This window comes from Semicossyphus pulcher, unplaced genomic scaffold (assembly GCF_022749685.1).
Source record: "Semicossyphus pulcher isolate SPU_LCO1_2020_fin unplaced genomic scaffold, fSemPul1.0.p SCAF_6, whole genome shotgun sequence".
Taxonomy (NCBI): domain Eukaryota; kingdom Metazoa; phylum Chordata; class Actinopteri; order Labriformes; family Labridae; genus Semicossyphus; species Semicossyphus pulcher.
This window is the reverse complement of record NW_027211737.1, coordinates 20342021-20630378: the sequence shown is the minus strand read 5'-3', so window position 1 is coordinate 20630378 and position 288358 is coordinate 20342021. Positions and strand designations below refer to the sequence as shown.

General features: G+C 42.3%; 10 protein-coding genes and 1 pseudogene across 13 annotated transcripts; 8 read left to right on the top strand and 3 right to left on the bottom strand.

Annotated features, from left to right (window-relative positions):
* The first annotated feature begins 61407 nt into the window (after positions 1 to 61407).
* LOC138610625 (arrestin domain-containing protein 3-like) lies at positions 61408 to 67696 on the top strand. Its single transcript, XM_069683416.1, has 6 exons — positions 61408 to 61732; positions 62414 to 62471; positions 62608 to 62755; positions 63477 to 63573; positions 64188 to 64444; positions 65972 to 67696. The coding sequence occupies exons 1-6, from the start codon at positions 61477 to 61479 to the stop codon at positions 66677 to 66679; spliced, it is 1524 nt and encodes a 507-aa protein (XP_069539517.1). The 5' UTR covers positions 61408 to 61476; the 3' UTR covers positions 66680 to 67696.
* A 497-nt stretch (positions 67697 to 68193) lies between these two features.
* Positions 68194 to 87693, top strand: LOC138609811 (uncharacterized; annotated as a pseudogene).
* Positions 87694 to 90229: 2536 nt separating this feature from the next.
* Positions 90230 to 93838, top strand: LOC138610627 (arrestin domain-containing protein 3-like). The gene is made up of 6 exons (XM_069683419.1): positions 90230 to 90535; positions 91286 to 91343; positions 91416 to 91557; positions 92167 to 92242; positions 92363 to 92619; positions 92915 to 93838. The coding sequence occupies exons 1-6, from the start codon at positions 90280 to 90282 to the stop codon at positions 93461 to 93463; spliced, it is 1338 nt and encodes a 445-aa protein (XP_069539520.1). The 5' UTR covers positions 90230 to 90279; the 3' UTR covers positions 93464 to 93838.
* Positions 93839 to 94435: 597 nt separating this feature from the next.
* Positions 94436 to 100576, top strand: LOC138609807 (uncharacterized). The gene is made up of 6 exons (XM_069682450.1): positions 94436 to 94538; positions 95790 to 96193; positions 96352 to 96505; positions 97709 to 97828; positions 98134 to 98224; positions 98519 to 100576. Exons 1-6 carry the CDS (start codon positions 94436 to 94438, stop codon positions 98715 to 98717), a joined length of 1071 nt encoding a protein of 356 aa, XP_069538551.1. The 3' UTR covers positions 98718 to 100576.
* Positions 100577 to 106507: 5931 nt separating this feature from the next.
* On the bottom strand, positions 106508 to 112118 carry LOC138609894 (aquaporin-3-like). Its single transcript, XM_069682569.1, has 6 exons — positions 111953 to 112118; positions 108790 to 108916; positions 108393 to 108530; positions 108168 to 108283; positions 107827 to 108044; positions 106508 to 107666 (listed from the first exon to the last, which is right to left on the bottom strand). The coding sequence occupies exons 1-6, from the start codon at positions 112058 to 112060 to the stop codon at positions 107465 to 107467; spliced, it is 909 nt and encodes a 302-aa protein (XP_069538670.1). The 5' UTR covers positions 112061 to 112118; the 3' UTR covers positions 106508 to 107464.
* Positions 112119 to 118320: 6202 nt separating this feature from the next.
* nol6 (nucleolar protein 6 (RNA-associated)) lies at positions 118321 to 132256 on the bottom strand. Its single transcript, XM_069683653.1, has 26 exons — positions 132139 to 132256; positions 131535 to 131744; positions 131298 to 131414; positions 131002 to 131181; positions 130684 to 130852; positions 130401 to 130535; positions 130144 to 130307; positions 129929 to 130049; positions 129720 to 129778; positions 129524 to 129625; positions 129315 to 129430; positions 129043 to 129220; positions 128670 to 128792; positions 127948 to 128096; positions 124969 to 125044; positions 123879 to 124019; positions 123521 to 123638; positions 123056 to 123210; positions 122799 to 122962; positions 122454 to 122606; positions 122254 to 122351; positions 121933 to 122057; positions 119733 to 119822; positions 119408 to 119608; positions 118847 to 118948; positions 118321 to 118682 (listed from the first exon to the last, which is right to left on the bottom strand). The coding sequence occupies exons 1-26, from the start codon at positions 132175 to 132177 to the stop codon at positions 118533 to 118535; spliced, it is 3435 nt and encodes a 1144-aa protein (XP_069539754.1). The 5' UTR covers positions 132178 to 132256; the 3' UTR covers positions 118321 to 118532.
* On the top strand, positions 125022 to 127948 carry LOC138610817 (E3 SUMO-protein ligase ZBED1-like). The gene is made up of 2 exons (XM_069683654.1): positions 125022 to 126755; positions 126896 to 127948. Exons 1-2 carry the CDS (start codon positions 125262 to 125264, stop codon positions 127442 to 127444), a joined length of 2043 nt encoding a protein of 680 aa, XP_069539755.1. The 5' UTR covers positions 125022 to 125261; the 3' UTR covers positions 127445 to 127948.
* A 1509-nt stretch (positions 132257 to 133765) lies between the features above and the next one.
* On the bottom strand, positions 133766 to 135252 carry LOC138609806 (uncharacterized protein C2orf81 homolog). The gene is made up of 3 exons (XM_069682449.1): positions 135013 to 135252; positions 134714 to 134923; positions 133766 to 134605 (listed from the first exon to the last, which is right to left on the bottom strand). The coding sequence occupies exons 1-3, from the start codon at positions 135250 to 135252 to the stop codon at positions 133766 to 133768; spliced, it is 1290 nt and encodes a 429-aa protein (XP_069538550.1).
* Positions 135253 to 136232: 980 nt separating this feature from the next.
* On the top strand, positions 136233 to 139966 carry wdr54 (WD repeat domain 54). Its single transcript, XM_069683494.1, has 9 exons — positions 136233 to 136602; positions 137505 to 137567; positions 137786 to 137852; positions 138311 to 138367; positions 138450 to 138577; positions 138774 to 138874; positions 139144 to 139306; positions 139394 to 139468; positions 139571 to 139966. Exons 1-9 carry the CDS (start codon positions 136378 to 136380, stop codon positions 139700 to 139702), a joined length of 1011 nt encoding a protein of 336 aa, XP_069539595.1. The 5' UTR covers positions 136233 to 136377; the 3' UTR covers positions 139703 to 139966.
* A 12650-nt stretch (positions 139967 to 152616) lies between these two features.
* On the top strand, positions 152617 to 193027 carry rhobtb4 (Rho related BTB domain containing 4). Of its 4 annotated transcripts, none has more exons than XM_069682522.1 (12): positions 152617 to 152740; positions 153427 to 153593; positions 176226 to 176427; positions 176722 to 176825; positions 180477 to 180662; positions 181050 to 181869; positions 181960 to 182179; positions 183108 to 183226; positions 186888 to 187038; positions 187164 to 187252; positions 187467 to 187572; positions 187702 to 193027. In XM_069682522.1, exons 3-12 carry the CDS (start codon positions 176236 to 176238, stop codon positions 187878 to 187880), a joined length of 2166 nt encoding a protein of 721 aa, XP_069538623.1. In that variant the 5' UTR covers positions 152617 to 152740; positions 153427 to 153593; positions 176226 to 176235; the 3' UTR covers positions 187881 to 193027. The 4 variants fall into 4 exon arrangements, with proteins under 4 accessions (XP_069538623.1, XP_069538622.1, XP_069538624.1 ...); XM_069682521.1 differs by having other exon boundaries at positions 153427 to 153610; XM_069682523.1 differs by lacking the exon at positions 152617 to 152740 and adding an exon at positions 152753 to 153351 and having other exon boundaries at positions 153427 to 153610.
* A 6730-nt stretch (positions 193028 to 199757) lies between these two features.
* On the top strand, positions 199758 to 231256 carry LOC138610926 (drebrin). Its single transcript, XM_069683805.1, has 16 exons — positions 199758 to 200087; positions 217462 to 217517; positions 217676 to 217788; positions 219965 to 220039; positions 224633 to 224776; positions 224964 to 225041; positions 225208 to 225359; positions 225720 to 225774; positions 226593 to 226667; positions 226810 to 226918; positions 227002 to 227517; positions 227955 to 228392; positions 228521 to 228616; positions 228735 to 228868; positions 229987 to 230038; positions 230153 to 231256. Exons 1-16 carry the CDS (start codon positions 199996 to 199998, stop codon positions 230287 to 230289), a joined length of 2322 nt encoding a protein of 773 aa, XP_069539906.1. The 5' UTR covers positions 199758 to 199995; the 3' UTR covers positions 230290 to 231256.
* Positions 231257 to 288358: the final 57102 nt, after the last annotated feature.

Below are 288358 nucleotides of genomic sequence, written 5' to 3'. Positions count from 1 at the left end.
TAGTGGTGAAAATGGCTGAGAAGGTTAGATTATTTCCATATTCTCACAAAAGCCAATATTAGAAGTGTGTGTGCGTGCGTGCGTGTGTGTGTGTGTCTTCTTATTTGTATCATATTTTATGAATACATCTAATTTTAACTTTAAGTGGAGAAAAAAAAAGTATGCAGCTCACATACTGAAAAATGTCAGTTGAGCGTTACACATTGAGACAGTCGTTGATTCGCTCACGTGCAGCACGCGGGCATCATCATTGTATCATATCAAGACGGGAGTATGAGGGAGGAAAATGTTTAAATTTGACAAAGGGAGAGGTTTTCAAGTCCAAGTGGGTGTAATTTTGGGATTAGGATTCGCTGTACGCTGGTTAGGGAACATGTATACCATGTGAAGGTTAATCACAGGCTACAGTTTTGTAATGCTAGTCGTCACTGCACTGCAGTGCAATCAGCACTGTGAGAAAATAAGTGGGTCACAATGCGAGACCTTGATTAAAATCGTGGTGATTATAGTGCGGCTTCAGCTCTGATTTTGTGGGTTTCCCAACATCTGTCCTTGCGAGGAGGAACCCATATGAATGAAAATAGACGCACAACATAGTAGTGTACGCACGCCTGCAGAGATGCTTCATGGGTGCACGCACGTGCATGCTTCCACTCCATAATGCACACGTGCATTTCCATAAAAAAACAACCATGGAGCTATCTACATACTGTACATTCTGTGGGTTCTTTGTCTATTTTGACACAGCACACATGCAGAAATGTTATAGTATGCATTGTTTCTTACGTGACTAATTGTTTCTCTCCATCATTGGGTGTATTTATTGAAACACAGCCTAATATGGGGAATAATCCTGGTAACGTTGACACTAAAGACTTCTGTTTATCTTCTATGCTAATTAAAATCAGCTTCATTTAAAAAGGCATGCTTGAGAGACAAACTACAGTTCATATTTCAAGGCCCAAAAAGCACCTACAGGCACATAGCTGTATATTACTGGAGGGAAACAAAGTATACAAAGATCTGACCCTTATTCTGGCCATCAAACACACATATGTAATATCTGCTCTGATACGGGACAAAAAATTCAATCTGATGAGTTGTTTTGTGTTTTAAGTGAATGACTGCAAAAGACGAATGATCGATGCAGTTTTTCCCTTTTATCTCCTCTTCCTGCCAAGTTCATTGGGAGTCTATGTGAAAAACACAGTGCTGGGTGAGGGAAACAATGCTCCTGCCATTTAACAGCAATGTGAAATCAATATATATTCTGAAATGGCAGGAAAAAACATCATTGTAAACTAGTTATTGACGTGTTAAAGTAATTTACACTTGCTAGTACAAGACAGATCGTGGCAATATTTATTTAGCTGGCAAGCTGGCAGTGGGAAAACGATACGGCAGCTGCAGCGATCACCAGATGCTGGTGTTACAATGTCCGTCCATCAAATCGGCCCCCCTCTTCCCCCCCTCTTCCTCCTCCATACCCTCCTCCTTCACTTTCCCAAATGGCTGGCTCCCTTTTCGCTGCAACCTGACAGCATTAAAACAACTGTATAATTAGAGCTGCATCTGTCACACAGGTTTATTCTGGCTTTCAGTTTGGGAGTCGCAGGCTGTGGGAGATACTTAAGGACACAACAACAGAGCAAAGGAAGGAAAGGAAAACAGCACTTTGGCCCAGAAATACTGTTTGTTCACTTGTATAAATGTTGCAAATGAGGGTTTTAAATTAACAACTAAAAAGTTAAAGTTTCAGTTAAATGTATGGCTTTCACGTATAATGAAGTGCTGCTGTAGATAGAGTTGTTACGCAGGGAGAAACGCCTAATGGCATATCATCAGACAACATGTGAACAATGCCATTAGTCTAAAGCAGTACATTGCGCCATGCTAGTCAGCTCCAAAGAAAAAAAAAAGAAAAGAAAAAAGTCAAAGGGTGGAAAAAAAGAGGAAATACGCAGCTGTATGGTGAGCTATCCCGCTATCAGCTGCTGCAATTAGGGAGCACAATGTAAAATGTCACAGTGGATCTGTATCATCGGCAGGCCTGTCACAGGAAAAGGCCAGGAGGAGAGGAGGAGAGGAGAAGCGCAGAGTACGGCGAATCCCATCGGCCTAGCCTTGTTTTAGTAACGTGAGAGGGGAGGATCGTGTAACGTTTTGGCAGGACAACGTTGGAAGTCTAGTTCAGATGCTGTCATGTCGCCGCGCTCCTATTAGGGAGGGGCGGAGACAGAAAAATATGATTAACTGGCAATATGCATTAGTCCTCTGCAGGTTGATGAAATGAAAGAGGGCAGAAGTGCACATGAGGTACAGATACATTTGAATGTGTGTGTAAGGTGTGCGGGTGGAAAAAAGTTAGGACAAAGTAGGTGAGTGAGGATAAATGTGTGAATTTACTTAGATGATAAGACAGGATATAAATTAAGTTAAACAATGACTATGTTTAAGCCTATTTAAAATATTAAATCACTGGAATACATAAAGAGATATAAAATATAAATAAGCTCTATATTGAACCAGTTACCTCTGCTCTCCTGAGTTAATCCCACTTTCCATCTCTAATGGTGACGAAGGATGCCGTTTAATTCTCAGCTCAGCATCACTCTGACGTGAGTAACTGATGAATCTCCGCAGGATATAATAAATCATTTGCAGATTTCCTCCCGTTTTTTGATCAAGTTGAGATGACCACACTTCTGCCCGGACTCATTACGTTCGGGGAGCAGATTGAAAACAAGCCGAGGCACGCTCTCTGTTAATGTCATTACACACCACATGCAAGCTTCTGAGTAAAATTATCACCTCCGCAACTGCACAGAGACTCACACATGCAGATGGCAATTATTGTATTTGAAGCAATGCACACCCCTAATACAAAGTCATGTCTTTGTCTTTTGTGTAGGTCAGAGGCGATGATGTCCAAATAGTCAAAAACATCACACCGCAGGACAGCTGATGGTGTTTCACTACAGAATAGGGAACATATGAAAGATTGTGTTTCTTTGCTGGAGAGCTATAAAACTGAATGTTCTCATCTGGCCCACAGTATAATATAAGCTCCCTCTAGTGGCTGTAGAGTAGATTGCGAGCAGTGCATGTTAAGGGTCTGTCCCTTTCTGCTAAGGCTGCAAATAAAATCCCATACAGCTGGAAATCTCAGCTTCAACAAACAAGAGACTTTTATTTTGTAAATCCATTTTGCATTTTGACCTGGCCACATATGTAAGTGTGCATGAAAAGTAGAACAGGATGCGATGTGAAAATATTTTTAGTAAGTCAAAGTTAGCAAGGGGGGAGGCATGAGTACGTGCAGTACGCGAGTGTTTGTGTGTTGTGCGGGGACAGCTGCCTGCCGAAGGAGACTGCGAAGGTTCACTCACAGTACCACAGAAACCCCCCAGCTGGGCTTGCCACTAAGGAACGGAGATGCCCAGGGAGAAAGATAAAGAGAGGGAGATGTGGAGAGAGTTTGAAAGAGGGAGTGAAAGAAAGACAGAGAGAGGAGAAGAGGAAGTGTATTAGAAAGAGGGAAAGTGGAGAGGGTGCGTGTAGTCATATTTTGCCTATTTTGCCACCAGCTCTTCAAAGGCTACGTCTTGCCTACAACACATCTGGGAATGAGAGTGAAAGTTGAAGAGTTCCTTCTGCTCGTCTCCCCCCCCCCCCCCAACCCATTTTGCTGATTCCTCTTTTTTTTCTCCCCTCTCTTTCAGCCCTCATCTCTCTCTTTCCATCTCTCACTATCTTGCGCTCTCTGCTTTCTTGCTTTCAAAACTTGGCAGCTGTTGTCCTGCTGACCTGCAAGACATCGATTCGCTAGCATCATGTTTTGTTTAGTTTAAAAAATGCATGCTTACATCCCTTTTGATCACGCACATTTCCATCATTACATAAAAATATGTAAAAAAAAAGCAACACCATCGCCGATTAGACCGAACAAGAAACAACAAAACTTAACTTGGACAGTGTCTAACAGTGTTTAGAGTCATTTAGAAATCAGCTGTCTAAATGTGAGACTGTCTGGAGCAGGAGACATCAGCGGATCTAGTCTTTCTCTATAAACACAGCACAATGTTCAGAAAGCGAATACTGATATGCAGCGCTGTGATTCCTCTGAAGAGGCGTCAGCAGGTTAAGAGGATACCTTTTCTCTATATATTTCTACTGTTTTAGTCACGGCTGTGTCTTCTTTCCAATTCCACTTTTTTCCCTCTATCTTCCTTTCTTGCCAAGGTTTATCCCTGAGGTGTCCTCTGGGGCTACCTACTGGATAAGCCATTTGAAATGCATTTTCTAAAGAACCTTCCGTTCCATTTTTGAACTGCTGCTATCTCTCAAAATGTCCTTAAGAAAAAGTGTGGAGGGAACGAACGGCAGCAAATATTTTAAAGTACGCTCGCTGTACTTTCTGTGTGTAGTTTACTCATCAGAAAGAAGCCTTCGTTTTTTTTTTCCCTCAGCAGCAGACTTCTGGGACTGTGATCAGTGCTGGTGGGTGCTGCAGAATGTGACCTGCTCTGAGAGGAACCTCCTCTGTGCCAGTATTGTGCAGCTCAACAGGGGCAGAGAGAAAGGCCAAGTGCATAGGGCAGAGAAGGAATGTGAGTGAGATCATCCACTGGTAAAACTGGCTGAGAACTCTCTTTCACCATGTACACAGGATGCTGTCAAATGATGTTGTTTACCTCAGTCACTATGTGGTGAAACAAGTTTAAAATAAGGATTACTGTAAATTAATTAATAAATTATTACATTCAACTAGATTATCTAGCTAGAAACTAAAGGAAGACTACAAAATAAGAATGACCCAATTCATTTTAAGACACCTGAGTTAATATTTTCCCAAGCACACTGAACATACCAGAGGACTCTGCTGTTTGCATATTAATTACCGCACTTCTCGCCCAGTCTTTAAATATCTGTAAGGGCAATCTACGGACCTAAAGCCATGATCATAAAGTGCATCACTGCACCACATCATGGTCTGCAACATGCTCCGTCGACCAATTATGCCAATTATAGCCAGAAACCCCTGTGGTGAATTGATAAGACCTTCCACAATTTCTTCCAATGAAGCAATTTGTTCCAGTATTTGTTTACAGAGAGGGGCTGTGACTCGCAGCAAAAATAATATTTCTTATCTCCCTTTGCCATCAGAGCAGAGTGAATCCACCACTGGCTAATCTTAACCTGGCTTTCTCATTGAGGTTTAATCTGGTCATGGCAACTTAGCATCCGGTACGGAGCTTGTGTGTATGCGACGGGGAGTGTGTGATTATGTGTGTGCCCTCCGAGTGTGCGCGTATGTGTGTTTGCATTTAAGGAGGGTGCGGAGGAGCGAGATAGACAAGCCAGTCATTCTCCTTCTGCCCCCTCCCTCTTTCCCCATCCATGTCAAGAACCAATCACGTGTGAAAACTTGCCTTAACTTCCCTTGCCTGTGTGACTACAGCGTCAGAGAGAGTTTGACAGATCTGTGCGCCACGGAGGCGTCTCCCCGCCATTTGGCATGCCATGCGCGTCTGGTGCGCTGGAGACTGCCTGTCAAACGCCTGTGAGTCGGTGGCGCAGCCAGGGACCCTACGGAGCGCCAGATGGGCCATTAAGGTAGTATTAATGTAGATGCCATCGCTTTTCTCCTCTGACTGGGACATGCTCTCTCGAACTGCGAGCAGCTGCTGCCATTTACTAGGACAGCTTCCTGCTAACTTTGGCCAACTGGCATCAGCACTGACTGGCTCTCAATGTAATGATACACTTTTTCTTCTGACTATACCTGTGACTTTTGTCTTTCTTCTCCCCCTGCCCTCCCTATCCAGAGGTTTTAACAGGATAGAGCTGAGAATTCCCAGCTTACCCTGCCACCACAGTGTTGCACAGACACATGCAGGCAGTGCTTCTCTCTCCCTTTTCTCTCACAGACACACATAAAAACACCAGCACACTAATAGGAGTATAGAAACTGGATCCATCTGTACACCCACTCTTAAGCTCATAATCAAGGCATGATATTCAGTAGTGTACGGTTATTTCTGTTTATGCCCTACTGAGTGCTAATATCATGCTTTAATTGAGAGAAAATTGGCTGTTGGCAAGAAACAGAAAAGAAGGTTACCAAAACCCCAACCATGGATAAGTGTTGCAATCAGTAATATTCTATTTAGTTAAGTAGCCTAAAATGGGATGTTTTGAGATCATTATTCAAATCACATTGACAAAATCCTATTATGAGAATTAGTTTTCCAGAAGGAAATGTACAGAATTATTGATGTGTAATAAATGTGCTTTCAGCATTACATACACTAGGGGCATATTAGGAAACAGTGGGGCATATGATTCAAACTGAAACAAGGTCACAAACACCATATTCTCTCATTCACACACTGGGAAAATAATGCATATTTCAAGTGCAAACTTTGCATAACATCTAATGGTGAAAAGAATAGCAGAAACACGAAGAATGCCTATAGTGAGTTTCAGAGCGCAGCAGAAGTCATCGCGCTGAACTCTTTCAACAGTGTGGCCCTACACAAGTCAGAGGAGGGGGTGAGCAGCCAGAGAGATGGGTACTTTTGAAAAGACGCAGGATCTCCAGAGGCGCAGGTTAGCCTTCCTACACAGCTGAGACTACCTCCCTCTGTTCCCTCTCTTCCCCGTCTCTCACTTGCCTTGCCTCTCATTTTTCAGCAGAGCCCGAGCAGCCTTTGAGGTGCCCCTAGGGGGGATTGGTATAGTAGTTTAGGTCGCTGTACACCCACACTGAGTTCCCACATACTGCATCGCTTGTAACTGCAGTGTAACAATAGACAAGTGATAGAAGTGTATGCTATACAGCGACTTTATTGTCTGCCAGGCTCTCACTTACTTTCTCCCCTTCTCCCTCAGTCTCTCTCTCTCTCTGCAGCATCAGTCTGAAGTGAGATATGGGGGGGGAGGGAGGGCCGTCTATGTTTGCGTCTCGGGAGGCAGCTCAGATGAGGACTACAGGGTTGGCATCACCGGTGGTCAGTGTTGAAATCAAACGCACTGTCACCGAAGCGCAGCGAACACTTATGCTCCCGCACAGCCGTTAGTGTACGTGCGGTATCAAACTGACACTTTCTCCCTTGGCTGCTCCTGACAAGGAATTTCCTCGTCGAAAAATTAGCCGTACCTCGCCGAGAACACAGCGGCAATTTGTACAGTTGTGAATAGATTTGATTCTTAGAATATGATAGGATACAAATGCATGGTACTCATACGACTCATACGACTACATAAACAAATACATTCTCCTTTATTGCTGACCTTAGACTGTGAAATAAATATTGCGCAGCCGTCTGTCAACTCAACTGAAAGTAATTTCAAGAGCCTCTTGAAAAAGTCTCTAATCAACCTCTTCCAACAATGCAAAACAATTTCGTCATAGTTGATTGAGAACAGCAATTTCTATTTTGGTACTTGGACTCGATGAATAGCCAGCTTTCTATCTGGATATCTACATATTGAAAAAGAGGCAAACTGGCACTAATCAGCGTCTCTGCCAAGTAACCAACACAGCAGAGAGAACCACATTCGTTTATGTGCGTCTGCCTGACAGCCTGACAGAAGAGATAAAGAAGCAGACAGTTATTGCAAAGTAAACTTGAGGATGAGGAAACACAGTCTGTATATCGATGTGAGACGGCGCAGGGATCCGTTTCCCACAGCTTTATCCTGGAAATCCAACCTGCGATGAACAGGATCAATTCCTTTATTTACAAGGTGCATGTTATTGCTTTGCCATGCAAATGCTTTCAAAAGCACAGTAATGCCATCCCGCTATTGTGGGGGAATGATCGCTGCACCAGGACAAGCAAGCCAGGCTTTGATGGGTGCAGAATAACGGTGTTACAGAGCTAAGCAATGAGTGTGTGGGTGTGCTGGAAATAGGTTATTTTGGATGGGGTTTTTTTAGAAGAAAGGAGGCATTACCGAGGCCTATTGGTGCACCGAGGTATACTTCCAACCAAGGCGATTAACATGAAAAGAAATATCTAATGTTATTTTCCACCGCTGTGAAGAGAGAAGCAGAGAAAAGCCTGTAATCACATTATTATTTGTGTCGGAGATCAAGATCAATCAGGGTTAAAGCGTGTCACAATGTTTAACAATGACAATGGATGGCTGCTTGTGTAGGAGATGCACACAGCACAACTGGATATGTGCAAGGCTGGGGTTTTGGGGGGGGCTTATGAAGACTTAAACGCCATCTTTTCTGTTTGTCTTTGACTAGAGTTGTGTTTTACCTGAGTCCATCAACTTCACACACACCCACGCAAACACAGATGTGTTGATGGTGAACAACCGTAAATGTGACAGTTGTGTGTTTCTTAATAACATGCAGAAAAGAGAAAAAGGAGGCACCATTGGAAAAAAAAAACAAGAGCAGAAAAGGCATCAATCCCCTCAGAGGCCTGTACTGGAAACAAGGCAGCATCTTAGTGTACAGGGAGAAACTCAAACTACATCAGCGCACAGACGAGAGAAAACATCCAGTCGCACAAAGAGCGGCACTTATTTAACAGGATGTACACACTGCCTTAAAAATGATTGAACGGCAGAGGAGGACCAGGGATGGAATCACAAACACCATTCAAACAAGCTCGCACAAAAACATTAAGGCTTTTATGATCCCTCTAGCAAACAGGTGCAACATGCCATCGTGTTCCTGGGAAAAAAAAAAGAGGGGTGACTGCTAGGATTCATTCATGTGTCGAGCCGGTGAGCGAGCGAACGGTGAGAGGGAGATTCAAACTTAATGAGTGCTTTGGCAGCTTGTGTGGAAAAGGCAGGGAGGCAGGCAGTGATTAACGGAACACTTCAGAGTACAAGGCACAGCGGTGCTCAAAGAAAACAGTGATGATCTCCACTTAATCGCGGAGAAGCCCGGAGCATCTGCCGCCAGAGCAGGGCAGCGGCACCGGCGAGCTCCCGCTCCGCTAGGCTGTCATCTCCAGAGAGCTGTGGCCATATGCTCGGCTCTGCCGCAAACTCACAGGAAGTTAATTTTCTGACAAAACACAGGGATAAATATGACATTCAAACAAGTTGTGCTCAGCCAGGCTGAACACGGATGCCGTGCCAAGCTCAAGCTGCACACGTGTCACACGTAGGAACAGAGTTTATTTTCATGCTCCCACGGTCGCTTTTTGCAGAGTTTTGTAGAAATACAGACAATGGGTGGTACATTTTTAGCTAGGAGGTGTTAACCTACTTACAGACTGAGCCATGCTATGTATACAGCGAGAGAAATTCATGCTCACAAAAACAAGCAGCCCTATGGTATATGATACTGCCTTGATACGGCAATAACACAGCAAGTTACTACTAATTCTTATCAAAATGTGTATATAAGGCAGCACATGGGGAAGTAGAGAGGGAGTGTCCTAACTGCAGACAGACACACCGCTCCAAACACTGAAAATGACAATGTCATTGTCCTAAAGAGGGGAGAGAGAACGAGGGCAGAGACATGAGAGGAGGGGGGAAAATAAGATTAACTTTCATTTCCGTTCACAGACACACAGCTCCCCACGGTGTGCCATTAAAATAATGTCAATCAAACCATTAAACAGGAGCTCAGTCTAACCTTGTCTGTTGCAGGTGAAATGCCATAGCGGGCCTGAACAATGGCCTCGCAGGTGTGAGCGGAATCCCAACACCTTATCACTGGGCCAATAAAGAGCAGAATATAGTGTTTCTCAGATCTCAGCCGTCTGCTACCACTCCATTTCAGACAGTAAAGAGACACAGAGCCTTAGGGGCGAAGCAGGCAGCTCCAACCTACAGATTCTTTACAACAATAGGTGGTATCATATAGTGCGGAGTCTGGGGGATAGCTGAAGGTGGAGCAGCTTTTCTGGTCGGACTAAAAAAAAACACACTCAGGGAGGCAATGGGGATGAAAGAAGATGGAGGTTTGTATACAAGAGAGAGGGCCAGGTTTGGGCCTCCACTTAGAGCAATCAAAGGCCAAGGGTACGGCTTGAATGAAAGGTAAGGGTGACTCTGGGACAAACATACCACCAGTTCACATTCCCTGCCACCGCTGCTGCTGCCATCCCCCCCTTTAGTATCCTTTTGCTTAAGCTGAAAGAGCAGAGGGCCGGGTGCAGTCATGCAGATCCCTGTGGCCTTTATCGGGGAGGAGAGGTGAGAGCTTTGGCCTCTGGGCCTCCATACTGCTGCCAGGTGGCTGGCTACTTTCTGAACACACATCTCCCTCCAGCCACCGCTCAGTGTGAGGCCTGTCTCATGTGAGCTGTAAGGACATTTCTTTGGGGACTTTCTCTTAGGTTACAGCTGGAAAGAGGCAAGAGGAAGAACAGATAACAGAGTGAGAAAAAACGCATCCTGAATGTAAAATAAACAGCAACAGAAGACAAAAAAAAGTTAATAATACTGCTGCTGAAGTAAACCTCCTGCTCATAATGCCTCTTATTTGAAAGATACAGAGACAAATCAGATATTATTGACTCACTAAGCAGGTAAGCAGCAATTTTAAAAGACTTTGATAGTAAGCTGCTGCATACTGGCTCAGGAGAAACAGAATCGAGCGAGAGGACTAAAATACAGTCACATAGCCTCTTCCTCTTTTTTTAATCCATCCATTACAACACGTGGACGTAAAAAACTGAAACACTTAATGAATTCAATGCGCTAATCTAACTGCGAGAGACTGGAAAATTCCAAGGGAACTAAAATGTATCCAGTGCACATGCGCAGAGAAGCGCATGCCCATATATCAAGTGTTGAGTGGCAATCACTCTCCCAGACACTGTCACATTGCGGTAAATGGGCTTATTTTGCATGAGAAGGAAGAGGGAGAGCGATGGGCTGCAGCGAGCAAAAGAGGGACTGAGGGACTGAATCAAATGATATGAGTAGGCAAAATTAAGCTCCAATGCAAGTGGAACACTTCACAAGAGAGGCAATTTCAATTCCACAGCACTTAATTTAGGGATTTGTATGGTTCAGCAGCATGCTACTGTATGGTAAGCCATGTAAGGACAGAGATAGAGAGAGACAACTAGCAAAGAGCTACCCAGGCCCTCGAGGTATCCATCGCACAGGCCTGGGTTTCTCTCTCTCTCTCTGTCTCTCTCACAATAATGAATTAAAAACTAATGATATCGTACTGTAGAGATTATGTAGATGTTTTAAGGGAACATTAAAAAATCACACTGGTGTTAATATGATGAGTGAATACATTTTGTGCATTTTCGGTTGTTTGTGTGTTTCATGCTTACCCCAAACTCAAAGATATTTAGGAGGTACCCGCTTAAAGAGTCAATGTCAAAGATTTCAGTAGTGTTCTCTATGGCTGCACCTTTGGCAATAAACAGTAATTGCGAGAGTAAACTTTCCAATTGACCCAGACGTCAAAAGTTGGCTTCCTTTGTTACGTTTCTAACTCTTGATTTTCCTCGCTGACGGTCGCTTTCCTTTTTAGACTGTTTGCCTTCATCTGAGCGTCCAATTTGTTTGTTTTTCTTTGGATTTTCACTTATTTTTGAAGTTGTATCTGTAGTCATCGATCTTTTCTTTCTTTGTTCAGCCATAGTAGATTACTGTTTACTCGCAACACTTGCAGAGACCGGAAAATCAGCCGCTTAGCTCCGCCTACCCTCTCTGGCAGACCAACCACTGCTGGGTGATGGAAAACGCGTCACTAACTGGGCGCCGCTTGGGATTTTTTCCACGAAAGTCACCACAGACACCCAGTCCATAATAATACTATATACTGCAAATGCAAAGGCTTTCATCAGCGGGCCATAGGCTCAATCACCATTGTCTTACCTCATTCGGCATAGTGACTTAACTTATTTGAGATTATCCCTTTAAATCAAGTATTTAGTTTTGATTGCTTCACTACTGTAAACACATCATCATCCTCATACCTGGTGCTCTTTAAAGTCAGCCCTCTGGAAGTCATAGCCAAGCTGGGCGTAGAAGTTGTTCCCAAAGCTGTAGGCCCGCCCAGTTTCAGTCCATATGAAGGAGTGTCTGCTTCCACAGGCGACACCGACTACGTTGACGACATCGGAGTCTTCGTCTCTTCCTGTAGCGTACAGTTCCCGTGGCAACTTGATCTCAACCGGCTGGTCTTTTATTGCCCTCTCTCCATCACCCAACCTCACAAAAATAAAAAGAGGTAAATGTCAAACTGGGCTTTTTGACTATCATGTAAAGGATGCGAGGTTAAAGGGAAAGTTTAAGAGAGGAAGAAAAAGATGGAAAATACGGAAAAAATTAATCAAAAACATAGAAAACATTTGAAAAATCAATTTAATACTTGATGTGATTTAAAAAGAACGAGTAATTTCTATTCAATAATAATGTGAGATCTGCATTCATTAGTATACACCCCGGCAGCAACACTGCAGCGTTTTCCCTATACAGACAAGAGTCGCGTATAGAGTGTGTCTAACAGGCATATTTGAGTGAGGTCAGTTTTACGTTCCCAGGGAAGAAATAATAACTGAACCTAACTCAATTTGTAGCTCTGCAAATGACTTTACATAGGCCTTGGCTGAGGGTACTGCTTCTGTCTCCATGTCCCCAGTGTGAGTGAACAAAGAACATCCAAGACCCCTTTTCAAGATGAGCTGGTCAAACGCAGCCCCAGCACCCCTGTGACCTGTGGGCTCCCAGCAGCTTCAAACGCAGCTCTGCTGTTTGCTTCTTGATAAAATGCTCCTCTTTGTATTTGTTTCCCTGAGCCAGCGTCATAACCTGCAGTGCCCTGGCCATATCTGCTAGTTTGCGGCATGTCTGGGAAAAATAACAAACAGTCTTCTCCATTATTTCCACAAACGGGGAACGAAAGGTCCTCGCCCGCCATCCCCACGAGAGCCGGTATTGATTACAACAATGCTTCAACTCAAGACAAGACCACTCTGGGGTCACTGCTATTTCCATCAGAAAGTTTGCCAGTTTAAATTTACACAGCTCCCTCGTACTCTTCCTCTCTCTCTCGCCTCCAGTGAGAGACGCAGGAGAGCTGAGGAGTTTTCAGATATCAGAGTGCCAGTTGTGTAACGGAGACGCTCACCCTTTGCTCTGCAAGTGGGTGTTGTGGAGCTCCAACTATAGGCTCCTCCAACTATAAGCTCCCCACTAGAGAGCCCCGACCTGCTTAGAGAGGTCAGAGCATCATGAGAAGAGAGAGAGAGAACGAGACGGACGGAGGGATGGAGAGCGAGAGGAGGAGAATAAGGGACAATGGGAGATGATGTGAGAAGTGAGAAGTGATGCCTTTGTTTCTTTTATGTATTTCTCTGAGGTCTGCTGTGCTGCTGTTTGAGTACTTGAGGGCCACTGAATCACTGCAGCCCCCAGGCCCTTAGATGTCATTACAGCCAGACTGGCTCCTGGCTGGAGAAGTTTTAACAAGGAAGCTCATCAGGAGGAAAACAACTTGTGGTTGTGTATAACTATGTCCGCCTGTTTGTCCGTCAGTGTCTCTCTGCAATTTAATATACAGCCGTACAGTATATCGTGAGAAGACTATATGGCATTAGGATGACAATGGGCAGAACTTAAGGACAGCTGAACTTTTATGGACACCTTAAGTATCAGTAAACTTTTTTATGCTTCATACACAAGTGTAATGAAAGTCTGAACAATGCTATAATGGCAGAAACTGACAGGATATGCACTCTAAAATACACTTACTGTCCACTGGTGCCGTTTCCCCATGCAAAGATCTTGTTGTCCTCTGTTGAGAAAAGGAAAGGAGGACAATGTTAGCATAAGAGACATCGCCTGAAATTGATGGGCATTTACCCAAAATACTTTGCAAGCATGCTCCGTCTTAGAGACGATCTTTAAAAAGGTGTTGTCTCATTGTTGTGAAATTAAATTAAAGTAGCAATCTCTGTAAGCTGTAGATGTTTCACAGTCACAGCTTAGGTTGCATGTTTTTTCCTTTTGTCCTCATGTGTAGAGTGAGCGGTGCCGTGTCAGTGGGTGGACCCTTCCCCGCTGTGTGAAGTTTGATTAATACAGCCTCGACAGAGAGTTCAGAGACTGGGGCCACCTCTCACACACCCTGCTGTAAAATAATGAGCCTTCAGCGGGAAGGAATAATATACATGGGAGGAGAGAGACACTTGCTTAGTCCGAGTTGAATATATTCAAATGAAATGAGTAGAGGAGGCCATCCTAACTGATTAGACGTGTCGCAACGAGAGGGAGAAGCCTATATATTTCTCCTTCTATGTACATGTATTTAAGTGTCACCGCTCTGCTCTAACAATCCGACATGGCACCGATCCATTTGCATATGGTTTCTATAAATACCTGGACCTCTACCTGTTCCTGCAGTGATTCCAGTCATGCTGGAACACAGACGAGCCTTATTGGTCTTATGGGAACTCAAACACCACAGGGGTAACAGCCAATAGCAACGGACTTTACTCATCAAGCCAGCCGAGCCCTCATACATTATAGAGTAGGCTTCATGATTTACCTAAGCTTGTCAAAAGAGAAAAATTATCAGGCAAATGTGGGGTAATAAATTGTAATCCGTGCTGCATATGTTTGACTCGTGACCCTTGGCATTTTAAGGGTTGGGTTGTAAGAAAGAGTTGTAGAAAAATGTGTGAAAGGAAGTAACATGAAAGGTGGAGTAGCGCTTGGAAACTTCAGGGAAAATGTGCAAAACAGGTCACTGATTTTTATGACAAGTACTGTATGGTGTGAAGGATTTATAGGGGATATTGCACTTAGAAAACGTGGATGTTTACTTTATATAATCAAACAATAAATTATACACCGACTGCTAATGTTGGAAGCACACTTTTTTGGCGATATGAATACATTGATGTTCCCAAGGGTCAATTAAAATGCAACTTTGAAATGCATGTGGAAACTTCAAAGAAAGCAGTTAAAAAATGCTTTCATGCCGTCACATCTCTGTCCACTTTCTTCTGCCAACTCCTCCACAAATGTTACATGTGGTCATTTAAGCAAACTCGGATCCCATCGGCTATAGTCTGACGACGATATAGCCTCTGGGGACAACGGTGAACATGTCGGGTGTCCGGTTTAGCCTGAGGTTAAAGATAAACAATTTCCTTTTCCGCGTGCTGCATTGTTTACAGAAAAAGAAACATTTTTAACATCTTGATGCAGATTTGTAAAAAGTAAAAATGAAGCTTTGTCCGGTCTGTCCTCAAGAGGAGAAGAAAACCACTTTTAAAATGCTCGTTTGTTGATCGCTGGTCAGATCGATAATTTCTGATGCATTCGAGGAAGTCGGGAAATCTAAACGTTGAACGGCTTTCGTGACACAGCGTCAAGAGACTTTGTCTCATGTTGAATTTTAGATCTAGAACGGACTGCTAGCTGTTAGCATGCAGATGTCTGTTTATAGAGATTAATAGGACGGTAAATCATTGTCAGATGACGCTGATGGGAGCCGTGATGTCATTACGACGGATTACGTTCCGCCTGCTTTTGCTCTCCACACGGACTGTTCTTCCTGCATACGCCGCAGCCTTTCTTTCAATATTACTCGGACGACAAGCATACAACAAACAGAAACCAGAACACTTGCCGTCCCTAAAATCATCATTTAAAGTACACATGCTTGTGTATATTAATTGAAATGTATTCCTTTTTTTGTCAGGTTGTATCCACTTGTCTAGCGCCAACAACCTATATTGTATATGTCTTTAGTATATGTGTGTATATAGATGTGGTACTCTAGCTTTTAATTGTTTTCAAAAGCATGCAAAATAAATTCTGACTCTTCCTTGCAGCAATGCATGCATGAACGACTGTGTGTGCAAACGGTTCAGTCAGCTTTGATTTTCTTTACTGCAGAACAAGACCAAGCAATAAACACAGGAGACTGTAACTTCAGCCCCAGCTTGGGAATCAGGAAAAAAAAGCACCACCTCTAATATGCGGGTATGTTATAAGCTTTTAAGTGCTCCTGGAGAAATGCATATGGTAATAATTCACATGAAATTATATCCTTGAGCTCAGCTCTGAAAATACAGCTCAGTGGACCGACTACGCTCATTATGAACTGCTGCTAATTACCGGTCCACATACTGTGCTGTGTCTTTGTTCAAAGGAATAATAGTAAGAAAAAATAATATAATAAAAGTATATCTATTAAAGGACCATGCTTTTAAACACAGAAATCCTTAACTACATCAGCCGTGCTGCACAAATCCTCGTAGCTCTGTGACTGACTGGGGGGGGGGCTACGGTTACTGCAGAGCTGTGACTGTCGTGCAGAAAGAAAACACAAACAGTGCAGGAGTCCAGGATTTAAGTTTACTTTCACAAGCATAAAAATCCTCACTGGAATAATGAAATAAAGATGAGAATGAAAATGCAATGGGAATAAAGACGGTGACTGTTGCAGAGTTTGATTTTCTTGTTTTCTTTTGTTCTTGTACTTTTTGTTTTCTTGTTGTTGTTTTCTTTCGCTCCTTTAGCTCTTGAGGATTGTTATGTGGGAGTATGATAAATAGCGATGCTTCGAGTGTGTAGAAACCAAAAACAAAAATATTGGCAGCCATAGGTCTGTTGCGATACTCTGCACAACGGCAACATTATTAACGATAGCCGCGTTAGCACCAGGCTGGGGTCAAGCTGCAAAATAATGAACAGCATGCTTTAAGTTTTGGTTTACAGAAGTGCAACATGGGCGGTAGATAAGACTCCAGTTAACTTCTGCAAACTTGTTATGTCTGATAAGTTTCTAACAAAAGCTAAGAATAACTTCAGGTCTGTTTAACTTATACATGTAGCCCAAGACAGATCCATCACTTCACTGTGGTACCCCCCCTCACTTTGTATCTTTGACTCCTCTGTTATCCTCGGAGTGGCAGATGTTTCTACCCCCCTCCACCCACACACCCAGTTCTCTCTCTCTCTCCGCGGCAAGGGCAGCGGCTGGCGCGGGGGCACAGAGGCCGACAGCGGTGCATCAGTCTGACGCACAGAACTGATGGGTAGGGCTGAGAGCTGGCAGTGTGGCAGGTTGAGTGTTCACCCTCCTTTGCCCCCCACTAGCCCCCTGCTAGCCCCTGCTGCTCTGCACCCTGCCCAGGCACCAGCATCCCAGCGGCTGGTGGCCCATTGCTTTGCTCCCCCATAAAAATAGCCCATCCCATTATTCTTCTGCCTCCCCGGGGGCCGCAAGGTCTCCAGCATCATTACCAGGACTAAGGATCTGACTCTGCCGCCACCACTTGGCACTCCCCCTCCTCTCCCCTCACTCCTCTAATTATAGGTCAAGCACTCTTTTTGTAAATTATCAAACCTTTGTTCTTATCAAGAAAACGGAACGGAGAGGAAAGATAGCATGGAAGGAAGATGAGTGCGGAAGAAGGGAAAAAGTAGATGAAGAAAAAAGGGGAGAAATGGTGTAAAAATTAGAAAGGGGGGGAAAATTTTCAATTATAAAACCAAGCTAATTTGGTATGACCAGCGACTGTCATGCATGGTGACGGAGCTCCATTATGCAGTCATTTGAGCTCTTTCAAATTAGTTATGTTAATGTCCTGCGTGTGAATGTAACACTTGGATGGGACAAGATTTCAGCAATTAATTTCTACAGTCAGCGGAGAGACAAGCAAATTTATTTTCCCCCTCTCAGGGAATTGGTGGTGGAGGGAGCGAGGAGGGGAGAGAGCATTCTGGAGCAGGGAACAAGCTAAACACAAGACCTAAATAAAGCCTGAACAATGGGAGCCAATGCCTCCTCATTCATTCAATTGACAATGTTTTGCAGCTTAAACCTGTTTTATTAATTATGTTTGACATTTCCTTAATTAGTTTCATTTACACCAAATCAATCCCTGCTGCTGTACAGCGTCATTTATCATTTTAAAAAATTTGCATAGCCAGTGCTGACTTTTTCTACTTAATTATACATTAAAAGTGTCAGCCGCGCTTGCTGCCTGGCATTATCTGAGGCAGAAAGGTTTGTGGCTGGACGGGGGTGGCATTAATCATCAGGGCGGGCGCGGGCAAGGGGTGCTCCTGGTCGCCAGCGGGAGAGCAGCGCGGGGCTTCTCATTTTCGAAGCTTGATGCTTCCGGGGGCCATGGTGACCTTAATGACCTACGGGGAGAGGCAGACAAATCAACGACCTCCAGCCCCAAAAACAGCTACAGCTTGTTTATAAACCGTGGGTGCAGGAAGGAGGGGGCATGCACAGGAAAATAAAAAACTGGAGGATGTTTAGCCAAATGGAAAACATAAGGTGAGGAGACAACGGTGTAAAATTATATAGTTAAAGATTTTTAGCCTTTACATCAATGTTTTCAAGCTTCACCCAGATGTGAAACTGTTTTATGAAATAATACCAGCTTTAGTCCCAAATAAACTGTATCTATACTATTCCTCCAACTGAATCTCAGTTGGCTGAGTCAACTGGTCGAGTATAGCTATTACTTTCCCTTCAGCAAGTTTGTGAACACGGAGCGAACTGACAGCTCAAACACCTGGCAAGCTCGCTCCTGAGTAAATCTTCTGAGTGTTGAGGTGAACATGGCTTTACAAATCACCCATTCAGGAACCGAGACAGAAATTGGCAGGTAGGCAGAGCCGTGGTGTCAGGAGTGAAAATTACTCTGAAATGCGGAGCACAGTGAGAGGCTGAGTGAGTGAGCCTCTGAATGGTGAAAGCTATGGGTGTCACTGTGTACTATGTTCACATGGGAAATCAAACAAGTGTATTTTGGAGGTGAGTCAACACTATTTTGCTTCGGAAAATGAAAATATTTCAGGTCAATTTAAATTCATAATGGCCTCAGGTGATGCCGTATACAAAGGAAAGTGTAGTGCATATCAGGGTACGGTACCTGCTCATGCACAAGTGAACCGATGACTTTCAGAGTATCAGTGTTTACCTTAAAGTAGTTCTCATACTAGAATTAATCTCCTTCTTAATTAAATAGATACCAGAAAATGTGTAAGGATACAATCGCTCATTATTAACATGAGCTGGACTCAATAGGAGGGAAACACATCCTGAATCCGGAGCTTGTGGCGGGGGGAAGAGCCCGTCCCAAGCCAGTGATTTCTCAAAAAAGTCCCTTGAATAAGCTGTATCAAGATGTAAAGACGAGGCTGCAGCCAAGGCTTTGCTTGCAACGTCCTTCAAGGGCAACACAAAAGAGAGGCGGGCAACAAAGAGCCTGATGAAGTGGCTAATGCCCTGGCATGCCCCAACAGGAGCGGCAGGGGGGCGGCCAGAGGCGGCTACATGTGCACGCCTCACCGCCCCGTCTGGCCCCAGCTGAAGTACTAACTATCCTCACAGGGTCATTAGATGAAGAGATGCAAAAACCAGGAGCAAGTCCTGTCACTGCATAGGCCAGATCAATATTAGAAAAAGAAAGAGAAGAGAAAAGTTATCCTTGCTAACAGTCGGGGGACGGCTTAAGAATTTATTCCTAAATGTGGGAGACGGAGTCTGAGTATCAAACATTATTATTCGAGAAAGTCCCTAATCAGCATATTAATGGGCGCACATTGACTGCAGAAGTTTCTATTATTTCAAAGAAATGTAGTTGAAATAAGCCACTGAGTCTTTTCACTCATAAAAATATTATAATTTATATAAGTGATCACTCTTAAAACTAGAACTTTCCTTTTTCTGCAGCACCCCCTCCCCAAACATCGCCATCAATTCCCCCGAACCAAAAGTACCCCTTTAAATGCAAAACATTTGCGCTATCAAGGATTATGCTTCCTTTCAGGATATATGAAAAACCTTTTGTGAAAATATGATGATGAATTCATGGGGCCTAAAACTCTGGGGTAGTTTTTTTTTACATCGGCGAAAAAACGGAGGGAGGGGAGGAGAAAAATCACCTATTTGGATGGCATACATTACCATTACTCTTGTATTGTGTCTCCACTTTTCATAATGACGGGGATAAGTGTCCTGCTCCGAATGCGTATCCGCTGACAATGGAGGCAGACATTACTTGGTTAAAAGCTCAGGGTCCTGTGGGTAAAGAGGCCCAGAGAATAAAGAGTATCCGTCATGGCTAACGAGCTATAAGGATAGCACATTGCCTTTATAAATCACTAGATCTTGCTGTTTATTTAAATTCATTGGTGCCTCATTATAACTGAGCTATGCACCTTTAGGTCCGAGTTGATTAGGAGTGCCATAGCTCAAAATGGCTTTTAATTCAGTGAAACGTAGCTCTGACCTTGGTGCCGTAACCCTGACTAAAACACGCAGCGACTCCCACATTAATAATGATGCTACCTTTACTGGGCCGCGGAGCTGCGCCGCTGCTACTTAAAATATGTATTATTAGTTACCAGCGACGGCACATTTATCACACCAAATTACCCTTCGGTGTAAAACTGCTTAATTCTGGGTCCCTGTACCCCTCTGCACTATTACCTGCTCTTTAGAAAGGCCTGGAATTAAATGTGGGGATGAAATGTCAGGGTAATGGGGAAGAGGATGCGGGTCGATGGGATGCACACTTGATCATTCCCTAGTGGCCTTCTTCCACATCAAGACGATATACTGAATGTGTCTTCCTCATAAAGGAAGTTCCATTGCGCCTTGCTTTGTAGACCTTTAAAGATGTAAATGAAGGGTATTTCTTTGGAATATACTTTACGCCGTTCATTAAAATTACATGCAAAACATTACCCACTGTATGTGAGCCTGAATGAGAACTTTATACTCGAGGTATTCATCAAAAATGTATCTCATAAACAAAACTTTGGATGAGCCGTGAAAACTGACTTAATATAAACTTTTAATTCACTAAGGCTTTGTGTTAGACCGACGCTCCGGGGAGTTTGATGCACATACTGAACATTAACATCTATACGCGCAGAGGCACCGACCTCTCTAAGAGCTATTGTAGTTAGAGAACAGAAACCGGCCTGCAGCCGCAAAACACTTGTCATCGTTCATCCCACGTGTGCCCGCCAGAGACTGATTACTTTGACCAATCGGCTAAATCATTAGATCAATTAGGTACTTTGGAGTGGGCATCAACAGCGGCCTGCTGCAGCTTCAAGACCTGTGGGCCCATCAGAACTGCCTCATTAGGTCTCTGGACCCGACCCAAAACCACACCACGAAGACAAAGACGGAGGACCAGAGGAGAGGAAGACATCGGGGAGAGGAGAGACGGAGAGGAGGAGGAGAGACCAAGCTTCAATCTGTGAATTAGATGTATTCCAACAGTAAAGCACCTCGGGGATCAATTGTGTTTATGTGGTGCAACATCTCAAAAACATGTAAAAACAATACAAAGCGATCTAACAGATACATAAGTGGGAGTATTTTGAGTGTTAGCCATATAATCCATTGTTATGAGACCAATGGGAATGCACTGTTGTACAAAATGACTTTTCTCCCAGGACGACATCAAACAGTCCAGTAATAATTTAGATTACCAGGGACAACATTTCGTGGGGTTTACAGAGGAACACAGACAGTGCTGGCATAAACACATTTCTCATATCAAACACCGGCGTACAGTACATAAATATATGCACAATACGTTAATGGTTCCAGCTCGTCTGAGCAAGAGGCAAGGCTGGAGCAGCGGGGGGAAAAGAGACGTTACACACGTTCCATCAGATGTCGAATCAATTAGTCACGACCATCTTCCAGAGTCAGAAATAACCACTCGTCCTCCAGTCTCCGGGGAGCCGGGATAGGCCCGGGCAACAGAGGAAAGATGGGAACAGATCCAGAGACCCAAAGGGGGGTAAAAAGGAGGAAAATGAGAGAAAAGGAGGAATGGGGATAAATAATGCTGTCTGTTCTATACTGCACAGACTAGCGTCTCTATTTTCACTGGATTTCCATACATACACAGACAATTCTACACTCTCAGCAGAAGTGCTTTGCATATCAGAGGGCACTCATTTTGCACACTGCAAACACTCGGGTCATTAACATGTGATGACATTATCTTCCTAATCGCACTACAGAGGGTCTCCTCCATAATGTATACAACACATCTGTAGCACTGACTCTAACCCTTTTTGGCAGTATCGTGGTTTTCTTTGGGCTGCTGTTTGTGTCTTTTTCCTCACCACAAAGCCTTTAATCTTTTAATCTGAAGCATAAAGGAAGTGTATACAGCCTGGTGATCATGTGACCACTTTGCTAAAAAGGTAAAGAGACATGATTATTCTGTGTAAAGAGACGCACAATGGAGATCCTTTCCCCGCAGGCTAAAAATAATTTAATCTGTCATGTAGGTGCAAATAACAGCCTTACACCTGAATAGCACCCATTATTACCGGGCTTCGGAAGTTGGTAGCAGATAAATCTGTTTCTCTTCATCTGTGCTGTGGTATAGAAAGGAGAGGCCATTGTATCTGCTCAGATTTCCTTCTTCCATTGGTAATCTCTCTGAACCACCAGATTAGAGCAATTCATGTCGGCTGGAAGAGAGAGGAGTACAGACTGAATCAAATGTTCTAAATCACTTTTATTAAACTAATGTCCCAAATAAACCTAGAAAAAATGATAATCTGACATTTTAAAGCAGAAATATATTGTTAAAGTTCAGTTTGAGGATTGTTTGTCAGTCCAGCAGCAGAAAAACAAGCGATCCACAAACATAGGACATAGTGGCGTAGATGCTCTGGTGACTGAGAGTGCTGCAAGTTCCGATGGTGAAATCTGTCTAATAAGGCCAAGGCAGGTGGCCCCCACTGCACGCAGCACCAAACAACCCTCTGGGTGTAAGTGTTGTTGTTTGTACACGGCCTTAACCCCTAGAGGCAGCGAGGAAAGAGAGAAAGACAGAGACGGAGAGGGGCATCCCTCAAGCCCCTCTGATTCTGCCTGTTATTTTCCCAGGTTGCGGCGAACGCTCCTCGTTGGTAGGGGTTGGCAGCAGAGCACCGGCGAGAAGCGTCAGAAAGCTCCGGTCCCCGCTCTGATTCCGCCACATTAGATGGCGTGTGTTTGTGCCCTAGGGATCGCAGCGCCTCAGCCTGTGTTTGGGGTACTTTGTCAGATGACTCAGTGTGTGTGATTTATGAGCTCTGGAAAGGTTGCATTTCCAGCACGCGTGGACGTCCGCATGGTAAATGGAGAAATTCTGAATTTATTAACATACAATGAATGATGATTAATGTTTTGGTATAGATCACGCTCTCTTTTCAGATGTCTCAGTATGGGGGTGATATATGCGGCAATAAAATGATATGTATGTACTCAAAAGCACATTGTACGAGTGTTGAGTCCGTGACTCTTTTCGACACAGTCACTGTGTGCCTGCGTTTTGACAGTATTGGAAGGTGTAGTCACGTTGTCTGAACTATCTCCATTGGACATTTATATATCCATAAAAGGCTCAATAGTGCTCCTACTGAATGCATTATCTTCCACGCAAAGTTCTCTCCTATGGCACAAGCACCTTGCATAGTCAATGAGAGAACATATAAATTAAAAACACAAAAAACTGTGAGCAAAAGAATGCAATTTAGGCCGATATCAGGATACATTTAGAGATCCATTCGTCAAAATCCCCACCATTATTAACTTTTGTATTCTACAACACATCTTGTGTCTCCCTCATCAGCTTTTTCAATATCTTCTCAAATACATTACTGCCAGTGTCGAGCGGGTATGTTCACCCTAGGCCAATTACAGCAGTGAACCATAAAAGGTACGCCGTGCCGAAGAAGGTTTTGTCATATATTTGCCTTTGCGTCGCAGCCAGACCCCCACAGAGGTAGGTGGGAAAAAACAGGGAATGTCAGACAGCTTTCTAATCGCATGGACAACAGAGGAATCAACATGCAGAGGCATGTTTCTGACAGGTTTTTGGGAGTGCGTACATATGTGTGAATGTGAGCCTAGCCGCATGTTTGCATCTTGAAATGGTGAATCAAGGCTGACTTCTATTTATGCAGTGACCTTACCATTTCACCCCTGGAATGAGGTTCAATATTGCTCTGTACTTGCATGTGAGATATAAAGAAGAGGTAGCATGGTGGAAAGATCATTCCATTGTGTAGCTAAGAAAATCCAATGTGTGTGTGCGCATATCTTGATGTGGCTGTAAATATGTGCACTTAGAAGTGACGTGTGTGTGAGGTAGTGCGTGTGCAAGTTCTGTGTTTACTGCATATGTATGAAAGCGAGTATAAATACAGTATATATGTGTCTGAGTGTATGTGCACATGCTTGTGGGCTAACATCATATGTATGGGGTGGCTGTCAGAAGACGCTGACTGGTGATGAGGGATGGATAGAATCAGAAACACATTGGGCTGGGAATGGGGTGTGAGCCGCAGGGTCGCCCTGGCACAAAACACAACTGCCTCGCACATCATTACCCTCATCACCCTAATGCGCACAACACTTAGAGCTACAAACAGGCTTGACTCTGGAACACACACGTAGGCACATAAACAAAGATCCACGCACTCCAGAGGATACTTCACACAGGCACATAAACTCATATGTACCTACAGACACACCAGCAGAGTGCAGTTTGTAAGGAACTAAAACTTTTGTGTGATAGTGTTTATACTATCAAACATATGTAACTCATAAAGCAACCTATATTATATTTATTTCATAAATATCAATACTTTTAGGATATGTTTATATGTGTAGGCCTGTAGTTTAACATCAAGCTTGTTTGAAGCATTGTACATTGAGGGTAATGTAAAATTGTAATTCTTTGTATGTGCACACAAACATATAATTAACTCTGGTAATAACTTCAACTTAAAGTAATAATCTTGAAGATTTTCATTTAAATAAATGTCTGTTAAGTCACTATCTATCGCCGAATGAGGTAACACAATGGCGATTGAGCCTATGGCCCACTGATGGAAGCCTTTGCGGCGCCCAGTTAGTGACGCGTTTTCCATCACCCAGCAGTGGTTGGTCTGCCAGAGAGGGTAGGCGGAGCTAAGCGGCTGCTTTTCCAGTCTCTGTAAGTGTTGCGAGTAAACAGTAATCTACTATGGCTGAACAAACAAAGAAAAGATCGATGACTACAGATACAACTTCAAAAATAAGTGAAAATCCAAAGAAGACTGGATATCTGGGAAGTGTGCTCCCGCAATTACCGTTTAGCGTGCCGATAGGTGCCGCCAAAGAGAACCAAATTGAGATATTTAAAGTCGAGGTGAAATGAAAAATGTCATTTTAATCCTTTTAGATCACATCCCCGGTAATTTTGTGCATCTATTTGACAATATAGGCCAAAAAAAATACAGAAAATCAATTTCTTCGTATTCTTATATCAAAATCCGATCATTTTTTCTTCCTGTAGAAAAAAAATCCTGTGTGCTTACTTAGGCTAGCACCAAACAATGTCAACCAATCAATCTACAACATTTAGCCGCAGAGCACCAAGAACGCTCGGTCAGTTAGCTAGCTACTGCGCTGTAGAGAACGTCTGTCTACGCCCACTTCTCAACGATCAAATCAGATCCCTCCAATGATATGTCCCGCCTGCACGTCCTGTTTCACTCGGAAATACGTCACGATACGGAAGCTAGATACTCTCGAAATGCCGTTTCAGCTCGACTTTAAGATTACCACTTGACCTGTAGTTTAACGTCAAGCTTTTTGTCCTTGTTTGTAGCATAAGTCATTTCTGTGTATGAACATTGAGGGTAATGTAAAACTGTAGTCAAATTTCTTGTACGTGCAAACATAGTTAGCAAATCAAATTAATTCTGATTCTGGCATTACTTGAACTTAATGTCTGAATGTACCAATTCATTGTCAAAAAAAAAACTGTCCCATAGCATAACATGAGCCATTATTTTGACACAACACTACACCACAGGCTGTTGGTAAAACTGTGCTGTTTCGTAACCCTCCTAAAACTGTTCTTAACAAAGTAAGCAAAAAAAAAAAGCACTTCTCCAGACACTCAGACGCTTCCCCATTCTGAAAACACGTTCAAAGCGTTTTGAGACAAAAAAGGATGAGAGCCAATTCAAACAGAATTGAGCTCCACTGGGAAAAGTATACCTATTCAACTGCAGGACCTCCATAAAATCACAGTAGTTTCACACTGTAACGGATGCCTTCCTCCCTTCTTGCTGCATGAGAGGTTTTAAGGATGGTGGGATTCGGGGGAGTGGTGGGGTGAAGGAAAAAAAAGAGGGAGGAAGAGAAGAGAGCAGGAGATACGATGCAGAAGAGTGGAAGAGAGAGTTAAGCCAAGCATAAAATAACTTCAATCTAACATCCTCTCAGTGGGGCGGTAGGAGGCAAATAGCAATCCCACCAATGCCGCGTACTCAAGGGGGTTCCCCCCACCTCTCACTGACCCATAGAGAAGAGGATCATGGGAGAGCAGGGATGAGACAAACCCACTTCAATTAAGGCATGGCGACGTCTCGTCAGCACGGCAGATGAGGTGTCAGAGAGTTCAGCCGTGGATAGATCACAGGGAAAAAAACAGTTCCTGGCTCAGCACAGTCAGGGTCTTGCATGCCTAAGACCTTTTCGTTCCCTTCCTCTTTTGTTCCGTTCCTCTTCTCTGCACTCTTCTTCCAACGGTCGGCAGGCATTTATAATATTAAGATTGTTTTGGCTTTCTTGCGGGGACGGTTTAGTGGCGATGTCAGCACCACCAGTGTCCCTACCCAGAGGCCACTTGGATTCTGGGATAGATAAACTTCTTATCAAATTTGTGCATTAGCAGCGAGCCGCCTCAACACACCTGCAAATGACATTTAAAGGTCAAAATGACATGTACGGGTGGGGAGTCTCATGCTACGTATTATGGCGCATCGGGGTTGCTGGGGAAAGCAGGGAGGCAAATCAGAGGAGTGTTTGCGAAGGGGAAAAAAAAGACAGAGAAACAGAGATGACTAAAATGAGCTGTTTCAAGGGGGTAGTCATAAAGAACTACACAGAGAACAGTGCCAAGTTGCCAGGTTGCTTTAACCACCGAGGGAAATCAACTCATTGTGCTAATAAAAAAAACATGCTATTTTCGCAATGCATCACACCATTCCAGATCCACTGCTGCAACGGGGAGAAATGTGCCATCCTCTACAGGGAAAGAGATTGTCGTTAAAGGGAGAGAGGCCGGGGGGGGGCCACAGGAGGGGGCCACGCACTGGGAGACCCTGAGATATTTGCGAGGCCACTCCACTGCCAAGGATTTCCAGGAGATATCTCTCTCTGTGATTAGACTGACATTACCATAATATCGGCTTTGTCACCTCGCAGGCCAATTGTTAAGGAAAAGTGCCATCCTTTCCTCCTTTCCCATGGAGGCATCAAGCAGGCAGGCGGGCGGGCAGGCAGGCAGGCATCCCAAGGTATAGAAGCCGCTTTCTCCTCTCTCCTCACCCAGCAGCCCCCCTCCTGTGAAGCTCCACTTGGGAGATACAAGCTGGATTTGGCTCGCATCCTTGCCTCTTCCACAACCCTCTGCGTGACTGCCTGGTGTCAGAGCGCCAACTCTCCCGGCCCAGCTGCACTGATTAGCACAGGCAGATTATTAGCCAGGCATCTCCTGGAAGCACGGCGTACTTCTTCTGTTTTTACCCTTTGTTGTTTCAACTTTCAAATCGTGCGTCCCGCGCCCGTTAACGGTATGTGCTTCATCACCATTCAAAGACGGACATAACTAAAGAAATAAATAATTGGCATCATCCGTCTAGAAGCGGACCGGGCAGAGTCAGGTGACGCAAATTTGTTAGTACTGCTTGTGGATACATCAGCAAAAAGTGATTCATCAGCATTGCGAAAAGAGCTCTCTCATCTTTCATGCCTTGTCTCTCTTTATCCCCTCCCCCCCCTTCTTCCACCTCCTCTACTGTCTAGCACCTGTCCTGCTGCCAAGATTTCACCTCACAAACCCCGGGACGTGGGCATCCCGCTCTCAAACTTGTGCAATGCCTTATCTGTACCTCACACACTAACATCCAGCATCTGAGGCATCCTTCTCGCCCCGTGCCAGAAATATGCCGGCATCTCTTCCGCGCTCTCTCGGCCCATTCTCCATCATTTTCTTTTCTCTCTTTCTTTCTCACTGTCCTTCTCTCTCCCTCTCTCTCTCTCTCTCTCTCTCTCTAGAGCTTTGCATTTGAAATTGAACAGACACACAGCCAATTTATCATAGGCTGACACGTGTCATGTCCAAGGCCTAACCACAGGGACTTACAGTAGGCATTGCATTTATCCCCTTTGTTGTCAGCAAGGACCAAGACAATACCAGGAGCTATTAAAAAAGGGGTAGAGAAGGGGAGAGGAAAAAGAGGTGGGGAGCGAAAGAGGTGAGAATAAACCACTAAACATCAGCCGGGACTGCATACCTCTGATGTTTACCCCTCTGAAAGGTTACGGACCCCTGCAAGGTTGAAGCCAGCACATTTTCCTAACCAACAATCAAATATGTGGCCATGCGAGGCATCTGCGTATAACCCCCGATACAAAGCCAAGACAGGCATGAGATGGATCGGGTGGAGAGTTAGCACAATATGGGATCAGACCTTTGTGCTGGGGTTCACACTGTAATTTAAATTTTAATACCACTGTGCAATACTCGACTATTAGTCCCCGCAAAAAAAGTGAGGATGAAAAGAAGCCCACCTCCCCAGATGCAGAACAAAACGGCTGACTGAAAACACCTTAGGGAAAACATTTAAGAATAATCTGAGATGCATAAAGAAGCCTAGAAAGTTCAACCCCAGTTGCTGAGCTGCCATTTAGGTGCTTTCATAAGCTGCAATAAAGAGCAGGAGAGATACTTAATGGTAATCATTCCTGAGACATGAAAGGGGACAAAACTGTTAATGTGCATCATATAAAGCCCTTTCTGTTTAATCACTTTATCGCTGTATTATCGCTCCTCTCTTTGAACAGGTTCTTTAAAATAACACAAGTGCTTATCGTTACACTGTGTGGAAGAGGCAAGGAAGATGACCCTGCCTGATACTACTGTCACACAAAGAATGTATATATTCTCCTTATGCAGACTAGGTGGAAAAGATAAAGAGAATGGGGACAGAGGCTAATGAGGTGAGGGAGGGGTGCGTGCGTAATAAAGTTATGAACCACAAGGTTATTAATTGGCATCTCCCCCCTCCATAGGCTTACGTTCTCTCCACTTCACCGCGATTGTATTTGGCATGAATGTTGAATTGGCGGTCTGCGGGGAATTTATATTCACGCCAATGACTGACTTTAACTGGCAGACAATCCTCGCACCGTTCAAAGAAACTTGAAAGACAGAGTACCCTCCTCCACCGCGCCTCGCTCAAAGGCAGCGTCTACATTAGAACATCATACGTCTTTAGCTCGCGACGCTCCGCTACACCGGCAGACCGGGCAAACTTGAGAGCCGCCGAGACTGTTCATTACCCGGTGGTAAGTGACCTTTTACAAACTAGCTTTGGAAGCCATTTTGGCTCTTCCAGTAATTAACAAGTGGTTATGCATGGGAGACAATTAATGGAAGGTCAAGTGTTCGCCTGCTACCCTTTTCTAGATGCCATTGGGCCTCTGACACCGAAATTTGAAGTTCAGAGCCCATCAGCTCCTGTCTGGTTTTCAGAGTGGCGCTTCACACATGGGAATAAGTCACCTCTGTGGTCGGTAGCGTGAGGTAGACACAGCCTTTGGTTTCTCTCTAGACATGGCGAGAAGAGCACATAATGTGGCTAAATATCAGATATGAATCCAACAGAAGAAAGGAGAGCACCCTGGAGTCTACCTGTTTAATGACGACCGCCCTTACAGAGTGCACACCGCGGCTTTCATATTTAGACACAGGCTGAATGATAACTGAAATAAAGGCTCGGGAGTAGCCAGGTCCTGAGAGCGAGAGATACACTTACACATCCTGAGCTGTGCCGGTACATTGTTGAATTATTCTGCTCTCACCGCCTTGTATATTTACCCTATTTTTTACTTTCATAGCGTAAAGGCTGATGTTGACTGCTATTAAATTTCCCTTGAGGGCACACTCCTTCACTCACATGCTCCTATCAAATGAGCCAACAAAGCATATCAGGGTGTCGTGTCTGTGAAACACTGCATAACCTTTGTTCACCCTTCATCAACTCTCCGCCCCCATGCTATTACCTCAGGACTATTCCCCATTCGCTGCTTAACCCTTGTCTACAGGACTGGTGTCACACAGAGCACCACTCTGCTGCTCTCCATATTCCACAGTCCCTCACCCCGACTGACACCTGGGGCTCGCTTGTCGCCTCCGACTACAACACACTAACTTCAAAAGTACACAAACATGCCGCTGTAAGACACACATGCTGTATATTAGCAACACAAATGAATGATCAGCCTGTCGAGGGCATAATGTCTCCAGATCTTTGCCCTTCATGATCGTAGCAGCATTTGTTATTCGCACTGAACTCTGCCCCTCCGAACACGTCCCAACACACACACACACGCGCACGTTCGCAAAAGCGCTGGCACACTGGTGAGCGAGCGAACGTTGGAGCAAAAGGTGGCAGGAGAGAGTGGCATTGGGAACGTCTGTGCCAGTTGCCTGCCGACGGCACCTTTGGGATTGCTAAAGTTTGATTTGATGGCTCTCCCTGTTAATTAGGGTTTGGAGGTGACTCCTGAAAATGGAAATGGGCAAAATGTTCAAAAAAAGATGTGCCAATTCCCACACCCCCTCCATCTCCACCTTCCAAAACATGTGACCCATATACTGCAGTACCTAGTGAAGAAAGTAGAACAATCAAGTCATTTGAAGTTATAGGCCACTCTGTATTTGTGTGTTTTCTGCCAGCGTAGGCAGGGCAGTTCAGTCAAACTAATAATGTGAAATAGGCTAAAACTTGCATGTGAACAAAGTCAACAACAAATAAGGGAGACTGTTTGTTCTTTCATTAATTGTGCATACATATTTGTTCGAGCATCTCAATTTACATGTCAAGTAACACTGTCCCCTGCTGGTGTGGAGAAGTGCTGCATGTGCAAAAAAGCTTTACAGTCATTTATAAGTTCTACCTTTTCTTGCCTTGATGCGTTCCTGTGTGAAGTCGAGTGTGATATAGCAGGAAAAGAAAGTCGGAAAATATAGGAATAAACAGGAAGAGGAAAAGAGATAATAAAGCTCGGAGAACCTCATTTGTAACTTGTCGACTCTGATATTTGATCGCAGAGAGGGAGAGGGTCAGGAAAAGCCCCGTATCTCTCGCCGAAGACCGCTCGCCCTTTCTCGCCCCTCTGTTGCAAGGCCCTTTTACTGCAGTGAGGGACTCTTAAACACATACAGTTGCACAGTTGCCCAGCTATTTCTGATTTACTGTGTGCGTGCCGTCCTCCATTTTATTTTACAGCTGGCTGGGATGCCGCTGCAGGAGGATACTGCAAAAAAGCCCAAGGTCAGGCCACACAGGCGCCGAGATGAGACACACGCCGATAATAACGCGTACACATCATGTTCTCTCCTTACACTGCCGATGCAACATTACTGGTAATTTTAGTCTGTGCTGGAAAAGGCAGAAGACAGGGAGGCGACCAGCAGTCTGAAAGTTTCTTTTCACTTTTGCCTCTTTTTTTTTTCCATTTCTGTATCATTCTCTAAAGATTACTTTTACTTATAACTTTAAGTAAAAGCTTTCAATCCAGACGAGAGGCAATATGTTTAGTATGAAACCATAAAGAAAACTAAACACAACAGGAATATTAATACGCATGGTGTTTACCTAACTTCATAAGATTATCTGTACCCCCAAAATTACAGCATGACAGTGGGAAAGGGTGAGAGGTGAAGAAAGAGGAAAGCGTACAAGGGGGAGAGAAACTAGGAGATGACATACATGGGGTGAGTGGGAGAGAGGAGGGGTTGTTGGGGGTGGGGGAACACTAACAGTGTGCTGACAGCATGTAGAGCAGTCACCAGATATCTTTAATCAGTGAAATGTATTTCCCTCCTGCTCCGCCCGGGAATTGTTCAGCGGTCAGACCTGCTGGGGCGACACAAATGAATCTTGGCGGAGGTGTGGACAAAGGCGGCCGTAAGGTTATGGCATGTAGATGATTGGAACTCTGCCGGTTTCTAAGGGAGCTGCCACGTCCCACAGAGCGGGTGTCACAACCAGATGATGGGGACAGGGTGCCCCGCTCCACATCCAACAATGGCATGGGCAGGGCTGCCGCATTGTGGATGCGAAAGTGTGTTTGTATGCAAGTAAGCACACACACGCAAACAATTTAATATGCAAACACAACCAAGAGGGTACACGAATATAGACACATTCAAACAATAGCCACATCGAATCTTCCTGGATATGCGTCCTTGATCTGTAATTTATAATTATTCATATGAAACAATAAAAAAGTCTGTTTGGAGGCACTGTGGGGAAAATTAAATAAAATTACTTCAAAATTAAAAAAGCAACAATTCACGTCCTCCAACTTTCAAAAACCTGATATTTAAATAAATGCAAAACAATGATGAACAACATTGCTCCCAGAGCAACTTCTGTACCGTTTTATTCTTTCTGGACAACTCAGAATAGCCTTACTCTACAGTAACAACACTAAAGGGATTAAATTCTCCATTTCACAGGATATATTTGCATTTCTTCACCCCACAAAATGCCCTACATTTTTTCTCTTATGAATTCCACACATCACAATCTGTTTCATAATGTCCTTTAGCAAAACCTTATTATTTCACATAATATAAAACATTGTCCACTTGGCCAAATAAACCCTGATCATCATAATTCACACCGAAGGGCACCAAGAACGACTGCCTCAATACTGATTTCATAATTATGTTACTTTCATAACTTATTTTGTCTGCCTATTTGGCCTATTATTCAAAGTCCTCTGTTCAAGGGATAGTAAGGGAAAGCCAATTTAGGCCTGGCCTCCCTGTTAACCAATCAGAATCCAGTGGGTGTGGGTAGAGGCGATCAAGGGTGTGGCTTATGATGCCCCATGACCCGAGCCCCTGAGGGAACCTCACTCATGCAGATGTCTTGTCTGTGCTACACTTTCCTTCTCATAAATATACCACCATTTATCGTCAATGAGGAAAGTTGTACGAAAGATGTAGAAAGATGCCAAACAGCAGTGGCCAAAGTCTTAGCAAGAGCAGGTAAAAAAAAAAACACACACACACGGAGGGTAAAGCGCAGCTCCAAAGTATCAGGTGGATAAAAGGGAATATGCCAGGTTTGGAAATGTTGTGTAACATATAGGAAAAGAAAAGGAGGATATAGTTAGTGTGTAAGAGTGTGTGTGTGTGCAGTGTGAGCGTGTGTGTCCGTAAAAGAAGGTGAGAGAGATTTGGTACGTGTGTTTTTGTGTGATTGTGTGCTGAGGTGAGAATGTTCCTAATGGGATACAGGTGACAACATGCTGACCAGAGCCACTGAACAATGATTACTCAGGGAGCTGGAGGTGTGCGCATTAACGCGTTTGTGTGTGTGTGTGTGCACCACAGAGAGAAAAAAAGACATGAAGCTTTAAATCTAAAAAGATACGGGGTATTTTCTAAATTATTCTTCATAAATAAAAGTGTTTTAAATAAAAAAGAAAACTGGTGAAATGGCACCTTTAGATGTGAAATGTATAAAAAAAGAAGCCGAAGAACACCGTCTGGAGTTCAGCAGAGTTTAAACAACGCTCTGGTTTTTGTTTTATATCAATTAATTTAAAAGTTTTGATTTAATAAGTTTGTAAGTTAAAATAAAAAACAAATAAGAGCCCTTTAGGATTTAAATCTGAGACCAAGTGTTAGTATATTATTCTGTTTTTCTAACATAGCACAAAAACTTGGGGAAAATGAAGTTGAAATTAATAAATCGGGGTTTGTGCAAAAAGTAATTAAAGTTTAAGCTGTTCATCCGTTTTTAATATAAAAAGTAAATAATAAATTATAAATTAATTAATTAATGTCTTACTTCTTTCACTTAACACATTTGTGACGATTAAAAACAGTCGCTCTTTGTTGTATTTATTTAGTACAAAGGCAGAAACTGAAAAACAAGATTAAATTTCAAATCAATTGCAGAACTTAAATTTATGAAAAGTTTGAACTATTAATTAGTTGTTTCGTAAGACGTTCAAAAAACACCTTTAATTTTAAGGTTAATAATTTCACAATAATGCCAATGAATGAAAACACTTCTTTTGACTATAATCTCAAGAACTGTCGTCATGTCGGCCAGAAATGTAATTCTGCATTATTTTGAAAGTTGAACAAAGTAAAGCAGAATAAAGATGTTTAAAAATCTAAATTAACTGAACACTTGTGATAAACAAATAAAACACTGCAACAAAACAAAATTATTTTCATATTGCTTTTGTGTCCTGAAATTACATTAGCAAGCAAAAACTTATTATTCTTCTAGCTGACTTCTGAATTAACATGAAATGAAAGAACTCCATATTCAAAGCAGAGTTAAATTTGATTGGCTAATTGTTCACTTTGATTTCTCTGTAGTTGATGAAAAAAAGAAGTGTATTACCTGCTGATGGCAGGTGATTGTTTTCATTAGTGTTTCTTTGTGTCTACCTTGACCCCATCTTCTCCACCAGTCACTCTTACTGAAAAGAAAATTATGAAGTTGCTGTACTGCCAAAGTACATTTGTGTCGCGCGTCAGAGTGATTCTGAATTATTCTAAAAGGCTCGTCAAAATTAATTGAAATATTTGTAAGGTAACTTTGTAATTCTCCTTACCTGTGAACATGCATTGTGGTGCCAAAAGAACATCATTTATCAGAGCATAATTTCCTTTCCAGTGGTGTCGCCACAATGGAAATACAACATTGTGTGGAACACTGGTGCCCCCTAGTGTTAATTATATGACCTTTTGATTGGATCAACAATGATTAAAATAAAGTCCAATCAATACTGGCTGGCAGGAAATAAAGCCTTTCACCTTATGTTTCACATTTTGATTGTACTCACATGCTGCTTGTCAACAAGAAGCATTTATTTTATTCTATATTTATTTTATTCTAAACTTTTCTTAATTTCAAAGATTCAGACTTCAATATTAAATGTAGAATAATAATCCAATGTTTTACAAATCTTGAATTAAGACAGAATTATAAACTTTTCAAATACATAATTATTTGTGTAAACAAAAATAAGTATTTCAAAAGATTCAAAACACCCTCACCTTTAGACCCACACACACTGTTACCAGCACCGACAGTCACTCACATATTAACATAAATATACAATATTTTTTCTTATTTAAAATGCCTAAATTGTACTTTTGATAACAGGTAACGTTTTAATGACAATTATTGTAAATCTCCAACTTGTGAGTGTGTTTTTCTTCCTGTGTACTGCCTGAGGGAGTCGAGTTTCCCCAGTATCTCAGTAGGTGAGAACTTTAGCCAGTGCCGACAACGACATACAATGTAGTTTCACATGAACAAAACTCTATGGCTCTATAAGTTAAAAACAACAGGCTTCATCTGGTAAGAGCAAAAACACACAGAACACATATTTTTACATCAATTCTTAATGTTTCTGCATGTGGTCTTGAAATCATCAATAAACAAAAATAAGTTTTCTACACAAAAATGACTTTTTTGTGCGTGTTTTTAATTGTTTACCATTTGGCAAACGTCTAATATCCTTTCTGTTTGTGACTCATACGTACGGACACCGGAGATTTGTATTTCCTTCCCTTTTGCCTGAGCGTCAAAACTGCAACTTGAACTTCTCCCCTCAACTCTCCTCTCTCATCTTGGAGCTTTGGAAATTAAGTTATTCTCATCTGGCAACCCTCCCTCCCCTCAATCCGCTTGATCACAAAGAAGCCGTCAAGCTAAAGATATGAAAGCACCCCACAACAACCCCAAAGCCCCTCCAATAAGCATGCCATGTTTCTTATGCAAATGCCACAGAGAAGCACTTACAAGAGGACTTTTAAAAGTACGGAGACCCCGTCAATGCAGCTGGGTATTATAACACTTACTTGCTAATTTCTATGGGTCAGCTGTGGAGGAATAGACCTGCCAATCATTTTCACATGTAGCAGAATTTGTCTGTCTACAAACAGGGATACTTTGCCGTTGCCATGGAGACTAATCCGAGTCCGCAACTCCCCCCGCACCCCCTGTCCACATTCTGCGTGTTGACACCGTCAGGCGGTTTTTGAAACTACCTGATCACACATTTAGCTGGAGGCTGGTGGAGCCACCGGGAAGCTCTCAAATGGAGTTCACTGTACTCGAGGTCGGTAAGAGGGCTCTGTCACTCTCTCTGACTTACAATCACACACACACACACACACAAGCGCGCACATACACAAACTTGAAATACAGATTTTCTCTTTTACATCAAACCTGACTGGGTATTTGTCATGAATTAGAAAACAATGTTGCGTTTTTGTTCCCTTTGTGGCAGGCTTAACAAAAACAAAGAACCCTGCTTTGTTCTGGACTGAATCATATTTTGCTTCATTTTTAAGCATTAAACTTTATATCTCATAACACGGTAACAAGCTAAACTTAAAAACTGCTGTTTGAAACTGCTTAACAAAATCCCTTTTGCATAAACAATATGGTCTCTACAAAATAAACAGGAATATTTAGTTATTATGTTTGCAAAATATTCACCGTGCAGGGGACAGGCAATTAAAAAACACATATTTTCATTATGCTAAACCTGAGTGTATAGATTTCCGAGAGGAATATCCGAGGTAGTCTGTTTAAAATGCTGTGCATAGATCCTATACCTTCTCCCTGCAAATCAAATATTCATGCACTACCTTGTTGTCTCTAGTCCTGAGGGTAGATCTGGAATTACATATGCCTCACACGCATCTTCATGAATCATATATCACTGTATACCTACACACACTCATAGTGGCCATTATGGAGTCCATACACACACACACACACTCATAACAAGACAAAGATATGTATGAATGCATATCTACACCTGAAAACAACTGTCCGGCTCTTAACATTTCTTTAGAGCGTATGGACAAGGATTATGGTTCTCTGCTGAGCAGGCCTGCAAGATGAAACCTCAATGCCACTGTAGCACTAGAGTATGAATGAGAGGCTGGTGAGGGAAGGAGGAGAACGAGTGGAAAAAGAGGAAGAGAAGTAACCTGAAGCTGGGGTGTAGAAGTGCGGAGGGGTGTTTTCACATTCTCGGGGCAGTGGCCTTTCTTGGTGCCAGGATAGGCTCTGCAGCCCCCTTCAATTAAGCAGGAAAATTGATGTGTATCATTAATTATGTCAGTAATATCATAAATCATCACTGGGTGCAGTAATTAATTATTTTCAACTCGTGTGAAGAACATGACAGAGTAGAGATAAATAAGGGGAGAGAAAGCTAGAGTGAAACTGGTGGGAGGCGGGAGGGGGGGCCCGAAGAAAGGGAGGACGGAGAGGAGGGAAGGGGAGGGTTGGGGGGGGCTATTCGTCCGTCAGTAACTGGGGGGGGTACACTCACACGCTCTATTTACCGGACCATTGGGATGTGACGGGAACGTGACAGCCCCCCTCCTGCTCTCACTTACCAGCCTTCTCATAGAGGAACGACAATTAGGCCTGAACGAGACGGGCACTTCCTGGAACAGATGCTGGCATTCCCCGTGAAAAGCGACCCTGTCCTGCCTCCGAGGTTAAGGTGTGTGCAGCAGAGTTACCATCGCCTCTAAATGAACTAACAGCCCTGTGATGGACCATTTATAATCAAAGGGCAGCCTTAGAGAAAGTCCGCCTGTAAGGCCAGTGGAGCTTGTCTGAGGGGCTGAATGCATTTTATTGTTTAAGTCCGGCCCACCATTATGGGAAATGTTTTTGTGACTTGTGCGATAGATCTGAGGCTCTCTACTTGATACCCTTAACTCAGTTTATGTGAGACGAGCAAGTGTACGTACAAATACATTTGATTAGTTTGATTAGTTTGTAATTTGTCTAGCTTAAACAATGCCTTTCTACCCACATTATTGTATGGTAAAATAAAAAACACTTAAACAGGTCCATGTGTTCTCGTGAGCTCAATTCTTTTTTGGTTAAATTACAGAATTAAAAATATTGTTATGACAACAGCGAACTTATTCTAATTTCTGAATTACCTTTTGTTTGACATGTTACAGGAAGCTCGCAGCGTGAGTACGGTCTGATATTTTAGTCTCTTTTATCTTATTTGATTAAATGGCCACTTGAATGAAAAGCATTTCAGTTGATTAAAGAATAAAAGAGCAAATGAAGAGCGCTCTCTAAAAGGTTATCAAAGCAGAACTCGTTGTTCTCTGCACTCTGTACTTATTTTAAGGGCTTTAATGTTTTGTGTCATTATTCAGTTTAATTTAATGTCACCCCTGTTCTTCGCCTAATATCCGGTGAATGTATAACCATTAAAAATACATATTAAGAGTATGCTACACCATTTTTATAGCTACAACAGATAGTGTCATTTTTAGATATTCTCTGTGAAGCCACTCAAGTATTCTTCACAGGAAGCAGTCGTACACCTACAGTATGTGCTCTCTATACATCCTGAGCTACAGAAAGTCTGAAAAGTGGGAGAGAGGGTGATAGAAAGCCGACTGCAGCCTGGGAGAATTCAAACTCCGATGCCTTTAGCTCGGTAAGTGTTGACTGACTCACAAGCTTGCATGCCTTCTTCCAGACCTTTGTGGATGCAGAGTATCGATCCGGAAGATGGGGAGGAGATGAAGGGAGGAGAACCTGTGCTGAGAAAAAGTAAACACCGCTCCAGATGACAAAACACTGATCACCCCGGAGACCTCGACCTTCCCTGCTCTCGCTTTCTCCATCACTCTGCGTGACCTATGGCACCCCGGCCTAAAGCCATGATCAGCCCCGCAGTTTTTACCCACTGTGTCTATATAGGGTTGAGTGTGTTTGCAGAGTCGTCCATTCGGGCATGTGAGCATCATGGCGGACATGATGACCGGCGTGTATTTATGCGCGTACAAGTGAAGTAAGGCAGTAGCAGCGTTGAGCAAGAGGGGTTTAGGGAACACAGGCGTCTAAGCCAGTGTTTAATATCAAGTGCGCGCGGCGGAGTTTAATCAATACCAGGCCTCTTTTGTTCCCAGCCTGCTGAGGAGAGCGGCGGCCATTCACTCCAAAAAGGTTAATGCTGGGGGTCAAGTGATTTCACACCCACACCAGGATCCTCCATGTCACCACAGCTACCACGCCTCCAGCCGCCATGACACCAGCATCCTGATTTATGGGTTGTGAGAGGGTGATGGGATGGAGGTGGGGGGGGGGCAGTGTTATTTTATGATAATGCTGTCCCTCTGTACTCACACAAATGAAGGGAGTGAGAGACGAGAAGCAAAAGAGAGAGAGAGAGAGAGAGAGAGAGCAGACTGAACCTCCCCAGCACCCACGTGGGTGTTTTTTTGTTTTTTTTTCTTTGCGCTGTCTTCTCTTTGACATCGTCCTTTTGTTTCAGCCAACTGGCTCTACATGCAGACAGAATGGTAATCTTTAGTGTAATAATTGCGCTAAATTTGCGTGTCCACTTGTGAAAGGGCAGTGACGCTCCGCACAAGAGGAACGAGTCATGATGGATTGCAATATCAATAATACCACTGGCGGGAGATTACACATGTGCGAGAACAGTTTATAAAGCCCAACAGCAAATTTTTACCTTTAAACTACGAAGTGAAACTGGAAATATCCCACGTGTAATCTCACTGTTGGTGCAGATAAATCTATATAATGGGGGTGGCGTGGTGAAGAAGGTGCCAGAAAAAGGAGAGGCGCAAGAGGAATTAACATGAGGACTTATCTCGCACGGGCCATTATTTAAACCCTCACTATTCTAAACACACCAACCCCTCCAATAAGAAGGACAATAAATAATCCTTCCAAATAAAATCTATTCCCTGCAAATTCTCCAGGATACAGCCCATCATTATCAGTAGGAGGGGACAGACAGCAATTAATAACACAGCCACACGTCTCTCAGAGAGCATCCATCTTATTTTCATTAGGTCTATTGCTGCGTGTGGAAGTGTGCCGGCTTGTGTGTGAGTGCATACATGTGTATGGAAGAGAGACCGTGTAACCGCATGCATATTTATGTGTTGTTGAGTGATTCCACTCAGCCACATTCCCTTAAAGTCCGGGCTTTGCTCTGGTGGTCTGGATGTATGCTGTTTGAGGTAATTTTTTGTGATCCTGCCTTTAATTTTTCTAATGCCTTATTAATGCCCTACCAGAACCACCTTTGATTCCGCTTCTCTGGATTTCCTGCGTTCTTTATCTCATGTTTGGAGGCAGTATTCTCTCTCCAAAAGGGCAATCGCACTAGCATTAGCATCCTCCAGGTCTCTGGGGTTGACAATAGCAATTAGCTTCAATGACGGAGCGATATGAGAGGCTGCTGATTGACAGTTGCCCCCAGAGAAGGGGCTGACTGAGGTGACAGCTGGGCTCTCCACTCTCCCTGGCTGCCCCAGGCTCTGGCCCTGTGTCATCCCATGCGCCAGCCAAACCCTTCCCCAGCACACAGTCACATGTCTAGTTACATCCTGTGCGGTGGCCAAACCCTTCCCCATCACTCAAGCTCATGCCTTGTTATATCCTGTGTGTCAGTTAAACCCTTCCCCCTTACTCCATGCCTGTTTCTTGTTATTCTAACTCAGCAGCACGATATGACACACAACACTGACCTTTCATTTTCCTTTTCCCTCGTCATATCGCATGTGTGCGTGCACATCCAAAGTGTGTGTCTCAGTGTGTATGACAATGTGTGTATGTTCCAGCTCTGCTCATACGGTGCAGCCTGATGGTTCGGTATCTCCTCTATGTCAAAGCAACAACTCCAGCAGCCCTGACACATCAGTGAGTGTTTCTTCAGTAGAAGCCTGAGGAAATGAAGCGCTCCACGTCTATTGATCCCCCTACACTCCACTGTGCATCAGGGAGACTTTGTTTTCACTGCCTAACAGAAACACAGCTCCATCAATACTGTACAGTACTCCTCGGCACCAGCTCCTCTCCTCACACAGTAGCGTCCCAGGAGGCCTGTGATAGACTCCACTAACTGTACACAAACTGTACAGAGAGAGAATACAATATGTTTGTGTGTGTTGTGATGTGTTTGTCAAAGCGCAGAGGGGGCCCTGGGATGGCAACGGCAATTTAAGGAGTATAAAAGACATATTGGCAACAATGCTTTGTGAATGATGTATTATGTAATCTGCCCCAGGAGTATATCTCTTCTACTCCATCTCCCTCACTTTTTCTCCCCTTCCATCTTTCCAGCTCTGTTTTTCCCATCTTTATCTTCCTCTCTCTCTTTCCCCTTTTCCCTCTGTCAGTGTTTGTGTGTGTGTGTGTATGTGTGTGTGTGTGTGTGTGTGTTGGTGTGGTAGGGCTTTTAAGACTCACTTCCACATGCATCAAAATAAGTGCCAATAAACAAATCACTGCACTAAACGGCATCAAGGTCACATCAATCTGAGAACAACAATGCTGACTGGTTTCACCAGAGTCTATTAGTTGAAGGGGGAAACAAGCAGGCACCGGGCCAGGCTCTGTGTGTGTGTGTGTGTGTGTGTGTGTGTGTGTGTGTGTGTGTGTATGTAGGGGGAAGGAGACCTCTGTCAGCACTGATAGAGCCCAACCACTCTTATTTATGGCCTACTGTACTCCATGTTCAGCATTCAGCCTTCAGCCTGTAAATAGGACAATGGAGCAGAGGTCTGACCGTGTGTGTGCGCTTGTGTGCGTGTGTGTGTGTCTGTGTGTGTGTACACGCAGCATAAAATACTACATACTGTATGCTCGTCTGGTTCCCAACTCCTTGCTTATTCTTTTCTGCCGTCTTGAAAAAAATATCTCTTTCAGGATAAGATTAAAAACCCATGATGGCACAGGTAAGTGTTTCTGCCTCGTTATTGATTGGCAAATGTTTTTACTAACACGCATAAAAGCACTATCTTACTAAAAAAAATGTGTTGTGATAATTTGTCTAAATCTGTTGAAATACAAATATTCTAAAAGTATAATTTTTTTTTTATTAAAAAGGTTAAACACACACTGTATACGAAGACAGAGCTGGACACACAAATATACAGGAACACATATAAAAGCCTTTTATACACAAACTATATATATTTCTTAAGCATTGAATATCAAACTATTCTTATGGATTATGTCATAATACAGCTACAAGTCCCCATATTCTAATTTTATATGATCTTTATTATTTTAAAGTTGAATTGTGGAAGCTTGCAGATATTGATCCTTAAAAAAAATCAACATTTAAATTGGAACATGTTAGTCTTAATCTCTTCTATATTTGCAATTTTACCAGTGCTTTATTGTGCAGTTGTGGCTCTCTCAGGGGCTGTAAATCCATGCATACAATTGAAATAAATATTTAACATTTAAAAGAATGGGAGGAAATTTTGAAGAGAAACATTAAGACAAACTAGCTCCTTTTAATGACAGCAAACAGTTAACTTAAAAAGGGAGGAAAACTCTACAGATAAAACAGCAGCGATTAAAACATATGCCTCTTTTTTCCCTTTGCCAATAAAAAAGTACACATGCACAGCCTCTCTCTCACACACATACACAGACACATCATAGTAGTTAGTATAATCACTGAGAAGCTAAAGTTCAAGGCCATATATATCGAGAACTGTATTCTATATAAATAAGCCATGTACTAGAACTTAATGGCGTTTTGTTTAATCAATAGGCCATTTAAATATCCTCAGGAAGTCATTACATGTTGTTTTTCATAAAAAGAATTTCACTTTAATAAGTGAAAATACTGCAATGAAGTTTAGATATTGTAGTGTGATTAACCTTCCACTTGCTGCCAACCTTCATAGTGAAAGACACAGCCATGAAGTGCTATATAAATGTTTGTAGTACAAACTCTGTTTATAAGGGACACTGAGGAGATGAGATTAAAAGAAGCTGCTGCTCCAATAAAACTGTGTGCTCTGCTCAGCTCTAATCAACTGTAACCTATGTAAAAGGGTGATATTATGTAAAGAGTATGTGTAATCGTTTGGCTGAGGTTGCAAGCTACTTGATTCTGAAACACATTGTGTAGAATGTTTTACCTTTTAAAGCAAAGCCAATTAAACAGCACTTACATGCACACAAATCAACAATGCATGGTTGTATTTAAAGACATACACAAGCACACAAAGCTCGCTCTCCTAAACACACTCACACCTAAAGAGGTCCTGAGTTTCAGTCTGCCTATCCACCCCTGCAAAAGCTGTCTTCCAATAACAGTTATTGATTGAATAAAATAACCAGGAAGTGGCACATCACTAATCTCTTCAGCCAACCCAGAGGGAGCTCTCAACCTCTGACGCCACAGACGATATCCAACCCACAGCTTTCATTTTGCCAGACATACATTAAATGGTATTAATAGTACACCGCTTAATGGATCAATTCCCTCTGTTTATGTAAAGTGGAGTGGAAGAGACGAGGGAGCCGAAGACCGAGACAGAGAGAGACAAAAGAGGGAGGGAGGGATTAAGGGAGGAGATATGGTAAGATAGGGAGAGATATTTCTATGTGTGGGAGAGGTGTGAGTGGAAAAAAGCACCTTATTAAATGACAAGCTTTTCCTGGTTTGCGCTAATTAATTGCGCGACTGCCACTGACTGCTAATTTGCTGGGAAAAATGCATCCCAAAAGCAAAGGGAGCTCCTTCTTGAACTTTGCCTCAGAAGCACCTAATTCACCTGTGACTGCAGCTGTGTCTCTCTCCTGGACTGCAACACTATTAAATTAGAGCGCCTGGGCCATCAATTTAATAAGCGCTGGAGCAGATCATTTGAATAAGGACAGTATTAGTATTCTAGCTGTGCACAACTAAGAGCAGCTGACCTTTTTCACCGCCGAGAAGATCCTTGAACACATCCAGCTGAATCAGAGAACACGGTAATAAGCCCGTCAATGTTTAACAGTGTCAAAAGGAAGGATTTTTTTTTTGCTCTCCCTTCTTCAGCCCATCACCCCCACTCCCTGTGGTAGCGCCAGCTATTGTGGTCTATCAAGTCAGCTAGGATCTCAGCAATTTAAAACAAAGGGATAGACGAGGGGGAAAAAAGGTAAGAAGGAAAGAGAGGGGGTAAAAACATGCTCACATAGTGCTGAAAGAAATGTATGATTAATTGCATTATAGTCCGCACAAGTGCATGTGTGTGCATGTTCACACATGCGCTCATACACCACGTGCACCCGTGTATACGTTCTGTCCAGATGTAGAATTGATTTATGTGCACGTTGGGGTGTGGAATTGATCAGTGCACATCAAAATTCCCTGTGAACTCCCACATAACAAATCAGATCCTGACCTCTGGCTCCAACATCTTTAGCGGCTGATGCACACCTGGGGTACAGCCTATTAAGCACTGTTTTGACACCTACTGTAGCTGTTTTGAACAGTACCAGGGTGAATTGGCAGGATAGTGAAGCATTAGTGGTAGTAATGCATTGGGCTGTGAAATAGATCATCTGCAGTGACAGTTATGGTGCCTGTCAGACCGTAGAGAAGGAGATTTAACTAGCCTTTTGTCTGCATGAAATAAACATTGCAGGGGAGGTTAAATGCTCCAACATATGACTGCTTGGCAAGGAATCAAGCACTTTCTAAGTACCTGCTGCAGTAATGTGTATTTGGGAAATACGACTGAAAAAAAACTAGCAAAAAAAAAGGAAATAGAGTAGAATGTGTTGATTTGAAGCTAATTATTTCTAACACTATGAAAGTGTCAGAAATATACTGATAAAGCACATTTGTGCAGCTCCATTCTTTCCATTATAAGTAAGCGGGGTTGCATTTACAGAAACGCTCAAAGGTAATTCTCTTATGACAGGCTACACAATAATCAATACAGGGCAGTCAGCACAACAAACCAGGCTCTGCGGGTAACATGGAAAACAAGCTCTGTGACTGGTCATACAACTGCCACTACTGGGGCTTCATCCAGGGAATTAATAAATAAACAAGATGGCGTCTCATTCACTCACCATGCAGCACTTAAATGCTGAGGACAAGACAGATCCATAAATAATGGGGGAGTTAGATGGTAGATATACATTTGGCCTGGGAAACGGCCAGCACTGTGTTTTATGGGGCTAGTTGCAATGTTGATGAATATTTGCCGGTTCGGAATCATAGCTTAATGTCAGCCCACAATTTGTTGCAATTAGTCGGGTGATTTATAGGAACGCCTGGGCCGAATGCATGGTAACAATTAACACGGCTTTCTGTAGGCTTTTTTATTAATGGGGTGTCGCAGCAGAAGAAGGTTTTCAACCAAAGCTAGTACATCTGCAGGCCTCTCGGTGTGTGGCACCGTCCGGCTGCAAAGATGGAAGACAGAAAAAGCCCAGTTCGGCAAAAGCCACGGGGGCTGGGCAAAGAGACACACTCTCTCCTTTAAAGTGTGCGTGAGTGTGTGTGTGTGTGCTAAGCTTTCTTTTCATATACAGTATGGTGTATACAGAGAGGCTGTCTGACCTTTCACATTGAAGAAAATTAATATCGCACTATTATATGTCTAGAATTTATGTATTTATACAGATTCAGACAAATTAATGTTGTTATAGTATACTTATTTAATCTAGTGAAAACAAAATAAATCTATTAAATATAATATTTGTTTTGTTTTTCTGTTGCTTAATTAAATTAAATTAGTTTCCTCATTAAATTACCATTATAGAAAAGTGCATTAAAACAATGCATGATTATATATACATGCATACAACCACACACACACACACACACACACACACACACACACGCTTTTTGAAATATAATTTCTACTTCTCATCAGCAGCATTTGGCATTTAAGCATGTACTTTTTCAAAACTATGCAATGAAACAAACAGTTAAAAAGGAACCAAACAGCTGTTCTGTCTGGCAATAACAGGGTTCAAGTGGAGCGATGTGCCCCTAAACGGCTAATAAACGGCACAAAATGAGCCTGCAATTAAATTTATACACTTGATTGCACTGCTGTCATGTCCACTACAGGCTTATCGAACACCTGGGATCTATTTCCTAATAGAACCTTGGGGAGAGTGGGAAAGAGAGAAAGAGGAGGGGGGAGAAATGAACAAAGCAATCTTTTTTCTCTTGTATATTTGGCTCAGACGTTTTGAGGAGGATCCTCATCACTCACGCGGAGGGTTTGAGGTTTTTAAGAGCAAAGACAAAAGCGTGGGTTTTCATTGAACCATATTGTATAGCTATAGTAAACGAGTTTTTTATACATTGAATTTTCTGTACTCATTTGTAGTCATTAGTAAGCGTCGTTCTGGCACATCCTAACGAAAGGTTTGTGTTTATGGTTTCAATCAAGGTGAGTGTTAAAAAGAGTCTCACTACATCTTGTAATCTTACATGTCATACCTTTTTAATTTTCCGGGAGTTTGAACAATTGTGCACGGAAAGCACTGAGTAGCACAAATGTCTCTATGTGTTATTTGTGACCTGTCTCACCAAGTTACATGCGTCAATACATGATAATGAATAATGCGTTGCAAATTTAATGAAATGACAGATTCTCCTCTGAGTCTATAAGCGCTGACACCGCACTGCAATACCTCTCAGCCCAGCCTCAACACTCCATTTCATCATGAAAAAAGGTGTCAGCACGGCAAATTATAATCGTTAATAAACCTTTATTTGACGGTGGGTTGACAAAACTGTGACGTTACTGTGAAAATGCTCATCTTTATCTGATGTCTGGTTACATGTTCTCTTCTCACTTTCACCTGTAACTCACTTTGAATACCGATAATTTGCTCTGCTCAGACATGCAAAGACTTTCTGTCTGAAAGCGATGGCTATAATGAAGTATTTTTATTTCACCTAAAAAAGCTGCAAACATATTTTGAACTGGCAACAAGTCTTGTTTAACCTGCTACAAATAATAATCTAAAACATAATACTCCTCCTCAATATCAGTGAAAAACTGCAAAAAGTTAAATTAGTGAACAAGGCAGTTCACTGTGTTCCATTATTATACACTTCTGTGTTCAGTTTCCTTCCCTCTTACTAGGTTTCCGTCAATTTGCTAATTATAGCGGGCAATTTTCAGTGAGCCGGGTTGATAGAAAAGTCACGTTTTGGGGACTCTGGGCCCACAATCTGTCTCTGACCACCGCTAAGTCACACAAAGTATGTGGCAGGAGGCCAAAAATAATTTTGCTAACCCTTTTTTAATTGTGGGAGGGTCATTCACAATGCCCAGTAGAAAGCATTAGCCACTGAACTGCAACTGACAAGGGCAAGTTTCCCAGCAGAAAGAGGCACCTTGCAGGCAGGCCGAGAAATTACTAAAGGAAAACAGAGAAATGAGCCACGTTTAAGCGCACGCTGCCACGAGTTGTATAATCCTTACACAATGAGTATCTAATGTGGTGTTATTTTTCATTAGTTTTGTCCTAAATATAAAATGTAAACTTTAAAATTATATACAACATTTCTGTGCTGGGAGCCATAAATAATTCAGTCAGCTACTTATTTGATTATGTTTGCTAATTTTGTGACCATGTCAGGCAATTATTTAGCAATCTCTGCCTTTCTCTCTACTTACCTGGTTCACTGGTTCACTGAGTGTCTAATGGTATTTTAACTCGGCCAAATTATGAGAGCTTTTCTGAAGTAGCCGCTGCAAAATTGGTTCAATATGTCTCACGGTTACAAATTTAACAAAGCAACTTTCCCACGATTTCACAGTTTTTTCTAAAGGATTCATCACTCAGAACGTGGAGATGAAGAAATATACATACTCTTCTCTCTCTTACGCTTGCCTTAAATGATCATTTTTTGACAGCTGACTAACAATCATCATTACGGCTCAAACAGTAACCTGTGAGAATGGCCATAAATCTTGTTAAAATAACCAAAACCGTCTCTCATGCTTTTTTTCCCCCACAAGAAGCAACCTGTCTGTAAGCACACACCATCTGTACATAGTTAGAGCCGTATGCACGCAGATGGCAGCCAAACACTCCCAAAGTTGCTCCGTCCGCACGTCTAACCTTACAAAGCAAACTAATTAACAGTAAAACGCAGAGAGAAGGAAGGAGCAGTATGAAAGAGTTTGCAATGACTCTAATGAGGGGAGAGAGAGAAGGGTCATCTATATAGTAATGCCAGAGGGATGGGGGGGACTTCTACTGAGGCTGGGGTTTACTGCCCTCTTTAAGATCCATATTAAATGAGGGCTACTTATCGCCAAGCCTCTGTCCCAGCACACAAGCCTTTAACAGCACGGTGCGGGGCATAGGGCAAGCATCTGAAAGGAGGGAGATGAGTGGTGGTGGAGCTGGGAGGGGAGGGAGGAACCTTGATTTGCCAAATAAGATATTGCTGGAAGCGCTTCCTGTTTCATACTTTATTTTAAGAAGAAATACTGTAATATGTTATCATGGGGTTCAGTGGTCATTGATGTGAATGTTAGGTGCAAATTGTTTTGCCGCTACAGGCACAAGATATGGTTAAATATGTGAGTTAAGAGTGCGCACTACTGTGCCGATGCTTTATTTAAATCCACCTGTTGTGACTAAATAACAATGCGCCAGCTGTGAGCAACAGAAAGAAAAAACTGGGAGAAAATGTTTTTTTTTCTTTAAATGACAGCATCCATTGAAGGACTTGTGTATTGTTCTGGTTGTTGCTTTTGCATGAGACTGTGCAGCCACACTTCCAGTGCCATACCACACTGATGAAATTCATTTTGTGAAAAGGAGGACAACTCCTTGGAAAGTTAATTAGTAGGAAACAAGCGGTGGAAAAAGCAGGAAACGAGAAATGACCCAGCTGCCAAAAGTAATAACGTTTTCATTATTTATTTCATTATTCATTTGTGGATGTGTTCAGACAGAATTAATAATAGAAATCCCTGAGAGAAAATGTTTGCGCTGGAACCCTATTACGAGCAGGCCAAGTCCAGTGGCACAGTTAGTTAACATGCACAAATGTACTGCCCCCGACAAATAACACATCAAGTGGAGCCCTGCATTATTTTGTGCTCTCGAACCTCTCGCTTTCAATTCGCTGCTTTTCATTTAATTGTTTCAGTCAGGGTTAAGGTTGTTTTCAAACCGCTGCCGCCATAGAAAAATAATACAATTTAGGAATAAGGTACAGCTATAAAGCAATCATTTGCTGCCAAATGCTGTGAGAACTTTATCGCAATAATCACCGTGGCATCCACTTAAATGTCTATTGCTCCGTTTTCATAATAAAGTGAGATGTCCATTGCTCCCTGAGAAAGTCGGTAATGAAGCACAGAATCAATTAGAAGTCCCTTTGGAGAGGGGAATTTGTGCTGTTCCATTACACAATTCTTCTTTTTAGTCCAAAAATTACTCCGCATGATATTCCCTGATCTGGCCTGTGTTTGCATTTTCTCACTGTTTACTGCAACACTTCCAGGCCAGCTCACATTTGATTTTCCCCGCTGAGATTCCAAACACACTCCCGATACACACTCTGGAGAAAATGAGGCCGGAACAGAGTAGTGGCGAATCATTCAAGGCTGTCCAAAGATCTCTATTACAAAAGCAGATTTATATTTTCACTTCCAACACAGACAGCTCTGATAAAAAGCATGTCAAAGGCAAATGGGATGACTGGTTTTTCTCTTGGCATATTATTTTTCACTTATCAAATGTGTTTCCCTTACCAGCCTCCTGACCACAATCTACCCACCCAATTCCTGGCTTCACTATATTAAAGAAAATTGGGAACGGATGGCGAGGGACAAAGTGCCTCATTGGATCTATCTATCTATAGAAGATTTGGTTTAGTCGGTATGTGTGTGAAAAATTATATCTAAAAAAAAAAAAAAAAAAGAATCGAGCCTTGGCCGTGTGTCAGTTTCTACATTAGCCATACGTAAGGCATTTCTTTCTTCTTCTCCTCGCCGCTCAAAGCACGAGGGCCACGGCCATGTGTGAATAATCACACAGAGGGCCTCAGAGGTGCCCTCACCGCCTTACAAGAGGCTGGGTGCAAGGGCAGATGGGGGAGGCGCAGGTTGATGGAGTCCAGGGGGGGCGGTGGGGGGCGTCGTAAACGTTAACACGTTGAGGATTTGGATATCCTCACAAGCTTGTCTCATTAGCTGCTAATTGGCAAGACTCTCCCCCATCTTTTGTTCTGCGTAACGTTTGTCTTTTTTTTTTTTTTGGGATGGAGGCAGAGGATGAAGATGATGGTGAACTACATACTTCAAGTCTTTCCATGCTTCGCTGAGAGAGTTAAGCCCACATTACAGCAACATAAACACTTCTGTCCCACGATTAACCTTAAAAAGCAACTCAGTGACAAACCAAACTGTTCAACCGAATTAGCACAGAGATGAAGGGGGAGAGCGAGGTAGAAAGATGTAGAGAGAACAGTGAGTGAGAGAGAGGGCAAGAAGCAAGGACAGAGGTTATATTTCCCCTTTCCACCCCCTTTTCCTTCTCATTCACCTTTCCCACCTGGGAAATCGTAGAAAAACATCAACACAGCTAAACGGCAAATTATTACCAAAGCTCCCCTCTGTGCTGGGTCCAAAGCAGACATATTGGAGTTGTCATGCGGGGGGATGGCCAATACTTTCCTAGAATTATTCTGAGTATTGCACTCTTTGACAAACATTAAATAAGACAATAAAATACATAGGTAAAGGTGCAGTTGCCTACGGGCACAGATGGCTTGAAAGAAAGACGGGAAGAAAGAGAAAATGAGAAAATAGCTCTCCATATTAACAGTTTTCCTGACAGTCCCAGAGAGAATTTTACATTTTCAGAAGTAGCCACTCGAGTCTGCATGAACCCTTTCCTCAAGGCAAAGCCTGACCATGACTGGTGGTTTGAAAGGGAGAGTCATGCGTGCACCTTGAGGACTTTTCTGCCATTGTGACTGTCCGTCTGTCTCCGTTTCCATCTGTCTCCTTCTGCCTTCATCTCTCTCCCCCACTTTTTCTTTCCCTTTGATTCTACAGAGATGTAACTGTGCCCTGAATGCCAATAAAAAGCAGGTGGATGGCAGGTCAATTGTTCATTCCTGTTACTTCAGAGGATTTTATTTTTTTCTAAAAAATGGTATTGGATTTCCGAACCGAGTCATTCGGAGCAAACTATGTCTGCTGTGATCTATTTTAATGGACGTCATTAAACTGAACCGACGGAGCTATGTGTGCCTCGATATTTGAAGGAAGATCTTTATGATTTGAAGAATAGAGGATGTATGAATACTTGCTTTTACTGACAAGTGGTATGATATTATGCACTTTAGAAATTCCAGGCTGCGTTCTTAAGATACATCGCTTCAGCACAGTCCTACAATGTATTTGTTGAGATGTATTAGGTTAAGGAGGGAACTATGTGTTCACAGCCGAGGAATAACTGAAGCACCTGAGCTTAACTCATAAGTGGTGCTTACAAAAAGCTTTCACAGGGAAACACTGGAAAACAGCGCAAAAGTAACATGATGGTTACAATTACGGCGAGAGTGCGGGCTCTGTTTTGTGTTAACAGAGATGTCAGAGAGGAGGAGAGGGTTAGGAGGCTGGGTCACAGCCCTCATATGCTGTTTAACACCTGACACCAAGGCCTAACCAAGGTTCACAAATCATACGGAAAGAGAGGTGAAGGGAAAATATGGAGGGGGGATAAAAAAAAAAGGAAAAATCTAACACCCCAGCTCTGTCCTCTCTCACTTTTTATTTTGGGATGGCTTACTGCTAAACATCTCCTGTCACAACTCTTTACACAATCTAAGAAAAATGTCTTATAAAGTAACTTAAAGACTTATGTTCAACAATTAAAAACCTGAATCCCATCACCATTTCTGACATCTGACTTCCAACACGGCTCACACTCGCAAAGGGAAGGCCTCCTGTAGAAAATTAGGGCAGGTCACAAACGGCCAGCACATGAGTCCTTGGCTTCATCCAACATCCAGCAGATCAAGGCCCTCGAACTAAAGCAGTACTGACACTGACCTCACTGAGACCCAGCAACTGAAACAGCCTTAACAAGGTATTAGCAGGCACCTCTGTGTACCCTCCAACTCTCAGGCCAGGTCTAAAGAAACACAGCTGCACGGGGTGTTTTTCAGGGCGGAGGGCAAACTTGCAAGCAACATGGTGCCCCTGGCTAAGCTCAAGGGTGCAGCTGGATGTTCAAGAATTCAAAGCAATGTGGGCCAAGTTTACTGAGATTATTGGCATTTTTCTCTCTCCGCTGTAGCCCCTATTCCGCTTAATTTTTGAAGATCAATTTTAAGAGGAAATCATGCTTGTTTTTTCTTTACATTTACTCTTATAACGTATATACTATAAATTAATGCATTCCCTATCATACAAGGCATGAGTTTAGTTTGCCCTCTAAGAATGTGGTATAGCTGTGTGTGTTTTTTGTGTGTGTATGCATGCACAAGCACGTATGGCGGTCGTCTCTGTGTGACTGTGGGCGTCTGGAGGAGAGAGAAGCCTCATCTGTTACCAGCCCAGCCCGGCCGGCCCGCCGCGTGAAGTAGAACGACAGGGTGTCACCACCGACGACAGTGATGGATGCCCTAAATTCTGTAGGCAACTTGGGCAATTGGACACATTAACAACAGGCACCTGCTTTCCCCCATACAAATCTATTAAAAGATAACAGCAATGGCGGCTCCCACACTATTAGTAAATTATAGCTCTGTCTGAGTGTGAGGTAAGTGCGGGCCTCCCTTCTCCCATCTACCCCCATCCCCTCTCCTCTGCTACACTTTCTTATTGGCAGTCTCATAGTGCCACCCAGTGGCAGCAACTTATAATGCAGTTCTAAAATGTGGAGCAATATTTGAACAGGGATAAAAAAAGTCAACAGAGGAGACTCCACTGAAGGTAATCGTTCTACTCCTTAAGATCCATGTACTACAAAATTAGAGACAGTTTACGGGACAACTAACAAGTTATCTTCTTATATTTCTGAATGTAAGTTCCATAATGGCCAAATTATCATAATTTCAAAATGTGTCAAACATCACACCAGCAATTATTCATTGTCAGACTTGCAATCTGAAAACCAAACATATACTATTCGTACTATTTGCCATGACAACAAGCCCTAAAGCAAGACTCGTTTACGGATGATTGCTGAATTTATTAGGTGATAATCACTAGCGTGTCCTCCTTCAATTGTTTAGTGATTTACCTCGATGTGATCTGGATGTGTTGGTGGATTAATCAATTAATGTCCTTCCCCCCTCTTGTGCACATTATGCTAAAATAAAATACAAGCTATTATTCTATAAACCAACCTTTCTTTGGGTTGGCTGGGCCAAATGACCACAGATCTGACACAATGTGGCTGAAATAAAACCATTACGGCCAACTTAAGACCTCCTCTATTAAAACATTAACAGGAGACCACTACTTTAAACGTGACACCGTTAAGACATACCGTGGGCTGGAGCTCAGGTACGCCACATAAACGTGTGTCACATAAATTTGCGGGGGGTAAATATTTCTGTGCGTTTGAGGGATGTATGTGTTTGTGAGCTGGTCAAGAGTAAAGGGAGGACAAGACCAGTAAATACTTTTACAACAGGCAATTTGTCAGGATGTGTAAATGTCTCCGATTCCCAACAGCACTGGAGTAAAATTTACAGTCAGTCTGGAAGTGACAATGCACAAAAAAGGACCACTTTTTACTCCCTCTCATCTCCCTCAGACCACTAAAACCTTCCCATAAATCTCCTCCGGTCCCCCCAGATGTCTGCTGTTGTCAGATATCATGCCTTGACAATGCCTTCCACCATCATTGTCTTGACAGAAATATGATATGTGAAACTGCAATGTCACATCACTTAACATGATTTAGCCTAAGCTAGCCTGCACCATTTTAATCAATCAAAAATGTCACCTTTTTCCCTGTAATGATAGCAGAGGTATAAGATCCCTGTGTTGGGGTGATCTATAAGACTTATCTGGGCTACTGATTTATGACTACTGCCAGCTAATGTACTAAAGGAGCCTTCTCCCTTCCTGTCATCGGGGTTTCTATCAAATTGGCAAATAAGTAGGCCAGTATTACCTCATGGGTAGGGAGGAAGACAATTCACGTCATGACGTGTGTAAAGCCTACACATACCAAATAATGTGGCTTTGAAATCTACTACTGCAAGATCCAGCAGGATGTGCATTCAACAAAACACAACACAGTAAGCAAGACAGTGAAGAATTACTGAATAACAAAATTCAATGTAAGCTGCAAAAAATGTGGCTGAATTAATCTACTAAAAGATATTTTCTATATTCTGGAAAAATGCCAAAAAAATGAATTTAAAAGGAGCAGTTCACCCCTGGAAAGAGTCGCTGTCAGTCAAAGCTGGTGTTCTCTATAATCGATAGACGCAACAATATTAGAAATTGGTGCCATAGCTGTGGAGAAAGTTGTACAAACAGCTCGTGGTTTCGCCCATTCTACATTCCTACAACACCCAGCGTGCATTGCGCCCCTCCCTCTGAAAGGAACAGCTCAACAAGAGACGCTGGAGTAAAACCGTTTTCCAGTCAAGGACATTGATCGCTGCAGGAAATGGCTCAGAGTGGTACAGAATCCGAATTATGACGAGAATATACCGGCGGATCGTCTAAAAAATCTTCAGCTCTGCATTTCAAACCTGACGATATTGAACGAGACATGACATCGGAGGTGGGCATCCCTCATTGAGGAAGTGTAGTTTAGCAAGCTCCCTGGCCTCCGCCAGATGACGCATTTTACGTAGTCTGGTGAAGGTTTTCCAGGGACCATTGGAGAAGCAGATACCTCCAAAGGCACAGAGCAAAACTGCTTTTTTTCTACCATAATGGCATTAGCTCCCCATAATAGCAAGATAGGACTGAGGTTGAAAATCAGCAAACTGGCCCTTTAACTCATAAAACTTGCAACAGACCAAAACCTAGCACACCTAAAAAATTATCAATCTGATCCATTAACTCGGCGGATAAGACCAGAAAGTCCTTTTACAACAAGCAATTTCCCACATTCAGAGACAACAAACAGTGGAACTGCTACCGGTACCTGTAATCACAATGGAGTGACTGGATCCACATGCCAGCAACTTCACGCTGCCCAGCCAATCCACTGTGAACTCTCTCAGGTGGGCCTCTGCTGGAACAATGTCCTTTAGCCTGCCATGTCCCGTCTGGCCAAGCTCCCCACTCCCCCAGCAAAGCAGATTCATATCCAACTCACACTGCATGTCCTGGGAACAAAGACAAAGACAAAGCTTGGTCCTTTTTTCAACTTTTACATTGTATTTTCTATCTATATCTATTTATCAATAAGATATGCAAGTTTTCGGTAAGGTTTGAATACATAAATATTAACAACCCACATACAAATAAAATATATTAATATCGTTAGATGTTCATGTGATGCTGGAGTCATAATCAGTCTCATAAGTACGTGATACCTTGTATAGTATAATGAAAGTGTTTTATATAAAATAGCTGTGTACATATACTTGTCTTCCAGTCGGCATTAAGTTGCATAAAACCAATCTGAAGTTCCCACCCGTATTTGTAATGAACTGTGGATCCGATGCAGATCACCAATACTCTCCTCAACATGTTTATTTACAATCTGCCCTCTGTGCTAATTAGAATGTGACCCTGCACACGCATGCAAACACACATGCAAAGCCGTGTGTACGTGCATGCATACACACACAGACATACACACACCCCACAGCAATATTACCAACACAATTCCATCCGACTGATATTGGAATTTTCCGAAAGAGCAAACCAATAGATAACCTATTACAAAACTATAAGAGATCAATAGCTAATTTCTTTGCATTGATCACCACTTGGACATTTAACATGCGCCCTGTGGCCACAATGTGTGTTCCGCAAGCTTAGATCCCCATTGGCCCTCATGAGTATTAAAATTATCGATTCAGACAGAGGACTAAAAATGTCAAGCTGTTCATTAATCTTAATAAAGACTGGACTTGACCAAGGCACCCTTTTTCCCAATGCAGGGATACAACCTATCCAACTAGGAGCACATACACGGCATAGATTAATGAGCTTCTACTGAAGGATGTGATTTAAGTCTTTGCCATTAATAGATCAATTACAAAAGAACAGGCCTTTTATAATAGCTCTTACTTTTACCTTGTGTGCAGCTCAACACAACATCTTCAAATTTAAATGACTGTCCTATGGTAGTTATTTGTTGATACATTTCAAAGAAACTTCACAAAAGAAGCAGCACTGCACTAATGAGGTCTTTGTGTGATATGACGGTACATCTGCTGTTATGCTACAGATGGCCCTCTGCAGTCTATAATGGACAAATGTTATCAGGCACTGCCTAACAGCCAGTTTCATCTCGGTTTTATGTAGATGAGTTTCAAAGCATGCAGGGCTGTCCTTAGCTTAATGAGGGCCTTAAGCAGGATTTGATTTGCTCACTTTTCTTACTTTTAATTACTTTCATATTTCTGCCATGTTTCCTGCTTGCACCTGATTGGCGGTTCAACTGTTGCCAAGATTTGCTACTTGTATAATCACCTATCAGGGAGAGGGGTACCAGATCGTTTTGATAATAATAATTATTACATAAATAAATAATAAACACAATAACAACAGGTCTCTTTCACATGAATACATATTAAAAAACCCCCACTAAAAGTGAAGCCAAAACATCTCTATTGCCCCCTGCTGACTGGCTGCAGTATAGGTCATAAAGCCCGCCTCCTCCATGTTAACAGATGGGGCATGAGTCAAACTATAAAATCAAAATAGATGCCAGATAAATGTTTCTCAAACATGGATTCTGTCATTATAGTTATTTCTTATCATGCTGGTTAACGTCCATTTTTCTGACAAGTATATCTTTAAGCAGTTATTTGATGCTGTAAAAAGGATGATTGACAGCTCTGTTGGCTCCTGCAGCCGATCTGTTCCGGATTAGCAGAGTGGAGGACGATCCGCGAGAGGAGACGTGACTAAAACAATCACTACAGTCATTGAAGTGTCCCTATCTGTGAACCTTAACCTCAGACCAACACCAAGAAGCTGTTCTGCTGTTTAATACGCCAGTGTGAGGGATCCTTGCTGTTTTTTTTCGTTAAGTTAAGTGAGTGTTTTGGTTAGCGGCCGATCTCAACTGCGCAGTCTCTGGCTCCAAATGACGTCATCAGTGCAAGATGGCAGTGCCTGTCATGGGGGCTATTTTGGCATCACTTTCATACAATGGGAGCAGATGGTGACGTGTGTTTTTTACAAAGTATGCAATTGCTGTCAGAGTTAAAGAGTTTGGTCTTTCGATAAGGGCTGTATTTTAAGTATACTTATACTTTTAGTATATGAATTTAGAATTCAAAAAGCAAGAACTCAAAAGCTACACAGCAAATCTAGTAATGCCACAAGGGGATACTTTTTCTCACTGTCCTAGACATATCCCTCTGCTGAAGAAATTGTCTGACTCATTTTATAAAAGGCAGAACTTAGTTAGCTCAAGGATTGTTTTTTCCACTTTTAATTCCAAATAGAGATCTGCCTCTGAGTTAAGATCATCTTATTATAATCGAAATTTTAAATCATTTGGAAAATAAACTGTGTGCTGGAATTCATGACGTATATTGTCCTTTCAATTTTGCTTTACCAACAGAAATATAAAATATATAACAATAAAACAAAATGAAAGCTGGTCAGAACATCTGTGTTGAAAGTGTTCAGACAACTAGGCAAATTCCACTGACAGCTTATGTTGTTGTCACATAAAAGGAGGTGATGCCTTGGAATCTTAGTTGCTATATATACAAATTAATTTCCATAAGAAAAAGCCTTAAAGTAGATTGTAAACAGAAGTGGTCTTTGGTTAGCAATTCTGTATGCAACGAATACACAATATTTAAGACCAAAAAAAAGACATTTAGCAGCACACAGCAACAAGAAACTAACCTGTGGTGATGTTTAAGGACAACAATTTTAATTTCACTGTCTTCATAGATCACGTCTTTCCTCCCTTTGTTTTCCCACAAAGGTTGCAACTGCTTGTCTTGTGGCCCTGACTTTATTTCCCCCCTCTTTGCACTGCATACATTGGCAGGGTAACTGTCTCCATAGCACCTTCTGTTAACAGCACAACAAAAGATTGAGATAGCTTATTATCAACTAAACTTAGGTGAACTTTGAAAGCAACTAAAGGTAGTTTAGTGCCTTACTTAGTTTGTGGAGTTTTTAGTTTCCTATATGCCTTAAAAATTGTAACCAAAAATCATACAATAAACAGTATTAACAACATACTTATCATCATAGTGCACTGTTTTAGCTGCAAGAAAAAAAAAATTGAAGTCATGTAAGTTGATGTGGATGCTATCAATTAATAATTAATTATAATTATTATAAATAAAATAATAATAAATAATATTAAATAAAAAATAATTAAAGGATTTCCCTGTAAACTCTGAACTTGTAACTAATTAACAAAGAAGCGGCTGAAAAATTAACATATAGATGTCTCAATTCAACCACAGACCATTGTTCTTATGTAGTTAAACCCAGATTTATGCATATGGTTTTACACTGTCAAAGAACAATACAGTAGTCCTCATGTGACCAACTCTAAACCCAAAAAACTCTTTTTGAAAGCTCACAAGTTGTTAACATAGTCATTTTAGCCATCTCTACTGTCATTCCCATATGATATAAACAAAGGGTACAAATGTTTTCACCCCTGTTCAGCTGCTATCCCCAGCTGACTCCAGATGATACATATCAGGGTTCACTTTCCCATCCATGTTACTTAAACTTTACAAACACCTGGAAAACATCCATGCACAAATGTAAATAAAAATGCTTTATTTATTCTTATTTTGCCAGATATTTTTGCAGTAGTTTCATAATATCTGCATTCCCCTTGAGCACTAAATTGTGGTACAAAAGTATCCATTAAGAGTACGCTCAAAAATCAGTCCTAAGCTTTGCTTTCTTTATGGTATAATACTTCATTTTGTCCCTTCTTAAGTGTGAAAACAGTATAAAATCCTCAAACTAAGCTGCATTCAAGACAACATAAAGCTCAAAACTTTTCGACAATTGGAGTCAATTTGCAATCGTTATATCTGCCAAAACAGCATAATGATTTTCCGTATCGCTCTGCTCTTAATATTTACTATAATATAGTAAAAACCTGTAACATTTTATTAAAGTGTACTAATACAAATTGTTCGGTCTCGTCTGTTATCTAATGCATGGTCCATCGTCACATACGTTTGGCGTGGTGCAATGCCTGAACGTCGTTAATTGGTAATTTTACTGTGATACTAGGCCATAAACTTTTTTCGTTTAATCTAAACTAGTTGTTACTTTTGCCAGTTTTACCCTGAACTCGTGACTGCTCTTTGAAATTGAGAGGGTTTTCAGATGAACCTACTATGGGGAAGTTATGAGACCCATTAAATGTTGCCATAGACTTTAAAAACACTCCAACAAGCTACCTATACTGGCCATTTGTTAACATAGCTTTATGTTAATTCAATTTATTCGAAGTCAAAACATAAACTCGTGACGTGCAACATTATCAACACTCGAATTGTTTTTGTAAACAGTTAAGGCTAACATACATTTTTCACTTTAGCTAGCTAATGTTTGATTGACGACCAAGCAGAAAAACGAGAGTCTAAAATGTACAACTGCGATCAAGTAAATTAAAACAAACTACTGTTGCAATATAACAAGTTATTAAAACTTACGGAAGTCCAAAGGTACGATAAACTGACGTGTTGGCTCAGAACGCCTACAGCGCGCGGCGAAAAGTCCACCATCTTGAACATGGCCTGACATGCGCATTAGGTGATCTCCGGCAACCTTTTTGCGCTTAACACACCTAGCGAAATTAAATCACGCGATAACATACTGTATATTTGTAATATGTCTGCTAATAATTTTTTTTAATCACTAAAGTCAACATAATCCTCCAGGACCGTATAGTATAAGTGGTACAGCTACGCAGGTTTTGGTGTTTTTTTTGTCATCATATTTGTTTATTTGTTTTGATTGATCAGCTGATTCATGATGTCACAGTCGGTGTCAGGTTTCACTTCAGGTTAATCAGTTTGGGGGGAGTGTTCAACATTCCATTTCATAACATGTAGCAGTTGGATAGCATCAAAAACTACTGACAATTATTTTGGGGTTGCCAATACGCAGGTAAGTGAACACCTTATCAACGTAATCATTGTTTTGAAGAGGCTAGTCAAAAGTGAAAGCTGTAATTTGCCTGTGGTTAATAAAATAACTTGCATTCTGTTTAAATTCTAAGATAGTAATATTTCATTTAAGTTTTGAATGTAGCTTACGTTAATTGACATAGATAGAAAACACTTCAATATCTATGATGATAACATGTTTTATTTTTGTTTGTTTGTTCGTTTCACGCAAGACTTCCGGTAGCCTTCAGAGTAAAAACGGAAAGCTCTAAATATGTTTTTACATTTTTTTTCTTTTTTGTTTTGAATACTATTTTTCAGTAATATTTTCTCCACTATTATTTTGTCATATAAAGCCTGAGTTAATATATAACCTGACTTTTTATATAACGCAGAGTTAGAATATAACCCAGGCTTTCCCCTCACATTTTATCTAACCTATATCAATAAAATAACCCTTGCATGATATCTAATTATACCAATGAGGTTTTTACTCTGGCTGATTTTTTGTATTTTTGTAATATCCAGAATAAATATTTGCGCAGTGTAAAAGCACTTAATTAGTCTCTGCTCAATTCAGTCATCTGCCCGCACTAATGTTACATTTACGTGACACTCAGATGTTTCCGTTTCCCCAGTCGTTCTCACGAACTCGGTGTGTGCACTCGCTTTAAGTCGTAATATGGAAACGCTATGGACGCTACAAATAAACTGCGTTGTATCGTATTGATCAGAAGTAATTTAGGACAAATATTATAATACACTGCATTAATTTACATAAAGTTGTCGTTGTTTTTATTAAATCAAGCCAACGATTACCTTGGTACGCCATACTTCTGCGTTATACTACGTCAAAATGTGAACTCGACATTTAGGGTAGGTTTCGAGTTGTTCCGCCTTCAGGGCTACTTTGTAAATATCCCATTTGGGAAACTAATTTTTCCGATTTCTCAGAGAACACCTGAATGCAGGGTTACCTCCTCGTCACAATTCCTTCCTATGATTGACCTCTAGGTGGCTCTGTTAAATTATTTTTGAATGATTGCACTGAGCAGTTGAACAGAGTGGTCTGTACTTGCTTACTACGAGCCCCCTAGTTTCTCCTTTGTGCATTGGATGGCAGTAGAGGTCTTTAGAGCAGACTTTCGTAGGGCGTGTCCTGTTCAACAGTACAGAGCAGACGCCATGAGTGCTCCTTCCTATCAAAGTAGCACACAGCGGAAACGTTTGGTAATAAACAGCAGGATCGATCACATTTTTTATTTGTGAATTTAACCGGCGAAGTTGTTCATTCACGTTGCTTTACCACAATGCCTTCAATTGCAAGCTTGAAGCTTACTATCGATGCGCTAAACGATAACGGGACGTTTTCGGATAGAGACACTATAACAGGAAAAGTAACACTGGTCTTAGTCAAGGAGACAGCCATTGAGAGCTTGTTCATTAAAGCGAAAGGAGACGCTGATGTGCATTGGACGCGAAAACACAACGATCGCACGCAGTCATACACAGCAAACAAGAGATATTTCAAACTGAAGGACTATTTAATTCCAGAGCAACCAAAGGGTAGGCGGTACACGTCTTGTTAGTTTTGCATGTCTTAACACAGTGAGAAAAACCTGACAACGTGTAAGTCCTTTACATTTCTCCCGCATTGCTTGATCGATTGTGTGTTGTTTATTTCTTTTTGTCCAGTTATGTCATAACACGAACTGTCCATGGTCTTAGAGTATTTATAACCATTAAGTAATGGTTATACCACAATAATAACAATTAAAAAAAAGTTAAATCCCACACTCAAAGGCAAAGCTAAAGTTCATAGTATTATCGGGAATATCAACTAAAACTGAAATTAGCCATTGTGCGAATTTGCCTTCCTTTTTAAAAATAGTATAATGCATTTAGACAGTTGTGATTATAGTGGGGCATCAATGTGAGAATAAATACTCCTGTAGCTGGTTGAGTTGGAGTTAATTTAGGCAATGTTATGTTGCATCTTATTCTTTTGTAGTGCAAAGTGACTAACAACTAAAAAAGTTGTATTTAGTAGAATGATTAATATGAATATAAATTGTAAGTATCCAAAATTTGTACTCAAGTCCAGTACTTGAATGAATGTACTTCCTTACTTTTGACCATAGACTGTCATCGATTCTCACCATTACATTCATTACTGTTATCGTTGTCAAGTAGTTGAATTGAAAGGTTGAAAAGGTCATTATTAACACCAAACCCTGTCACTTTCAGACACCCTACTTCCCCAAGGAATCCATCACTACAGATTCAGCTTTCACATACCCCCAGGGTAAGTACACGAAGACAGTTTAAATGACTTTTTTTAACAATCAGGACTAGCCCACTTCCACACACTCTACAAACATTTAAATTATTCAATTCAGATTTTTTATGTTTATTTTTTATCTCCTGGCGCTCCACTGCAGAAACTATCCTTCATCCTTTAAGGGCCAAAATGGAAAGATTGTCTACAAGCTGGAAGTCAGGCTGGCCAGGAGTTGGAGGATGGATCGTACAGTTGAACAGGAGATCAATTTTGTCTCCAAGGCCTTTCCAAACTTTCCTTCTCTGATGGTGAGTACAATATAGAAATATACAGAAATATCTGATATGTCACTTGATAGAAAATATATCCCTCTTTTTCTCAATTTAGTTATAAGAGATTCTGTTTTGTAAAGGGATGTTACAGTGGGTGACAGCAGTCTTGTAGTCCTGTAGCTTTCATTTACTGAGGTTTTGAGATATCCAGTTCTAAAACCTATGACAGTAGGGCATGACAGTGATTCCTACAGCAGCATAGATTTTCTTATTTTATGTTAGGAACAGGACGGTCTGAATTTATAACGATGATGGCTGCATTCCATTTAGGGTTGTCAGTTTCAAGTTACAGCTATTGTACACATGCTTTCATCGGTTTGGCTTACTGGAATGCTTTGCAGAACAGAGGCGTCATTAATGGCATTAGAGCCTTGTTGACTTTTCCGGCTGTGACCAGTCAAAAAGCCTGCCATGCAAACTGCCTATTAGATCTTGTTTGAATGCATGCTACTCAAACGTTATTGAATATTCCATAAAAAATTAATCAAAAGTATTAGTATTAGTAGTAGTTTTCAGTGTCTTTGCAGAAACAAGCTACTTTTGAGACCTTACTGTGGACAGTTTTCAGAGTATTAAAAAGTAGTTGCAGTGAAAATGGTTCACAGTGACAAACCGTATAGTCGGCAATAAGATTCAAAGCGTGGTGTTGTAATATTCGCTGTTGATCAAGAGTAATTTGTTTCCTGTTGCATTGTAGTCGCCTCAAGTCCGTTCAACAAGCAAAGAGATGGGCCTTTTCTCTAAAGGACATGCACACATGGAAGTCACTGTAGACAGGAGGGCTTATGCACCAGGTAGGAAGATTCTTCTATTAACATTGTAGGTTCAAGTTATAGAAGGAGATATTTTAGTGCAAGCAGGTACTAAAAACATTTTTTGTCACAGCCAAAATAGCATGAAATAATACTGTTCATCATACGTATGTTAATGAATTATTTTGCACAGCTTATTACTTTTGTAGGCAATAAAGAAATTGAATGCACTGTACAGTGTTTTTACACAACAGACAGACAGACAGACGTCATTTCAGGAGCACATGTGTGACTACCGTAACAACATTGACAGCAGCTGCAATCTTATAGATGCATACATTATAGTACACTGTAACTGTGCCTGCTGGCTTACACATGTACTCTTTAAAAGTTTGAATGCCTGCCATGAAGACGCCTGTTTTCAGTGATGGTTTTAGTAAAGCATGAGAAAAATGCAATTGAAATGTGGATAAAAAATGTTGGTTAAATGTGAAACCTGTCATGCCTGATGATCAAAGTAATTGAAAGAAAAGGCCTTACTGGGCGTAGTCATTGTATTTCAGATTAAGCTTTTCAGCATTATTTATGTATGAACAGTAAAGTGATAAGCGTATGAAAATAGGAAATGAGTCAAAAATATGATGTTTTCCTTACAGGTGAAACAATGATGGTTGTTGCAAAAATCAACAACTCCTCATCAAGTGAGATGACTCCCAAATTCAGTGTAATCCAGGATGTGGTGTACCGTGCCAGCGGAAGCACCAAACATGAAAGCAACACTATCCTGAAAGTGGTGGACAACTGCATAAAAGCCAGGACACAGAAGGAGGTTAAATGTGCGATAAAGCTTTCTATGGGTCTGACGCACACAATCCAGAATTGTGAAATTATTTCAGTGGAGTACCAGTTAAAGGTATGCAACGTTCAATAGTGTATCTTTATAGTAAGGCGTAAGTGCGAAGTCCCCAGACAGGGCTGTTTTGTACAACTATTGAACCATAAATATGAATAAATATTAACATTTTTTGTTAGATTTTCTTCCTCTATTCCTTTTTTTAAATTAAAGGTGCTATATGTAACTTTCAGAAAATCCTCATTCCTAGCGACTCGGTCGGCCATTGAGGGAACTGCAGTCAACCTTCTTGTACGCGCGGACAATTGCACGCATGAACAACCATCCGGGGTTTTTGCCGAAAACACAAACTGAGCATGCTCAATCTCGGAACTCATCGGCTCTGTTTACTTTTCACTGATGAGATGTGTTTATTGACTGGTATCATGTTGTCCAAAATCAACACTGTTTGTCATAATACCTAAGTTAGTATCATGTTAGGTGGCAAAGTGATTTGTCAAGCCAGACTGAAAACACTGACATACACACACGGATAGTATTTTGGTTGTCATAGCGTTAGCGAGCATGCTAAGGTTAGCTAACTAGCTCTCACATAACTACACTGCATGGATCTTGCATTGTGCTTCGTGACCAAATGGCGAATTACTGAATTACCAGATCAGCTCGCGAGTCCGTGTGAGTTAGCTGATGTTGTTTACTCGTCGGAGTTTTGCTTCGTTGCCTAACTGGCAAATCGTCTGCGATAGCAGACAAGCTAACGGTAGCTTGTTGCCAGATAACAGCTGGCTGGCACATTTGCTTTGTTCTGCTACATAATTTGCTAAATCAACAACGTTTGTCATGTTAGCTGTCAAAGTTATGTATCAAGCTAGATAACTGACATACACACTCAGATAGTATTTTTGGTAGTCATAACGTTATCGAGCATGCTAAGGTTAGCCAACTAGCTCAAACATAAATACACTGCATGACTCCGGCAATGTGAGAGAGCTGGGATGAAGCACTTGGGCTGTAAGAAAAACGCTGCACCCGGTGAGAAAACGCTGCACGCAGGTTTTGTTTCTATGAAAACAATAAGTTGTGGGTCTGTTTCGATCTCCAAAAACAATCGAAGGTCCCCCTGACGTTGATCAAATTCCTGTTTGGTCAGACGGGCTTCACTAGATAAAACTTATTTTTGTTATTTATTCTTGTGTGTAGTTTGTGTTGGTGTTGTTGTGGGTGCTGTCGTTTGTTGGCATTGACATCCATCTCCATTGCACAGCTTGCGTTGTCTCATGTTGTAAACTGTTGACTGTACTAGTGGCGTAGAATGAGCTCTCAGCAGAGGTACTCGCGAATGCGCAGATACGTCACATCCTCTTGTTTCGCGGAAAAAAACGTCCCGAATGCTTTACATAAAAATCAGCCCACAGGCTGTTAGAGGCAGTGGAGGAAGTCAGGGAAAGTTTTCAATTTATCAGTTCCTCTACTATCCCTTCAAACATTGGCAATAAAAAATGATATTTGATTTATGAATACATGTAAGATCTTACATATAGCCCCTTTAAAGCACCATGTTAATGAGGCAGTATTATCTTTTCTCAGGTGTACCTGGACATCAGCTTTGCTTTCGATCCAGAGATCGTGTTCCCGCTGGTCATCTGTCCTCCTGACTTAGTTTCTGGCTTTCAGCGCGGTGCTGCTGCACATACCTCTCCATCTCGGGCTTATGGGGGCCCAAGCAACAGCGCCTTCCCTCCCCCTACAGCACCTATGGGTCCCTATCCAGCTGGGGCTTATGGGGGCCCAAGCAACAGCGACTACGCCCCTGCAGTGTCAATGGGTCCTTATCCAGTATCTCCAAATTCAGGTGGTTATGGATACCCCGGAGCGCAAAGGTATTCACCAGCACCTGTGTCCCCAAATTACCCACCAGTGAACGCTAGTCCACCAAGTGTGTACCCTGCTCAACCGGCACACATGAGTGGGGTCTACAATAACCCGTGGTCAAAGCAAGGTTCTCCATATGCATCTCCATATGGATCTCCATATTCATCTTCATCTATGCTTCATCCTCCACCTGCTGCTCCCACATTTCCCCCTTCTCCAAGTGCCCCAGAGATCCAACCCCCACCCCCAAGTGCCCCATCTCCTACTCCACAATATGACGTGTCCCCAACTTTGCCTACATACAACCTGCTGCCTTCTGCACCAATGATGAACACAGACTTCCTGTCTCAGTCTGAAGAAGCTCCTCCTGCATATTCACTCCTTTTCCCTTCGTCAGCTACTGAACAATCTAATGCAAAATAATAATCGAACGTATGCTTAGAAAGAGAATCAGATTATATATTAAGTAGAATACTAACATTTTGCGGGGCTGATCTCTAGATTTTAAAAGGACATCAGCAGAAAATATTGTTGGAATTTACTCAGCGTGTGGTGTCAGTAGTTAAGATATTATGCAGTTGTATCTCAGCTTTATTATGAAGATGTGACTTAAGATAATGTTTAGAGCTTTATGACAGTTACCAAACAAAATTAATGGAAGCTTGTGTCTTATCAAATACTTTATAGAATCAGTTGATGTTTCCACCCTCAGTTGCTGGTACACAAAACACCAGTAGTGGCTGTTATCATGTTTTTACAGATGCCTCATTTTACATTAAGTCATCTTCACTAACCACTAATGCAACCCTACAATTTTTGCTGCTTGTTGTTCCATTTTTTTATATGTTTAAAGTGGCCAAGACGTGGTTGCCAATTTTCTCTAAATGGTCACCAACAGTTACTGTTGAGCCCTATCAGTTAAAAATGTGAAATAGTGTTTTTAACCCTGCACTAGTGTTTTAAAATCTAAAGTGTGACTTTACCATGAAAAATCCATAGTGTGCAATATTTACTGTAGGCATGTTAACAACTAGCATTGGCATTTTGCTTGTTTTTCCGGTCACTTCAGGTAGCTTTAAGCTTAATCCAGCTAATACAATTGCTCAAACATTTGTAACTAGGATGCAAGTATTAATATTTATGTGCCTTGTTCAACTCAAGTGTCCTAGACAAATATTTTTTACAGTGTTACCGTTTATTCCTATCTCTCTCTACCTCACTCTTCTGTCTAAGGCTGATGTAGCCTACTCTATCTGGAAAAAAGGTGTTATGAATGTTGTATATTGTTTTTATTATTATATTATATAATATACAGTATTTTCCCTGTATTTTCAAGTTTGTTGAGTTTATGAGACAGCTTCTTCTGTCTATTTCATTACACAATATTTGGCAGACCTGTTTGTCAAACTCAAAAATTGCCAGTGTTTTCTCTGACTTGTTGATTGAAATAAAGACCTGTCAGCTAAAGTCTCACTGTGAGCACGATCACTTTGTTGTAACCTAACTTAACTGCAATAACTTAATTCTGCTTTATGTTTAACTTACAAGGCCACAAGGTCGCGCAGGCTTCGTAAGTAGTCTCATTCATGTGATCCCTCAGCTGCAACAAGTTGGATCTCGGTTAATCTTATCAAAGACACACCTATATTTGTCCAGAGTTGTAATCACTCTTACCAGTCTAATAGCTAATAGTTAACAATGCTGAGACAAACTTATTAAGGATCCCTTTAACTCAATGTTATATTCTAAATAATCACTCTCTGTTTAAACCTTGATAAGTTAACTGCTTCACATGAGGAAATATCTGAGGTATGTCTGTGACCTCAATCTTTTTGTGGTGCATTATGTTGTCTGAAATCATGTGATAGCCTGCAGACACCTTAATACTGCGTAGCGGTGGTGGGAACTACAGAGCGCATTTGGTCGACACTTTAGAAATGTCTCCGATGAAAGATTTAATTGTTACGTATGAAGCTCTTGACAAAGAGGACACTTTTTCCATCAGGGGCTCACTGACTTTCACTTTGTCAAAAGAAACCAAAGTGAAGAAGCTGAGCGTCAGAGCCAAGGGGCGCGTGCACGTGATCTGGATGGAGCCTGAAAACAGCATGAGTACATACTATTCGCGCAGGGACTACTTTAAAGCATACCTATGCATCATTGAAGACAGTTCCAACAGTAAGACAAACAAATGCGTCTCTTTAAGGTTTTCAAAAATGATGTCTTGATTTAGAATTGTGGGGGTTAGCAGGGCCTTAGATGGATATATGTATAATATCTTTGTGAAATAGTTTGTACTAGGCTATACTGCACCCATGTTGCTTTAAATATTGGTATTTGAGTATCTTTACACTGACCGCTTGTAAGGTGGCTCACCTTAATGCCAAGTCTGCATCCATTTTTTAGACAGGCCTTTGTTTCTGTTTTCATTACTTGTTGACAACCATTGCCTAAAGTAGGCTTTGCAAAAACACTAAAATGCATCTTGAATGAATGTTACTTGTTTGTATATTGTAAATTATAATCCATTTTATGTATAGTATATATCAGTACTGCACATAGGCTACACACATTTGATTGCATGAACCATTAAGTAATGGTTATACAACAATTAAAAAATGAAAAAAGTTAAATCCCAAACTCATAACTTAAATTAAAGTCGCTGTATTGCATTATCAGGAATAGTGACTAAAATTGAAATTAGCCACTGTGCAAATTTGCCTTCCTTTATAAAAAATAGTCAAATATATTTAGACAGTTGTGATTATAGTGGGGCATCAATGTGAGATTAAATACTCCTGTAGCTGGTTGAGTAGGAGCAAATTTTTACAATATCAAGTGGCCTTTTATTCTCAAATAGTGCAAAGTGAATAATAACTAAAAAGCTATATTTACAGTCGAAGAATTAATATGAAGATAAGGTGTAAGTATCCAACATTTGTACTTAAGTCCAGTACTTGAGTAAAGGTACTTTTGACCATAGACTCATCGCTTTCCTCCATTACATGCATTACTGTAAGCGTAGTCAACTAGTCGAGTTGATAGTAATGGCAGTGATAAAATTTCTATAGATAATTTGCCCTATGGTGTGACAATAAATAAATCAAGAAAAATAAAACTTAAATACATAAACAGCATATGACAAAATCACCTTCATTGTTAGACATTAAATTTCACATTGTATGTTTTTTGGGTTTTTTTAAGTAATAAAAGTTCATATTTAACAACCAAACCTTGTCACTTTCAGACACCCTACTTCCTAAAGGAACCCATCACTACAGATTCAGCTTTTCCATACCCCCAGGGTAAGTACACTAAGACAGTTTCTGACACGTTTTTAACAATCAGGACTAGCCCATTTCCACACACTCTATAAAGTCATATTAATTCAGTTCAGAGTTTTTATGTTTATTTTTTATCTCCTGGCGCTCCACTGCAGAAACTATCCTTCATCCTTCAGTGGCCAAAATGGAAAGATTGTCTACAAGCTGAAAGTCAGGCTGGCCAGGAGTTGGAGGATGGATTGTACAGATGAACGGGAGATCAATTTTGTCTCCAAGGCCTTTCCAAACTTTCCTTCTCTGATGGTGAGTACAATATAGAAATATCTGATATGTCACTTGATAGAAAATATATCCCTCTTTTTCTCAGTTTAGTTATAAGAGATTCCGTTTTGTAAAGGGATGTTACAGTGGGTGCCAGCAGTCTTGTAGTCCTGTAGCTTTCATTTACTGAGGTTTTGAGATATCAAGTTCTAAAACCTATGACAGTAGGGCATGACAGTGATTCCTACAGCAGCATAGATTTTCTTATTTTATGTTAGGAACAGGACTGTTTGAATTTATAACAATGATGGCCGCATTCCATTTAGAGTTGTCAGTTACAGGTCACAGCTATTGTGCACATGTTTTCACTGGTTTGGCTTACTGGAATGCTTTGCAGAACAGAGGCGTCATTAATGGCATTAGAGCCTTGTTGACTTTTCCGGTTGTGACCAGTCAAAAAGCCTGCCATGCAAACTGCCATTTAGATCTTGTTTGAATGCATGCTACTTGAACGTTATTGAATATTCCATAAAAAAATAAATCAAAAGTAATGTGTCTTTGCAGAAACAAGCTACTTTTGAGACCTTGCTGTAGACAGTTTTCAGAGCTGATATTTCTTGTATTAAAAGGTAATTGCAGTGGAAATGGTTCACAATGACATACCGTACAGTAAGCAATAAGATTCAAAGCGTAGTGTAGTGTGTAGCGTTGGAGGAGAAAACAGACTGTTATACAGAGTTTGATAAACAAAAAAGTCCAATGTTTATGACAGATGTTTATTAATCCCAGGGAAAAAGGGCATGAGAGCAAACAAACTTAGGTTCTTCCCGAATCGGGGTAGTCACTTTACTTTCTTGGTTTGGCTGTGGTCCTCCTGGAGAGACATGGGCAGGAGAACAGAAAGATCAATTGGATTCAGTGTAGGTATGTCTGATTAATAACTCTGCCCAGCTGGTGTTGGCTCCGCCCTGCTCTCTGGGCCCCGGTACTGGTGCAGGCCGTCTGGTGTGGAGAAAGCCATCTTCCTGCGGGCCTGGCTTCTCAGCGGTATCTGCCAGTACCCCTTCTTCAAATCCAGAGTGCTGGTTCTAGTAACTCATCGAGCTCATCCACTCGGGACATGGGGTTAGCATCAAAGCAGGAGATCTCATTGAGCTTCCGGAAGTCGTTACATAACCAGGGTGTCCCACTGGGCTTGGGTACCATAACTAGGGGATCGACCAGGCACTGTGGGATTCCTTAATCAGGCCCATCCATTGCGTCTTCTGAATCTCCTCATGGACAGCCATACGACGGGCTTCAGGGATTCAGTAGGGATGCTGTCATACAATTTTACCAAGTTCCCTGACAATATCATGGGCTATGACGGTAGGCTGGCTGGTCTAAAAACACATCCTGGAACTGAGCCACCAACTCCCAGAGGTCCTGCTGCTGCTGGGGATCGGCGCCAGTTCCTGTGGAGACACATTAGTGACCAAGGCAACCTGAGGGGCCACTTCCAGATCCCTTCACTGTGTCAAGAGGTTTACATGGTATATCTGATGGCCTTTCCGCCGGCCTGGCTGCCTTACCAGTAGTCCACAGGACCAGTTTTCTCCACAACCTCGTACAGGTTGTGCCATCTCACCAAGAACTTGCAGTCGCTTGACCCTGGTCCCCCTGTTGTAGACGCGGGCTTGTGCTGTCTGGGCTTCCTTCAATGTGCTCCTGGACGAGGGGCCATATCCAAGCCATCCGCTGTTGCATGCTGTCCATGTGCGCCATCACCGAAAGGTGGGGGGATGGTCGCTGCTCCCAGGTTTCCTTAGCCAAGTCGAGCTGGCAGTGTAGGTATGTCTGATTAATAACTCTGCCCAGCTGGCTCCGCCCTGCTCTCTGGTGGCCTCTGCTGACAGTAAAGCAACGGTGGTGGGCAGAGACACCACAAGTGATATTCGGTGCTGATCAAGAGTAATTAGTTTTTCCTGTTTTCCTTGTTTATTGCATTATAGTCCCCTCAAGTCCGTTCAACAAGCAAAGAGATGGGCTTTTTCTCTAAAGGAAATGGACACATGGAAGTCACTTTGGACAGGAGGGCTTATGCGCCAGGTAGGAAGATTCCTCTATTATCATTGTAGGTTCAAGTTATAGAAGGAGATATTTCAGTGCAAGGAGGTACTAAAAATGTTTTGCCATGTTGTTACTATTTTAATAAACCGTGCATTAATACTGTTCATCGTAAGTTCATGAATTGTTTTATGCAGCTACTTACTTTTGTAGGCAATAATGAACTTGAATGCACTGTACAGTATTTTAACAGACAGACAAATGTTATTTCAGGAGCACATGTGTGACTACAGTAACAACATTGATAGCAGCTGCATTCCTTTTAGATGCATCCATTGTAATACAGTGTAACTGTGCCAGCTGGATTACACGTGTGCTCATCAAAGTTTGAATGCCTTCCATAAAGACTTGGTGTCGGCTATGGCTTTAGTAAAGCATGAGAAAAATGTAATTGAAATTCAGCTAAAAATGTTACAGTTATGTTATGTTATGTTAATGTCATGTTAATGTGTTACCTATTGTGTTATGTTATGTTTGTTAATGTGTTACCTGTTTTGTTATGTTATCTTATGTTATGTTATGTTATGTTATGTTAATGTGTTACCTGTCATGCCTGATGATAAAATTCATTGAAAGAAAAAGGCCTTATGTTACCACAGTCATTGTATCATTTTCAGACTAAGCAATACATTTAAATAATCATAACAAATAATAATAAGTTTGGGAGGTTAAGCTTTTCAGCATTACTCATATATGAACAGTAAAGTGACAACCGTATGAAAATAGGAAATTAATCAAAAATATGATGTTTTCCTTACAGGTGAAACAATGATGGTTGTTGCAAAAATCAACAACTCCTCATCAAGTGAGATGACTCCCAAATTCAGTGTAATCCAGGATGAGGTGTACCGTGCCAGCGGACGCACCAAACTTGAAAGAAAAATGATCCTGGAAGTGGTGGACAACTGCATAAAAGCCAGGACACAGAAGGAAGTTAAATGTGCGATAAAGCTTCCCATGGGTCTGACGCACACAATCCAGAATTGTGAAATGATTTCAGTGGAGTACCATTTAAAGGTATGCAACGTTTAATAGTGTAACGTTATAGTAAAGGAAAAGTGCGAAGTCCACCGACAGAGCTGTTTTGTACAACTATTGAACAATAAATATTAATACATATTTAATTTTTTTGGTGACAGATTTTCTTCTTCTATTTCTTTTTTAAATTAAAGCACCATGTTAATGAGGCAGTATTATCTTTTCTCAGGTGTACCTGGACATCAGCTTTGCTTTCGATCCAGAGATCGTGTTCCCGCTGGTCATCTGTCCTCCTGACTTAGTTTCTGGCTTTCAGCGCGGTGCTGCTGCACATACCTCTCCATCTCGGGCTTATGGGGGCCCAAGCAACAGCGCCTTCCCTCCCCCCACAGCACCTATGGGTCCCTATCCAGCTGGGGCTTATGGGGGCCCAAGCAACAGTGACTGCGCCCCTGCAGTGTCAATGGGTCCTAATCCAGTATCTCCAAATTCAGGTGGTTACGAATACCCCGGTCCTTAAGCTTGTGTGCCTTACTAAATAACAAGAACATATATGAGATTTCTGCTTAGCTTAGATAAGAGGAAGTGGTTAGATGTACAGGCAGGTAACTAACCACAGTGTTTATTTGAGACTTTTGTACAACTAAGCATTGAGGCAACTCAACTGCACTCTATGTGACCACAGATTTGTCTGTCCAAATGGGTATATGAGTCCCCTACCCCCCACCTTTGTGCTTTGCTAAATATAAGCAAGTAACTTTCAGTATTCTATGCTCTTCTTCCCTCAGACTGCATTGCACTCTGTATGATGATTGAACCTTCTCTGCGCAGAGAATAAATACTCTAAAGGCAACTTTATTTCTCAAGATTCTTCATTTCAGTATCATAGAACTCACTCGGTATTTATGGAATAAGGTTTTTCCACCACAAACTTTGGCGTTGACGGCAGGATCCCTTGAGAGATCGTCAGGAATCCATGAAGGACGGTGACTGGCCCTCTAGGAATACTCTTCCTGCCTCTACCTCCACAAAATCCAGAGAGACGAGAGGACCGATCCATGAAGATTCCTGATCTTCTTCACTGGGATCCTAAAAGACCTGACTGAGTCCAAAAAAAGCTTCTCACTTCTACTGAAATTTTGAAGATTGATCCTGAAAGAAAGGAAATAGAATATTTTTGGTGACATTCACAATATCATTCTGTATAACATTGACAGGACTCCTATTGATATTACTTGACCTCATTTCATAAAGTACTGTCACTCATGAATGTCTTGTAGGTCCAAAGTATCGTAATATAGAACAATTTATTATTCAAGAAATATTACTGGAATAAGGAGGAACGGGAAAACAAGGGTGAATGTTCGATAGCCATATTTAATCCCTGACTTCAGACCATTTTGACGTTATTCTAAAATAGGGACAAAGAGTTAACGGGGACATCAACCATTGAAGTCCTTTGACCTAAGAAACGATTTCATCTAAAGTAACGGCTTTAACTTTGATTGTGCCAAAACCGAATCCAAGACTCACAGTGACGTCTGTGTTTAAAGAGTAAGTGTATACACCACCTTTAGACCATTTTGAAGGTATTCCGAAATGGGGACAAAAGGAAGTAAGTATCAGGTTCCATGCCTGACAGACCTATAGTAGACGTCATGATGGGCAAATATGGTAAAATGAGCTGTCAACATCTAAAAGAATAGTCTGAAGAACATGGTTTTTCCCGAGGGTGGTTCATTCAGTCTGAATCAAATAGAAAAGTTGCAGAAAGAATTGGAGAAAGAGTAAAGTGAACTTAGAAAAAAAAAAAAAAAAAGACAAAGGTTGAATTACTAGATATCATAGAAAGTGACAGAAAGTGTTTGTGGAAGAACATGCAACAACTGACAAAGAACAAACAAATCTTCTCAGAAACCTTCTCTCTATTCCTTGTTGCACAGGGTGGATCCTGATCTGGACGGGTGTCCCCCACTTCCACCCCCCTACGCACCTCCACCGCCACAACCTGATCCGGATCCACAGCCCAACCTACCTGCGGCAACTATGGTAGACCCAATGACGCCAAGACGAGGTGACTTCAATCCACCTCCAACAAACATCAGGCACCAAGTTTGGCAATGAACTGATCATTTTCTGCCAGGAATTCAGCCCCACCGCATGAGAAGTAAGACGCCTCCTAATGAAAAAATTGGGCCCAACTAACTATGCTAAGGTACGGGAGGCCTTTCAAGGAGACGCCAGACAAACTCAAATTGATTGGGGCCACAACGATAACGCTGCATACAGAGACATGATCACTGGATTAATTGCTGCCCTAGCAGTAGCCTTCCCACCAAGAATCAACATGACTAAGATAACATAATGAAAAAAACTGGAAATTGACTCCTGCCACACATCTCTGTAGCAGTAAAATGGAGCTGCGTTGGTTAGGAAGGAAAGACAATTACACATGGTGCAGCTCATGTGGGGCATGCGGAGAGAGAGGGAGACATCCTGCGACACCAGAAAAGGGAAGTGAGACACACACACACACAGCACATGCACAGAAACTACAGATGAAAAGAAGACACACACACATGCAATGAAGAAATGCTTGGCTCACTAACCACACCACTTAGCACAAAGAGACCTCCCACACCCAAAACTCAGTGGTAATTATGTATATTCTTTGGGAGCTCCAGGCCTGACCATCATAGAAAGATTTAGTGTTCCAGTTACATGTGTTGATGAAGACGAGACAGCTCCACCAGTCTGAACCAAGCATGCATTTTTGTCCTCACGTTGTTGTCCAGTTAATCTCTTGGGGAGAGACCTCATGTTAGCCTTAGGTATTAGTCTGACATCTACCCCAGAGGGTCTCAAAGTGGTTCAGAGCCCACCACACACTATGTCAATGGTGAAATGCAGTTTTGGTATGCGTATCAATGGAAAATTCCTATTCTTGTGTGCACACCCATGATGAACACATGTCATGATCTTGTAAATGCGACTTTTATGTCTCCAGAAGCCTTATACTGTACTGCACACGGTCCCGATTCCAAGTTTGAGCAGATGTTTTACCATGACTTGAGTGATTCGCTCCAGTGCTTTACCCTATTTTGGTCCATAAGTAGGAGTGCGGTCTCTGTGACATTAAGTGTTACAAGGGAGCTTGTGTTTTGTGTTGATAATTCACACCCACACATCTCCTTATCCAAATCACCGAATGACCAGTGGAAAGACTTGGGCCCTTTTGTGCGAAAGTGTAATTCAATTTCCGATTGGCAGCTGACAGATGACCCTCAAATAATGAATTCATCATCTGCGGGTGTTTACAAACGATCATTTCACATCAAAACACATGCGATTATGCGACATTACGATCTGTTTATCTGTTTGATGAATATGACAAGTCCGCTCCGCTCACTAAAACATTTCCGACTGACACCTCTCATCTTTCACCTGCCCTACAGGAAGTACCATCCTCCCTGAAAGTATGACGTGGGATTAATCAAAAATGCTCAGCCTGTGGTCAGCACTCCAAAGTCGTCCTACAGGCCATGTAAACAACAATATCCGCTAAGACAAGAATCTATTGACGGTATAACACCTGTTTTTAATTCTCATTTACAGGCCGGCATAATTGTCCCCTGTAATGACTCACCAGTCAGTACCACTACACGACGGCGCTCCTACAGAATGGAGATTTGTTCAAGACTTGAAAGCAGTAAATGCGGTAGTCCAACCCAGGGCACCCAATGTACCCAACCCTTATACTATTCTGTCGCAATTACCGCCTGATTCAATGTGGTTTTTGGTTGTCGACCTTTCAAACGACTTTTTCAGCGTCCCGGTCCATCCGGATAGCCAGTTGTGGTTCACCTTTAATTTCAACGGTAAACCTTACCCCTCGATCCCACAAGATCCGTCTCCGGCGCATTCCGTGTGCGCCGCGTTTCTGGTCCATGAACGGCGCAAGCCCTCGCCGACAGGAAGCGTGTGTTGTCTGCAGCACAGTGGAGCGCTGGCCCAAGCAGCTGGATTCGCGAGTTCACAAAATTGCGGGAGAACTACATCATCACGTGACAATTGAAAAAACACGCGATAACATCAATCTTAGCAGAGCAACACACAAACTACAGTTCAGTTTGCACATCCGAGGTTGATTATCTGCTCATTTGGAAATCATTCCATGAGTTTTGTGCTTCTACCATGGAGGAGTACACTACTTAATTAGAAGAGTTCTTTTTTCAAGATTTCAGTGTGTTGATCTTAAAATTAACAGGAAAAAACGGGAGTCTGTACTGGTCTGAACATAGTGTTTAATTTTGAAATGACCGGATGCTGTATACTGCTTTCGTGTGTGACTTCCTGTTTGGAACGATCTGCTCTGTTGAGCTTGACGCGTGCTTGAAGTGGCCTCTGTCAAAAATGGACCCGGCGCGTATCTTTAGCGGAGCAGAGGGGAGACACGTTTCTGGGATGCGCCGGAGACGGACCGCGTGCTGTGAAATCACGATCATTGACTTGAAATGGCGTGATCGACTCCGGAGCTCACGGCGCAGACGGAATGCGCCGAGACGGATCCTGGGGGAACGAGGGGTTACACTTTCCCCAGATTGGGTCATGGGTTCTGTGACTCCCCGACTGCACATAATGAGGTCCTGAGGGACAGCCTAGCGCCCCTAGTGCTCTCCCTGGTACAGCCCTCCTGCAGTATGTTGATGACCTATTAATTACCTCACCCACTAAAAATCAATGTGAAAAGGACACTGAGAGCCTCCTCAAACATTTGGCAACAGAAGGCTTCAGTTTGTACTGCAAAAGGTAAACTTTTTGGGACGAGACATTTCCGGTCAACGTAAGTCTCTCTCTCCAAAACGCTTCTCAAATCTCTGCTATTGTAAATCTGCCTAAACCTACCACAAAGAAATAACTCATGTCATTTTTAGGCATGCCTTCTGATTGGAGATTAGAGGCTCCTCTGGGAGCGCTGATTCATGGTAAGGGTCTCTCATCACATGACAAGATCACATGGACTTCTGAGGAGTTAGAGTTAGACCTTAAACTGACCTTGCAGTCTGTATCAACATTGGGTCTGTCTGATCCCACAGGACCATTTACACAGGCTGTTGATGAACAAAAATTAGATAGCCTAAGCGACTAGGTCTACCCTAGACCTAGTTGCTGCGGGACACCCGTGCTGTCTTCGCTCGATTGCCGCGGCTGAAAAAGCTTTATTGGCATCCAGAGTTATTGTCGGCTACGTGCACATGACACTGCTTGTTCCTCACGCTGTGTCTGTCATTGTTCTCGAACAAAAAAACTTCACACTTGTCTGCGGCAAGATGGCTCCGATATCACACCCTCTTATTGGATATGCCAAACCTCACAATAAAACGATGCAATGTTTTGAATCTGACGTCTCTCCTCCCGGGTCCCAACGATGGCGAAGAGCATAACTTTTTGGCAGAGCTTCAGGTTCTGTGCACTCCTCGCCCTGACCTTTAGACACCCCATTGACTAATCCTGACTTAGTTCTTTATGATGACGGTTCCGTGTCACGGGATTTGACTACAGGAACTAACCGTGTTGGTTTTGCTGTTGTTTCGGATTCTGTCACTCTGGTGTGTGGACCTCTTCCTCATCACCTCTCAGCACAAGCAGCAGAGTTACTTGCGCTCGCTGAAGCCTGTAGATTTGGTGTGGTGCATGACTTTGGCGCTATTTGGAAACACAAAATAAAATTCTGAAATCAGATGGCAACCTGTCCTACATCTTGCTAAAATCATTGACCTCCTTGAAGTTATTTTGCTTCCAAAATCTATCACAGTCTGTAAATGTGAAGCTCACACAAAAGACCCAGATTCTGTGTCTTGGGAAAATGCCAGAGCAGATAGAGCAGATGAAGCCGCTAAAGCTGCGGCTCAGATACCTCTCCCTCACTCACCACATCCTGACAGACACACACACACACACACGCACACACACACACACACATACCATGCTTTCACTTCCATCCTCTCTAACGGCTCTCCAATCTATGTCAACACTTGCTGAGCGCGATTTTTGGTCCTCCTGTGGTGCAAAATATACAGACTCAATCTGTTGGGGGTTGACATATAGGTCAGACCATGTGTCAAAATGGGGGATGCTAACCATAATTTTAGTTTGCAGCCCTGTCCCACATTGGTGTGGAACATCTGAAGGAGCCACCTCCTTCTACAATTGTTGGTGGAGATGCAATGTTAACCTACTGTATTAACCTCTCTCATGCCTTATCTGATATAAGGAAACAGGTTGCAGCAGCCCTTCCTCCCCCTGCCTCGACACCTCTCCATTCCCTATCCCGGAGACTTCGCCTTGACACCTCTCCATTCCCTCCAACCTGGAGACTTCGCCTCGACACCTCTCCATTCCCTCTAACCCGGAGACTTCGCCCCGACGCCTCTCCATTCCCGCCAACCTGGAGACTTCGTGGTAGTAAAGGACTTCAGGAGGAAACATTGGTAAAACAGGCGCTGGCAGGGTCCATTCCAGATCCTCCTCACCACACATGCAGCGGTGAAAGTGGCTGAGAGGGCCACTGGGATCCACACTAGTCACTGCACAAAGGTTCCTGCCCCCACGGACTAAACTCAGGAGAAGTGGGTCACTACATTAAATTAGAACAAGAAGACCCTGACTTGTTTCCCACATCAGACTGGATCCCTCCCTTCTCCAACTGTTCTGACCCTTACACAGACTCTTCCTACTCTGAGACTACAGATGACGAAGTTGAGGATACTTATGTGTAAATAATGAATCCATTCCCTCCACAGCTTGCTCTTATATTAGTAATGCTTTCATTACACAAAAACAGCTGAATGCCTTTCGTAGCACTAGGCTTTATGACGTATTAACATGAATCCCTGTGAATTGTTAATATTGATGTTCCTATAGCTAGTGTTCTGTAAATGCTTTAGCTGATCAATGGAATGATCAAAAGGGGGAGACTGTGATGGTAATTTTCCACTGTGTTACTATTTTTTACTGGGACCTTAAGCTTGTGTGCCTTACTAAATAACAAGAACATATATGATATTTCTACTTAGCTTAAAAAACAGCAAGTGGTTAGATGTACAGACAGGTACCTTACCACAGAGCGTTGACTTCCTCAGACTGCATTGCATTCTGTATGAGGATTGAACCTTCTCTGTGCAGAGAATAAATACTCCAAAGACAACTGTTTCTCAAGTTTCTTCACTTCAGTATCATAGAACTCAATCTGTATTGACGGAATAAGGTTTTTCCACCACAGTAACCTGCTCAGCTGGCACATACCTCTCCATTTCGGGCTTATGGGGGCCCAAGCAACAGCGCCTTCCCTCCCCCCACAGCACCTGTGGGTCCCTATTGAGCTGTGGCTTATGGGGGCCCAAGCAACAGTGACTACGCCCCTGCAGTGTCAATGGGTCCTTATCCAGTATCTCCAAATTCAGGTGGTTATGGATACCCCGGAGCCCAAAGGTATTCACCAGCACCTATGTCCCCAAATTACCCACCAATGAACGCTGGTCCACCAAGTGTGTACTGTGTTGCTAATTTTCCACTGTGTTACTATATTTTTCTGTGACCCTAAGCTTGTGTGCCTTACTAAATAAGAACATATATGAGATTTCTGCTTGGCTTAGATAAGAGGAAGTGGCTAGATGTACAGGCAGGTAACTAACCACAGAGTGTTCATTTGAGACTTTTGTACAACTAAGCATTGAGGCAACTCAACTGCCCTCTATGTGACCACAGTTTTGTCTGTACAAACAGGTATACGAGTCCCTTACCCCCCACCTTTGTGCTTTACTAAATATAAGCAAGTAACTTTCAGTATTCTATGTTCTTCATCATTCAGACTGCATTGCACTCTGTATGATGATTGAACCTTCTCTGCGCAGAGAATAAATACTCCAAAGGCACCTTTATTTCTCAAGATTCTTCATTTCAGTATCATAGAACTCACTCTGTATTTACGGAATAAGGTTTTTCCACCACAAACTTTGGCGTTGACGGCAGGATCCCTTGAGAGATCGTCAGGAATCCATGAAGGACGGTGACTGGCCCTCCAGGAATACTCTTCCTGCCTCTACCTCCACAAAATCCAGAGAGACGAGAGGACCGATCCATGAAGATTCCTGATCTTCTTCACTGGGATCCTGAAATACCTGACTGAGTCCAAATAAAGCTTCTCAACAACTGGTGAGATACTGAAATTTTGAAGATTATGTAGCGGTAACTACCTTTTTGGATTAGAAATTTACTCTTGTTGAAAGGGGCACCACCTCCGATTAGGAGGAAATTAAACAAATAGGATTACAGGAAAATCTATCAGTCTCGTTATGTTTTTAGTAAGATCTGAACACATTGACCATAGTTCTGTAAATATAGACAGACAACGACTTTGATCAGTAAATGAAGACCTTTTATTTATAATAAAATGATGATTAATACGTGAATAAGTGAGCATACAATGAATATAAAACACTTAAAGAAAATTGTTACCTGGTTATGAACTAAAGTTCTAGCTTGGCGATAGTGATAAAGAATATGATTTGATTTAGTTTATGGCGGATAAACGGACGGGTCGGATATCACTAAGATCTCTAAATTTGGAATGGTGAAATTTCAAAATATTATGCGCAACATCAACTTTTGATCACAGCAGTGTCGGGTGTTTTATACCTTCTTGTTGCAGCGTTGTTAGAGGGCTTCTCCGGTGGGGTCCAGCTGTAGTTCGCTCCAGTCGGCGGCGTCAAGGGCTCCGCAACGGGTCTCCACCATAGACTGTATAAATAATGGACGTAGTCTCAGTGACGTCACCCATTGGTTTCTGAGGAAGCGTTTGGAAGCCCGAATTGCGCCGCCGCTGGGGGTCGCCATATTGGAAATGCCAGAGACGCCGAATCCAGAGGCAGGCAAAGAGGTGGAGCGCAACCGTGCTACAGCCTTTGGCTGAGCTCTATGGGCGGGCCGCATGAATCACCCAGCTACGGCTATGAAGCTAGGCTATATGCTCCTCAGCGTAGCTAACGGTTATTATCCATAGACTGTATAAATCATGAATGAGCTGGTTTGACTTTCCCAGGAGGAGAGTCTGTCGGTGACTGACTGCAGGTGTTTAGTTATCAGACTAAAGAAGTAGTGGACTCGCTGCTCGCTCCCCCGGTGAGAGAGCGGTGAGCCGACACGTAACGGGAAACGTAAAAGAACCGGTCTCTTCATCACTACGGTCCGCTGTAATCTCTCCGGGGAAACGCCAACAACTCCTGACTCCTATTTACTGACCGACAATTAAATAAATAAACACTGCACAGGCTAACAAGCAGCTAAAGGGAGCACAGTATACCTGCTACTTAGTGCTACAAATATTTCAATACAATAACACTAGCATTTAACTCACCGAAAAGCTGGAGCTCAGACTTCTTGCACGGTCAGAAAGTTCCATAAATCCCACAGAGAGATTATTTGTCCAAACTTTGAATGAAAAAATCCACAAAAGTCTCCAACAACACAAACAGGTGAAGTTAAGCTCAGTGTCTGTGTCTGTGTTGACGTCTAGCAGACAGCCAGCAGGATCCACCTGTCAATCAAGTGATCCGGCCCCTATGATTTAAGGCTTAATATAATTAAAACGAGTGTGTTATAAAAAAATCCCCCCCCCCCCCCCCCAGAGTTATCTTGAACAATAAAATGAGCTATTTATAACAAAATCGTTTTTTGTACCAGGCTGTAAACATGTTTATTTCTGCTGTGAAAATTGGCATTTTCCCACCTGCTATAATGTTATTTCTTGTTTTCTGGAGCCAGCCTCAAGTGGCCACTCGAGGAACTGCAGTTTTTTGCACTTCCGCATTGGCTTCATTTTCCAACACCGGAGGTTGCCGCTTGGTCTCCACCCGGTGAAAGGCCGTCACTGCCGGTCGACGAATGCAAGGATCGATGTGGATCGTTATGTATTAATCCATTTGATTGTGAACAAAGACAATTCTACCCAGGCTCGACCAAAGAGGTCTGAGGGTCGTTGTTGATTCACCCCTTTATCTCCTAAAGGGTGGTTTCTTGAAGTGTCCGAGGACTTGATAGTCCACTGGGAAATGTTACTTTTGTCACCTTTATGACTTTGAGTGTAAAACCACTGAGAAGGTTCCAGGATGTCTGGTAAACATCCTCCAGGGTGTTAATCCAAAGGTCCATTAGTTGGAAAGGAATGCATTTAGAGTTAACACTCACCGATAAATGGCTATCAGTATTGCCACACTGGTGAGGTCCACCTCTGTCCTCGCTACAATTATTAGAATATTTTTGGTGACATTCACAATATCATTCTGTATAATATTGACAGGACTCCTATTGATATTACTTGACCTCATTTCATAAAGTATTGTCACTCATGAATGTCTTGTAGGTCCAAAGTATCGTAATATAGAATAATTTATTATTCAAGAAATATTACTGGAATAAGTAGGAACGGGAAAACAAGGGTGAATGTTCGATAGCCATATTTAATCCCTGACTTCAGACCATTTTGACGGTATTCTAAAATACTGACAAAGAGTTAACGGGGACATCAACCATTGAAGTCCTTTGACCTAAGAGACGATTTTATCTAAAGAAGTAACAGCTTTAACTTTGATTATGCCAAAAACGAATCCAAGACTCACAGTGACGTCTGTGTTTAAAGAGTAAGTGTATACACCACCTTTAGACCATTTTGAAGGTATTCCGAAATGGGGACAAAAGGAAGTAAGGGTCAGGTTTCTTCACCTGACAGACCTTTAGTAGACGTCATGATGGGAAAATATGGTGAAATGAGCTGTCAACATCTAAAACAATAGTCTGCTTCACATGAGGAAATATCTGAGGTTTGTCTGTGACCTCAATCTTTGGGCGGTGCATTATGTTGTCAGTTGATTGCCTGCAGACACCTTAATACTGCGTAGTGGTGGTGGGAACTACAAAACGCGTTGGTCGACACTTTAAAAATGTCTCCGATAAAAGATTTAATTCTTAAGCATGAAGCTCTTGACAAAGAGGACACTTTTTCCATCAGGGGCTCACTGACTTTCACTTTGACGAAAGACACCAAAGTGAAGAAGCTGAGCGTCAGAGCCAAGGGGCACGCGAAAGTGAGGTTTACAAAGGGGTCTGGAGACACCACGACTGTATACTATTCGCGCAGGGACTACTTTAAAGTAGACCTATGCATCATTGAAGACAGTTCCAACAGTAAGACAAACAAATGCGTCTCTTTAAGGTTTTCAAAAATGATGTGTTGATTTAGAATTGTGGGGGTTAGCAGGGCCTAAGATGGATATATGTATAATATCTTTGTGAAATAATTTGTACTAGGCTATACTGCACCCATGTTGCTTTAAATATTGGTATTTGAGTGTCTTTACACTGACCGCTTGTAAGGTGTCTGATCTTAACGCCAAGTCTGCATCCATTTTTTAGACAGGCCTTTATTGAAAATAGTATGATATATTTAGACAGTTGTGATTATAGTGGGGCATCAATGTGAGAATAAATACTCCTGTAGCTGGTTGAGTAGGAGCTCATTTTTACAATATCAGGTTGCATTTTATTCTTAAATAGTGCAAAGTGACTAATAACTAAAACAGTTATATTTACAGTAGAAAAATTATTAAAAATTTGTACTTAAGTCCAGTACTTGAGTAAAGGTACTTTTGACCATAGACTCATCGCTTTCCACCATTACATTCATTACTGTTAGCGTAGTCAACTTGTCGAGTTGATAGTAATGGCAGTAATAAAAGTTCTATAGATAATTTGTCCTATGGTGTGACAAAAAATAAATCAAGAAAAATAAAACTTAAATACATAAACAGCATATGACAAAATGACCTTCATTGTTAGACATTCAATTTCACATATGCTTTTTTTTAATCTGAAATTTCATACCTAATTAGGATGAGTGGTTAATAAAGTTCCTGGCCTTTCCGCCGGCCTGGCTGCCTTACTAGTAGTCCACAGGACCAGTTTTCTCCACAACCTCGTACGGGTTGTGCCATCTCGCCAAGAACTAGCAGTCGCTAGTAGGTAGCAGGACCAAGACCTTTTTCCCTGGACGGAACTCCCTGACCCTGGTCCCCCTGTTGTAGACGCGGGCTTGTGCTGTCTGGGCTTCCTTCAATGTGCTCCCGGACAAGGGGCTGTATCCAAGCCATGCGCTGTTGCATGCTGTCCATGTGCTCCATCACCGAAAGATGGGGAGATGGTCGCTACTTCCAGGTTTCCTTAGCCAAGTCGAGCTGGCAGTATAGGTATGTCTGACTAATAACTCTGCCCAGCTGGCTCCGCCCTGCTCTCTGGTGGCCTCTGCTGGCAGTAAAGCAACGGTGGTGGGCAGAGACACCACAAGTGATATTTGGTGCTGATCAAGAGTAATTTGTTTTTCCTGTTTTCCTTGTTCATTGCATTATAGTCCCCTCAAGTCCGTTCAACAAGCAAAGAGATGGGCTTTTTCTCTAAAGGAAATGCACACATGGAAGTCACTTTGGACAGGAGGGCTTATGCGCCAGGTAGGAAGATTCCTCTATTATCATTGTAGGTTCAAGTTTAGAAGGAGATATTTCAGTGCAAGGAGGTACTAAAAATGTTTTGCCATGTTGTTACTATTTTAATAAACCGTGCATTAATACTGTTCATCGTAAGTTCATGAATTGTTTTATGCAGCTACTTACTTTTGTAGGCAATAATGAAATACAGTGTTTTTTCACAACAGACAGACAAATGTCATTTCAGGAGCACATGTGTGACTACAGTAATAACATTGATAGCAGCTGCATTCCTTTTCACCATTGAAAGAAAAAGGCCTTATGTTACCACAGTCATTGTATCATTTTCAGACTAAGCAATACATTTCAATAATCATAATAAATAATAATAAGTTTGGGAGGTTAAGCATTTCAGCATTACTCATATATGAACTATAAAGTGATAAGCGTATGAAAATAGGACATGAATCAAATATATGATGTTTTCCTTACAGGTGAAACAATGATGGTTGTTGCAAAAATCAACAACTCCTCATCAAGTGAGATGACTCCCAAATTCAGTGTAATCCAGGATGAGGTGTACCGTGCCAGCGGACGCACCAAACTTGAAAGAAACATTATCCTGAAAGTGGTGGACAACTGCATAAAAGCCAGGACACAGAAGGAAGTTAAATGTGCGATAAAGCTTCCCATGGATCTGACGCACACAATCCAGAATTGTGAAACTATTTCAGTGGAGTACCATTTAAAGGTATGCAACGTTTAATAGTGTATCGTTATAGTAAAGGAAAAGTGCGATGTCCCCCGACAGAGCTGTTTTGAACTATTGAACAATAAATATTAATAAACATTTGAATTTTTTGTGACAGTTAGATTTTCTTCTTGTGTTGCATTTATAAATTTAAGCATTGTGTTTATGAGGCAGTATTATCTTTTCTCAGGTGTACCTGGACATCAGCTTTGCTTTCGATCCAGAGATCGTGTTCCCGCTGGTCATCTGTCCTCCTGACTTAGTTTCTGGCTTTCAGCATGGTGCTGCTGCACATACCTCTCCATCTCGGGCTTATGGGGGCCCAAGCAACAGTGCCTTCCCTCCCCCCACAGCACCTATGGGTCCCTATTGAGCTGGGGCTTATGGGGGCCCAAGCAACAGCGACTACGCTCCTGCACTGTCAATGGGTGCTTATCCAGTATCTCCAAATTCAGGTGGTTATGGATACCCAGGAGCCCAAAGGATCCCTCCCTTCTCCAACTGTTCTGACCCTTACACAGACTCTTCCTGCTCTGAGACTAGAGATGACGAAGTTGAGGAACCTTATGTGTAAATAATGAATCCATTCCCTCCACAGCTTGCTCTTATATTAGTAATGCTTTCATTACACAAAAACAGCTGAATGCCTTTCGTAGCACTAGGCTTTATGACGTATTAACATGAATCCCTGTGAATTGTTAATATTGATGTTCCTATAGCTAGTGTTCTGTAAATGCTTTAGCTGATCAATGGAATGATCAAAAGGGGGAGACTGTGATGGTAATTTTCCACTGTGTTACTTTTTTTTTACTGGGACCTTAAGCTTGTGTGCCTTACTAAATAACAAGAACATATATGACATTTCTGCTTAGCTTAGAAAAGAGCAAGTGGTTAGATGTACAGGCAGGTAACTAACCACGGAGTACTTTTGTACAACTAAGCATAGAGGCAACTCGACTGCCCTCTATGTGACCACAGTTTTGTCTGTACAAACGGGTATATGAGTCCCCTATCCCCCACTTTTGTGCTTTGCTAAATATAAGCAAGTAACTTTCAGTATTCTATGCTCTTCTTCCCTCAGACTGCATTGCACTCTGTATGATGATTGAACCTTCTCTGCACAGAGAATAAATACTCCAAAGGCACCTTTATTTCTCAAGATTCTTCACTTCAGTATCATAGAACTTACTCACTGTACACACTGTATTTACGGATTAAGGTTTTTCCACCACAGTACCCTGCTCAGCCGGCACACATGGGGTTTAAAATAACCCGCGGCAAGGTTCTCCATATTCATCTTCATCTATGCTTCATCATCCACATGCAGGCCCAACATTTCCCCCTTCTCCAAGTGCCCCAACCCCTACTCCACAATATGACGTGTCCCCAACTGTGCCCACATACAACCTGCTGCCTTCTGCACCAATGATGAACACAGACTTCCTGTCTCAGTCTGAAGAAGCTCCTCTTGCATATTTGCTCCTTTTCCCTTCGTCAGCTACTGAACAATCTGATGCAAAATAATAATCGAACGTATGCTTAGAAAGAGAATCAGATTATATATTAAGTAGAATACTAACATTTTGCAGGGCTGAACTCTAGATTTTAAAAGGACATCAGCAGAAAATATTGTTGGCATTTACTCAGCGTGTGGTGTCAGTAGTTAGGATATTATGCAGTTGTATCTCAGCTTTATAATGAAGATGTTGTTGTGGCAAAAAAGTTCCACAAACTCTCTTATCTGCAACATAATTTCAATCTCCAATAGATAATAAAACATGGTTGAAAAACTCGTTATAAACTGTGTTGAAAATCTCTTAAAAATAGGTTATAAACCTTGGTTAAAAAACTCTTAAAAATATAATCAAAGTCTTCAAAAACTCAGACAAGCAAACACTAGAGACTGGCAGAATCTGATGCAAAAAGAGTTTATTCCCGTATAAATACAAAGAAACAAACCCGAGTCCATCCGGATGAGACTGCCCACAGGTCAGCCGCTCGGGTCTTATATACTCTAAGCCCCTCCCTCGTTGGGCTTCAGCTTGCCCCAACACCTGTTGGAGCCCCCCCCCCCCCCCCTCGCTCTGGCTCTCTTCCCTCAGTTGGTTTCCTCTCAGTTTTGCCTGACCCATTTCCGACTTTTCTGCAGGACCCTTCTTCACTCCGGCCAATTAGGCGCGTTCATGCACTGTACGACAGAAAAGGGAGGGGCTGGGGAGGGACACCTGTTTTTCTTGGCCAGCTGCCAACCCTGCACCTGGCTTTTATACTGAGCCCAGCGAGTTTCTCAGCTTAGGATGCTATTTTAGAGTTTTTTAGATTATAAAAATTTATTATAAAACATTAGAATATAAAACCTTAACTATAAAACATTTGACTGTTAAACCTCAACTATAAAAAACTTGACTGTAAAACTTTAACTTTAAGACATTTGACTGTACAACTTTGACTTTAAGGCTTTAGACTATAGAAAAGTTACCTTTAAGACATTTTAACTATAAAACCTTTAACTTTAATGCCTTAGACTACAGGAAAGTTAACTTTAAGACATTTTAACTATAAAACCTTTAACTTTAAGGCCTTAGAACATTTAATTTATAAATCTTATGGTTATATAACTTCAACTCTAAAACATTTGATTATAAAGCTTAAATTTTTTTTCCAACAATGTGACTTAAGATAATGTTTAGAGCTTTATGACAGTTACCAAACAAAATTAATGGAAGCTTGTGTCTTATCAAATACTTTATAGAATCAGTTGATGTTTCCACCCTCAGTTGCTGGTACACAAAACACCAGTAGTGGCTGTTATCATGTTTTTACAGATGCCTCAAAGATCATCCACGTTTACATTAAGTCATCTTCACTAACCACTAATGCAACCCTACAATTTTTGCTGCTTGTTGTTCCATTTTTTTATATGTTTAAAGTGGCCAAGACGTGGTTGCCAATTTTCTCTAAATGGTCACCAACAGTTACTGTTGAGCCCTGTTAGTTAAAAATGTGAAATAGTGTTTTTAACCCTGCACTAGTGTTTTAAAATCTAAAGTGTGACTTTACCATGAAAAATCCATAGTGTGCAATATTTACTGTAGGCATGTTAACAACTAGCATTGGCATTTTGCTTGTTTTTCCGGTCACTTCAGGTAGCTTTAAGCTTAATCCAGCTAATACAATTGCTCAAACATTTGTAGCTAGGATGCAAGTATTAATATTTATGTGCCTTGTTCAACTCAAGTGTCCTAGACAAATATTTTTTACAGTGTTACCGTTTATTCCTATCTCTCTCTACCTCACTCTTCTGTCTAAGGCTGATGTAGCCTACTCTATCTGGAAAAAAGGTGTTATGAATGTTGTATATTGTTTTTATTATTATATTATATAATATACAGTATTTTCCCTGTATTTTCAAGTTTGTTGAGTTTATGAGACAGCTTCTTCTGTCTATTTCATTACACAATATTTGGCAGACCTGTTTGTCAAACTCAAAAATTGCCAGTGTTTTCTCTGACTTGTTGATTGAAATAAAGACCTGTCAGCTAAAGTCTCACTGTGAGCACGATCACTTTGTTGTAACCTAACTTAACTGCAATAACTTAATTCTGCTTTATGTTTAACTTACAAGGCCACAAGGTCGCACAGGCTTCGTAAGTAGTCTCATTCATGTGATCCCTCAGCTGCAACAAGTTGGATCTCGGTTAATCTTATCAAAGACACACCTATATTTGTCCAGAGTTGTAATCACTCTTACCAGTCTAATAGCTAACAGCTAATAGTTAACTCACAGGTCAATGCTTAGACACTCCCTTTAATCCCTTTAACTCAATGTTATATTCTAAATAATCACTCTGTTATTTAAACCTTGAAAGCCTATTGTAAGTTTTGCTGTTACGCAGCGTGGATTTCTTAAAACGATGTTGTAATGTATGGTTTAACTGCTGCATATGAGGAAATATCGGAGGTTTGTGTGTGACCTCCCTCTTCGGGCGGGGCGTTATGTTGTCGGAAACCAGGTAGGTGGCTACGGTCGGCCAACACCTTAGTACTGCGTGCACAGTAGTGCAGCCTGAAAGTGGGAACTACAGAGCGCGTTTGGTGGATACTTTAAAAATGTCTCCGATAAAAGATTTAATTCTTACGTATGAAGCTCTTAACAAAGAGGACACTTTTTCCGCTGGCGATACCATCACGGGCACACTGACTTTCACTTTGACCAAAGACACGAAAGTGAAGAAGCTGAGCGTTAAAGCCAAGGGGCGCGCGCACGTGCACTGGACAGAGGGGACCGGAGACCGCAAGAAATCATACACTGCGCAAAGGGACTACTTTAAAGCCAAAAAATGCTTTGTTGAAAAAAGTTCCAACAGTAAGACAAACAAATGCGTGTCTTTAACGTTTGCAAAAATGCTGTATTTATTTAGAAATGTTGGGGTTAGCAGTGCCTAAGATGGATATATGTACAAAAATAGTTCGTACTAGGCAATACACTGCACCCGTATTGCTTTATATATTGCTATTTAAGTATTTTTACACTATCTGGTGATTGATTTTAACGCCACGTATGCATCAATTTTTTTTAGACACGCCATTGCAAGTAGGCTATGCAAAAAGCAACTAAAATGCATGTAGGGTGAATGTTGTTCATTGTTGTGGTACATTATGCTCCATTTTATATATCTCAGTACTGCACATAGGCTACACAAATACCCTTATTGTATTAATATTTGAATTATGTTGATTTATAAATGCAAATTCCCCAGGACTACATGAATTGGGCAGCACAGTGACTCAGTGGTTAACAACAAGGTCCTGAGTTTGAAGGCTTGCACGGGTAGGCTTTTCTTTGAGGAGTTTGTTTGCTCAGTTTCACCAGCATTGGGTGTAGGTTAGTGTGTATTGTCAAGGCCCTTGACTAAGGCACAAGCTTACAACTGGAGTTAGTTCCTGGGTGCTGCACAGAAGCAGCCTACTGCCCCTTCATCATAGGCTGGGTTAAATGCAGAGAATGGGCAATAGAAAGGAATATCACATTTACTATGAGCACCTTATACAAGCTATATTAATCCACCCTAATACTGCTCTGATGTTTGTTTTCTTACTCTCCCTTCTTTTGCAGGCACTGTTCTTTCACAAGGAGACCATTGCCATAAATTCAGTTTTAAAATCCCACAGGGGTAAGTTGGATTTTGAGGTAAATCCTAGCACCCAGCTTTAGCACTGTGTCATTGTTTGGTTCTGTTTTACAGGGACATGCCGCCCTCCTTTAAGGGCTTTCATGGGACGATTGTTTATAAGCTTGAAGCAAAGATGTCCAGGAGCTGGAAGCTGCCTTCTATTGTACAAAAAGAGCTCAAATTTGTGTCCAAGTCCTCCTCATACCCTGGCCAGGTAATTTCCACTTTCCAAATCGACTCAAATATTTAGATGTCTGCAGCGCTTAAACTGGTTTGTAGCAGCTAGAAAAGAAAAATGTTGGAGGTAAGACACACGTGACTAAAGAGGCAGTTGGCTGAAAGTGAAAGAATGGTACGTAGGGAAGAGGGAATGGTAAAAGAAAAAAGGAGTCAAACAGATTTTTATCAAGAATGTTTCTGAACAAGAAGTCCCCAACAGTTCTAACATAATAGTGCATTAAGCCTGAATATAATAGGGAGGACACAGGCAGTTGGAGCTACAGTAATCTGAGTGTTTGTACATCTGACAGTAATGGAAGAAACCACTAACTGATTGTTGAAAACAGGAAATGGAGTGCCTTCTTCTGAAAGGAGTGGAGCTGGCACTGAGCAGAGTGCTGTAAATACACTGATATGATTGACAATGTTAGTAAAGGTGATCAGGTAGGATTAATAAAAAAAATAGAGTGTGGACTTTGTAGGGTGTTAACCTGAACAAGGATGGATTAATCCAAAGGTCAATAACAAGGTTCTTTTTCCCCTCTTGCCTGTATGATGATTTGAGTTGATATGAATAATACTGTGTCTGTTTGGTTTGTTCTAGTGTCCCCTTTCTGGTTCAGTGGAAAAAGGACAAGTCCAAATGTCAGCCACCATTGACAAAAAGGTTTGCTGTCCAGGTAATGTTTCAAGCTTTCTTGGATTACATTGTAGAATGTATGTCTGTTAATACTAATTATTTTGCTGTTACGTGTGGTGACATAAATTCAGATTCAGATGTTATGATTTGTTTTTTATAGGTGACACCATATCAATTGTCGCCAAAATCTGCAACAACTCTTCCAAGAAAATGAAGCCCAAGTTCAGCTTAGAGCAGAAAATTGTATACCGTGCCCATAGCTCCACTAAAGTCAGTCTCCTAACGTTTGGAAAAGTTGTTGAGGAAACCATTGAAAAAAACTCAGAGGAAACTGTCACCAGCAAACTGACGGTTCCTGTTGATGCCATTTACACCATCAGCAATTGCGAGATCATCTCAGTGAACTATCACGTCAAGGTAAGTATTTGTGTAATAGTGATATTACAGCAACCCAGAAATGAACTATAAGTGCTTTTGTTGGCAAGTGTTGGCTATTATATAGTAGCACAGATAATTGTCGTAACACCTAACATACATTATTCAATACATTATGCAATTAGATTCTAAATTGCTATACAAACATTTACAGAAAACTAATAATACAAGAATTATTTTATCTCCATACAGCAAAAACAACCTAATAGATATAGTTTCTATCAGAGTCTGATGTAAACAGATTTAACTCATTCATTCCTATGTTTCTGTTTCCCAGGCGTATTTGGACATCAGTTTTGCCTTTGACCCCGAGGTGGTGTTTCCAGTGGTCATCGTTCCTGCTGGATCTGCCTACCTTAATCATGATGAGTCTATGGGGCCTTACCCAGCTGGGCCTGCTGGTGCACCAGGTTACAGCGACTTCCCTCCCCCTGCCTTCCCTACTGGGCCTTATCCTGAACCTACTGGACCCTATTCTGCACTCACAGGTCCAGGTGTTCCCTTCCAGTCTGGTCAGGCTCCGGGGCCTTACCCAGCTGGGCCTTTTGGGGCATCAGGTTACAGCAACTTCCCTCCTCCTGCTTTCCCTACTGGACATTATCCTGCACCCTCAGGTCCAGGTACATATAGACACCCACCACCAGATCCATCTCAACAAGCAAGTGGCTATAATAATCCATGGCCACAACAGGCTCCTCCTTATGGTTATCCAACCCCTGCTTTCCCACCTTCTTCAGTGCCACAACAAGCTCCTACAGCTCCCCCTATGTTTCAGCAGGGAGAAGATCCTCCAATGTACAAGTCCCTTTACCCTACTCCTCCTTAACAGTTTCAGTAGCAAAGGTCATGGGGATAGTGAAATAAAAAAAAAGAATGCAAGTAATGTTGCAGTGCTAGCAGATGATTATGACATTTGAGCTAATTATTATGAGGTGAATATTTGCTGTTTATACTGTTAAACTGTTAAGTAATTTAAGGTGGTATGTAGGAAATATTTATAGAGTGTATGTGTTCTATTGTAGTGCCATAATAATCTGTCTGTACCCGTCATTCTTTTTACTTTAGCTTATTGTTCAGATTTAAATTAAACTTGGTTATATAAATTTAATACAGATGTTTATTCACTTACATAATAATAAGAAGAAGAAGTTACCAAGTTAGAAAAAGGTAACTTGTGTTATTTTTTGGCTGTGTCCAACCTGTGGATGTGAAATATATCTTATTGAAATCAAAACAGTTGTTATTCTAATTATTTGCTGAATCTATATACTTTGATCCTTTCACATACTTGTGGTGCATCATGACAGAGAAAAACATCATGTGACCATGCCGGCCCCAAAAGCTGTCCCATTCCTCACAGTAACGACTGGGAAATCCTATTCAGCTTGGACCACTGTTTTCTCCTAATAACAGATTTATGCTCTTTAGATCTAATTGGTAGTCCATGCAGTTGTAGCACACTGGTTGTAAACACATTTTCTTGCCTGCTTTAGTGGAAAACAAGGAGTGTCTATGAGGGAATTGGACTGGATACAAAATAAACAAATGACCTTAGCATAAATAGTGGCTCACTCCTGACAACCTAAGTCATCCTTATTTTTTTTCATTGCTTTGATTCCTTGACAATAACAACATTTTAATGGAAATCCACACTATGTGAACCATGCATGTCCCCCCTGAAGAGTTATTGGGAGGAATGCATGGATCCTCCCTCCATATATCCAAGTGATGGGTGCACAGAGGGACGTAGCATGAAGTTTAGCCCCGCCCACCTGCACTTGCTCCTGTTGCTGATTACATGCCTGCTGAATTGTCACGGGAGAACTCAAACTGTGTCATCGCCATCGCCATGGGACGAGGGCTGCTGTTTGTCTGTTGGCTTTTATTCTTAGTTTTCAAAGGTAAGGCAAATGTAATGTTAAAAGTTGTGCAATTTTTTCAAAGTCAACAGGCACCCATAATCGGACTTTGCAATGCAGTTAGTCGGCAACAAAACTTGCGAACAAAGTAGCATTAGCTGCAGAAATTGCGTCGTTTCTGAAGTATTCAAGAGCCTTTATTCTAAACTGACGGTAAACGTGGATTGAGTTTTTTGGGTTGGGCTGCTAAAGCCTTAGTTAATAACAGACGTCACATGTTTAGCCTTCTGCTAACTACTTACACACACTAAAAAAGTTTCAGTTGTTGATAGGAAGATAGTTTGCTGGTTCAGTTTGTGTGCCGATTAAAGCCAAGTAGCATAAGACACAAGATGTGGAAACTCTTGTAAAATATTGTGTGTCTTATTTTTGCTAAGAAGGAAAAATGAGATTAAAATATCATTTGTTTAATGGTGTTTGGCTTGGCACTCTCTTCTGTTGTGATGGTTGTTTCCATGTCCTCTGGACTCATCCAGTAGTAATAACAATTGATTCATTGATCATAGTTTATGTCAAACAAAGTCTGACATTTTTACATTTGCATTTGTATTACTACAGGTTAAATAAAGCTGTAAAATCCTGTCTTTTTTAGTTGCTCAAACCTTGAGTAAGAACTTTAATAGTTTTACAACTTTATATAACTTATTAACAATTGTTATATAATATTAGATAGATAAATACTTGGTCAGGCCAAGTCTGAATTTTTTTCTTGCATCACAGCAGCTCCATTTGCAACATAAAAGTTAAGGACATGATACAAAAAAACATACACACAAAACAATTCATAACACAGAAGTCAGTATTCAGGGCCCTTCAATGTACATTTGATCTGGGATTTAGTTTGATAATTAATTTCAGGATAGACTGATGAACAAAAGAGTGCTTCAGTCTACCCTAATTTAAACCTGGGACCCTGTATCTACAGTTAGATGGTAATAGTTCATATTGACTATTCAGAGCGTGGTTTGGGTCAGACACGGTGTTATTTACCAGTCTTGACATGTTTTTCTTATAGGCTGATTCATAAAGTTTCTTAAGTGATTGTCCTACAATCTTTGAGAAGATTTTCAAGTGGTGGAGCAGTTTAGATTTCAACACAGCGGACAGATACTTGTACCCTGTGGTGTTACAGTATTGTAGAACACTCAGAATCACAGAAGTAAAAAACATTGTGATTGGAATATGAGTTAAGATTTAAGCTTGTAAAATGCCTCTATTACGCCCCCTCCACAGAGGCATCTGGCTTTAAGGTCCAGAACAAGCTGCTGGGGAAATGTCTGCAGGTGCAAGAAGGAACCTTTGGAGGTCGAGTGTCTCTGGCTGATTGCAGCCCATATTCAGCCTCACAGGAGTGGCGATGGCTCCCAAAGAGCCAGGCCCTCAGCAGTCAGCACACTGGGGAGTGTTTGACTGCACCACGAGAGCAGTACGAAGGTGTCCACCTGCAGTCCTGCATCTCTCAGGCTGGAAGTGACAGGACTGGTGGTGAAGTGGCAGTGCTGGATGTGGACAGAGAGGCAAGCAGCCAGGCATGGTCCTGTTCCAAGAAAGGACACATCACTCTGATAGGGAGGGGGCTGCACCTCAGTGCCACACAAGAATCAACTTTGGTGTTCCTTTCGAGGGAACATAAGCAGGTACGAATATTTTAGAGCAGGATGTGCCATAGTACCTTTACCAGATTACATTAAAAGTAAACTAGAAAAGAATTGTAAATTGTACAATATTTTTTCCTTAATAACAGTAAGTCAGTGCTGAATGCTGAATGCTGAATGCTCACCTTCTTTCCAAACAGGGCAGCAGGTGGCGCACACTTGACAACCAGACATTGTGCAATGGGAGAGATGGCAAACTTAACCAACACCAGCCTCTACACCGTTCTGATAAATCGCTGGAACCAGGGATTTTCCCAAGTGCCGTCTCTGATGTACACACACAGACGGAACCATGTAAGGACCTAATAGTATCTCAATAGCTGTAGATAGTTGAATGTTTTCTGTGAAGCAGGTGTTGCTGTAGGTGAGCATGTGACCTCAGCCGACATACACTGTACAAATAAAGGACAGTGAGAGGCTGATTAAGGGGAGCTCTCCTTCCAACCATAATACTATTTTATACTTGACCTTGTTTGAAAGTGTTACTTCAATTGAATATAAATGTGTAAATAAATTATTTATTACATTACACTGCCTGTTGGCACCAGTGTCCGATCGCACTTGAAGCTGTTTTTTGGCACTTACTGACTTCGTTCCCTCCTGTCTTGGTCGTTGCTTGTGTTGTATTAACTCTCAGATGTACGTCGCTTTGGACAAAAGCGTCTGCTAAATGAAATTGTAACATTGTAACATTATTAAATAGATTTCCTACTTCCTACCATATGAGATATCAGCTCATGCCAGTGTAGTATAAAGTAACTATTTTCAGAGCGTTTGGAATGGCTTTCCTTTGCAAATAAGAATGCATGCAATCATATTATTTCTTTATAATTTATTTTAGTTTTTTGTGTTAATGATGCAGCAGAAAAACTAACAGCAGATTCAGAATTATGTATTAAGAAAATGTGTAACACAACACAAACGGTTAAATAAATAGTCCTTTTTTGCCCTGATAATATTTCTATTCAGCTGCTGATCCTCAAAGTTTGATTGTTTTAGCGGTTTTAAATCTTTCAGCCCAATTAACCAATTTTAATGTCAATAATTGTCCTTAAAGGCTCTTTAATGGTGCATTCAAAGAAGCACATTTAATACTTCAAACATATTTTGTGCTTCAAAGGTTTGTGTGCCACATCCCATATCAGCTACAAGATGTTTTTATGCTGTGGTCTGGCTGATTAGATTACCACATCCCTGCTTCAGCTGGAGGATCTCATTTAGCTGAGTGCTTCTGCAGATCAATATTTCAGCCAGCCACTACATGAAACATCACTGTGACATGTCAAGCCAGGGCAATGCTGATTCATTTTGCTGCAATGCTGGTCCTGGATAACCAGATTTTCTTCTCACCACAGAGCTACCGCTTCTTCCATCCAAAATTAGCTCAAGCTAAATTAGCTTTTCCCTGATTCCCAGTCAGGGAAAATAAATCAAACCTATGTTTTTAGGTTTTAATCATCACTTTTAGTTGACTGTCTTTTTTCCCTCCACTTCCAGTTGAAGGTTTACTGGGTGATGAGGTCACAGGAACATATCCTGCAAAAGAGGACCCTCTTTCCTCCCTAAGCACCAAATCCCCTGCAGATCCCACTATGGTTTTCTTTAGTATGGACTATGGTAAGTTCTAAACTGTAATCAATACAACATTGAACATATCTCTTGTATTCCTTCATACTGTATGTAGGCTGAATAGAGGCCCAAATGATCTTGTTCTGTATTAACCTGGTCAATTATCCACCACTAGGTGGAGATAAATGACTGAGAAACTGAGAGCATAGTTTTGAGTGGGTGTGTTGAAATATTTGTACTAAGAGTTTCAATGGGCTTTTATTTGCACACAGAGTCTTTATAGGCATAAAACAAAGCCCAAAAAGAGTTAAATGAATGATTTGTTTTGTTTGTATTGTACAAATTTGTTTAAGGGATGGGCTGGAAGATAACCATGCTGGTGCTCAGCTCTTTGGCTTTGGTCCTGGGGACTGTGATTCTTATCCTCAATGTTTACGCCAATAGGTGGGTGCTTTAACACAAACAACAGAGATCAAGACCAAACATGACCTAACATTTTTATTACTTTTGAAAAGGCAAAAGTTTGCTTATCAGTGTATAATAATACCTTAAAATAGACAAAGTTTAACAAGTAACAGCGTCTGGAAGGCACAAAATAAATAAAGAAACATCATCATGTAAACCTATTTTGGAAAAAAATTAAGAAAATTCAAGTAGTATCAAGCAAAATATTTCATAGAGCTCCAGTACAAAGTGAAATGTCTGCACTTCCTGACTTTTTCTGTCTTGCTGTGCCAGAAGGAAGAAGGTGGTGTGTGTTTTAAAGTCATACACTCCGAGGCCTGAGATGAGTGTTCCTGGATCCCCGGTGCCCAGTGAAAGAGCTCCGCTGACAGAGCACGCCATGCGTCTCCCACACTCCACACCCACTTTACAACGCGGAGAAATCCTGATCCAGTGGAAGGACGGTACTGTTACACCTCTGTACGAGGCCTGAAGGTTTTTTGGGGTTTAAATGTGTTTGTTAGTTGGTGCAAGCATACATTGTTTTTTCGTGTATGTTAGTATGCGTGTTGCATTAAAGCTCCTGAATGTGTTTAAAGGGGAGTCTGTAGTGAAGAGGAAAAATGTGAAGAACAAAAGGCAAAAAAGTTTTAGACTGTTTTCATCCAAGTGTTACCAAGCTGTGTCATAAACTGGAAATTTCATGGTTCATTATCAGACCGTGTCAGTGAGGCTTCGCTGCCACAGGAACACAAAAGCTGTGCTGAGAGGCCAGAGTAGAACAAGTTCAGTAAGAGCAGGACTTCAGTTTTCAATAATACTGAGTCCTGACTTCTGCTGTTGGAGATTTGAGGGATTGCTTGTTGTATGAAAGGGTTGTAAAACTAATGTTTAAGCACTTACACACAGTTTGTAGACTTACTGTAAGTACCATTTTAGGGCTCAACAAAGCAACCAATATATAAGGCCTTTACTTGGATAAATACTTAGAAACTAATCTTTGTTTGCCAACGCCTCAGCTGAAACATTTTCACCTTGATGTGATGGCGGCCGAGGTGTCCCTTCACATATTTGCTTGACTTTAAAGAACTTAAAAGACCTAAAAGCAATTTTGAAACAGTTTTGATCTGTCATGTAACATTATGCGTAACAAACGGCACATACTGTATCAAGACACACCTAGGCGCAGGACAGTCACACCTTAAATAGTAGGATTAATAGGCTCTTTACAAAAGTATAATGACAGTTGTTTTGCAACTTTGTGAACTTGATGAAAGTTGTTTACATACCATAATTCAGTATTATTTAGCTTACATGCAGTATCATGACTAAGAAGAGTAGTTCGAAAGAAAGTCTTTACCTAGTTTACATAATGTTTGTTAATAATAAAACTGTATCATTCTGTATTGTTGATTTTTTTAAAATCCACTTTGCTTTGGCGCTGAAATTACTTTACGTTATAAATACATCACATGCTAGTACACTGAAATAAGGAATTGTGAGCTTATTACATAAAATGTATTTTCCACCTTGGAACAGCAGTCTCCACTTACAGAAATAATCTCGAAGATCTCAGTTTCGTTCTCTTTGGCGGCACCTATGGCGATAAATGGTAATTGCGGGAGCACACTTCCCAGATATCCAGACAGTGTTGCGTGTGTGACGTCCACGGTTGGCTCCGGTTGTAACTCTTGATTTTCCTTGCAGACGGTCGCTTTCCTTTTTAGGCTGTTTGCCTTCATCTGAGTGTCGAGTTTGTTTCTTTTTCTTTGGATTTTTACTTATTGTTGAAGTTGTATCTGTAGTCATCGATCTTTTCTTTGTTTGTTCAGCCATAGTAGATCACTGTTTACTCGCAAAACACTTGCAGAGACTGGAAAAGCAACCGCTTAGCTCCGTCTACCCTCTCTGAGAGACCAACAGCTTCTGGGTGATGGAAAACACGTCACTAACTGGGCGCCGCTTGTGATTCTTTTCCACGAATGTCGCCACAGACACCCAGTATGTAATTTTGCAAATGCAAAGGCTTTCATCAGTGGGCCATAGGCTCAATCACCATTGTGTTACCTCATTCGGAGATAGATGGTGACTCAACGGACATTTATTACATGAAAATCTTCGAGAGTTATTCTGAACACTTGTCTGACTTCTTATCCTTAAAACTTCACAGTGTAGATTGTATGATACAGTTGAAAGCTGTGGACATTGTTATATCAATAATTGACTATATTAAAATAGCATATTTTTGCATTTGTATGTCGTAACCTGGCCAAAATAAGGTTAATGTGTTAGTTTTTTAACAAAAAACGTTTTTTAAACTGTTAATTAGCTAATAAAATGTGATTTATACAATTGACTTGCTCTGTTATTTAAATGACTACATGATGTATTATGTAATATCTTAAGTTGTTGTGAATAGGAAGGAGAATGATTGCTGACAAAAGCACCTTTTATGTAATTACCTCAGACAGTCTGTAGGTACGCAGTACTCACAGATGTGTTAAGTTGATGATGATGATGGTGATGAGGGATCCAGAGAACATTGCATTTCCCTTTTGGCACGGAAACTTCCCAGCAGGAAGGGTCTGTTTACAACAGACAACCAAAGCCACAGTTGTTTTGGGAGAGGCCCGGTGTTGTTGAGCAGGTAAATTTGATCCCAGCCTTCTTTCAACAATAAGCTCATCTGCGATGGGACAAAACACGCTGTCAAAAGGAAGGAACGTGAAAGTGTCAAAGGTCCATTTGCAACCAGCACCTCTGCCTATATTACATGTTTACGTTAAATGGACATTTTCTTCCTCCCCTTCTGGTAGTGTTTAGACTAATGAAAGGCAACAAAGTTTAATGAGCAGCACACAGCACCCTGAAAATGACATGGCGTCCCACACCCTTCAAACCACATCCTCATTCCTGATGTGAAAAAAAAAACAGGTTATTTTCTTTCGTTTATTTATCTTTTGAAATAATAATTTTCTCTTCACAAAAATGGCCTCAGACCTGTTTTAACTATAAAGTTTGCATACTAGTTTTATAACACTTCTACTATTTTTACTTACTGCCACACATAAAACCGTGCAGACCATATTTTGGCTCTGTGCTCCCAGACATTGGATGTGAAATAAAACAATGAGGGTAAAATGTAAACCGAATATTATAATTTTACCTACATTTTGTGGGTGTTAACCCTACCATGGTCCTTCTGCACTGCATTGGAGTTAACTGCTCATCCAATGTGGATCATGTGAACACCCACACACACCCTGGAAGATGAAAGCTGACCCTTTCACTGCATTGTCATTGTTTCATTTAATTCCAGTAAGTTGGAGTATGATGCAAAAATAAAACAACAGTAAATGTGTCACTGTTCAAGCACAGGCTTCACTGTATGTGCACGGACGTGTCTCCTTGCAGGTGAGGCAGAGAGGAGGGTGGGAGTGACACCTGTATGAATAAGAGGTGTGTGTGTGAGATGACTGACTCAGCAGTCTCAATACACTGTCTGGCAGATCATGTATCTGATTGCAGTCCCACTATGGATCATCCGTTCAGTCCATGTGCACACCAGTCTGATAAAGTTTTTCTGTTCTCTGCCGTCGTCTTTGTTTTCAGGTTTTCAGGCATGTTCAGTGTTTGGTTTTATTGGGAGTCTGAACAATGTAGAAGTCACCACAGTCACATCCTGCTCATCGTGGAACTTCACAGTTCTACCACATGAGACTTCACCACATGAGGAAGCCGCTTTGACCTTCACGTGACATTGCTGAAAAGTACATAGTGTTTTTTCTATATAAATACCAACCAGCCAGCAAGAAACAGTAGAAGAAAAACTTTGCATGGCGAAGTGGTTGAGGCAAAAATTTTAGACAAGAGGAAGAATAAACAGATGTGTTCAAAAGACACTGGATTTATTTGCTTCCTCCGATTTCCTCTCCAGCAAAACATAGTGGCTGCTCTTCAATTAAATCCATAATTTCAGAAAGAAACGTGCAGACATCTTGTGAGCATGTGTTGCATGTCTTCTTCACAGTCATTGCTAGATACAGACATGATAAGGAAATTATGTATGTGTCAAAAACACAGCTGACTTTGTTGCGACGTATAAATATGTCAAAACGCTCACAGTTGCAACATGAAAACAAGCATTTCTGTAGACAAGTAATTAGTGGAAAAACTAAATATAGCTTCTTTTTGTGGGGTCAGGAAAGCTCAGAGTTTCAGCTGTTATCTCGTGCAAACTTTAGCACAATTTACACCACAGCCATTGTGGTAGTACTTGCTGAGAACTGGTTATAGATGAACAAGCTTTTTTGCAAGTTTGGAATGCAATCTATAAACATTTTTAGAAACCCAATTATATCTAAAAGTAGTTGGAGAATGCATACCTCCTCTCCACACATGGACGAATGAAATGCAGTCAAATTGTGCAGGAATGCTTGGGGTTGCCTGTCCTGTCTAACTTTGGCGCCAACTGCACATGCATTTAATGATGGCAGTGTGTCAGTCAAACACTGGGTTTGTGTTACCAAATTTGGTAAATTGGTTTAGATGAAATTTGTTGGAAGGAAATGTGTCAAATAGTTTTGGACAGATGATTGTTGGTCCAAAATAATCCGTGAGAATGTTTCTGATTCTGCACGCCTCAGGAGTCATGAGCTAAAATGTCATGTGCTTTATGATGGATGGTCGACGGTATCCATGCCAAAAACCTTTCACTAAACTCTATTACATTTTGTTGCATGCTGCTAAGAGAAAAAGAAGCAGACAAACTAGACCAAAAAAAACGTCAATGGGAAGTTTAATATTGCTAACTACTGGTCGACCGGTAAGGGTTTTTCAATGGTCGATGCTGATATCTAGAGGGCCGATATATGAGGCCGATATCATGTTCTTGCTTTTTTTGGATTTGATAAAATACAACAATTTAATAATAATAACAAATGAGACACACAATTGCTAAACTTGAATGAACATTTATTTAAAGCTGTAGTAGAGATTTATTTTAGATTAAAAAAAAAATCTTAATCAATGTCTACTGGTAATTAAAAAGCTAAACTTAAAATTTTTTTTTTAAATAATATGTGAATGAAAAATAAAGTTTTAGTGCACTTGAGAGAGAATTAAAATTCATAAACTTACATAAGAAATAAAGAAACAACATTATTGTTGTTATTGTTATTGAGAACGGTGGCCTTTTGTGTGATGTATGCATGTGACGTCTGGCAGGTTTATTATGGGAAGTGAGTGCAGACTGTGGAAAGAAAGTGCCTGCAGCAGACTCCATGAAGCGCATGCTTCAAGCCAGCAACACAGACGAGGCTGCCTGTGTATGCAGACATACTTTGTTTAATCGGCCTTGTGAGCGCAGATATCGGTCGATGCCGATTATGTCAAAATGTCATTAATCGCCCCGATTAATCGGCTCAGGAACTTCCGTAGAGAATTGATACACAGAGAATTTTATTAGTTAAATTGAATGTGCATTATTGGCAAACGTAAAATAATTTTGAGATCATTTAAAGCTTCGTTGAGCTTCAAGCACTGGTCAACTGTTGGTGATGTTTTGGAGAGTTCAGTCCTTGCCCCAAAGGTCGTGGCCTGGATCATGTAAATTTGTCTGTTTGTGCTGCCCTGTTGAATTTTCCAAGAACTATTGCCGATGGAAGTTACTCAGAGTTGATGTAGGGAATTTGTTGATGTAGCTGTTGCTGATTTGGATTCACTGCAGCCTCACAGTAAATACTGCTGCTATCACACATGGCCTGCACATGGTGCTAACTCTTCCCTCAGGTGTTTCATACAGTGGATAACAAAACAGGCCATTAGTGTCCCAGTCTGAGCCAGACACCCCATATCACTGTAAGATACATTTAATTACTCTATAAAACCTAGGGTGAAAGTTTGTTTGAACACTCCAGGGAATGCACCTCATGCAGAATATTTCTTTCTTTCTTTCCAGGTACTGTACATAGATATGTTTTTGAAGATCGTCGTGGTTCCCCCACACATCTACCAGCCTTTTCCACGGAAAGCGTGTGTTATACAATGTTGAAATCTAGCCAGGCGCACAGGCTTTGATGAGACTCTGGTATGAGCAACCAGGCTTAGTGGATATAATGGAGACTTTACAGGTTTACTTGGTACCAGATCCTGTGAAAGGGAATAAACTTGGTATGTGAGGTGATATATTGAGGGTATGATACAGTTTTAGCATGAAAGCACTCAGTAAGGAGGAAAAAGACTATCTTACAGCAAACCATGGGATCTAGATTTGCTCCCCTGCCTTGCCCTGTGATTAATTCGAATTTCTTTATCTTTGTTTTCCATGTTAAGCTGTGGACCTGCTAAAACATGCAGCTTTTCTTTGGGGTTTTACAGGCTAGTTACAACCGGTTGGCTTACATTTGGCAGCTTTTGGACAACATTGGGTATGAAATTTAAGGACATTAATCCACTAGTAAGGTCTATGTAGTATGCTATGTGCACATGCTCACCAAGCTCACCGTTTCTGCAGTTAAATAAGGTTCAATAAAGTCTACCTGCCGCATTTGGAGCCGAGTGAACCCTACAGACTTCAGAATAATGATTCAAGAACATAAAGGGCAAGCATTTGCTGCAGCAATATCTTACAGAGCCGTAATACATCAAACCTGATCTACTGTAAGAATTCCATTGGAGCCTGAGGCAACATGCTGCACCTAGATAGGAAACACATGACCACGGACATAAGGTTGGTGGGAGCTGCTTGGATCCATTCTTTAAAGGACCATACTGATGTTTTTTTATATTTTAGTCCAATACCTGCAGATTGTGTACACCATACATTACTCCCTCTGGCTGTCCACCAACTCCTTTTGGAATTTTTCAGATCTTTAGCTGATAAAAGCTCCAATATGTTAAATGCTTTATTCGCCACCTGGTGCAGGGCAGAGAGTGTAGTTGGTTTATAGCATTTCTTTAACTGAAAACAGCTGCATGCTTTGGCTGAATATGACAATGATGAAAGCAGTGAGAGTAAATCAAAACAGTGAATAAAATACTGAAACGGTTGGCTGACAGTTGCTATAAAGCTCCCTGGAGCTGAAGAGAACTACACCCTGAAGTAAACAGCATTAGGAGTACTTTTATATTTTGTTTTAATTTGATTAAAATAAAAGTTATTGCCTCTGTTTAAGGCCTAGTTATTTGTCTGCACACAGTTTCTACAGTAATCACATTTACATATGCATTCTTTGAAACAGAAGCTCATGAGGGAAACATACAATTTGTTGTGACTCAGTCTAAATTACTTTAAAGTCTTTACTTGTCGTCACATTGACAAAAGTATTATATAATCCTGTCTGTTATGACAACAAGGTCGTGTGAGCGTTCTGCGACGTCTTCAGTCGGTAATCCTCTCCACACATGCGAGATGACCTGCTAAGACCTGTTGGAGTAATTGTTTGGACCTTCTTAGTCATATGGGCCTGCCCGGATCCACACTGTGCAAGAACAGGTTTGCCCTTTGAACAATACTCCTGAAACTTGCTTTTCGGAAATGTAACATTGAATGGGTGTATTAAACTGGATAAAGATCAAGACTGTTTATTGTCTTTATAATTTTTTTTTTAAATGGCATGAACCTCTGGCATGCAGGACCAGATTTGAATGGGTTTATGCACTTAACGACGGTGGCCCAGTTCTGGTCTGTGGTTCTGCTTGGAAATAAAATGTAGTCTTGAAATAGATCTGGAAAATACTGCTGTGCACTGCATAATGATGGAGCGGGTCTCCATTTGGAAACATGAAATCATTATTAAAGAGAACAGCTGAGTAAATGGAGAGATCCCCGTGTGTAGTCATGTTTTCTGCTTAGCATGTAATTGGACACTTTTAACTGTCTAGAACCATAAAAACATGCTCGATTTTTCATTCTTTTTAAGCTCATTTTATAGCTTCTTCACCTCTTTTCTGTTTTTGATCTCAACTGGTATTTTATATGAATGTAGTGCTATTTGATGTTATATAATTTCCCATATCTCTGTAGCCAATAAATCCTCTCTTAATGCACTTTACTTTAGAATAACAGTGTTGTAACCCAAGTTTCTTATTAAAAGGTCCTGCCCTGCCTGTCGCATCACACCAGCGTGAACCCAACCAGTGCAAACACTCATTTCTCAGAGAGGTGTAGTCTAGTTGATTTGTGTTCTGCTGTAATCTGATTATATTACTCCCACCCCCAGGAATGAGAACCATCGATACAAACAAGAATGAACAGGAAAAAAAAGAGTAACGTGATCCACATTCATGCAACAATAAAAAACAGAACTTTATTGTATTGGTACAAAAGCATTTCCTCCTAACCTACATACAAGGTGCTCACAGTCCAGTTTAGCACCTTACCATGGAGTCATACACAAGATACAAACACATGTACAGGTATAATGAACGTCATTTCAGGACTGTTTAATAGGTTAACATGGTGCTGTACAAAGAAGATGAATTTAATTTGTTTCCAGACATGTTGTCTTTGAGCTTCTGATGACATCAGTTCATACAAAGGGGAACGATCAAGTTGCAAGTTGAGGACATACCACAATAACGGCAGCTTGTTTAAGGATTCCTGGGTTTTTAAAGGGCAAAGAGAGACTACATAAAGATGGCTGCTTTAATATAGCTGCTCTGAAATGGCAGTGGTGAAGTGAAGAATGTTGTGGGAAGGATGTTGCTTCACGAACATCCATCAAGCTCAAAACAACAGAGTCTACCTATATAGCATTTCTTTCACTTAAAGTACTTAAAATTTACAAAAATTCTCTGAGATTTTTGAACTCTTAGGTTAAAGTTTGAATTAACATTAAATGAAATATAAACAGTGAAAGGTGCTGGACAGAAAAATGCTTAGAACTTGTTTGGGGAAAGATATACATCTATCTAAATACATCTATATAATATAAAAGGCTATATAAACTATAAAAGCATACAATACTGCTCAGACTGGAGTGTTACAGACACTAAGATCCAAATGTTCATCTCTTAATAAAGAATTAATGTAATTCTGTGTTTCTAAAGTTGTGTTTCTCCCCTCTACACGTATACACAATCGTCGCTCTACAATATAATACAAATACGTGATAATGATGAGTGGCGGTTTCACAAAAACACACGAAGAAGCCAGTCGTGGCTGCAAGGAAATCGTGGTTTGTGTCGCTATTTACAAAAGGTGCATGTGTCAGTGAATGTTTTGTGTCTTTAACACACTCAGTGCATTTCTTTGGTAGGTTCTTTGGGGATGTCGTTGGTGGTGATGTTGGTGAGTCGGACGTTCTCCTCCTCTGACTCCTTTATGTCTCGTACTTCTCCCTCCACGTGGAAGCCGACCATCAACTGGTAGATCATCACGCCGATGATGGTGCCGAGGAACGGGGCGAATACAGGAACCAAGAACCAGCCCTTTCTGACCCTGTGGAGGGAAAAAAAAGAGTTAATAATCCAAATTGTTCTTACTTTCTTCCAACTGAGCAGCGTTCAATGGATAATTAGCACTATGAGGGCTCTCCAAATTAGAGTTTACATAATGATGGACAATTAATTAGAAAAATGTGGGAAATGTATGCACTTACGTAAAAACTTCGCTTCCCCAACCAGCCATTGCAGTGAAAATACGCGGTCCGAGGTCTCTGGCAGGATTGACGGCATAGCCAGAGTTGAAGCCCATCGACAGCCCAATGACCAGAACCACAAATCCCACAGTAAAGGCCTCCAGGCCCTGGGGAATGGAGTTGTTGTGTGGATCCACAATGGCCAGAATGCAAACTATGAGTGCGGCTGTGCCAATTATCTATGTTGGAGAGAGAGATATGGATAAACTGTGAGTTGGACAGAGATGGACAGAGAGTTGTATCTATATTTTAAACATTTAAATTGAGTGTATGATAGTTGTGTGCACATTTGAGAAGTGTACCTGATCAAAGAAGCCATTGACAAGAGTGAGATGTTTTCCAGGGTAGGTAGCGAAGATGCCAGCTGTAGCCTTAGGTCCAGTTACATTGAAACATCCAGGATGGTCCCACAGGGCATCTAAAGAGGTATAGCATAAACATGTTTTGTTTAGCTCAATTTGTGTGACTCTGTGATACATACATCTGTACATGGAAGGTGTTTTTTTTTCTAAAATGTGGTCCCTTACCGTAGTACATGCCAAAAATGATCGCCGCACCAAAGAAAGCACCGATTGTCTGAAAGAGGAAGTACATGGGAAACTTTCTCCAGCGCTCTCTTCCGAGCAGACACAGGGCAAAGGTCACTGCAGGGTTCAGATGGCCACCTGCGGAGGAACATGATGACAGTATATCAGTACATATTAAAGACAATGAACATGTTGTGCAACAGAAGTATCTAGATAAAATGGTCCAAAATGACCCAGACTTAAGACTTATCAATATAAGATACAAAGCAGGTGTAAAAGTGGTCTGTAAATTGAATCTGTCTGAGAAATGTAATGTTTAAAAAGTATTTCCAGGCACCCATTCAAAAACCAAACGAGTTACTGAATAATCAAATTAATTAAAAGTAATTCTATTTACCTGATACCTGGCCACAGACCAGAATGCCTAAGGTGGCAGCGAAGCCGAAGGCAAAGTTGACAGTGAGGAACATGCCATGGGAACCACTGCTCAACACCAACTGTGCGACAGCACCGCAGCCAAACATCTGCAGACAGAGAGAAGAAAATCAGGTTCACTCCGGGTCCAAATAGTCTCCTGTGCATATAACAGTTATTCATTTGTTTGTGTTGTTGTTTTTCAGGGCTTTAGAAAGGTCCAGAACAAAGATTTGCACACCACACCAACCATACTCAGTCTCAATGTTGAATAAATACTGTACATGTAGAGCTCAGTCTGCCAATCAAGGTCAAGCCAAGAGGTAAGGTAGGGCAGTGTGATCGTTATCAGTGAAACCCATGAAACAAAGACCCTTTAAACGAGCTCTGCTCAGTATTAAATAAGCTCTATTGTGTTCATAACAGCACACAGTCATTGAGTACAGGATACTGTACAGAAAGGTCACTGTGTTGACCTTGATCGGAGAACTGCTGCTACTGTCCAGCTGATTTATCTGGGAAAGGGAAAAACTAAAGTCCAGTTTCCACTTGGACGAAGGAAAAGAGGAAAATATAAAGTTTGTGGGCAGATGTGACTCATCCTGTCAGAAGAAGATGGATTTACAAAATGGGTTGATTTTAGATGTAGGAGTTGTACTGCCAAGCAGGTGCCATGCTGTTAATCATTGTGTGTATATCTCTGTGCCCTCTTTGTAGGCTTTTGGTAAAAGAAATCTGTGTGGTCTATGCTTCGCCCCCTGCTCTTTAAGCCCCCTGATGAGGATACTTTTCAGTTAGACCACAGGATTTGAGGTTAGCTTGAGGCAACCACACTCAGTGGGACTGGCGCCTGGGGGAAGCTCATCATCACTGGCCTCAGTCTAAACTCTTTTCCACCCCTGATGAGGCCAGCCACGACTGGGAAAAAACTAGAAAAAATTGTATAATTGTGCTCAACATTTTTGCGATGATGGGCCTTCGCTATGTGATAATCAAACATTAAAAACTCTCACTTTTAACTACCTGAATGTCACAGGCATCTGATTGCAAGTGACAGACCATTAGCTTGCAAGTGCCAACTTACTTACTTGGATCACATTTCACGAGAAAGGTCTTTAAATCCGACACTAATTCTGGGAGTTGTAAGTGGCATTTGTAGCTCTAAAGTGCTCAAATTCAGTGACCATGAGTTGGCTTTAAAGAAGAATTGAGGCACCTTGCTTTGTTGCTGTCATAATGTTGTAGTTAGTTAACAGCACCCCACCACTTCCTCAGCCAACAATCAACTGGCTGATTCAGCTGGTCGTGCAACCATGCAGCTACTTCAGCCTTTTAACACAGTCGGGTAGCTTATAAAAAACAGCCAGTAGAAGTTTGCCTACTGAGACACACATTTGGATATTGTTTAGGAGCTGCTGGCCTGGAACCCGTCTTTAAATCCCTACCGGGGGAATTTTTTGCAATTCAAAAGCGTCCTATGGCTTCTCTCAGGGTTAGACCCTCTCCCTGAGAGTGGTTTGAAGTGGGGAATGCAGTGCACAATTGGAGAGTGCAATGAGGAGTTAACAAAAAGTTTCAGTCGGATGACCAAAGACATTATCTTCTTATATGTAGCCTTTAAGGGCATCTTTCCAAAGCCCTTTGAGACCTCAGGGCTGAACTGATAATAAAATGTAACCGTATGAGTGTGAACAAACACGCTGTAGGCCAAAAAGTTCATTAAAACATGAATATTTTTCGATTGAATTCTGAAATATCTTGTTAAATAATCCTAAAGCATCGCTAGTAGCTGGTGACAAAGTGTAAACACTGCCAAATCAATACACACAAATAGGCATCCACACCCACACACACCCTCACACATTACATATCTCTCCTTGCCATGCTCCTACACTTGTAACTGATGAATTGTTAGCTTAATTTAATCATTTATTTGTTGGAAAAATTGATTGACAGTGTGGTGTCTTGAAGAGAAAAGATGGCAAACAAAGATAAGGACAAAGCCAGAGAGATAGTTTTGCATTGTCTGAGTGAGGAAGTTAAATTATGTAAGTCATGTAAGTGATGCCATGCCCATTGTTCTGCCACTGACCCTCCCAGCGCTGCCATGGACATGTGTCACCTTTTAAATGACTGCGCCACACCTTTCTCTCCCATCTCTATTCACAGCACATGCGTGTGTGTATGACTAACAACAACTCCTACATAGTTTCAGGCTTAACTCGTGTGCATAAGTTACATACCACTTTATATGTGATAGGTAAGCAGCTCGAAATTCTGAATACTGTTGCGTAATTTGCTCAGTTGGAAGGAAACATGAATGAAAATTGTTAACAGAAAAGTTAACTTAAGGTAACATGCATTTTCACCTTCAAAACCAGCTCTGTAAATCACTCAGGGATTAAGAGAATGGGTCTCTTAAACCGCACTGTTAAACCATTATGGGACATTTAGATTGCCCACAAAGCTGGATGTTAAACCAGTATTTACCTCAATAAGCTTTTACAACGGGCAAAGTTACATATAAAGCCACTATTGTTAAATATCTGTCATCATGATCTTATGCACACAGACACCTCACCCTCTGTAAAGTTATGATAGGATGTCATGAGGTCCTGGCTCTAGGATCCTGGATCCCAGTTCAAGGGAAATAACATTATGTGATTGTAAATGTGGTTTGGTCCATGGTGCATGCCATCCTGAACAACCTGTTACTCTCTTGTTTATTCAGAACTCAGTTTGCCAATGTAAGTAACCCCACACGTACACACCTCAGGAGTAATCGCTGGGGCGTTGGGCGTTTAAGTTAAATGTAGTTTAAGCTGCAATCTTTCATTGCTCTTTAAACATTGCTGTAGAAAAATGATTACAGTTAAATAGAAAAGCTGTCATATCAAAGAGTAATTGGTCACACTGAAACATCAAAGGAAAAGTTGAATAGTGGGGGTACTTGAAGAAAAGAAAACACAGAGGGGTCAGAGGTCAACTGGTTTCAACACTTAACATTTCAAAGCACGTTTAACCTTTTCAATTAAAACATGGCAGCTTTTTTGAAACCTAAAACAATCAACTTTTTCAGGATGAGAAGATGTGATGTAGGTTTAAAAAACACGCACACTTGTGCACACACACACACACACACTTACCACAAGGATGAGGGTGCCAAGACACTCTGCCAGGGCCTGTCGCAGCAGCAGGTTACGGATCTGGAAGAACCGGGACAGTTTGTCCAAATACACCTTCTGTCTGCCCATGTTTTCTTGCTGGAGGCTGATGAGACTGTTAGAAGACGGGCACAAGTAGGTAGGTAGGTTTTCCTGAGTGGCTGAGGAGCTGGGAGGACCGGGCTCCTCTTATAGGGCTGAGATGGGCTTGGACTGGGCCTGTAGCCAAAATTGAGCTGGGTTCCACCCTCTGCGCCACGCCTCCCTGCTGTGAATCACACTCCGGTCTGGTTTTTTCACTGGTCCTTTCTCTCACTCTCTCTCTAACACGCACGCACACACACACACACACACATACACGCATACGTACTTTACATCGCTGTACCTGTTCGCTCTTCACTGAGCTCATTCATCCCACACCTGCAATCAGATACTTCTGCCTCCAACACGCAACACGTACCTAACCCTGACTTTAGTTTACTGGAATATGAGGAATATAATCCAACATAATACTTTGCTAATACCTGGTTAACATTGTGACATATCAGTGTAAGTAGTGTCTATTGACCTGACTTTTAACCAAATCAACGTTTACTGGCTTGCTTCAAACTCAGTGCCTCAAATAAAATGACTCCTTCATTTCCCGTCTTTATGCTGTCTCTCATTTCATACATTTTAATTCAATGTACCAGTGTCAGACCGGCAATGCCCTGTACTCATATAATTTAGCCTATACCCACCTAAATCTATCAAACTTAAAAAACGGAAATAGCCCTTTTAAAAGATGCCAAATGTACCCAGTTTGGATTCTGCACATCTTGGTGAAAACACTTAAGAGTAGAAGTCAAACACAAACACACATAACTGTATCTGTTCGCGCCCGTACAGGTTCATTCCCACAGCTTCACACACATCTTTCTCTTTCCTCTCTCTCGCCCTCACCCCATTTTCTCTGACCTGTTCTTTTGTCCCCTGTCTGTAACTTCATCACCACATATTATACCGTCTTTGTCTGCTGTCAGTGGAGGTGTGAGAACATTTCCAGTTTTGAAAGCCCTCAGACGTGCCTCTATCAGTAGGAATCAGTGTACCATTTCTTTACTCTGTTTGGAGGGTTCTTTTGTTGTGACAGTGGAGTACATTTTCAACTTGGATCACCTGAACACCCTTATACATTTCTTTCTCCACAGAACTTAAATAAACTTTGTGCATTTAAACTTTTCCATTTGAAGTTTATCACTGCTACCAATAAAACAAATTGCTGACTAAGGTTAAATGTATGCCTTTAGTGAAAATATTCCATTTCATTTGCATGTAGAATGTATGTCAGTGAGAACAGGGACACAGTTCAGGATTTGATAGGTTTTATCACCCGTAGAGCCCCGAGGCAATTTGAGTCATGTCAGTCACAGCACCGGCGTCAATCCAACATGCGTCATAAATGTTTCGCAACTGTTGACAACAAACTGTTTCAACGCTGCTTCCATGGGAGGGGCATAAGGAGAGGCGTCTGTTAAACAAGGATGGTAATGGGAATTTTGGGAAAAAGGGTGTTTGTAGTCCAAGGTAACTCTTTAAAGGTGGTATTAAACATTTAACAGAAGAGGAACACTGAAACTCAGTGTAACAGGTGAGGTGTCTGAGCCTTTTCCAAACTTTCCCTCCACAGTTCTGTAACCTGCATGTCAGCCGGTACAAGGACTGTGAATTTCCCACAGCTCCAGATTTGAGTCCCCTTAGTGTTAGCCTTCTCCAACGCCCTTTCCAGGTTGTTTCTCTATATGGACAGCGATATGTAGAAAATATTCTTGGCATTAATTTAAAACCTTGTGTGACACAAAGATACTAGCATATTCTTGTAAACATTTCAACCTGACCAGAACTCTTCAGGTCCTCTTATTCAAAGATTTAGTAGTGTGTTTACGTAGTTTTGGTCTCTGTCATTCAGTTAACCTCTTCAGGAAGCCCATCTTTAAGACCAGAGGAGCCACATTTTTGGTCCACATGGTTTTATACAACTTTTCCTGGAACAGTTTGGCTCAGACACCAGACAGTAAACGTGAGAGGGAAAAAAATTATGGTACCCACAAACACTAAGGAACGTGCATTTCTGACGATTTTCTTCAATAAAGAAATCGTATCTATTAAGATAAGTTCGAAGTGCTGTTTTTTTCTTTCATAAGCCTGCGGTCCTTAAGGAAATGGCACTGATAACCGTTTTTAATGTTGGTGATTGATGGCCATGTGTACCATATGTCTTCCAGATGTGTTTGTCTCACACATGTGCCAGGCTAACAGTTGTTTTCCATCAGGTGTTGGAGGACAGGACAGGCGCAGACAGGTGAAGAAAGATTGATATATGTCAGACAGACATCACGGTTTAGAGCATTGCCTCGTGCCAAACAGAGACGCTGTTGCACTGACTACACACTGAAAACAAAGAATTAATACACTTCACAGCAGGTTTAGAGTCCTACAAGTATCACACAAAACTCCACTTCATCTTTTTGAATCTCCCTTATATTGATCTCTGAAGACAACTGACTAAAGAGTAATGTTTCTGTTTTTTAAAACCACTTTCAACCATGAAAGACAATCCTCTTCAATCCAAGCAAAGTTTTTGAATGGCTTGCATTCGAAAAATAGGACACTTATCAAAACTGCACAAGCAGCCTGGTGTGAAAGAGAAATCTGCTGTCATGTCAGGTCTCGATATGACTGACTAATGCTCAAAGATATTAGGTATTTGGTGATGGTGTTATTTCGTCAGATTTTCGGATTCCCGGCAAAGTCTGTGTCAGCTCTTTATTGAATCACTCCAGGAAGATGCACACTATTGTTTAAAACAGACAGCGACTTGTGACGCACGTTTATATTTTATGTGTGACAGGAATATTATTGTTCATCGCTTTGTCACTTTGGGATAACATGATTTATATCACTCTTTACACTCTCTGTCTGTGTGTGGTGCCTAACACCTGTCTCTAGTACATTTCCACGTTCTCCACTTTCTCTATAATTACGCTGGGATGCAATCAAAAAAACATGCTTTCACCGTCAACAGCTGCAGACGAACAAACACATAAACATCTTATGACACAGCTGGATGTGTCAGCTCGGCAATTAAGGATGTTTATGTGCTGTATTGTTCACAGGGTTGAGCAATTCATCATCAGTCAGCACGGCTCATTATTGTAGCTTTGTGTCTGTTACAGTAATGATGTAAGAAACATACAGCAAACCTGTGCTGTGCAGTAGACTAATGAATGTAGCATCTTAACCTTTTTTAATTTAAAACCTCAGACTTAATACACTCCTACATAAAATTTCCACTAGCTTACATTAAGGACTTTTGTGTGCACAACATTTTATTTACATTGACAAGTATTCCATCACTCATCAACTACATTTTATAACGGCACTAATCACAACCCTCACCTGCAGCTCAGATTTTATTTTCCTTTCAGTAACCGGAGGAAGGTGTTCAACTGAAATCTTAGCTGAACCGTACAGAGAGCAAGGAAGAGATTGTCACGCAACAAGCAAGCCCTTGCACTTTGAATCGTCTTGTTGCTGAAATGTGCTATATAAAAAAACCTGCCTTGCCTTGCCTTGCCTTGCCTAATATTGTAGGCTTACGCTATCACCTGAAAAGTTTTCCAGGTTATGCTGTCAAAGGACTAATGAATCAATGCAGTTTTACAGTATATTAATGTCACTTCATATTTTCAGTCTATACAACTCTTACATTTACACATTGCATCAATCAAGTAAAGCCCAAGTGTTGCATTGTCTTCCTGAGGTTGTAAACATGTACAGCCATGTACCTTATTTTTTACCTAAGAAACAACAAGTACTTACAAAAACTGAAGATTGTGAAGTCAAATTTCCAGTGAAGGAAATCAAAAGTGTGTTAGTTCTTTGGAAATCAGGGGATTCCCAGAACTGTGTGAAACGCCATCTTTTTTTGGCTACAGTTCATCCCAAAGAGTTAACAAGTTTATACCTAGACCCTCTTCCTTCCAGATTTAAAACAGGCAACTTCGAAGTACAAGAGTAATATTAATGCTTATATGGCACAACTGTGTACTTGTCTAACTGCATTCAGTGAAAGGGGGACATTTATAGAGATGATTATTTTCTTATAGTTTCAATGCTTAAAGACCATAACTCTATTAGCTCCATACATGTTTGAACACCTTACACTGAACATCATTATTAATGTCTGAGGTATGCACTGCATAGCTTGAATAATGACTAAGAGCTACACTGACTAGCTTGAATAATGACGCAAAGCTACACTGGCTAGCTTGATTGATGTCTGAGAGCTACACTGGATAGCTTGATTGGCGACTGAGATTTACACTGGATAGCTTGATTAATGTCTGAGAGCTACACTGGATAGCTTGATTAATGTCTGAGAGCTACACTGGCTAGCTTGATTGATGTCTGAGAGCTATACTGGCTAGCTTGAGTAATAATTGAGAGCTACACTGACTAGCTTCATTAAGCTACACTGTATAGTTTGATTGATAACTGACAGCAACACTGCATAGCTTGAATAATGACGGAAAGCTATATTGGATAGTATGAATAATGGCTGTGTAATAATGATGCAAAACTTTGAGTTACGGATTATTGTTACATAATTTGATATTAATTAGTTATTAATTATTAGTCCTTTGAGCCGCTACAGCTGTGAGTTGCACTGCATAGCTTGAATAATGGCTGAGGGTTACAATGCACAGGTTGAGTAATGGTTAAGAACTAGACTATTGATAAATAGCTGGCTGCCTGCTAAATATCTTATTATCAATTAAGAGCTCCAAGTTTTAATACAAAGTTTGATGGCTTGGTGTAGGGTACTACGTTGATTTACAGCTCTTAGTTACAATGTAAAGCTTGGTTAAAAGCTGGAAGCTTCGCTGTGTATTGTGATCAATGTCAGGAAGCTACAAAGCAGCGCTTGAATATTGATAGGGAGCTACACTGAATTTCCTATATGTCTGGGAGCTTTACGTAATAGCTGGAGTGATAGCTGGAAGTAACGTTGGCTGGGAGTTAAACTACAAAGCATGAGTAATGGCTGAGAGCTTCACTGCCTACGTTGAGATACGGCTTTGGGCATAGCAAGCTGCTACACTAAATATCTTGATCAAAAGCTCCAAGTTACAATGCAAAGCTTGATTATAAAAGCTGGTGGGTAACACAACAGTTTGGTTACTGGTGGGAAACTACACTGATCATCATGATTATCAGGTCATTGTTACAATGCATGGCTTGATTAAACACTGGGAGCTTCACTGTGTAGTTTGATCAATGACTGGAAGCTACAAAGCAAAGGACAAGTTATGATACAGAACAACACCGCAATGCTTAAAGGTGGGAGATACATTTAGCAACACTGCATAGCCACCCTAGTTAACAGATCGGAAGGCAATTGGGGTAAATGATCACAAAAATTTGACAAAAGATTAAAAAAATGTTACAATGTCTCGTGAATCTTGATTTCTCAAATTTAGTCGTAAGGGTGAGACATCAGCATAAATAAACATGAAGGCAGTGATCCTTCCTGCCTTGTATCGGCATGTCAGGCTGGGGGTGTGGCGGCTTCATGGTGAGTGGGACATTTTCCTGGCACACTTTTGGCCCCTCCGTATCAATTGAGCATTGTTTAAAGGCCACAGCCACTGTTAGTATTATTACTGACCTTGTGCATCCTTTTATGATCACAGTGTACCCATCTTTTAATGGACAAAACAACAAAAATGTCTGAAATTATATCAAACTAGATTCTTATACATGAAAAGGAGTTCATTGCCTCCACAGTTACCAGATCTCAATCCAGTAGAGCACCTTTGGGATGTGGTGGAACAGCAAATTCATATAATGGATGTGCAGCAGGCAAACCTGTAGCAACAGTGTAATACTCTAATGTTAACATGGACCAAATCTAACATTTAGTTTCTTTACCTAGTAATATTATATATTAGTCCAGTGCATGCTGTTTACATATACTAAAATTGCTTAATACAAATCACATTACACCCCTGTCACTTTTGAATTGTTATTGCAGTTGTAGTATAGTCCCCGTTTTTACTTCTATTCTAATGTTATTTCTAATACTTCTTAATTATTATTAACATTTTTTGCTTTTCTTATATATCTGTACTTGTATTTCTGTCTTTGTGCTGCTGCAAAAACTGCAATGTGTCCTCTGGTGATTAAAAAGGCGTATCTTAATTTCATCAAATGAAATCCTAAAAAGCAGTGAGGCAAAAACAAATAAAAAAAATGAAAGAATGTAAATCAAAAGAGTAGATATGCATTTATTATGCAGCAAACATACAAAACAAACACTCGCTGGTGTTTAACAGCAACATAATTAACACATTATTTTGTGAACAAGACGTCCAATTAATTCACGTTTCATGTGATCTGTCTTAACAAGTCAGGCACAAATGAGACAAAGGGTATCGCTGAACCTTCTGTGGTGAAAATGCCACTTTGCTAAAATGTATAATACATAGTAAAAGTGGTGTGTGTGTATATTTGTACACATCTAAAATGACCATTTTTCAGTCCTGGCTTCCACTGATTTGACCAAACCCTTTCCAATGACCCGGAAGTCCTCCAAAATTGCTTCAACATTGGGAGTGGTATTTGCATCGTCCCCGGTCACCTCTACTCTCCGAGCAGACACCTGTGACGTCTGTGAAATGCGATCAAGGAGAAAGTAGAGCATAAGGTCAGTGATGGATGTTGACACGTGAGTGAAATGAGAAGGATAGGTGGATATGGAGACACATGATGCAACAAAGCAAGCGGTAGGCAGTCATATGCTTTTAGAGAGGACATGACTGACTTAGGCCTTACCTTAAAGGACATCGGGATGAAAGCCTTTGGCTTCCATACAACTGCGATCACTGTTCCACCATAAGGATCACAGAAGAAGAGAGCTAGGTCCCCGAAAGCCTCCTGTAAATAAATAAGCTAGATAATTAGGTTTCACTTCAGAAATGTTCTATGGATTAGCTGCACAATGAAGCCGAAGTCCTTTCATGCCATTAGTGGGAGACAGAGAGAAATGTGCAGTCGAGTGTATGGAGGAGATGAAGAGATGCACAGTATAAAATGAGCCGCTGAAGGAGAAAAGTTCAGAGAGATGTCAAAAGTGTTTCTGGGAAATCTACAGTAAGATTGGGCCTGGGTGTGGGTGCGTGGACAATATAAGTGTAGCTTAATTTCACTGGTGGGGTTCTCTACTCTGTAATTAATTTTTATTGTCAGGAAGCTGCTGGACGTCATATAGAAGGCTCCTGGCCTCAACAGCCATGCTGCAATTAGCAAGCGTAAATCCTGCTACTCAGCGTCTCTCACATCTTCTGTCAACACAGTGCTATTAAAACCACACCTTCCTTTTTAAAAAAGACTCACTCTAAGCTCTGCTAGGTAGAGGGACACAGGGTTGTAGTCAGTGACGGGCATGGCTCCTCCAGTTGCGAACACACTGCCAGTCATGACGCCCCTGCTGAAGGTGACAGAGGGGGGGTCCACAGCCTGGCTGAGCAGGGGAACCTGCTTGGGATTCAGGTGGATCAACACATCGTAGGCATCCAGAGGGGGGCGCATGACCACCTACACAAATACAGAGAAGTGCATCACAAAGCTGAATTGTTAAAATCATAATTTATAATACAAAGGATGTATGAAGACAATGGAGTGGTGAGTAAAGGGGAGCTTTCAAACGCTCTTTACCAACCCTGACATCTTGCATCTGCCCGCCGTCCATCAGCTGATGTTCCAGAACCTTCAGACTCTCTGCAGCCACCATCACCACACGCTGCAGCATCTGAGGACACACATACAAAATATACATCATTTAATGGTTAAGAAAAGTTTAGGTTATTTAAAAGTGTTTTAAATGAAAATATTTTCACATTGCATGACACATTTGATACATAGACCTCATAGTTGTGGTTGTAAACTATTAATAAGAACTGGGATATAAATGATTTTCCATAACACATAAAATATGACTAACGACTGCAGAAACAAAAGGAATTACCAAGATGAAAAACATTATATAGAGAAATTACCAGTAATTGTTGAAAGAGCATTACAAGGAGCTGCCTACTGTATTTGTTTAAACCCGGGTCATAAAAGCAGCCTTCTGTTTTTTGCATTAGAGCAAAGGTCACATGTGGTGTGAGGAAGTGTCAGTAATCATGATTTAGGAGGTCAATGAACACTTTTTGAGGGTTAAACGAGTACTTTTGAAAACTTTGTCTAATTTGAGATGATCTCATCTATTGCATTTAATTATACAACCACAGTATATACCTATATAGCATGATAATGATGTGTTTTGAAAATGCAAAATCACTGCTTGAAGTTGTCCCATAAATGCACTTGTACCACATTATCATCCCTGTTGTTTTTCCATAATGTGCTTATCTTTTAAGGTCTTTTAAGGTGCTTAAATAGTTAATGTGACCTTTCCCCAACTAAAAGATTCTCCCAAAACTCGTTTGTTTGAATATTTTGACCTAATGATGGATAATTTTTCCTTGTAAAACGCAAGTTATTCAGGGAGATGTACAAATTAAATCAAACTACTGAAATTGCTTTCTGGTTAAGTTATAAATCACGATTATGTGCACAGCTAATTAACATTCCTGAGGTTGCGGGCATGTAGGTATTTTGTTGATAGAAAGCATCTTGTGTTCAGAAAGAAACTCTCTCCATCACAATCTGCTCCCTTGTGGCCATTCAGAGGTACTGATTAAACTACAAACAGACTGAGCCAGGGTCACTACTTACCTCAGCAGTTTGTTTTGAAACATCTTCACATTTCTGGAAGTCATTAATCAAGGCATGTGAATTCAACAAGAAATTGATATATGCAAACTGAGCACCCACATAAAGTAGAATGAAAATAATCCTGACCATTAAAATCAAAATGCTACTTAACATTGTGAATAAGCATGCTGAATTAAGCCCACAATGACGTCTCTGTCAGGACGTCACAGAGCACAAAGTTCCTGCTTATAAAGCAGGATGCTGGGAGAGGCTCAGTGTTAATGTTGGGCTTGTTGGGGGAGTAAGGTGGGCCAGCACAGGAAGCTTATTTGGGTCAACTACGCACCATGAGAAGCTGGTTTGTGTATGTTTGCTGTGCACTGATGTGTGCCTCTGGACTCCACAGCTACGGTCACATCCAAACAGAGGAATACAAACCAAAGAATTTACCTTTTTTCATGACAGAGGACAGCAACGAAAAACAACTGGTGAGCTACACCTGACGGTCTCCCAAAAACCTTTTTTCAGATTGTTTTAAAAGCTGTTAGTGTAGTTATTGATGTAAAAATCTTGCTTGCTCGAACTCTTCAAAATGTTAATTATACTAATGCATAAAATGTCTGCATTTCCAGATAAATGATTTACATGAAGTGTTGGAACGACTTCAGAACAATCAGTTTCCAGCTCTGAGAAAAAAGCATGGCTTTCTGCCTGTGGTATGTAAAGCAACACATCAGTCTATCTGGAAATATCCAAGTCTGAAAAATCAATCTAGTCAATTTGTTTATTGTTTTTTTCCAGAGACTTTTGTGTTTTCTTATGAACATAAAATCAATAGTAATATGTTGTATTTTCAGTGTGATCCAGGGGACCAGTGCGCACTGAGGAAAGGCTCCAGGATTGGCAAACTATGTGACTGCTCCTTACCGAGAACATGCAACTCTTTTCTACACCGTTGTTTGTGATTCTCTATGTATGTATTATGTCTAAGAAAAAAACAGGAAAAAAATAACTTATTAACTTGATTGTATATTACTAAAGTAATGGATTTTGTCATCTTTTCCTATTAATTCACTAATTGTAATATTTAATCATGTTTAAAGTGTGAATACATTAAATGTGTTGTTGTTTGAGTTGTGTGTATTTTTGCATCTACTGACCTGTACACTAGGTGCTCTCTTGGTCCACAAAGATAGTTTTTTATCTTTAGGCGTAGCTATAAACATGACAGGCAGAGACTCCCGGGAGGCCATGAAATCATTCTTGATCTCTGTGTAGTCGGGGGCTACACGTGACAGAGAAGGGAACAACAATCAAACCTTGGTGTTGGAACAGCAATGGATACGAGCAGGATGTCAAAGTATGTCGGTTGTGTGGCTAGAAGGAGGTCAGGGGGGATTTCTCTCTGACACAGAGGGAAAAGGGATGTGTGTGTGTGTGTGTGTGAGAGAGGGAGAGTAAGAGAGCGAGAGAGTGCTTGCCTGTGAGCTGGTTGTTTAGGTTGACAACCAGCGGGTTGTTCCTCCAGTCAAAGGAGGAGAGCAGATGAAGGAAGCGAAGGAAGCCGACCTGAGGAGAACTGTAGAGGACAGAGAAATTCATTCACATGACCTACTGAACGAACAAAGAGAAGTAAAAATAATGACGCATATTATTATTAAAAAGTAGATGTGAAAGTTACCCAGGAGGCGTAAAGGGTGCAGGCTGCAGGAAAAGCGACGCCACCAGCAGGTCTGCTGTGTCCTCTGTCAGGTCTTCACTGAAGAGCTGAGCCCCCAGCCAGCGTTTAGCGAGGCGACACGCTGCCCCAAAACACGGGTGCTGCTGCTGGAGCCTAGCAACAAGATGAAATGCATAAGAGGATGCAAAAATAGAAATGAAAGACAAACAAAACAAAAGGGCAAAAAAGGAAAGATATAATTTAAAAAAATGTTTTAACAACAACAACTATGGGGTTAAAAAGACTGAGGGAAACAGCTGGAACCAAGCAATCCTGCTATATTTTGTGCCCATGCTTCATTTTTACCCATGCAATGTGCTGGTAAGTAGAGGCTTGTGAATTGTGGCCATCTCCAGAGCCTGAGCCTCCTCGTTGTCCCTCACAACCAGCAGCCCCTCTGCATTCACACTCTCCCTCAGCACCTGAGGCTCACGATGGTACGCCACCTGGATGCGGAACACCAAGCCATCCTGGAAACACAAACACAGGGAAATAAAACATCATAAATAAAGAGAATCACAGTGAACTGTGATTTAAAAGCAATTGTGCCACAACTCGCATACCTTCCAGACATCCAGGTGTGTGGGGCAGGGCTTGCATGTATAATTATGGTGCTTCTTGAGTAACTCTCCCAGGTGGACATGAAAGGCAGCTCGGATGTGGCGGATGGCAAGACGGTCATGTGGCCACTTTCCACTCCCCTCCATGTGACAGATCACTTCAAAAACAGGACAACAAAACATTTGTGTAAGCATTTGTATAGTTAAATGTCAGTGGTTACATGCCTGCAATACATGTGTTGTAATTCAGTTCCTTAGCAATTTTGCTAGTCATTGCAAATTGAAAAGTAAAATATAGTGGATATGTAGCCAGCAAGTGAAGTTATGTTTCAATAAGGATTAGAAATTCATCAAACATTGCATTTCTTTTGCAGACAGTGAAGATATTACTTAAGTGTATATGTTGTTTTCCATGGATTAAACAAGAGTTAACAACTTCTTAATTCGTTCAGACAGATGAAACTCTACCTGTGACAGGGGTGATATAAGCAGGACAGGGTTTTCCTTCCTTTGGCACCAATGACCTACAAGTCTTTTCTCTGTCAAAGAAGGAATAGTCCAACTTCAGTGGCACGGGGGGAAAGACCTGCAAAGCACAATTTAAATGTTAGAACTGTTAAAACTGACTATTTTAATATCTAACCCAAAACAATCAATAACTTTACAAGTTAACTGAACTGGAATTGCTTTGCAGTGGTGGTTAAAAACACTCTAAATGACTTACATTTTACAACTAGTGTCTGCTAAATGATATTGTAATATTGTAAGATTGCACTACTAAACGTATTAATGAGAGCAGTTCCCTGGTAAGAACAAAAGGCTTTACCTGTGTGTATCTGAGTGCAGGGTGGGCTCCTTGCACTGCTGTTATGGAGAGAGGCAAACCCTCCAGCCTCCACAGTTTTCTACTTAAGTCATCATATGACTTAACAACCAGTAAACTCTCCTCTTCTCCAGTACTGGGCACCTGAAGAGCACAACAAATATCACACACATGTACATACACATTATTAGAGAGTATGTGTATGTATTTAGCAGTGGTGGACAAAGTACACAACTTCATTACTTGAGTCCAAGTATAGATACTCCTGGTCAAATATTACTCAAATAAAAGTGTAAGTTGCTAAGTCAAATTAATACTTGAGTTAAGTACAAAAGTACTTGCTTTTAAAAATACTGAAGTATTCAAACTACTATTAAAAAAAATCTCAAAAAGTTGTTGTATTTTCACAATGCACGGGTGCAGTAAAGATTATATGGGTGTACATTCTGCTACGTTATGTTAATTTATAAAAACGATTTACATTTTAAACTTACATGCTGCAGGTTTGTACATTTGCAGCTCCAAAATAATAGGAACAACCCAAAATACCTGATGACCAGGGAATATTTCAGCTGTAGCCAGCATTAGGTATAGTTACGGCAACACCACTTAGACAAACCACACGCAGAACTACACAAACAGTTTATTGTCTTTCGGATTTTAGAAAAGAAAAGAAAATTCATCAGCTGACTTCTGAGCAAAAGTAACGAGTAACGAGAACATTCATAGAAATGTAGTGGAATAAAAGTAATACGTTTCCCCTCCAAAAATAATACTCAAGTAAAGTACAGATACTCAAAAAATTTACTTAAGTACAGTACTCAAGTAAATGTACTTTGTTACTGTCCACCCCTGGTATTTAGTAATGACACAGCAAAACTGACTCTTGTGGTCTGCACAATTTTCTCATTAGATAAGCAGAATAAACATTGCAAAATAAAAAAATGCAGCAAAGAAACTGCTCGTCTTAACATACAAAAATACACACCATATAACACATACACACACTATTGCATTAACAAAAATACATCTCGTTGAAATCATGTAGTTTGATGAAATAATCACCAAATTAAATCTTAGAGATTTGGCTTACCTCACTTCCCGTTTTGATGGCGTCATCCACAATCGCCCCAACATAACGTACAAAGGACGCGGGGATATCTGCATGTCTAATGGAGAAGGGATGTATTATTTCCGTGTCACAAACTAAGCTTTAACAAACTCACTTTAATATCACTTTACGTTAAGGCACATGTCGAAGTGAAACAGGTTGCAAATTGGACTTTATGAGCCCCATTTTCGCTACGACAGCCGGTGCTAGCATAAGGTAGCATGCTAATGTAAAAACACTCGGTTCAGACGTTCGTTGGATAAAACGTGGAGCGAATGGGCAGGAGACGGAGCTCTGTGTGGGACTGCTTTAAACAAGAAGGGAAATTTGTCCGCTGCATGAAATGTGACGTGACCCTGAAGTACTGCGGCGGAGCCACCAGCTCCATGATAAACCACATGAACAGGTACCATCGCTTGCCAACGGCACCTGACGAAGACGACAAACCCTTGATTTGCAGTTTTCAGTGCAAAGAAGAGGAGAGTTCCGCTAATTCAGACATCATGCAGGTGTCTATAATGTCACCCATCATAAACACGACAAGCAGCCCTCCTGAGCGTGACTATGGAGAGAGGAAGCGCCTGAAGCGGAGCTCTGTTTGGGACGTTTTCATCAAAGTAGACGACGAGGTTCACTGCACGATATGCGACACGAAGCTGAAATACAATAGCAGCACCACTACCATGATGTACCACATCAAAAACAAACACCAGGACACTATGCCCAATGATGGTGCGTCACTGGCAACACATGCTGAGGTGACTGAGCTTATCACCAGAATGATAGAGAAGGACTTGCTTCCCATCAGCATGGTTAATGGGGATGGTTTTCGTGAGCTAGTTGCATACACTGTCCATAATTATAAAATGCCATCTGCTGGAGATATCGCACGCCTTGTTGAGAGCCATTTTAAGGAGAAGTCGGAGGAGCTTATAGTGCAGCTGGGTCAGGTGGAGAAAGTGGCTCTCACTGCTGACTTTTGGACAGCACTCCCATTTCAGAGGTACATTACAGTTTCCTGTTCATTCATAACAACAGACTGGCAGGGGAGGTCGGCTGTGCTGCAGACACACAAGTTATCAACAGACAGTCATAATACTACAGAAAGTATCACAGAGAGGCTTCTTAACGTTGTGCAGAACTGGGGTCTTGATGGAAAAGTGACCGCATGTGTTCACAACAACAACACGGAGAATGTCTTGTCGGCCCATGCGTGCAACCAAGTGGACTGGGACTACGCCACTTGCTTTGCCACCACATTGCAGCTTGCAGTCATAGATGGGCTAAGTGAGGATCTAGTACGCATCGTTGTTGCTGCAGGTAAACTAGTCAAGCACTTTAATCACAACCTGCTGGCAAGTGAGGCCTTGGAGCAGAAGCAAGTTCAGATGTGTCTGCCAAAGCACAAGCTCATTCGGTCGAGCAAAGCAAGATGGGACACAATCTGCGACATGTTTGAGCGGTTACTTGAGCAAAGGTGGGCAATCAAAGCTGTGCTCTCTGATCGCACAATCACCAACAGACAGGAAGCCCAGACCCTTGAGATTGGAGATGATTGCTGGCAAGTTATTGAGAATTTCACACCGGTGCTGGCAACGCTGAAATGGGCAACAACAGTCATATCTGCTGAAACGGAAGTTTCCATTTCAAACATCTACCCAATAACGTTCAGCCTCATTCAGACCCATCTTGTGCCAAAAGAGAGTGATGTTGAACAAGTCTCCGAATTCAAGCTGAAAGTTCAGAAGTCACTGAGAAATCACATGGAGGTAAGCTGACTATCAATTTGTTATTTGAAATATATTTGGCAATGAAAGGAAATAAAGGCTGACAAATAATAAAATTGATTGTAATAATGATAAACGACGTGCATTCCCTTTACTGCAATATTTCATATTTTTGTTCACAGGTCAACTCTAATGACCTGGCCTCCAAACCAGCTCTTATCGCCTCCATGCTGGACCCTCGTCACAAACACCTCAGCTTCCTGACGCCGACAGGGAGGCTGGCTGCAAAGGTTAAACTGCATGAACTGGTTTCAAAACAAGATGTGATAAATACTACTGTGAGCACAAAGGATGAACTGCAGGAGATCCTGGTCACACCTGGCATTAGTCAGGTCACTATGCCCTCACAAATGAGAAGTCACACCAAAAACACAATGGTGTTGCTCCTGGGAGACAACTACAGTTCCTCTTACGCCACAGACTCTGAGGCACAGGTAGATTACTACTTGAGAGACATTGCTCCCTCATTGGACATAAACCCTCTTGAGTGGTGGAGGGTAAATGGACCGAGATTTCCCAAACTGGCCACTCTGGCAAGACACTATTTGTGCATACCTGGGGTGTCACTGCCATCTTTGTTGTCCGACGCAGGACAAACATTTGCCACAATGCGCACAAGACTGAACCCAGAGAATGTTGACATGATGATCTTTGTAAACAAAAATCCATAACTTGCATGACCCCAATGTGATGGTGGAAGGATGGTAGATATTATTTGTTCAGCAGGAACTCTTCCACTGTTTATATGTTGTATAAGATGTTGTATGCTGGTACTTTATATATGGCAGTCAAATACATAATCAAACCAAAATGTAGTTCAAAATATTGAAACCCAGTGATTTTGTTTATGTCACCCCACTTTACTTGATGGCTGATTTCTGGGTTACAACATTGGGCAGTAAGCTAGTGCTTAAATGCCAGTAAATGCTTTACGAGTACTAACATCTTTTAATAGATTCCTTACCAAAAAAAGATGAAAAACATGATTAGAAAAAAACTGTTAAGAAAAATTACTCAAGTTTTCTTTGTTAACATGATCGCATACTCAATATCTGTATTGTTAAAACATGCATGCATGAACTCACTGATCAGTCTAACCAATGTATTGTTTTACCAGTATTAATGTTCTGTCTGTAGTGTCTCTCAGTATGCTATGTCAAAATAAAATACTTACAGCTGTAGCAGGTGTGTGATGATCTGTTTTGGGACCAGCTGTTTCTGGCACATGCTCTCTCCCTCCCACAGCACGGCCTCAGTAATGGCACCGTCCTGGAAGCGACGCAGCTCAGAGCGAGAACCCCACAGCTGACGAAACTCAGCCGCCTAGAGAGAACAGTCATTGTTAATAATGAATGACTGCACAAGCTGCATGGTAATACATACATACATAATAAAACAACTAGCAAAAAAAAAAGGGTCTAAATTTGCACTAGGTTAGATTATTAAAAAAAAAAAAAACAGTTTACAACCAAATGTGTTGTAAATTCCAAATACATCAAAGTCAAATGACCTTGCATATTCAACCCAATGGAAAAACAAGACTAGGTCAAAACCTAGTATGTGGCTGACCACATCAGGTCATTGTGTGCTTTTGTAGGCAATGTGTTACAAGGACTGTCCTTATGAGGCCGATGACAACGTGTTTGAAAGCAGGCGCGCGCTGCGGACGTAGGTGAGGGCAGCGGAGGAGCAGCCCCGCCTACTCCCTGAACAAAATATCCAGAGCCAAATGGACAGAGAGTCGCATCAGTGGAGGTCCAATATGCACCATGTTCCGCAATTGCGATGTCGCAACTCTCTCTCTGTCGCTCACTCAGTCAGTCACATACAGACCCGTGTGTAGGTCAGCCATACAAAAAACAACAACAACAACAACAACAAAAAAAATGAGGTTACCTTTGGGCTCTCTGCAGGTGGGCCTCTTTCCAGAACAGAGGTTGCCAGCTCCGGCTTTAAGAGCAAACCGAAGGAGAGAGGAGGTTGGGCCTTGTGTTTTGGGGCTTCACTCTCCACTGACCACTGTGATGAAACACAAGTTCAACAACTTTTGAGATTTAAAGTCGTCAAATAAAATAGAAAAGAGGGTTTTTTTTACTTCTTTATATGACTCTTTATAGTAGTAGTATTAGTACTGATTCCATACGCACTTATTGTTAACAGTAGCTTGGACAAATTATGAAATTTAGCTCTGAAACATCAGTGTGCACGTTCTGCCAGTTCAGTCTGACAGACATGTATAACTGGAAACGTAAATGTTGAACATTCCTACCTCAGGGTCAGGAGAAAGGGAGTGGGTGAGGAGGTGGATCCTATCGCCCAGTCCTCGCTGAAGCAGTGACAGAATAAAAGGGAGCGCAGTGTGGACATAATTTCCACTGTGGTCCATCAGCTCGCTGAGGAGATTCAGCTTCTTACAGCTGGACTGAAGCTTCACCAGCTCACACAGTCTAAGAGGGAGAAAAAAAGCCCACATCAGAAGAGCTGACAGGATGAGGAAGGGAAAGTAAAACAGAGTGTGAAAGCTGATGAACAGAGGCATACTGGAAGACATGATCGCTTGTCCTTATCATGGGTTTGGGGGTCATGAGGAGGCTGTGGAACCCATCCACGGTAGGGTTGTCCCAGAACTGCATCGACACAGATGCTTCATGCTGCAGCTGAGAAGTAATATGAAAATAGTCAAAATCTGTGTAATCTCACAATTGCAACATGATTATGTTCGGCCACACATTTGTTTTTAGATTATTTACCTGTTTGTAGGTACAGGCAGTCATGTCAGCACACATGTTGAGATGTCCAGAAGGGTCGACAAACACAACCTGGAAACTATCGTGGAACTCTGGCAGAGATGGCTGCAGGGAAGAGAAACACAGAGGAGGCTATGATGATTTATTATGGAGGTAAAAGCACAGGCAAGATGTATTAAATGTGAGCTAGACCACTCACAGCTGTGGAGTCAGGATCTCTTGCAAGGCTAATTCCATTCACTGTCAGGTCTTCAGATGCTGAGGGTTGGAATAAGAGGTGCGTAAGTTACTTGACACAAACAGTTTTAAGCATATAAATTACAAGTACATGCACCTTATACTACATTACCCCTGATTTTAAAAATGTGAAAAAAAACCTTCACTTGAGTAGATTTTAAACTTTCTTACCCAGGAAGTTCAAGCTGTTACGAAGCAGCTGATAGGCTGTCATGGTGTTACTGATTCTGTGAGTGGTCAGCAGGTAACTCAACAGCATTGAAGCCAGGAAGCCATTAAAACCACCAGTGCCCTAAAAGACATTAAGCAAGACAGAGGTGAGGTGAAATCAACCGTGTGTGATGAATAAATTAAATCTTTAGAGCCATTGCAAGCCTTCCATCTACCTGGTCGAGCTCTCTTTGACGAAGCCAGACTTTGAGCAAAGCCACCCCATCAGCAAAAGCTGAGCACTGGGAGCTGACAGCTGAGAGAAATTGGAGGTGAGCTCTGGGCAGTAAATCCCCCAGAAGAGAGCTGTTGTAATGGGGCGTGGGAGGTTCGCACCTCTCTGTAAAAAAACAAACCAGACAAGAAATTGGTCTTGCTGATTTTAATATTGTAATTGAACTGTTGCTGGAAAAGCCGTAAAAACCTAAAATACCAGCCATGGAGGTCTGCAATCCGGTGTACCACTCTGTTCGTATATTATTCCTCTGTGGGTGGAACCGGCTGGGCTTGAAGAATCCAGGAGGCGGACAGGCATGAACACGGACAGTAAAGCTTGTGGTGTCTTTACCTGAAAAATGTCAATGCATATAACACCAAAAAGTGAGCTTAACACGCATACACAAAGACAATGATTTTTGGCGAAATCCTTACAAAGAAAATCCAATACAGAGTTGTAAGTATTTAGTAAAAAATGTTCGAAATTAAATGTAAATTACCTGGAGGGGTCAGAAGCAGAACAGGTCGCAATCGATTCCCATGGAGACAGGAATAACGCATGGTCCCAATGTCAGGGGAGGACGCAAGGTGCTGGGCCAGTCCTGTCAGATAGAGAGCCCTTTTCCTGGGATACCTCTGGTTCAAGAGGTCCTTTGGGTGGAGGACATCCTAACAACCAGGAGCAGAAAGAAGACACCGATGTCTCTTAATATCTCAGGTCTGTATTGTGATATGCAGTAAGTACATGACAACAGCACATTGCTTTCAAGGCTTAAAGTTATGTTTTTCAGGAAAAAAAAAAGGGACAGGTGACTTACAGCTGGGATTGTGACAGCCAGATCCACCATAATGCGTGGTTTGGTGCAGGTGCCCAGAGGGTAACTGCCGATCAAGTCAACAGAAGCAGGGGGTGCCATGTGGAACTTGCCCTTTGTTGTTTTGGGCACCAGGAGGAAAGGGACCTTAACTGCACCAGTCAGCCACGACAGGTCACTTACCTAAACACACAGAAAGAGTGAGTACAAAATGTTAAAGATTTCTTTGAGTGAAAATTTGGACAACTGAATGATTGGAAGTAAGCCTCTACACCTGATCACAAAACCTTTCTACATACCTCAACCTCTTGTGACTCTGGCACAGTCTGGAGCAGGTTGGTGACAGTCTGAATGAAGGAATCTATTTGCTTTTTCCTACGCTCACTCAGTGAGACCTCTTTCAGCAGCTCTTCCATCTGTTATTGGTGACAGATTACAGACAATTACAAGGAGTGTGTGAAAGATTGTGAGGTTACTGTTTGCATGGGATATCAGGCTTTACATAAGACATAGCTCTTCCCAGTCAAGGTTCTCACCTGCATTTTGAGCAGGCTGCAGTGAAACAGGCTCTCCGTCTCCTTCAGCTGGTTGAGCTCCTCTGCTGTGGGAGGTCTGTACAGATCACTGCGTGACAGCTTCACTGGGTGATAGACCACCTCCTCTCCTCCAGACTCCTCAGGTTTGCTCCTTTTGGCTTTAACAGGAGCCTCATTTTTCTCCTCATTTGAGGAGTCTGTGGGAATCATCTGTAAAATAAGAACAACAAATAGTAGTAGCAGCAGCAGCTCGGTTAGAATCATTGTTTAACATGTTTATTATTACTAGTATCCAATCAGAAAATCTGAATAACAACGTTATGACAAAAACTGGGCTTGAGAAATACCAATATGTTGTTTATGTGGTTATTTGGACAAATTCTTGCCAAGCAGTTTTTCCGGAGTACTGTTGAATGTCTCCTTAATAATACCTTTCTTCTACGTACGCTATTCACATTAAGCAAAGTATCGCAATTTCACAATTAAAGGCCAAGCATGTAAGCAACAAACGTGTAACATACTGTAGCTAGCAGTGAGTAAATCTGCCCCGGGTATCATTTAGCTGCTGAGCAGCTGTATCGGGGTTAAATGTCGTCAGTCTTACCTCTGTTGTTTCCTCTGCAACTCTCTGTTTCTTTTTCATATCTTGTTTGCTTTGAAGGTAATTAGATTTCTGCTTTTCTTTATATATTTTTGATCAACTCTGCCTTGACTTCATTGCACTCACATGTGCAAAGGGTCAACAAAACTTGCTAGTACGCAAAATATTTCCCTGATTGGTGTAGACGCAGCGGAAGTGAATGCTGATTTGCTCATTGCTCACCGGGCGTCTCCTTGGCTTTAGCAAGATAGGTTGCATGAGCAGTCGCTGGCGTCGCTGCTGTACTCACCACCATGTACTCCCTTTTAAATGCATTAAACAGAATAAAAGAAAAAGTCAAACATATTCATAAAGTAATTACTTTTGAGTCGAAATCTACTGAAGACATGCAACCATACATTTTATGTACCCCGTTTTCCAGTGATAACGAGTTATTTCTGGTCGTTTTCTCGAGATCTCGACTTATTTTTCTCGTTATCTCGGGAAAATAAAGCTGGTTTTCCCATTATAACGGATTAATTTGGCCCATTTCGAGATAACAGCTTGTTTTCTCGTGATAACGACACAAATAAGACGAGATCTCAGGAAACGACCAGAAATAACTCGTTATAACGGGAAAACGGAGCAAATATAATGTATGGATGCATGTCCGCTAAGGGCTTCCCTAATAATCATTAAAGATGGCAAAAAAAACCCAAATTTAATATGATTAAATATATATTTTTATTGCATTTTTATATACATTTGTTTGTCTTTAAAAGCCTACCTTAATGTAGGTCAAAACTGTTTAAGAGAGGTGTTGGTTCAATCATGATAATTTAGGAGAATATGCTGTCTGTGTTATTGCTTCATAAAAAGGTGTTTCTGTTATTAAGCATACCCTGATTGCCATCAATTAGCTCAACAATTAATAGAAATACCCGTAACTTTAAGACAACACAAATAACTAGCAGCACAAGCTACATCCTCCAAATTGAAAGAAAACTTTATGTGGGATTAATTGCAGAACTAGTATTAGTTTTGGACAGATTTCCCAGTGCACTAGCAATTGATACTAACTGAGTATGAAGCCACAGACAATTAATTAGTAAAATATACAAACACATGCACATACCTGTATGGGCACACAATCATTGCATGTAAATACAAACCGTATTAATTGTAATATTAATAATAATAATAATAATGTAGTTTCACAGTATATTTGAATCATTGCATATACAAAGCTTGGCTGTTAACCTACAAACACTGAAAGCCCCCATACTTTATATTCAATAATTCTATTATCTTTCTTCAAACTGTTTTTTTTTATGCCTCTGTCTAGCCCTTTCTGTAATGTTATGGTCAGGCACTGATGGAATGAATAGCTTTACTTTTGTAGATACTATAATTTTACATTAATATCAAAGACAAGAAAATGCCCATATTGTATTCACAGTTTATAAAGCATTATTTTTTATATAGGTACAGCATATCCCCTTACTGTTTCGGGAATGCAGAGAAGCTTACAAATAAATGAGGGTAAAATAGATTCAGTCAGAATCCTTTCAGAGCAAAACCTACAGCTCACGTGTTAGTGCAATCTTCTCTAAATAGAGTTACAGACATGAATTATCACAATATTTAATAATCAGCTGTCACAGTTCTTGCACTGAACCAATGGAGTGACCTGAGGTGGTGGACCTGTGGTAACCTGATCAACTGAAAACATTGGCACAGCTGCATTTCGTATCAGCCTCAGATTGGTAGTCTGTGCAGGAGGGTTGAATTTGAAAGAGTTAATGCCAACTGTCTGTGGATCCAGGAGAGAAACACCGTTGGCCAAATCCATTGTGTTCAGCCTCAAAGGCCCAGTAGAAACCATCCCTTCTATTCTTCCTCTAGAAGGAGACACTTTCTTCAGCCAGATATCTGCCTCATTTCTCCTCCTTGGCTCATCCTTGGAGCTGGTTAGCTGCTTCAGTGTGATAGTTGACCAATCATTTTTCTTCTTTGAAGATCTTAGTTCAAGTTTGGATTCTCCACTTGGTTTCTTTGAGACGGGTTTTGTGTAGTTGTTATCCACAATCTCAAACTGAGGAAAGATGCAGTGTCGAGGCAGGCAGGAGGGATCAAGCTTTGGTATGGGTTTTTGGTCCTTGTGCTGATAAAATGATCCAGTCACGTGGCTAGAAAGTGTCCTTCTTGTTCTCTCTACCCCAATATCCTTTTTTTCTGCTGAACAGGACAGGGGCGGCAATAATTTGCTTTGCACAGGCTTGGGAAGTAAATGTTCTTGCTGCAGTTTTTGTCTATTCATTCTGGGTGGTGGGCGAGGACTAAACATTTTACAACGCTCGTCAGTGACCGGCCTTCTGGGACTAGTAACCTTTTCTGTTTGCTTTGGAGAGCTGCTAGTTCGGGCTTTTGCAGTACATTGCTGGTTGACTCTTGGCTCTGTTTGTACTGGGACTTGGACACTGTCAGCCTCCTGTATGAAACAAATATGGAGATAAAGGTGTACTGTAGACATGGATTTACATTTCCTTTTGTTTGAAATTTGAAGAGAAGATTTTCACAAGAGATATTTCAAGAGTACCTGTTGCAAGGTAAGGTGAGGTTGAGGTGTGTTAGCCTTGACTACAGGCACACATCCTTGAGCCCAGGTATCTGAAATTGTTGGCATAGGCTCTGAGTCTTCTGTTGCAGCTGCTTCCTCTGGTCCTTCTCCTTCATCCAGGCACAGGATTTGCTGCTCTATAATCTGTGTGAGGTAGCTCTTGGCCCAGAATGCGGAGAAAGGTGCCAACTTAAGAGCAAAGACAGGCAACATAATGAATGTTATACTGAACTGGATGGAAATGAGATAAAAAACAACTGTATTGGTGTCATTTTCACCTGTCTCTTAATGTACACCTTAAAACAGCCTTCCATGACCTTGCTCAACAAGTCCTCCATGATCTCCCCTACTACGTCATCTGCATCCTCCTGGATCAACAGGTCTGTCCATTGGGCCTTATTTAAGCGACCTGGGATAATTTCTTCCTCTTCCGGGTCCTGTACTGGAGGAGTGGTCACTTGGACAGGTGACCGACGTCCACGCTTGTCAGCTTGGAACTTTGCTGCAGAGCGGGGCATCTTGGATCAGAAGTTGGTCTGAAATATGAAACACGTGATAGATACATTTCAGGGGCAAAAAAAGCCTGTTGCTGTAGAAGTGTCATAAGGTAAACACTAGCACACTCTAGTGGATGTGATCAAAAATTACATTTTAAGCTCTCTGTACAGACTTTAATGTAAAACTATAATGCCCTGAATCATAACAGGGCTTTCATTTGCATATGAACACACTTATTTTCCACTTGAATTCCTCGGAAAAAAATGTTTGGACAATGTAAGTGGGACACAGACACGGGCTACAGTTAGCCAAGTGTTCTTTACCAGTCTGCCCCAGATTCTTCAAAGTTCCATTTCTGAGTTTATGTTAATTGTTAAACTGCTAGTGAGGGGGGGGGGGGGGAACGTCAGAATGTACATACAAACACACAGTAAGCTTCAAGTTAATATTGTGCATACAAAGTTCACAGAAAGAAAAAACACCATATGCATACATCAATCTATGAGCTATTATTGTTAAAAAGGGACAACTATGCGTAGCATTTAACTTGAGGTGATTATATAAAGTTAAAATTGCTACACATGTCACCATTCGACCGTAAAACTGGCATGTATAAATTACTTTTTCGCGAATAAAAGCTGCTGTAGCGTGTTTAGGACCTTACCTTACATTCTTCTTTGTATACTTTGCTCCGCGGTTGCACAGCAACAGAGCACGCAAGGATGACGTATTACGTAGAGGCGACGTTGTCTCTATGGCTGCGGAGGACGCGAAGGTAATCCTGTTGCTAACAAGATCTATAAATGTGCTTCGTTCAAATTAAATATATATGTAAATTGTCACTAAAGACAGCGCCAACGGAGGCTGAGCCAATTAAGTCATATTGTTTAACAAATGTTATGATGTCGTACGCTGCGTTGCAGTTAGCTTGTTGCTCACAGACCTAGCTTGCTGCTAATGTTTTGGATTTAGCGTTTCCATTACCAACCGGATCTATCTTTACCACTACCTGATAACGGTTTGTGTTTCTTATTTAACTTTACACCTTAAACAACAGCGGGTGCCTTTTTTCTTCTTTTATTAGACTGGTACCAGATATCCTACTGCCATTTCAACAAACAACACTGTAAAGAGAAAACGGCTCAATGTATCACAAAGAGAAGAGCATCCAGATCAAAAACAGCGCCTCGTCGCTGTACAACAACCTGAGCGTGCAGCGCATCGCCCCGCGGCGCCTCACCTACTTCACGGTGGTCCATGCTAATGTTGTCAACATGGTTAGCGCCTCCTGGGACGGCCTCAACTATTCCCACCGACAGCTGCAGTCTAAGGAGCCCAACGTCGCCACAAGCACATCACTCATCATGCAGGTCAGTTCCACAGTGCAGTGAATGTGAAATATATCAGGATAATGTCTATTTATTCAAATCAGATGAACAGTATAGGGATTGTTGCCTCCTTTGTACATACGTCCTCATCTTTAGGAGACACAGCTTGATTTGATAAGTTCACTTAAACCTAGTTAATCTTTCCATATAGTTTGAAAATGTATTTTATTCAATGGTAAATGGACTGTACTTATATAGCGCTTTTCTAGTCTTCTGACCACTGAAAGTTGCTTTTACTCTACACTCACCCATTCACACACTGATGGCAAAGACCTAAGTGCCAATCTTCAATCAGATGCCCATTCATACCCACTAGCTATACCTTCGGGAGTAATTCAGGGTTCAGTGTCTTGCCAAGCTACATGTGACTGTAGCAGTCAGGGATCAAACCCTCAACCCTCTGATTGAGAGATGACCAACTGTACCACTGAGCCGCCCTTTACAGCTAAAGCCTGCGACCTATGGACATATGCAGACAAATAACTTCCTAAATAATGCTCTGAGAGTGTAAAATTAGCCATTAAAAGCGTATTGGTTGCCTTGTTTAAATGTATGACTCTCAGGCATTCAATTTATTAATTGCTGCTGAGATATAAAGAGAGTTTAAACAAAAAAGCTTCTTCTCTTGCCTACCCTAGCTTTAACGATTAAAAGTAAGCCCATGGTCATGCTTTGATTTACAACCCCATGTGCCAGAGTAAGGTGCTTTATGAATAAGACAACATCACCTCACAAACATTGTAAACTAATTGTTTCATGGGTTTCTGGCAAATTTTGAGGTAAAGGGTACATTTAAATATTGTCACAATATGTCTTTGCTCTTGCATACTTTACACATTTGGCTCTATAAAACAATAAAGTAACTCTTTGTTTTGTTGTTACAGGCTGCGTTTTGTGTGCTGCCCTCTCGTGACCTGCTGGTGGTGACCTCTCAAAAAGGCATCCAGGTGGGTTTTTGAGTGTCTGTAGTCATTGACAGTAACCACATTTGGAGGAGCCACTGCCACTTAGCTACTTGTATACTTATAGTGTCAATGGTCATATGTTATAATGGTGGAGGGTTCTAGACAGAAGTATGTTGCTGATATTTTTAAGTATGTAAAGAAAAGAATGAATGCATGTGTTTTTGCATCCTTTTCCTTTCAACCTAAATGTATTGTTTTAGATGTATGAATCCGATGGCTCCATCATGGTGTACTGGCATGCGCTGGATACTCCGGAAACACCTACAGGTAAACTTACACATTTACTGTCGATTGGCTTTATATGTAGGCATTCCAAAATTCTCAGTTTTATGCATGAAAAACGACTTACTAATTATTAAATATACTATGTCTTACGATAAAATATGACACAAGAATACTGTGTTGTTCCTGGAAATATGCTGGTGCTGCTGTCACATCTTCATAAAACAAACATCATTAAAAACGTAAGTGGGAGGACCTGATTATTATAATCTAATAAAACATTTCCAATCGGCTACGCCTTCATTATTATACCCAAATAATAACAAATGGCAGTGAGGATATTGTACACATGAAATTTGTTTTGTTGTCAGGTTTCCTCATTGATTCTGTTTTTGTTTTGCCTTACACACATATTCATAAATGAATACATCAGCACACACACAGGGTTTCAAAGTTTTTGTACCAAATCTAGTACATTCACAGAACTTTTTTTTATGTCTCAGCTCAGGCCGTGTTTGCTCGGGGGATATCAGCAGTGTGGCAGAATTATATATGTGTGGGTAAGTAGAGCAATATATTTATGCATAAATTGAAAATTCAGGGCACAACTCTACAGTCTACCTTCTCTTTCTCTCTCTCCAGGTGTTTCATCCGGTGCAATTCTAGTATTTGATGTCCCCAGTAAAGGCAGTAATATCACCCTGTCTGAGGTCCTTGAGGAACATAAGGAGTCCATCACTGACATGGCCTCAGAGTGCTCAGGCAGCCAGGTATGACACGTGCGTGCTAGTTTAGGTTGTTCATCGCATGTGATCTGTCTCTGTCTTGATATAGGATTGCTCCACTTTTTCCCATGAATAACAGACTACCTGAGTAAATTCTTACTTTATGTAATAGTCCTAGGAATGCAACCATTATATGATCTGCATAATCCCTTTCGCTCTGTTGCGTTCTCCCTCCCCTCAGGAGTGCATAGCTGATCTAGTGAGCGCAGATGACGGGGGCAGCCTGTGTGTGTGGAAGTCTGGGGAGGAATTTCAGCTGCTCAACAAGATCGCTGGTTTTGAGTAAGAAGTTGGACTGTAGTGTTGTTGCGTAAATTGAGCTAAAGCACTGGTGCAATGGAATCATACTAATGCTATAATCCATCATTGTTAACCTTGATGTCCTTTTATAATCTTACTTTCCATCTTCATACATTACTGTATTAATGTACTCTACGTTCCTTTCCACTGACCTCTGTTTCTTCTTTATGTCCCCTTCCTCGCTCTAATCCAATGTCCATTATCTTTTCTCTTTATTTCCTGATGGTGATGATCCTCCATCCTCCTTTCAGTATGACCTGCTCATCTGTCAAGCTGTGGAAAGGTACAGTGGTGGCAGGTTACGGCACAGGCCAGATCCGTATTTATGAGGCAGTGACGGGAATTCTGCATGCCGAGGTTAACGCCCACGCTCGCTGGATATACTCACTGGACATTGCTCCTTTCTCTGGGCTGGTGAGTTATATTCACAAAATATATAAGACAGAATACAGCATTTGGAACAACTGGAGTGTTTCCATAACCATCATTTGTTTGCTTTAGCTTCTTTCTGCTGCTGAGGATTCTTTAGTCAGAGTGTGGCACCTGACACTGACCCCAGAGACCAACAGTGTGGAGGTAACTCACCAAAAAATTGACGCACAATTTATGCTTAATACCCTCCAGGTTTAACATACTGGTTTACCTTATTGACTGTCTGTTTTCCTCCCTTTCTTTTAGGTTGCTCATTTGCACAATGAATGCGTGACGGACACACAAATATGCGGCGCCAAGTTCTGCGACAGCGACGGTTATGCCTTTGCAGTGACAGGCTATGACCTCAGTGAGATTATTCGCTACACACAGACATAGAACTTTAATCTCGCAAAGTCTATGAAAGTGAATTAGGTATATTGGAGTATATCTGGAAAGACAAGATGACCCAGGATAACAGAGCCAAAAGTGGTTGAGATTCTGCAAGGACAGGGGTATTTTACATCATGTTTACTGAGAGAAGCATAGTCTCATTGTATATCTGTATCTATATCTACATGATTAGCATATAGCAAATTGTGCAAAATTAATGTGTTGAAGTTTCTATAAATATTTTATGTACAATGTTTACACATATGTGAATGCAGCTTTAAAAAGTAATAAAATATTCTATTATCCTTTCTGATATACCGGTATACATGCTTTATAAGGAAAGCTGGGGTGTTTGGGTTTTAGTTTCAACACTTCAAAAACGAACCACTAGATGGGGCTGTGGGTCAATTATTTCGGAGGAGTGTAGCGCATGGTGTAGTGCATACAGAGTTCACTAGAGGGCAGGGTGGAGTTGCCTAAAAACAGACTTGTCAAAACTCCACATTGTGATTGAAAACTGCAGACAAAAGGACGAAAACCACTCATGTCTGACAGTAAACACACCCACATCACATAGATATTTATTACCATCTTATAGGCATATTTCTTAGATGCACTGTGCACCATCCCTTTTCTTCCAGCCATTTTCACAGTCTCACTAGCGATTGTCAGCATAATGTGTTTGTACAGATCTAGATTTGTGGCAGCAGCTTCTTTTCGTTTTTCGCATAATGTCTTGGTAAAAAAAAGAAAATCTGAGACTTAAACGGCAACCAATTTCTCAGAATAACTGCACAACTAAAGCACTGTGGTCTTATCACAGGTCACAAGATTATTTTGGTTCACAGCAGGCAGCCAGGTATCTCCATAATCCCGTTCCTCTTATCACTACAAGATAAGAAAATTCAGGTCATTTGGGAACTGTGTGCTGTTTTTCAGTCTAGGGCTAAGCATGTATTAAACCCCAGAGTTCTTTTCTGGTTTGCAGTCAACACTGGTCACATAACATCAACTGACAAGACTGTTGTGAACCCACACACATGGCAGGTTATGTAACTTATATTTGGTAGGTACCAGCTGACTGTCCTGTCAATGCTGATGGCCGGGTCAAATGTGAAGCATAAACATGCACTACAATGTCATTAACACACGCACGCAGTCTGAATGGAATCGATCATTTTCAGTGTGCCATGTTTTGTCATGCTTCCCGGCTGCCTGCCTCGGATGGGATAACTAACTACACAGGCCGGAGAGGGTCAGTGGAAGACTAAGCTGTCAATACTAGGTCCCAAATGACACGGAGATTACATAACTAACTGGAACAGCACAGAGGGAGGGAAAGGTTGGTCAAAAGTGATACATGGAAAAACGCAAAGGATTGAAAGAGCAGAGGAGGTAGGGCTGAGAGCAAGAGCTTGTTAAAGGAAGGGATGAGAGAAGGAAAAGGGGAATATGACATCACTTTTCTTAGAAAAAACAACAACATGGAGACAAACAACAGCAGTCATTTATTCCTTGTTAACTAAGTCAATAGTTCTGTGTGACGCTCGAGTCCCATACACAGCCCCGGGGCCACTCATGCTGCGCTCTGCTACAATACTCGTCAATAGTGGGATTTGAGGTGTTACACACAGCTGAGCACACAGAGATCAGACCTGAATCAGAACTGTTCTCAGATATGGATGGGAATATGTGTGGATTGTGTATGCATCTGTGTCAAGCAGTAATGGTCTGGAGCAGCATTTTTCTTTTCATACTCTCCATTAGACACTGGAAACTTTTATAATAAGACAGAAAAGACATAGAAATAGATTCTGCAGACCTTTAATGAAAGCCTACAGTGGTCCTTTGTGTGTCCACTGTCACTGACCATAATGTGAATAAAAATGGGCCAGCCTTTTTATTCAGCTGTCAAGCCATTACTGCACGTGTCACATCATGATTAATAAAACGTATTAACCAACATGACAAGTTTGTCCAGTGCACAGCAAAAACTGTGCTCTGGTATCGACCAAGCCCGGACTGTCAAATGTCACGCCACAATACAAGTTCATCCATCAGCCCCGGTTATGACCTTTTGTGTCACTGGGTGTTGTATATTACCCTGACTGTTTTTGTGTTTTTGAACATACCACAGCATGAATATCTTAACGCCTATTTGCTTCTATGCTACCTCATTATTCTGGTGGAGAAAGAGCAATTTATCCCCTGCCCATCCAACCCTGTGGCAGATGCCTGGGCCTGCGTCTGCGGCTAAGCCCTGCAGGGATGGAGGCTCACCGGGGGGGATGAAGAGCCTAAAGCCCCTCCAGCCTGCTTCCACAGACACACCAGCTCTCTGATGAAGCAACCAGGAAACAGGCTCCCACAGACATGCTGTATAAATAGATCTTCCATTTTAAACACACTGAAATGGGAAGGAGGGGGTATAACAAATTGACAGACCAGAAAAGCTGCCACCGCTGATTGACAGATGCACAGATATAGAAAATATGGCATTAAGCAGACAAACGCAGAGATGCAAAGCATCCACAGAGATGCCATTCATCCACAAACAGCATTTGTTAGCATGTTCTGTTGTAGTATATTGACACCAGCATCTCTATACTAATTTTGTTGTTAAATGTAAGTCCAATGTGTCGTCTTTTATAGCTCTGTTTTTGGTCTCAACTCCCGAAGGAGACATCTGGTTCTTATGCTGGTAAATCCTCCACTATAGTCCTGCTAGTCTCTAACTTTTACTGTTGTCCATCGATTGGCTGCTCACGGTGGAGTTAAGTGCCTTTTTTTTGCTGAAAAATAGATGCCTGGAACGAAAACAACACCATAATAGCACACAGAGAATAGTAAAGTTGCTGTCTGGGCCGCTAAACAGTAAGCCAAACTCCCTGTAAGACCTATGTGAGCTGTAGATTGGCTTTATGATTCAATCAATCAATCAATCAATCAAATTTTATTTGTATAGCGCCAAATCATAACCAAAGTTATCTCAAGACACTTTACAGAAAGAGCAGGTCTAGACCGACTCTTTGTCATGTTATTTAAAGAGAGGTCCAACATGAATCACCATGAGTAGCACTTAGCAACATTCGGCACATTGGCAAGGAAAAACTTCCTTTTAACAGGCAGAAACCTCGAGCAGCACCAGACTCATGTTGAACAGCCATCTGCCTCGACTGGATGGGCCGAAAATGTGATAGAAGGAGATGCAGGATAGAGACAGGCAAAGAGGGTGTTGGTTCATCACTACAAGTGCACCCCTTCACATTGTATTATAGATTTACCAATGTCAATTTGTAATTAGAAAAATTTTCATTCAAGCTGCTTCAAGTCCAAGTTTTCTAAGAGTGGTTTAATTGGGGTCTGTTATTACTTTTTTGCAGGAGACATAAATTATTTGGGAAGTGTGATTTTTTTTTGTTAAATTAAAACTTTATTTTGTTTTTTTTAATAAAAGCATTTTAATGCCCTTCAGCAGACCGAGTCATCTTTGCTCAAGTCTAGTAAGTCTCAAGTCATTTGGTCCAAGTCTCAAGCAAGTCTTGAGTCATTTTGGGGCAAGTCAAGTCAAGTCAAGTTTTTTCCACCCAAAGTACAGTACCCTGTAATATCCGATCTTTATAAAGAGAAACAACAAGGTGTTAGCAGCCCGTCTAATAATGATATTATTGGCCAATTTATATAACCTGTTCAAGAAGTATGACAATGAATTGTATCTGTATTATCTTGGCACAGACGCAGCCGTGAGACAGTATTGAGTAGTAATGAGTACGGCTGATGAGGCTTCTCTTTGGGGAAAAAACATCAGGTAGCTGGGGGTCTTTGATGTTGCATGTTGCCATAGCGAGGAGTTATCCAATCATGACAATCGCATACTGGGGAGCTTTTTGAGTTGTCCAATCATGATTCCAAATTTGCGCTGCATACATACTTGGTAGTTAGAAACTTGACAACATTTTTAACCTTCTAGAAAGAAGTGACAGTTGAGAATGCAAACTGAGATCTGCTGAAATCGTCTTGTAATCATTGCATCAGTTAAGCATTGTCACATTTAATTATATATGGACCATAATTATTTTGTGACTCATATGGCAAAATGGAATTCTGCTCAGTAAGCAGAAACACTACTGGTATGATGATGGCAGGTGGAACAGGTTTAGTAAAGTAAGAAAGGGTGTGTAGTGAATGTGAATATATTATGATGATTATGATAATAGGAATGTGGAGTGACTGAAGTAGACAGAAATAGGTGGATGGAGATGTAGCTGGATGTATCTGTTTTATTACTACAACTAGATTAAAGTTAAGCCGTGCGTACCCGCCCATCTGTACAGCCACAGCTTCTGAATCATGGAAAGCCACACCCACTCATGTCAGGCCAGGACAATCCACGCTTCCTGTGGGCCTCTGATTTGGGGGAAATGTTTCAACATACAGTTCTGACTTACTCACTGTGTTCCTACTTCTCTGGAAACCATGGTTTATTTGAGGACAAGTCCATTGTTCACTGATATAAGAAAGTTGAGGGTAAAGCTTCTATGTGATCAGACTATGTGGATGTTTTTCTGGATGAAAAGGCTGTTGAGAGTCTTGTTAAAAGGTTTGATGTTTTTATTTTCAGGTTACATACAGAGGTTTTTCAGACCCGGGAAGACCTGCGTATAGATTATAGAATTGTCTCTTTTCCCATTGCCAGTGGAGTATACTCCTGTCGGTCTCTTTTCTGCTGCGTCACCGTCTGACATCACAAACGCGCCCGAAACCGGGTTAGTAAACGATGAAGATGTTACGGTGGTTAGGTCTCATTCAGTCTGTGTATCAAATTCGGTGCAGACGAATTTGGAACGATGTTCGAGCGCTGCTTGGACAGAGACGGGTTGAATTTGTAGCTGAGATGACATGGAGTCGTAGAAGTTACAGATGGAGCATAGCATCGCAGAGATTAGCGTGTCGACATGAGTTTTGTGTTCCCATCATTGCCGATCGGAGCCGAGGCGATATTTACCCAGGTCTACTGCAGAGTCATTTGACCCGGATCTGAAAGCAGATTGTAACCTTTCCCATGAAGCAAAAAAGCCGTGTGTAAGCGGGTTTTTTGACCAGTTGGAAAACGGCTTTACATACAACTGGGCTCCTTTTTGTGACCTGCTGGCCAATAAAAAGAATGCAGGGAGGGGCGCTGGTTTAGCTCAGTGGGTAGAGCAGGCGCTCTTATTCAGAGGCTACAGTCCTTGATGCAGCGGCCGCAGTTTGACTCTCGCCCTCGGCCCTTTGCTGCATGTCATCCCCCACTCTCCTCCCAATATTTCCTGTCTCTCTTCAGCTGTCATGTCAATAAAGGCAAAAATGGCTGAAAAATAACCAAAAAAAGAATGCAGATTTAAGACCCTTCTGCACTGGCTTCACTTTACAACCAAGAGACTACAACCACATCTTACATACAGCCCATATAGCTGCCCTTTTCTACTGTTTGACCTTACATGATACCTCGATCATGGTCACAGCTCTTCCTCAGCTTGAAAAGGGACAGTTTTTTGTTAATCCTTTACATGAAGGGGAACGCTGTATGTACCCTGTTTTGTAAAAGAGTCACAATACATGGATGTCTAATTATTAACTCCATCAATAATGCTGATAGCAGAGACTTGGAGGCTGACTACTCTGACTAATAATTCTCAGTGTAATGTTGATTTCTGTCAACTATTAGTAACAAAATATTTTTGCCAATTTAGGAACAGTCCACTGTACAGAAGTATTTTTGAGGCCTGTCCTCGCCTCTCCACACACACTGCGTCATTCAGAAGCTAAGCACAAGGACTTAAGTGCATTAGATTAGAGCAAAATAAACATGATCAGACCTTGCCATCTGCACTGGGATGGCATGGTTGCCTAGCAATGGGCACTGTTTGGATTGTGTGACGCTGATGTGCTGATGTTGTAGTGTGTGTGTGTGTGTGTGTGTGTTTATCCTCCGTGTGTATGAGGCTGTGAGTGCAGATGGCACCAGTCAAATGATGATGGATTCATTTTTCAGACAGACTTCCAAATAAAGTCAGTCGTGTCTCAGATTTGAATCAGTGTGTCGGATTTTGATTGTTTTTCTTTGTATGCAAACTCTTATATTTACTATAATTCTTTCTGTTAAGCTCGACTTGCATGCTTCGTGTTGTTTCTACCACTCAGGAGATAGAGTAGAATATAACAGACCAGTTGTAGTCAAGAGGGCCAATTTTAGACATCTACTTTATGATCAAAATTTGGTTGCTTTGCCTTTCTAAGGACTTACGCATACGCACAACACTCCTCTCATTACGTCTATAGTGTGTGGGGGAGAGAGTTATTGAGTCTCTAAATAGCGTCACTGCAATAATAACAGCAATTTCCTGGCAACCCGTATCGTTGTGCTCTGTCAGAGAGACGGTTAATAGGGTTAATATGAAAGAGATGAATGGGCGTCTTCAGGGCGCAACTTGATTCAAAATATATAAACGTTGCCATTAAACATGGGGCTATGTGTGACTTTGTTTTCTCTGCAAAGGTGTGTGAGTGTGTCAGACAGAGAAAGAGAGAGAGCGACGTTATAAGGGGACCATCTTGGCATTCACCTCAGTAAGCACACACCATTCCTAATTGGCAGCTATGAAGAAATCCCAGGCAAACTAACGCTGCAGAGACGTCATGCAGAGGTTATCTGGTGCACAGATGGAAAACAGATATAACAGGGTGCCTTTGAGGAGATAAGGGGCCCCAAGTTCAGCAGAAAAGAGTAAATTTTAGGGGTGAAAATACATTAACAGTGATTTAATGAAAAAATCACTGCCACTGAGAGGCCAGTTTCCTGCAGCACCTGCTGCGCTCCAACAGAGGCTCTTCAGTTCAGCTCTGGTGTGCATGTATCTCGTGTGTGAGCGCATGTGTATGTCCGTGTCTGTGGGGGGAAGTTGGATTGGAGTTCATTAATAAAGGCAGCGTTTGTTCAGACAAGTCAGGCTATGAAAGTACAGTACAAGGACGAAACATTTTACTGTGTTTACTTCAAATGTCAGGACACACAGTGTGACTTTTATCCTCGTGGTCAGGGAAGCTGTGGTTCAAGTGAGTGTGTTTCATTCATCATTGTTGAAGTAACCTCTAACAAGCCATGATTAAAATCTCTTTGGCACATGGTCTATAACAAATATCAATTACATAACTCTACATATATCACACGTCCTTCTCCCACAAGTCTCTACTGAGACAATTATATTATTCTTTAATGTTGGCACTTTTTTGGTTCTAAAATATTTATAATAAAGATCCATGCGTTACTTTTTATTAGCATTCTACATTTTCTATCAAATCCATGCGTAAAGACAGCGTTCACTGGGTGAGATGAAACACATCAAGCCCTTAAAAGGTCAAATTTTCACATCACAAAAGTTGAAGCGATGCCCTACTGACCCCCATTACACAACACATTCTCCAGCTGTTCTGCCACTCAACATTAATGAGCCTGCACCACAAATACACACACATAAAACTAGTCCCCAAATATACACACAGGCATACTCATAAACTTAAACAGACAAAGAAGAAGTAGCAGAGTGGATTAAACTTTAATTTACTGGCTCTGCCTGTATTATCATAATTTCCTTGTTAAAATCATTGAACATGAACCTCCACGACCGAGATGCAGGTGACTCCTCTGAAAGGCGTGTGTCGAGGTGTATGAGCGAGCAAGGCAGGAAAATCTGGTTTAGTTTCTATGATTAAACTTTGGTTCTTTGCTTCACTAATCTGTGAAAGTTAATAAGCCTGTTGTTTTAATGGACTAACCCAAGTATTTCGATAATGCTGATAAAAGCACTGCTTGCATGCCTAATCGCTCAGAGAGCTTACTGCATGGTGAAGTTGCAAAAATTAGCTGTAAAAAAAGATCCAATCATGACGACAATGCTCGGGAAGAACAGTAAAGATGGAGGAGAAGGGGGCTCTCATATTTTTGATACAAACCAGACAAACCCAGTTTCACAAACTCTTTGAGGAGGCTTACTGCCACAGGAGGATAGGATGTTGTATCAACTTAGTACCTGTCCCCTCCACCCATCTGGCCTCCTGCCTGCCAGGACTCAGTAAATGATATGTGATTAAACACAAAGTCGTAAATGGAGCAGAAGTACAAACACTGCAATCTGCTCATTTCTCCTGAGAAAGCTGTCGGGCCTCCACGAGAAACTCAGTGACCCACACACCCGCCCATTAAGGCCAGGCACTCCCACACCACATGCCTGTGTGGACAGAGTTTGGCATTGAGAGAAAACCATAGAAGAAGAAAGACGTGACAGTCCCCATGTAGATTGAAGATTTAATGAAGCTCTTTCTTTTGGCCACTGACTCACTGATGAAGAAACCATCACAGACACATTTACAAGCTGTCTAAGGAGACTTGAAGGCCCAGACCGTGCTGAGTGTCTTAAATCACGTAAACTAGAGCCAGAGAAACAAAAAGAAGATAAAAAAATGAAAGAATGAATCAAAAAGGTAAGACAAGGATGACCAGGAAAGAGGCAGGGAAAGAAAACCAGGAACAAATAGAGAGGGTAAAAGAGATCAGAGTTTGTCTGGAAAACACAACCAATGGATCTCAGGGCAGAGGTAGCCGTGCTCGTCCCTGTTTCCATGGCGACCCGAGTGTGTGCTGTCGGAGCGGTGACGCGTGATGGGAGTATTACGCTGCGGCCGTGCTGACATGAGCCACACGTGCCAATGCCCAGCTGACAGCTCGAGCATACGCCAGTGTCTATTCATAGCAGCTCAGTGACACCAGAAAGGGACACATGCAGCACAGAGTGTCGATGAGGAGGATCGGCACCCAAAAATCTGGGTGTCGACTGACCCAGGATCGGACGATGACTACACCCCATGATGCAGATGGATGGATGCAGGGAGAGATGAGGGATGAATTCGCGGTAGGGGTTATGTCATCATCTCTCTGATCTGTGTCCACACTGATTAAGTGACACCTGAGCCTTCGGTCATCACGAAGAGTCACAAATCAACTGATTTTGTGAACTAAATGTGCATTTTTACTCACAATAAGAGAGGAAATCTAATAAAATCTGATGGGGTCAAGAGAGGTCAAATAGATTTGGTGTGAGGCGCATTGTTGTTTCATTGGGTGCAAAAGCCAGGTAAGATGCAGTATCACAAAAATGCATCCTGTAAACACACGTAGCATGCAAACACGGTACAGAAAGCATACGGTATGAGAAAAATAGCAGTCCTAAAAATACATACTACCATACAGGAGGTATAACTGCAAGTAAGGAGAATATTTTGGAAATTGGGGGGGAGGTTTATTTTTTCTTCCAAATTGCCAATTCCTGGAAGATCACATTGGAGACTCGTCATTGAGTAATACGTACAGTGGGACTCTGGAGACCCACTATGTCCAACTTCATTAGAATCCTGAGGTTAGGAATAATTGTCCCCGTCTCTGACTCATAGGTTTCACTTCCTATTTCAGTCGTATTTCCTGTTCTGGGATGTTTTGCTTTACTGAAAACATTAAATGAGTCTGAATTATACCTTTTTGTCTTTTGTCCTTGGACTTATTTCATGGCCCTTTCTCATATTTCTTTCTTATTTAAAGGAGCAGTTCGCCCATGGAAAAAGCCACTGTCAGTCAAAGCTGGTGTTCTCTGTAATCGATAGAAGCATTAATATTTGAAACTAGCACCATAGCTGTGGAGAAAGTTGTACAAACAGGCCCTGGTTTTGCCCATTCTACATTCCTACAACACCCAGCGTGCATTGCGCCCCTCCCTCTGAAAGGAACGGCCCAGCGAGAGACGCTGGAGTGAAATACTACCGTTTTCCACTCAAGGACATTGATAGCTGCAGGCAATCAAGCGGTACCCAATCCAAAATACAGCGAGAAGATGACGGTGGATTGTCTAAAAATCTTCAGGTCTGCAGTCTACATTTCAAACCTGACGATTTTGAACGAGACATGACATCGGAGGCGGGCGTCCTAGATTGAGGAAGTGTAGTTTAACAAGCTCCCTGGCCAAACGCATGTGTGGCGTCATCTGCCGTTTTTTTCTACCATAATGGCATTAGCTCCCTATAATACCATGACCGGACTGAGGTTGAAAATCGGCGAACTGGCCCTTTAACCTTCCTTTCCTTTAAGAGGAATATTTCCACTTTCCAAGACAACAACAAGACAAAGGTTTTACATTAAAGAACTACATGACATCAAAAAAGTTCATATTTGTGATCTTGGATGTCATAATGTAATCTCTACACAAACCAAACCCGAGTCTGACACTGTGACTCACATCAGTTGGAAAATCTCATTACACAATTGTTCACAAATCAATAACCGTGCCACACTGAGCGTCCCTGCGTCTGATGCTAATTTACCTTCACACCACACTGACCAGACTGTGTGTCAGTTGGCAGGAGGGCTGGAAACACCAAGTCAGTGCCTCCTTTGTGAGCGATTGTTCAAGCTCAATTGGTACTTCTGTAGCACTGCTTTGTGTGAGAGATCAGGCAGAAGAATAACAGAGACTCTGAGGCAAAGAGAGGCCCTTTGTGGTCGCTCAGCGCCCAAAGTGAGATGACATTGTGGTCACTGGACGGTTGGTGTCAAAGGCCATTGTGGCTCCTGACATGCTGCGGCGGAGGTACAGAGCTGCTGAGTGAAATCGATCCGAGCCGGGACAAAGATCACCTTTTTTTTTGTGTGTGTGTGTGTATATATTTGTGACTTTTGTAGTGTTTGTTTGTGTGTACTAGGGTGCTATGTGCTGTTTGTTTGTACAAATTTAGCTAACGCAGGCCTTTCACTCCCCTGGGATCAGCAGTTTGCCCCCTCAGGAGAGAGACAGAGAGAGAGGGGTGAACCATGTGGACGCCCCCCCTTTATGCCCCTATTGTGCCCGTGTGGCTGCATCAATAGTGCTAAAGCAGAAGGTTCTGGCAATGGAAAAGTGCTGTATAAGACACTTTGAGATAAAGGTTCAGTACACCTGTGTGGGACATGAAGAAGAAAGGGAACAACGGGCCTAATGAATACACACACAGCCATATGACCTTCAGTGTTTCCATTATATTCTACGACTGCATTCACAGTAGTAGCTCATCCCAACAATACGGTGTGTTTGCATCTGTGTGCATGCGTGATGACTCTTGAGTCTGCTGGTCACAGCCTGAGCGCGGTTGCCTAGGATGTGCATGCACGCTGTGGAAGGAGCAAGTCCAGGCAGGTCGCTCCGTTCCCTCTGCAGGACAATGGCTGCTTCAGATGCTTGGCTGAGTAAGAGTCTGAGAGAATCTGTGAGAGACAGGAGGCCTCTCACAGCCCCTCCAGTGCCTGACATTTACGCTTTTGCCAAGTTCAAAGTGCTGACACAGAGAGGGGCTTATTTTGTAGAAATTCTGATGCTGACATGCACGTCAGATAGCTTATATGAATGTGTTGAAACTGAAGACTCTTGTCAGTTTAAACTTTCCCATCCTGTCATGGCTTTTTTTCCCAAGTTGAAGTTGAAGTTTTACACTTCATCATTTGATTAGATCCCTATAACGAGCCCAGCAATACCTTGAGAACTATAAGAGTCTCAAAGCTTCACACAATCTGTAGGTGACAACTGAAGACGTCCCTTCAGAATTTGGACTGCTGGTACGTTTCTGAGTCGTGTTTCATGATACCACGTTCAGTCCCAGCCACTACAGATTCAGATGAGATGGATGGCACCATTGTCATTTACAAAAACTGGAATTTGACTGAAAAATTGTTAGTTCAGATACCTAGACTGCCTAGCAAAATCCCCTGGAGAGGAGATGTAATAGCACAGCTCTTTACGCTCCCATCACTGCTGTCATGAAGCCAGTGAGAGTGTTTTTAGAAAAGATGCTGTCAATTTACTTGCCATCTATCAGTGTCAGCCAAGTAAACTATACATTTATAGAATGACTATATATCACTGACAAAATACTACAGACAAGGCACTCACATAGCAGGTGACTGACCCGTGAAAACTATACTGAACAATGTCTGTATGCAGCATCCTCCCTGGGTGTTGACTTACTGTACAACACAATGGTGTTTTTCAAGACTTGAGCATCCACCCAAATAGTTTCAAAATAAACTGGGAGGGTAAAAAACACCTTTGTTTTACACAAACAAAGGTGTAAGAATGCTTTGAATGAAATGCTGATGGGGATGGTGTATGTAACCTTGCACAAACAGGCAGGTCCAGCAGGTGGACATGATGATTCAGCAGTGTGACCGACTGAGCAAGGAGGACCGGCTTTAGAAATATAGAGGTGGTTGCCCCGAGCATCCACCCTCCTGAAGTGCTTTAGGGCCACCTGAGCATCCTCCCAAAAGTGTGTTAGTAAAGTGTAAAGTGCAATACTATTACAGTTCATGAATTGTCACATTGCATTATGGATACGGCTGCAATTGACAGCACTTTTGGTGATTGGCAGTTGAATTATGTAGTTAAAAAAAATTAAGATATTTGAAAAAAGGCTTTTACAGTTTATGTATGTCTTCTTATTTCTTTTGTTGTCAAACCAACAGTCCAAAACCCAAAGATATTTAATTTACAATCATGGGAGACTAAAAAAATGATTAAATATTCATATGAGAAAGTGGAAACACAGCTGCCACATTTCCCGCACAAATATGAAGCATATGAGTCCCAAGAGAATATAAAGCCGTTTCATGGCTCCCTGTAGGAGTATGATGGGTATTTAGTGCCTCCTCCGTGCGCACTGTCCGGCCTGGAGGCTGGCACTCTCTCCACTTTATGAATGGATGGGTGTGGCACTGCTGACTAGCAATGAGGTTGTCGTCACTGCGCTCGTGGATAGACGCTGGCGTGCTGTGGGTGAAGGCTGGTCTACAGTGAGGCATATCTGGGCTCTGCCACCGCTCGGGAGAGACAACGAGAGAGTGAGAGAGGAGGAGAGAAGAGAGAGAGAGACATACAGACAGCGGAGGCAGCCCACTTCCCAGCAAGGACTAAACTTCGTGCGAGACATTTGGTGAGACAGGGGACCTGGATATAAACAAAGGGGAAACGGACTTTTATTTTGAAATTTGTCTTTATTATTAATAATGAAAATAGTCCTATCAAGTGCAATGATTAGAGATGATATAAGATGAGATCCGGCAGATGTGATGAGGACAAAATGATTGCAAAATTCGGGGAAAAAATCCCTCGTGCATCTGTGATGTGAAGTCAACCATTATTTAAGAAAATAAGCCGAATCCAGCCACGACGAGCTGTGTAAAAAACAAACAGACAGACAAAAGAAAGTCGAGGCAAAGGTTCCCCTCCTCCATGTGCTCCCTCCTTCTAGGTGTGATAGAAACAACAAAGGGACGTGGAAAAAACTCGCATCAGGACCACAGGCGGACAGATCGCAGAGCACAATAGCTGCAAACAAGAGCATGTCTGCAGGTTTTGCAATATGCAGCAATCTTCATGTAATTACATTCCTCCTGGCGTCTCTCGGCTACAACAGTCGGGAGTGTTTTTCTTCTGTCACCTCTGGCAGATCTTCACCAAACACGCGCGTTTAGAGACCAAGCCCATAATTTGAGCACGTTAACTCCAGACTGAAACGGAGCAAGAGATAAAAAAAGAAAAACTGTGAATTATGATTAGATGTTGTCATCCAGGCCCGAGGAATGCTCTGAAGTGATCGCATGTGTTTGTGCCTTGCAGTTTAATGGGGAGAAGCCGGAGACGAGCGCTGCTGCCCAGAATAAACTGAAGAGAGAGAAGAAGCGGAGAGAGAAAGAGAGAGAGAGAGAGAGAGATACAGAGAGGGAGAGAGAGGTGTGGACTAAAAGTGGACGTCGAGCCGAAAGAGACCTGAGCTGATTCCAGAGGTGAATGTCTTTCAAAGGTAGGAGGATTCTTACACTTAAGTCTGTGTTTCATTTGTGATGTAAACTGTGTACTCGCAAGAGCACGCGCTTTATTGCAGCCCACATGTGGATAGACAGGCGAGGGGTTGCATAACGGTTCACTTAGTTTGGGTTGTGCTCAGTTTTGGACTTACAGACGAGACTGACGTTGAAGTTGATCAGCCTGGTTTCTAAGTTTAGTGCAAGTAAGTGACGCTTTTTGGAGGGATCGTTTAAAGGCATCTTCCTTAACTCTTCTTCTACGGTCATTTTTCTGACGCCAATATCTGCAAAACCTTTGGAAGTCATAAAACGTGTTTTATCTATTCCCAACTTGTGTTTTTATGGTAAATGTTGACAATGGTAAAAAATAAGCTTTAAAAAAATCAACGTGGGTGTTTCACTTTTCAACACCAGACAAAGTCTGCAAATACTGCTAAAATCAGGTGGTTTCTGGCTTAAAGGAGCAGTCTCATTTTTTGGTAAGTAAACTTTTATTTCTGCTTCGCGTTAGTTTATTTGTCATTTTGAAATGTGAAAAATGGCATACTGAGAAAATGATATCTAAGAGATATCACACAGTGTTACACGATTGTTAAGTACAAAATTAGGATGCAAATAACTTTTTATGCAAAGATTATAAAGTCATTACAATTCCAGATATGCAATGAATAGCAGCAACCATGGTTATTTTAGGTAATGATGCCAAAATACCCATCCCAACAATGATTGCACTGTAAGTACCTGAAATATTTTAAAGAAGAAGCTGCTTTGTTCACCTTCTCTTTGCTAATGCAGTAATCAATGCATGAGTCAGTGTTTAGTTTGCTCTGCTTAGTTAAGCACAGACTCAGTTATCTCCACCACCTGCAGCCAGGATGAGAGACTCAGGCATAGCAGAAGAGTTGAGTCACTGCAGAGCCGAACAGTGGCTGCTGTAGTTACTGTATATATATGCTGAAGCACACACAGGCCGAAGCACTGAAGGAAACTCGAGAAACACCATCCAGTTATCAGCTAGACAACATGCCCACCACAGTGAAATATTTTCCAATTTTTTGTTCCCGTCTCTTCATTTTTTTCCTACGCTGTGGGCCGGGAACAGATGGTGGGTGTGGGGGGAGGGTCTGATAGAGTTGACATCAGTTCCTCCGCTCGATCCCACTCCTCTGTGTTTTTCTATCAACTGTGGAATTTGAACCATTCTTCCTTTGGGGTGAGGCCCGTCCCTCTGTCTGAATACGTTGAATCCAGAGTGGGCTGAGTGTGTGTGTGTGTGTGTGGGTAACTGGGGCTTTCCAGTAGGGTTGCACACCGAACATTCCTGGCTGCTGGATGGCTGACTAGTGGGCCAAGTCCACACAGCTGGGAGTCATATAAGAAGCTGTGTCTTTGTGTGAGTCGAGCAACATTGTGCACACACGCTGACGCACAAAAACACACAGAGTAGAGTCTGCACGGAGACCACACCTCCCTTCGACTGGATCCAGACGTATTGTTTGTACGTGCATGCATGTATGTAAGGATGGAGTGTGTAATAATTAAAGCGATCCTCATAGAGCATGCATGCACACATACACATCCCTGCACGCCAACACAGGCATTCACACATAGAGAAGAAAAAAACTAACAGAGACTCACAGTCACCGTACAACAGTGTCTTCTTCTCTTACCAGCACCACATGATGTTTATCCTCTTAAGTAAGTTTTGGAAAGAGAGACAGCGTGGTGGGGGGAAGCGAGAGAGAGAAGTGAGTGATTGTGCTGTTGATGGCAACTATACAGTTTGTTTCTCTCTTATTGGCCGCCTCTGTGGCTGTTTTTTAAACAGGGTGTCAGTGAGCAAAGAATGTGTTTTGCAGAGCGAGACAGCTACAGGGAAAGTTAAGGAGGAAGAGAGGAGAAGAAAGGAGAAGATAGTTGAAAATGAAAAATTTAGCTGTGGAGAGTGGAAGGCATGGAGGAAAAAGGAGTGCAGATCCTGAGGAAGAGGGACACGAAGGGGTTCTTGGCTGAGGGCAAATTGGAGCAGAGCCGGCTGAGGGAGTGAGAAAGAGACGGAGGGAGAGCGGATGTCAGGCGCTAGATTGCATTTGACTGTAAACATGATAAATCATGAGGGAAAAATGCATTGCTTGAACCCTCTTTCACCTCGCATCTTTCCCCGGCTTCGTCTTCTTGCACAGTTTGGACAGGAAAAAATGGTCAAGTTTAAGTGGAAGGAATAAAAATAGAAACAGTTAACCCTTCTTCTGCTTCCTTTCCGAAAAGTTCTTCAGCGCTGAGAAGCTTGGTTAGCTTCTACACATAACTCCTTTAAACATCTGTCTCAACTTCCTCTAATGTGGTAATCCGCAACCCTGTGTCACAAGCACACACACACACTCTCTGTTTTTACTGTATGTGTGCGCATGAGTGAGTGTGAGTAGCTTTTAAGGCCTCTGCAGCTGCAGATAAAGAGAGCAAACAAATGTCAGCACTAGCCCTGTGTGCATACTCTTAATATCCTGCATGTCTATATCACATGATTTCCTGTGTGTTTGAGGTAAAACACACCTTTACAAGGCCAGACATCTCATGTGTGAGGGAATGAGCTGTGTGTATGTGGTGACAGACTTGGATAAGAAGGTGTTGCGTCGCCGGTGAGGAAAGGACAGGACAGGGCACGGCAGGGCCGGAGCAGGAGGGCGAGAGGAGATAAGAGAGCCAGTTCATTTCAGGGAGAGTGTTTTCATCCGGTCGTGGCCGCTCAGACAGCTCGGAGCTGGTCTGAGGCCAGGGTCTGAGGCGGTTGGGTCCAGAGATACAGGATGGCTGCGCTGATAGGGAGGTGTGTTATACAACCTCGCTGTTGACAGAATTTGGGGAAAGAGTCTGGGTCAAAGGGTATATGCCGCAGGAATTCTTTCATTTCTGGTGCAGATGGTACTTTTGCATTGTTGCAAATAGTTTTTTGTGCATCAAAATAGCCTTAAAAAGCTCCACATTTCTTACATCCACCTTAAAAATCTAAGCTTGACTGATCATTTCCTGCCTTTAACGTGTGACACTGCAAGTACATCAGGTAAGGTGTCACTTTCTGTCACTTTGACACCATCACCTGTAGGAAACTCTGCCATTGTTGCAGCTTCAGAATGAGCGATTACTCCAGACATGAGATAGGAAGGGGTCAGGGTTGGGTTCAGCTGGCATTCCGGCTAAACAGGGGGAGGCGGTTTGTTTTTGGTGAGCTGATAGTAAAGTAGGACAATCAGGGGCTCTGAGGTTTATGGTTTGACAGCCTCATTCACTAATACTCACACGCACACTTGTAACTTATAAAGTGAAAGTATCCTTATCACACAAACACTATTTCAGAAACGTACATTAAGTGCTTACGTTTGAATATTTCTGTCTTCTGTTTAAATTCAGCAAAGCGCTCCTTTCTGAGTTTATATTAGTGCTTATTTGCATGTGTGTGCGTCTACATGTGTGTTCAGAAAGAGACAGCATGTTATGCCACAGACACCAAGAGGCACAGCTTGGTTGCTTGGCTGTAGCTCCTCTCTATTTATGTCCGTGTTTGTGTGTGTGTGTGTGTGTGTGTGTGTGTTCTTCTGTGTGTCATGGTGGTGCGGATGTATCACTGCAACGAATATATCTTCCTGTGTATCTACGTGTGATTATGCATGCATATTTTTGTATGTGTGCAACTCTGAATGCAATTTGATGCCTGGGTGTCTCTTTCTTTAGCATCTGCTCCTCTCGTTTGTGGCGGAAAGCCGATCCCCCTGGGTGAATTGGCTCCAAAGTCATATGACTGAGGGTATGCCAACTAGGTATCTGAGTGCGCGTGTGCCGCAATCACAGATTGCATTTCATACCATAGGCTGTCTGGGGGTTTTATAAAGATAGTTGTGTGTGTGTGTGTTGTGAGGTTCAAGCATGGCTTGATGGGTGTGGCTGTCTTTGCATCCTTACAGGTCTTAAGAGGCTGACCCACGCACTAACTGTTTCCCATGTCTGTATAGGAGCAAACAGCCCCATATGTCTGGCTTCTGTGTTGTTCACACGCAGTGGAAATCTCAGGCGTCTCTCATTTGCAACGCCTGCAAGCCTTGGCTCTCACTATATCTTCCTGTTTGTTTTCACGTCTTGTCTGCATATCTATCCACCTGCTTTCCGTCATAACCCACATCCCACAGAAGACACTGTTCAACGGCTGTGGCTTTTGTTAATTAAGGATTCAAAAAAACAACTTCCACCTTCAGCATCATCAGCGATTGGCTGTTCTTGGATGACACAGAGCGAGGCAGAGAGGGATTTGCCCTCATTTCATTTGAGCTCTGACTGCAGGTGTTAATGCCACAAAAGTAATCGTAATCCCACCATACTTCTTTGTCTTACACCCCTCCCTTCTATATCGTCCTCGCACCCTGACAACACAACAGAGATGCCTCCAAAAATCTTCTGACACACCCAAACTCATTAGCGCACAAAAACAAAGATTCAGAAACAATGACTCACACAGAGATGCATCTGAACTCCCTGAACACCTTTAAATAGACGTAAACACATTGACACACAATGTGCTCTCTGCCTGTCTATGTATCTCTTCTCTAGTTAGAGCTGCAGGCTTTAAACTAATCTGTAGTGAGAGAAACGCCCAAGGGTGCCATTCCTGCTAATCAGGGTCAGACCAGTTTCAGCGGTGGCCGAGGCACTCAAGAAACCACAGGATTATAATCTGTAATTGTGTTAGTGTGTGATCTGGTGTGATGTACGCGCCCACAGGTTGAGGTGTTTCCCTTCATGTCTATTTTTACACGTACGCATTGTTGTCTCTGCGCTCGTAATCGCCTACATGCCATTTGATTGAGGTTTTTTGCAGTTTCAGGAGGCTGATGCAACCAGACTGACACTTCCTCACACTGTCTCTCTCTCTCTCTCTCTCACACACAAACACACATGCAAGCACACAAACACAGACCAGAATGGATGAATCAGATTTGAAAGCTGATGGTAGGGAGTTGCAGATGAGAGCTCTGTCATCATCTCAGTCAGTGTTTGTCTGACTGCAGACTCTGTGGTTTGCAGCCCCATTAAAATCTGAAATTGACTCACCATAAATTATGTGGTTTGGTTTGCAAGTTTCAGCTTGGATCTATTTTTAGTCCGTGCACGATCCAGGGATCTTTCCCTTAATTTAAACAAATAGAAACATTAAATAAAACAAAGGGCTTCCGTAGTAATCAATACAATTCAAAAGCGACACTCCGAAACCTGGTAAGACTTTGTAAGCTACAGCTTGTATCTACATACATCTATCCGGATGCTAAGTCACTTCGAGGTCATCTAAGGAAGGCCAATTTCAAATTGTCATACAGTCTGCCTCCTTCTTTGTTTATCTCTCGCAGGAAAGCATCACTCTCATTTCGGCATTAATATTTAATTGATACCATCAATATCATTCCTATTTAAAAATCATGCGCTACTTAATCCTGATGCATTTCTCCGCAGAGGTCGTGTTATGCAGAAATATTGACTTCCTGAGTGTTGTTATACTCCATTAAGGCTGTTAGGGTTCGCTGTTTAATCGCCTCATTCATGCAATGATCAATAACACGGCAGGGACATAGTGTACGGTTAAAAGCATTAAAGGATCAAGCAGGACTTTTTGATATTTATATGTTTAATTTTGTGTATAATTTGCCCGAGGGTGTTTCATGTGGACATTTCTCCAGTCTGAATGAGCTCACAAGTGGTTGGGATTAGCTGGGATCAACAGTAATGCACCATCCAAAAGAGCTTCCACCCCGTTGCCCCTTGCCCTTATTTAAATGATTAAAAGCCAGTGTGGCTGTGCTGCAGCTTGGACAGCGGATGACATGTGGTCACAGCATGCAGTGACTATTGTACGCCGGTTGTTTCATCAGGCAGTGCGGAAATAACCGGACACCAGTATAGATTTTTCCATTTCACTATTTCAGGATGCATACTGTGCATGTCAGCCGTGTGAGCATGGATGTTCGGTCCTGTTTGCCATTCCCGCTATTGGAGATACGTGTTGACCTCTGTTTGATTGAAGCAGTGTAAGGGCTTTTGTATGCTGCTCTCAGGTGAAAAACATATCTGTATATTTGATGATATTTGTGCTGAAGAATCACATCGCTCCTCTTCTCTCTGAGAAAACGTTTGACCTCTCAGGGTAATATAACCCACTCAAAGCCTTATTGGATAACATCTAAACTGCATTGCTATTGAGATAAATGCATTGCTGTTTTGCTCCGGCTGTGAGCTCACAGCAGGTTTGCTTTTGTTTGTGCAAGTGCAACACAATATGAGGAACTCTAACAAACAGAGCAGCACAAATGGATAAACAACATGCAGCCTATTTGAAGTAAACACAACAGAGGACCTTCCTGTTATGCCCCAGCTCTCTGTAATGTGGTTTATTTGTCTGTCTGTGTCTAGACTTGCTGTGATTTTTGCTTTTTACCCTCTGGTTCTTCCCCTCCCTTCCATTTCCTCCTCTCTATTTCTGTATCTGTGAACAATAGTTTGTTTTAAATAGAGGCAGACCGATACGATTAGCTTGATACCAATACAGATATTAAGAATAAGTCATGTTGAAAAAACATGAGAATAAATCACTCTTTATATGCACTGGCAGACAGATGCTACCTGTTATAAGGGCTAATGTGATGGGTTGTCCCAGACTGGCTTCATTTTAAGGTGTCACAAGCCAACAAGGTTAACAACCTCTGCTCTACATCACTTTGCAGTGTGTGTTGGGTTGATGTTCTGACTGTGTGAGTGTGTTTCTCGGCAGGGCTGCTGCTCTGCTTCTCTGTGCCAGACTGAAGTCCAGAGGTGTTTGGTTTGGCTTCACTCTCTGTTTGATCAGGCTGTTTCTGGAATACTGACTGACCTGTTCTGAGGCCAAACGCATCTCTCTCCTCACAACTTTAGCATTTCTACTTTGCCCCTGCTCCAATTTCTTGCTCATGTCACATTGGTTAGACCTGCACAATTGAATTTCATTGTATGCACTTTGAAAGAATTATGTTATGTTAAAGCAAAACCAGATGTCTCTTATTTTACTCTTTATTGTACTACTGCAGAGACAGGTTAACGTGTGCAGCAATAACATGTATGGTATGGTATCATCTCGTATAATATCTGACTGACTGCATCTTATTGTACTGTAGTGATGGTATCGTATAATACTGTACTTATTGTATCGTATTGTATCGAATCTTACTGATCGTATCGAATCATATCAAATCGCATGGAATCGTATTATAATGTACTCATCGTAATGTATCCTACTGATCGTATTGTATCAATCGTATCGTATCGATTGTATCGATCGTTTCATATCGATCGTATCGTACCGATCGTATCGTATCAATCGTATCAAATCATATCGTATCGATCGCATTGAATTGATCATATCGATCTTATTGTATCGTATTGTATCAATTGTATCGTATAGCATCGTATCGAATCATGTCAGATCGTATCGTATCATATTGTATCGTATAGTATCGTATCGATGGTATCGTATCGATCGTATTGATTGTATCATATCGATCGTATCGTATCGAATCATATCATATCGTATTGATCGCATTGAATTGATCATATCGATCTTAGCGTATTGTATCGATCGTATCGTATGGTACTGATTGCATTGCATTGTATAGTATAGTATAGTATTGTATTGTATGGCATCATATGGCATCATATCAAATTGTATGGTACTGATCATATCATATAATCTTGGATCATATCGTATTGGAGCTTAACACTGTATTTTATGTAATTGCACCGTATCATACTAATCGTATTGATCATATTGTAGCGTATCTTATTGCATTAAATCATTAACGTATTGTGTCTTAAAATACTAAAATAACATTCTTCTCTTTCTGTCCTATACTTAAGCCAAATGAGAGCTCTATTTGCCCTCACTAACCGTTTCCTGTTTGTTGTCTGATCTCAGCACCAGTCCAAAAGTTTACTTTGAGAAATCCTCACCAGAGTGTGAGAGCGGCTGCAGACCTGTCTGAGGTTCAGAGAGGTCACCAACATTCCCAACAGCACCACAGGTAGCAGTGAGGTGTCAACGCCCAGTAATAGATTACACGTATCGTTGGAAAAACCTTCTGGCAGATGACAAATTACAGTAACCTGTTTCTGACCAACCATTGATCTGCCATTAACGACTGATCAATAATGCTCTTAAATGTAACTTATAGTAACACAGTGCTCCAGAGCGTCATGGTTACCGATCTGCATAGAAAAATGAATAATGCATCTTCTCGGTTAATTTAGGCTTATATTAAGAAAAACACTGGACAAGGTGACCCGTATGTGGAGTGATCCAATAGAATACAAGTTCATAGATCTGTCACATATCTCTAATGCTTACTGAGAGGAAACGGGGACATCTGAGCCATCACAGATGCTCTTAATGATAGTGTCCACAAATGCTCTCTGCAACAAAACCTGCTTCATATATATTGCAGGATGGCATATCTGGCAAATGGCATCACCAGATTCCAAGGCAGCAGCAGATAGAAAGAAGTCCTACTATATTATTTTACTGATCAGCCATACGGGCTCTGCAGACCCTTATCTGAAAAGATCTAGGGGACGACAGGGTATAGAAGATCTTTCGTGGATTACATTTCAGGGTCTTATATTTGTATTTCACAGGTGGTTATCCAGATTTGCGATTTTATGGCGATATCTAAAAAATAATCCCTCTAAAATCTTCCAATCTTGCAGCCGTACTCGTATTTTTGTGCATTTATTCCAGTGAAATCTCCCAAATTAAACCCCAAATTAAAAGCAATTTGCTATGTTGCTTGTATGTTTGCTTTTTGGTGGCATACATGGCAACAGTTATTTGCGGACTGCCTTGCATGACTTTTGACAAGGCAGCCACAGTGAAGTTTAATACCACATTGTTTTTCAACTTGTAATATCATGGCATTTGAAAATTATTCATGAGAACAAAACCCATCATAGAGTAGAAATAATCTGTTTCGGCAAATGGCACAATAGACCATACAAAAAGCAAGAGGTTGGATGCAATAAAGTGGGACATCTACACCTTTAACAGGATGTGTTTCCACTTTTACACCTGATAAACAGTAAATCTAATATTGCACTCAATTTACCTTCCCTCTGACATAACCATTTTAGAGCAAAATATCCAGTTTAAGAACCTTCGAAGGTAGTCTGCCATAAGCTCCTCCCTGATCCCCGCTGATGGATTTACTAAAGGACATATTAAGAAGTTACGAGGGACTATATCTGGCGGATTAAATCAATTTCAAACTGACATTGAACTCACTCTGTATCTGGGGAGTAAGTGTTATAAATCTAATCAGATGTGTCATTGAGAACATGTTCAGAGGATTACACTTGTTAAACTTGTCAAAGCCAAAATCTAGCGGAGTTGTTTGACATTGTTATGACCTCGGTGAGTCAGAATCCCACAGTCATGATTCAATCCGGTGCCTGCTCGCTATTCTTCAGAGGATTCTTCACACTCAGGCATGGTGTTGTTCTCAAAAAAGGGCTGTTTGATGTGCAAGCTAACATCTGCAGGGAAGGTGTAGATGAATATAGAATGGATTCATTCGGGACATACATGTGTGTATATAGTAAAATGTTCATCATGCGTAACATTGGACTGCATGAAAACTGTTGTATGTTTTTCCACACAGAGCTGTCTTTAGCTGCTTCTGCTTTCCACCTTTTTTTTATAAGCTATGACCTGCTAATGTCAGTTCCTTTGCCAGCCTAAATTCTGTCCGCAGCTTCCTTTCTATTCACGTCCTTCCTGATCTTCATCCCAATTTCCAAATTTGTCTCTGTGTCATTCCTCAACCTGATTCTCACACCTCAACCAGACGTCATCTCCAGCTAGGGCCTTGAACTACACACCTCTCTCATTGTCCTCCCTATAACGGCCTCAGACCTGCACAGCCAGCCCCTAACTGGCTTAGCACTAGCTTCCCAGGTTAATTAAACTGATCTTTCACTTTGCTGGAGTATTAGCCACGCTATCTACTACATGTGTCCCATTATGAGTCACCCAACTAATGTGATCTATACAGAATCTATTGGGATCTCTAGCGTTATTTGTTTAGATTCTCCATTTACTTCTAGATACCCATACCAATCGTACAAACACTTTGAACTCAACTCTAACTCAATGTGTTAATTTTCCAGCCATGTGAACTATCACTTTAAGAGCTTGTGGCTGAAGAGAGCCTTAATAAGATTAGCCCTGCCACTTGACAGCCTCAGCTTAAGAGGCACCTCTGCTGACCTGTGTGTCCATCCAGCAGAGTGTGCATGTGTGTTGTGCGTGTGTATTTGTTCGCGATAGAGCTTGTTAATTTATGCATGTGTCCTTGATTTAAATATGATGATGTTTTTGTGGGTATATACTGCATGTATTCATGTGTCCATACTTGAACATGGACATGCCTGTGCAGCCTCAGACCCCTCAAGTAAGAATGCAGGTTGCATATTATGACTTCTGACGACCTCTGCTTTGCACAGTTTGTCTTTTTCACAGAAGCTTTGTGCCACTCAGGAATTTAGAGCATCCACTCAACCTCTCAAAAACCCTGTATCCACCTTGTCACTCACGCCAACACTCTTCTGTCTCAGGCTGTGAAGATGAAACAGACTTAAAATTAAAGGCAAGGACTGTTGTGAATGAGAATATAAGTCATCAGACAAAAGGCCCATGGAATCACTGGAATTTGTGACCAAAGTGTTTTAACTTTACATACCAAGGAAACCATGGCCCCCAAAACACTTGTCATAAGTGTTATCTTAAGGTGGCAGATGTTCTGTTGGTGTTGGAAGTTTGTGCCGCTCAGTTTTGGCACTCTGATGTGACTGTTTTAAGGTCAGTGAGGAACATGTAGCTTTGTTTTCTTGTTCTTTCCAGGCCCCACTTTTAGAACACCAGGCAGCTCACTGTGAAACATTCAAGTTGGCATTAATATCATAATCAGACGTCTGTTTATTCTCAGGCAGACAGCATCCCACCCACCCCTCCACACACCCTCTGCAGTGCTGCCTTTCTCCTTCACTGATCCCACCCTCCATCCTTCCCTTTCTGTTCACTCTTTCCAGCCTTTGCCCCGGGACCTCAAGCCACTTTACATTCCCCTCATACTCCACAATCACAGTCCATCAACACCAGCACAGACTTGACCTCATCAGTATTATGGTCAGTAAACACTTCTCGCAACCAGGAAGTCTGAGTCACAAAACAAAATGTTATGACTGTAACTTCTGTTCCCTGTAGGAGAGGAACGCGGTACACCACATATATTATGAGATATCATGCCCTCGCGTGGCCTGGCGGACAAAACAGACTCAAAATTAGCGCTCCGTTAGCCAACAACTCACCAACTGTGCGGCAGCAGTGGCTAACACCAACAGGGGCTGTTTAACTTCAAGCTGGCAATAGCCAAATGAAGAGACAGAGCTAATTAGCTGTAGCTAACTAGCCCTACACGGTAGAGACGCTCTTAGAGAGTTGAAGAGCGTAAGAACTGAGGGATGACTATGGTGACGGATGTGTTTGCGGACAGGGCCTCAAGTATGTCACCACAGATCATCTGCCTAAAGGTGTGAACAGAGGTGTCTTCAGTCAGGCCACGCGAGGGCAAGAATGTCAATAGGAAGTGTTTTATCTCTCCTGTTCGGGAAGCTGGTAACATTAGACACAGTTTAATAGCTCATAAATCTGATCACTCCTCATTCTGCTTTAGGACCTTTTCTAATTTAATGACAGCATCTTATAAATAGGATTTGTACTAGATGAGTGATGCTTTGCGACACAATGATGAGTTTTGAGTGAACAGCTGCTGACTTTATCTTGACTCTCCTCAGACAGGGTGCACACCTTAGGCAAGGCAAGGCAAGGCAAGTTTATTTATATAGCACATTTCAGCAACAAGACAATTCACAGTGCTTTAAACTCAACCATAAGGTCAATTTCATATTGTATTTCTTTTTTTTTTTGGCCAAGTTTGCCAGAATTTAATTAGACATTTAACTTTAAATGGCCATTAGATATGTTGTAAAAAATCATCTAATTGGTTAGTTTGAATTGGACAATACAGTTGAGATGTCTCTGGCTGTCTGTGTTTCTTGAGTCATCTAAAAGTATTTGACACAAGAGATATTAAACCTAAATAAAAAAGGTTTCAAGGTGGTCTGTATTTACAAGGCCTAGGACATAAGGTTTGTGTCTCCTGAACATTAAATACCATTGAAGAAGTAGCTTACACACAATACATTTGGTCTGTAAGTCTTTTCCTCCATTGTAGTGTTTCTGGGGTGAGCAAGTGTAGTGATACATCTTCATTAGGATGTAATGAGGCAACAACAGCTGGTCACACACAAGCAGTGTTCTGACCGACTATAGATAAGACAACGTCCTGATAACTTAGGAAGTAAACAATATCTCTCTCTCTCTCGCGTGCGCTCTTACAAGCTGTCTGTCTCTTTCTGCACTTTTTCTCGGGCCTTATCAAGCGTTGAATGTTTTTCACTTTAAACTCACACTCTGATAACATGCCCATCACCCAACGCCAAATAGGCCGGCTGTTACAAAACACGCTCCGGTTCATGCCAGGGTGCCGGCTCTGGCAACACAACATCTCAGCCACTTCTTCATGTTAAAGTGTGTGTGCGTGTGTGAAAGAGAGAGATTAAGAGTGGGAATGAAAAGAGGTTCAGAGAGAAAAATTGACATAGATGTATGTGTGTGTTTGTGCAGTTTTCAACCATTTAGGAATGCCAGTTTCCCACAAGCTTCACTGTAACCCCCTGTCCTTCCATTCTTACCCTTGACCTTTGACCTCTGCATTTTCTTCCCAGAGAAACATATTTAAATTCCTGTGTTGATGCATTTTTTCTTGTCCCTTTGCAAAACAAAAATGTTTGCCAAAATCCTCCTGCCGTACAAACAAGCTAATGACCTCATACTGTAGATCCATATACGTATGTGGTATGAAATGTTTGTTATTGTGTGTGTGTGTGTGTGTGTGTGTGTGTGTGTGTGTGTGTGTGTCAGGGCTAAAGGTAGAATTTCATCTTTGATACTGTTATCAGTTCCACGGTGCTGGAGGACTGTTGTGAAGACCCACTGCAGCTCTGACCTACTTGTGTCAATGCACGGGGCTGAGTGTGTGTTGCATATGTGTGTCTTTATAAGCGCCCTGGACGGTGTGTGTGTGTCTGAGGCGATCTCTCTGTGGACGCGGGGAGTGTGAGAAGCTGGGTGTTTTGACAGCTTTAGAACAGTTCCAGTACAGTGCTGGGGCAGGGGGTGTGCAGGCCGGTTGGACACTCGGGGTGAGAGCGGGGTCAGCGGAGGAGTGGACAGGAGAGGAGGAGATGAGGGGAAGAGTTTCATTTCGAAACGGCCATTAAAACGATACCTGATATCCATCTTGTTATTGACTGAAGAACATGTAGGGTAATGTGAGACAGCACATACAATTCAAATATGACCATTGATTTGTATAAGTGAAATTGGTGACGATGGAAAATGGAGCAAGGACACACTGAAAAATAAAATAAATATGAGACTTCAGGGAATAGGGTTGTATAAAGTTTCAGCTGTTTTGTTGTTTAGTTCAGCCCTATCTGGGAAGTTAAGGCCTTAGCTAATTTGACTATTTCTGTTTGTGCATAGGGCTGCACATGGTCCAATGGTTAGCATTGTTGCCTCACAGCTAGAAGGTTCCTGGGTTGAATCCTGGTTTGGGCGTAGGGGGGCTTTCAGTGTAGAGTTTGTATGTTCTCCTCGTGCACGCATGGGTTTCCTCCGGGTACTCCGGCTTCCTCCCACTGTCCAAAGGCATGCTCGTTAGGTTAATTGGTGGCTCTAAATTGGCTGTAGGTATGAATATGAGAATGAAAGGTGGTTTGTCTCTATTTGCCAGCCCTGTTATTGACTGCCGATCAGTCCAGGGTGTACCACGCCTCTTGCACAATGACGGCTGGGATCGGCTCCAGCCGGACGTGACCCTGAACAGGATAAGCGTTAAATATAGATTCTTCAATGTGTTATTAAAAGTGAAACCTCATCTTTTCCTGAAATGTTAACATCTAAATAAGTGTATTTAAACATGTGAGTCCTTCAGTAAAGCTTGAGGAACATTGGATGGCGTTGAATACAGCCGCAGACTAAACTGAGTATTTGTCCAAGCAGCAGGATACTCCTTGTTGAAGTCGTCATGCCAAAAAGTGATCTCAGCTCATTCTCCCAACTTTAATCTCTCCAAAGTGTTAAAGCCATGGGAGTAGACTTCCCACACAGTTAATAAAAGAGCGATAAAGCTCGTAAACAAAGAAGCAGAGTCCTTAATCGTACTACTGTAGCTGAAAAGGCCAGACATCACCTCAGACTGTGCTGCTTGAGAGTTCTCTCACAAGTTTACCTCCTCCAACAAAGGGGCTGCCTCTCCACATTTCTAAGCCCCTCTCAGTGCCGGTGCTGTTGAAGCCCTGCTTTCTCCAGCCCATCTTTCATGCTGGTTCATTCTGGCCATGCCAGCCAGGTCAGGGGGCAGTGTTTTCTCAGGGCTTCAAGACCACTCTGGACCAAATGATATAAAAGAGACATCTCCACTAGTTGCACAGTGCGCTCCTGTTCGCTTTATTGTAGTGTTGGAGCTGTATCATAGCAATAAGGTGCAAGAAAACACATCTTAATGAGTCTGCAGGAATGTGTGGACAGGCTGAGAGGCACAAGGGTCAAATAATAGATTTCCAGTTTTCTGTGGCATGATCCTGCTTTAGCAAACTTTAAGTCTTCAAGCTGATAGCAACTACTGATCTGCACTAGAATCTGTGACACATGTAAGCTCCTGCAGTGGCAGGCAGTCACAGCACTTACATAATGTAGCAGACAAAGATTATATGTTTTTTGTCTCAGAGAAGTCAGTACCATACACCACCAGTAGATGTCTGTCTTCAGTCTTGCAAGGTAATGAAAGAAAGTTAGGTGGTCAGACCATCCAGGGTCCCCACATGGCCAAACATGTAAAATGTCTCATGTTAATTATTAGATCAAATTGTGTTAAATAAAAGTCCACTTTACCCTCTTACATCAGGTGCAGGCATGACTATAATAAAAAGGTCAATAGACTCACAAGAAGGCTCATATCTGAAAAACATGTCCAGACAAAGTCTTCAGCTGGATAAAATCCAGTTTACAGAGCAGTTTAAGTTTAACCTTAAAATAGTTTTGACGGCGGAGTAGTGACGTAATTTTGCCTCTTGGCGACATGGCAGCATTTTTTTCTTCTCTGGTGCAGCTTAACATTCCAGAAACGAATCCCAGAGAAGGAGAGGTTGGAAAAATATGAGGGCGAAAGGTTGGATTTTTTCCACAGCAATCCAAGCCTGTTTTCTTAGCCCCTGTGTTGCCTTTTGTAGAAATATACAAGTGTTGCTATGTGGTAGCTAGTTGCTATGCCTGAACACCCAGAATAACCGCAGAAGAAAACAATCCTGCATTGCCTATTAGTGACACTATTGCCTAATTTATCTGTATTTTAGTTTTGAAAGTGGATGATTTATGTTTTAGCTAGGATCGAAGGTAAAAAATTGTATAATGAGATTTATAATTTTGCATTTTTATTATTTTTTGCAAATAACGTTTTTCTATTAGCATTAATATCATTATAGAGTAGCAATAACAAAGACTACATCCAGCACAGTGTTGTATATGACTGCTCCACCAACAATAGGCAGCATGCTTTGTGGCATGTTTCGAGTTAACTGGATGGAAGGAGCACAGTTTCAGGGCGGGGATACTATAAGCTCTGCAGGATATGATTGGTTCCTGTGTTCTTATCGCTGACGCCACCTTAAAGTGCTCTTACTCAGATCCAAAATCGGACACTTAATGAGTTAAATACACTTATTTATAGTGTTCAGCTGAGTTATATAATTGTTGAGGGCAGACTTTTGATGAATGTGCTTAATTGGAGATTCCACACAGCACAGTAGAGCTGAAAATGTACGAGAAAAAGCACACGCTTAGGGTTTAATTTAAAAGGGTTTAAAAGTAAGATCACGATCCATAGGTTGCATCAAGACGTCTTTCCTAATATTAACGCCTTCTATTAAGCATTTTCTACCCACAAATATTCCACTGCTTTGCATATGAAGTCGATTATATTGGAGATAGTTTAGGTGCAGCGCTCTAATCCAAATGTCTGCTTTTCTGTGAGCACCTGAACGCAGCACAGGATGTGTTGGGCGCCTTGTGTCGTGACGCGGAGTGGTGGGGGCGTGCCCCTGCTGAAATCAGCTGGGGAAACAACAACACAAAAGGGGGTGGCTCAGACTAGAAGAGTCTTTATGCCAGCTATGTTTAGATTTCATGCTAAAAAGCGCCAGTTAACAATCAAAGCCGCGTTATATCAGGTGTGCAGCAGCGAGGGGGTACTTGTTGAGGACTGTGAGACGCTGGATTAAGGAGGCTTTGATGAGAAGTAAGAGGAGGAGGATGTGACAGGGCAGAGGTCCTGTGCGACGTCCGTTGTTATATGTGCTCTTAAACAAACAACGGGACCACCCTGACCATAGACTCGTTCTGCGCGCGCCTTTGTCCGGTTTGAGAGACCGGCTGGACCACCAGCAGTGTGGCATGTGGGTCAATACCGGAACCGTCGGAAGGTAGGGACCCCTCCTGCAGCAATACTGGGTCACATGCTCTCTATGCACAAAGCAATCCACACACTGCTTGTAAAACCCTTAATGCTAAAGATTATGAAATCATCAGCTGTATTTTATTCATACTATGGGGACCATATTGCAGGCGCTTAATGGGGTTTTTAATCTCCTCTTTTATACGTCTCTTTAATGCTCACAAAGGCTCTTATATTTCACATGTAACATTATTTTAGCAGGGGTTGTTACAATGGGAGATTACTCTTATTTTTTAATCCAACACATGCTGCACAGACTGCTGTCTTCTGAGCATTTCGCTTGAGTGTTGGTTTTTAGTGCTGCGGATGGGCTTGGCACATTACGCAAGACTTATCAGCGCATCATTTGGGATGTAGGCTGATATCCACCTGCCTTTTACAACACCGATATGCGAAATACATCCTATCATTGCGCTAAATTTGGTGTGTAACCTGCCTTTCTATCTCTCCAGACAGAGATGACAGCACAATAGGTTGCCAGTTTTGTTGAATCGGTGTCCCAAAAAAAAAATATGAATGAGCCAGGTGGTTATGAATGGCTGCGGGGAGAGGGAGCGCACGAGGTGCCTTTCATTGATGAGTGGAGTGATGCTACACCACAGTATTTACTAGAACCGCATGTGGATCAAAACTGTGACAATAGATAACGTGCAGAATCTCAGTTTGTAAAATCGTAGACGCCCTCGCGCACGCACAGACAGACAGACAGACAGACACGCGCACAACCTTACAAACACACATACACACTCTGTAATGCTGATCCTCGAGCCGTGACGCCATTGGAGGGATTTTGTTACGCAGGCAGGTAGCTGGGTGGCTGGGGCAGAAGCCTCTCTCCTCTACCTGGAAACGAATAAAGAAGCAGAATAATCTAGGTGACAGGTTTTTACCTGACCATGTTTTCATTTCCAGTCATCATTTCTGCAGGATGTAGTTGCGCAAACAGTTTGGCACTCTTCTCTTCCATATTGTGCAATATTTGTCCTCTGGCCAATACATTTTTCTCCAGAAGCTTATAAATCACCTCCCTGTGAGTGTGGCTCATCACCCTGTGGAAACAGCAACTGTGTACATGTCTTTTATTTCTTTAAGCGTTGTTAAATATGCCTATCTTCACCCTGGCATTAATGAATCATGGCTGTGGTTTTAGACCTTCCATCACTACCACTGTTAATGAATAAATGATCGGCTGTCATTATGTATACTGTTTGATGGATCTGGAACAGAGCTGCTTATTGTCCTGGTTAGGCACTACGCCCGTCGCTTTGGCTGTGTCAACAGCTCAGAGATAACAGGCATAGAGCGCAGCACTGACAGACCCACATGGAAGAGTCAGCCTGCATTATAAGGCCGCCTTGACTGTTCTGACCTCTTTATCTGGCTGTAGTTGAAGGTACACAGCGGTAACGGAGCCTGCAATTGTTCACATGTTTTATGCATTATCTGTGTCGGTATACAGTACTGCAGAACTTAAGTGAGTGTTACTTGTAACTGTGTCACGACTGTTGGTGTTGTATTTTTAAACCATATAGTGTCTAATAGTTTGATAATTTGGGTCATGGCTATTTTTGCGTCGTATGGGACAAGGCTTTATATACTTGCTTAAATCCTTTGGTACAATCCCAAAGGTGAAAAAACACCAGACTCTATGAAAACTTTACGTCACATGATGTTATGTGTCATGCATCAAGTTTTCTAGAGTGGCAGAAAAACTTATCTTGAAAATTGTTGCATGCAATTAGATGGAAAGAAAATTCTGTGTTGGAAAAAAATAAAGCTTAATTAGATAAAGAGGAACAAGTTCAGACAACAATAGAGATGAAGGGGAAGAGTCAGTGGAAAATATGGACAGGGGAGGAGGAGGGAGATTGGGAGGGATAAAGGAAATGAGGGCATCAAGAGGAGCCTTCTTGTGTTTACAAAGCATTACTGCAGCAGAGAGGAGAGAGGAGGAAGGCTTCTTAAAGCAGGTGGATATGCTGCTCCCTAACACCCTCTCATTTATAGATAGATGTGCACATATCACGCCTGCCCCACATCGCGCCGCAACACCAGCACCATCTGCAGAGGGAGAGGCAAGTACGTGCCGCCACGCGTGTGTGTTTGCGCACGTCTGAGCTTGTGTGTGTTTGAGTCGGAGGTCTACTGTCAGCCATCCAGGAAGCCAAGCAGAGGCTACAGACCGGGTTATGTAACCAGTCTGTGCCAGCTGCGCCTGTGGCAGTCACTGTCTCAAACACCCACATCACACACACACATGAGACAATACACACCTGAGCAGCACTGAACAGAGTTTTGCCAAAAATAATCATAAAAGAATGAGGTTGCATACATGATTACACATCGTTTCTTCCAACAATTACACATGGACACTTTGCAGTCAAACCCCACAGCTCTGAGTGAGTGTCGGCCCGTGTATAAAGCGGTGGTCATCGGGGTCATTTCTTTGCAGGGCAGGATGAAGGGAGAGCAGAGGCGAGCGGTTTCATCATTGCGTTTGGGGTGAACTCCACCCCCAAGGGTGAGGACAAAAAAAGAGGCGAATGGGGGCTATGGAGGGTTTTTGGGATGAGCGGTTGCTGCCAGTGGATCACTGAAAGTGTTACATAACAGAGAGAGGGAGACAGAGAGGGGGAGGGCTGTCTGCTTAATGCCACTATTTGACTGCTATCCAGAAAGTGTGAGGCCACAGATAGATAGATAAATGAAAGGGTGGAGGGGGGGTGCCATCGGGTTGGAGAGGAAATGGAAGACGGGCGGTGGAGAGAGGTTACTAAAAGACAATGAGTGAAGTGAGGGATGTGGAGCGGAGGATAAATACAGGCTGGGAAAGTGAGTGAGGGGTCAGAAGGTGGGGTTGAGTGGGCACAGCTGGGAACAAACCAGCCAGCCAGCCAGCCAGACAGACAGACAGACAGACAGACAGAGGGATAAATGAGAGGATTTAGACAGGAAATGATGGGTGTGTGTACAAAAAAAAAGAGAGGTAAATATACCAGGAAGTCTACATGGAGACAGAGCTGTAATCCATCTCCTTATGAAACCCCCTCTGGCCTTAAAGCAAAGCCATACTGAGACGCTCGCTGTCCAAATTATGCATGAGCTCCTTTGTCTGTCTGGTCCTCCTGCATGCACGCACACACACACACACACACACGCACGCACACACTGACTCAATCCGTGACATTCCAGAGTAAACCAGAAGGTCGGTGTTTGTGTGTCGAGTGGGCGTTTGATTTTCCGTCACAGCGTTCCTATCACTGTATTCTTGTCTACACCCGTCAATATGTCACTATAAAAGTCAGAATTACATGCACAAAAACTGGGACAGAATCTCATTCTCTGTTTTTCACACACATTTTATTATAACATCCCAACATTTCTTTGTCCTTGCAGCCTTCTATGCAGGGAAGATGACACAGGAGGTGAAGTCTAGACGTCTGCGTACGGTTCACTATAGGTCGTTTGCTAAAAATGAAACCTGAGCTTTACAGCTTCTCTTTCCGCTCCTCTGAGCTGCGCAGCTCCGGCTTCTGCTCATCCTGCAGTCATGCAACTAAAAGTAATTGCTAAAAGTTTGAGAGCAGGTGCATATCTTTCCGCTGCAACCATGTATGCATAAACAATAGGCATGCACATGACCGGACTCTCGCTCGGAGCCTCAGATGGAGGATGAAATCTGGAAGCTGGGTCCTCTTGATCCCCCTGAGAAACAGTCCACACACCATCACCAACAGCTCCGCCTCCTAGTTACATCACTGCTCGCATCATTCCCTGCCTCACAGACCGGCCCTAAGCTCATTACCACACGCACTGTCATCCGTGCGCGCACACGCACCGACTTCCTGACTCTAATAGGTCAGTAGTTGATGCTCTTAAACTGCACCCTCCTCTGTCTGTATCTGTCTTTTTTCCCTTGGTCAGCTTCACATTTGACACTGGAGGGACGCGTCAGCAGGAAAAGCTGCGATTCGTTCCCCTGAGCAACCTTGGTTATTGTTGGTTTTGCCCTTTTGATCCTTGTGGCATGTCTGACTGTATCTAACGCTGGTCTGACGGTCCATCTCTTTCTCTGTAAGGCTGCAATAATCCCCTCCCTGCTTCATCTCTTGCAATCCCTTGTTGCTTTACTGTTGCATTAAAACACAGGGAATTAACAACTCTATGCATCCCCCCCCTCTCCTCTTCCTCTCTCTGTCACTCAAAGTCATTTTTCTCACACATCCTTCGCCACATATTCTAGAAAGAACAACAAGAAGGACGTGCACAGTTTGTCACACTTGGCACCTCATCCCAGTGCTCCTAATTCAGCTCTAAGAGGACTTCCGCTTTGGAGGCTGCCCTCACCATTAGACAGATAGCTGTTAGATAAGTGAGAGGCAGTGGTAACTTTTTATTGCTTCTTTTATCTCCTCTCCTCTACCTGTAGTACGTGTCTCTGAAGGTGTCGCAGCCAGACAGGTGGCAAGGGAGAAAAGGGTATTTATAACTCTGAAAAGCACAGTTTTTATCTCTTCCATATGGACCGTTCAAGAAGAAGCTTCTTTGACAGACACTTTTCTTCTGCCGCAGATAGACAAAGGTAGGCTCTCTGTATTGCTTGACTTCCTGCCTGATGTAATTGACACAGGAAGGATGTTTTTGTTGTCGTTGACAGGAGTGAATCAATGGCTGAGGTTTCTCCGGGGGAGGAAATAAGCTCTATTTTGCAGCCGCAGTAGTATCACGAACAAGCTGGAGGTGTGTGAAGACGTGGAGAAAGAGGTCATGGTTGGAAAGCAGGGCGCACACATGGCTCAAGTGTCCGATGAATAGGTGCCATTTTTAGCTGCTTGTGTGTGACGGTGCCGCTGCTTGAAGTGTTGCACTGGCATCCACGTCAATGGAATAACAAGCGAGGGCCTTTATGAATGTTTCAGATGCTCTATTTATGGGGCCTTGGGGTGGGTCTTTTGAACTCGTCGCAGGGACGGATGGACTGATTAGCTGACTACTGGTCTGTGTGTGTGTGTTTGTGTATGTGTGTGTGGGCTGGTTATGTAATAGAGTCGATTCTTCCAGGAATGTTTTTTTTTCCATTTTGAAGAAATTGGTATTAACAAGTGTTTTGACATGTCAGAAATGTTTGTAAGCAGTTTATGGAAAGGGGATTTTGATAAGCTTTTCCCAGCTATGTGTGCTTTTAAAAGAGGAAGTGGGTATAGCTTTGTGCCTAACCTGCTCCGTCTGGTGTTGAGGTTAAGTCTGAAAGTGACAGATGGTCAAACATGCAGACTCACTTCTCTCTTAGAATAGTTGACCCTAAGTGATGATGCACAGCTCCTCCCAGGCTACGCATTGACCTAATAAGTTAATTACAAAAGCCTTTACGAGGGTTTTGGCATCGACATTTGACTCTATTTTTTGCTGCAAAGGTAAATGTTGCATCACTTTGTTTCCCGTGTATCGAAGATACAATCAATGCATCAAAAAGGAGGAGGAAGACAGACAAGGCGAGAAAGGGTTGTCTTTCTCTTTTTATCTCCCTGTCTTTCTCTCTCTCCATGTGCTGGTACAGAAATAGCTCTGCGGTCCCTCTATTCCTCAGCCTGCGAACCATGTGTTCAGCTGAGGAGTTTGGCAGAAGCCTCTGTTCACCGGTCAGTGCAGCTTCTGGGGCTCAAAGCCTTAACAAAGCTTCCCCTAGCCTGAACCGGGCCACATTTAGAGGCTACTGTGCCCGATGCTAGCTGCTTCCGTTGTCAAAATGTATTGTCATTCCTCCCGGGAAGTGTAATCAATGTGATTTTAATTTTCCATTAATATTGAATTAACCTCTTTCTTCCTCTCTCTCTCTCTCCTGTCTGCTCCTCTCCAGGGCCCTCTCCATGGATATAGACACAGACTATGAGCGGCCCAATGTGGAAACCATTAAATGTGTGGTGGTTGGGGATAATGCAGTAGGCAAGACCAGGCTAATCTGTGCCCGGGCCTGCAATGCCACCCTCACACAGTATCAGCTGCTTGCCACCCACGTGCCAACCGTCTGGGCCATCGACCAGTACCGAGTATGCCAGGAGGTGGGCAAACGCACACAGGAAAACGCCACATATAGACAAACTTGGGGACATTTTCAACATGCATTTGGCTGAATATTTGTGCATATGCATATTAATTTGTAACATATGTAAAAGAAAATCTCTTTCAAGCATATGTAAACAACTTTATTTAAAGAAAAGACCATGCAGTTTGACGTTTATGCAACCTCAAACCTGGTGATTGCATAATCCTTCAATACCACTACAAACACAAACATCACAATAAAGTTACGACCTTTTGACCTTCACGTAAAGATACGTGTGTGTGTGTTGCAGGTGTTAGAGAGATCTCGTGATGTAGTGGATGAGGTCAGCGTGTCCCTGAGGCTATGGGACACATTCGGGGATCATCACAAAGACAGACGATTTGCCTATGGCAGGTGAGCTGAAACATACACACAGACACTCACGCACGGTTTCAGACGTTCTAGCAGCAGGAGCCTCCTTATTGACCCAATAACACAAATGCAGGCTGACCACAAGGTTAACTACCGTGCAACATGTTCCATTATCCCAATTGGTGCAGCCAAGAGATTACTTTGTCTTGGCAGGAGGATTTGTAAGGCATTGACTCAGCTTCTTTGGGCTAATTCTCGACCACATTCACAGTCGGTCGGTTCAGGTGAATAAAAGATAATATAACTAATCAGTCGCACTCACATGCCAGAATAACATTTAGGTAACTAAAAGGAGTTTTCTCTGTAATCCAGTTGCCGCACAGTTTTTTCATTTGAACTCTGACCTCCAGCTGTTCCAGCATCCCTCCCCCCAGCAGACATGATTGGATCATCGCTCTATCCTCTTACTCCCCATCGCTCTGTCAAAGCGGCTTTATGGGCATGAAATTCAAAAGTTCTCATCGGCACAGTGAAATCTACAAACATTAACGCAAATGACATGAACAAAAGACAAAAGCGTTACATGCATCTTTCTCTTCATCCATCTATGTTGCTATTAATTTCAGTCATATCTTTCAACATTTATTGGGCCTTTTTACAAAATTAAAAGCCTTAAAAAAGACTTCACAAACCTCAGCACACACATGCATGTTTATCACACTCTTCCGTAAGTGAGTTACGTGAAATGTGGATGAACCTTGTGTCACCTGCGTCTCTGGGTTGCGTGTGGTTCAGATTATGGTTTACATTTCCTTCCCTCTTTTGCCTTCTACGTCTTTCGCAGCGCCTGTACATTCGCACAGCGATACAGTACGCCTCTGTTTGTTTATGAGTGTGTGTGTGCGTGCCTGTCCACATGTCCTGTATGCTTTGTCAGCCTGCAGTCAGCTGATAAAGACACAGTGCCAGCTCAGCTGTTTTTTCTGCCTGCCTGCCCGCCTGGCGTCTGCAGCTACAGGCATCAAACTCCCCTCCAACTCCTCCTTGTCCTCCTCCTCCAGCTCTATTTGTTATGTGGGCTGTACCTTCTCTTCCATCCTGCCCTCTCACCTCACACCTCACCTCCTCTCTCCCCCATTTCCCTCATCACCCTGTTACTTAACTCGCGCCATCTTTGCCCTTGACACTTTGCTGCTCCTTCACCCTCTCCACACATTTTCCACTCCTGTTGTTGATGTCAAAACCCAAAACATCACATTGTCAGACAATTACCGGAATGTCACATGCTTTGTTAGGAACGTTCTGGATAGAAAACAATGCCAGCCTGAAAATAAGCTAAGCCAAACCTAATCTTAATTTTTTCCCAATCAGCAGAAATCCATTTACCAATAAGCAAAACAATATAAGCATTGCTCTTATGGTCTGTTAAAGTAGCACGTTATCGCCCTTTATAATACTGTGACAGGCCTAATGGCAGATCAGGGGTGTCATGCCAGGCTGTGTGATTGCAATGTCATAAATAAGTCTGCATGAGAACCATCTTTATTGCTACAGAAAATCTGATTATTGAGGACATCGCTGCTGTGTGTGTGTGTGTGTGTGTGTGTGTGTGTGTGTGTGTGTGTGTGTGTGTGTGTCCCTGTGTGCATATGTGTGTCTCGTCTTACATAATCTGGCAACCGACGACCTTTGTAGCTTGGATCCAATACAAAACACACACTGACACACACACACAGACACACACTGACACACAGAGAGACAGCAATAGACAACCTGTCACTGGTGAAGCTATCTATTATAAATTAGTGCTGGTGGTTAAGTATTAGTGGCAGCAAAGTGGACTTGTTTTGCCTTATCATTTGACGTGCACGACCTCGCAGTATGGAGAATTTCACCTTTGTGCTAGTGTCCAAAACATGAATACATACACGTATACATAAATACAACATGTAGGTCATCTCAGTTCACCTGCAGCTCTGCAGTGCAAAGCAGCAGAACTAATGGATTCTTCCATTACTTGTTTTTAATGCTTACCTTCACTCTTAGACTTTCACGTAGCTGCTTTTAAAAGATATGTTGAGATTGGAGAGGTTAAAAAACCTTCAGGGGCTCTGTTAGCAGCCTTTCAGTGCATCCCCTGAACCCCGGTAGAAAGTACAGTGTTATGCTAACACGAAAGTACCCCGGTCCAGACTATGTCAGAAGGAGCCTGTAAAATATTATCCTTTAACCACGAGTACAAAGGCACGTACACATAACATGACCTGTAACAGGCTAAGCCATGGTAATGATCCCTTGACAAAGTGCTAATGGGAGTTCCTATGAGTGCGTGTGTGTGTGCGTGCGTGCTATGATGTAATGCTTTGGCCCTGTATATTATGGGAGAAGGAGCTTTTCAGAGATTACATTAGTGAAAGTTGGACTACTGAAACTGTGTCTACACTGCAAAAAGTGTCCTTGTGTAAAGCTGCTTGATTTGGTGCAGTAAACCTTCATAAGTGATTAACGTTGGCACTAAGGTGTGTGTTTTTAATGCAGATTAAATTGCTTTATTAAACACCTTCATGGACACTTCCTTTTTTTAAGATTTTCAAACACTTGAAATTTCTTTCACAACAGGTGTAACGGTTGTTGCCGGCCTGTTAATTTGATTTGCACAAAGTAAAGTTAGACTCTAAGGTTAAATACAAGGTAAAAGTAGATACTGTTGTTCTTTTCTTTTTTTACAGTGTAGCATTTGTTGGCTCAGTAAATAGGCCATGTTTGCTGCAGCACAGGTATTTTACCCCAGGGAAATAGGAGTAGTGTTTAAGTGGTGTGTAATGCTGCTCTCAAGTTCAGGATGTGGTTAGGCAGCTCAAATCTCCTTGTGACTTTCTTGTGCCCTTTGCACATGTCAAAAAAAACAATTTATACTTGATCATCTGCAGGCTGTCTGAGAGCTTACACATGTGATGCTAATGCTAAATAGCAGTGGTCTTGTGCTTCTGGGGTCAAAGAACGTGTGTTTTTGTGTTGTTTTAAGAAGTAGATCATTGAGCAATTGCAGATTCCTGCACTGTCAGCATTGCACTAATACTTAATGATCCGTCTTACTGACACACAGGTCCATTCATCATTACCTAGAAACATGCACAAACAGGAAACGGCTATAAGTGCTGCCGTCTGCCTGCTCGAACACATCGGTTGAGGAATTGAATCTGTGTATGTGTATCGTGATCTATTCTTAGCTTTCTCTTTGTGGTCCGTGTAGCCTCGGAGGGCTTAGGGAGATTTACGTAAGAGAGCGAGAGAGATGGGCTACACAGATCACCAGCCCAGAGGCTCACAGACACACACACACACACACACACACACACACATCTTGTGACCCCAGCTTTCTCAATGGCACCGTCCATGCTCCCACAATGCCTTGCAGCAGCTGAACAAGCTTTTTCTATACACACATCACACACGTTTTAACATAATCTGACAAGATGTTCAGTGACTCAGAACTGACCCCCTTTTTTTCTTTCCTTTCTCTGTCCCCTTCACTCCATCAAACGCTGCACGTCGTCTCCCTGCTGACGTCCGCTCGCTCACGACAAATCACATCAGCTGTCCTCTGCCATCTTTTTCCTATCTAATCTATCATCTGTGTTATGTTGTAAGGACATCAAATGAAGACATCTTCTGTCATATCTTTCCTTGTAGGTCTGACGTAGTGGTGCTGTGCTTCTCTCTGGCTAATCCCAATTCCCTGCGCCACGTTCGCACCATGTGGTTCCCGGAGATCAAGCACTTTTGTCCCCGGACGCCCATCATTCTGGTTGGCTGCCAGCTGGATCTGCGCTACGCCGACCTGGATGCAGTAAACCGTGCACGACGACCCCTAGCCAAGTGAGAAGCTTTCTTCTTCAGTCGTTAACGGATAAATTTAGATAAAACATGCAGCAGGTTGGCTTTCAGTGAGCGTTGCATGTGGGGTTGCTCCAGTTAATCAATGACCAGTAATAGAAAGTGACCCTAATCACTGTACATAAGCCACTGACAATTCCTCTACCTATCACTGTCTTACAGAGTTGTTTTTATAACAATAATCAAATCAATCAATTGATTAATTACCTGTAATCTCAGTTCTTCCATCCTTTAAATAAAGTAAAGGTTAATGATGTCAGAATTAGCCCTGAGATAAAGACATCACAGTCTATTGTGGTTTACGTTTCTAGATGTTGCATTACTAAACTTTCCTCTTTCTTGTGCCTACATGTACTTCCTGTCTCACAGACCGATCAAACCGACAGACATCCTCCCCCCGGAGAGAGGCCACGAGGTTGCAAAGGAGCTTGGGATTCCTTACTACGAGACCAGCATCGTCGCCCAGTTTGGAGTCAAAGATGTGTTTGACAATGCCATCCGAGCCGCCCTCATCTCCCGCCGTCACCTGCAGTTCTGGAAGTCTCACCTGAAAAAAGTCCAGAGGCCCCTTCTGCAGGCGCCTTTTCTGCCTCCTCGCCCGCCTCGCCCCATCGTGGGCATCCCAGACCCCCCTCCCGCAGACGGCGAGGGCCCCGATTCTCTTTTCTGCCTGCCGCTGTGTGCAGATGTTCTCTTCCTCCTGCAGGGCGGCACCACTCGCGTCTTTGCACACAAAGTCTATCTGGCCACTTCCTGCTCCAAGTTCTACGACCTCTTCACCCTTGATATTGGTGGATCCTGTGCAGGCCTGCGGGCGGAGGAACAAGAGAACAAGGAGAACTTGGAGATTGCGGAGGAAGACGAGCAGAGCAGGAGGGGAGCCAAGGAGCAGGCCGGGCGCACTAAGAGCCTGGACATTGATAAAGACGGAGTTGATGGAGGAGTGCGGGGCCTGAATCGACCCCAGCTGCTCCAGCAGGGCTCTTTGAGGACTTCCCAGAGTGATAATGCACTCCCATCTCGGGCTCTGTACTCCCTGGGAGCACTAGGGACTGGGCGAGCGCTTTCTGGATGGGGGAGGGGCTTCTTGAGTGTGTGTCTGGAGCATGTTGATGATCCCATGACCGGACGACCACGACTCATGACTGTCGTAGCCATGGATGCACTTATACAGGAAGAACCGTTCAAGGTGATGGACTTAGAACAACAAGATTACTAAAAAATAACTTCAATCTGTTGATGTGAAAACACAGCTGACCTCTGGATTTGCTGTTTTCAGGCGGTGCTTCAGTACCTGTACACAGGCAGTCTGGACGAGGGCAGAGGCGATCTGATGCAGGTGGCGACCATCGCAGAGCTTCTCGAGGTGTTTGACCTGCGCATGATGGTGGCCAACGTCCTCAACAGAGAGAGCTTCATGAACCAGGAGATCACTAAGGCTTTCCACGTCCGCAGGGCCAACCGCATCAAGGAGTGTCTCAATAAAGGGACCTTTGCTGGTAAACTACAAACCAAACATTCAGTGCCTCGTTGATTTTTATAGTTGTTTCACTGTAGAGGTTTTTCCATGTATGCATCAGTAGGTATTTGTGTGTTAAGTATGTGCATGCGTGCGTGGGTGTGCTTGTGTGTAAGTGAGATTGGGAGTAGTAGAGAAAGACAGTCTCTGGAAATGTACTCTGTGTACATTTCTTCACGTGTTTTTCACTGAATATTTGCTATAAAATTTGCATTCTGTATGTTGTGGTTTCTCTGTTTTATGTCATCAAGCGATTTGATGATTTGTGTCAGTCTGCCCGGTTGTCTTGTGTGCTTCCTGTGTCTTGTGTCTGTGTTGTTGTCCGTCTGTCCCCCTGAACTGTTTTGTATGCATGTTGTCATTTGCAGCCAGTGCCCAGCATCTGCTGTCTCTGAACAAAGCCTGTCTCACATTCACCCCTCTCTGTACTTTCTCTGTTGTTTTTATGATGAGAGAAATAGGGAGTTTAAAAGGCATTTTAGAGAGTGTACCAATATTTGTAATAATCAGATCTACTTTATCTTATTTATTTTGCAAGAATTAAACTAAAGTTAGATGCGTTTTAGATTCAGATGTAGCCCATTACAACACTATTACACTGACAAGCTTGCCGTCTTCCCGGTCAACACTTCCCTACTAAAGCTCTCGTCCACTCCGGATGTTCCCCCTGACCGCCCACCCTGCGTCTGCTCTCCTTCCCTTACTCTGTGTCAAAAACCGTTCTGTCCTTCTGTCAATTTATCTCTCTGTCTGTCTACCTGTGTCTATGTCTCTGTGTGTCTGTCTGTCCCTCTGTCTGCCTCTGTGTGTGTGTGTGTGTCTGCCTTGTCTGTCTGTTTCCCCCCTCTGTAGCTTGGGCTTCTGTGGCACTCCACGAGATGAATGCTCTTTTCCCACCCCGGTTTTAGATGTGGTGTTCCGGCTGGACGATGGCTGCCTCCCGGCCCACAAGCCCCTGCTCATCTCCAGCTGCAACTGGATGGCGGCCATGTTCCGCGGCTCCTTCATGGAGAGCTACATCGAGGAGGTGAGATCAGACATACTGTGGTTGAAAGAGCTCATAGTGGTGACCTAATCACACACCTGTACTTAGCATGTTTCATCATGATAAAATAAGCTGTAAATTAGACAAATATAAGTGGGTTACTTAGATAAGCGTCACAGTACTCGAAGTAAGCCCAGGTAATTCAGTTTTTCCAGGTCAGCATTCCTCATGTAGCATATCTGGTTACATCAGGTGTACTCTCACCTGAGGTTCAGCTTCTGGTCGCCTGGTGCTCTATCAGGGGCAGCGACTGTGACCTAACTAGAGAGGAAGTTCATGTCACTGGCTGTCTTGAAGTCGGCTCTCCCCGGACTGTGTTGCAGAACCAGATCCCCTGCGGTTCGGTTACTTTCAAGGTCAGCAGGCTTAGGTTACGTAGATTCAGGCCCTCAGAAGGATTGGAAGTAACCCTTACAAACACACGCAGAGGGACGGGCAATGATTAAAAATGTTGTAAATCCAGTCCTGGTGAAAAGTGCAGAGTAATAGAAGGACTTTCAGGAAAGAAAGTAGACTATTGTTGTGTTTCCTCGTGGATAGCCTGGATTTTAATCCTGAAAACACCATGTAAGTTGGTGTGAAACACGCCATTGCAGCTATTGTGGATGGTGGTGAAAAACAGGACATCAGCCTCACTGAGGGGGCACAGTGTTGCTGTTGGTGGGCTGCCGGTGTCTATGGTTACTCTAAACAGATCATCCTAGTGACTAAAGGGGTATTGTTTGTGGCATGAAGCTGGCAAGGCAGAGAGGGCAGGTGCCCTGAAGACAAAGACTCAAAGGCTGATGCTAATGGAGCTGACAGCATTTATGTTTATGAGCAAGAGGGAATTGATTGTCAATATATGTGCATTTTTCCTTAAAAGCTCTGCAGTGCTAATTAAAGTGAATTAAAATGCTTTTGTCAGCATTAAGCAGGCAAAGATGCAGCTCATCAAGAGTTACTAATGTACCCATTGAATCATCAGAATTGCCATGTCATTGGGCGACTATCTATCTTGGTTGTTTAAGGGGCAGTGCCAGAAATGCTTGCTTAAACACTTAATAAATAGAGCTCTTAAAACAAAACAGCCTCACACAGTTGCGCAACCTTGACACAGCAGATGGTCTCGTTCTGCTCGGTTATCTAAAAGAGAATCAGTCCTGGGGACGTATTGAGAGCTGCGTGTGATGGAGATTTACAAAAAGTATAAATGTGACAGTTATAAGATGAGATCGGGTAGATCAGAGTGACAAGTAAATATTGTTTTTACACTTCCATTAGAATCATAACACGATTATGTGAACATCGTTCCACCCTTATTTGAAGGATACACGTTGAAGCAACCTAACCGGTCTCACCTTGTCCATTTCAAACTGAGTGTGTTTCTGTCAGTCAAGCAGATGTTCAACATAATAAAAAACACTGATGGTTTATATATAAACACTCTAAATACTGATATTATCATATGACAACTGACCTCTATATTCGAGCCTCTAACTATATCTGTCAGAGAAGCATGTGATCAGTCTGTGTTGTTTTATTTTCATACTCATGTCACACTTCACATTATTTTTAGGCTCACACAGTGTTCATGCTGTTGTCTGATAACATGATTATTTTAGTTTTGTGAAAAAAGCACTCAGATATGTGTTACATCATCATTATTGTTTGTTGCATTATTTGTATTACGTAAGTTAGAAACTTTATTAAAAATAAAAATAAATAGAAAATGATACAAAGGCAAATTATTTAGAAGCAACATTATAGACATTTATTAAATTAATTACTAAATAAGTTGTTATGGATGGTGCGGTATCCGAGCACCATGAGTCAAAGACATGCCTTCGGGTTTGCTGTCTTTGTGGGCAGTTAAACATACTGCTGAATGTGTGATGGTACACCCCTGGATTAGGTTCTAGGTGTGTGTCTGTTGTTTTGAGTTCATCATGTGAGTGTGCATCAAAAACTCAGACCTGTTGCACTGCTGTCTCATTGGTAGAAGAACTTATTTAAAGAGCAGCTCCAGTCATGTTTGAAGACATATAAAAATGCTCTGCTTAAAATAATACATTGTGTCTGATATGTTTTTTCTGCAAAATATGTTTAATTACCTTCTAAAAATCATCCCAAGGCATCTCCTCCTTCTCCCTCATTAAAAACTCCTGAATCTGCATAGGCCCCACCCACAATGCAATTTTCAACCGCCCCTTCCGTCGCGAAAACCAAACACGTCTCTGCCATCGTTTAGTGGCAACTTGTTGAAACTTAGCTAGCTTGAAAAGTAGTAATTAGTAGGAGTAACGTAAACGTTAGTAGTCAGTAGTGAGTTTGCAAAAATTACGATTACGGTTACAGCTGGCTCGCGCATCGGCAAAGTGGTTGCCATAGGTTACACATAATGATATGCATAGCATCACCCCGTCCTTTAATGGGATTGGCTCCTTAGGTTTGTGACGTCTCAAACCTGCCAATCTGAAAATGTGTTGTTCAGCTTGTCCTTGGTGCACTGCAGTTTAAAACAGACAGGCCCAGCCGTGGAGATGACTGCTTATGTTGTCCCTGATACTGTATGGAGATGTTTACAAAGTGAAGCTCTTAATTTTCACTGGAGGGTTTTAACCATAAGTCCTACAGGGTCTGATATGTCATTTACATCGATTCTTCATTGCAGTTATAGGTTTACAAGTAAGAAAAACTTGCACTAAACTATTAATTTAATTGACCTCCAGGCCAGCAGACTGAGGGGGCAACAGAACAGGTGTCAGTACACCAGCTGATCTTATCTATAAACGTCCTGTCACTGTGAACGTATCCACTCATTAATGCTTCCTGGCTCCAGCTGGGTCTTTAAGCACCAGAGACCACCCTCGTCTCGGCGTTGTGACTTTTTTAGTCATAACGAGAGGTAACACCAAGCTGACATTCTCTTAATTGGAGGCTGAAGAGCGGCTCAGTGGGTTCGCTCGGAGAGCTCCTGCAGGGGTCAGGTCATTGCTCTCATCATCTAACGGGCTTCCGTCTTTTCAGAGCTTCAGCTGCATCACCTGGTGCTGAATGGCTGCTGGTCTGCCTAACAGTAATGAGGCACATTAAAAGGTCTTGCTCAGTAGTATGCATGTATTTTTTTTTATCTACCTAAAGTGTAAAGCTATGCTACAGTAAGACGCAGCGTGAGCAGTGCCTTTGGTGTAGTTCAGGTCCGACTACAGTCAACAGGTCTGACTGATGGAATAGCGACATCTTGAGGCCACTGCAGGTGTAATTTATGTAATTAAAGGAGCATAATCTGACTGAATCTGGGGGTCTCTTGTTAAAAGAGTTGGTATCTGCATGTAGTTGTGATAGACATTCAGGCTGGACATCAGTCCTCAGCATAGCAGGGGTGCCTGTGTGTGATTTGGGGTCTTTAGTATTAGCCATACTGTTTCCATTAGACTAATATAGCATAAGAACTATATATTATGTTGTATCTTAACACACATGTACAAGTGCTAGAGGTGCACACATTTTATGTTAGTATGATATTATAAACTCATGTAGATACTCCTTTATTTTCTTTAGCCTGTTAAACATGTTTATTTTAGTCTGTTGATTCTGCTATTGACTCTCAGTCCATCATTTCTCATCTGTTTCCTTTGCTCTTGATCTTGTCTTCCTCCAGGTGCCCATTCCTAACACCAGTACGGCTTGTATGCGTGGCGTGTTGGAGTTTCTGTACTGCGGTCTGCTGACGCCCTGTCCTGGTCTGGAGCCAATGGAGCTGATTGTTTTGGCCAATCGTCTCTGTTTGCCACGTCTTGTCGCCCTCACAGGTAAATACACTGCCTGAGTATTTCAGAATATGCTTTAATGCTTCTGATAGTGCTTTATCTGTGACTAAGCTTTTATCAGGTCAGGTTAATATTGACATCATTCTTTATATTTTGTGCGTCTTCAGAACAGCACGCTGTGGATGAGCTTCTGCAGTTGGCGGTGAAAGGAGGCGACGTTGATGGACAGGTGTTGGCCTACCTGGAGGTTGCACAGGTCTGTTCATTATCTTTGAATGATAATTCTTTATGTTTTTATTTTAAGGATAATTTCCAAGTATTTTCACAATGATGAATAGCTATCCACAACATGTTAAATTAAATAAAATTGTGTCACTTTTTGTCTCTGATTTCACCTTTTAACAGTTTTCTTGCCTTTCTCTTTTCTCAGCTGCAACTCATCTCATATCTTCTCTCATATTCTTTTGCAGTTCCACAATGCCAAGCAACTATCAGCCTGGTGTCTCCATCACATCTGCACTAATTACAACAGCATCTGCCGCAAGTTTCCCAAAGACATGAAAGCCATGTCTCCAGGTACAAGCCTCTCTTGGCCCTGATAATCTGCCTGTCCCAAACCACTTTTCAGACATGCAGCTCACCCTGCAGTAAAACTACTTTGAACAAATCATCAATCACCTGTCATTTTTGTTTCCCTCTCTGTAGAAAACCAGAGGCACTTTGAGAAGCAGCGCTGGCCTCCTGTGTGGTTCCTGAAAGAGGAGGACCGCTACCTGCGCTCTCAGAAGGAGCGCGAGCGTGAGGAGGAGATCTTGCGCAAGCAACACACCAAACGGGGCTGGTGTTTCTGGAGACACCCGTCCTCCTCTCCACACGTCTCCTAAACAGGCGTCTTCCACTGACTTCTTCATCCTGACCTGGGTCATCCCGTCCAGGATACCTAACTTCCTGTACCGCATAAAGAGGAGGAGGTCGGCTTTGAACCGTCTATCAGTGGAGGAATGACTCTCAGTGCGAGTACGCCTGAGTGTGGGCATGTTTGGGGGAATGTATGTGCCTCTTTATAATTGTGGGTGACTTCATGAGTGCATTTTCTTGTGTGACAAGTGTAGACTTAACTGAAGGGTATGTGCGTGCGTGTGTGAGCGTATGTTTGCGGTTTTATGATTGAGTGATGCTTCCGAGTTGAGTGCTTCCCAGACGCCCTGATTTGAAAGGGCGTTGCAGTGCAGCCCCCTCGTCCCCTCCACCAGAGCTCCGTCCTTCCACCAGCACTCACAGCGTCCCAGCCTTTGAGTGATTGGACTGGGCGCAAGGGCTCTCTATCTCTCTCAGTCTCCATCCTTCACATTGACCTTAATGACTATTACACATTGACCACTGCAGCTCCTCTCGGGGGGAGGGGGGGCTTACCTCTGCCTTCACTTCTACGCAGACTGTTAGCTTGCACACGCAGCCTCGTGCAAAAGATCCACCCCTCCAAAACCAGCTCTGGAATCCCAGGAATGGACACTATTAATTTGATATAATTTGAACTTTTTATATGTTTTTAGCGAAACAGGTTCGCTAATCCAAGGAAGTGTTGAGGACTTGCTGTTGCATCCGCAAAGATGGGACTGTTCTAGAGCCTAAGGCAACCTTAAAACCATTAGCAAGTAAGGACACTCCATCAGGGGGCTTAATCATAGCTATTAGCCACCAGTCTAGTATTGATGTGGTCCTTGGTGTCTGTCATGCACCCTTGCACCCCACCCCCTTTTTCATGCACACCACACGTGCAACAAAGCAAAACAAAAGCTCTCCTTGATGAGTCGGATTCACCAAACTGCACTTCAGAGACATTCAAAGTGACCACTCGGTGATGGGGGGGGCAACCAGGGCTAGCCTTACTTGATACCTCTGCCACGGAGGAATGATGGGTACAGTATTAACTAATGCGCTTGTAACGTCCATGACCACTAGGCTGTGTTGAAGCACCTCAGCCAGCCTGCCTTTACACCCCTACAAACACTAGGGGCAGCACAGCTCAGGGCCCCAGCACTAACCCTCTCACAGTTTTTACGTCTGAGATGTCGTCACTCTCGTTTCAGTTATTAAGAACACTATTATAACTTCAATTCTTGCAAGGTGTAAAGCACCATCGCAGTGTGTGTTTTTTTGTGCATTTAAGAACTAGCCTCTTGATTTTCATCTAATTCTAAATACCAAAGCTGTGATTCTTTTGATCGCTCTCTCTCTTCCTCGCTTTCTTCGTTTCTGTTTCCCTGTTTTTCTTTGGAGGAAAGAGGGAGAGGAAGTGGGCTGTGGGAGAAGAGGGAAGTATAACATGGTGATTGAATCCCTCCTTGTGGTGGTGTTAGTGCGTGGCGTTAGGAGAAAGGTGTCTCTGCTGGACATTGCCTTCCGTTCCTCTGGCTGGAATTGAAACATGGTGCTTACGACACAGTAAGAAAGTGTCCACATGAACACACAGCAAACATCGTCACAGTCGAATCGTCCGTCTAGTTCTTCAGTGTTTACCTGCAGAAATGTATAAATTTAACACATGAGCATTTTTTGAAACCTTAACTTTTCTTCTCTGTATGCTAACAGTCTGTAACAGGTCATGATAGGTCACTGCTTTTCAGAATGTGTAGATTTACATACAGTTGTTACAACCTTGTTATGTCTTTTGCTGCTTTTGTATTCAGAATCTGTTCTGCTTCCTCGTTAACCAGGAGAATATGATTACTTTAGATTGAATTTGCAGTTGTGAGCGTTGTCTCTAATGACGAACAGCTTGATATATATAACTGCATATGAGAACAAATCAGATTTCCCCGTCAAGGGTGCTAATTCCTTTGGGCTCCAGGGCCGAATGTGAAAACGAGACGTTGTGGTGATGAGTTTCTATTAGCACGTCGTTCTATTTGTGGGTTTGCGCCCCTCAGCTTTTTACCCAGGCAAACTGTAGGAGCCAGAGAGATCGTGTGAGACGTGTGGCGCGCTCTGCCGTTGTCCACGGGTGGTGTGTTAAAGTCATCGTCAGCCACCAAAATAGAAGTCAGATCGGATCCCACGAGACCCAAGTGAGAATTGAGCCGATTCCTCTCTGAAAAGAGTGAGCGTGAACACGTTTCAGTCGGCGTTACATGTAACCTACATAGTTTGGAATAAATCCCCCAAAATGTAAACGCTTTGGGAGTTTAGGAAGCTGGGGGACAGTTTTTGATGGACTTCCATGGCCTCTTTTTTTAGTCCCTATAGATCGTATGGCTATTAGATTTGTCTTGTTAATAGTTGGTTTGACCCATTAAGCCTCTTCTCTCGGTCCATGTGCCTTATAGTTGGACAAAACTGAACTCTAGTTTTGGGATTTTAGCAGAATCTCAGTTCAAAGCTGCAGACGGGTTCTGCGGTGCTTCATATGAGGAAGAGGGTAGATAATGGCCGTGATGATATTAAAACTGTAGGATTGATTATGGTGTTGCTGCACTCTCAGCCATTGTCCTTTCTTGAGGGGATGTTTGAGCCAGACTCTTTCAGCCTCCTGCTGTTTCTCATGCAGATAAACGGCCTTGTATTAATCTCTTAAACGAGTGTAGTACAGCTGGTGTGTCTAATCATATGGCCTTTGATTAATATTTTCTTGATTGTTAATTATTTGGATGTAGAAAGACTCACGTCATCGTGATTGTGAGGTAGTGATAAAATGAACAGGTTGATTCCTGTGTTGTAACTTTAAAACCACTGACTTTGAATATAAGCAAAGCTTTCTAAGGAGCACTGGCTGGCCTGTGTGCTGGGAGGGGGCAACCACTTTTGGAGCGTGGTTAATTTGCATGGTGGCCTAACTTTTGTCATTATAATGACACTTGGTGTTGGAATGCACTTTCTTTTTTTGTCGATGACTTTACCTTCCTGTGCTTAGCATGAAATGTTCCCTGTGTAAGATTGTTTTTTAAACATGATGATTGTAGCACGATGTTTCCACTTAAATTTCCCCACCACTTCTTTAAGGTCTACAGTTGGCACTGAACCCCACAGTAGCTCTCTTGTTGCTATGTGGCTTTATGCACAACTCAGTTCTACGACATTAGCTCAGCACAGCTTACGGTAGCATCACTAAATATACAGCTTTTGAATAACATGCTGGGATATTCTGCAGACACTTGTTGCTGCTGTGCAGTGTTACAGCTGTCCTTTTTTTGCTGTTACTGTAGTTAATACAATCAATCAAGCTTATTCTTGTGGTTTTTAAGATTTTGGGAGCAGGAAATAAAACTAAGAAGCCTAAAAAGAAAATTCAAAAAAATCTCCTCAATGACAAAAAGCCTTTGAATGGTTGAAGCATGATGCATGTTTCTGCACAGGCTTCTGTTTATACAGCAAGGTTTCTTAACCTTGGGTTTAGGACCCTGTCTTAGGTCACATGTATGCAATTGGGGTCATGGGAAATTTTCTTAAACTGAACTATAAAATTAATCAAGTATTGCAGGTTTAAATATATAATAACTGCTATAATATGTATTAGATTATCAGGGTACTTTGGGTTCAAAACAACTTGAGTTCTCTCTCATTTTAAAGCTGCAAAATTCAGAATTCACACCCAGAGGGAGAGCTGGAAATGCAAAATGAAACCCTTTTATTCAGCCCTCAATATTTGCTCCACACTGACCCCTGCAGGCTAAAGTTACATCCTGCTGTAGGATGAAGAGCTGTGGTGTTAGTTTGGATTGTATTGTTCTATTTTAGCACACCTTTGTCACTGTCACATCCTCCTTATTTAGCCTTTCCTCCTTCTTAGCAGGCCTGCCTCTCCTCTTTTAAACGTGAGAGAACACCTTGTTTGTAGTCGTTGGTGTCTCCTCTCCTGTGCCTTCAGTGAAACCTCACTCTTTCGGCTCTGCACAGGCTGACGTCTCTGCACCTGCAACCTCCTGGTCTCCAAATAAAGATGAGCAAGCCAAGAAATACACACACACGTGAGCACAGAAATGACAGTAGGCAGCTTTTCTTTCATCATTAATGTTAGCATTGTTACTGGCTGTAGGGGGAACTTCCAATATGAAGCTTTATTAGTGCAGCATGCAATGTCATCTACGCTAAAGCTACGCAACAAAAAAAACAACTAAGAAATGACCAAGAAACCCAGCAAACCAGCAGTTTTCAAATGTTTTCGCACTCTTTTTGGTGCCTGCACTTTCTATTATGTAGCCTAATACAACTTTTTTAATAGTAGGATGAGTCTTTATACTTACCAGTGTTTGTGCTCAAAGTGAAATATCTTCCACTCTCTCATGATCTCTCTCTCAAATTCAGTAGTACGCCCTTTTGCTTCCACTATTTCGCTGCAAATTACTATAAAGACTTTATGCAACGATGCATAAAGTCGGTGTATTCTATGTTGGGGAACAGCATCTGTGAACTACTGGTTGAATTAAAGGAAAATATTAGCTGTAACAACTAAATATATGATGCTTTAATGATTATAGTTGTTATCCAAAGTACAGTGTTGTAAATTTGATCCCAGCTCAAAATAACCTCTGACCTTCTAACTGCTCAGCACACTATATCTCTGAGTAAGCAGGTGTATACAGAGGCGTGTATGCACAGAGAGAGAGCGTGTATACACACAGACATGGTGTGATTAACCCCTGCTCTATGCTGTACTTAAGTGGATCGTATATACTGTATAGTATTGTTATGCACTTTTGTTTCCATTGACTCATATGAGTTTTTATTAACATTATTACTGCTCATGTTATTCTGTGTATTACAATAAAAGGCTAAAGAAAAGAGCACACCACACTCACGAACTATTAAGGGCTTTCAAGAAAATGTACAACAATCAGAATGTTTTGCTGCTGTTGCAAAAAAAAAAAAAAAAGTTTTGAAACTAAAAATTTGTAATATTTTTGAACCACTGTGATTTGTACAAAAAACATAAAAAAAACAAAAGTAGAAAAAATGTTTTTCTTTTTTGCCATTTCAGTATTTTGATGTTTGACATGGATTTTATTAAAACTCTTAATCTTTTGAACTCGTCTCACACGTTTGTTATTGTGTGCTTGTATTATATCATGGACTTTTACGGACTAGTAGACCATACTACTGATATCTTCTTTGTTCCAGGTAGGGTTACTCATACATTTTATTTAGAAATTGTAAAAACGATTATATCCATAGTTGCATAAGTGCAGAAAGGCACACAAGAATGACTGCAGCACTATAATGCAGAAATGTTAATTGTTCAGTGCTAAAAAGTGCTGCATACAGCAAAACAAATACAGACAACTATAAAATGAAACTTATTTTTTAATCCTGGATACACACTATATTATTTGATACACTTCCTAATGATTTATTCTTTTCATCTTATTAAAATCATTGGTTTCAGGAAGGCTTACTTAAAAATGCTCACCAGCATCAAATCATCAACCAACCCTGTTCCCGGAGAGCTACCTTCCTAGGTTTCTCTGTACTCTAACACACCTGATTCGAATGTTTTGCTCATCATCAATCCCCTGAGATGCTTCAGTTGGTTGATAACGAGCAGATCATACAAATCAGGTGTGTTAGAGTCTGGAGAAACCTAAAACATGCAGGAAGGTAGCTCTCGAGGAGCAGGGTTGGAGACCCCTGGTATTAATATATGTGAGCTTTGGTGGTTCTTAAAGCACATAACTCACACTGCACTGACTTTACTGCTTTTCTAATGCAAAGAGGTGAAAGTTAACTTTGTTTGAAATGTAGCTCCTTTTTTTTAAACATTTATATACAATATGAATATTCTTAGTTTTGGATGTTGATTAATTAATGATGGGTGTATGGATTAATTGATGGAACAGCAGGTGTTCCATTATACTTTAGAAAATATGTCTTTTAACAAGTTAAAAATAAACCTCTTAGAGTGAAATGAATGCGTGAAACACTTTGTTTCACTATATGCAAACGCACACTGAACTTTAAAGCATCTCTGCCACCTAGTGGAAACAAACAGCGTTGCAGCCTTAGCTTAAATACAGAACAAACATGGATACACCTACTTTTCTACAGTGTTTTTAAAAAGATCTTTCTGTTGGCCATTTTACCTTTAGATTACAGAGACATAGAGACAGGAAATGTGTGGAGAAAAGAGTGGGGAAGACATTTGGCAAGAGGCAAACCTGTAGCCGCCGTATATGGGGCACCTACTCTACTAACTGAGCTAAACAAGCGCCCCCTCTACAGGTTTAACCATTTATTTAAAACATCAACTATATGCCTCACACATGCCAGGCTTTTTAGTTTGGTTGATTGCCTTTGCATCTAGTCAAGTTATCAAGTCATCATCAGGCAGGTGCTCTTTGTTTAGTAGGGTTGGGGGTCTAGGATATACCAAGGATAGTAGATATGTGCTGTTTCTGGTACCTGGCAGGAGGTCCTGCACTGACTTCTGCTGAACAGCGGCCTAAAATGACCCAAGGACGACCCAAGCAAACTCTGAACTGGACATTGTTCGATAAATCTAGGATTCTGCGTCATTAAGTGTGGCACAAATAGAAAATACAACCTATTTTTATTATACTTCAATGTGTCTCCCTTTAATCTTTATTGAGCTTGATTGGAATTCAAATAAAATGAGACATTAATCAATCCATGTCTCCAAATTAAAGCTCCAAACCACCCATCAGGTGCCCTCTTACTATATTCTTTTTAGGTGTTTTTCAGTCGATGAAAGAAGGACTGAGTCAGCAACTGTGCTGAGGGGGCCGAGTGTCTCCCTCCCACATGCATCATCATGATCAGCATGCTGCGAGCTGAGACTTCTAATAAAGTAAGTCTGGTGGGAGATCACAGAAAGCCACAGGAGCATGGGGGGAGTGTTGCCATGATGAAGTTCAGTGATGTGGCTGATGATGCGTAACTTTAGAGGAGCGACCAGGGAAGGTGGCTAGTGCGGTTTGTGTCTATATGCCGTCTTGGTGTGTGTGTTACAATCAGACTCTTATAGGAAAACACACAAACAATACCAACAAACTCCCAACAGGCAATGACGTACACTAGTTTTCCTTTTGTTCTCCAGTAAATACAGAATTTTACTATGTGTTTTGTTGCAGGGACCTTAGCGTCATCGACAGTCACGAGCATCACTGATTACAGACCTTACTGCTGCGTCAGCTACTCGATCTTTGGTTTGCGTGCATGTTTCCCACCAACCTTTCCCCTGCTCTCGCACCGCAGCCTCCAAGAGCACATCTGTGGAGTCACACACACGCGCTGACATCACCACATCTGGCTCTCGTTTTCCTGGGATCCCTCTGGAGCAGATAAGAAGATCTGGATGTGGAAGCGAAACACAAAGCTAAAGGAAAACCTTTATGCATCATACAGGTGCAATAGAAGCAGAAGTACAGCTAGATTAATCTTACCGATGCTTGAGGCGTGGAGAAAGACCTTTAAATATTTGTCTGCAGGTTTTAGTCGTCACAGTGTATTCAGAGCTTTAAAGGTACAGAACATTCTTCAGAATATTCGAGCTCGAGTATTAAGGAAGGATCTAGTTAGGAAAATGCAAGACAAACTAAAAATAACTAAAGCATAAAAACTCAAACAAACACACGTGTTAAAGCCTGCAAAGCCTCACCGCTCTCCTGCAAGCTCCAACTCCCACCACCTTTATAGGGCCTTCAATTAACACAGACACTGCTGAGGCCTGTACCATAAACATATAAGGTTGACTTCTTCATTATGCTTAAGACAAGGTCTTTTTTACAGCAGCTTACTTACTTCTTTAAACGGCTTTTCAAAGGGTCAGTATTTATATCAAGTCATTTCAGGCTGAATTAAATGATCAAAAGGAAACTCCATTCAGAAAACCAAAACCCTCCGCTTGGTACGACCCAGCAATGACATCACAAACACCATAAAACACAGGAAATGCTGGGCCTGCCCCTCTACAGTTGAAGTCCTGCATGCTGGGTCTGAACAAAGGAACACATGAAGGTAAGTTTGAACAGAGAAGCAAACAATTATAATGTTGCGACTTAGTGAAAGTGACTGAAACTAACTTATGCTGCTTTTTTTGCTTTATATGCACAAAGTAGGTCCTTGGTGTAGAAGTGACCACACATTCCTCTGTATAATTCCCCCTCCTCCAAGTGTGTCTCATCTACATGTTGTTGGTCCAGACCTCCCCATGGTCTGCTCCATAAACAAAACTGTCTGCACTCCCCCCGCACACACACACACACACACACACACACACTCCTCTAAATCAGGGCCTCTCAAAGCGAAGTTTATGAATCCTGACAGCATGGTCTAATTTAAGGGCGATCTCTTCAAGAAAGCAGACATGAAGCGTCTTTTTTTAACAAAGATTTGTGGTCTTTTTTTATTCTTGTAAATCCCTGCCGTTAGTTTATGCTCGTCATATTTCACTGAAGCGAAGGGCATTTCCAAACAACAAGGAAGTCAAAAGCTTGTGTTACTTCAGTGTAAAGGAATACAAGGGAGCTAAGGTGAAGGGAGAAATAAGTGGCAGCTTGGAAAACCTTTATTTTCAGTGCAAGTGTTTGTGTTTAAAATTGCACACAGCACAAATGTAGATGCACAGAGTCGTGCACACACGGAGGCTCAGGGGGGAGATATCTCAGGGTTGTTGTGAAGGCGCATAGCTGAGCAGTGACCTCACCTGGAAGACCAAAGAGATGACACCCAGAGTTTTGCAGAGAATGTGTACACCCCTCCACCCTCCCTTCTCTCTCCCTCTATCTCATACACACACAAGCATGGAAATTTTATACTTCACTTCAAATGAATGTGTGCACTCTTTCGTCCAGTGTCTTTTGTTTCCAGCTCTGCATCATATCTCTGATATTTCCTCCTCTTATCGCACCTGTCTGGCACCTGAATTGACCTCAATTGTCTTTCAAGGCGTAGCAATCAAAGAGCAGCTGCTGGTACATTTGCGAGTTCGGCTTCTCAGATAAATGTGTGTGAACTTCTCGCATATCACTTGTGACTAACTTCCACTCAGCTGTATCATCACGGCTAGTGAGCCTCCCTCTCCCACACACACTTCATTATCCACCTCCAGAGGAGCAATAACAAGACTCCTCCACTGAGCTCAGAGTTACCACAACAAGAGGAGGTGAGACCAAAATGTCTTCAGTCTGCTGAAGTAACAAACAATATTCTCTAAGTAATATCGTAAATGTAGCAAGGGCTTTTGATGCAGTTTGAGTAAGGCAGGAATCAAGGACGTTCAAGGTGTAGCCTTCAAAAAATATAACTCTTTTAATCTCACCACATTAGCAAAACAAACAGAAAGTCCATTCATCTTTCCTGTTTCAGTAGGTAATGGGAATATATGGTAATCTTGCAAACAAATATTTGACTTTTGATTAAAGTAACTAATCACTTCTTGCTGTTTCCTCACACACACCACAGCGGGGAAGAGAAAATAGTCCCCTGCACTGCACAGTCTTATTTGTCTGTTAATTTAGCTGGCACGAAAAGGTTAGACACATTCCTGCAGCTCAAACTGTAAAACAGTAAAATTCACAACACAATGAGATGATGTCACAGGAAAAGGCTATATTTATGACAACCTGAACAGAAGATTACAACCATTGCAGACTGGTCAAACACATGCAACTACGACAACACATGCTCACACATAATGAGGAGGAAGGTATGTCCTGGCCTCCTAAAGTGTGCACAATGGAAAACACATTGTTAGCTCACGCTGTGACCCCTGAACCCAGACCCATCTCTGACCTTTTGACCCCACCCTTCAGGTCTGGACACACATAAACCTGCCACGCAGGCCTCTTGATACGCCCCATGCAGGAAAGCAGGATTTGGGCTAATCCATGCCTACAAGGAAGTGGTTTGTTTGGTTGCAAAAGTTTATTTTGCCAATTCAGAGGGAGATTATGATTTGTATGTTATGCAATCCCACGCATCATTACATGTTGGAACAGTAACATTTACAAGGACTCAAAATCAAAGAACAATCTAAGAAACTTGCTCTTAAATGGATTCAGGATTAAAGAGTGCTCTAAGAGACTTTGAGAGGATGTTGAATGTGGCCTGACCACTCAACACTCTGTCACCCACACTCTGTTAGCTTAGACGACGCCAGGGAGGCAGGAAGCTGCTCAAAAAGCCGGTGACAATTAGAGAAGGAGTTTCAGTAAATGAGGACAAAATCCGCATTATCACACACATGCACACACACAAGTCCAAAATCCCCACTGGACATACAATCATTCCCACATTTAGACCCCATCTCCAACAACAGCTGCCACCGCACCCCAGCAAAAGGAAATGCCAAAGTCCTCTGAAGTGGAGCATAACAGCTCTGCCGTTCACATCCACAGAGAAGGACTGAGAAGACTGGAAGGGCAGGAGAGCCTCTAATAGCAGGAAGTTGTAAGAATAATAGCGGCGTGGGGATGTCATGCCCCCTGTCCTTCTGGCATGCAAGCTTTGGCCAAGACTGCGGAGTCTGTGGGTGCCGGATGCTTGCTTATACAACTAATGCAACATATTTCACAGAAGTTACAGTAAGGGATTAACAGATGTGGGCCTTTGGTGGGAGACATGTTCACTCCTCCAAACAAAAAGTCATACAGCGGTTAGATATAGAACCAGATTTGAGTCACTGTGCCTCTGTTTTAAAGATCTTATATAGGCTTCCTCTCCTCTAACATCAATACAAGAAGATTTACATTTTTAAAAAGCTTCTTGCATTTGTAGCCTAGATCTATTACTTCCCTGATGACTTGCAACCCTGACAGTGAAAAATACACCCAAGAACGGGATAAAACAAAGGAGGAGATGGGAACTTTTTGCCCTAAAAGTAAACGCGATCTGGAATCAAATGTCATGAGGTCGAGTCCAGCCTGAGCCTGACACATCAGAAAACCTGTGACTTTAATGCCTACATCTGTCCTGGATTAACTAAGAATGGCTGCTAAGTAACTTACACAGCTCAGGAGCATTCCCATAATCCACAGTCTTTAACCCCCATGCTGCTGACCCTCAGGTGAACACCAGTGCAAGAGTGTGTGTTTGCATGTCTGCAGATTTTGTGTGTGAGCCACTGCACCGGTGCATGGCAGCGCTTGTGTGTACCATGGCTTTTTCAGCTTGTGAGTGTGTGTCACTGTTGACCAGCCATTGCACAGACCCCCAGCTGTTCTTAAACACTGAAACAACCTCCCTGCTCTTTTTTTTTTTGCACGCTGCCTGCTTCAGACTCAGTTCCCATGAAATTGGCCCTTCTGTGGCTCATTTGGAGATCGCCTGCACTGTAAATGGCCGCTCTTGAGTCTGCCAAGGGCCAGTGGGGGCCAATTGAACAACAATAAGAGACAAAGAGAGACTGGCAGATCCAAAGGTGCCGCCTTGCTCCTGTAGCCCCTTTAAAAACCACATCACTGCTCAAATAAAAGCTTATAATCCCAATTATTTGAGAAAACAACGCTATTTTTAAGGGCTTGTTCCATGCTATTGACTCACAGCTATCATACATTTGTAGAAGCATTATGAAAATAATGCTAATGGTGGTGCTTTTAGCACAATAAAGCAACGTAAGAACAGGCAAGTATTGTAAGTAAGTCAGTAAGTAAGTATTTATGAATGTAGACGTAGTTCTGGTCCATGTAGCCGAGAGGTTGCGTTTCTTCACAGTGACCCAGCTAGTGAAGTCATTATGCTTTCCACTCTCTCAACGGGAGGTGGGGCTTTTTAGTGCAAACTTATTCTACCCCGCTGCACAAAGACCAGTGTGCAGTCGCAGTCTCCTCCACGCTGTGAGTGCGCAGCGCCTCCACAGATCTCTCCAGTTTGGATCTTAAACACTTCAGTGCATGAACCCGCAAACCTCTGCTGCTGTTTTCTCGCCCGTGAACGACCCTCAGAGAGCTCCGCTGTGGCTGTTTTCCAGCAGATAGTCGGACCCCGAAAAGCGTCGGGACCAGTACAGAGAGAAGAAGCTGCGGGAGTGGTCTGGAAACTTTTGCCATCATGAGCACGCGAGGGGTCGACCTTGATACCTACAGCCTGTCGCTGCTCACGGCCAAAGAGGACATCATCAACCCCCGATCCTCCACCAACTGGTAACTCAAAATGCTCTTGGAAGAAAAATTGCGTCATATCACCATGTAACCTTAAAAATTACAAAGACAAGAATTAGTAACTTTTGTAGTTGTTCTACATCTTGCTTTACTTATTCAGTCGTAGGCTTTTACGCACTACTAGGTTGTTTGTTGCGTAAGCAGAGGCTTCATTTCAATTAATCCAATGAGGGAAACTGAGGTGCCAACACAGAAACAGCACGCAACCTGTACTATATTTACCACCTACACTGACTAATGCATCCCGGCTGGTTGGATAAGTAGCACCGGGATGATCTGACACTCTCCCCCTTCTCTCCGGTTTGTTGTATGAAGTGTGGTTTTGCCGTCCATTACGCGCGCCAGGCGGCTGGTGTGGCTCAGAGCGCAGCACCTGGCCGGCGGCCCGCTCGCCTTTCGCTCCATGACTTTGCTATTCTCCCCCAGGAGCTGTGAGGCTTCATTCTCTGCGCTGAGGATCACGTTTCTGCTGATGTGCTGATCTCTGACAGAGGTTGTCTTTCAGGGAGAGGCTTTAACATTTGACTGAAAGCTTGCACGCATGAGTACCATCAACATAACCAACCAACCAAATTATTAGAATGTTAAGCAATAACTTAGATGTGTATAAACATACTGTGCAGCATGATCTGAGCACAATAATAGAGGACTATAATGACAATGTAGAAGTAGCTCACTGTTTTGTTTCTGATTATTCTTAAACCTGCAAAGTTCAATATTTTTTTAATTAATCTGCTCTGACATGTGTGAGACGACGTCATGCTGAAGCTCGACTACCTGATACTTTCTGTCATTTTGCCACGGGCTCTGTAACTATGGTTACCCATCCATCTTTTCCAAACAACACCATCCTCCAACTCCTCTTTCGTCGTCTCTTACTCTGTCAGTCTGTCTGACTGTGTGTGTGTGTGTGTGTGTGGTATTGTCATCTCCAGCTGCAGACATGTTGTCACTGGCTACTCTCAGCGAGTGCAGGGACAATTAAATAGACTATGACCCCGCTCTTTCCACCTCTCCACTCACTTTGATGAAGTTAAGGAAGTAGGCCATGCCCTAAAACCACACACGTGTTCTCATGTGGAAGTAGAGGCCTGATTCCGTCCATCTCTGTTTCCTCTTCCCCACACCTCTCTCCGCCACAGGGGTTTTAGCGGCCCACTTTCCTTTTACCTTCTACCTAGCTCGCCATGATGGCGTTAGACTTGAGAAGATGAGACTCGGCACACTACGAGTTAACTTTGTCAAGCTGAAATCAGACATCTTCATGATTTGGATGGAAAGAAATTCTCCATCCAGGCAGAACAAGCTCACTTTCCATTCTTTTTCTTGCATTTGGAAAATCTCTTAAAGGTTCCATGTTCGGTATCGTTATGCAGGTTTCGTCCCATAGAAAACTTTCCAGAAAACATGCAAGTGTTCGGTTGTGCTTACAAGAGAATAAAAGAAGAAAGAGAAAAAGAGAAATCCTCCAGAATTCACTGAACCCACTTCGAAGGCTAAATAACTCTGCAGTGACTGAATAGAGAGGTGGGAGGGGGGACAGGATGATGTCATGATTCCCACTGTCAAACCGCAGACACCCAGCCTGTGCGTGTGTGTGTGCGTTGAAGGGATTTTATGAGCGTGCATGTGAGTTTGCATGTGAATGTATTTGTTTCAGGGTGTGTGCACATGCATCCTGCAGGGACTATTAAAGTAAGTCGGGGGCGTTGAGAAGTTTGAGGGGTATGAGGCTGGTTTTGTCGAACGATCCCGCCCCCACTGTGTGGCCTTGAGGTCCCTGTGTGTATTATCTAATGACCTTGTGTGTCCTGAATGGGAAACAGACCCTTTGTGGGTGAGACTATGAAGAAAAGAGGAGCAATTTCAATGCATCCTTCATTCAGACCTCTTGGCTCAACACGCAGCCTTGGAGGTCTCTCCTCGGTCTCCCAGACCTCTGAGGACAACAAAGTGTCTCACTCGTAGGCTGGTAATCGCTCTGTCTGCATGTGGTTTGTGTTTGTGTGTGCTTTTAGTGACAGAGAGAAAGAGAAACAGTGAAATGCACGCTCCCAAGGACAATGTTTAATCCTCTGGACAGGAAATTCCTCCAATTCCGAGCAGCTGAAACCAGGACTTATGTCCGGTTCACACTGAGATAAATGATTCCAACTGACACTCTAGTTAATGTTACTGTTGGTGTGTTTGCGAGCAACAATGCAGGCATATTTATATAAGCCTTTGCTTTTCAAAAAGTCCCCTGTCTTATTATTTTCAAAATTCAATAAAACACCTCTTTCAGCGGTTCGCTCTGCAAATTTTACACACTTTTCTGCCAATAACACCGTGTAAATTAGAGCAATTTTCCAAAGCAGCATGCACCAGAGGTGTCTTCCAGTTCCAGCCAAGTATCAAATTGAAAAAAAAGGGGGAGAAATCCGTTTGGGAGGGATGTTTGCAGCATTGTTTCAGCCCTGCAAAGACTATCAGATGGGAATCCCTATTGAGCTGTGCAGCAGCTTTTCATCAGAGCTGGGCGTGGGCTGAATCCAGACATCTGTGAACCCTGGTGACTTTGAACACACCTTCATTAGGACTTCTATCTCACAGTCCACACTGAGATACTGTGTTCTGTGCCTGCGTGAAGTGTTTCACTATGTTCTCTTGCAGGAATTAAAACAAGCGGTGACACATAAAGTCAACATCTGATTCATTGTTGCAACAGTGATTCAGAGTATTAGAACACCAGTCAAACTTGTATTTAGTCATTTAAGACTAGTTGTAAACTCAGGTCAGATTTTTTACAATAAATGAATCATGTATTCTGGCCACATTTCCCAGAAGAAAACAAGCTGCTCAGAAAGGGAAGTCACTGTTTGATATGTAATGTAATACATTTGTTTCTAAACTGTTAAATGAGAACTACAAAGTTCATGATTTTTGCTGCCATGGCTCTGTCACCAAACGGCGATGATCATGGAGTTCAATATATTAAGTTTCAGTTTCTGAACACCTATTTTCAAAGCCTATATTGTTCTTTTTGCAGCTGCTATAAAAACACAAAATGTAATTGAACCTATTGAATTCACTAATTAACTGCATACAAATATTTTAACTGTCATTTATCTCTCCATTTTGACAGTCTGTGGGACACATAAGTAATCAATCTTACTTATTTAAGAAGCAACACTCTATCCCCTCCTCTGCAGGCCTGTGATCTCCTGAGAAGGGACTCTCCTGTCGATGATAAATGCAGGGGCCTTTATTTCAGCGTAGGCCCGAGGTGTTTGTGTTGCTGCTACTTGCCAGAATTTCCACAGGCTCATGCATGATTAACCGCGACCTAAGGAGCTCCTGTGTCTAAAGTTACGCGCTGCACGGAGTACACCTGTGGGTGTGGGGAGAGGATGGGAGGGAGTCTAAATGTACGATGCACATAGTGAAGCGCTCCTGCTTATGTTTAGGGTTAATGTACTTCCTGTCTCGGATAAAGATTAGATGTGGAACTACAGAGAGTCAATAATCTTGTTAGTGTAGATAAAGAACTACTATAATCACACTGTTATCAAGAAGTTCCTGTCTGCTTAAACTTCCCTGTAAAGCTTCTGCTTTTTGCTCAGTTCCTTAAATGCACCTGTCAAAAAGAGGCTAAATAGCATGTTAATGCTAGCTGTCAAACATGAGCTGTTGTGTTATCATAATGGAGTTTAGCATAGATGAAACAAATCCCCCCGATCACCTGACTGTGGAATCCCACGGGAGGAAAACAGGCAGTCTGGTTGGTTTCCTCCGGCTGTTCAGGATAAGGCTTCAAAGGCCGCACACGGTGTTGTTATCAGGCTGAATGATAACAGGACATGTTTGATCGATTGCTAAATAAATAGTGGTGTACTGTAAATGCCTGATCACAGGATGGTTACACTGGACCCATGCCCGGTCTGTTGTCTCACTCTCTCTTTATCTATGCTTCCTGTGCAATACTTCGCAGTAGACGTCTGTTTGCAACAGATCTCCAATGATTTCCAAAGAGCATCCTATTGCTTATCGTTGCTCTGTAAACGTTGTAACATCAGCTTTCATGTTTTTCCGCTCACTGAAATAAAAGAAATCAGACATGTTAGTAAAAGTTTATCTGGTCTTATCTGAGCGTCTTCAGTCTCTGCGATTTTAACCAACAGCCTTTATCTTCATACTATGCTTGGATTGGTCGATGGAGGGTTCAAGTTAGAGATAGACCGATGTGGTTTTTTCAGGGCCGATACCGATTATTAGTAGTCAAGGAGGCCGATAACCGATATTTGGAGCCGATATTCATTTGCAGTAAAAGTTAAAATATTGGCGTCAAAATTTTGAATAATACAAACTCCAACACTTAACTTTGTTTAAATGCCTTTAAGCATATGTTTATTAAACAAACAAACAAAAAGCGCAGGGAGTTCCCAGGGTCAGCAGCATCTCTTATAAAGTTAACTGAAAATGTAAATAAATAAATAAATAACTTCCTGAAGTTTTATAGATTAATAAAACAAAGTTAAATACAATTTGCAAAGAAATGAACTCTTATTGGCCGTCAGATTTATAAAAAATAAAAAAAATAGAAAAAAAAAAAGGCCGATGCCGATATGCGTCACAATCCCGAATATCGGCGCAGATAATCGGCCCGGCCGATAATCGGTCTATCCCTAGTTCAAGTGGATCTTGTAAGATGTAGGTGCAACGCTAAGGATGCAAGTTCTGCATCTTAGTAGAGGCTTATCCTGGTTTGGTAAATGGCTTAAAGGAGCAGTTCACACCTGGAAAAAACTACTGTCAGTCAAAACTGGTGTTCTCTGTAATCGATTGAAGCAGGGCCCGCTGGATTAGCGGATAGCATCCTCCAAAGCCACAGACCGAAATAGCATTTTTTTCCTTACCATAATGGGAATAGCTCCCCATGATAGCATGATAGGACTGAGGTTGAAAATCGACAAACTAGCCCTTTAAGAAAGCTCTTGAATGCCACCAACAAAGTTCCCATTTCTAAGGCACAAAAGACATCAGCAGAGTGTAGGTTGTGCCTTTTTTCCACAGAACACCCTCAGCTTCCTTGTCTGCCTGTGCGAGCATGTCTTTGGGTGGCACGCTGTGAGATGATGACAACGATGGCTGTAATAGCTGGTATGTGTATCTCTGTTTAGCTGAACTTAAGAGACAGATTCGTACAGTAATCACCAAACAGCCGCTTTCGATCCCGTTAAACATTGTTTAGGTTCATCTGAGGTCTAAGATGAAGCTGCAGGGTAATAGCAGGTATAGCATGATGAAACATGCCTGCAGGAGGTTATTCTGTGTATATTTGGGTTCCTGAGCGTGCAAACTGCAGGGTGCAGGACCACAAATTGACACCGTGTTGAGGTGTGCTTTGTTATTGTCCCAAAGAAGATGCAGAAGTGAGGTGATTAATGTTTCATGACTTGGTGGCACTCCAGTGTTGGTATTGTTCACGGTGTCACGTTTCAAGTGGGAACAAAATGAATGGGAGATTACAAACACAAAGCAGCTTCTACCTTGATAAAGACATTGGAACCGACAGGTGTGGCATCTCTCTTTTAATGTTGTGAAAGCTTTATTTAAAGAAAGAAGTGTTTCCTCACTTATTTTCATACCTGACCTTTCAGTCAAAACCCTCCTTTTGTTCCCTCAAGTGCCTCACCGCAGCTGACCTTAATCCAGAGGCCTCCTGCACATTGTTTCCACTGGAAATCTTTCCTATATGCCCACAGCCGTGAACACAACAAATACGGTATTGTTTTCCTTTGCAGTTCAAGATCAACGCTGAGACACTCTGCTGGCTGCGTCTTTGTGAAAGCAGTTCATGCAAATGCTGTGAAAAATAGAAACTGGATTGAGGTGAATTGTTTGTTTAATCTGACTAATGGGCCATGAGTTTAGCAGGCAGAGTGGGGTTTCATAGCTGTCGAAAAACATCTGTATTTGAGTGTTTCTGCAAACATTGGCAAGAGGAAGAATACAGTGCATGGTGTGTCTGTGTTTGTGTGTCCCAAGTACAGCAGAGAGGAACTTTCAGGGGAAGCATAAACAACAATAAGATATCACAGGAATAGATCCCTCTGCTAATGTTTATGTGTGTCTGAGTTTGCCAAAGATTTAATCTCTGAAACAAACAAAGATATGAGAGTGACCTACATATCTTAATGTTGATACCTTGCTTCCATTACAATGTGCTGAATTAGGAAATAGTTAAACACAGTGTTCTCAAGCATTGCTTTTCTGTCCTCCTGGGTAGACAGCTGTTCAGTTGCTAAAGCATTAAAGTTTGGGTAAGTATCTTTGACAGGAAAAACAGCCGTAGTGAGCTTAATTGTGAAAGTATCTAACCTGAAAAATATCAAAGTTACTCCCAGCAAACACAAACATTCACTGCCTTACTAATGGTGCTGAACTAGTGCACGAGAGAGCGTTGGGGAGTGCAGCACTTCTTTGTCATTGCTAATTGTATCAAACCACCGATATTGGATCCCATCAGCCTCTGGGGACAACGGTGAACATGTGGGGGCGTGTAGCTGGCGGTTAGCGATAAACGACTTTCTTTTCCGCATGCTGCATTGCTTACAAAAAATTAAAAAAATAAAGCTTTGTCAGGTCTGTCCTCAAGAGGAGAAGAAAACTACTTTTAAGATGCTTCTTTGTTGAATGGAAGTCGGATCAATCTGATGCATTCGAGGAAGTCGGGAAATTTGTACTAAACTGCTTTCATGACACCGCGTCAATGGAATTTTTGATCTAGAACAGATTGTTAGCTGTTAGCATGCAGATGTCTGTTTATAGAGGTTAATAAGAAGCTAAATCGTTGTCAGATGACGCTGATAGGAGCCGGGATGTCATTACGGCGCTTCACGTTCCGCCTGCTTTTTCTCTCCTCACGGACTGTTTTTCCTGCATATGCCACAGCCTGCTGATACGTGATTGGTCAATATTACTCGGACTACAGAAGTAGTAGTAATTTTACCTCATGGAAAGTATGGTCTTAGGGTGCATTCAGACTCTTTGGTCTGGACTTTCTGACTTTACTCCGAAAGTTTGTTTGGCGAGGTGCAGATCAAACCACCGAACAATGGGCCGCTAGATTTAGGTAATAACATAAACAGACTTAAAGTGCGACCTTATATGGGAAGCAAAAAGCATTGTGGGTTGTTGAAGATGTTGACACTCACAGAGACAGCCACGCAGCCGGGCAGCAGGATGAGTAGAGGACAACGAGGTGAGGGCTCTAACAGAAATATGGGCTCACCGAACAATTTAACAAATGCTGCACTGTAACAATTTGGTCTTTAATTCGGATCAAACAAACTCACTTTAGGTGTGAAAGCATCCTTAAAAATCTAATTATTGTTATTTCTTCTCTAGAAAATACTCAGAAGACAGGATGTGTTTTGGAGTCCATCTCTTCTTTCTGGCATCATTACCTGCTGAATGAGCCAAGGCCTCAATGGATGCTGTGAAAAAAGTTCACGCTGAAACGTCTCGTCAAGTTTTGAGTTGCCGTAGCTCGTCTTTCTGTGAGCGTGCCAAGAACAGCACCAGCAGCAGAGTTTGACAGACACTTATCTTCTGACATACCAAAGCATATTTATTGTTCTTTTGCTCTTAATTACACGGTTATGGTTTCATCGAGCACACGCACTGACACTTTGATGAACGTTTAAAACAAGTGTGTACCATTCATCCCCATTCTGTGAGGTATCATCAGCTGTGTTTGCTGCCTCCTCACCATGGTTTCAGAGGCACACCATGGTTATAGACATGACCGTCTGGGTTTTAACTCTTAGCGTCTTCCAGGGCTGCGACTGGGAACGCCACTTTCCTTTTCTCTGCCTTGTTTGTTCACTTGCTGCTGCTGGTGGGATTGGGTATAGTGGGAGGGTGAGGCGAGTCAGGGGGCTCCGTTGTCCTGACTACCCTGGTGGGAAAGCTCGGTTGTTTGTTAAGAGAGACTGAATGAAGCGGGAGGAGATGAGTGGAGAGGGACTGGGGAGGCTGGGAAAGGGGTGCAAATGAATGGGCAATGGCATTAGGTAAGAAATATAGAGGAATAAGGAGATGAGAAAGTAGAACGAGGGAGAGGGTAGAAAAGTTCAGGAGGGTGGTCTTAACGAGAGGTCGTTGAGAGTAGAACCAGAGAAGGATTGGAGATGGGGGAGTGACAGAGCTAAGGAGAGGGAAAGATGAGAAGAAGACAGGTGGAGGAGGATGAAGAGGAGGAGTGAGGGATGATCAAAGCCTTAAGAGAGGCAGCCAAATGAGGTCTAAGTGGACATGTGATACTTGGGAGTTTGCTTTGTTTGACTAAAGGAAATAGCTGAAGATAAGATGCCATCATGGTTTTAATGCTCCCATAATAACTGTGATGCAGAGATGTGTGTGTGTGTGTGTGTGTAACAGTGTGGGACTGCATGCACAGGAAATGCCAGAGAAATCCCAGTAGACAGCGACTTTAGAGGGTTTATCATCTCTCTCTCTGTCCCTCCCTCCCTATACCTCCACCTCCCTGTACAAGCCATAACAATTTGCCCCTTACAGATCCTGTCTTAAAGACACTTGCCCCCAATAACCACATACCCTTCTGCCCCCTTGGAAACCTCCTATACACTCTGGCTCTTTCCCATTGTGTGCCATTGTTAAACGCGCCACTCCTAGCCTTCCCACTTATACCTATCTACACCCCCTGGTGCTTTTCATCTTTTCCACAGTGTGAGCCCCATCTTTGAGTGGCTTTACTCCATCCTGAATATATATCACACCCCCTCATCACTCTTAAGGTGGCTGCACACACACTGCCCGGACAAACGCCGACCAACTCCAACCAACACCAACTGTTGGTGCACACTGACCCAGCCACTGACCCAGCCTATACTTGCGTGCGGAACATCAGTGTGCACGAAGTTCGTCCCAGACATTAGCTGACAGGACAGACTTTTGTGCACTAAAGTGAGTGGACAGATTAACCGACATTAGAAAAAGAAAGTCGTGCGCACTGATGTTCCGCACACGAGTATAGGCTAGTTGTGGAAACGCACTCTCATAATGTTGCGGTTTGTTGGGAAAAGGCGCACATCGGTCCGACTTTCCACGACTCCACCAAACCCAGCTGGACGTGTCAAAATTCGAACAACTCCATCTGACAAACACCGGCGCACACAGACCCGACAGTTGGTGTTGGTTGGAGTTGGTCGGCGTTTGTCTAGGCACTGTGCAGCCACCTTTAAGGTGTTTTAAGGCCTTGGTCGGCGTTCGTCAGACAAACACCAACTGTCGGTTCAGTGTGCGCCGACAGTCTGTGTTTGTCAGATGGAGTTGTTCGCGTGCGGAACATCACTACGCATGACCTTCATCCATGTAAAATAAAGCAAAAACTTAGATTAGAAAAAGTAGGCAAAAAAAGTCTGTCCTGTCAGCTGATGTCTGGGCGGTGTGCAGCTGGCAGTTGGTTTCCGGAACATTCTAAAGACCTCAACCAGCAACTGCCGACTTTAGAATGTTGAGGTGAGTTGGTCGTTGTCTGGTCAGTGTACAGCCACCTTAAAACACACACACACACTCATTGAACCTCATGTACCATCTTGTATTAAAGCCCTGATGTTAGGACCGTTTTAGCCTCAAGTGCTGCTGTCTTCTCTCAGAACGATGTTAGAAAAGGTTTGACACTTGCCTTCTTGATGGTGTGTATCATATTACACAGAGAGAACTGTGGTAGCAAGTTAATTACTACGTGTGCAGCTCTATTTACACACTGACGGGCTAATGTTATCAGTGGATTAACTCGCGGCTGTAACAGGAGACTGAATGTTGTCCATGCTACCACACACAGTATTCACTACTTTCCAGCTGTACCAAACCCCAGTCTAAGTGTTAATGATGGATTTATGTCTGTATGTGTTGCATGTTTGTTGTTTGTTTCTCTTTGTCCATCCCCCGCTCTTTTCCATCCTAGCACACAGAGGCCTGTTTCCCCTCTCTGGTCCTTGGCAGAGATTTAATTACTTATTTGTTTAGTTTGTCATATTCTAAACTTCTCTGGCTCTGTGTTTTGCTGAGAAGAGACATTTTTCCTCCCTCCGTCCTCCTGCTAGCATTCCATCCAGTCTCTCCTCCGCCTCTCGCTACCTCAACCCCCACTTACTGATATCATATGCGCTCAATCTACATTAAAATTAGCTGTACTTTATGTTCTGTCTTATAATTTTGCTCTCCATCGCCTCTGTCATTTAATCCACTTTTTTTACCCTCTTCTTCAGGCCAAATAGCTGCAGTGGTCTGTAATAGTCTCCAGGGGCGTCTGCTGAGTCCTCCACCCTGTCAAATACTCCACCGATCAGTCAGTGTTACTCAGAGGGTGGATCCGAACTGGTAATCTTTTAGGTCAAATAGGCAGCCAACTTAGATGTCATGTTGACTTGCACAGCTGTCGTTAACAGGGGCGTGCTCCACCATTACTGTAAAATAAAATAGAAGACAAAATAAGTTAAATACATTCATGAAGAAACTGATCATTTCAAAATAGATGTTGTAGTTTTTGCATGAATAGCAATAAAACAAAGAGAAAGAACACCTCAGCAAAATAAACTGACGTGCATTTGGACTCAATGAGGTCAAAGTTTCACCCAAACATGTCTCAACATTCTGAAGTCAGCCTGTCAGAAGTTTTCAAAGTATTTGAAGCATGCAAAGCAGCCAGTGCTTTTTGCATTAGTCTGTTTGCTCTGGAGTCACAGAGCCCGTCAAGTTTACTCTAGTGGCAGTTTTCTATTCAAACAGTAAGACTACTAATGAAAACATAGAATGCAACGAGTAATCGTGTTATGTTAGAAGCTTAACGTGGGACGTCAATTGTATTAGATCAACAGGAGAGCTTCATATGGGTTTCATTTCAGTCCTCGCAATACAAGAGGAAACTGAGTTAAGTTAACACAAGTATAAACATGGATTCTTGACGTGATAACAGCTTGTCAGAGCACAATCTTTGAACACATCGGCTATCGTGATTAAGCCTCTAGGGGCCACAGCAAATATTTCGGGACTTCCTGTTTAGTCAGCGGTGATCCGGGAAACTGATAGACATACCAGAGAAAAGACTTCCTTTTCTGTGTGATGGTCATTGTGTTGAATGACTGTTTATAAAGATGGACAACGCATCTCCATCTGCTCTCATTGTACGAAATCAATGCCAAAATAGCCCCTGTGATAGGTGCTGCCATCTTGCAAGGTGACATCATTTGGAGCCAGAGCTGCGCAGTAGAGATCAGCGGCTTCACCCACCACAGTAGCCACTACCGCTAACCAAAACACACACTCAATTTTGGCTTCACTTTTAGGGAGCTGTCATGCTGTCCATCTTTTTATATATCTATGCTTCAGACTGGCTAGCAATGAGAGACGACATCAACGACTGGATTGTAATCTGCATTTAATCATTTTATAGGGATTGAAATAAAACGACATGTTTGTTTGCTCTCAACACTGTTTTCCCACATACAACCTCAGCCCGCTCAAAAGCGATTGGTCAACTGAAACCATAAGACTTCAGAAATCTCGTCCCTGTAAATTAGCAGAGAGTATAATCCTTTCATCTAATACCACTGTAATTAATTAAACATAATTTAAGGCTTTACTGGATGTGAACCACTAACTGAATCAAAGTCCTTGTGTGTGTGTGTGTGTGTGTGTGTGTGTGTCTGTGTGTCTGTGTGCGTGTGTCAAGTAGGATATCCAATTGGCCAATGTAAGTGGTGTTGATTGGGGCTTGGCATGGTTTGGTAATTGGATCAAGGTTTCTGTGCTAGGCACCACCATCACATCATAACCTGCATGCAAAGCCTCTGCCAGGTTTACATAAGACTTTTTCCCAGAGCCAGTTTTACTCCTGACACAGTAATACATGTACAGGCACAGCACAGCATCCCATCTTTATATTAAAAATATGCCTCTGTATATGATTTTCTTATATTCAGCCTTGCTCCTGGGCAATACTTGAGTCCCATCTTACCGGGTATATTACACATTGCTTCACAAACTATATACTTCTTGGGAGGTTTGGCTTATTCACCAGTGACTTCCCCCAACATCATTCAGGGATCCAGAAACTTCCCCTCAGCTATTGTCTTTGATTTTTGTTCCTTCTCTTGTTTGTGACTCCATCAGCACATCAACAGTGTTTTCCAATGAGTAATACATTCAAATGCAAGGTTCATTGTGTAAATATTAGTTCACTATTATCTAATGTCAAGTTTTCCTCTGGCAGTTTTTGCTGCCATGTTTCAATCCCCTCCTGCTCAGCAGATCTTATTAAGGGGCCCTGTTACTCGGCCTGTTGGGATTAAGGTGGTTACAGCCCACTCTCTGCAGGACACCTGACTAAAAACTCTGCAGCAAAACATAAGTATGAGGACCAAGACTGATATCCATTCTCTGTTTTCTTTGCATCTTTCTCTTTCCATTTGTAGAGAGAGTGTTGCTCCCTTCTTACTCCGTCTCTGTTGTTCTCTTTGGCGCTCTTCCTCTGAGTGAATCTGGGTCATTGTGGGATATTTAATAAGCACAGTGAGGTGTTCAAATAAACACAACCCCTCCACAATGGTCTACGTCATTTTGACATCCATGTTTCATCACTCAATGAGGAGCCAAAGAGAAAACACACACTGATTAAGTTACTGAAGTTTGAAGTACCAGGGATCAGGGTTGCTGCATCACCTTAGAGCACACTGTATAAATCTGTAGGCCTCTACAAGCCAGACTAATGAAGTTCCTGCCTTTCTTTGTCCTCTTCGTCTCTTCCTTCGCTTTAAAGCTCTGAAACTCTGATTCCGTCACTTCCTGTCTTACTCACATTTCTTAACCTCTACCCATAAACCTCCACGTCTCTGCAGTCCAGACGGACGGAGGAATGCGTGTTCAGCTGGGGTCGCCACATGGACACTATATGAGTAAAATGCCGGACAGGAGGGGGGGGAGAAAAAACGACTTTTTCAGAAGTGGAGTCTGGCTGGACTTTTTTTGCCCATGTTTGGCGAGAGGAAATGAGCGCCGTGTGCTGTGGGGACGTCTCTGAGTTCCCCTGCTCTCCAGCGCAGACGGAGAGGTAGACAGGCTAAAAATAGCGCTGGGAGCCCAGGTCAGCTTTGAGCCGGGAGTACGAAGCTGGGGGGCTGATGGGGGAGTGGAGAAAAACATATGATGTAAAAGGAAAGGAGCAGAAAGAAGCTTGTGGAAGGCAGGTAGATGAAATGAAAATACAAATCTGGAAGAAGTTTGAGCATGAAATATGAATTCAAAAGACTGCGCTGTTAATATCACAGATCTTGACAAAAGCCTTGCATGAGATTGGGTGGGACCACTGGGGATATTTCTGCAATATGTGGAATAAGAAGAGCAGGAGAGAAGGAGCACAAGACGGAAATGATGGAGAGCTTAATCTGGGCAGTGAATTCTGGCGGGAGCGCCCAACCTCTCATCCGTTTTCTTATATCTCTCTCTTCGTGCGCAGTTTATCACATCGCAGCAGCGTGCATAACCACAAATCTCACATATCTACCCCGCTGGCAAAAGATGGAACGAATAAACGACCTATGAGCCCTGAAGATCCTCCTGTCAGGGAGACAGAGAGGAGAGGAAGTGTGGAGACGAGGGAGAAAAGATGAGGGTGAGATATTGCTTCGGTTTGCGAGAGAGGTATGAGAGGCTCCAGGATTTAAAAGAAGGGAGGGAGAGAAGTATGTGTTGTAGGAGGCAAGGTCAGAATAATGAGTTTAGAGAGGTAATGATAGTTAGATATCAAGAGGATATAGGGAGAGGTTCTGGGGCCCAAAATATGCTCTCCTTCTGTCTTAATGTACAATTTGCAAAAGAATGCACTCCCCGAGAGCATCAAAGCAAGATTGTATGAAAGTACAAGGGGTGGAAATCTTTGCAGACATTACAATACATTAAAAGTGTGTACATTGTGTTCAAATAGTTCATAGTGTAGCGGAAACAAGGCCTTCTCAAGCAGAGCGCATCTGCTTCTGTTATGTTCATCTTGTAAAGTAAGAGTCGAGCATGTTTGGAGGTATTACTGTAGCAGTCCAACACAAACCATCCCTATTGTTACTGGATTAAGACACAACAGTGTGTGTGTGTGTGTGTGTTTTGTCTTGACGAATGGCTGCATATTTGTTTTATTGCAGCATTGAGTGGCAGACTGTGGTTTAATTTCTCATTGTTAATTACTTAAAAAGAAGTTGCTCTTGTTTCAGATGATGCCATCATTGTTTCTTCTTCTCTCCGCCCCACCCTCTCCCCTTTTCATGCTCCTCACTCCCCTTAATGATGGCCTCTTTCCCTTCATTTATAATGCCTCTCCTCTTCTGTTTTCTTCTCCTCTCTTCTGTTCTCTTCTCCACCCTCCGTCCCTCCCTCTCTCAGAGCTGAGGTCATAGCTGGCTGAGTTTGGAAGTGGGCTCGCGTACAGACATAAGAGAGTCTGTTTTTCTCATCAGCTAGTTTGGCTCTAAGAAACCTGCGTGTGTGAAGGAACGGGGGTCTATCTGCTGTGTTAGTTTCTCTACTACTAATACTGCTGCTTTTACAACTGCATGACAGTAACGAAGCTAATCAAGAGGTGATGTTATGTGACCAACCAGGATTCTTGAAATAGCCCGTTTCATTTCAAATTTCAACAACGCAAGCAGATTTAGAGATTTGACAATCTCATATTTTGGTTGCTTGTGTAAAATCATTCAACTGTCACCCCCCTGGCCTTGTTTGAATCCAACACAGAGGTTACGTCCTGAGGAGTAAAAAGCCAGGGGAAAAGATTTTGCCAACTCCATCTTGGAATAAGTTCTGCAGAGGAACAAAGAGTCTCCCACATCACAGAGTTCCCTCATGTGCGAGCCTGTTCCCTGTAGGCGGAGAATTTGCACATGCAATTAAGACTCCTTCAGAGGCACACTGACCTTTGACCTTGACTGCTCGTGAATGGTGACCTTTAGGAATTTCATGAGGACCAGGGATCACTAAATGTGGATTGGTGTCTAAAGCTCTGCATGCTGGTAAGGCTAATTGGGGAGTGGAGTGTGTTGTTTTTGCGGTTATTGTTCGTAGACTAATCCGTGCAGAGATATGTGAATGATGCAGACGGCACAAAGCTCACGTAATGCCGGAGAGCCCTTAAGGACTTTACCACTAATTGCATTATATCTGATTAAATCTTTGGTTTTGCATTATGAAATTACAGATATAAAGAAAGCACTTGTGAGTTTTACGAGCAGAAAATAAGAGAGAGGAGCATCAGCCTGCCTCCTCACTCATGCAGGGCCTGCACGCAGATTGCTCAATAGGGCGTACAATATGGTTATTGTGTCCTCAGCACACACTGATTGACTTTTGTTGTTCTTTGGACAAACAGAGACTTGTTATATCAGGGAGAAAAAACTGTGATTGAGAGATTCAAACTGAGTTAGCTGACGCCTTGTCAGCCTGTATAAACAGCTTTTTTTAAAATACATTTTAGGCCAAAAAGTTTTAAGCTGTTACTTTCTCTTTTTCTTTCTGTCTCTGTGTCTCATTCTTTCTTTCAATCTCTCCCTCTGACACACAACGCCAAACACACTCACAGGCCGTTCACCTTTGGCCCATTGTATTAGCTACTCATGGCCTTACGCTCTCGCTACCCAGCTCCAGATGTTATTGACCCCCCCCCCCCCCCCCAGGAGACACACAGTCAGACACAGACGCACGCACGCACGACTATTCTTCTCTCTGCAGGCAGCCTCGTAAACTCACTCACACTCACACACATATTTACCCCCAGTTGCGCTTCAAACACACACATGAATCAGGATTATGTTCGAAGCATGTCTTGTCCAATAGCATGTGGGCATCATTTTGGACTAGTGGAATATATAACAGCTAGGAAGATGAGTAGCACATTATAAGGATGCACCAAAATTTTGTCAATCAAATAAGATTTAGCTGTTCGCTAAAATGCCTAAATGACTATTTCTTTCCTTTTTTCCTATATCAGCCTACATGGGTCTCATGGTTAACCACGCATGCCATCTGTCACCAAAACATTTCCAGCTGACTACTTTTCTTTCTTTGTTTCAAGACATGCCACCCCTTTTTTTGCTTAATAATTCAACTGGATGAAGGATTTTAGCCAGCTAGCGAGCTAAAGTTAGCAGCTGCACGGGTTGCGGCCTTGCTAGCTCCTTTAAAGAGGGAAGAGACTGAATTTTAACTTGAAACTGCTTTATTTCAGAGTTTTTTTTACCAGTTTAGATTACCTCGTCTGTGTGTTTTTGGAAATGCCTTGTGAGTGATGAAAACTGAGGGAATTGTCACCCTAAAACAAGCCGAGAACGTAGGCTAACAAACAAGCTAGCAGCAGCTGCACTCCCAATTGCCCTTGCCTTTGACTGAGAAAGAAAAGCGTTGGAGAAACACTGATTTTTAACGTGAAACTGCTTTTTTTTAGTGTTTTATCTGGTTTTAGTCGCTGTGTCCACTTGTTTTGGAGAGCCTCTTAAATCAGGGTCCTCTTGATTCATGTCAACTTTTAGGGAGCATGAAAAATTAAGTAAGAATCCTATTTGTATACTAGTTTGTTTCTTTTGGTGGATTATAAAACACATTTATGTCTGTGAGTTTCTCCTCCAGAGCTGACATATAAAATAATACGTACTTAATTCTAGCTACCTCTAAACAAACACTCTGCACTTGGTTTGTTCAGCAGTGGAGTTGTATCTCAGTGGTCTCTTGGAAACAAATCCTGAGTTGTCAAGTTGCCACGGTGACCTGCAGTTTGACTGACTGAAGGGTGTGGTGGGACAGGTCTTCACCTGCAAAATGTCAAAAAGCCTGTGGCTGAGTTTAATTCACATTCAGGAGCCATCCATCTATGAGGCCAACACGATGAATGAAGGTTATTGTGCTGCTGAGTGCCTTGCTGTTTTACACATGTAAAGGCCTCTAGGAAACTCAAATTGGTTGGAAGGGGCAAAAAGTGAACAAGTGCGTGTCACAGTTAAAGACCACTCTTTTTTTTGGTGCATTGTAGAGATGCTTTGCTCAGCAGGGAAGCTTTTTATGGTATGTGCGGTTAAACATCTGGCTAAGCATGTGTGCGTGCCTTTGTGTGTCTCTGAACACATGATGTACCCAGCTGTCCACATGAATGTTTGGGATGATCCTTTACACATGGGCATGAAAATAAAACAAGTAGTGGTTTAGTCCAGATAATTCATCCTGCGTTTTTATGACATTTTTTATATTTTATATGAATATTCAACATGAAAAAACCAGAAACTGATGTCTTTGTGTTTTTGTTTGTCCACAGGGCGATATTCACATATGATGGACTCACCAACAAGCTCAAACTGGCTGACTCAGGAGGTAAGGCGGACTTTTGTGTTGTTTGAAAGAAATGCAAATTTACATACGGAAATGTTCCTGCTGTGAGAAAATGTAACATTTCTGTTGTCAAACTCTTCATCAGGCTCAGTTTTCCTTTGTTTCGTCACATTTCCCCCCTGTCCCTGTCCCTCTAACAGCGGGTGGTGTGTCGGAGCTGGCAGAGAAGTTTCACATCTCCAAGACTCAATATGGCCTGTGCAAAGTGGGGAGCATGGAGACAGGAGGCCCCCGGACCGCTCTGATCAGCTGGGTGAGTGGCAGACAGGCTCATGGGGCTTAGCTCATGTGAGCGTTATTAAAGACATACCAGCGCAAATTACTCAAACACACGTAGCTTTGCACACACATATACGACATTAGCAGGTACATGCACATGCGCGCACAGACGTGCATTCATTCAGCTGCAGCAAAGTCATTTAGCAGTCCCAAGGTAATGGGTTTAACATCTTAAGTGGTCACATACTGAAATATCTATATACTTAGAGAAATCTTAAGCTACTTGGCTTATTCACATTGTACGGTCTTGTTTTGACATTGGCTTATCTGGAATCTGACATGTGGAGAATGTGTGAGCTCAGGAATCACAGGGCAACCAAACATGTAAACGCTTAAATACTCATTATGCCATGTCTGATATCTTTCACGAAGTAGTGGGACATTTAAATGACTGAAGAAGGATTTTTTTTTTAAAGGAGGTTTTTATAAACAGGCAGATTGTCACTGCCCCTGATTGGTGGAAAATCCAAATTTTAACGACAAAGATAGATTAAATCATAGAAATTTATATACAGCTACAGAAAAAATTAAGAGACCACTCTCCTTAAATCAGCATCTCTGTATTCATATCATGGTCAGTCTAATCCTGAGCTGAACGCCATTGAAAACCTCCTGAATGTGATCCAGAGGAAGATGCATGATGACAAGCCATCCAACGAAGCTGAGCTGCTTTAATTTTTGAGTGGCATCACATCACCCAACAGCATTGTGAAAGTCTTTCCAGACGCATGAAAGCTGTAATTAAAAAACAGGTTATTCCACCAAATATTGATCTCTGAACTCCTCATTTTGCACTGTTTGCATTATTCGAGGTCTTAAAAAGGATATATTTTTTAAATCTTTTTGTCGTCATTTTCTTTGGAAGTAGGGAGAAATCGTGAATACAATAAAACAAAAGTTCATTAAAAGTAATAATCTCAAAGATTTTCATGCCGAATGAGGTAACACAATGGTGATTGAGTCTATGGCCCACTGATGAAAGCCTTTGCATTTGCAGTATTACAGACTGGGTGTCTGGTGCAGCATTCGCACAAAAAATCACAAGTGGCGCCCAGTTAGCGACGGGTTTTCCATCACTCAGCAGTGGTTGGTCTGCCAGAGAGGGTAGGCCGAGCTAAGCGGCTGCTTTTCTCTGCAAGTGTTGCGAGTAAACAGTAATCTACTATGGCTGAACAAACAAAGAAAAGATCGATGACTACAGATACAACTTCAAAAATAAGTGAAAATCCAAAGCGAGGAAAATCAAGAGTTACAACCGGAGCTGACCGTGGACGTGACACATGCAACACTGTCTGGATATCTGGGAAGTGTGCTCCTGCAATTACAGTTTATCGCCATAGGTGCTGCCAAAGAGAACGAAACTGAAATCTTTGAGCACTTAAACAGAATCAGTTAGTTAGTTATTTGGTTTATTTCATTGTGTCATGCACAAAAATGTGCCCAGCCCACATGGACTTACAAGACACAACAAACAAAACAAACAAGAGCAAAGACAGAATGAGAACAAAAGAACAGTTACACCTCAAAATATCAGGTGTAGCTCATATTTATTTAACCTGTAAATAGAAGAACAAGGTTGCAGTGGTCTTTTTTCCAGAGCTGTATACACAAATGCTTTGCTCCTGAATGTGTCCAAGAAAGAAACTAGGAGAATGTTGGTTTTGTTTTTGGTCCACATTTTGTTCTTATGCAACTTATGCTGGGAACTTCCCAGTAGAAATTTCCGACTTCCGAACTGTGAAGTTTGAAAGGCAGCCTTTTTCCGACCTCTGACTGGAAAAACTGCTATGGAACGCCATTCAAAGTCATAGTTCTTACTTGTGAACTGATGGTGAATTCGGAAGTTTCTACTGGGAAATTCTCGAGTTCCCAGTTGTCTGGAACGCAGCATTAGCATGCAACGGTTTGAAAAATATACATGTATTTTTAACAAATAAAATGTACTGATGGTGTTATGGTAAATTTACTACCAAATGACTTAACTTTAAATTGATAGATAGAGTCATCTATCCAATGGTCGACTTTATGAAACAAAGATAAGACTCCTGAATCCTATTGTTCCTCAGCCTCTGTTCCTCCTCTGTTTTTAGACCCCCTCAGAGAGAGGTATGACATGAATGTAAGTGCCTACATCCTGTGTTTGTACGCAGGTCGGCCAAAATGTGGAGGAATACCGGAGGACAGAGTGTGCCAGCCACATCCCGGCCATCAAACACTTCTTCAAGGTGCAGTACACCAAAATGTGCTCTTATCAATGACCTTTTCAACTAACAGAAGCTGAAGTAGTTTGCCTGTTTTGTTCGGTTTCCCCAGCTTACTTTGCATTAAAGATGTCGTTTCTGGTGGTGACATTTATAGCACTGACGATGTGCTAAAGCAGTAGAGTACATGAACACACTGTAGACATACCTGGTCCTCTATGTTTTCCCTGCTATAGAGAAAAAGTTGTGTTTGTCCTGTTGGGCTTTATCCCTGGACTGTCGACTTTGTCCTCACAAACTCTATATTTACACACGTTAGTTTACTTTGTATTGTTTTGAGAGTTTCCTGTCCTCAGTCCACTTCCTGTTCTATTGCAGCGTTGTTCTATCTGCCCTGTCACTACCGGGGGGGGGGGGGGGGCAGCTTGGTTTTGGGTTGAAAGCTTCATTGTTTGTAGTGGAACCTTTAAGTAACGTCATTAACTCAAGTGGTGACAGGAGAGACAGGAAGTAGAGGGAACACAAAATAGGGAACTTGTTTATTTTGACAACTCAGATACAGGTGTGTATTTTGTAGCAGAAAATGTGACACTTGCGATGTTAGCTGCAAATTCTCGTCTCCGTCTTCGGCCGTCACACTGTGTTTATTTAGTGTTTCAGTCTAACTGGGAGCTGACCTCTGGGTTTACTAGTTTCCATATAAAGGCATCGTCCACTCAACTGCAGAAGCATCTGAGGAATGTTTGTTGTTTTTTTTTGTCTTTTTTTTAACAGTGAATGTTGATTCTGGGATTTTATGAGCCACTGTATAAAAGCCCTCTTACCCCCCTCTGTCTAACTGTGTGTGCGTGCGTGTGTGTGTGTGTGTGTGTGTGTGTGTGTGTGTGTGTGTGTGTGTGTGTGTGTGTGTGTGTGTGTGTGTGTGTGTGTGTGTGTGTGTGTGTGTGTGTGTGTGTGTGTGTGTGTGTGTGTGTGTGTGCGTGTGTGTGTGTGCCAGTACCCCTGGGCCTCTGTACATTTTCATGTGGGATTTCAAAACTGCGGCAAAAGGATTACATGGTCGAATTTGCATGGAGTGAGGAAAATTGAATCACCATGGGTGAATTGTTGGAAAATTGTGACCTCTAACCTTTCCGCACACACACAAACACAAAAGGCCAGATCAGTGTCACAACAATGAAATGAACCTGCTGTCACTACTGTGACTACTAACGCTCTTCTCTGTGAATGGGAACAGGAAACAGAAAGGACTTAAAAACAGCTTTTAGCTTTTAGCAGGAAGAATGAGAAAAAGTTTGGTTTTCAATTACTCACCAGTTTAAACTTTGATTTATTCCTTGACCAAAGAGAACATATTGTATCACTTTGCATCATCAGAGCCGAGCAGATGGATCGCATTTGCAGAAATACCCGTACTTAAATACGATAGTCATGGCACATATCTGTGCTGTTATGTCTCCCAAATTTTCCAGCAGGCGTGACCTTTTCACACTCTGTTAAGGCCACGTAATCATGTTTCTTCGCCAACTGGCAAAAATGATCGGTCCCAGAAGTGACCAATTTAGTATTCATACAAACTGATGCTCATGTTTGTGTCTGTGGAGACGTAACAAATATCTGATATTTCAGGGATATCAAGCTCCATGCATTGCAGTCGTGTCCTCCATTCTTCCATTCATTATCTATACCGCTTATCCTGTTCAGGGTCACAAGTGACTGGAGCCTGTCATTGGGCGAGAGGCGGGGTACATGCTGGACTGATTATTTTTCTACATTCGACTGAAGAAATGAAAGATAATATCAACAGATTCATAATAAAATTAGCAATAGTTGTGGCCATCTTTCAGTTAATGATTCAATGTTAATGTTATGTTCAATGTTTGTTGCAATAATTCTGAAGAAACAATTTATAAATGGGAGCTTTTAGGATTAAGAGTCTCTCTTTACTCAGGTAAAAGTGAAAGTCAAAGAAAGGACATTTCAAAATGCATTTAAAAACATCATTGGCTTTTTACCCAAGTTCTGTTAGGTAAGACAACATTTATCATTACAGATATTACCAAATAACCCTCATTTATTATCAGAATTTAACAGAAATAAAAGATGCTGCAGCCTGAAGCAATCCTAAATCTTGTAAGAATGACTACGTGACCTTGAGCTGACCGGGAAACAAAACCACTGAGATTACCTTAATTGACAGATGATAATAACTTTGGTCTGACTTTGCTTGTTGTCTTTTAATCCTGGCTTTTTTTGCCCCAGTTACTATTTCCCCTGGTACTTTGTTTGTTATTTGCCTCTCTCTCTCTTTTTTTTCTCTCTGGCCTGCTTTGCTGCATGTCCCGGCTGGCAGTGAGGGGGTTTTGTCAAGGCGAGTCTGCAGCAGCACACTTGGTTTGGTTGCTGCACACTGTACTCCAGTGTGGCTTTGTGTTATGAAAACAAAAATATGAATAGGCTGCAGATGTTTCCATTGTTCACCCTTTCCAATGAAATGATGACAGAATTAAGTTGCGACATAATAAAGGGCTGTGTGAATGTGTGATTGTTGTCTTGAGATACGGCTGTCGAAATGGGAATGAATAGGAGTAGTGAATCTTTTCCCAAATCAAATGCATCTTTAGTTTATAAAAGGTATTATAGGTATAACCAAATTTGGACTGGCACAGAGCCAAAAGTCTCTCAAAGTGGAGCAGTAGATTTGGATTGCAACAAAGCACAGTAGCTCTTTTGTAAATAAGGACTAAAGCAACATGTTCGGGTCAAGGCTCTAAACCCCGAAACGCTTAAGATCATTCAAATCTGTCATCTTGCCCTGACACACACTTCAGAACAGAGGCTTTAGTTTCATGTCAACCAACACAGCCCTCGATTTCTCCTTCTGTCAGATTCTAACTAAGGTGCACACATTACACATGAAAATGTCAGAACTATAGGAACCAACCTGCTTAAATGTAACAAGTATCTCATCTTACAGTTCATGAATCAACTTGCTGTCTTCTCTGCATTTGATGGGAAATATGCAGTTTTGAAGCAGTAATGATAAAGGTAAGAGAGAAAAAAAATAGCAAATTCTACATGCAAATATTAACATTAATTATAAAAAATCAACTGGGTCAAACACCCACTGCATCTGAGACAGCGACGGTGTGATGCAGATCACATCACCTTGTGCTCCCTTTGCTCCCACACAGTTTATATTCTGATACACAAGTTTTCATTGCCAAGGTAATCTGTGCCATCAGTTGTAACTTTGTCATACTGAGATTTCCCATAGAAATATCTCGTGCATAGACAGGGGAGATTATAGCACACTTCCCTTAATATGGCATCTTACTGTTCGTGAATTCAAATAGAAAAAGAAAAATGATAAAGCTTTCTGAGGATTAGATGTAAAGTTTCGGTTTGGGGGAATCCTGCTTGTAGGAGCTGACCTTTAGTCAACCAGAGCGGAGGCACTGACCGGCTTTCCTCCAAGTGACAGAGCTCCCAACTCTGGCAGGGACAGGGTGTGGTATGGGGAATGTTGGGATCAGAAGTGGGTGGGAAAGACATTCAATTGAGAAATTGATATCTAAACAAATCCTATGTGACTTGATTAATAATGCTGAAATATTGCTGACAACATGAGGGAAGCCTCAGTGCTTCGAATCACAGCAGTGTCACTCGTAAACAGCAAACACATGCATAAAAAAATAATAGAGTTCAGGAGTTTTTTGAAGAGTTAGTCCCATGGATTTCCCAGCATCCCTGGCAGCAGCGCTGTGGTCCGCTTCTCTGGCCTGCTTGTGTGCAGTTGGCAGTGACAGCCAGAGTGATATGGATTATACCCTGTACTGACATGTATTACAGAGCATGTTGGATGCTCTGTTCAGCGTCAGTGTGAGTGTTGTCACTCAGATAAAGCTGTGGTTTCCTGTTGGAGGCTGACAGACCTGGAGCTCTATCAGCGAGCCAGGGCCGAGTCTTTATTGGAATGATTCTGAGGTCCTGGTAAAATACAACTACATGTACAGAATGCACGCATGAGTGCAGCTCATTCTTAGCCCCTGCATTGACGGAAATACATAGAAAGGTAGCCGTGGGACACTATGTTTTGTCTGTGGTTGTGAAAGAAATCCATGAATAGTCTTTTTTTTCTCTCTCTGAATCTCTCTTTAGCTTGACTTCTAAGTATTAAGCAATTGTTGCAAATTAAGCGAGTCCTTCATTTTTTTCTACCTTTTGTAAACCCACATTCTTTCACACTCCCTCTTTCTCACTTTCCCCATCTCACCCCCTGTTGTTCATTTCTTCCCATCTCCCCCTCTGCTGTGTATCGCCATCCAAACCAACGCATTCCTTTCCTCGAACTAAAGCCAGGGAGTATTTTTTGTTCTCTAACATTCGATATAACCGAAGCAGTTGCACAACTGTTTGGCTCCGAGTTTGCATAACTCCAAGTCAAACCAAGAGGAAAACCACCACAGGGACTGTGTGTACTTGTGTACGGATTTCGGGCCTTTGTGTGTGGTTGTGTGTGCGGCTACAGTACAGCATGTAATGGGGGATGAAATTCACATCTGTCTTGCTCTACATGCCATCTCCCTTCTCATTCCCTTTCCCTCCATGTTTCAGGAAGCACATGTGTTCATCAGTGCAGAGAAGGTGGAGGATGTGACAGAGGAGAAGATGAAAGAGGAGTTCAGCAAGGCCCAGGCCCAGACTCCCTCACAGTGGGTGAGAAGGAGCTCCAGGACTGCGGACAAGGAGGAACTAGTGGTGAGTCTCCTGCAGTACCTGATCTGCCCACCAGATGGAGACAGAGACTTTCATATACACATAGAGACGCAACTTAAAGTAGAAACTCAGTTTTGCTGCTTGTATCCTAACTATGATTTCAGTTATTTACTGTTTTATGTTTATTCAGTCATGCTCTGTATAAACTATTCCTTTGTTTTTCTTACAGGGTACAAACTACAGAAAAACTAATGCTGCTATGGAGATGAGACTAATAAACAGAGACTCCTTCTGGGCACGTGCAGAGGTATGACAAGGCAGCTTCCTTTTTGCTTGGTCAAATTAGAGTGGCTAAAATAAAGTCACCCTTAGATTTTAACTGTCATTTACATTCGGAAAAGCCATTGAAGAGAGCTTGTTTTGTATCAAAAGTGAAATAATATGTCAAATGTTCCCATTGTTTCCTGTGTCAGCGTGAAGAGGAAGAGAGGAAAGACGAGGAGAGGAGACGAGCGGCAGAGGAGAGACGTCGGCTTGAAAGGGAAAGAGTTTTAAAGGAGCGGAGGGATGCGGAAGAAAGAGACAGGAAGATGAACGAGAAGCTACAGATGATCGAGGAGCAGAGGTTGGAACTATTTTCTGTCAATGGTGCCCTCTAGTGGCCATATTCTTTATCTCTTGGAAGCACATTTAGGACAGGCACTTTCTTGTCATTGCATAAGAGAATGGCAGCAATCCCGTACAGCAGCACTACAAAAACTATATGTCTCTAGTTGTGTGTATATAAAAATGAAGTCGTGCTAGACAGTAGAGTTATATGCTGAAATTAAGCAGTCCAGCCTACAGCAGCCTAAGTGAATGAATAAGTTAATGGTTGATTGATTTTTTTAATCAATATTGCACTTGTATATTTTATTTATGTACACAGTTAATGTAATATATTTAAGGTAATGATCTATGTTGTATTCATTTTGCTGTCTTGCAGAAGAAAACAGGCAGAGCAAGAAGAAGAGCTGCGCAAGAAGGAGAAATTCAAATGGGTGAGTGAAAACATGTTTTTCTAGCTATCACAGTATTTGCATGTAAAATATCCCTTTGGCAAATTGACCAGCTGCTCCTCTGGCGTTTGGCTTTGAGGTTTGGTCAGACCGGCCTGAACAACAGTCAACAGTGGGAAAGTTGACTCTGTGCCCACCACTGATCATTCAGCCTATAATGAGATATTTAAGTTACATGATGACACTGATACGAACTTTAACAACTGAAGCCAAACAAATTAACCTGTCTCTGAATCCTTGTCACACTGTGAATGGTTGCTATGCATGTAATGCGCTTAAAATAGCAAAGATATGACAGACTTCTTGACATTCTGACAGGCAGTTATAGTCTGCTGAATGTATGCTTTTCTTCAGATATTAAATGAGTTGTTATAATGAACAAGAGTGAGAGAAAAATCTGTTATGGAGGCGGGCTGAATGGTTTAGAGGAGACATTCCTCAGCAGCTAATTTACCTCTGGCCTTTACTTGAAGCTCTTTAATGGGTTGGTTACGAGTGCAGACTACTTACAGTATGTGTATACTTTAGAGAGGTGAGTACATGTGAGTAGTCAGGAGTTTGCAGGTGTTAGGGATGTACAAAAGAGGAAAAAGGAAGTAACATAACAAGCTGTTGGTTTGGTGGTTTCCATATTCAGAGTTCAGAGATCTTTCAGAGATCTGTATCATTACTAATTGTACACTCACAAGTCTCAAGAGTTGTGTCATCCACTTAGTCGTATCACAAACATTTGACTTAGAGCAACACATTGCGTGTGTGAATATGTAAATATGATTGCAGCTGTGTTTCTGTGCTGACAGGAGAAGCAGCAGAGGGAGCATGAGGACTTTATGAGAGCGCGTCTTAAAAGGAGTGAGTCCATAGAGAAAGCAGCAGTAAGTATGTCTTACACTACTTTAAACCCATACAGCTAACGTTACACAATGTTGCTTGACACATATTTGTTGTTGAAATGCTGGTTATGAGTAAAATAGCACCACAAACTGTTGCTAACTCGGTACGTGGCCTGACCTGTAGGAGGCAGCCGCATTAGTGTCTCAGCGCTCGATGAACCCGAGGGAGTTCTTCAGGCAGCTGTCATCATCGTCATCGCAGAGTCCCACCAGCCCTGGATCCTCCCGCTCAGGTATGTGCACTTGTGAAGGTCCAGACAAGCATCAGCCTTCAGATGACACTTTCTAAAGTACTTACTATTTTCTCCTTCTCTAGGCAAACCCTTCAGACGATACCAGCGCAGCCTGACAGACACAGCCTTCATTTTCGCTAAAGCAGAAGAGAGCGCCACATCGTCCCCCCACAGTTCTCCCCTGGTCTCCCCCTTCTCCCGGGCTCCTTCCTCCCCCTTCTTCCGCACCACATCTCCCCCCACGAGCCCTGATTTCCGCTCTGTCGCCTCTCCACCAAGGCCCAGAGCCCCCATGTCACCGCCCACGTCACCTTTACGCCCCGTCCCTCCTGTTTCAGCTCTGCCCAGCGTTCCACAAACTAACAACCAAGTTCAGGCTGAAGCCAAACCTCCATCACCCACACAACCTTCTGCACCTCCGGCCTCCCCGACTCTGTTTGCTTCCTTAAACAACCCGTCGCAGTCGCTTTCAGAGGCCCTGACTGCTTCGCCCCCAAATACCCCAACCCAGCCGGAGAGCTCGACTTTCTGCTTCGAGTCTGGTGAAGCTCCGCAGGCTCCAACATCTCCTCTTCCAGAGAGACCACAGACAAACACAGGTAGGATGGAAAGACTCACTGTTCCTGTCTGATTAATCTCTTATTATATTTTTTGCAAAAAAAGTGTTTGTTTGCCAAAGACATTACTTTTTTGACATTAAATATTGGTTCATAAAGTTTTTATTACAGGCTAAATTGACTTAGAAGCTTCTGCCAAAAACGACTCCAAAAACTGTAGACTGTGGCGGGCAGGGACTATGAATCAGAGGCCTGTTAAACAGACATGACAGTCCAGGCACAATTAAATATTCCTAAAGTAACCACATATACTCTTAGCCAAGCTTAAGTGTAATGTGCACACAGAGAGCCTGGGTTTCTCTTTCTTTATACTTCAGTTTTTATACCAATTACATACAGCTCACAGCCTTTATGTGCTCTACTTTTTAACGTATTTATTGCACAGTTTTGTGTTGATGATATAATTTTCTAATCAACAGACCTCAGAACAGCCGCTCACAAGCACACTGAGCTGGTCTCAGACATCGGCTACAAAGTACAGGCTGTACTAGTGGAGGAGGACGAGGAGGAAGAGGAAGAAAGGCCTGAAACACAACCGCAGCCCTGTGCTGTAACCACAGCACCAGTCTGCACTGAACCAGAGGAGCAGGAAGAGGAGAAGCAGGAGGAGGAGGAGGAGGAGGAGGAGGAGGAGGAGGAGGAGGAGGAGGAGGAGGAGGAGAGGGAGCAAGAGATGGACAAGGAAGAAGAGGAAGGGGGAGTCAAACTAGAAGCTGAGCCTGCACCACTGGAGGAGCCAGTGGAGATGGTAGAGGAGGCAAAAGAAGATGGAGAGGAGATTGACCAATCAGAAGGCAGGCAGGCCGCTCCTGAGCCTTTTGAGCTTTTGGAGAAAGAGGAGGAGTCAGCAGTCATCGGTAGGCCTCCTTTTGTTGTGCACTGCGTAATGTTAACTTTCACTGAACTGTAACTTTATAAAAGATAAACTGACATTTAACATGATGTTACACAACCACAAAAGGTTAAAATCAAGTCATTTTTTCAGATGCAGTCCAAATATGTCAAGAACTCAAACACGAGACCCTCCTCATGCCCACAAATGGAATCACAAATGGAGACACACAGCAGCAGAATGGCATAGGTTTGTCTATAGATCAGTTTACACATTATTATACAATGCAGGATTATTCATACGTTAATAGATCCGTTCTCTGCGTTGGTTTGATTGTGATGAATATTTTTTTCATGCTCCTCCTCAGAGCGATCTTTGAGTCCATCTGACACAGAGCTTAGCTCTCCGGAGCTGGCTGTGTGCTTCGACACGTACGGCACAGCAGAGGAGGATGATGTCGTTGAGGATGAGGGACATGAGATCTCAGAAAATGGAAAAGAGGTAATGTATCTACAAATGCACATTGTACTCATTCAATGTGTCGGAGGAAGCCTGGTAGTTCAGGGAAGTCTGCTCTTATTTAAAACATATAGTGTGGGTCAAAGGGGCCTCGATTCATCATATTTTTCTCAATGTAACTTTTTGACCACTTTACAGTTTATGCCTCCACCAACCAGTCAAGTTGCATCCACCCACGTGTTTCCCACAGAATTAAAGTGTGACTGTGGGATAGAGCATATTTGTATATTCAATATATATCAAAGAATACGTTACCTCCCCCAGAGGCAGAGCTGGGAGATTGTCAACCTTGTTGTTCTCTCGGATGGATAAAAAATTAAAACAACACAGATGAAACAAACTTCCCTGGAGGCAATGCTGTGATACTGCATTCTTAAAAATGGGATAGACAGGAGGTCATAGTGACCTTGACCTTTGACCTTTAACCACCAAAATCTCATCAATTCACCCTTGAATCAAAGTGGATGCTCGAGGCATTCCAGAAATATCCAGTTCACAAACAGGGACAAACATCCTAGAATGTCTTTACTTCATCATTGTGTCCTATTTGAGATTTGTGTTAAATCTGATCATAATCAGTATAATAATTCCTGAGTTAAGGCAAAAAATGTTGACCCTTGACCTTTTACTGTTGACCACCCAAACTCTTATGAGTTTACCCTTGAGTCTTAGTGTAAGTTTGTACTAAATGTGAAGCGTTTTCCTCCTAGCACCCTGAAGATATGGTGCTGACAAAATGGGACAGAAAGATTGAAGAACAGACGGACAACCTGAAAACATGATAAACATAAAATTAGTAATTTTCCAATTATTTTGGTTCTTACGTTTTCAGCAAAACTTACCTAAACAGGAGTTTTTATAATGCAGTTGTTGGGGACTATTTTCAGCAGAGGATTAATACATATTGCTTTCAGCACTGAGTACTACAGCAGCAGAGGTATATGAAGGATTTAAAATAAATTATATAAAATATCACCAGCTATATCTTTTCAAATTATGGTTCAAATGAAGAATGTGTCTGTAAGAATTATTTAATTTCCCTTTTTCCTGTTGTTTATTTCATGATCACAACCTTTCTCTGACTTTCTTCTCTCATTCAGGTTTTATCCGAGCAACCGATGTGCGTCCGAGCTCTGTATGACTACCAAGCAGGTAAGCTGCCATTTAGAGCATAATCGCCACGCATGTGCACATAAAGTGCCTCCACTTACAGTAATTACTCTGTGATTAGTGGGTCTTCACCATGTTATCTTGCGTTTCCCACAGAGGACGAATCCGAGATCTCCTTTGAACCTGGTGACATCATCAGGGATGTGGAAACGGTGGACAAAGCCTGGTGGAGGGGGTGGAGCAAAGATGGTCGTCAAGGCTTGTTCCCTGCCAATTATGTGGAGACCATATAGGCAGGCAGAGACACACTAACACACATGCAGACTTACACACACACACTCAGGGACACCATCTCCCCTCACGTTTGTTCATGTTTTTACCTTAATCCTCCCACTGAAACTTTGTACTCTCTGTTTTGTAGGAAGGATAAAGAAAAATGTGACTCTCTGTTTTGTAGAAAGCATAAAGAACAAGTGTGACTCTGTATTTTGATGTTTTGTTTTTTTTTTGTTGAGAAAACTAAATATTCTCACAAGCGTGCAGAAATTACCCAGCCTCATTTTCTCGGATAAAACATCGGAGACCTTTTCCCTTGGACCAAAATAACTTATTACCTTTTGAGACAGAGCAGGAGCGTCGGTGGGAGGGATCAGATCTCTGTGACAAATGATCACAAACCTGCTTTACTTGTAAGAAACACAAACAGATTTTTATAGTGTATATTCCTCTTTTTGATCCACACGTATAACAACCATTCCTTCATGCTCACCGTTTGCTTTGTGAGTGTTACATTACTCAAAAAATAATGTACTGATCTCGCCTGGTATATATAATCAAGAAACATGTATGAGACGTCATCTTATAATCACCTTCCTGTATTTGAGTTTATATCGTAGCACCGTGTTTGTTACTGACAGCCTCACAGCACATTTTAATTACCTAAACCAGAGAAGCAGCATTAAAAAGGATCAACAAGCAGAGGTGTTGACACCTGTATGTCTCTGTCACTCTGTGAGATGGATGTAATTTTGTTCTTATGTTCCATACATTATGTCTCATCTTAATTTTTCCTAGATTATAAGAAGTGTAAACATTATTTCCACACACAGATGAGAATCTTTAACCTTCTGTAATATCTGTATGTATGTATAAAAACATCAAAGATCCTCTCTTTTTCTATTCCTGGCTTTTATGTTTGTATGATGTATGTTCTTTGTATTTACCCCAAACTTACAAATATATACCATCTACAAACTCAAACTTCCTTATCGTGCTTTTATTCTTCTTTTCAAATACTGACATTTCCTCATGTTAGTTAGCGCAGAGGAGCAGGTTTATTGCAAGGAAAGGGAGATGGAGATGGGAGACTGATGTCCACAAGGTTGTGAAGGGAAAAAGAGAGATGGCTGACAAGGGGCGAGGCGAGGGTGCGAGCGTGGCTGGTGGAGTGGAGAAAAGGCGAGGAGGTGAGTATCCAGCGGGCAGGTTAAGCAGACGGCCAAGCAGGAAGGTAGATGGGGAGAGCGGTGATCCCAAGGCAGAGAGACAAAGACTTCTTCAGATTTCAGAAACAGTAAGCCTGAGACGTTGGCTGTGTTTGAAATGCCATACAGTATACTGCATACTGCGTTTGGCGGTAGTGTGTAGTACAGAGGTGTTCAAATATATTTTGCAGTAAGCAAAGCCAGGTACCAGTTTCTGGTTTTGGTAAGCGGAAGTAAACAAAAGCCCACCAACAGCAAAAAGCTGCTTCTTTAACTATAGTGCTTCTGCTCTTCAGCTGCCGTCTGCCATTTCAACTGCCGCTGTGACGTTTCAGCGCTTGGCATTGCAAATTTTGCTTTTGTTTGCATACTACATACTACATTTTGACCAAATCACTACGTACTGCTAGTATAGTACGGCATTTCGAACACAGCAAACGTCTACAGCTGTAGCTGAAACAACGATGTGGAGATGAGTGGGTGAAAAGCAGGGGTTGGGGGGTTACTGTTGGGTTGACAACTAGATGGAGGGCAGGTGTGCAGATTGGAGCAGGTGGATTCAGTGAGCAGCAATCAGGAGGAAGCCATGCCCACACACAAACATGCACACACAGAGAGGGAAAACAGGGAGACACACAGAAAGACATGGGAAATAAGTGGTGGCATGGCCGGAGCAATGACGGGAAAAAATGAAAGCTTTCTTACTTTTAGTTGGGTGTCGGAAATAACTAATTTTGCAAGAGTCAGGTAAAAGAGTCAGGTACAATGGGGTGCTGGTTTAGCTCAGTGGGTAGAGCAGGCGTCCCATATACAGACCTCAGTCCTTGATGCAGCGGCTGCAGGCTCGTCTCCCGTCCTCAGTCCTTTGCCGCATGTCATCTCCCAGTCTCTTCTCCCAGTATTTCCTGGTTCTTCTTCAGCTGTCCTATGAAAGGCAAAAATGCTCTCAGTTACACAGGCACATACGATATTTCCCACTTTTTAAATAGTTTTAAAGCAACTGAAAATTTTCATAGTGGACCTAGCCATCAACTTATATTGTTAAAGACACAGTGGTTTTTATTGGTTTTAAAAAAAAAAGACTCTTGTCTCATGCACATTAAAAAGACCGATCTTGACAGAACTTGATTTGAATCACATTGGACTCTGCCTGCATGCATTGCTTCTAAAATGCATTGGATAAAAAGAAGAGCTGGTGAATTGTAGTACTCCATTTGCACCTATAGGTGGAGACATTGCCTTTTCCTGCCTGTCAGTGGCAGCATTACCGAGGCAGCGCTCTCTGAAATGAACAGATTCCTCAGGACAAAAGGCAAAATATTTTGACAAGCAGAGAGGAGGCTCATTGTTACACACATTTTAGACGCGGGATATCCAGACATTTCCAAAGCTAAAAATTACTAATGCTGCTACACCTCAAACAGGATTTTCCCCTGGGGTAATAATGATTGATTGCATATGACATTAATATTCCTTAACCATACACCTTTAATATTTATAGGGGGGGGGTTAAGGTTACGCTCTGGTGGTGCCAGTTCAATAACAGCGTTTGGCAGATGTGCCTCTGTTCTGAAATAGAGAGGTAATGTTTGACATGGGTCTCATCCTGCCTGAACTGATGCCTGTTGACAGAGTGACTAAATCCATCCAGTCGACTATTCTGCAGAGGTTATCCCAGAAGGCTAATCAGCTGTGATATGTGTGAAAAGGTGATGAGCCTCTTATGAAATACTAATTGGGTTGCAAGGAGAAGACCTTGGAAAGCGTGTTTGAATGCGATTGAGAAATAAAAATACTTAGTTAAAGTTTTAATCAGGTAGGAAAAAAAAGGAAACTTATATCACAACACCTACACATGTTTCTACATCGGTAAACAAACAAAGAGCGAAGGACACATTTAATGAGAGAGGAGACTTTGAAGGCAGATTGCTCCTGACATTCGTGTCCCCCTTTCTCTCTCTCCAGCCACATCCCCGTCCTATGGTCATCCCCACAACTCCAGAGATCCCCTGTCCCTTCAGATTAAGCAGACTGATAGAAAGACCCCATCAACTTTCCCTCCCCTTTGCCCTTTATCTTTAGGCTCTTCCTTCCTTCTCTGACCCTCATCAGTTACAAAAACCCTTCAACTAGGCTGCTAAACTAACACAGACCAACCCCCCTTCCCTCCTCCTTGCTTTCCCTCTATCTCTTATTTAACTGACAGACTCTATCTGACCCGTGGAGGACTGACAAGTGTGGGACGGCCGAGGTGAAGTGGCGGTAGGGAAGTGCCACTCATTGTAGTGTTATCAGCACAAAGGCCAACGACAGACACCTAATCTGACCTGGCTGCTGATGGCTCATGGCGTACTGGCTGGGTTTGTGCTCAGAAGGAGATTCTTGCAAACCCTGAGATACTGGGAGGGGAGGATAAGCACAGACTCACACAAAATGCACGCACACAAGCACAGACGCCCACCATTTGAAGCCCCTATTTGGGAAGCAACCTCCTTCTCCCTGTCACTCCTCAACCCAGGCCTGTCATCGTCTAACTAATAGTTTGCTGCAACTTTTTGTGATTAATTACATGTTTGGGAGAGGTGTCAGTTTACAGGAGACAAGCATCTTACCACAGCAGTCTTATAACTCCTTGTTCAGCCTTCCTTCTTTACTGCAGCTGCAAGCACCGGGTGTGTGCAATGTGAGCGAATGGGACATGAAGGCCGATATCACCTCGGCTGTTCTCAAGGCTTTAGATTACCTCACCGATATTAGTGCCAGAGGACTGCCTGGTTGGATCTTCCCCTCTCCAAAGTGCTTGAGTACCCACAATCCCCTGCTTTCGTAAAGGTTTGGCAGCGCTCAGCCGTGCCGTGTTATTCTTAAAATACTTAAGACGCTCCGCTTTTTCTCTTCCCCTCGCTGAAGTACAGATCTGTGTTTGTAAGCACCTGAATGTAAGAGAAAATGGATCTCATTTTCTCTTTTGCTCTTTCTTCTGCAGGGGCAACAGTTACCACGGGCAACATTTCATCTGTCGGATCAAACATCACCCCGCCGGCGCTAGAAACTCCATTGCAACCCTTGGTGGTGCATCCGGCACTGCTTGCGAGATGATCTCGATGCTACGACTGTTATCTGGGAAGAATTTCTCTCAACTATTCAGCCTCCTCAACATAAATCAGCTTTAGCCTGGTGGTAATTCCATCTGCTGTAAGTCTTGATTAAACCTTTGCTGTTAGACATCTCTCTTGTTCTTGACATTGTCGTGTTCTGTTTTCTCTTTTACGATAATCTTCAAAACCGCTGAAGAAGATAACGCCTCGCGAGCTCCTGATGGCTGCAGCCAAGATTTTACTGTCAGTATAGAAACCGGCCCATTAACTTCTGAAGCCCTCTTTGGCAAAGCTCCCTTCCCCTCCATTGCCATCAAAAAGCTTTTTCCCTCGGCCAGTCCCACACAGCCCTAACAATGCACAGAGGATTAGAGCATCTCTCTGTGTTGAAGAAAATGGATTTTAAAAAACCTCTTTAAACCAGTCAATGGTGAAGACTAAAGTTGGCAGCATTTCCTCCCCGGGATTTTTCCTGACATGATTCCCAAGAGGCGGTTTTTGCTTTTACGATACCATTCCTGTGCTAACAATCAGCCAACATGTGGCTTTGTGATCCAATCACAGGGATTTTTTTCCTCCTTCAGTTCGTAAATGGTTAAGTCTCTCAGTCTATTGTGCAGGAAGCTTCAAAGTGGTTGGAAACCACAGGGGAACATTGGTAGATGTTAATTAATGCAACAAACTCGGTACAAATGCTTTATTTTCCTGATTCCTGAGATGAAAAAAAAAATCACGCTTTGAATCTAGCAACAGGCGCGTCCAAATCTGTTACCTCATCTTCAATCCGTTCACCGTGGACAATGAAAAGCTGTTGTTTCTCTGAGAGCCATAAGTGAATTTTATTAACTCGGCTGTGGCTCCAGAAGAAATCTCTCTCTCTCGCTCTCTGGTTTGGGTTATTGGATTTTTCTTCTTACCGATCATTTATGTTTCCATTCAGTAAATTGACGTAAAATGTGTTTTGCTAAAATGATCTTCTCTGCTCTTTATGACTGTCATTGAATGTGAAAGAAATGGGAAACATGACAGAGACTGTGGTAACCCGCTGAAAGGCAACTAAAGCAAAAATCGTCCAGGATAAATGACGGATAATTAGGTTTAATCTCATGATTTTTTAAATTGCTTTCAATCCTGTAAATGACTTTAAATGTTTTGGATGGCTCCTGATTGTACACATTTTCATATATCTTAATAAACATTCAAAGGTTTAAAGAAAGAAGAAGGAAAGAGAAATATTGTCAAAGTAGATCATGATGATATGGTGCCCAATAAAAGGGGTTAGCTGCCCCTTACCCTAAAGACTAGCAAGGGTGAAAGCCCCTGTCCTCCCTTTCGCTCAAACACACACACACGCCAGGTTTCACACACACACATTGCCTGTGGCACCACAATCACTGCCAGATGCTGTGACTTTCTCTCAGACAATTCATTTCACAAGTATCTTTGAAGGAGCGATGCCGATGGTGGCATTTGAGGGAGACAAACGTACATAAGCGTGTGTATGAGTGTGTGTGTGCGTGTGTGTGTGTGTTCGTGAGTGATGGGGATTTGCCGGTGGCAGTGCGTGAAAAGGACACATATGAGATCAGATAAAGTTGAGACTAATTCCCAGCGTGGCCTGAGGACATTAAGCAGGATAAAGTGAGACATCTTTTCTCACACCATTTAGGCTAAGCCCATGGGGACACATTGTTTATTTCTTGGCTGAACTACATGATTTCAGGCTAAAAGTGTGGTTTTTAAACACAGAATCGTTTAATGTAGCTGAAAAAACGCACGGCAATAAAAAAGAAAGGCAGAAGAGAAACTTTGTTTTCATGCAAAAGCATAAAAAAACAGACATTTTTTCAGCCTGCATAAGACACCTTGGTGCTTCACACTGCTGTTCCAATGATTGTGATGTTAACCGTGCAGATTTATAGTGGATGAGACACCCAGAGCCAGCCCTTGGCAGCGCAGGCACGGTGCCCGCCCCAGGGGACGGGGATGATGGAGAGCAAACAGCTAATAATTAATACCATGATTACACAGGCTGCAACAACACGGGGAGACAAACCTTAACACACGCAGGCGGGGACCTGACCAAGACTGATAGCACAGGAGCACGCAGGCACACAGATGCACAAATATACAGACGCGCGCTGTATCTTTCACACAGACACATTCACACAGCAGCCAGGGGCAGCACTCAGACCATTTAATGTTCACAGTAAGATCAATTAGAACATTTGAAAGCACCACTGGACAACAACAACTCATTTTGTGATGAAATAATTATGGATTCATTAAATAAATAATTAATACATTTATGAATTACTTTCCAGTGACCAAATACTGATGACCTTTGACCTTTGCTATCTTCCTTTATTTGAATGGTGGGTTTGTACCGTTGTGGGTCTCATTGCATGTGTGGGACAACATTAACACACATAACTTTAGCAGTTTCTAGTGTTGGAGTAAATACGTGTCAAATCGTTTTGGGGAAAATACAATAAGTTTGTGGATCACATCACTTTTGTTGCCACCAGTACTGGGGGTAACACGTTACGAATTAATCCGTTAGAATACTCAGATTACTTTTTTGTTGTAACAAGTAACAAAACGCGGTTCAAGTAATCCGTTGTTCCATTACTTTTTCATAAAAAGTAATCTGTTACTGGAAAATAAAATTCCCTTTTCTCTTTGTCGCCACAAAAAAAGAAAATCCCTGAAGCACTGTTTCTGTTTCTCTCCTACTGCGCACCAGTTGTGAAAGAAGTGAAACAGTTGTGATACTGCGCATGTGTTTTTGGGCCATAAGCAGCATCACGTTGAAATGTAAGTTGTGCCTGGAGGATAAGTGCTTGTCAGCTGTGAAGAGCTCGACTTAATTCATTAGAGGCAAGCTAAACACAGCTCCACAACACTGGTGGGACTAAGAGCCTGTGTTGTAATGTTTTCACTGAAACAGCTGTGCCTAATTCTATATGCCTCTGCCCAGTTCACTGTCAGATTGTTAGCATAATAAAGAGCTGTAAAGGTTATATTGCGTCTATCATTCCCGTGTATCAGGCTGCAGAATTACAGATTATGGGTCGGAAACGAGGCTATGCAATGATGTTAGGAGGGGCTGCGTTGATATTGTAAGGGAGCATTCTGAGCTGAAAATAAGCTACTTCAATTTGTGCTCCGTGACTCGGGCTAACGTTAGCCCGCAGGCAGCTGCTAGCTAGCTGGAGATGTGTGTTGCTGTTTCTATTGTAACTTCAGAAAATCTTCTTTACCATAAAGTATTCAACTCCAGTGCTACAGTAGTCTTGCTCACAGTATTTTGAAAATTCACAGATACTTTTCATGATTTTGAATGTGATTGTTTGAGGGTGTTGAGGGCTACTTTTTCTATGCATTATGCTTATGTTGTACATTTAGAAACTTGCATTTCAATTAAAAAAATTGGATCTCATGTTCAGTTTGTTTTGTCAAAAATCATTCGCACATGTTGTTAGCATTTCAGCCCCTATAGCTCCCCTAATCACAGTTCCCTGCATGGCGCCGCTATTGCTACTGGAGCAATACAGGAATAAAACCAGTGATTTTATAGTACTGTTTGTAGATTTTAAAAGGCCTGGAGCATGAAAATTAAAGCATATTTTCAATTCTATTTTAACTTATTCCTACCCTGCTGAGGTATTTGTTGTTTCACTGTAAACAGAGCACAGTCTCCCTGTGTTGGTTTAGCTCGCTGTGAGACATTTAAAGTAAATAAATCCAGCTTACGAACCAGCCACTAAACCTTACCTGCAATGTGTGGAGCTGATACTTCAACACAAAGGCTACAAAGACCATAAAAATGTGTTTAGGCTGTAACAATACCGCCTGGACCCTCCTGCGCGCGTGTGGATGAAACCACCCATCCTATCCAGCCATTAGCTAAGCCACACAGTAGGATAACAACATAAAAACGTCACGGTCACCCTCATTAGCAGCCGGGCTGGAGTTGCTTTGATTTGTATGGAGTCAGCGATGGCTTCCATATGGGCTCCCCTTCATTTTTTAATATAACCAGCATCACGTTACTCCGAGATGAGGTGATCCTAATTTCTCCAAAACCTCAAGTATTTTTCTAAATGTGCTCGACTTGTCCAGGATTTCCTACCATTGGAAGGGATGCAGGGGCGGTGTGTGTTTTCACTACAGTGCGGCTTTCCGAACTACCCTCGTAACTGTGTATGTGTCTAATCCAGAGAGGTATGGAAAGACAGGTTTGTGTGCAGTTATGTGTGAATGAGTGTGTGTTAGTAACGATATGCCAACCATGGAGGGGGCCGTGCAGGGCCCCGGGCCCGCAGTCTTTGGCCACCACTTCCTCCTGCTCCGTGCCACATTGACTCTGTTTCCATTACCACAGTGGAAGGAACAATAAAGGGCTGATGTGTGGATGTGTGGTCGGCTAGCGCAGCAGAGGCCTGGACGGCCCAGGACAGCTTGGACTAAGCTGGTGAGACCTGGACAGCTTTGTGTGTGTGTGTGTGTGTGTGTGTGTGTGTGTGTGTGTGTGTGTGTTCGGCATGTGCTTTACCTGGCGACAGCTTGTCAGGCACAGGAGTAGAGCAGAGGATTACCACACTAATCTAATTTTAACACCTCAGCCTGCTCAGATCACATAATAATTGAGCTTCAGAGTTCACTCATCTACTGTATAGTTTTTCTGTTATTTCAACTTGATATGGGTCCAATTCTTTTTGCTCAGTCGGCTCTTTGTTTCATTAGAATATCAAAAACATTCACAATAATGAATCAAGTAAAACTATTAATTGGGAATGTGTCAACGCGTAAGTATTTTAAGTATTGTCTTCTGTTCATTTCTTTCAAATCTCCATCCGTTTGGAATCCAAACAGCAAAAAAATGAAATGACGAAATTGAATTAGTCGAAACACTGAAACCTGGCAGTGATATTCATGACAAAAATTAGCTTGTATGGAGAGTTTCTCATCTCTTTGTTTCTTTGTTTGAGGAGATGATGACACATTTGATCCTGTCTCGCAGTGTCACATGTCAGCCTCCTCATGCCCCGTCACTGTGACAGCTCACAGCCCGCGAGGCAAAGGATCATGGGTGCTGTGTCAGACTCAGCGGGGAGGTCGGAGGAAGGCAAGCTAAATGCAAGACGTGTGTCTGGCGTGTGTGAGTGTGCGCGTATGTTTCTGTGTACGACTGCGTGTGTGCGTGCTTGTGCATGTGTGTCAGTCTGAAGGGATGGATGCATGCCAAAGGCGAGAGCAACACCATGTCAGAGTGCTAGCAGACGATGCCCATTTCAGATACACTAATTCAAACAGTCAGCTCAGCCATGAAACCATTTCCTCCCATGATCCCTCCACTCCCTTCCTCTCTGCTCCATGTGCGTCAGCGGTGGGGACTGCAAGGTGTAGCAACAGCCATACCTTGGTCAAAGTGAGAGGGATTGTGACATAGTGTCTTCAGAAATTTTGTCAGAATAAGTACGATTTGGGTTTTGATGTCAATTTCAGAGGCTTAAAGTTGTGGGGTGTTCTACTGTATCTCTGTCTCTGGAGCTCCTCAGACTTATCCCTGATGTGAGTGTCCCCTCAACCTGTCAAAGCTGCTCGTCCTGACACATAAAGTTGATAGTGTGAGTGTAGGGCATTGAATTTCTTTGCCGTATTTGTACATGTACCCTGCAGAAGGACATTCCCTTCCATAAAAGATGACTCTTGAAGATATTTTCTTCACATAATATTGGAGGGATTTGCCTGCACTCAAAAATGCACAACTCACACAAGGCAGGGAGAAGTAAAAGGCAGAGTCCAGGTTCGGTACACAGGTAACCACAACAGTAATCCAAAGGGGCAAGCAAAAAAGGCAAAGGCAAAAATCAGGCTACGGTCGTACACGCAAAAATGACTCACTAGAAAAATTGCTGTAACGAGGCGACACAAAGGAACACACAACGCACTGGTAATGAGAGGGAAGACATATAGGGTATACATACATACAAGACACAGGTGGGTCTAATTAGGGCCAGGTTGACACGTGAGGCAGGAGACGCACTGAGCAGGGATCTGAAAGACAGAAGCTGTGTCCCAATCCAGGGGCTGCAGCCTTCGAAGGAGGCGGTCTACAGAGGATGCGCCATTCATAGCCTGCATGGACCGTTTAAGCCTAACTTAAATGAGACGCTCTGGCCTACGGAGGATTTCCTGTTTGTCACCAGCTGTTCCTGCCCTTACCCTTGCGCTCCTGTCGCCTTGCAACAGATAGCTAGCAGGCTAACTAGCTAGCATAACGAATGTCACGTCACCTATTATTTTAAATATCATGTTTTTTCAAACATGTGTAACGCTAGCTATTGGATTGAGTTGAAACTGAAAACTTTTACATTTAAAAGTTTATTTTTCGGCTGCTTAAGAGTCCGCCGTCTCATCTGAATTGGCGCACAATGAATCTCGGGATACGTTGGGCCGTAAAGGATACACCTGATGGATCCTTTGCAGCCCTGGAAAAGGAAGACGCATTTGTCGGCTGCATCTGAAGGAGCCTTCGAATTGGGACAGCTTTCGATGCACCGCTGTGACACAATCGGCCTTCAAATACGTTCTTTGAAGGATGCAGCCCCTGAATTGGGACACAGCTACAGAAAAGGGTGACTTTCAAAATAAAACAGCAAACAACATGAATGAAATGAAAATATGCTCTTAATGAACTTGACGAACTGTGTCAACATTAATCTGTAAGTACTGTATATTAAACAGTAAAAAATAGTTTTTTAATAAATGTAATTGTCAGTTTAGTCTCTCTATCATAAGACAAAAGCTGAAGTCTTTTCTATTTCATTCGGAGGTGCTTTGTTCTTAGTGTTTGGTGTGCTTCATTTGCTCCTGTTGTTCAACCTCAGGTCCACTTCCTAACCCTTAAAACCAACCACCACACACACACACACACACACACACACACACACACACACACACACACACTTTAAACAAGGAACTTAATTCATTGAGTTTTTCAACTTGATGAGCTTGAATGTGAAAAAGTGTCCTCCTTTGACTTTTTACTGCATTGATGACTAATTTCTGTCTGCGAATGTGTGAGGAAGTAAAATGAAATGCTAAACGACACAAGTTAGCGTGAATGAGACAAACGTCATTGCCATGGTAGCAATGGTATTGAATAAATAAATGCCGGGGCCTACAGTATAATTGCCCATCACAGCCTGGAACATTGCACCATTATGAGATCTGTCCAACAAAGACCATTCTGTAGTTTAAACCAGAGCGCAATCATATTACATACAGAGCTGGGATGGAAACAGTGATGGCCTCATGCACAGATATGAATAGTAGGCCTATAATAGTTGTGGCTTTGCCTGAATGATCCCTTTTGAACCACCAGTTGGTTATAGCATCGCCTTCAAATCGCTTAAGCTGTCCGCCACTGTCAGACAAAACGAGAACCACCTACTTTCAGTGTTCTGGTCAAGTTATAATGCCTTTCACAGGTGTACCAGTCTTGGGGTAATTGGTAATGGGCAGCGGCGACTGGGGCCTCTTTGTGCCACCTGGAGAATCATCCTACTGCCGCTAACTACCACCATTAACTCCCACAGCACCCACCCCAAATCACACATGCACCCACACAGCCGATGCAGAAGGTTGTTCCTTGAAAGCATAGAAAGGAAAAACTGGCTCTGGATGTGGATGTATAAATAGTGCGCACCCTGCACAACATGTTCTGTTTTGATGTAATTATGGTGCAGGAAGAGCCGGGTTTAGCAGGGAGTGCTTTTGGGCAACCGTTGTGGGGTCTTTAACAGGGGATTTGGTGAGGAAAACGGTTGCACCTGGCGGAGCTTGGTGTGCTTTTGGAAGAGGGAGGAAAAGGAATAGAAAAGTCATAAGACGGTGGAGAGAGTGAGACAGAAGTAAAGAGAAACCGTGTGAGAGACTGAGACACTCTCCAAAACACACACACACACACAGGAACACCTGGACTTGATGAGTTAAGCCTGCTGTAAAGTGGAGAACAAAGAGGAGCCGGAGCACGAAGCGCACACTTTATAATCGCACTCAAATGGATCGTTTAGGCCCCACACGCCAGTCGGTGTCACTTGCCAACATGTTGGATTGATTCAATTTGCACAAATCCCCTGAGAGCGATCGGCTTGTTAACAGAAGTTGAGGAGTCGGACATTTCGTTGGCAGACTTTACGTCTTTTTCATCCAAGCGAAGAGAGGACAAAATGAGGTAACTCAGCTAAGAGGAAAGGAAATGTGATGTGCAAAACTTTGCTCAGGTATCCATAGTGACAGAGCGCAATATCATTTATATAGTGACCTGGAGTTACACTGTCCTACAGAGCATGATAATAGTGTATGAAAGCAGACTGAGACAGGATTAGAAGCAGAGGAATACATGCTGAACACAAGGGGGAGCACTTATCCTTCCCCTGTGTTCCTCAGGCCGCACAGCCTGCCGTCACTTCAGAGCGAAGCAATCTTTTTCACTCCATTGTTCCCTCTTATAAATCATCAAGTCCTGAGTGTGTGTGCGCCTGTGAAAATATACCGAACACAACCTAATCAACCTAATCACACCCGCCCACACACACTGAGTAAATATGGAGTAAAAAAAAAGCAACATTGAGCCTTTAAAAACTTAAACTGAGCGCTCAACCTGAATACTGAGGGAATGTGTGTACGAAAAAACAAGCAGAGCTCAAACACTGAAATGAAAGCTGTAACCTTTTCAGGACATGTAAGGCAACTGTAGTAATCCAAAACACAATGGAGCTCAACATGCTCCCTCTTAACACTTGTTCAGGCCCGTGGCACTGAGTGATTTGAATTCTTACTCTGGTGAGTTTCCCCCTCCGTGAATTAATTAGTCTTTGCCAAAGCGGGCCACATTTGTCATTCGAATTTATGCTAATGAGTGCCGAGGTCTCGCGGAGGAGCTGATAGGCCGCAGCAGCTGCTCTGTCCTTGCGGGGCCTAACTGTCTCCCCCTTTTTTAACTGCTCCATCTCTCTGTCTACTCCTCTGTCTGCCTCCTCATCCCATTTCTCTCTCTCAGGTTTTGTCTGCCCCCTCCCCCCTCTCTCCCTTCAGCTCCTTCTCTCTCTCTCTCTCTCTCTTTCCTTGTCTCTCCTCCTGTGGCCTTATCATCCCACCTCCTCCTTTTCTCCAACCTCCCGCTGGTCCTGGGCTCCATGACCTGTCAGTGGAGAGGAGACTGCCCGTGTCCCAGGCTGATAAGGCAGCTAATTATCCAACACTTCACACACCGGGGGGAAGTGGATCGGCAAACAGACAGCCACACACATGCAGAACTATATGGGCTGCAAAAACACTGTCACACATATGCATGCGCCACCGGGAGGTTAAGTTACAGGATAGAAAGGTAGACGCATTTTAAACATTAAAAATCTGAACAAAAAAACCCCATCAAACTGTTAGAATAAAACTGGAGCAAAAAACAGGGTCTGAACAAAAATATTTTAGCGGTAAATACCCCTACAGAGAAGGAAAGAAGGGCCCCTACAATCCTCTCCTGTCTAACATTGTTGTAAGTGAAAGCTGGTTGAAAAGTCAGTGGTATATCTTGGCAGCAATTTTAGGAGCTGAGCACTCCATCCAGCCTCCCAGGCTCCCCATCTGATGGAGTAGAAATAAGCACTTTGGTGCTCTTTCTGCAACGTTCAAATGCACCATTGGCGGAGGGAGAGGTCCACATTCTGTAATGCTCTATTTTGAAGTTTGCTTCAAGTAGTGGCCAAGTGGTTGAGACAGTATGTTAGAGGACAATCCAAGCAGACAGTATTATGCAGTTTCCCTTTTTGGGATTTTTTGTTTTGCAACGAAAACAGTATTTTCTGCCCTGATCTTTGGTTCTGGTTGGTGAAAAACATTATAGAACATTTTCTAGTGTGATCTAATATATTAGGAAGGGCCGTGGATTTTAGGGACGGCAAAGGATGGCAAGTGTTCTGGTTTCCGTTTGTACTACGTTTTTAGTCTGAGTAATATTGACCAATCACGTACCAGCAGGCTGCGGCGTATGCAGGAAAAACAGTCCGTGTGGAGAGCAAAAGCAGGCGGAATGTTATGCACCATAATGACATCCCGGCTCCCATCAGCGTCATCTGATGATGATTTAGTTTCTTATTAATCTCTCAAACAGATATCTACATGCTAACAGCTAACAATCTGTTCTACATCTAAAATTCAACTTGAGATAAATTCTTTTGACCGCGGTGTTACAAAAGCTGTTCAGCGTTCAGATTTCCCGACTTCCTCGAATGCATCAGAACTGATCGATCCGACCTCCGCTCAACAAACGAGCATTTTGAAAGTAGTTTTCTTCTCCTCTGGAGGACAGACCTGACAAAGCTTCACTTTTACTTTTTACAAATCTGCATCATGAAATTTCGGCAAAGTTAAGACCCGTTAATTAAAGTCAATCACAAGAAAAACAGGTTCTTTTTCTGTGAACAATGCTGCACGCCGAAAAAAGAAGTCTTTTAGCGCTAACCGCTGGCTACATGCCCCAGCATGTTCACCGTTGTCCCCAGAGGCGATATCGTTGTCAGACTATAGCCGATGGGATCCGAGATTGAGTGTGATCAAATATAACCTACAGCCTGTGTGAGTGTTTTATTTCTTATTTATAACCAATTGTATACTCTTGTGGTTCTTCCAAAGGATTGTCAGTGACCAACAGCGGACGATGGAAAGTTTCTCACAGTAAATGTTCACTATTTTACAAGATAAATATAAACTGCTGAGAAACTCAACTCAAACTATCACACAGACCAAATTTCATTTACTGTAGAGCTTCTAATTGGCTTAGCATGTAATGCTGAGCAGACAGCGTATTTATACTTTTTAGACTTAATCAAATTACATTGGGAACTTTATGTGTTTATCGTATCGCTCCCAACACCCTAGAGTGTCGTCAGTAATTTGGCTCCGATACATTCCACCTACTCAAAGAGGAGAGTGAAGACTAATGTCATTTCGAGGGGATTATTGTGATCTTTCTACACATCTTTGGGGGGTTAAGCATGTTGAGGAAGAGAAGAGAGGAAGGGAAGAGCAAGAGAAGTGATAAAACCCCACTGTAGAACCTCTGTTTTAACTTTCACATTTCCTCGCCCCTCTCTCTCCCTCTCTCTCTCTCTCCTCCCATCTCTCCTTTTCTCCCTCACAGCACCAAAAGCCATATTATGTGCTTGTCAAGATGGATAAACCCCTCAGCCAAACGTTCAGATGAAAACAAATAAGTAGGAGACGTTCATGTAATCGCTTCTGCCAGAGAAAGGCTTTAAGAAGAACATAAACACTTTCTGGAAATGTGCCTCGCATGTACTAATTCCCTCACGCTTTTGTTTGAGTCTCATTCAACTTCAGCACCATTTCATACCGCGCCATGACGAGGTGTCACCGTCGGAGACACGCTTAAAACTACTTTGCAACACGGTTAGCAGCACCGAACAAAAATATGAGATCATATTACCTTGCTGCTTGTAAAAGTGTCATGATTATATTCTGGGGGAATTAAGAAAAGGATTCTTTAATTAACCTGGCTGCGATTAGGAATGTGGAGACGGCAGAAAAAAACAGGGGAGCTGCTGCTGCGGATCAAACTCAGAGTTCCTCATTATCGGGTCACGGATGCTCTTTGTTTGTAGTGGTGTGTTTTTCTATTGGACAGCTCGGCCTTTTCACATGAGGAAAGTCCCTCCACTGTCACGGCTCTCCCACAATCTTTCCAGCCAACCCCTCTTGTGAAGTTCCCATGGTGGTCCTTGGAAAGCTCACAGACGAGCGCTCCAACTGCCTCAGTTTGCTCAACTTCTGGTGGAGGACCACGAAGAAGAGTTAATGCTGCAAATGTCGTCATATTTTCTCTTGTTAAGCATAATCTATAAATAGCAATTCTGCAGAATTCTGGATTATTTGCGAAAAAAAATATCAGATCTGCACGACCAGTTGGGCTTCAGTTTTTATTTAGGACCAGCAATTTTTTCTTTGTCCCTTTTACCCTGTGTCTAACGCAAAGATTGTCTTCTGCAGCAAAGGTGAAACAGAAATAGCAGGCAGCGAGAGAGAAAGAGAGAGAGAGAGAGAAGATGGCTTAGTGAGATGAGAAAAAAAAGAGAAAAAAAAATGCAGTGACCAAAAGGATGCTAAAAAGTTTCTGAGAAAAAGCTCTCCTCTTGTTAAATATTAAAGCGATAGGACACGCAACTTTCGCAGCAACTTCCCCTTAGTTCCTGAAACTCACTCAGCGTACGTGCAGAACATCGAGTCAATTTCTCTCCTCAACCCAAAAGGTCTGTATCCCCGCCGCGCCTCACTGCTCACAATTAAAGCTTTAAAGCGACGTCTGTTTCGGCTAAATGTCACACCTATATCAACGACTCAAGAAAACCTTACATGACTTTTAAACGCTAAATCTACAATCATTCTCTGTTTATACAGTGAAATGGAGCAGCTCGAGAATCGATTTCCCCACAGCAGTCCAAAAGAAAAATAGGCCCGTGTGATGTGGTTGGAATTTTAAGGAAAACCGTAAAAGCCTTGCGACGGGTAAATCCCAAAAACTAACACTCGGGTTGTTAAAAGGGAGCATTGAGCAGCCAGTGCTTTGGACTAGCCTGATTTCAAAGTGATGTAATACACACAGAGCGCAAATAGCAACTGGATGAAGGGCTGTGGCCGTGACCTCTGTGTCTAGGGAACTCATTTTCATAGTAACTAAACACCAGCGAAAAGTCTTCCCTGGAATGAGCCAAACCAGAGCACGGAGCGTCCAATAAAAGGGACAGGGAGACGAAAATATGCTGAACAGGAAATAATATCAGGGAAGTAAAATGAGACTGTACAAACCTGTGCTGATGACCCCTTTAATTTCCTCTTTCATATATCACTTATTAAGTTGTGATTATATTCTTTGTAGAAATAAAAAGTATGTGCTTTACATCTCTGCTTTGTGAATCAGAGCATTTTTAAGAGCTTCTCCTTCAGCAATAATTTGGTTCTGCAGAGCAGCTGCATTTAACCTACTGGACCTCAAATTATCTGTGGTTTTTCAAAATAAAATACTCTGTTTTTCCAACCAAATGACATTATCATGTACTGAAAGCATATCACAATGTGGGCATTTACTCTCATTTAATCCACTTCAATTACTCCTCAAAATGACTGAGCAGTGGACAGCCATGTAAGCCTGGTTTTAGGCCTGCGGCGTGTTAACTAAAAAGCAGACAGAGCATGTCAGGCCTGTGGGCCAGCTGGCAGGGCTCGAGTGTTTGTGTTGTGCTAGCCGGGATGTCAGGACCGGAGTGGGCTGAAGGGGGGATGGAGGGGCTACAGGAGGACCAGGCCTCCTCCGGACTTGGCTGCTCGGACTAAATGGACCAGATCAATCACATTGGACGGCCCTGTGACAGTGAGTTAAGGTTCTGCGGCACGGCACAGAGTTTTTGCACACAGCGGCCCTCGGCGAGGCTAGCTGGCTGGCTGGCAGACGCGTGCAACCGTTCGTCTCGCTTTCCTTGAGCTCACCAAGCAGATGGCGATGGCAAGGACGGAGGCGACAAGCCTGCCGTCAATCCCAAGCCCCCATCCATCCAGAGACAAGTGATGAGAGAGATTAGAGTGTGGGAGATGTGGAGAAGGATGGAGCGGATGGAGCGGATGGACAGTGGACGTGTGTCAGCCAGGTCCGGGCTGGATCACACACACAGCTGGGCAGGGCCGGGCCTGGCCTGGCCTGAGGCTGCATCCACGAGGCGTGGCGCTGGATGGTGGTTTGGGGATACAGTGGCGATGGAGGTCCCAGACAGTGGTGCAGTTTGGTAACATGTCTGAGGTTTGCCTGGCAGGGTTTCTGTCGGAATGTGTGTGTGTGTGTGTGTGTGCGTCCCGAGAGGAAGTGCCAGCTCTGTGTTTGGTGGCATCCAGAGATGGGGCCGAGCTAGACTCATGCTGAGACACTCAGGAGGCAGTGTTGGAGGAAAATATGACCTACATTGCCATAAGGGAGGGAGGATGCTTAGCTTTCACAATATACAGAGACAGACTGAATACTTTATGTGGAAAATAAATGTTCAACATGTATAATTTTGTCTCAGACATCCTTTATGTATTATCCTGAGCTGCCCGCTTTTAGTCATCAATTATATCCTAAAAATGACCTTCTTCCCGTAAACTTGTATCATGTTTCCAGTTGTTTCTATCAGTGTTTTTGGTAGAAGACACATAAGACAGTCTGACTTGATCTTTAAAAAGCGTCTGAAAAAGATCCATTGAGCTGTTGGGTTTACACAGAGTGAATCGTGCCATATAGCAGGATACACTGGGATAGTACGCTGGTGAAGCTTGCCGTTTATACAGTTAGTAGGTGCTTGTAAAATGCCACAGGCACTTTATTCTTAATCCAGATTTGATCTGATTCTTTGTTGTGCTATACAAACTGTGTGTGTGTAGGGGGTGGGGGGTATTGGCTTGTCACACTGCTTTGTTTACTTGCTGACAATGAATCCTCCCACTTATTTCCGAGCAAGTAGCAAAAACAGTGCTTCTTTTTTCTCCCCGAGAAACCTCAATCCAAAGCTCCCACATACATCACATTTCCAGTGAAAAGCTGTTATGTATTCGCTCTGCAAGAGGCTTTGCCGTGTTCATTGATTTTCCTATAATGATGTTGTCAGGATTGATTTTAATTATTATTCAATCCATGTGTATCAAGAGAATCTAATCCAGCTATTGAGCGTCCATCATTCCTTTCAGTGTGCGGTACATCTGTTTAAAATCATTGAATAGGCTGGAATGAATGGCGTTGCAAAATGATTTTAAACCATGCACGGTGGTTATAATGTTGAATATTGGACATAGACTTGCCCTGCAACATTGAAATACAAACCGGCCTCTATGATAAATCCCCATGCATCAGACAGATACAGCCAAAAAGGAGGCTAAAAGGTAACGATGTAAAGACTCAGACTGTTCCTTGAATGTAATCGAAATGTGCACTAAAGAGCTCAGTTAGAACTAAGCCTGTATTGTTTTATATTTCCCCCTCTGTAGTTTGAAGTCCTCTGGAAAAGTCTTTAACTCATCTCCCCCAATAACCCTGGACGATGACCAGCACAAGCCAGCGCCTTCTAAGACACACTACAAATATTTATCAGAAGCGTCGCAGCCGCCGGTGTCCCGCCACGCTCTGGACACTGTAACTAATTGGAGATCCCTTTTTTGTTATCGCTCCTCTCTTGGTGGTTGAAATGTAAACAGGGTGTTATGAAAGTGCCCTTATGGCGTGGAGGGAAGCGAGCGAGGCCACTCTGGCACTTACACGGCATGCCTTATAAATAAGTAATGGTACTGGACGTGTAGCGGTTAGTCATAGAGGAGGAAGGTCCGCGCATCAACCCCACCTCTGTTTGCCTTGTACATATTTCATAAGATGCCGGGGTGGAGGGACGTGGGGAGGCTGAGGGGCATATGGGAGGGTGGCTGAAATAAAAGGCAGCTCACACAGGCTCCTCTCTGTTCACTGTCATGGGTCTGTTACTATTAATAATACCAAGTGTCCTCTCTCTCTCCACTGATACAAGTTCATGGTGTTTTTTTCTCCTCCCTGCCTTCCTGTATTTGACAACAAAATAGAGCCAGCTGCCTCAGTGCCCATTGTAAGCCAGGGAGAACACAGCACAGGTTGCCCAGTGTTAGTTTAAACAATTAAGACAACGTTCCTTTACACACACCAGATGATCATTACCTCCATGACTCTGATCGGACCTGGCGTGGAAAAGTATGCGCAACCTTTCATACTTATAGAAATATACCAGTGTAACTCACACAACCACGAGTGTTCCATAATTTATGCTTTTTTTTTGAGTAATTAAACGTCAGAAGCCTTTGGTTAGCCAGCTTTGGTTACAGTTGCACGTATTGATCGAACGCTGTAGGGCCCAGTTGATCTCCTTACCTCCTCATTCACAATCATGTTGCCTATTAAATGGAGCTGAATCACCCTGAGAGTCGATTTCCCACCAATCAATGGCCTTCATGTCTTCATGATAACATAATGGAGGTCATGTTATCTCAATAGATCAGGATCCTGTTTACTGTTTACTCACTGGTCAGAAAACACCTTGAATTATTGATTGGAAGGAAGGAAGAACCACATTATCCAAATAATGACGCATTCAGGACCACCAAAGAGGAAGAACCAGAACCACGTTAATTAAAGAAGTCTGGAAAGGAAAGTATCGAACACGTGGCCCAATTTAAACATTTAGAGTCTGGCACAAAGACTCAACGTTTATATATACATTGCTTTTATTCCATATATTACCAAGAAAGAAAGAAACTGTGCCCTCTTTTCCCAGTGCTCTCTCTCTTTACCTGGCGGCATGATAAATGGCCATGATGCAGATCAATCCCAGACAAAAGAATACTCTTACACAAATGTTGATCTTGAATAATGTTGTGGACAGCATTTCCAGCAGATGAGAGGGGCAAAGGGAGCCTGAACAGGCACATATCTGAAAATAAAAGTGCTCTTCTAGGCCACATTCGTAAATACAAGAACCCAAGTTTCCTCTTTTCTTCCCTCTTCTCTCTCTCTGCGTTGAATTGGTAACAAATCTAATCTAAACTCCTTCACCAGCTTTCTGTTGATTAAAGCAAATCCAACAACACACATTTAAACAGTAATTTAAGTAACTTTAACCATGTTAGACCGGCAAATGTATCTTTTTTTCCAAAGCGTACAATCAGTGAATACCTAACCTGTTGCCAGGTTACACTTCCCTGCAAGCATTGCCTCTCGAGGTGGACTGAAGACAGAAAAGATAGCCGGCAGAGCCTCTAAATATAAAGTCTTCAGCTCTTGTCTGTTTGCAGTTCTCTTCCCCCTCTTTGGAGAAGGTTAATGGGAGGCGATGGTCGCGCTGTCTGCTGCCGAGGGCAAGCAAGCCTCGGGCCACCACACATCTGACTGCCCTCTGTGTGTGTGTGTGTGTGTGTGTGTGTGTGTGTGTGTGTGTCTGGGTATGTGTAATTGACCAGTGTTTAATGGTCAGTGTGGCCATAAACTGGTCAAAAAAACAGTACATGGCAACTACAAAAGCTCAGCTAACACTAAAAAAGCTGCAAGCTACTTCACAAATTACACAGAGAATCAAGGTTATTATTCTTGTGTAATGTCCACACAGGTTCATGGGACATTTGAGGACAGTCTAATCAAGCATTTAATAATACTACTTCCTGTTTTGGAAGGTTAAAATCATTTGTTTGATCAAAGTTAAACCAGAATAGAAGATAAATCTAATGAGTTCGTCTCTGATTTCTTAAGTCAGGACACAATGTCACGAGAAGTGTTAGTTAAACTAAGTAAAAAGTGTGCTTGTACAGTCCCGTACCTACATGTAGCGTTGAGTTATGTGGGTCAGACATTGTGCTCCTGGGGGCCAATTCCAGCCTGCAGCTGAGGGATTCGGCTGAGTCAGCATCTCCAGTCCGCTCCCTGGGACCAGGATGCAGCGCGGTGTTCCGCTGTGACTAGGCAACCAGCCTCAATGTTGTGTGCACACATGCAACTACTGTGCCTCCCTCTAATTTAAGTGTGGCTGTGTCCCACTTTTACCTCGTACAGTCAGGACAATGCAGCTATACTTCATGGTAATAGTCTACAAAGGTGACTTATGCTGAGGAAACAACGGGGTATTCTGTTACCCGCCTTGATCCAATTTTCAGGCCCAGCATTGTGGTATCACTTTCCTCTCCTCTGTATTCCTTTTCAACCATGCCATTTGTATAGTCATGTAGCTTTTGGAATTGTGTCTTCTCTATTTGAAGTCACAAAATACAGAACACAGAAGTCTTGGTGTTTTGTTTATCAAACCTACACTCGAACCCAGTGACACAGTAAGAATTACAATGATATATTTAATCTAAAATGCTGTTATCAATGTCTAAAAACAAAGTTAGGCTTAATCTACACCAAACCATCCCTTAGTGTGTTAGGGCCTGTGTCCACTAACGGCGTTAGCATCCTCAGCACAAAGAGGCCCTCAGCGTCGGCCTTTTTTGTCGCTGCACTTACAGTAGTCTCAGTTGAAAAAGCCGTGCTCATCAATGTCACCTTTCCCTTACCGACCAATTAAAATCAACCAGGACGTGATTCCTTTACATCATTTTCCTGTGTAAAACTCTTATGTGAAAGCAAATATTAGGCATACAGAGCAATTTAAAACAGACTTAACGATCATTACCGAGGTAAGCGGAACTGACAACTTTCGTAACCTAGCAACAGTAAGCGCCGGTGAGAAGCGCTCTGAAAATGAGGTTGTCGGTGCTGCCAGCGCAAAAAAAAAAAAAGGCGTTAGTGGACACAGGCCCTCATGTTTTCACAATTTAAAGAACAGTAGATCTCCATCCCTCTCCAAACAACCATACACACACACACATCCACTCTGCTTGATCCAAAAGTTCAAATCAAATAAAGGTAAAGTGTTACCTTCAGGATGCAGAGATTTGAAGGGCTGATACAGCTCAATTCTTAATGCTGGGGATGACAGAGGACTCAGTTGTTAGGCTGATGCAAATGGATATATTGTGTTCAGTAGTTCACCCTGTCAACCTTGTGATGAATAATAAAGTTGTATTCATTTCCTCCATCTCTGGTTCCATGTGATGAAAGCTCACACTGACGTTTCCCCCATTTCTTCTTTATGATAGGACACATGCAGGTGTCAGGGAAGTACGGGAAGAAGGGGTTAGTTCAGAGCAGTGATGGTGGATATTTCTTTCGGTCAGGAACACCAAATATCTATAAGAAAGAAACATAAATCCACTAATTAACTCGGTATCAAACCAACAATAACAGAGCTAAACCTCTTCCATGACGATGAAAGAAGTTACATGTCTTCCGCTCCTTCCCTCCGCTCATTACACAGATATTACTTTCTTTCAGAAAGGTTACTGTGGATACAAGGCTATTACTTAATCGCTCAGCTTGTGGCATTTTGAGCCACCACTGGCTGCCCCTGTAATTACTCAATTCCAACATTTCCATCCATTGCTCTTGTTCAGCAGTGATTTGAATAATTGTACAGTGAACCGTCTCTGAGCCCTGTGGAGTGCCCTGGATACTGTACTGGGTCACTGTGATTAAGAGGTAGTGAGTAATTGTGGGAGCTTTTGGAGTCAATTGAGGATCATAGCATCGGCTATCAGTGGCCATCTGTCTCTCTATTACTGGAGCAACACACTGGTTGTGATGGACGTCGGGGAATCAAAGGGTTGGATTGTAGGGTTTGTCTGTGGCAGTTATTGGAATTGAGCAATTTAGCGTGCTGGTATTCTTTTTAACAGGATGGTGACATGTAGCGACTTTCTATCTCAGCGCTATTGTAGTCTTTTCCAACATTTCTTACACCCCAAACCTGATAAACACACCAAATCTGCCTCTCTCTTAAAGACGCAGTACACACATTTACACACAAACAGAGGGTAGAAAAAACACTCGAGCCTGTCAGTTTCGGTGGTTGTCTCATGACGGCTCGGATCACAATGTGATGAAGTGAATCAAGACAACAGCAGGCAGCAGCGTTTCATTACATTTCATTTACAACTCCCGCTCCATCAGCGTGTCTTTATGGGCCCCAGAACTCCTTGTTTTTGTGCGGCTTTGCTATTGCACGCTTTGTGTTTGTGTGTGTGTTTATGTGCATGCGTGTCAGCAGCTCACATTTCAGACGCCGCCTGCTTTTACAGTAACTCCTGATGACAATGCCGTGGTGCACAAATTACATTCAGATTTTTTTTCCCCCCAGCCCTCCCCACAGGAATAACAATTTGTTTCGCCCAACATAAACACAATGCCATAATAAGGGCTCATTATGAGGCGACCAGATTCGTTTTGTCTGTGAGAGGAGAAATCACTCTGCCGATTTAACGTGACAGCTCCTTTACGAGGATAAACATTTCTCTTCTTACATGTGTTGGATTCCAATATCAACAGTATTCACTGAAGAAATGGATGGAAAGAAATGACGCGTGCGCTTCTCCTTTGATGAGAGAGTCATTAAGGACGAGATTCAGTTCCTATGGTTACATCTTAGATTAGTTCAGCGCTGGGTGATGCAGTGTAAGTAAAGAGTGACATGTTTTTTCCATATTAGATGTACTTGTATGTACAACTCCTTAAGAAAGGACTGTAACGCGCCAACATCGACTCAAAGTAACCCAGATATAGAGTGTTAAATGCTCAGTAGACTTGGTCTTTAGTCGATGAAAATCAAAGAAACGGGCGCTTTCCTTCTGCGCCCCCTCTGTGCCTTTGTCTTCCTCTAAGCCCTTGGTAGTCCTCAGCAGACAAGAGCAAGAGGCCGCTTGCTGTTAATGCTCTTCAGTGGAGAATTTATTTTAGCAGGGATACAGTGCATCATGCCAAAGGGAAGACTTCCTGACCCACAATCCGCTTAAGCCCCGACCAAGGGCGCAGTGAGTTACGGCTCCCCGCAGCACGGTGTCATGCAGAGAAGCATGGTGGAGCAGAGGTCTGGGGAACAGCGAGGCGCGTGGCAATCGATTTCTCCTTGGGGGAATTCAACACAGACGCTGTCGTCGCCGTGCTGATTCCTCTCTTCCACCTCCCTCTGCCCTCTATCACTCTCCCTTTCTCCTCACTCTCGATCTATTTATTTATCCTCCCTCTCGTCTCTCGTTCTCACCGAACTCAGGCCCACCTGCCAGCCTTAAAATCTGGAGGGGTTACTCCACAGCATCCCGTTCCTCGAATCCAACAGCCTGAGCTTTGTGCCTGTGTCCTGACCCAGCCCTAATTAAACACAATTAGATAAATCCCATGGACTTCGGCGTAATCCTCTGGACTGCAGCAGGAGCAAGACAGAGCACGAGCGAGAGAGATAGTCGGGGGAAGAAGGGAGCCTTGGCAGGAGAGGGGACAGAACATCCCTGCAGAACAAAGCCAAGCAGAGCGTCTAATGTATCAAACACATGGATTAGCGGTTAGCTGGGGGAGCTGGGGCCGAGCGGGAGCCTGCGGTTTCCAGCTTTCTTGGAGGCTGACTTGGCCCAGAGAGAGACAGGGGGGCCCCCGGTTAGTCTTGTGGGAGGCCGAAAAATCCATTTGTGAATGTGTAAATTGACAACTGTATAAAGATAAGTAAATATATCATAATTCTGTCTGTGTGGATTTATTTTTGTTTGAAAAGACAGGTGCCCTGATTATTAGTTTTCCACATTTATGCAACCAGAATCCCCCAATGAAACATGGAGGAAGGAAAGACTGAGACATAAGGAAGGACTGTTGATTTACTCATGCTGAACAAGGGCACATTTCTTTGTCGGGATTCAGTGAAAAGTGATTCAAATATATTCTTTTTTGTTTTTATCGTGGACGATAACATTTTATCTCTCCCTAAAATCACCTCAATAGGCTCAAGCAGAGATGTTACTGGACGAGCATTTCATGAACAACTAAGATATTCAGAAGAATTTGTTAGCACACTGTGAGCCTCCTTCTTACGATCATCTTCTCACCTCTCCTATTGTGTTACGAAGCCCGCAATATTTTCATAAGCGTGGAAAGATAATCTCGCACTTGACTCCCAGTATTGAGTCATTTCACCAGACCCACTTTTGGCCATGTATTATTCACGGGTATTCAAGCCCCACTCTGGCCCAGGGAGGAAGTGCTCTCTCCCAGTCTCCGTCACAGGATATCAGCCTCTTATTCATTATTCAACATGCTGGAGCAAGGCCACTCAGTCTAACTCAGTGAGCGGCTGCCCGGACAGGAGAGGATGGTGTGGGACTGCTGGAGCTGCTCTGAGGCCTCATGTGATTTCCCCCTTTTTCCTTCGGAGACGGACGACTGGATGGATGGAGTTATTTTCTTTCTGGGATTCAGATCTAGTTACAGAATTTATGCTGTGTGGTGCCCAGCGAACACCTGATGAAGACAATGATGGTGCCATTAGTGACTCTGATGATAATGATGATGCAGCTGCTGCTTCTGCTGAAAATGATAGCAATGATACGAATGGCGACAATGCAAAAGAAAGCAACGTGAAACAGTGACAAACTTTATAACTGAATTATGCAATGTTTTTCATCTTACTGCTGTATCCTTACTAGGGCTGTTACTTTTCAGCCGAAATTCGATATATCGTTTGAACCTTGTAAAATATTAATAGTTCGAACTGTAATGATGTGATTTAATTCAAAATTGAAGCACAGCAGAAAACGCTTGCCCACGAACAAATTAGTAATCTGCTACCCAGAATGCTCTCACATTTAAAGCAGTGTGCCTTGTATTCCAACAGATGACTTATTGTTGTTCTGCTCCAGGGCCGAAGCTGTAGCTAGCTTTGAGGCTAACTCCCGTCACTTTAATACGCCAGCAGCATACAACAAGCAAGACACGGGAGTGCGGCTTGAATCTTGGGGAGTCGTAGGCCTTATTATGCACAAACACAGCCTAAACAGTACATTAGTTCTGTTGTTTACAGCGACCGATCACTCTGTTCTCTGCTCTTCTGCTGCTCCGGTCCCCGACACTTCACGTAACTCGTGCACGTTCTCTCTCACTCACCCTACTACCCCACTCTCACGCACTTAGCTCTTCCCAAAACAGAGCTACGCTTCTAGTATAAGACCGTGCTACAGAACTGATCATCTCAACACCAACGCACCTCTGGAGTGTTCTATGTACCAGTATGTAGTTGTTTTTGGCAATAAGTGAATGGGTTTGGTTGGGGGGATGGAGGTACTCCATATCACGTTGAATTCGTTCGAACTTTGGGAAAAGTGACAGCCCTAGACCTTACTTCTTCTGCCTCTGCAAAATAGAAATGTTTGTTTCATTCATGAACAAGCTGCTCAAAAAGAACTAACCTTTTTAGGGAATTGAATGAGCCATTAAATTCCATGCATTGATCTGTTCCTGCCGTTCATTTAATTACCTCTCGCTTGATGTTAACGTCCAACAGAATTGCGCCTGACTCTGCTCCGCTCGCGGCTTCCCAATCCCTTCCATCTTCCTTTTAGAAACCAGACTGAATGACGTTAGCATGCGCCACAAGCCTTTTGGAGTAGGGCTGTTTGTATCAAATGACCAAGTCATTGGTGGAATTAGGAGAGGTACAGAATGTATCACTTGACCGAATGTGTCTCTCTCTCACATACTGAACGAGAACCGTCCTCGTGTCAATACAACCCAATTACGAACGAAAGTGGGGCGGAATTAATTCAGGTGTGCATACAAAGCCAATTCACGTTTAAACCACTGACAGATGAACACAAACTAAACTATGTTTATTTATAAAGACATCATTACGTCAGGAGGTTTTGTAAAGGACAATCTGGGCCAAGTATCTTATATCATGATGATTTTACGAGAAGACGAGTGAGATCGAGGAAGGAGTGAGTGGGTTGTTTCTGTGTCGTTACGGGTAAACCGGAAGTGTCACTGAACGACTCGGTGAACGAGTCTCATGAACGAATCTTGCAGCTGAACAAGATTTGAAGATCCGAATCACTGCAAATACCCATAACTGCTATCTCTACTGCAAAATGTATCAGCATGAACTTGTTTCAGTACAGATTGGTCCACTTTTTAAACCTTCCTTTGAGTCTTTAATCTTCACATAATGTCACACAGGAATTAATCACAAAAATACTGGATACTGCAAACATATTCACATCAAAAGTTGTGTCTTTCTTAATTACAAATTCTGTCGAGTTCAACAAGTTCAGCAAAATATAAATTAACATGCTTTGTTGTTGAACCTCATAACTCTCACACAGACAACCTGACATGTAAAAAGACTTGTGTAAAGAAAACCGGGAAGAAAAGTTTAATCAGAAAAGAAAAATTCTCAAAGTTACTGTACAACTTTGAGATTAAACATCCTGAACACATTACGGCACAAACAGCCGGTGACAGACGTCTTGAGATGCTTCTTTTCTGCACAGTTAACCTTGTTAAACAATACCACAGATCTTACAGAGGATTTCTAAACACAGCTGTTCTGTTTTCTGTGTCTGTCTACTCTTTTGATATTAAACTGCTTTCTCACTGTCAAGCAAAAGCACTATGAATAAGACATTTCAAAACAAGTAGTCAGACAGAACTCGTTGGTAGATATATGCACACTTTTCTATATTTATTCAACATGCAAAAAAATAGGAATAACAGGGCAATTAAAATCATTAGCACCCTACAAAATAAAAGTTTCCAATCCAAATGTGCTGTTGTGAGATAGAGAGAAGTGGCTGAGAGGTCACATTTGAGAGTTGGAAGAAGATCAATCAGAGTGAATTAGGTCAGTGCCGTGGAGGTCTCGGGAGGTGGACGACAGCGGGGACAGGCTCTGGTTTTGGGTCATCAGTGCCCCTGACAGAGCGAGCTGCAGACCAGTGGGCAAACAACAGACCACCGTCCCTGTCCGTGCTTCCTTCCTGAGATTTTCCTCTCTTGCTCCAGTGCATCACCATCATCCTTCATTCATCCTTCATATCTCTCACTTCCCCTTCTCATTTCCCTTTCTGCCCTATTATAATCACCCTCTCCATATTTTAATCACCATCCACTAAAACCATTAAACCTCCTACGTCCTGTGTTGGAACAATAAATTAGGTAAATTAAAATATACATCCACTTAATTCATTCTTTTTCCGACATATTTCCAGGTCTGTGACACGGTGGTCGGATGTCTCAGCTGTGCTTTCAGCTCCTGCTGTCGCTAACTGAGTGTTCCTGAGCAAGACAGGACAAGATGAGTGGGTAGAACAACTTTGCTTAGAAACCAGGAGAAATTGGGACAAAGGCCGGTGGATTTGGTTGCACACCTGTAAATGGATGGATGGATGGATGGATGGACTTTATTGATCCCAAACTGGACAAGGAAATAGGTTCTTCTAAGGCACCCTGCTCATGCACCGACACATTGATGACCACATTGGTAACCGGGCTCTTCTACATTTTTAGATTCATGCTAGTATGCAAATCAAGTTTACTCATTTCTCTTGGGGAGTTTTATATGGAACGATTGGTTTGGGAATCTATCATCCCCAGGTCTACTGAGTTGCATCTTGGATGAGGGCATTGCTAGCATTCAGAAGTAGTTACATACATATACAGATTATAAACGGCGAAATCCTTGAAACCGGTCTCTGACTAAAAAAATTTTGTTCACAATGTTTCATAATGTAAGAGTAACATGAATGGTCTATGTATGAATGTAGTTTCATATCACATCAAAGGAATCGTACGATATTTTGAAGAAGTGTGCACACACACAATAATAATGATGTGTCTGTGAAGGTTCTCAGTCGTCCAGGTCGTGGTAATTCGAAGCTTAATCAAAAAGGCAACTGGACTTAGTTGAAGTTCTTGAAGACGTTTCACCTCTCATCCGAAAGGCTTCTTCAGTTCTTAACTGACAGGTGGACGGAGCTACAAATATGAGCCTCTGTAGGTCATTAGTATGCTAATAGATGTGTAATCAAGGGAGGGTCGTTAACCTGGGCATCGAGAGTCGTTAGCATCCTCTGGTGTCGGTGGGTTGTTGGGTTCACATGATCCTGAGTGTGATTTCAGCTGTTTGGGTTGAGAATTCAACACTGCATTGTAAGTGTGTGATAGGTGGTGTCTTAGTCCACCACCTCTGTTAAGGGATGCTTTTTCCAGCTAACATAGATGGCTTCCTCAACTCCTCTATCCAGCCTTTCCAACCTTGCTGTCTTCAGAGGCGTGTGCTTTGTCCTCAAGATGTAGGTGGACAGCTGAGTCCTGACCTGAGGAGCTGGCTCTATGCTGGGCCATGCCTTTGTGCACAAACAAATAATATTAAGCTAAAAGCTAAAAACATATTTTCCTTAAAGTGGCACCATTCCTTTATTAGCTCTATTTATCCTGATAACCTGAATAAGCAATTCAATTCCAGGTGTGCAGTAAATAAGGTCTACTTTTCTTATACTGTCCAATAGATGGAGATCAGATGGGTACAAATGCAAGGTTGATGTAGTAATTGTAGCTTGCTTCACAACTGTCCCCGAGCATCTAAAGCACAGGTGCAGTAGGGAGGGGGGCAGGTACCAGATGTGCCCCAACCACAGCCTGTCTCTGGATGGGGAGGGACAGGCAGCTCCACTTGCCTCTCATATCATTCATGGCTCATTAAGTCCACACTGTACTCTGGACATCTGCTCTGCATTTGTGCATGAATGTGGTTTTACAGTCTATATTTTCTGTACACATTATACTGGTATACTGTATACTACTCTACTACTACCAAAACTGCACAAGCATGCACTCTGTTGTTGAATTTCTCTGCACACTGGGGTATTCCATCGACTGCTCCAGACGGGCATCAGTGCACAGAAGATAATTAAACCTCCTCACAGATTGCAATGATTAATACTTTAAGTAAAAGCGATCTAAAGGCTTCTTTTCTGCACTTTTGTAAGATAAAGAACCTAAACGTGTTTTTTCTGCACACCATGAAGAGAGTGCAGAGCAGGGGGTCCCCAGAAGTGTGCTCCCAATTATAATGTGATGTGGTGAGTTTGGTTTACGAGGCTCCAGTTATGGAACAATGTGTTACATTTGAGTCACGAGGAGTCAGTACAGTTTCATACTTTCTAAGTCATGTGTTCAAAAGATGCGGATCGTTCACAACTGATAGTAAACCAGCAGAGAAGCGACATATGCATGACAAGTAATTTTATAGGTGAATTTCAGTGGTTTTCAAAAATATATAGACAGGGTTTGAATGTCTTTAAAGAATTGTAATATGGGGCGCTGGTTTAGCTCAGGTGGTAGAGCAGGCGCTCCGTGTACAGAGGCTACAGTCCTCGACGCACTGATCGCAGGTTTGACTCCCGGTCTGCCGATCCATTTGGTGCATGATGACTATTGCCATCACATGATGTAATTGTTTGACCATTCTGAATGTGCCGACAAGTGTCCACAGGAGCTGTGCACAACCTCACTCACATACACATTCTGCTTGTGTAACCATTTTGCAAAGAAAAAACACAATTGGCATGACACATTACATTTAAACACATGCAGCATTTTAAATTAAAAATTAAAAAACAAATGATTAAAGAAATAAATCTGTACAAACACACTCCTCTTGGGTTTATCTGACGTAAAAGTTTAGCAAAGGAAACTGCAAAAAAAAAATTAATTCGCTGTTCCTTTATTTGAGAGCTCAAGCACGTTAACTTAATTAACGATGATGTCATATCCTCTCAGAGAGAGTAACAGAACGCCATCACTGTAAACTTTGTAACTCTTCCCCGAGCTCACTAAATAATCAATGCTGTGATATTTTTTTTACAAGCAACATGTTCAATTAAGTGCAAATTGACTGTGAAATCATAAATGTTTGGCCTTTTTCAAATACACGATAATTAGATACATCAGCCATACATTAATAAATTGTTTACTTGCCTTAGCAGGTTCCTTATTGTGCTAATAGGGCATGACAGATTTTGCTTGTTAATAATTCTGCCTGTTGCCTGCTAGAGATGATGGATGGGGTGCAAACAGCTGTGGTATCAACATGCATTTCATGTAAAACAGGGACATGAAGACATGTGGTGTGTATATGTGTGTGTGCGTGTGTTTGTGTACGTGTTTGCACTATGCGTTGTTTGGCACATTTTCGCGGAGGGGTGTGTGTGTTATCCTTGTCTTTTGGAGTCAGACCCGAGGCTATGTCTAATTGGAGTCTTCACACTTTCAGGCTTGACTCACACTGACACGCTCGACCTTGGCTCTCCTCCCCTTGCCATGAAAAGGAAAAACAGTGACACAGAAACATGCCTTCTTCTTGGCTGAGAGGAGAAACTTTGTTGCTACTTACTTATTTTCCCCCCCCCCATCTCTTCTTCTCTCCGCTCTTGTTGTTGGCTTCAAGATACTTCTGCTGTCTTTTCTCTGTTTGAAAAGATGAACTTTTCAACCACAGAGGCACGATCTTTAGAGACGTACAGGAAGGTCACAAGTGTCTGTCACCCCCGTGCTGCAGCTGGACACATTCTTCATCTTAATTACATTTATATAAGACGTCATTTGTGCGGATACACTTGCATGAACAAAACCAAACACGCGCAGGTACGCTGCTGATGCAAATCACGACACGGGAAAAGTGCTATAGGGGTCAAACACTTCTACTTCTCGGAACTCAGCCATCAATAATCCTCTCACCATACATTTCAATGCGCGGTCCCTCAGGTCTCACTCCCCTTTTAGCATCCAAGGGCCCTTTTATGGGCTTGATTTTCCCGCTCCCATCAGTGCAACATTGATCAAACAGCACACTTAGGGTTTTTCAAGGTGGACATTACTACTGATGGCAACCCGTGCTGACAGCCACAGTGTAAAAACTCCGGCCATTATTCACCTGATTGGCCTCTCCTCCATCTCTCAGTGGTTGGCATTTCATGATTTGGCAGGTATTTATATCCCCACAGGTCCAAATCCCCCTCGCAGTGTCAGCGGTGAAGTGCAGGCTTTCTGGTGGTATCAATTTAGTTGTTTAGTAGTGAGGAAGGACACGGGCTGGGGGGATGATTGTAATGATGTGTTAGAGCTCAGCTTGGACACACACTTTACCGGTTGGGCTGTCTGTCCACCTGACAAGTGTGTCAGGTTTTGCATCTTGGTGCATTCTCTTTTCTACATTTACAAGTTAGTATAATAAAACACCCTAAATATACAGTCAAGCCCATACTGTGGCGTTTCTTGGCGCACGAAGCCGGTCCAGTTACGTTAGAAGATGTAGAAACTATTGTGCAATAAAAAGCTGGAAATGGAGCTTCTGTTCATAATGTTGACGGCTTTTTGTGTGTGTGTCTTTCATATTTCCAAAGAGTAAAAAAGGAAACTCACGCTAACAAAATACCAAATAATGTACAGCCAAATACTTGGTTAATGTGCCATAACCACACGTGGAGTCGTGATAGTCATCAATACCAACACTCAATCCTCTGTTCTAAACGCTGAGCTGCTTATTCACACGTTACATGGTTGATGTAATTATGTCTATAATTCCTCAGATTAAAGCAATTTAAATAGTTAAGAATGGGCTTTGGAGAAAGCATGTTGTTACCAAGGAGACTGCGACTTTGAAATCTCTCCCCTCATCAGTGGCAGTGAGTCCGTCTCTGAGCAGCATTCCCTTGCACCCCATGCCCGCTCTTACTGTAGTCCCGTTGGACATACACACTTGGTCTGCGTGGGCAGAAGCACGGTGTAACATACAGATGTAGAAGTCTGCAGACTTTAAACGCAGAAAACGAACAACAACTGCGCGTTTCTCTTGTGACCTCCGGGCCCGCAGCCTAACATCACAGTCCAGACATCATGTGCGAAAGAGGTTGACAGACAAGCAGCTTCAAAACCAGCAGCTGCCTCCTCAAGCAAAGCACATGCATGCACCATGTGAGGTATGCAAGAAACAGCCAGGAATCCTCTCTCATGATTTATGACACACCGGTAAACAAAATAAGCTCAGAATAACTTCCTCTAATCTCCAACCTGTTCACATCTTGTCTTAATAATCTCTTGTGTTTTAAGAACCCGGCTGTAGAGGATAAGAGGCCAAACATTAGCTAGTGGGCGTAGGTGTCCGTTGCGAAGGGTCACTCATACCCCTTGTGTGTACTTGCCAGCTCATTAGATGAGCTGTTGTGTTAGTTGACGGACATGTGCTAGGTGAAAAGAGGGGAAAACAGAAGGGCAGAGGGGGTAAAAAATACGTCCTTTTCTCTCCCTCACGCTCTCTGCCAGCCGTCCAGGACGAGCTGCTTCATTCAAAGCAAATAGCCGCCGAGTCCCTAACTGAGTCCATGCAAGCAGGAGTTGGCATAATAGACCCTCCTCATTTGTTTCCTGAGCGTACAGTGACACGGTTCACCATGACCTCAGCCTTGACAACATGTGCCGGTGCCATGAGCTGTCCTTTGTAGCAGGGCTGTTTTTTTTTTTGAAGGGTGCCCAATCTTTTCAGAGGGCACTGTGACACAGATTAACACTTTAAAGGTGTGTGTGTGTGTGTGTACGTGTCCAAGCTTGTGTGCGCGCAGTGAAAGCCGTGGAAATGTCGTGGCATGTGTACGTCCGTGCCTACATGGATGTGGAAAGCAGTCGTTTAGAGGTGAACGGCTACTTGTGCGTCTGTACCTTTGTTCGATCGATGCATTTTACAGACCTGAACACACACTAAGAAACCACACTCCGACAGTACATGCACGTGTTCAGGGGGACTGAAAAACAGGGTAAAATACATATAGACAAACCAAAAACTATGATACAAAGACAAATGAATACTCACATTAAAACAGAAGACACAGTATGTACATCATGTAATATGTATATGGTAGTAAAGTATACGTATCTTTAAGAAGAAAAGTGCATCAATGATAAAAGGACATTACCAAATCTTGTTATAACTTTGACATTTTAAGTGTCAGAGTCACATTTGTTCACCCACATTAGACTCCAAGCAAGAGCATTAAAGGGTAGATATGCTCTGCAGAAAAGCCTTTTTCATTTCCTCTTTAAAAATGGTGAAAATTGAGTTAATAATGTCTCATTACATCTCCGACAAAAGCAAGGGACCTTTGGGGTCTGATCCATAGATGAGGCTGAGTACTCTTGTTCTGTCGTGTCTCACAGAGATGCACAGAGAAAAGGTCCTTAAGAATATCTTCCTCGCACTTGGACAGGAGGCGCAATTATGCCTGCCACGGTTTCAGCAGAGACGCGCGCATACCCGTCATGTTGAGTGGGTTTGCAGGCTGTGGGCGGCGTGCCAGGGGAAGGTCAGAGTGCCCATCTTGTATCCAGATTTGTCGGCTCTGCTCCTACATGTGTTTTGTCAGAGCTGTGCGGTCCAGAGAAATCCTGAAATAAGAGTGCTGATTGCTGTGATTGCCGCGCTGCCATACACCTAGTTTAGTATTTCTCAGGAGACAAGCAGACACAACTTCTCTCTTTAATGGTTTCTGAATAAAAGTTGCATTTTGTAATACAGGAATCTGAAGAACTTCACGCAACTGCAAGAAACAGTTCTGATATTTCACTTTAAAAGAACATCACAGCTCAACTTCCTTTTGTAAGACACACTTTAATAAGCTGATGCACAAAAAACACAATACTCTGTCTCAATGCTACCACATGGAACAAAACACACTTTGTATTCAAGGCTTTGCACAATCAGTCTGTGAGTCTGTTCATAATTCATACAGAGTAGGGCACTAAACACACCATGAAAGTGGGTGCCAGAATGAGGAGGGTGCTCCCAGGGGGATTCCCGTTCCTGCATTTGTACCTTATCCATACCTTTTCTCAGGTCCCATCTGTTTGCCTGCTCAAATCCCTCTGGCCTGCGCTAAACACAGAGCTGTGCGCTCCTCCGCGATAGCAGAGGGAGAAACGAATGGGCAATATTTGGTATTTAAATGTGGTCTCTGTGATGCATGGTATTGCTCTTATGAAGCTATATCCCCAGAGTAACATTTAGCTACTGCTGAGCAGGTTACACACGCGGCTGGGTGAGTTAGCGGCACCCACACACTGTAAGCTGAACAGACTGGAAAATGAATAGCAGTGGAAGTTGAGAGGGAATAAGTAATGCTTCACCAGCAGGCTCTAGTTGTTGTGTATATGAGTTACTTTGTAAGACAGATTTTTTTCTCTGAGGATGCTTATTTCCTCATGACTCACTTCACTTTGTGAGGCAATTACCCTTCCAAAACCCCGAGCATCTAAATCTCTTCAGCTTCAACACAACGTAACGTACAGGCGAAAACACAAGCGCGTCTGTCAGGTTGAACGACTGATTATACATCTGAAACAGAAGCCGTGACGATAACTGTACACCTCAGGAGAGGGGCGTTCTCTTGTGTTACGAGGGCGACACCGTCAAACCACCTCCCCGCGGCGCCTGACAGGTGCAGGGAGTCGGGGTTTTTTGGATCCTCAGCGGGGGTATTGGACAGGATATCACGCCCTCTGATCCCACACACTGTCCCCTGCCTGCCGTTTGTCTGTTACCCACTGTTGACAAGTACCTCTTACTGCCATGCGGTCTCCTGGGGCAGCTGTCATGGTGAACAGAGCCCCCCCATCACAGAGTACACCGCATTAATACCTACAACTCATTTTACAACCATTAATAACACGGGGAACTTGTTCCCAGAGGATGTGTTCATAGCTGGAGGAGCCAGGATCAATTTGAACATGACAAATAAATTCAAAAGGAGGTTCATTATGTGACCAATTAGAGAAGCAGGCTTATCTGCGTCGTCTTGGTTGCATTAAAAGCTCGGCCACTGAGTTTGACATACGGTATGAAAAAAGAAAAGAACTGGCCTTTTGTAGTAGGTCTCTAATTATACTTGTAAATCGCAAGCTGGGGCCAATACCAAGACATATGTCGGGGAAATAAAATCAATATGTGCATGCAAATGTTTGTGAGCATGCTGTCAAACCAAACAGACCTGTTTCAGAATAAAATACAATTCCCAGAACAGAGCAGGTCTTCAGAGGACGGGTTTCTCCGGTGTCTTCCCCTCTGCTGATTCCCAGTGATGCATACATGTGGGCCGTTCCCAGTTATCGGAGGCTAATGAGGAGGAGAAATGTGGTTTCTGCCCATCTCTTCTATCTGCCTGCCTGCCTGTCTCGGCCGCTCTGGGTTGTCACGGTGCTCTGAGCTCCTGATGTGGCGTATTAGGCAGGACAATCGTTATTAAGCACATTTCAGGCTCAATTACCACTCAAATGCACAGCCATCAAGGCTCCACCACGGGCTCCCAACAGATGGTTGCGGGTGTCAGATAGACAGGAGTGGTGATGTCTTCGTCAAACTGGGTGCTGCAGCGTAAAGAGACGACCAGATTGGTGTCGAGACAGACTCGTGCAATGAACGCAGTGATGTGCTGATATTCCTTTTTTTCATATATTCGATTAATCCTACCAATAAAAGGTATAAGTCTGTGCTTCTCAGACAATCAAAAGTAAGGTAGATAGAATTTAAAAGTCTGACATCCCACATTTATTTTAAAATGTAGTGCTTTGGTTAAAAAAAGTGAACTTGACGTTCTCTGTTCAGAAGTGGAAATGTGATACAACAGACTTTGAATTAAAGATAAAAACAAATATGTCCTGTGATGTCATTTGAAACCGGATATTAAAAGGGGGCTTACTATAGGTGACGTTTAAAATCTTAACATACCCCTACACATATGTACAAAAGCCCTTAGCGGACATGCATCCATACGTTTTAAATTTCTAGTCGTTTTCTCGGAAAAATCTCGGGAAAACAAAGCTGGTTTTCCCGTTATAACTGAGTAATTTGGCCTATTATCTCGAGATGACACAGCTTATTTTCTTGTAACGATGAGATAATTTGCTCAAAAGAAAAAACAACAGACTGGTCACTGTGATATTACAGACAAGGACATGCCATGCTGGGGATACAAGTTATGATCACCTGACGAAATGGTTGTGCTGCGTCGCTATCTCGTGCTAAACAAGTCAAGATCTCGAGAAAACTACCAGAAATAGCTCATTATGACGGGAAAACGGAGTAAATATAATGTATGGATGCATGTCCGCTAAGGGCTTCCGTACATACGTCACGGCCCTGGCTGTAATTTCTGTTTCTTTGATTTGAGGAGCCTGTGTGCGAGTGTGTGCTCTGTTGTTGTGTGGATCTTTGTCTGTCGGTCCACAGGAGGAGCAGCTTGAGGCGGGGTGCGTCAAGACGGAGAGAGTCTGCAACATCCTCTCAATTCAAAAAGATTCTTTTTTGTATATTGTTCGTATTAGTTTATTTTTGTTACACCGGTAGTTTTTATTTTTGAAAAAGTCCTCAATTTAAAAGTGGAGCAGTAGGGATGAACTTCTGTTTTCTCTTGTATCAATGTTTCTCCTGTTTTTGATTTAAGTTAGAGAGTTAGGTTTTGACAATGTCTTTTGGTTGTTTCTTTTAGGGTTAGTCTGTATTTTAAAAGGAGTTAGTTTCTTTGGTCTGTAATTTTGGCCTTGGGTTCACCCTGAGTTATTTGCTAAAGTTATTGTTGTTTTTGCTTTGTGGTGGGAACTTTAGTTTCTGCCTTTTGCTTTGGAGACCAGGGAGGGAACATTTTATGCATTTTTTGCGCATTTACCACCCTGTGAGATTATCTTTTTATTAAAGAGGGAAAAAAGATCAACAATTACGAACTGTATTATTCTTCAATTTATGTTACCTTGACACTGACACACATGAAGAGTAGTAGGACTTATGGCAAGATCTATTGAAAGGTGCGTCTTTTATCATAACAATAATACTGCTATGTAATTCTTGGATTGAGAACAAAATAACACTGTCCACTCAGTTTGATAAATTAATAATACATAGGGAGGGGTGATATTTAAACAGAGTACAGTCTAGAAGGACCAGGTCCTGAAAGCCATAAATTTAAAAGCCTGCCAAAGCAATCATTGAGTCATTGCTACTGATAAAGTGATGTATAACTTTGTGCCATGGGAACATAACAACTTGTGCAGCCCTTTATTTTACTGACTAAAAAGCCTTTACTTTTGTGCTAAACAACCATTTGCCATTTGCAAAAAAATATTAAGTGGAGCAAATGAACAGTGCAGCTGAGGTTTTTCAGTTTGAGTTTAATGTTGGTCACAAAGCATTATCTCTGCACTGGAGCTTCACTTAAGGGAACACTGTCAGTCCAAGGTAAAAGTCCATGCAAGGCTTTGTGTGTTGTGCCGTTTAGAAAAGAGACGTTACATAGCCCTCAGATAGTGACTCACTCTCTGCTTTACAGACAGCCAAATTATATAAAGATAATCACGTTCAAAGATAAGCCAGTTGCAGTTTCCCCCAGTGCATGCGATGTTACTTAGTCACTTTAGCCTGTCAGGGAGAATTACCCATGGTGGAAGTGAAAATCTAAATCTATAACTTAGGGCAACATTTTAAACCTCTCCATGAGAGGAGAGAGCCGTGTTGTCTATCAGAGTTTGATGTGTGCATGAGGGCCTACAGCACTAAGTTATCATATGATTTAAATTTGATTTACTTAAGGACCATAAGACCATGTTTACCTTTTATCTTTAAAAAAGTCGAAGTGTAAATGTAGTCATGGCTGAAATACAACCACATAAATACATCTGAAAGGTGTGTCTACTTTGCATTGTTTTTGTTTGACCTAATATGTAGTAATCCCAGTTTAAACCTCCTCTAAACATCTATAAAATCAAATATTTAATTCATCCACATCCATTCCAAAACACTTCCCTGTGATGCGGCAAATATGGAAATAACTCAGAGTGCTGCATGGTTCGGATGATTATGATAATGCTGATCTGCTAATGTCATTTAGACTCTGAGGCTGAGGAAGCTATCATAGTAAGTAACAGTCATCCCCGCAAATCAAATCAAGAGCTTTGGTTCGTCTCCAAAACAACCTAGAGATATAACGCAGACCATCTTTGAACTGTAAATCACATTTGAAAGCTGTTCACGTCTCCAATTTGCACTGTTTCAGCTACTTATCAGAATATCTCCTGTGTGAAAGTGAGTGCGTCGGAGAAGCTACAGTTAGCCTATTTAACCACCCACCTGGGCCTATACCACCCACCTTAGCATCTGAGTCACACTCTGCCTTCTCTTTCAGATGGGCTGAGCAGGAGAATTAACAGCGCAGCACAGGACAGCTCAGCTCGGCGTGCGTGTGTGGGTGGAACAGCCTTATGGCTTCAGTCATTCAACCAACTAGGAGGGCATCAAAGAGACATAAGCAAAGAGAGAGAGAGAGAGAGAGAGTAAGGGAAAGGGAAAGGGAGAGAGAGAAGGAGAAACAACAACTCAAAACGAGATGTCAAACAAAGAATATGAGAATATGAGGGGGAGGTGAGGATCCATAGACAGAAAGTGAAATAAAAAAGCCAAGAAGGAGCAGGACAGACAGGCCAGACACCAGAGGAGGGAGCATATAGAGAGGAGAATGCACAGCAAACAAAGGAAACATGACAAACATCCTCTTCTCTGCGTCCATAGCCTGACACACAGGCAGCCACTGTTGAGAGCGGTAATATTACCTCCACCACAACTCCACTCATATGCCCAAGAAGTTCCTTCGGCAGGATTGTTGGCATGAGCGCTGAAGCTTTTGTTCTGCCAAATAACATTAGGAGGTGGGCAGGCAGAAGAGACAGGGCCCGCTTCTGAGATGGCACAGATGCCGGCAAAGAAAGTGTGAGACCAGTTAAACACAAGGCAGAGAATTGTACAGACGTGGCAGAAGTGACAGTAAGGCTTCCTGTGGTGGACACTGATGCCATTGAGATTTTGTCTCTTGTGCATATTTTAGAGATTTACAGCATGTCAGCAATGTCCCAAAGTCAAGAGTGAGATTTAGGAATATTTATGACATGAATGACAATTAATTCATCATCTGCTCATTATGGATCGCGCAGGAAAGAGGTAATTAAAAACAAGACAATGTTTTGACAAGTTTTTGTGATCAAGCACGATATTTCAAGACACCAACACATTCCCTCTCCACCCCCTTTTCTGCCTGCATATTGGCCTCAAAAAAAAAATGTAGCGTTCTTGAATACATCAACTCTTTTTCCTTTGGCACGGCTCTGAAGAGCCATCCACCGCTAAGCTCCTCTTCACATTGAGCCTCTCAGTTCTCAGAATTGATCCTATCTTACTTTAAGTCAGGCCTTGACAAACTGTCAGCAGAAGCAGTCTCTTGCTCTTTTGCGTATTATACATCCTCGTATTGTCTGCTCATTTCCAATGTCCTCCAGCACTAAACAGATGATAAATCTTTTCAGCTAACTGTGAGACCAGCACTTCTCGATAGCTCCCTCTGATCCCATCAAGGAATCTTTGTTTTTAACTGCTGACGCTATAATGCTTCTGTCTGAGCAAAAAGCGGATGATTCCTAAGCCACGGAGAGAATGCATGTTGTTCCATCCCCATGACTGGGTGAGCGTTGTGTGTTAATGTGATTAGTGAGACATTAACGCCTCCATGCTCAGCCAGGCAGACGCAAACACAGGCTCGCTATAGAACAACTCTCTCTCTCATGCTCTCTTTCTCTTATTCTCAATGGGAGCTACTACCTACCCTGTGGTTGTTTCACAATAAAAAAGATCAACTGTGAGTTTGCTCTTCTTAATCTTTGTATTAGTAAAGTACATGAAAATGGGAAAAATTTGCCGCTATGTACAGTTATATTCATATGAGAGAAAACAATTCAGGAGGTTTAAATGTCCTGTAGACAATGAATAAAACTACATGCTTATTTACACCAGTGTCAGCACATTTCTGCACTTATATTGTTGTTAATTGTTCATTATTATGATGTGTAATCCGGTGGCGTTGAAAATGTATGCTACGCCTGATTTGTGAGGCTAGTGCATCATAACATGCGCTTATGGACATTCAGTTTTCCAAATTTATGGTGGTTTAGGTAATAGAACAGAGAAATGCAACCTTTTCACTGGTTATTTTTTTAATTCAAGGAAATGCTAAATCAATGTGTTGGATTTTGTTGTGATTTCTGAGGAAGAAATTTATCATCTTTCATTTTATCACAGCTTTAGTTCCATTTTACCATTTTTATTGATCGACTTGAGAAATGGATTGGTCTCTTAATCTTTTCACTTTTAGTTTTGGTGATTTTGTTTCAGCAAGATACAAATGTGGTGTTCCTCAAGGAAGCATTCTTGGTCCTATTCTGTTTTCTTTGTGTATGCTTCCTCTGGGTTAAATTTTAGCCTCCATTATGTCAAATATCATTGTTACGCTGATGATACACAACTTACATCATAAGAACACAACATGCACAAAACTTAAAGTCTACTAAATTGTCTGAAAAAAGAATGGATGCGACTACAGTCAGTTTTAAACAGCCTGTCCAAACATATTGAACACAGATTTGGGAGTGATTATTGATTGCAGTCTTAATTTCATTAGTCACTTTAACAAGATTACAAAAACATTATTTTTTAGGAATAGTGCTAAAATTACACTGTTTTTAACTCAGAAACAATGCTAATACATGTTATTATTACTCGCCGCTTAGATCATGCAACCCTCTTTTACTGATTACTGTTTACAGTTAATTCTAAAACACTTCACTTGGATTACAACCAATACAAAGAAAGAAGATCATATAGCCTCTCTGATCTCATCACTGGCCTGCCCACCTGTGCCTTTTAGAATAAAATGTCCTTTTACTCATCTACAAGGCCCTACATGATTGCATAATAACACTTTTGGCAGCATCTTTGCATCGAAGGTGCTATTAAATAAAGTTGTTGTTAAAGGTATTTGTAAACTATCATGATGTTCATTTGCAGTAGTCTCTTATAGACCTCAATCTCAGTTGTGTTAGCCTGTTGTCATGCAGTACAGATTACATGTATTGGTGATGCAGAATATAGCTTCAAATGTAGTGTCACTTTTCAGTGACCTGTCACTGGCTGCAGTGGAAGATCCAAATCAAATAGTTGTAAATGATCAGCTCAATGTGAGCGTGTTCAGACTTTTCCTCGGTCCGTGTTCACACTCCTAAGTGGGCTCCCATTTCCATGGATTGGCACTAACAATGGCACCAACCCAGTGCAAAGTGCTTGGCCAAAAATATATGACCAAAATAATGCAAGTGGAAGTGCCAAACTGACAAATGCACAGGAGCCGAGTTCCAGTGATGCTACATGATATTGCACTCATTGCTCTATAGTGTACAGTAGGTAAGACAAAGCACTGTGTGTAAATGTGTACATAAGAGAGAAGGGGAGCCAGAGTGATGACGGTGCTGGAATAAAGAAGATCCATCTTGGACCCACTTCTTTGGAAGAACACTCTTGGCTTTCACTTTGCTCCTCTGAGGACTGTATCTTTTCCAGCTCCCAGTCCTCCCACCAAGATCCACCTTCCTGCCTTCCTCTTTCCTACTCTCTTCTCCCCTCTCTTTCCTTTCCAGCCCCCTCAACCCCCTCAGCTACTGTAGCTACCCAAATCCTCTTCATCACACAGCACAAAAAAAAACAGATAAGGAAAAGCGGAGGTTGGCCCAAACACTGAAGGAGGTGCAGATTGAGAGGAAACGGGACTCAGGTCTTCTGGGGCTGGAGGAGAGGGAGGTAGAGTGAGAGTGAATGAGGAGAAAGTAATATTTAGGGGAGTGGTGGCGGTAGAGAGTCTTAATATGCAGACTCAGAGGGTCACTGTGTAGGCAGCGGTGTGTTGTTTGTTTTATCAGTGCCCCACTGGCGCTATGGGATGGGGTTTGAGTGAAGGCCAGTGGCCACAGCTTGCCATGGAGGGTCCAGTGATGAATGTTCAGAAGCAATCTAGGACACTGCAGCAGAAACACCATCAATTCAGTCGCTGTAACGCAGCACGACTGGGAGGAACCGCACTGTGGAATGTGTCTTCATGTGTGTGTTAGCAAATGTGTGTACCTACAAATTCCATTGTGTTTAAGAAAGTTTGTATGTGTGTGTTTTAAACTCAAATGGGGGAAGGGGTTAAAGGATTACAGCTGTCTCTTGGCTGTGGGAAGTAGCTGAGCAATGCTTCCCATTGGTCATTCCCATGAACCCTTGCTCCTTAAGGGGCACGGTGGGAGGCAACAGTGAGGACAGGGGAGTGTATCGCCACTGACTGGACCATACACGGCCAAACTGCCAGCCCAACCTTGAGAAAAAAAATCTTGAAGTATGTATACGTTTGTCGACACATAAAATTACTGTTGGCATTGATTGTACCATATATTTTAATGCAAACACAGACTTAAACTTTCTGAAATAACACTCGAACACACCAAAAGAAGTCTGGAATATGCCCATACTTTTTATTCCCAGTCCTCTCCAACTATGGTTTATCCCTGGCCAGAACCCAAGACTCAACCCCCAGCCTCACCCATGCCACAACGCCACCCACTTATCAACAGGTTTTTCGCAATGTGAGGTCTGCCAGGCTGTCTCTCTGCGGAGGGCACGATTAGGACAAGAGGGGTGGGCATTACGCCTCAAACGCCAGCCAAAAAAAAAAAGACCCACACGGTGATAAGGGCAAAGAATCCCGAGCACGTCATGGCTTTTACAAGCTTGTCATGCTTTTACTCCCATCCCCTGCAGCAGAGCACATTTACTGTGAAGGAAACAGCACAAATAATCACGTTGCCTTTGCCCTAACTGTATCAAAATGTTGTTTGGGGAGCTAGAAGAGGCAGCGAAACTTCTCAGTCCCTCACTGTCACAGAGATAGAAAGGATGACTTCACAGAGCTTTTCCTGAAGGAGAAATATCTTGGCGCCGTGCTCCCCTCCCTGGCACTAGCTCGCTGGATGTCTCAGTTAAAGAGTATAGCCCGTGGAAAATGTTTCCGTAATTTATTTGATCACATTAAAATTGGGAACAGATTTGTTTGCTGTGACAATGTTTGTGGAGTTCGGGGCAGCCAGACTGTCTCCCACAGTGGCCTGTTGGATGTGTATGAAGCTACAGACAAGATGTGTGTAGGCCTATACAAACACCGTACTTTACCTTACGCAGCACTGTCAAGGAATCTGCTCGTATGGTCTAAGGAAAACATCACATGTATGGAATTTTCCTACCTCACCATTAACTGTTTTATGTCTCAACCTAAAATCTAATTATAGCTATTAGTACCTTTTTTGATGCATAGTGTAATCATGACCACAAAATGTCCCATTTTTCCTTTAGTGTCCTAAAATACTCCACTGTTTTGAATAAATGGTTAATGGGACGATCAAAGGTGTCTTTGAGCTGTAGACCAAAATACCCGCCTATCACCTCATAAGTGGTTTATGACCACTAGACACACATTTTCAAATGCATTTCCTGCTTCTGGTCAGCAACAGACTAAACATTAGCATACATGCATTATTGTTATCCAACTGTATAGTCGCCTCAGCATGGAGCTTGATGCTGCCATGCCAGGTAGGATGAATGGTAGCCTCTCATTCAGACTGTTATTTCTTGGTGTTTTTGAATTCACATCCAACCAGCCCACTTCAGAGACCGTTTCAAACCCGTGACACATTGTCTGCTGTTCAAAGACCACAAGAGACTCAAATGAGCAGCGGCTACGAATTTCACATTCCAAAATGGCTCGCACATAAAGGTCATTAACAAATTGAAGATAAGAGAATCTTACAACCACACGCATCAGCACACAGTGTTGATTAAAAAGGAGGGTTAGAGTTGGCTGCTGTGATATAAGACAGTTTATATAACTAACATCCACCTTGAGTGGGTAGTGTCGCATTCTGTGTATTAAGTCTTTATTTTGAAAGTCGCACACTCCAGACAACAGGCGTCTTTCAGCTGAGGCCTTGGTGCTTTTCATTCAGCGATTTTTAAAGGCAAAGAGCAAGTTTTGGTGTAAAAACAATACAGAAAGAGATGTTTTCCCTGTTGTGCTCAGTTGAATCCCAACTTAGCAGGATAAGGGTTTAAGATTACTTTAAAGGTATAGTAAGTAGGATTTTTCTTGTATTTTGTCAACAACACATTCAAACTGGGCCCCTCCTGCTGGGCTCTTCGTCACCGGAAGCTCACACTCACTCTCTCGTGCGAGAACACGCCCACCCTGCCAAGCTAACACCGACAGCATCACGGTAACCTTTGTGCTAGCATGCTAACCGCAGGTTAGTTTTTCCTACCCGGTTTGAGGCATCTACCTGTCCGAAAGAAGGCCAACTCTGCATCGCTCTTTCGCCATGTTCGCCGGTCTGAATGGGGCCCAGTTGCTAATTTGAACCACTCCCACACTCACCTATATGCTGTGATTGGCACAGGGATGCACAACAGCGCCCCTCCTGAAAACGTCCCGTGCAAAGCAAAACAGAATAGATGCAGAGGGAAGGGTCTCACAAGGGCCTGCACACACTCACCAACACACATGTATAGAGGTCCATAAGTGATGATTTATATTATATTATATTTGTAAAAGTCTATATTTTATTTTGCTAAGAAAATCCTACTTATTATACCTTTAAGACGACATACAAATTTATAATACTGCAGTCAATGTAAATATGGTCAAAATCTTGTTACAAGTAAATATGTATAATGAACAAACCTGCAAATTTTAACATTTAACTCAAATAAATTATCTTATTATGTGTGGGTAAATAGCCTAAACACCTTTAGAGGTGGGAGGTTTGAGAGAGAGGTCTGTGAACATGTAAATTGTAGGCTGGGCAGGAGGAGAGACTAATATAAATATGCATTAAAGATCGGGTTCAGAGACCATGGGCCTGAATGTCACTGCCAGTCTCATGCTGACGCCAGAGAAATATTATGGCTCTGGCGGAAATTAATTGTGGCCACAGAGGGTTCCTCAAGACAACACTGGTGTCAGAGAAGGAATAAGGGCCGCTGCCTCTGGGCACAGGCCCGTGCCAAGTAAACATTAGGCACAACCCGCCAAAGGAATATTTTCTAAGATGTCTTTGAGGCCTCACCTAAAGGTTCTTTGATTCTAATTCAAAAAGGAAAATAAAGACTTTTTGATAGTTTCAGAGTCGGTGCTGCAGAGACAAGGATTGGACCTGACAAGAAAAACACTCATAAAAATGAATGAGGCCCTAAAAGGTTTGGAAATGAGGCCTCTTTACATTGAACTGTGGATTATGAAATGAAAAAACTTGAAGTGAATTCTTCTGCATTTCAGCGACTCACCGGTAAAGAAAGCCTGCTGGGACGGCTTTACTCCTCTACAATTACACTTAAAGGTTAAACTGTCGTCTATGTTATCAAAATGTCGACCCGCTGTTAAGATTGTTAGACACCCAAATTTCTAAAGCTTTTACCTTTGCCAGAGACATCAGGCTCTTAAGAGCAAGAGTGTACATCCCTACTTGCTGATAAGGGGATAACAGGGGCTCTCTGGGAGTATAAAGCAAAGTCTCTGGGTGGTAGAGTGGCCTAAGGGCCTGTGCAGAGCAGCTACTTCACACTGACCACCACAGTAATGGCCTAGCAGAGCAGATATCATTATCATTATCTGTCATTAGTGATACTAGTGTTAGTCACTGAAAAAGACCATATTTGGACATTGGTTACTGTTTGGTCTATAAATATGGAAGTCAGATGATCTATGTATTCAAAATGCTCTCACTACAAAATACAAAATACTGTGGTGCAAACAAACGTGAAATTGTGGTGCTTCTATGCCTTCTTGCATTGTCAGAATCAAATCTGAATTTTTCAATTATCAGACACAACACTGCTCAAACTATGCCATATGTGTATGACATATGTTATCGTGGAATTTCACCTTTCTTTCTCACCTTTGGTTAGGCCACTGGGAGAGGGAACATACAGGCGCCAAATCGTCACCTTTTTCTTCGACTGGGGATTGTTCAGCATTGCCTCACTGAATTGTATTAATTATGGGGTTTTGTAGCGCATATGGCTTTGATAATCCCTGTGATTTAATGTTATTGCTGTTAAAGTGCACTCACCTAGAAGAGGAAGGCAGGAGGCTCTATATAATAATATAGGAAAAGGATTTTAAAATGAAAACATTGAAGACTGTTTTAAAAGTGTCACACATTCAATAACTGTTGACAAATTTAAAAGACATGGAATTTCACTTTGGCGGTCTTTGACTGCCAATGCCAATATTATGCATCGTTACCTCACGAGTTGAACATGATTACATAATAATCATTTGTGTGTTGCTCTGTTTAACACTGATGGTATCGCGTGACTTCGCAATTCTCGCGCGATAATGTAGTTCTCTCTCTCCTGCGGTCTTGTGATCTCGCAAATCCAGCTGCTTGGGCCAGTGATGTGCTCCGATGCGGATCAGACACGCTTCCTGTGGGATCGAGGGGTCTCTGTGTGTTTTAACTTTGGTTTGACCATTTTCACTTGAAATCTGTAGACCATTCCCAGGCCAAAAGGTGACAATTTTATACTTATTGGACAGAAAAATAAAATGAGTGATTGAAAGGGAGGGTAGTGACCTGCAGCATAGCAGGGCTCGACATAAGCACTGGCCCGGTGGCCCAATGGTATGTTTGCAGCCCGACTGGCCCAGTGTGCCAGCAGGATCCAAAAGCCCACATGGACACAATAAAATAGGCCTCCCAAGATTACTTTCTACGCAGAATCCTGCGGTAATCTCCATCTGATGTCAGCATCACTGCAGGCACTTTACAACAACACTTTACACGCTAGTCTCTGCAATCGCACTGTCATTCTTGAACAGGCTAATTGACGTTAGCAAGCTACCGCGGACTAGTGAAATGTTAAATCAAAATCCCCTACTCCTGGTCAAACAAAAAAAAAAAAGCAGAGTAAACTGGACTATGAAAAAAAGAGGAAAAGATAGAGTGGGTGGTATACTGGTTTCAATACTGTCACTGGTGTCACATTCTGCCACTTACATGGATTTTGCAATATCGTCATTTCGGTATGTGGCTACATAAACGGACCATTCACGGAGCGGACGTGCCGAGGACTGTTTAATTTTAATGGCCACACCTGCAGCGCACACACAGTGTGAGGTTGTGTGTGTGTAAGCTTTTGTTATTAAACCTCATTATTTATACTGATATAATTATTTTGGTCTACTTTAGTTTATAATAGTTCCACAATTTAACACATATTCATTAATAAGAACCCTTACATCAGGAGAAACAAAATTTGACGTTAAAATAATACTGAAATAAATTATTTCAGGGCCAGTGAATTTGGAAAGTGCGTCCAGGTCCAATTTGGTCTGTTCCTGGTGACAACTTCCCTTAGAGATCAAAAATGAACTCACGGGTTCAGGACAAATTCACATTTAATGATTTGACCAAATTAAATAAAAACCAAATGGAGGATTGGACTGAATATTGTCACTCTGTTATTTGTTCTCTTTTCCTAGCAGGCAAACAGTGACGAAAGAGAACCACTACTCACAACTTCAAGTCACCATAAATCTAACAATCAGTATCTAATGCAAACTTTTACAAAGCTCGTTTGGTGCTGCTCATCTTACCCCCACAGTGGGTGTAATTTCACACATCCTCTGCATTACTGCTCCGCTGTGCCACACCTGCACTACTTGCAGACCGGTGGTGCTGATTAAAAAAACAACTGACATCAGCAGTGGTAAAAAGAACAAACGCCTCGTGTCACACTTCCGACCCCAGGGTGAAAGAGTGCAAATGAACGAGTGATCAGTTAGCTCACTATCCAATCATCTGTGTAATGTAGCTTCCCTTGTCTGTGCTCACCTGTGTCTGCAGCACAGATTTCTTTTTTTCCTCTAAATGTCAGGCGGTGACTGTTCAAACTATTCTTTCACCTACACTGCCTCATTTTCTCTTCCACGCCTCCTCCTCTTCCTCTGTTCTTCCATTACCCACTTTATGCTGTGGCAACCTGTGTGACAGATTGTACAATGTAAGCCCCGCTGGTGCTTTTGACACTTAATAAAACATATCAGTTAAACCAAGAGTGCAACCAGCAAACATTTCATTGCCCTGAGACACTAGCCTTTTTTACACTGCGGTTCCGCCTCAGTGCCGTAACGAAGCTCCGTCCTCATGCCACCTTTGTCATTCTACATTGGACCATGCAACACCGGTGTAAAGCTGCCCCAGTGTGCGTTTCTAAATAGTGTTCCAGCGTCGCAGAAGCAAAACGTGCGCGAGGTGTAAAACACATACAGCGCTGTTCCGCCCTGCCGTCTCCACTGTTTACACAGGCGCCATTTCACTTCTGTTACTTCCTCTGATGCCGGCTCAGAGGCGGAACGACTTTGCCCCCCCATTACACCTCCATGCATTTTACATAGAAGACAAAACATAACAGAGGCGTAATAATCCCGCCTTGAACTTGCAGTGTAAAAAGGGCTACTATGTACTAGTTCTTGAGTTCAAAATTAGCACTGGTAAATAAAATGATTACAACTGAAAAAAGTGGATATGGTAAGAATATGAAATGCTTTAAATTGGAGTCAAACATTCACCAAAAAGAACTTTGTTAGAGGACAATTCTGCTACTTTAGATTAGGATCAGTTAAAGTAAGTTTAATGTTTTCTTTCTTTGCTTTGCCTCACATAGTATCAGCTTTATGAAGGAATGATTGAGGTTAAGCATATAAAAATACCTTGCAAAGGTTTATGAAAGATCTTGGTAAATGCCCCAAAAATCTATACTTGACTGCCGTGACATAAAAAGGTATAGTAAGTTGAATTTTTCTTTGCATTTTGTCAACAACGCATTCAAACTTGGCCCCTCCTGCTGGGCTCTTCGTCACCAGAAGCTCACTCTCACTCTTCTGTATGAGAACACGCCCACCCCGCCGAGCTAACACCGACAGCATCACGATTACCTTCACGCTAGCATGCTAACCGCGGGTTAGCTTGTCCTACCCTGTTTGAGGCACCTATCTGTCCAAAAGAAAGAAGGCCAACTCTGCATCGCTCTTTCCCCATGTTCGCCGGTCTGAATGGGGCCCAGTTGCTAATTTGAACCACTCCCACACTCACCTATATGCTGTGATTGGCTCAGGAAACCACAACAGCGCTCCTCCTGAAAACGTCCCGTGCAGAGCAAAACAACAGAATAGATGCAGAGGGAAGGGTCTCACAAGGGTCTGCACACACACTCACTAACACTCATGTATAGAGGTCCATAAGTGATGATTTATATTATATTATATTTGTAAAAGTCTATTTTATTTTTCAAGGAAAATCCTACTTATTATGCCATACAACTTCATGATTAACTAGTTCCTACTAATAACTAGTTCACTGATACAAATGATGTGACCAATAATCAATACTTGAATATATGATGGCAGAATGTATATTATTGTCACCTTCCGGAAGTTACATTATTCACACTTTACTTTGTTCACTGATTTGTCTGCTTCTCAAACATGACAATAAGACAAGAGTGAACACAGTGTGTGAAATGTTTCTGATGTGTATAGAACAGCAGCTCTTGCACGGTGTCATATGGGTTTCATATTAATAGACTGATTGAAAATGGACTGGAAATACAACATTTATCGTGCTAGTGGACAAAACCTTTTCCATGGCTACTACCTGTTCCTATCAGTGTAACTTGTTTTGTTCCGGTAATGCCAGCGAAGATGTGTACAGGTGACATTTGTCCCTGAACTTTTGGCCAACAAACTTTCCATCAGTTTATGACGACAGTATTTGCAGCGCTTAAAACTCCAGAGCTGCAAACAGAGTGCTGCAATTATTCCCACTTTGTGCAGTGCTGTTTACAAATATTTTCAAAGTACAGTTAAATATAACTCAATACACCAAGCACATTATGAGAAAAGTTCCTCTGGATACCAATGGCTTACATTAATGAGTCACCACATCATCACCTCATTGTTTGACAGTGTAAAATAATGAACTCCATCAATTAATTAATGACTCAATAATTAGATGTAGCCGATGTGTCCCACTAATGTAGTCTGTGTGTACTGATACCCTGATTGTGGTTGAATTGGGCCCTTGGGAGTTTAAAAAAAAAAAAATAGGATTAAACAAAATGCAGAGCTTTGCTTCAGTATCGTGAGAAAGGATGAGTTTACAAAGAGTTAACAGGACAGTGGATACATTTAAAAAAATCCATGTTGGCACTATAAAGTCATCCATGACTCCATGAATTTACCTGATTGATTCCAATTACAACCGCTACCGTAGTGTCACTACAGCAAATTCTCACTTTCATCTAACTGTACAACAGAAACTAAACGAGAGAAACACGACTGTCATTCAAAGAAGCATGACTCAATCAATCGTTTCGCCAAGTACCCCAAAAACATGTTAACGTTCAATTGAAGAAACACTCTAGTTGGCTGTTGCACCTCTTAAGAATGTAAAGGAGGAGCTAAAGTGAAGGTGTTACAGAACAACAGAGTCCAAATTTAGGGCGAGGCCAGGGTTGGTGGATGGATAGGTTAACAGCAGTATGTTAACGAAAAATGTTTGTCATCCTTTTCCATGACAAAGACAAGACGTTGACGAGCTAAAAATAGATCGTTGATTATAAAAACTCTGATCACACTTATGTTTTGTTTCATTAACGAGACAAGACAGGTCTAAAATGTTAGTGGTGGACTGTCGGACATTCAAAATGCATATTTTCCCCACTGTGCATCTAATCTGTCAAAATACAAGCAATGCATACCTGTAACAGGGTAACCCAGTTGGAGATAACGCGCATCACACAGGTGGTTGTGAACTTTCTGTGTTAACTCTAAGCTCTGTGCGTGCTCACAAAAAAAGGGGCGTTTTACGCATATTTGACGCTTATTCCGCATAAAAAGTCATCTTTAGATGCGATGTATTCATCGTTCATTTACTGTTTGGATGATCTGCTGAAATTCAGTCTTAGTTTTACCTGAAGCAAACAGGTAAAAACAAGAAGAGGGAGACTGGAGGGGTGGTCGTATTTTCTCGAGAAAAATGTTTTGACTAAAAGTAATGACTAAAATGCAATGTCTTTATATTGACTAAAACTGGACTGAAATGTTTGGAGTTTTCGTCAACTAAAACTAGACTAAAACTTTTAAGGGAAAAAATTACTAAAATGTGACTAATAATCATTTTTGTCTGAAGACTAAGACTAAATCTAAAACAGCTGCCAAAATTAACACTGGTGAACAGAACACTGGGCTTTGAAATACACTATTTCTAACCATGAGTCATCATAACCTTACCTGAACCAAGTATTTCATATTGTTACCAAGGGGACAAAACCAGGCCATTTTACAAGGTGCTCTTTCAAATTCAGTTCATGATCTTTCCTTAAACCTACCCATGTTTTGTTTGCTGTGAATAAACTGTGCGAGGTGAACGTTTTCCTGGTTTTGAATATTAGATGTCTGCTGTCACTTAAAACCTAAGGCAATATTTATTTCTTGTAACATACATACGTTTCTCAACGCTTGCTGTATGTTTAGTTGTGCTTGTGCATGTGTCTGATGCATGCATCAATGGAAATGTGATAAAAATGTGCGATGTAGGAGGGGAAAATGTATGTTATTCCCTGCAACACATCATGTAAAGTTGTTTAGAAAGGAACTGTTTAACTCAATAACAGTTGTTTTGGATATCTTTCATATCATGATGGGTGCACAGAGTGCGTAAAGTAAGCGGTAAAATGGCGCTGACTCAGGTCTCTCCCTCAGCTGTGTTCTGCTCTGGTGAGCAACAGTCACCCAAGTGATTCTGACTCGGCTTGACCTGGGACAATATTCTCTCACCGGGTCCGGTTCCACCTCACTGGGTGCATATCGCCACTTATGCACTTAACAGTAGCGTGCTTTCTCTCTTCTCCCTTTATCCTCTCTCTGTCGATCTTGCAGTTGTCTCAACAATTTCTTTTTGCACACTACTGCCATCACTCACCCTCTCTGCTTTCTCTTTTTTACTGTCTGTTACTCCAACTCTCTGTCGATTTGTGCTCATAAATTCTTAACTCGGCTCCCTGGTCATAATTTAATAATCAGAAGTAAGAAGCAAAAAAACGTTCTCCTGCTCAGTTTTTTTTCTTGAGATTTGCACAGTCATGTCCAATCAACCACTAAATGGAGATTTGTACTATTTCACGTTTGAAATGTGATATGAGTGTCTGTCAGAGGCAATAAACAGCGGGGGAAAAGAGAAATAAAGTGTGCAAATACATCTGACAGTTGATTTAAAACAAAGCTTGTGCAAACACACATTAACAGACCACCTTGACCTGATAAAGGCACATCAACAGCTCTAGCGCTCGCGGCTCAGGTGAGGACCACAGTGGCAAAGTCATTGTTTCATCTCCAGCTAATGGCGCTAATATTTGTGTGGGCCATAAATAATGCTAACAAATAACCGCATCAAAAGAATTAATGAAAAGCAAACAGAAGTGGAGCAGAGAGATGCATGGTTGTACAGAGTAACGACAAATTACCCTGGGGGGAGGAGGGGGTGGTGGGATGAGGGGGCTTCGGTACAGTCATTACTCTGTGCGGCGAGTACGGCCTGGCTAACACCTGTGTTTCCCTCCAATCTGCCTCACCCTAATTAGCCCACACACACCCTGGGGATCCTTCCGCACATAAGACCTGGGCTGGGGGTTGGGGAGGAGAGAAAGTGGGAGGGCGTACAAAAGTTAAGGTAGAAAAAGATATAAAGCGTAGGTAGAGAGGAAGGTGAAGTTACTCAATGCATTCCTCTGCTGATATCTGATTAAAGAACGATCATATGAGTCAGAGAGACAAAGAGAGAGAGAGAGAGGCGGCACTGCAGCCAGAAGTTAACTGACATCTGCTGACAGCGCTGAGAACTGAAGGATGAGAGGTGGAGGAGTCACCCTCCCTTCTCAGTTTCATTTGCACTCACCCCATGGTTCAAAAGTGTGGAATGAAATGTTTGTTAATTTCAGATGTCACTTTTATTCTCGTTAACAACACCTGGAACTCGGGCCCATCCTCCCTCGCTCGCTCGCTCGTTCGCTCAGTGATAACACTACGCCTCGGTGTCGTGCTTGACGACAGCAGCCTGACAGTCCATCTCTTTCATCAAGGTGTCTTGCCGACAACCTCATGCTTTAACACATTTAATAACTTTGGACTTTAGTATTTATCACAGCTTTATCTACTGTCAGTTTCTCTCTGTATATCTACAATGTAAATGTTTCACACTGCATGATTGATTTACTTCCCCCTACAATGTTTATATGGCCGGACCCCTAAATATTGTTCTTTTCAATATGAGAGCATTTGTAAAGCTCTACAATTCACTGTACTCTGTAAAACATGTTGCCCTGCTCTTTTCCTTTAGATGTTTCTGCTCCTCTCTCCAGTGTTTTTCATTGGTACAGAGCCAGTGAATGAAAGAAGTGATCAATACGATCAGGTTACAGCTCGCCAATGCATTGATCGAGCGAGATGCCCAGAGGATGGAAAAGAATCAGAGAGAGAAAAAGAGAGAGAGAGATGTGAAACTAGCATACAGTCAGGCTGGCCCCAGTGAACTCTGGGTACAAAACACATGGGTTATATCACTGTGGATGTTTTCAACGGTATAAATGTATATAATTGTAGATCGGAAATGAAAAGTAACATGAGTTCATAAAAACATGTTTTCTTTTGAAGCAGAACCAAAGACGAGAGTTGTTTTTGTGACACGGACATTTCTTGTAAATGAATTATATGTACTAGATTTTATATAGTTTGCTGAAAGAGTCGATTTGTGTTGCTTCTGTAGTTATGAGATGCTGCAGAATGAAATGCTTTAGTTTCTAAAATGTTTGAGGATGGATCACTGTAGTCTATTGTCTCATACCGTAACACAAAAAGACACACAGACACACAAACATACTTACCAACCCCCACTGTCCCTTCTTGGCTGGCTCGGCCCCTGATGTTAGTTGTGTAACGACAACGAAGGCCCCTGTTAGATAGGTAAACAAGTGCACACACACAAGCGCATCAGACTTTGTGTGTCTGTACAGGCAGACAATCACTAACACACACACAGGCGTTCATTCAAATGAATTGAAGTTGACACTCAAACATTTTGTCGATCTATTACTGATCTCTGCCAGGAAACTCTGCCACTCTGATACTGTGTGTGTGTGTGTGTGTGTGTGTGTGCCCACTTAGTGAGATAGGAGAGCACCAATACCCCACATGCTGACTGCAAAGACAAGCATGGATCATATTACCTTTTGCCTCTGGACCACACACATGCACACACACACACTGACAGAGAGAGACACACACACACACACACACATAGCCGGACACACACACGCACACACTGTACAATTTATCTCTTGCTCTCTATATATTTATACGTCTTCATTAACTTTAACTAGGCATATCCACATCCTGTTTTGTGAGACAATGTTAGTTTTCACAGTAACATGTTAAAAGATTATTAACAAAGTCAACTCATATTTATTTAATAACGTTGGATAACATGGAATTGCAAAGGAAGCAAGTTGAAATTCAATATTTTCGGTGTTATGATATAAATCATGTGTAGGTTCGATGTCTATAAATAAATCCAAACGTCCTCATGAGCTCTCAAGATGGGTGGTTTGTGGTGAAGAAAATTACTCTGTTTCAAAACATACAAGGTGTTGGAACAAGTGAAAGTGTGTTGATGCAGAATAGTAGAAATTGTGGTTTTCCTGGGCCTCTCCTCGCTATAGGAAACTACACCATAGTGGAATTTACACAGAATAAGGTTTCTTGAATTAGAAGAGCTCTGCAGATGTTAACAGAAACCAACTTATACGGCAGCGGTTTCGCCAAAATCCCTACATTCAGGTGATATAAGTGAAATTTCCCCACTTCCTCTTAAAATCTTCCTATTTTAACATATCACCTTTCACTTCCACCTTTATTTTTCTCTCCTCTCCTCATCGCAGAGACAGATCAGAGACTCCTCTGGCAGTGACAGAAGTAGGCTGCGCACGCCACAGCGCCGGCCCAATCAGTGACGATCTGCATGGTAATGTGTGGCAGGGGCGGGATAATGAAGTTCCCAGCTTGCCGACTGGAAGGCTATCCTCCGGTGTGCTGAGTGATTTATCTCCTCTGTCAAGAGCCAGGACAGCCAGGACTTGTCCTTCCCCATGGTCCCCGGGAACAGGAGTCGAGCCGAGCCAGAGAAGAGATGGAGAGAGCAGAGGGCCCGGCTTGCTTTAAAAGAAATAAAGAGGTGTACATATGTTGCATTACACAAAACATAATCAGATATATTTAAGTGCAGATTTCCATATCTGAAAAAGATTATTTTTTGTAGGGAGAACCAGTGCAGTTATAATGGTGAAATAGTTAGTGGGACCTATAGCCCTCCCCATGCTGTTTCCCTCATTTATTCCACACACTTTAGGCCCATCCATCATGTTATCCTGCCAAAAGTAACATGACAAAATGCAAGATATCTCTCATTCATGATTTACCACTCTTTTGAGATAGAGCCACAAACAAAACCCAACAGCGTTGTTGTTTATTATGCAGAATTAAGGCTAAAAAAAAGGAGAAAATAACAACATTAACGGTGATCCTCCCAAGACGCAAGGAGTCACAGTAGTATTTTCCGTGCTGCAGCTGTAGGTGTGATCCAATAAGATAAAAGACAGGAGCTGACATGTTGAGTCTGTCGACTTCGCAGCCGACATCTTATTAGTGCTAAATGAGATTAGACAACACAACTTTCATATTGATAGAACCGAGCTTCAAGTGTGTGTTTTAGAGCAGCATACAACATTCATTTTGACCATATTTTTGTATTTATAAGTTGTTAGTGTGATATCTTTTTAAATCCAAACAAAAATTTTACCTGTTTTTATTTTTGTGGCACATTTCACTCGAAATGAGAGAGTAAGGTGACTCTTACAGTGACCAGGAACTTTTACTGCTGTTATTGTGATCTGCTGTCAAAACGTTGGATGATGGATTGGTGAAACGACCCCACAAAAAGTTGATTTTTTTGCAACATCAGCCTTTTCAATTTAGGTTAATTCATCAGTTTCAACATAGTTTGGCATGGTGATAAAGTCGATATATATAACAATTTAAGTTATTTTTCAGCTAAAACAATTGGTCCTTGTATCTCACTTTGTCTCTCCAGGTATGACCTCCCCAACTTGGATTTGTTTTACATTTTTTACACCATCATCTCTTTT

Bases quoted from the DNA above. Each gene is read 5' to 3' on its own strand.
- LOC138610625 (XM_069683416.1), top strand. From the start codon at position 61,477: ATGCCTTCAATTGCAAGCTTGAAGCTTACTATCGATGCGCTAAACGAT. The intron at 62,472-62,607 runs GTAAGTACACGA...GCTCCACTGCAG, and splicing joins AGCTTTCACATACCCCCAGG to AAACTATCCTTCATCCTTTA. The intron at 62,756-63,476 runs GTGAGTACAATA...GTTGCATTGTAG, and splicing joins CAAACTTTCCTTCTCTGATG to TCGCCTCAAGTCCGTTCAAC.
- LOC138610627 (XM_069683419.1), top strand. From the start codon at position 90,280: ATGTCTCCGATAAAAGATTTAATTCTTACGTATGAAGCTCTTAACAAA. The intron at 91,558-92,166 runs GTAATTTCCACT...GGTTTGTTCTAG, and splicing joins CCTCCTCATACCCTGGCCAG to TGTCCCCTTTCTGGTTCAGT. The intron at 92,620-92,914 runs GTAAGTATTTGT...TCTGTTTCCCAG, and splicing joins CAGTGAACTATCACGTCAAG to GCGTATTTGGACATCAGTTT.
- LOC138609807 (XM_069682450.1), top strand. From the start codon at position 94,436: ATGCCTGCTGAATTGTCACGGGAGAACTCAAACTGTGTCATCGCCATC. The intron at 94,539-95,789 runs GTAAGGCAAATG...CCCCCTCCACAG, and splicing joins TTTATTCTTAGTTTTCAAAG to AGGCATCTGGCTTTAAGGTC. The intron at 96,194-96,351 runs GTACGAATATTT...CTTTCCAAACAG, and splicing joins TTTCGAGGGAACATAAGCAG to GGCAGCAGGTGGCGCACACT.
- LOC138609894 (XM_069682569.1), bottom strand. From the start codon at position 112,060: ATGGGCAGACAGAAGGTGTATTTGGACAAACTGTCCCGGTTCTTCCAG. The intron at 108,531-108,789 runs GTAAATAGAATT...GTTCCTCCGCAG, and splicing joins GGTCTGTGGCCAGGTATCAG to GTGGCCATCTGAACCCTGCA. The intron at 107,667-107,826 runs GTAAGTGCATAC...TTCCCTCCACAG, and splicing joins TGGGGAAGCGAAGTTTTTAC to GGTCAGAAAGGGCTGGTTCT.
- LOC138610817 (XM_069683654.1), top strand. From the start codon at position 125,262: ATGGGCAGGAGACGGAGCTCTGTGTGGGACTGCTTTAAACAAGAAGGG. The intron at 126,756-126,895 runs GTAAGCTGACTA...TTTTGTTCACAG, and splicing joins CACTGAGAAATCACATGGAG to GTCAACTCTAATGACCTGGC.
- nol6 (XM_069683653.1), bottom strand. From the start codon at position 132,177: ATGAAAAAGAAACAGAGAGTTGCAGAGGAAACAACAGAG. The intron at 130,050-130,143 runs GTAGATGGAAGG...AATGTCTTTTAG, and splicing joins GTCAAAGAGAGCTCGACCAG to GGCACTGGTGGTTTTAATGG. The intron at 124,020-124,968 runs GTAAGCCAAATC...TGTGCTCTTCAG, and splicing joins CCATCAAAACGGGAAGTGAG to GTGCCCAGTACTGGAGAAGA.
- LOC138609806 (XM_069682449.1), bottom strand. From the start codon at position 135,252: ATGCCCCGCTCTGCAGCAAAGTTCCAAGCTGACAAGCGTGGACGTCGG. The intron at 134,924-135,012 runs GTGAAAATGACA...TTTGCTCTTAAG, and splicing joins AGGTGTACATTAAGAGACAG to TTGGCACCTTTCTCCGCATT. The intron at 134,606-134,713 runs GTACTCTTGAAA...TGTTTCATACAG, and splicing joins CTCACCTTACCTTGCAACAG to GAGGCTGACAGTGTCCAAGT.
- wdr54 (XM_069683494.1), top strand. From the start codon at position 136,378: ATGTATCACAAAGAGAAGAGCATCCAGATCAAAAACAGCGCCTCGTCG. The intron at 136,603-137,504 runs GTCAGTTCCACA...TTGTTGTTACAG, and splicing joins GCACATCACTCATCATGCAG to GCTGCGTTTTGTGTGCTGCC. The intron at 139,469-139,570 runs GTAACTCACCAA...CCTTTCTTTTAG, and splicing joins CAGAGACCAACAGTGTGGAG to GTTGCTCATTTGCACAATGA.
- rhobtb4 (XM_069682520.1), top strand. From the start codon at position 170,308: ATGTGGGTCAATACCGGAACCGTCGGAAG. The intron at 176,826-180,476 runs GTGAGCTGAAAC...CTTTCCTTGTAG, and splicing joins AGACGATTTGCCTATGGCAG to GTCTGACGTAGTGGTGCTGT. The intron at 187,039-187,163 runs GTAAATACACTG...GTGCGTCTTCAG, and splicing joins ACGTCTTGTCGCCCTCACAG to AACAGCACGCTGTGGATGAG.
- LOC138610926 (XM_069683805.1), top strand. From the start codon at position 199,996: ATGAGCACGCGAGGGGTCGACCTTGATACCTACAGCCTGTCGCTGCTC. The intron at 217,789-219,964 runs GTGAGTGGCAGA...GTTTGTACGCAG, and splicing joins GGACCGCTCTGATCAGCTGG to GTCGGCCAAAATGTGGAGGA. The intron at 225,042-225,207 runs GTATGACAAGGC...TTCCTGTGTCAG, and splicing joins CCTTCTGGGCACGTGCAGAG to CGTGAAGAGGAAGAGAGGAA.